The sequence below is a fragment of the Lepus europaeus genome, chromosome 16 (assembly GCF_033115175.1).
Source record: "Lepus europaeus isolate LE1 chromosome 16, mLepTim1.pri, whole genome shotgun sequence".
In the NCBI taxonomy this organism is placed as follows: Eukaryota; Metazoa; Chordata; class Mammalia; order Lagomorpha; family Leporidae; genus Lepus; species Lepus europaeus.
The window spans coordinates 83,061,168-83,349,525 of NC_084842.1; the positions used below are offsets into that span (position 1 = coordinate 83,061,168).

Genomic DNA, 288,358 nt, shown 5'->3' on the forward strand with positions numbered 1-288,358 from the left:
AGTTTGAAGGCTGAGGCTCAGCCTGATGGAGTAATGGCCTTCCTCTTTTCATTGGGCTGCTTGAAGCTTTAGCTCCCAGAAAAGCTCCTTCAAAGAAGATATGCTGTAAGTCTGGAGCAAAAGACATGTAGATGTGGTTCAAGGGCCTCTGAGCAAAGGGAGCCTATACTTTCACATCCACTGTACAATTATTTGTAGCCAGACAGCCTGGGGCATTCACCTCATCTTTTCTTTTACTGGTTGTATGATTATGGGTCTCAGTTTGCTCATCCACAAGTTGGGGGTAGCAGAAGAGCCCATCCCATAATTGCTGTGCATTCAATGAGCTAAAAGCTGTCAATGGATAACAGTAAGTATTCAGTTACTGGTGCCTGGCCTTTAGCAAGCACTCAATACATTTTGAAGACAGGTCACTGGGGAAGGAATCTCTGATCTGTTGCTTGGATTCAAACATATATGGAAGCCACAATGGTCCCATGGGGGCTGAAGGAGGCCTGCAGAGAAAGGCTACAAGTGCTGCCTAGAATGGCAAGTGGAGGGAGGCCTCTGCGGTCGGTCAGAGGTCTGGTTGCTGCTTTCAGCTCTGCCACTTAATAACAGGTAACCTGCAACTAATGGATCCGTATTTGCTTTGTGCTTCCATTTCTACCAGTTGTACAATGAGCTCAACAATACGCCAGTGTCCTGAGACTTAGGAATATTAAATAAATATATATGTAAAGCATGAAAAACAGCACCTGACACAAAGTGAGTGAAGTTTGCTTTAAAAGGAGATACATAAAGCATGTTTCTCAGTGCTGGACACTCAAAAGAGCTCACTATGGTTGGGTCTTACTCCTTTTTAGCATTATAAACTGTCTTAAAAGTCACTACCAGTACAGAGGAAGATGAGGGAATTGGTCGCTGCCCTGGCACGTGGCTGTGATTGCTGAGAGACAAAGACTTCAGCACTGATCTGAGCTCAGAGCTGACATGATAGCTCACTGCTGATGGAAGAGGGGTTGTCTTGCACCAGCCCCAGCCTCTCAACCAGCGGCTACCTGTCCAAGGAAGATAATTTCCACTCAGCAGAGGTGGTTCCTGAATTGCTCTATGGGGACAGCTGTGTTGGGCAGGGGTTCTGGCAGAGCGAGTATGCTCTTCATTAGGGTTGAACAAGTGCTTGTGATCTGCCGGGTGGAGGACTGTAGGACATGTTTCTTCCTTTGCTGCCCTTTGCTGCCCAGCCACTCATAAAGAGCAACGGCTAATTCCCTAGGTCTGGGTGCAGCAGACAGACTGGCTTCAAGTCTGAGAAACTGAGTGGGGCACCCGGTACTGCGTCCTTCATGAGATGCCCGCGGAAGGACAGAATTGACTTTGGGTTCACAAACGCTTCTGGGAAAGCATTCCTGGCTACCTACTGCCTCTTCTAAGCCAGCACCCACTGCATGCCTGCCAGGTCCGGAAGGATCCACTGGCCCGGCACCTGCTGTGTAGACGTAGCTTTTGACAATGTTCCTGCCGTGCACCATTGAAAAAGTTAAGCCTTTACTATCTCCTAACAGAGCCCAAGCAGAACCTTTTGGGACATACTCACAAGAAGGCTTGCAAAGTATTTTCAAACATTCCCCGAAAAGCCTTTGTAGCACCTGTGGAGGGCACTTTCTGTCCATTTCACAGAAGGACATTCTGAGGCTGAGAGACCCATTCTGCTGGAATTTCGATCTTTGAGGCTATCTTAGGAATTTAATTTGGAAAGCTACGTGAGCAACGGGCCTTTTCTCTCTGCGCGGGCGTTCAGGAGAGCTGGCGAGACCTTTGCGCTTGGCGGGACCTGAGGGCTCTTCTCGGTCCCTCTGCGTCCGTCCGTAGTTAATTCTGGGCAGCCGGGTGTGCGCTGCTTGCGAACTCAGTGCACAAGCGTAGCCATGACTGTGACTTCGGGGGGACCGGGGACGAGAAGGTCTCTATGCTTTCCGCTTTTCCGCTCACTCACTGGGCAGTGGGTAAGGTCAAGCATCCGCAGGAGCACCAGCCTGCTGGCTCCTCGGCTCCTCACGTCCGCATCACGTTCCTTTGATCTTAAGGAAAGGTTGTTGGCCAGACTAGGGGGACACCATGCGCGGGCTGAAGCAGAATGAGATGGCCATCGTCAAGCGTTGGGTCCCCACCAGGCACCGTGGAAAGCTAACCCAGGTCCACAAGATAACTTCTCCCATCAGTGTGACAGTAGAGAGGACCAGGCACAACACAGTGGGTTTCTCCATGGTCCTTCAGCTCATCCAGTGATGGAACCTGAGCTTGAGAGCTTGCGGCCCTAACTAGGCCTGTGCCCTGCCTCTCCTGTGTTCTGGGGTCCGGGATGCTGCCTGCTCCCTGGTAGGCGTCCTTGAGTACTTGTGGGAAGAAGAGGGTATTGCTGTTCTAGTGCCGTCGACGGGATAGCTGAGCTCACAGAAAGCACACTGCTCGCTCCAGGGCACAAAGCGCGCGGGCGGAACCACTCCCAACCCGGCGTCTCCAAAGGGCAGAGGCGGCAAAGCGGCCTGAGGCTGCGCCGGCGCGCGTCTTCCCCGCTGCGTCTCGGGTGAACGCGGCGACGCCGCTTGCGGTGGCCCAGGGCCGCCAGCCGCACGGAGCCTGCCTTCCGTCCTAGTCGGAGCCCTGGAACTGTGCGCTATCCTCTCCACTTCGCCTGCGTAGACCAAAAGTACTGGCTGCTTACGAGCCCCGGCTCCTTGACACTCCAACCCGAAGGCCACCCCATTACTCACCACTGATTCACCCTTCTCTTCCCCAGACTCTGGACTCGCCCGGGACGCAGGAGACCGAGGCGTGTAAGCGCCGGGCGGCCGCAGCGATCCCGTGGGCGCCTCCCAGCACCGCGGGCGGATAGGACTAAGTTACAGAGAACCCGCACCCCTGCCAGTGGCGGGAGCAGCCGGCGCAGGTGGAGTGGAACCCGGCGCGGGACTGAGGCGTGGCGAGGATCGAATGGAACCCGGTAGGGCTCAGAGGCGCGGCGAGGTTTGGGCGGGATGGGGTCCAAGTTGAGCCGCGAGGTCTCCTACGGAGGCCACCTAGTCTTGGCGCTCAGCAAAGACCCAGGCCATTGCCCACCTCCCACCCCTGTGTGCAAGAGCGGCCGAGGGGTGAGGGGCGCAGGCTGTCGGCGGCCTCTGCCCTCCTTTCCCACCCCGGTAACAACCGCAGCATTTCCTGGAAGCCGGCAGCCAGGAAGGGCAGGGTGGTGGGGGGCAAGGAGCCGGCTGGCAGCGTATCCCCGAACCCCCAGCCTCTCAGAGCCACTCCCCGCGTGAGGCTTTGGGTGCCTCTCCAAGCCAGAGCTGTGGTGTCTACCTCGTTGCGAAGCAAAGGAGGGACCAACGCGCTTCCAAAATGGGAAAGCTCCGGGCCGCCAGGGCCTAGCGAGCTTCAAACGTCAACTCGCATAAAGACCCAGGGGGCGTGTGCTTGGCCTCCCTGAGTGAAGGAGGGGCCCGGGGACCTGCATTTTCGCTCCTCACGTGGTCCTAGTACAGATCGTCCGTGAATCCCAAGCTGCTGAGCAAGAGGGCGGCAGTGGGAGGGAGTCTGGCCTCGGTTGGGTCAGCAAGTCCTGGGAGCCACCGGGCCAGGGGCTTTGGGAAGGCGTGGGACCAGCACTCTGCATTGAAGGCCCCCGCGCGGTCCGAGCCTCAAGGCGCCGCCTTGGGTTCCCCCACCCCGATGTCTCAGGGCCGCTGTGCGGCCAAGGCTCCTGGCGCACTCAGCGCTGGGCCCACGAAGCCCTGGCGCCCCCAGGTCGGTCACAGCGGAAGGAAGCGCCGGGCGCCGCAGCTTTGCTACCGGCTCTGAGCGCTTCGGCGAGCTTGTTGGCAGCCACCAACCCGGGTGCAGCCTTCGAGGGCGTCGAGGCCCCTGGGAGGGCCTGGTGGTGGTGGTGGTGGTGGGGGTCGAGATTTGCACCCCTGGGACCTCTCGGCGATTTGCCCGAAAGCACCGGAGCCCGGCTGCGGCGGACGCGCGCAGGCAACTCTTTCTCGCGGAGGTCCGAGGCGTCGCTTCCTGCCTGCGCGGGGGTCACGTCAGGCTTCCCAGCCCGTGGGTTTACGCCCGGCCGCGCTGCCAAGGAGAGCCACCTGCGGAGGCCTCTGGCGAGGGCCGAGCCGAGGCCACACCTGGAACGTGCCCCTCCCCAGTTCCCTCTCAAAGCCTCTCCTTGCGCTTCTGAAATGGAGCGCGAGGCTGTGCCCCTCCCCCGGGCAGAAGCTGATGAAGTTGTCAGGGACTCACAAGCAGGCAGTGTTTGCTCGCCTTTACCTATCCAGGTGAATTATTTGCGGTGACTTCTAATTTCCTTCCCCAAAGAAAACCATGTCCTTCCATGTTTTCCATCTTGCCTCCTCCACCACCACCACCCCCCTTTTAGCTTAAATGCTTATGAAAAATTGGTGGAAAAACATCTTCAGTGGCCTTTGGCTTCTCCTAGGGAAACAGCCCAAACCCACTAGTAATAGTGAAAACTTTAAAATTCGACTCTCTCTACCCGAAGCGTCCCTAGTTTTCAAACTGAAACATGTTTGGACTACCAAATGTCAATCTTGATACCTGGCTGTCTCACAGCAGGGAATGCGCTGAAGCATGACTGAAGATGTAAAATGTTAATTGCATAGAATTGGAACTCTGTCTCTCTTTTCTTTTGCTCAGCCGTCTATTGGATTGTGGAACGATCATGCCGTGATCGAAATTTTTGTGTCAGTGTATTGGCAGCTTCCAGGGAGAAAAAAAAAAAAAAAGAAAAGAAAAGAGGGGATATGGAATTTATGAAATTCTGTAAGAATACCATTAGAATTTTCCCTTATTTCTCGTTCCCCCTTGGTTTCTATTACATGAAATTCCATATAAAATATAAACTATTTATATAAAAGTTTGCAGACTGTTACATTAACCAAAAATACAGGGAATGAAACAATTAAGGAGCACATATAGACATATTAATTAGCCCACCTTGCACATGCAACTGCATGTTCTACATGGCATTTCTCATTACTACATGAGCTGTTAAATGTATAAAGTAGGTACATTTGTGGGCACATTAACACACTATGAGAACTTGAACTTGTTCATTTCCTGACTTTTATGGGCCTGGTTGAACTGTATGGGCGTGCTTTTCACAGGCTTACGTGCCCTGAACTCCCATTGACTCCTGGAGTCCCACCTCCACTGACAGAGGGAGGCAAGGAGAAAATAAAAAGCACAATGAAGGGTAAGCTGGCCAAATCTACGATGTCCATATGTGCGTCCTCTAAGTGCATCCCACTATGGCTTTTACTTGGATTTCTATGCTTCCTTAATTTCAATCACAAAAAATAATTTTAATGGGATAATTAGATCCTTAGAAATAGATTGGCTCATAAGGAACAGATAACCCGACAAAGAACTGAAACAATCATGGGTCCTGGGGGGTGTTGCAATGCAACAGAATTAGTTTATGTTGCCTGTATTGTAAAAGAAAAAAAGTACATATGCTAATTTCCATCTTTTTAGTTTTTTAAAAAATGGGAATCTTGCAAAAATGTAGCTTATTTAAATCTGAAATTAGAATAAACAGCAAGGCTTAGAATAACATTTGACAGTGAATTGTGTATGGATAAGTTGGTCTACTCAACATAAGTTGAAATAAATGTCAAATTCTACTTGGTTTACATCCAAGTGGCATAAGAATACTTATTTTTAAGATGACAAAGGAATTTGAAGAAGAATAGAAAAACACTGTCATTTTAGTGTCCTGTTTGTAGGAGCAGATAATCAGATATTTTGGAGAGAAAAATCTGTCTTGTGTGTGTGTGAAAGCCTCTCATGAGTGATTCAGGTTTCATGTTTTATCTGTTGAGTATAGGCAGATTATGGGTCAATATACATCTGAATAAAATATTGACAGTTTAAAAAGTGTCATTGGTTATTTTGATCTAAATGGTCCAATGAATACCAAAAAAGCATCAAACAGAACATAGAAGTAAAAGCCATCATTATTGAGGGCCTGTCATTTGCTAGGCATCAAACATCATTTCATGTCTTCCTTATGAAAGTGTTAGATATTATCCCCACCCACCAGAGGAAGAAACCAAGCCTCAGAGAGAGCCCAGGTGACATGCTTGCAGTCACATAGAGGGTAAATTGTAAAGCTGGGACTGATTGACTTTCAGACCCAAATTTTAGCTGCATCCTTCCATCAATATGAATAGCCCTGTTTCACGGAACAGAACCATGAATTCACATAACTTTGTATTTAAAAAAAAGCTTACTAAATTAAAGTGATTCAAGTCGAAATGGTAGAGTTGGCTATGAACCTAGTCTTTGAGAAAAATTACCTGGCTTTCAGGAAAGCGGTCTTATTTGCTAGGCCTAACATGCTTTACTTTACTGTTCTGTTTTGAAATGTTATTTTTTGGAACAAAACCAGTGGTAAGGTTAGAAATGGAAATGCCAATATAAAGGACGAAAGGCTGGAACTTTTTCAAGCTGTAAACCAGCGGGAGGTCAATTGGGGGACCTCATGTGTGTATCAGTTTCCCATCAGACAATCCATAAGTCTGATGGGTTTTGTGTGGTCTCTCTGTTTGTTGAAAATATATTTTTCAAACATTTGTTTGTTAAAAAGTGTAATTCCAAGGGCCAAATTCCCTGGCTTGTGTACTGAAGATATTCAGCGTTTTGAGTGTTAAGAAGAGTGGCGAATTAATCCCTGAGAAAAATTCCTTCCATTTCCAAGCCTGCCAATGCAGGATTTTCAGAAAGGATAGTTGACCAAGGAAATTAAACTCTCTTTTACTATGCAGATGTTTAAGAGAGAGCATGTCCTTCAAAGCAAAGCTATGAAACAGAAAGATTTTTTTCTTCACTTTGAAATATATTTTGCTCTTGGTGTTAGTATCTAAACAAAGTTTCCTAAGAAAGTTTTAGCTTCTTTATTCTTTGTTGCTGTGGGGTACTGATTATTTATAATCAAGGAACAACACTATGTAAAGGGAACTTAAAAGTTTGGCTACAATCTCCAATTCTCCACAACTGAAAAAAAAAAAAAAAAAGGTAAACTGGAATGAACATGCATGCCACTGAAGGCTGGATTTTAAATTTGGTCCAGATGATCCCAATATTAAGAAACAGCAGAATTATTTCGTGGCTAAAACTTCTTGATTTAATAGTATCTATTGAAAATTATGAATGCTGGTTGAGCAGGTTGGTATGCTGCCTTTGACTAGGGAGCTAGCTATCGCTGCTGGCTTCCTTTCCATAGGCATGCACTTGGAGTTGTTTTTCAGTGCTGAGAGAACTAATGAAGGCCAATTTAAAGCAATTTTCTTAAAGACTGCTGCTCAGCCCTGTCTGACTTGTAATTCCAACACTTACGGCAGGCAGGAGGGAGTAGCAAGATTTTAGTAAATACAATTATATTAATATCGTTGTTATTTTAGTTACTTAGAGTTTGGTTATCTTGAAGGTAACTAGTCAGATTAATAGAGAGTTGCCATGATATAGTCAATGCATACATTACACCAATAAACTGAAACAGACATTGAAACTAAGTGTTTGAGAAAGGGTGAGTGTGAAAATAGTGTTTAGCCTGAGCTGATGAAGGAGAGCAAAAGGTCCTTTTTTTTTTTTAACTCTAAACTATGTAGTAGATGAGTCATTGGCATTTATTATAGTACATGTATTACTTCTATGTTTCCCATAACACTATTATAATTTTAGCATTTTTTGAGAGGTAAAATTATTTTATTCTGTTATTGATATTATTTTCATCCATATATTCTGAGCAGTGTGTACTTTTTTGGAATGCTCTTATTAACAGGGGAATCAAGTATCTCATATCGGATACATGAATATACATTGATTTGCATAGAAGCTGGTGCAGTGAAAACTCACTGGGATCTCTCCAGCTCAGTGACCTGATTATTGAGGGGAGAAAAAAAGCAAGGTGACTTTTATACATTCTTCTGTCATTTTTTAGCCTCTCAGCCATGTTCAGGTTTTACTTTTCATTCGAAAAACAAAATTTCACAGGCATTTTTTTCTTCACATAATTTAATACTCTTTAAAAATGAGGCAAAAATTGCTTTTGAAAACTTAAAAATGGTACCTGTATGGATGAGCTTATTATTGCATGAGACTTAATTTGGGATGATATAATATTTTATACCTTCTCTTTCCTTGAGACAAAATGAGAAAAATTTAGGGCAAAAGATGACAAAATGATTTCAAAGACAATGACTGAAAGACAATCATACAAAATAGATTATTGTTGTTGTTGTTCTTTCATTTTTAATCATGTCACCTTGTTCAGGAGAGTATAAAACATTCTGTGAGGAAAATTTAAAGATATCTAATTTGCAATCAAAACTAATAGGTTGATATTTGTAAATTCTTTTCCTGCTTTTGAGCAATAAAATGGAGATTATCTAATTCATCAAAGATGTTCTATGGGAGTTAACATTGAAAAGAAAGTGGATGATGAATGATATATAAATTTGAATTTGAAGTACATTTGACTTAACCTCTTTCTTCTCAGAGTTTCAGTTCACATCAACAATTGTGATTTGCCCTTTTGTGGGAATGCTGCATTATGGAAATAATGTAAATGAATTTTTTAATGGAGCAACTTGAATACTTAAGGTTAAGTCAGTAATTTGTATGCTGTTCAAGAGTTTAACTCTTCATATTTGAATCATGGCAAGGTATATCAGGTTGAATTTTCTACTTGGGGGTCTTTATTTCCCAGTTTGTCTTTTGACAAAACAAGTGCATTCAAAAAATTAAAACCTTGAGCTTGGTATTCAAAGCTATGATTATTAAGAAAAAATTGATATTTTACAAGTATAGTTTTTTTTTTCTGATGTTCATTGGAAAGTATTGAATTAACATTGATTGCAAACAATTTTAAGAGATTTTATTAAAGGCAGCTCTGATAAATCTGTGAGCACACATCCTCTCTATTAGAGTCTCTTTTTGTCTTTCCATTTACGTGGAGAATAAGGAAGTGTGTATAATTTATTACTAGTAAGGAGCTGAACGAATGGGCTTTCTCATATTTCCCCCTTGGAAGCCATTAGATAATCTGTTTTTGTAATACTGAGTCAAACATTTAGTTTAATATTCTTTTTCAGAACAGACCACATAATCATAGGATTATTAGACATCTCATAATTTTTAGAGGTGTCTTAAACCCATGCACTTTTATTTCTGTGCTGAGAATTTCCTAAAGTTACAATCTTTAATTCTTGTACTCAAAAGCAAACAAACAAAAAAAATGTTACCCAAGATGCACATAAAACATGCATTAAAGGGGTTTCCTACTCTATGTTTTTTTATTATCCCTCTACCTTACCACCCACCAGTGTTGTGGATTTAAGAGAGTCGACATAATTGAGTAAGTAAATTACCAAAAACCTAGGCAGCTGCTACAGACACCTAGCAACAGGCTGTAGCTTGGTTCTAATGTTCTCGTATTAGCACATTAAAACAAGCAGAAAGGGGCTCTTAATTACCCCATGCTTTATGGGAGCACAATAAATTCCTTTTGTTGACCTTACTGCAAACTCAATGGTGTTTTTGTGCAGTGTTGAATTAAGAGATATCAAAAGTCATAGATTGAAGGATTATTCTGAGTATTTAAGGAACGTGTAAGTAGGTAGTAATGAACCCCCAGCACAACCGAATCTGGTCCTCTGAATGCGAAAGTACCAGTTATTCAACATTTCAAACTGACAGCTTGTAAATGTAAATTTTATTAAATGCACAGCAATAAAAATTTGTAGGTTTCTGTCACTTTGAATTTTAGTGGCTCAAAATGAGGCCTCTAGCCTTTTAAATCACAGCAGGTAAAAGCAGAGCTCTCAAGCATTCAGCATTTAAAAAAACGGGAACCTTTTCAGGTTTCACTATGTGCATTGACTCACATAATATCCTTTGCAGGATTCAAGAATGGATGTGTTATGTCACTAACAGGCCTGCATTTTCCATTGCCTTTATATCACAGTTCACAAAATGTTTCGCATACAACCCTAGGGAGGAGAAAGAGTGGGAGGGGCAGAGAGGGAGAGATTTGAAAGAAAATGAAGAGATAAAGAAATAAATTCAGAAAGCAATAAGAAATGGTATCATACACTATTTCACAACATAAATGAATTTATACATTAAAAAATTAGTCAATCCCTTTCTCATGCAGATTGAAGAAAAACATAAGGCCCATTGAAATAATATAAAATAGGCATAGAGAAAAACATTGTGAGAAACAACATCGATTAAAATTTCATAAAGATTTCTACAATATAAAAAGAAAAGTGAAAACATGCATATATCAAGGTTCAGTTTATTGGCTAAATTATAATTGAATTTTTTATTAAAGGAAAGTTCAATGCTAAACTTAAATAACAAGCATTTCCTATGTTCTAACTTGGCTTATAACAGAAGCGTTTCGTTTCTGTATTTGTCTTATAGAGACATAGTTCGATACCTGACAAATGTCACAGCTGAAACACAGCAATTGAATATGCAGTTTGTCTAGTGATATTACTTCACTTTGTTGAATATCAGTGCTATAAATGGCTTTTCTGATGAGACTTGGGAGAAAGCATTTGGCCACCTGCAGTTGTTAAATATCCCCCTGGCACTTTTTCTAAGAGGTGAAGTATTACCCCTTGTTTTGGCCACATTCCAGTTTGGGCTAATGGCATTCGTCCTCTCCAAGTTTTCCCTTACAGTTTTAATTGGATTTGACCCTTTTCTTCACTTTAAGGAGACTTCCCCCTGAAACATTCCCATTCTGGCAGAAAGAGAGAGGACAATCATCCTTTTCTTTGGCTAAATTTCTAGAGGATATTGCAATGTTCTGTGCATTGCCCCGTGAATTTCAACACTGTGCATGTGTATTACAGGGCTTCAAAATTCATAATTATAAATAGTATTTGATGTGCTGCATAGACTTTTCCTTCAAAAAAGATTTTGCTTTTAGGGTACTTTACAGGATGACTGCAAACACTTAATGGCTTATTTTTTAAATGCTGGAAATCAAAGAATACCTCACAATAATTTATACATCTCTGAGGACTGTGGCTACTAAGATGATAATCACATTTAGGGGAACAACTTACTTTCCTTATTATAAAAGTCAAAGTCCAGTCTTAAAGACCGGTGTGGGTCACCCAACATCTACATGAAGCAGTTACCAGTTTAGTGTTTTTTGCCATTGCTACATCTACTGAATTAAAATTCAAGTCTAGAAGACATACTTGTGAAATAGTTCTTAAGGTTTACTTAGGGAACATTTTTAAATTTGAGAGGCAGGCACTTTTGAGGATATTTCTATTCCTGGTTTCTTACTTGTCACTTCTGGTTGAATCTGCTCCTAGGTCAATTCCTGTCTTGTCAGAATTGTCAATACCACTTGCCCTCTGCATCCTCAGATTCAACCCAGCTTGGATCAGAAATATTTGGAGGGGGATGGCATTGTGACACAGCAGGTTAAGCTGTTACTTGTCATGCTGGGAGCCCATATCAGAGTGCCAGTTCTACTCCCAGCTACTCTGATTCTGATCCAGTTTCCTACTAATGTGCCTAGGAAGGTAGCAGTAGATGTTCCAAGTACTTGGGTTCCTGCCGCCCATGTGGGAAATCAGGAAGGAGTTCTGGCTCCTGGCTTTGGCCTGGCCCAGACTTGACTGTTGCTGGCGTTTGGGGAGGGAACCAGTGGTTGGAAGTTCTCTCTCGGTCTGTCCTTTTCTATCACTTTGCCTTCCAAATAAAGAAATAATTAAATGCTTTTTTAAAAAATTTGGAAAAAAATGGCATGTGCAGAATTTTTTTCTTGCCATTATTCCCTGAACAACTCATTAACATGGCATTTACATTGTATTAGGTATTATAAGTAACATAGAGCTGGTTTCAAATACATAGGAGGATATGCATAAGTTGTATGCAGATACTAAAATATTTTAAATAAGAAACTTGAGTATCCATGGATTGTAGTATCCTTGAGAAGGTCCTCGAGCAATCCACAGATACCGAGGGATGCAATACTTTGGTTGAGTGCTATTGGGGGACGTAGGCGGAGTCAAAACAGAAGCCCTTAAAGTCACAGAATTTCAGAGCTTCCATTTTCTCATCTTATTTTCCCTCATATTTATCCTCAGATTATACAATTAATGTGTGATTATTAAAAAATCATAAACTATTTAATATAATATAGTCCACTTTCTCCCCTTCCCTGTCCTTTTCCTCACTCTAGTCCTAGACCCTTCCCAGTGGAAAAAACTGAAGGTACTTTGGTGTTCGTCCTTTCAGATGCAAATACATTCTCATAATTTTGTTTTTTGTAATTTACTTCATACATATGTGGGATCATAACATACCTCTTATGCAACTTCCTTTTTCTGCCTTGAAATATTACTTACAATGCTTTCCATATCAGTACATGTAGACATGCTTAAGTCTTTTAAAATGGGACATGTAGTTCCAAACTATTCAGAACTACCTGCTCCATTGCTGAACGTTTCTTTATTAGAGTCATGTCCCTTGCATTATTGGGATTATTGCTCAGAACAAATACCTGCGGACTGTACTGTATGTATCTTAGTTTGTAATTGTAGCGTTTAGGGCCCATAGAGATAAAGTGATTTGACCAAGAACACACAGTATCAGCAAAACCAGGGCCAGCCAAGGATCAGGTCATCTAACTTTTAGTTTACCGACTTTTCTGTTTGATGTCATGCACAATGGCTACTTTGGTGCCCTCCCCATAATCTTTTATAAACGGATATTGTAAATGTTCTCCTCCTCAGGGACTGGGGCATTAGCTGACAACTGACAGCTGCATCCCTTACTAAGAACTGTTCTTGGCTACAGGAAACTGCTTTGGCCAAGGTATACCCCTACCAGAGGTTGTCCCATGATTAATGACTGATGCAGGAATAGACAGTTCTGGATCCATTTTTTCAACTTGGAGCAACTCCCAGGAGCCACCCCAACACCATAGCACCTTGTGGGATGGGCTGAGACCTCAGTTGCCCTTCACTCAGGGTCAGCTTGTTACTTTGTCCAAGCTGGACTTCCTTACCGGACTATCTGAGGAGCTCTCACAATAACACCTCTGCAAATAATTCTCTGTCTCCGTCTGTTTTCGGTGTAAGGTGGAATACACCTTCCCTATTTCCTTCTAGGTTCCTGGCTAAGGTCTCTATAACAAAAGACAGATTAACAAGAGAAAAACAATCAGAAGTCTATTAATATTTATACCCCATATGTATCTGGGATACACTCAGGGATGAGAGATGTCTGGAATTCAGGTTTAAATATCATCTTCTGCTAAGATAAAGGAAAAAGAATATGGAAAAGGCAAGTTATGGCAAGGTGACCAGGCAAAACAGAGTAAACAAGGTAAGGCTTGTTATATGGATTTAAATCCATGCCTTCTCTGTTGAAGAATCTCTAGAGATTTAGGGTTATCATTCTCTTCCTGGTACAGAGATGGAAACACCTGAACAACTTTGACTTCCTTTATGGGAATAAATTTTCTTCACAAAAAGATAAATCATACTGTGTTTTCAGAGCTTCTTCTGTGTATGCTCTTTCTCAAAATAATCAGCTCAAAATAACTCATAAGCCAAAGAGGCATGAGTAGGGTGGCATGTTCTGTTCTCTTACGGTAATATTTTTGGGTGGCATGTTCTGGTCTCCTATACCAGGAAACATAAGTCAAGATACCACATGGCATCCCATATACCTTTCCCAGATGTGCATTTGGAAGTTTAGAGACAGAACACGAAATGATGTTCAGAACTTGGAGTATCAATGGAATTAGTGATTCTTGCAGACTTTAAGAGTCAATATTAAGGTTAAGCGCTGACATATACAGGACTGGAAGAAAAGGTGCAGAAAGGGGAGAAGGAGTGAAAAGGGAGATATAGAGATGAAAGCAGCTGCTTCAAATCATTTTCAAGAGAAGAGAAGCATCAAGGATAAATAAGCAAATAGATACATTAGGATGGAGAAATTATTTCACCAGAGTTCTTTTTGGGTATAATAATATCTTCTATGAATAATGCAGTAAGTTATGCTTTGCCATTCTGTACCCTAGATGTACAGTCTCCACCCCACCCCATATGTAGTGTAGGCAGCTGGCACCAACAGCACAGACAGGAGATGGGGGAACTGCAGGATAGAGACAGAGGAATATAATCTAAAGAAAAGCAGGAAAAAGGAAAAAGAAGGCAGAGTAGTTGGGTGCTACAGGGAAGAACAGACAACAGGGAGAGACTCAGTTTAGAAGGGGGGCTGAAAAATAACCATTTGTTGGACATTTTAAAGAATAAGAGGAGATTTGTTAGGTTGTCTCCAATAGAGTGTGCAGTTTAAACCATTTCCCCTCCCTGTTTCTCAACGCATTGTCCTTGCTATGTAGAACCCTACCCAGTGACCCTGCTCACCAGCTGCAGTTGATTAGACCTGGAACAGACCATAAACCAAACTGAGCTGTCAGTTCTCTTAATCAGTAGTTTGGAATTGGGGTTCATCCATAAAGAGAAAGTTCATTCTGCATGCAATTGGAATTGTAGTAAGGTAAGCCTGGAAGTTGGGACATGGATGTCTTCTAGGAACAAGGAACCAAAGAGTACCAGGATAAATAGAGTAAAATAGCATACAAGTATGTAGAAAAATTAATATAAGAGATAGAGTCTCTCTAGCATCCTTATAGATATCTAGTTCCTACTTAAATTGCCTTGTGAAGCTTAGCTTCCCTCTTGCTTTTCGGTTCTGTAGGACACTCCTTAATCCTGGCAATAAATTACTAAGTCTTACTCAACTTGTGTTCTGTTGCTTTAATGAAAAGGGGTTTTAACTTAGCATATTGGTATCAGGAATTATTATGCAAATTATATCCTATAAAGAAAACAGAATTGGCACAATTGGAGAGTGTAAAATGGGAGTGAATAATGAGGATTTCTTCAGAATAGGACAGGAAGACTGATTTTGTTTCTTGGGAGTGGGAAGAAGAAAAATTCCGAGAGAAATCACTTAATAATATCCTATATAGAACAACAAAAAGAAAAGGAATATTGAAAGAAAAATTCAATGTTTATTAAGTAAAACTTATTAATAGAAGTGAGCTGACAAAAATATTAATGTCTTCAGATGAAGGAAATGTTAGGATAAAGTAAAACAAACTTTACATTTTAATATAATTAATTATGAACACATACAAATGAAAAATCAAAAGGTAAAATGGTACATATAATATTTTTTGCTTAAAAAATGAAGGTGGGAGGAGGGTGCCTGGTATAGAAGTTAAGATGCTGGTTGGGACATGTGCGACCAAATTCAGAGTGCTGGCCCCTTTGCTTCCAATCCAGCTTCCTGCCAATGCACACTCTGGGACAGCATGACGGTTCACATCCTCGGGTCTCTGCCGCCTATGTGGGAGAACCAGACTGAGAGTGTGGCTCCTGCTTTAGGCTCCAGCTGGAGCCATTGTGGGCATCTAGGGAGTGAACCAGTGGCTGCTAGTGCTCTCTCTGTGTCCGTGTCTGTGTCTGTGTCTGTCTCTGTCTCTGTCTCTGAGCCTCTTGAATATGCAACCACTAAAGAGAAGAAAAACAAAACTACTACAATTGTAGTGATGAGAACTTTGGAAGAATGTGACCTTGTCCTTTTGGAGTTTACAATTTGAAAATGATATTGGGTATGACAGGCATTCTAGATAATAGAAAAATAAATTTTAAAAAATTCAAGATAAGACATGTATAATCCTGTAAGACTAAAAGAAAACTATTTTGAGGGGTAGGAATTCATCGTGAAATTATAGAATGAAATTTTGGCACTTCAATCGTGAATAATGCTAAGGCTATGAAGGAATCCATTTTTTTTTTTTTTTGACAGGTAGAGATATAGATATTGAGAGAGAGAGAGACACAGACAAAGGTCTTCCTTCCATTGGTTCACTCACCAAATGGCTGCTACGGCCAGCGCTGCACCGATCCGAAGCCAGGAGCCAGGTGCTTCTTCCTGGTCTCCCACATGGGTGAAGGAGCCCAAGCACTTGGGCCATCCTCCACTGCCCTCCTGGGCCACAGCCGAGAGCTGGACTGGAAGAGGAGCAACCGGGACTAGAACCTGGCGCCCATATGGGATGCCTGTGCCGCAGGCAGAGGATTAACCAAGTGAGCCACAGCGTCGGCCCCCATTTTTGTTTTTTAAAAATTTTCCATCATTTCTCATGTTAATGTGATATTAATACAAAGGGAACAGATTCAGTGTAGTTCATACATTAAATTATAAGACTATAATGATACTTCCTCCCTTCTTCCCTCCCCCTTTTTTTCTTTCTTGAAAGAAACCATTTTTAAAATGAGAATTTGCACAAGGAACTTTTGGAGTGCCTCAGAGAAAAAGAACTAATGAAACAAAAGATGGAAGAGAGGACCCATAACCCAGGAGACATTGAAAATTGTAGGCACACAATCATCAGGATGTGAGAAAGGCTATAGGGTAGAAACATTTTTAACAATTTAAAATGTCTCAAACTATATACTCAATCTCTTTGGATTTGCTCAAATAAGGAGAATAATTTTCATTCAATTATTGAACCATTGGAATTTATCTCAATGTATGGGTCTCATATATATTATCTCTTTATCTTCTTTTGCTATATGGCCTAGATTTTAGCAATTCAAAAAACTACTTTTTTAAAAAAAGATTTATTTATTTATTTATTTGAAAGTCAGGGTTACAGAGAGAGAAAGAGAGACAGAGAGATCTTCCATCTGCTGGTTCACTTCTCAAATGGCTACAATGACCAGGGCTTAGCCAGGCCAAAGCCAGGAGCCGAAGAGCTTCTCCCAGGTCTCCCACATGAGCAGCAGGGGCACAGGGACCTGGGCCATCTTATACTGCTTTCCTGGCACATTAGCAGGGAACTGTGTTGGAAGTGGAACCACTGGGACTGTAACTGGTGCCAGGATGGCCTTTCACTATTATTCTTTAACTATGCATACACGTATATAGGAACTTCAAGAAGTTTCTGGAAAATGGAATTTGGATACAAAAAATATGTTGAAAGCCATGCATAGTTTTTTCATAGTGTCCATTTTCCATGAACTTTTCGAGGACCCCCACATAGATATATGTATTGATATATACCATTAGCTGTGTATGTTCCATTAAAAGTACCTCATTAAAAGTAATTTTTTAGGGGCGATGCTGCATTAGAGCATGTTAAACCACTGCCTGCAATGCCAGCATAGAACTAGGACTAGAAAGAAGACTTTTTAATGTTGCATGATGTGAGAAAAATGCCTTCTATTCACCCTATACTGCTCTAATGTATTTCTGGTCTTTGTAATCTTGAAGAGTTAAATTCTTGTATTTTCAATATCTGGTATCATTCATGCCATAATTTTAGTTCTACTTATTGCTTTGATTTTCTGATTCATCATTATTTGTATCTTGAATTCTCTTTTTTATATTTTATTTAATCTTGTATATTCTTAGTAGAGGAGTTTGCTTCAAATCCAAAGCTTTAGAGAACTATTTTAACTAGAGTGTGATTGATAAGTGTAGTATGTATTCTGAAAGATAGGCCCATGTCCTAACCTCTGGAGCTTGTAAACATGACATTATCCGAAAATTCAGCTTTGCAGATGTAAGTTAGTTAAAAATCTCAGATCATCTCGAGATGACCTGTGGGCTCTAAATCCAACGACACATCGAAGAGCAGCATTCAGGGAGAAGCAGAAAGTCGGGTGCAGATGAAGACTGAGGTTGGAATATGCAGCCCTGTGCTGAGGAGTGCCCAGGGCCCCCAGAAGCCTGAGGAGGTGAGAAGGGATTTTCCCCTTGCGCCTTCAGAGAGAGAGTGTGGCTCTATTGGTTTGAGTTTGGACTTGTCACCTCCAGAACTGCAGGAAAACACTTTTCTATTGTTCTAAGCCGCCAGGCTGATTTGCTATGGCAGCCCTGTATATTAGGCTTCTTTTTTGAGTCTGGCTACCTGTTCTTTTCCCACTTATTTGTGGCAGACCCCTTCCATGAGTCTGTTTCTTGTTTTTTAACTTGGAATAAAGATGAACATCATCTCCTCACATCCTGAGTGCCCTTGCTTCCTGAATGTCTTTTATTTTTCTTCCAGAAAGATTTGAAACTGTTTTTCTCAGATTAAAGAAAGGTGAAGGGGCTGGTACTGTGACGTAATAGGTTAAGCATCTACCTCAGTACCAGTTCAAGTCCTGACAGCTCCACTTCTGATCCAGCTCCCTGCTGATGGCCTGGGAAAGCAGTAGAAGATGGCCCAAATGCTTGGGCCCCTGCGCCATATGGGAGATCCAGAAGAAGCTCCTGTCCGCTGGCTTTAGATCAGTCCAGCTCTGGCAGCTGTTGCGGCCATTTAGGGAATCTAATGTATTTCTGGTCTTTGTAATCTTGAAGAGTTAAATTCTTGTCTCTGTCTCTTTCTCTCTGTGGCTCTGCCTTTAAGCAGATGTAAATGAATAAACAACAACAAAAACATTGTCAGCTACTCAGGAAATATGGGTTATCTTGGTCTGCACTTTGATTAAATTTTTCCATCTAGAATTTAATGTCTATTAGATGGAATAAAGCATATGTTTGCTAATTACATTCCTCCACCCCATGGCATGTTCATGAAAATTATTTGAGGAGGGCCGGCGCTGTGGCTCACTAGGTTAATTCTCCTGCGGCGTCGGCATCCCATATGGGCGCCGGGTTCTAGTCCCGGTTGCTCCTCTTACAGTCTAGCTCTCTGCTGTGGCCCGGGATAGCAGTGGAGGATGGCCCAAGTACGTGGGTCCCTGCACCCGCATGGGAGACCAGGAAGAAACTCCTGACTCCTGGCTCCTGGCTTCAGATCGGCACAGCTCTGGCCATGGTGGCCATTTGGAGAGTGAACCAATGGAAGGAAGACCTTTCTCTCTGTCTCTCTCTCTCACTGTCTGTAAACTCTACCTGTCAAAATAAAAAAAATTATTTGAGGATATATAACAGAGAAGTATGAATATAAAGACAGTCAAAAAACATGTATTTAAATTCAGCTCTATTTATACTAAAATTAGAGGCCTTCAGGTGGACATCAGAAATGTTACCCATAAAATGGAAATAAGAGTTAAATACCTCACAAGAGTACTATGAATATCAAATCAAATTTTTAAATTTATTTGAAAGGCAGAGTTACAGAGAGAAGGAGGAGGAGGAGGAAGAAGAGGAGGAGGAGAGGAAGAGATATTTTCCATCCACTGGTTCACTCCCCAAATGGCTGCAATGGCCAGGCTGAAGCCAGGAACCTGGAGCCTTCTCCAGGTATTCCACATGGGTGCAAGGGCCCAAGCACTTGGGCCATTCTCTGCTGCTGCCCCAAGGACATTAGCAGAGAGCTGGGTGGGAAGCGGAGCAGTCGGGTCTCAAACTGGTACCCATATGGGATGCCAGCACTGCACGTTAGGCCACAGCACCAGCCCTGAATAGTAATTTTGAAATAGCTCAGTGTTTAGAAGTGAAATTGCCATAATGTAAGACAAAAGTATCAAGATATTTTTTAAAAATAAAAGAGGAATTAAGAAACATGGAGTATAAGATGAGAAGGTGTAACATACAGCTAGAGGTGGCAAAAAAAGGGGGGGGGGTAAGAGGCAATATTCCAAAGAGCAATGTCCGAGGATAGGATTTTCCAGAAATAGTAAAAGAAATTATGAAGATCACACGCAGACACTATGCCAAGCAAAATAATAAAAAGAGATGTTTAGATTCATTGTAGAAGCATTTCATAACCTACCAAAGATAAAAAAACTAAAATATTTTTTCATCTTACATTTTGTGCTTGTATAAGCTAATCAGACTCAAATTAATTTTTTATCACAACCAGGAAAAGTACAAAATAATAGCTTGTGTGCTAATGATATATTTACTTGCTATTTTTATAGAATTAGTGTTTTTCTTGTGTTGTTTGTTTTTTTTTCTCTCTCCCTGTGCATCAGGCCAGTTCATTACTTGCTGGGAGTCATACCACAAAGCATTTTTGCCCACTATTTATGTTCTTTCCTTACTTAGGTAAAGTAAACCCTATACTTTCTCAGTGGGGTGAAGGTCAAGACTCTGAGGGGAGCCACTCTTTCCTAATTAGTTCCCCAGACTCCTCTTTTTCTCCCCTTTAAATGGCCACAACAGTCTAGAGAAATGTGTGGAGTCATAATCCCCTGATAAATGAATCCCTGATCAAGCAGCTGGTTTCCAGAAGGGACTCCTTGCTGTGCTGCAATTATGTTGAAACTGAACTCCAGTAGTTCAGGTCACAGCTGAAGTACTTGAGGGAAAATACCTATCTCTGAGCGCCACTGTAGGACATGCTAAGCGAAGAGACTTCTGCTTCTCCCCTCCAAAGCCATAACCCAAAAGGTCAATATTCTTGTTAGTAAGTGAGAAAAATACTTGGAGATGTTAATGCATGTGAAGATCTCCTGCTGGGGACTCAGACAGGGCAAGACCCATGCTTTCAGAGTGGTGGCAATTTAAAACCATCCTGCAAATCTTGAAAATGGTTTTCATTAGATAACGCACCTAATTTCCTTTAAAAAATCTTTTTATTTACTTGAAAGTCAGAATTAGAGAGAGAGAGAGAGAGAGAGAATTTTTCAGCCGCTGGTTCACTCACCAAATGGCTGCAATGGCTGGGGTTAGGTCAGGCCAAAGCCAGGAGCCAGGAGCTTCATCCAGGTCTCCCATATGGATGACATATTCCTATTTTATTTGAAAGGTAAAGCGAGAGAGAGAGAGAGAGAGAGAGAAAGAGAGACTGAGACAGAGACAGATATCTTCCACCCCCTTGTTCATTCCCTAAATACCCACAACAACCAGAACCGGGCCAGACTAAAGCCAGGAGCCCTGAACTCAACCCTGGTCTCCCATACAAGTGGCAGGAACCCAAGTCCTTAACTATCATCTGCTTTCTACCAAGGTGTGCACTAGTAATGTTTGGGATGTGAGAGTCTCAAGTGGTGTCTTAACTGCCCCTGTGAAATGATTTGTGAAATGCATTTCACAGTTATTTAATATCTATCCTTCTTAATTTTCTTGATTATTATGAGGATAAAATTAAATAGGTTATTATGAAGTTTCCCATGGGGTGTCAGTTTTATAATGGGCATTCAAAAAAAGAGGAATTGGGAAAATATTCTATTTGTCAAAGTAATGTGAATCTAATCAAATGAAGGCATAATTCCTCTTGTGTCCCCTACAGTGTGTAATAATCAGAATTCTTTAGAGAAATAGAACAATTGGGATGTGTATGAAGAGAGAGATGGATTTTAAAGAACAGCTTCATGTGATTATAGGTGCTGGCTGGCTCATATGATTTTAGGACTGACTGGCCAGGTGGAAACTTAGGCAGGGCTTCTAGACTCTTGAGGTCTTGAGGTAGATTTTTTCTCTTCAGGAAATCTCAATTTTTGAAAATTAACTATCACAAGGCATGTAGTATTAATCCACAGCTTGGTGTGTTCATGGCTATAATCAATGCTTTCTGAAATTTAGGCTGGCGCCATGGCTTAACAGGCTAATCCTCCGCCTTGCGGCGCTGGCACACCGGGTTCTAGTCCCGGTTGGGGCGCCGGATTCTATCCCGGTTGCCCCTCTTCCAGGCCAGCTCTCTGCTATGGCCCGGGAAGGCAGTGGAGGATGGCCCAGGTGCTTGGGCCCTGCACCCGCATGGGAGACCAGGAGGAAGCACCTGGCTCCTGGCTTTGGATCAGCACGATGCGCCGGCCGCAGCGGCCATTGAAGGGTGAACCAACGGCAAAAAGGAAGACCTTTCTCTCTCTCTCTCACTATCCACTCTGCCTGTAAAAAAAAAAAAAAAAAGAAAAAAATTCAGTTAATTTGCTTCAGGAAAAAAAATCACAACATTCACATTTATCCATGTTTTATTAGGAAGTTTACTCTTTCTCCTTTCACAAAAAGATATTTGAGAAATATTGGCATTACTGGCTTTACTGTATAGCTTGCCTATGTGGTGACTGCTTTATAGACGAAGTTCATTTAAATGTTTGTGTTTTTTCTTTCTTTTTTTTTTTTTTTTGACAGGCAGAGTTAGACAGTGAGAGAGAGAGACAGAGAGAAAGGTCTTCCTTTACCATTGGTTCACCCTCCAATGGCCGCCACGGCTGGCGTGCTGTGGCCAGCGCACCGCGCTGATCCGAAGCCAGGAGCCAGGTGCTTTTCCTGGTCTCCCATGCGGGTGCAGGGCCCAAGCACTTGGGCCATCCTCCACTGCCTTCCCGGGCCACAGCAGAGAGCTGGACTGGAAGAGGAGCAACCGGGACAGAATCCGGCGCCCCGACCGGGACTAGAACCCGCTGTGCCGGTGCCACAGGCGGAGGATTAGCCTATTGAGCTGTGGCGCTGGCATGTTTGTGTTCTAATATGCTTAATTCAAAATGAGACACTTTGGTAACAGGCTTTAACATATATTTAGTCTTATGCTCAGCACTGTAGATGTATTGTTAATAAGGTTTATAAAAGCCATATGAAGTAAACACTGCTACTACAATCTATTGTAGAGACAAAGAAATGAAACTCACAGAATTTGTTACTCTTTCAAGGTCATAAACATGTCTACAAGTGAATCAGAAATCACAGCTATTCAAACCTAGGCTTCGGCTTTAGTGACTGTGTTAGAGCAGCTCTTCTTATCATACTAGCTGATTTTAGTAATACTGATTAAGGCACAGAGCAAGCTTCACACACGTGCTTATCATAAGACTGACCTCCGCATATAGGACAGAAGAAATGGAGGCATTTTCTGCATGAGCCCTTCTGTAATGAGGATTTACATTTGGAAATCAATTTCTTAGCTACATGTAAGACTTCTTGTCTCCTGGATTTTTTTCTTTAGTTTTAAAGAAATGTTTCTGAAACCATGTTTTCTGTAGCCTTAGTTCTATAGGATATTAGTAAAAAGGGTTCTTGATCTGGAAAATCCAAAACTTACTTCACCAAAAATCTCTCTTTTCAACTGTTTTGTGAAGATTGTTTACTGAGTATTTCTCAGAGGATGTTATGCTCAAGTACACTGTCATTTTTTAGAAGTGATGTAGCTATGGCTGCTTTTATAGTTTATATGAATAACAGCTCATGGGTCCCAATGAACTCACTGTTGAGAAATGCCATGCCAAGGTTAGGATAACACCTTACAATAGCATCTTAATTGTCTGATGTCCTAAATTTAACAACATAGACAAACTGCAAACCCAGATATCACTGCTCGGGGCCATCACAGGTAAAGCAGTTGTGCAACACAGGGCAGCTGTATAAAAATGCGTTCAAAAGGGATCAGATAAAGTATATCACATCTTGATGAATACTTACAATACTGCCATCCCATGGAATCTGGAAAAGCAGAGTTTCCCTAAGATCTCTGCATCCTCTATGCTGGTTCTTGATAATTTAGGGGAATTCATGCCCTCAAAGCTCCAGCCATTAAGCGTCTAATAATATTTTGTATTTGAACCACAACTCCTATTTTTCAAACACACTTCCCTGCGTATTACCTGATTTGACCATGGCAGCCTCGCTGGTGAGTTGTGATAGGTCTGGTTTTCACAGCTGTAGAGGTGATTTGAAAACTACTGCTCTACAATTTTTGGTTTTGTCTGGAGCTATGCTTTAGGAGTCAATGAAGCACATCCCTAAGCAATGAGGCAGAACTGTGGACAGCTGGGAAATTGCAGTTCACAAACCAGTCTGGGGGTTCTGTTACAGGCAAGACTTTTTTTTTCCTTTTCAAACAAAGGCTTTCAGATGATTATAAAGCTAACAGGTTTTCTATGTGTTAACAAAATATACTAATCACCTGACACAGTTCTCATCTGCCCACTATGAAAGGGATTGTTGATAACTATTTGTCTTTTGTTATTGCTCACTTTCTATTCTTTACTTTCCAATTTCAAATCAACTTTATGTTCGCCATAAAAGAAATTATTTAACACCAAAATGCACAACATGGAAAGGGACTGTTCTTTGTAATCTCACTGCTATTAATAGCTATTCATGGGGCTGGTGCTGTGGTACAGCAGGTTAACACCCTGGCCTGAAGCATTGCCATCCCACATGGGCACCAGTTCGAGATCTGGTTGCTCCACTTCTGATCCCACTCTCTGCTATGGCCTGAGAAAGCAGTAGAAGATGGCCCAAATGATTGGGCCCCTGCACCCGGATGGGAGACCCAGAAGAAGCTCCTTGCTCCTGGCTTCGGACTGACACAGCTCTGGCTGCTGCAGCCAATTGGGGAGTGAATTATCGGATGGAAGACTTCTCTCTCTCTCTCTCTCTCTCTGCCTCTTGTCTCTCTGTGTAACTTTGACTTTCAAATAAATAAATCTTTAAAGCAAATAGCTATTCATAAATTCAGTTTATATCTTCTTCTAGATTTAATTTTACAGTGCATTTATTATCAACATATATGTATATATTTATAATTTGAATATAAGACACGGAGAAAAGTGCATAAAATTGAAGTCTATACCTTAGTGAATTTAAGAAAGTAAACACACCCATGGGAGCACCACCTAAGTCAAAAAACAGAACACTACCAGTCCTCCAAAAGCTTCTCTCCCAGAGATAACTACTCTTATGACTTCTAATACCAGTGTTGTTTTCTCAATGGTTCAATAAATGAGGCTGGTGCTGTGGCACAGTTGGTTAAACCGCTGCTTGCAATGTAGCAACCCATATGGTTGCTGGTTCGTGTCTCAGTTGCTTCACTTCTGATCCAGCTCCCTGCTATTGAGCCTGGAAAGGCAGCTGAATATAGTCCAAGTACTTAGGCCTCTGCTACACACGTTGGAACCCTGGATGCAGTTACCGGCTCTTGGCTTTGGCTTGTTCCAGGCCCAGCCATTGCAAAGAATTGGGGTGTGCTTTCACGATGAAAACTCTAAGCAAATTGGGTATAGAAGGAATATTCCTCACCACAATCAAGGCAACTTATTTTATTAAAATTTTTTTTTTTATTTGACAGATAGAGTTAGACAGTGAGACAGAGAGAAAGGTCTTCCTTCCGTTGGTTCACTCCCCAAATGGCCGCAATGGCTGGAGCTATGCCAATCTGAAGCCAGGAGCCAGGTGCTTCCTCCTGGTCTCCCATGGGGGTGCAGAGGCCTAAGCACTTGGGCCATCCTCCACTGCCTTCCCAGGCCACAGCCGAGAGCTGGACTGGAAGAGGAGCAACTGGGACTAGAACCTGGTGTCCATATAGGATGCCTGAGCCGCAGGTGGAGGATTAACCAAGTGAGCCACAACGCCGGCCCCAATCAAGGCAATTTATGACAAACCCACGGCCAGAGTCCTATTGAATGGGGAAAGGTTGGAAGCATTCCCACTGAGATCCGGAACCAGAAAAGGATGCCCACTCTTGCCATTGCTATTCAACATAGTCCTGGAAGTTTTAGCCAGAACAAAGGAAAAAAAATCAAAGGCATACAAATTGTGAAGGAGAAAGTCAAACTATCCCTATTTGTAGATGATATAGTTCTATATATAGGGGATCCAAAAGATTCCACCAAGAGACTGTTGGAACTCATAGAAGAGTTTGGTGAAGTAGCAGGATATAAACTCAATACACGAAATTCAACTGCATTTGTACACACAGACAATGCCATGGCTGAGAAAGAACTTCTTCTTCTTTTTTTTTTTTTGGCCAGGCAGAGTTAGACAGTGAAAGAGAGACACAGAAAGAGAGTTATAGACAGTGAGAGGGAAACAGAGAAAAAGATCTTCCTTCGGTTGGTTCACTCCCCAAATAGCCATTATGGCCAGTGCTGTGCCCATATGAAGCCAGGAGCCGGGTACTTCCTCCTGGTCTCCCATGCGGGTACAGGGACCCAAGTACCTGGGCCATCCTCCGCTGCCTTCCCAGGCTACAGCAGAGAGCTGGACTGGAAGAGGAGCAACCGGGACTAGTACCTGGCGCCCCAACTGGGACTAGAACCAGGGGTGCCAGCGCCGCAGGTGGAGGATTAGCCTAGTGAGCCATGGCACTGGCCTAGAAAGAACTTCTACGAGCAATCCCATTCAAAATAGCTACAAAAAAAAAAAAAATCAAATACCTCGGCATAAATTTAACCAAAGATGCCAAAGATCTCTATGATGAGAATTATGAAACATTAAAGAAAGAAATAAAAGAAGACACACACACAAAAAAATGGAAAAAACCTCCATGTTCATGGATTGGAAGAATCAGTATCATCAAAATGTCCATTCTTCCAAAAGCAATTTACAGATTCAATGTGACACCAATCAAAATACCAAAGACATTCTACTCAGATCTAGAAAAAAATGCTGAAATTCATTTGGAAACACAGGAGACCTCGAGTAGCTAAAGCAATCTTATACAACAAAAAACAAAGCCAGAGGCATCACAATACGAGATTTCAAGACATACGACAAGGCAGTTATAATCAAAATAGCCTGGTACTGGTACAAAAACAGGTGGATAGACCAATGGAACAGAATAGAAACACGAGAAATCAACCCAAGCATCTACAGCCAACTGACAAAGGAGCTAAAACCATTCCCCGGAGCAGGAACAGTCTCTTCAACAAATAGTGCTGGGAAAACTGGATTTCCACATGCAGAAGTATGAAGCAAGACCCCTACCTTACACTTACACAAAAATCCACTCAACGTGGATTAAAGGCCTAAATCTATAACCCAATACCATCAAATTACTAGAGAGGATTGAGGAAACCCTGCAAGACATTGGAACAGGCAAAGAGTTCCTGGAAAAGACCCAATCAAGAAATGGGCAAAGGACTTAAACAGACATTTCTCAAAAGAGGAAATCCAAATGGCCAACAGACACATGAAAAAAATGCTCAAGATCACAAGCTGTCAAGGAAATGCAAATCAAAACCACAATGAGGTTTCACCTTACCCCAGTTAGAATGGCTTTCCCACAGAAATCAATAAACAACAAATTCTAGCAAGGATGTGGGGAAAAAGGTACCCTAATCCACTGTTGGTGGAAGTGCAAACTGGTAAAACCACTATGGAAGACAGTTTGGAGATTCCTCATAAATCTGAATATAGTCCTACCATACTACTTGGCCATCCCACTCCTCGGAATTTACCCAACAGAAATGAAATCAGCAAAGAAAAGAGTTATCTGCACCCCCATGTTTATTCCAGCTCAATTCACAATAGCTAAGACATGGAAGCAACCTAAATATCTGTGAACAGAAGACTGGATAAAGAAATTATGGGATATGTACTCTATGGAATACTACACAGCAGTAAAAAAAAACCTGACATCCGGTCATTTGCAACAAATTGGATGAATCTGAAAAACATTATACTTAGTGAAATAAGCCAGTCCCAAAGGGACAAATATCATATGTTCTCCTTGACCTGTTATAACTAACAGAGTATCTAAAAGGAAACCTGTAGAAGTGAAATTGACACAGTGAGAAACAATGACTTGAACAGACCTTGTCTTGACTGTTGAGGAACAGTTTATTATTATTGTTTTTGTTTTTTCCACTTAATACCATTGGTTGGACACTTATAGAATTAATCATAGGTGTATAAAGTCAATTGAAAATAGATCCCAGTAAAAAATAAGAGTGGGAATAAGAGAGGGAGGAGACATACAGTTATGCACACATTCCCAGGACTTACCCCTAAGGGTAAAGCTAAAAACTTGCCATAGGACTCCAAATCCCAATAAACTGGGTGGTACTAATGCCATCTTTTTTTTTTTTTTTTTTTGACAGGCAGAGTGGACAGTGAGAAAGAGACAGAGAGAAAGGTCTTCCTTTACTGTTGGTTCATGCCCCAATGGCCACTGTGGCCAGTGCGCTGTGGCCGGTGCACCGTGCTGATCCGAAGCCAGGAGCCAGGTGCTTCTCCTGGTCTCCCATGCGGATGCAGGGCTCAAAGACTTGGGCCATCCTCCACTGCACTCCTGGGCCACAACAGAGAGCTGGCCTGGAAGAGGGGCAACTGGGACAGAATCCGGCGCCCTGAACGGGACTAGAACCCGGTGTGCTGGCGCCACAGGCAGAGGATTAGCCTATTGAGCTGCAGTGTCGGCCACTAATGCCATCTTACATGTTAAAGTGATCATATTAAGTGCTTAATTGATCATATAGATAGGATTAAGTGTTAAAGGGATCACATAAATAAGACAGTGTCTGATAATAACAATAGATGGAATTAAAAAGGAGAGAATGTTCCAACATGGGAAACAATCCACACAGCAGACTCATAGAATGACAAATGCCCTAAACAGCACTCTGACCTCAGAATCAGCCCTTAAGGCACTCTGGACTGGCTGATAAGCCCATGAGAGCATTTCAGGCATGAAAAGCCAAGACACAGTGGGCAAAAAAAAAAAAAAAGTCCTACATGAAGGATCTCTGTGAGTAAGGCCCTAGTGGAAAGAAGGGGCTGTCAAAGAAGGATGTACTTTTCTCTGAAGGGAGGAGAGAACTTCTACTTTGCTTATGCCCTTATCTAAATATTGAAGGAACTCAACAGTGCCCATGTAGGATACCAGCACTGCAGTCAGGGGCTTTAACCTGTTGTGCCACAGCACTGGCCCCTAACAAATTCTTGACATTTGGTAGCATTAGTTCTTCTACCTTATTCTGGAATACCTTGGATATTCTTGGATCTTTGCCTTCCATATGTACAATTTCAAATCCCATGATAAATCTTACTAGAATTGCATTAGTTCTGAAGATCATTTGATAGAATTGACATATTTACATCTTTTCTCTATCCAAGAAGACATCTATCCATTTATTTAGATGTCTATTTAATTTCAATAATGTTCTAATGTTTCTCCATAAATACACCTATTTGTTTTAAGTTTAATTCCTAGGTATTGCATCATATAATTGCAACTGTAAATAGTGTATTTTAAATAAATTTCAACTGATGATCCCTTTAGTGCTTGCCTCTCCCTTGCTTTTCCTTGCTATTCTTCAAGAGGATGTTGAGCATCATTTTGTCAATTAAAAAAAGCTGGGGGGGGGTTTGACTGAAATTGAGCTTAAAATATTTATTTCTGCAGAAATGCCATTTTTTGTAATGTTGAACAAAATAATATGTGAAAAATTGAAATTTCAGTAGAGACCACTAACTATAGTAGATGAGACACTCTGCAAGTAAATAACCAGATGCAGATGTTTAAAAGGTATAACCAACAACCAGTTCTGTTATTGCTGACTGCCTCACCCATTTAAGGACTATAAAATATAGATGAAATATTATTTTTTGAGAGATCATGCTATTTGTAAAGTGAAGTTTCCTTTAGAGGAGTGGTGGTGAGTGCTAAGGGGAATTGTACCTCCAACCTAGAAACAACTCATATGTCCAAAAGGAGTAGAATGGATAAATTGTGGTAGATTAATGCAATGGGATAGCATGAAATAATTGAAAACTATAAGCTAGTGCATCAGTTAACAACATGTATGATTCTCATTGACAGAATATTAAGGGAAAGAAGTCAGGCACCAAGTCCTAGGATCTGCAACTTCAAATGTATGAAATATTGCAAAGAGATGAAGGAAACTGATGGGCAGCTATTGGATTTGCTAAGGAGATAGCAAAGACTGGTAGTTTCCTGATTCACTATTATTTTCTCACATTCATTAGAGATAAATAATAATGTTCAGCTATTTCCTGTTGCTGTTGTTACAAGCTACCATAATCTTGGTAGCCTAAAACACTATTCTCTCACAGTTCAGGAGATTTCACTGGACAAAAATCAATGTGTCAGCAGCATTAGTTCTCTCTGAAAGCTCCAGGGAAGAAGTTGTTCTTTGCCTCTTCCAGCTTCTAGTGGCTGCCAGCATTCCTTGGCTGTGACTGCATCAACACAGTATCTAACTCCATGGCTTTCTTGCCTACTTCTTTTCTCTACTCTTATATAAGATGCAGGTGCGTGCCTTGAGAGTCCACCAGGTAATTCAGGATTAACTCCTCATCTCAAGATCCTTGATTTAATAACATCTGAAAATTTCCCCCCTTAAATAGGGTAAATTCATTCCCAGATTGCAAAAATTTGGATCCCATATCCTTGTGTGGCCATTATTCAGCCTACTACGCCCCTCACCAGATTGTTAAATCCATGGAAGTTGAGCCCATGTATATTTTTTTTGTCTTCGGTGCTTAGAGGAGTTGTGAACAAGAATGCACAGTACAGAGTAGACATTCACCAAATATTTGTTAAATTAATCATTAAGTATTAATGAATCAATTTGAACGTCTTCTCTTAGAATGGGGAGTTTTTGTTTTACTCTAAAAGACATGCCTATTACCCTTAGCTGGAATTTAGAGTGAGAAACTTGAGCTCTTCATCAGATTATTTTTTTTAAATACTTATTTGAAAGGTAGAGTTAGCGAGCAAGAGATATCGATCTTCCATCTGCTGGTTCACTCCTCAAATGACTGCAATAGCCAGGGCTGGGCCAGGTTGAAGCCAGCAGCTTAGAACTTCATCTGGTCCCAGGTGGGTGGAAGGGGCCCCGAGCGCCTGAGCCATCTTCTGCCGCTTTCCTGGGTGCATTAGCAGGTAGCTGGATGGGAAGTGGAGATGCCAGCCTGCAGGCAGTGGCTTAACCTACTGTGCCACAATGCCAGCCCCAGAAAATTATCCTATCAGACAGACCTATCTATCCATAGTCCACGCTGCTTCATGAAAGAATAAACTTGAATGTGAATGTATTCAAGTACAGTTAGGATTCTGGTTCTCATGAACAACTCCAGTGATGTGTAAAGACGGTGACAGTGACGATGGTGGTGGTAAAAATGAGGAACGAACTGGAAACTAATCGTAATTCAGGTCCTGAGTACAGGTGAAGAGACACTCTACGTAAGATATTGGATGGGGGCTGGCGTTTGATGGGCGCTTCTCACTGCACTGTTTTCCCACTTGAATGCCCGTAGTCTCTCTAGGCCTACAGTCTGGTGATTTGAGCTTCCTCACGTGTGAAATGCAGGACTTCTGTGAGGAGTCAAGGTGTCAATCCTGGTAAAATGATTAACAGTGAGACGCAGTGGGTTGGCATTTTTCACTGTAGCATTTATCTCACTACACTGTAATTTTCAGTCACGTGATTTACTTTCCCTCCTGGGTTGAGATCGTTCAAGGCAGCAGTTCTCAATTTTTTTTTCCTTTTTTTTGGCTTCAGGACCCCTTTATACGCTTCAAGAATAACCGTGGACTCCAAAGAGCTTCTGTTTATTTGGCTTGCACCCATCACTAATGTATAGAAATTGAGAAACGCTTCGAAACAGAGTAACAGGCACTTGCTCCCTTGGCTGTGATGACGTCAAACACATGTATCCTCCGGAAAAATGCATACTGCCGAGAAAATGGACGAGGAAAAGGCCAACGGGGCGTCTGTAGCACCATGAAGGCTTAGATTTACGCGGGACCTCCCACTTGGGGGACTGCCGCCCCGGGGTACAGCTCTCCAACCAGGAGGCGGTGCGGGCTCACACGACGGAACCTGGGATTTCAGAGGACAGAGTAAGCAGGGCCACAGTCCGCCCCGCGCGCCGCCTCGACAGCCTGTGCCAGCCCAGGGCCTTCCCCGCGCGCCGCGAGCGCCCAGAGACAGGCCCCGCCCCGCCGCCTTGCCACCAGACTCTTGGCTTCCATGGCAACCCGGGCGCACACCCTGACGTCGCCCTTTCGGACTAAACCATTAGCCTCAGGGACCTTCTCCACGCGGGGAAGTAAGGGAATGTGAGTGAACGCCTCCGAGAGCACTTTTGATCCCATCTTATCTACTTAATTTGAAGGCTACGCTCCCTTCTTTTCTTTTATCCAACTGCCCCTGCGAGGGCGGCGTAGTCTCGCAACCATCCCGCTCCAAACTCCCCCGCCTCCAGCCCCGGCCGGCTGGTGGTCCCTCCCGCCTGGGGGACTCGCGGTCGGAGCGGGTTGGCGCAGAGGCGGAGGCGCGCGCCCGGCGTGACGCGCAGGGGGCGGGGCCCCGCGTCGGGGGGCGGGGCGGCGGGTAATATGGCGCCCGGCGAGTGATTCTCCCCGAATCCCTCCGGTGGCTGCTGAGACACTGGGGCGGGGAGTTCAGCCCCCACTGCCTGCCTTCCGCCTCTTCCCCGCCCCTGGAGGCCTCCTGCTTCCCTTCCTTCTCCCACCTCGGGGGGGCAGGCCTGGTTCCTGGGACACCATGTCCGACTCTGAGGAGGAGAGCCAGGACCGGCAGCTGAAAATCGTCGTGCTGGGGGACGGCACCTCCGGGAAGGTCAGTCCTCGAGCGGGCCCGCCGAACCAGGCCTGAAGGAACCCGGCGCGGCCCCGGCGCCCCCCCAGCGTCGCCTGGTTACCCCGAGCTCCGGGGCCGGTAGGCCGGGGCCCGTGTGGTCGTGGCCTGAGGCCGGACACGAAGTGCGCGCTTGGTTAAGGCCGACGAGAGCTGTCCAGCTCCCTCCTTAAAATAAATAAATCAGTAAATAAATGAGTCCGCTTCCAACTCCCTGCCTGGACCTCGAACTCCTTCCAGGCGCGGGCCAGCATCGCCTCGCCGGGAGGCTGTCCAGCCCCTCGCCTCTCGGGCTGGCAGGCCTCCGCCCACGGCATCGTACCTCCGCCTCCGCCCAGTCGGGGTCACACCTGCTCCTCCCCGCCCTTTCCCGTTTCTGGTGCCTCCCAGTGCGCGGAGCTTGGCTCCGGAGTCAGACTCCCCGGGTGAGAACGAGGAGCTCCGGCACTTAACTGGTTGGGTCACTGGAGGGCGGCTTGCTAAGCTACTTGCGCGCCTTCTGTGAGATGGATATTGACAGGGGTCACCGCAAAGGGTGAAATGTGAAAATGCACATTCCGGGTGGAAGTACACACAGAGCTTTCAGGACACGGTGTGCACTCGGTGAAGCCGCACTTGCTGGCTTAGTGTGGTACCTGCTCAGCACAGCACCTGTCCGACGAGCACTTGTTGAGCCCTTGGTGTGGACAGGATGAGGGCAGAGCGGAGGGCGAAGCTGGAACTGTGGCGCAGAGAGCCCTTGTCTTACAGTCTCACCTCGCCTCGGTGCAGGGTGAATGAATGAGAGCGTGCGAATCTCCCGCAGTCACTCCGGCGCGGGTGCCTGGCCCGAGGTTATGGGACTCCTGCAATGGAACGACTGTTGCCCCACACCTGCCTGGGGAGGGAGGGTCTGTAGGCTCTCCAGGGAGGCTGTGCCTGGGGCGCCTGCACACCTGTCGCTTCTGTCGAAGGCGCCAGCCCTTCTTCTGGGAATGTTGCAAACGTGTGCCTCCCTTCTGCCCAACCGCCCTCAGAAACGCAAGTGCTCATTTCCGCCAGGTTCCTGTCGCCTTGGTGCTGGTGTAGTTTGCACACGGTTTCTGTGGTGACGGCTTCTGTGCATCCTCTCGAGCAGTTGGTGCTGCACAGTGGCTCCTGCCTTTGGTTCTGAAATTTGAGTTTCTGAAGCCCCGGGAAAGATGCCATGCGGTTAATTCCTGCCCTCCTGGGTAGTTTGCTATCAGTTTTGTTGCTAAGGAAAACAACTTAATATGCTGGCATTCCCTTTAAACGTGTTGGAGAAGAAAAGAACTTGGGGTCATTTTATGAATTTTTGTACACAGACTTTTTGAATGAACAAGTTGTTGCAGGTAAATCAGCACTGTCTCTAAGAACTTCAGTAAAAATGATAGTTTTTTTTTTCAACAGTTTTCTCGTTGTTTAGATTTTTCTTTTGAAAACCGCCTAAATCTTAATGCATCAATTCATAACTGAGCTCATTTCTAATTTAAAACTATGACAATCTATCTATGACACATGCATGTGTTTAAAAAACCCCAAAATTGTCCATTATCCTACATGCTTCCATATTTATTGCATATGTATTAGTTGAACTTTGTTCATAATTTTGTAACCAGGTTTTTATTTAAACTATCATGCATGTTTTCCCCTTGTTGCTAATTTAATATGAATAATCATGATTTTTTATCTCAGTTTACAATCCTGACCAACATACGAATTTTTCCAGTATTGAATTAAGACTGTCATTTTCCTTCATAGAATAATAGTTCTTTTTTAATGGTGCTTTGAGTTGATCTTCATCTTAATTAAATATTCTACTTCAAAGCTGTAACATCTTTTTCTGCTGGAAATTTCCTGACACAAGTATCTGAAACTTAACCTTTCATTATTCCTTATTTTGCATTTTTCCCCATATCCTATTCAGGTTGCAAATTATTGGCAGCCACAAACCCTCCTATTCTGTTTTCTTTGCTGTCCTGTTATGAATTCAGTCTCTTCTTCATCCCTGTTTGTATTCAAATATAACGTTTGGTCAGTTTTTTTAGCATTAGTTTTTCCTACTACCTCTAATTCTGGGCATTTTTATACACACTGACAGAAGGAATAGAATATAGCATTGAGATAACCACTAACAGTTTCTCCAAGAGAAATTTAGCCCCTCCCTCTGTTAACACATGTTTCTATTTCATCTTTACTCTGACTCAGTACAGATTTTCCTAGGGTTTTTGAGGCACAGTATTGTTTTTTGGTTGTCTTTTTAATGTAAATAAATTATGATTAAAAAGTGTTAGCACTTTTCCAAGCAAAAAACATACAATCAGATAACAATGGTTTAGATGAGGAAGCTGATTGTTCACTTCATAAAACTTTAAGAAGGTTATTTATGCAGTGACTTGTGAGAAATTAATTGCATGTGAGAGATGGCATGAAGTCTAGATATTGAAGAGGAAGTGCTTCCCATTGATTAAATTGATTCTCTGTTTAATTTTTACAGCCAGATGTCAGGAGATGATATAATAAAAACCTATTTGAATGCTTTGTGTGTTCTCAATGAGTTATACTTTTGACAGCTTTCTTGGAAGTCTTACTTCCAAGAAAGGAAATGTTCTTGGAATTTTTCCGAATATTCATTGATATGAAAGTAGTGAACTTTGATAATCTTAAATGAAAGAGAAAAAAAACCTCAAATTACATTATGCTGATTTTGCATATGCCATTTTGTCTTTGACTTAAGTATTTCAGTTATTCATAAGACTGTATTAAACATTCTGAAATACTTGTAATAGTATAAGTGATGATAGTTATTTTTGTGTAGAACTCTTAGCCTCTTCACAGATATTTTGTACTCTTAAGTTAAACAATCTCATTGGCAGAGTTAAGTCTAATGAAAACCAAAAAGCCTTTAAAAAGAATGCTTACGTTTTTCTTCTGATCTCTCAAGTTTGATATTGTTACATGCTTCAAGGATGTAACAGATGTAGCGAGTTTTTTCCTAAATGTCTAGTAGTACATCTTTTATACGTTATTGTTCAATAAATACTTCACCAAGTATCTCAGCAATTCATTGCAGACATTAAATATTTATCAAATTTGGTGTGTACACAAATTGCCATTTGTGTGAAAAGTCTAGTTCTTGAATAAAATGAATTTTATGTCATGTTGTTAAAGGGAATTGAAATTTGGCCAAGTTTTCTTTTGCACGGCTGTGCGACCATCATAATTAACTATAATAAACTACCTTGGACATTTTATCTTTGCATTATTTTGGTTTTTGACATTAATTTTAATTTTTAAAATGAAGAAGGCCTATTTTTCTCTAAATTTGGGAGTCTTTCTTGAAGGCAAAGCTTAATGAGCTGTGTTTCTCTGATCTTGGGGGATGTTTACAAATAAGAATAGTGCATTTAAAATGTTTAAGATGTCTTTGAGTTATTTGAATTTTTACCAGAATAATTTATTATTCTGTTACTTGGATAAGACATAGTACTCTAAAAGAAAGCTCCAGACTTTTTGAATAAAACTTAGTTTTTATTTTAAAAACAAGTAGATGTATATATATTCTGGTTATAATATGTTGTGACTTTTTGTGTATGGTTCTTTGATGAAAATGTTTATTTTGTCTGCTCTATATTAATTTTAAAAATACTTCTTTGCTTAAAATCTACATATTATTAGAGTCATACTATAGGATCTTTTTCATTTAACATACTTAATATAGAGAATAATTAGATACTTAAGATGCTTTTCTTGTGAGAAAAAAAAGCAGAGAAATTATATAAGCAAGTTTTTCTCTCCAATTAGTGTTGCATATTATTAGCTGAGGGCATAGCTACTTTCAGAATAATCAACCTCAAAAATGAAACTTAGGTCTCTTTTTTATTGAAATAATATATAAGATTCAGATCTTTGGCCATGCTTTAGTTTTTTTCCATTGATAGTTCTCAAATTGTATTTTCCAGCAAGAAGTAACTTCATTATCAGGGGACTTAAAAAGATCTAACTGATTAGTCTGTTGTCTCCACTAATAGCTGCTGGCAAGTGAAATTTACCTATTGGTGTTAAGTCCCACCTCCCGTGTTACCGATTTAGAACTTTAAATTGCTTGTTGGATTAACTGGGGGTATAAATGTTAAGATTATTTAGGATTTAATAGTGATCTTATGTTTGTATTTCTTAAACCAAGGGACTAATGTTAATATTCTATGTTTAATTTTTTTAGACCTCCTTAGCTACCTGTTTTGCTCAAGAAACTTTTGGGAAACAGTACAAACAAACTATAGGACTGGACTTCTTTTTGAGAAGGATAACATTGCCAGGTAAGAGACTAGAAATTCTTAATATAGAAGATTGTACAAATCTTACAATAAGAGGCATAAGGCAGAAATGTCAAATTTTGAGGCTCTTTTTTTCCTGAAAATTTATGTAATCATTAAATCTATTTTAAGGAGGTTAGTGTTCGTCAGCATCTACCATGAAGGCTTATTGTCTGTGGGTGTAAGAAAAAGTTTATGCATGTCCCCACTCCTTTCCTGTTGTTGGCCACTATACATTTTTGGAACATAAACAATAGTTGCTTATAAAATTCTAAAAAAACTTTAAAAAGATTAAACGCTGTCCATTTGCCAACATAATTGTATTAACTAAATGTGAAAAGATTGGGAAGGATTATTTTTTAAAAAGTTATTTTGATTAGCCTCCGCTTCAGTGTTTTGTTTGAATGTTGGAACAGAAGCATAATGTAGCTATGGAACTTCTGTGCTCTAATATGTGAATGCTGTTTTATGCAAGGCAGCATGAAATTGCTGGCATTTAATAGACCACTAAAATTTAGGGTCCCTAGGCACTCATAAAAATACAGTTTGAGCATTCAAGATGTTTCAGTTCACCATGCAAAGAAACTATTTAGATGCCAGTTGCAGCACATTTTGTGGGAAATACAGGGAAATAATAACAAAAAAAGAGTGGCTTATGTTTTAAGTTAGCTCTGAACAATGAGGCTTTAAAATGTTCTTTCCATTCAACTTTAGTGGTTAAAGTATATGTTTAAAGTATTTTGTTAAAAGCAGTTTTATCTTGATTGACTTTATAAACCATCCACTCCTCTTTTCTGTATGGATACACATTTGAATAGAATGGTTGCAAGTGTAATGTCAGATTCATACCCTGGAACTTGAATGATCTAGTAGAAAAGGGGTTGATAAATACAAGTACTATTGAAATGTTATTCTTTCAATCACCCTATTAGACAGCTCCTCATGAAAGTTTTTGAGCAGCTGATGTGGAAACTCTGGATTGCTGGAGTTATTCTTCATATCTCATTACCAATAAACATAGTTTGTAATGCTTTGTATTTGGCTAATGAAATGTAGATTAGAAGATAAAGCATGAGAAAAAAAGTCTGATTTTTCTGTTACCAAGTTATTGTTTAGCAAGAGGTTTAATGAGAAACATGTATTCTCTTTTATTTATATTTTCTCAATATATTCAAAACTTAAAAATCTCATTTTTATTGTTCTCTTATGGCTAGGATAATACTACATTCAGAATATTTGCAACAGTAACTAGCAGAATGCATGTATAAAGCACACAAAACACATGCTGAAAACTTAATTGGCAACAGTTTTTTCAGAGATTCACACAGAGAATCTCAGCATAGTGTTTAGTTATTATCATTTTGTTCTGATGACTAATTAGCAAAACACCAAACTTTTGTCTCATTGTTTAATTTCTCTAATTTTTTAGTTGAAAGATTTAAATAAAGGGACAAACACTTAACCAGATATTAAAAATGTAGAATGGTTTTGGTCATTCTATATATGTGATATTTGTGATGATTTCCAACCTGTTGCCCAATACCATTAATTTAAACACTTTGATAACTTTGTTAAAATATTTGTTGTTCTTGAAATACAGACTTATAGTATAATATTTTAGACTTAAAAAGTATTTAGGTTAAAAATGACATTAGGAACTGTATTTTCCTAATGAATATATAAACATATATGTAGAATATGTATTTTAATTTTCCTAATTAAGCTTTTATTTTGATGGGCAAAGTTCCAGAAAGAAAATTCTATTTTTTTTAAAAGAACTTTATGCTACTTAATGGGCTTAAAATTATGTAGAAATTTCAGTATTAAAAATTGTTTTAATGTATCTTGATTTTTATATCACTGATAAGTATACTAAGAAATGAGATTCATCCTATATCCTTTATATACTTTAACCCTAATTTAATTCATTATACATGTCAAATGTAGGATGAGTAATATTTGTGTCATTTACTAAATAAAACATCACAGGCTGGAGTATTCAAATTATAATAAAACAGCATATAGATCAATCTAATATTTGCTATTAGTCTAGTAAGTCTACTGACCATTCATATTGTTAGGGGTGTAACGTACTGTTCCTCTATTCACATTCTCTTCATGCAAGTTTTCAAGGTCATTACTTTGCAAATACTCATCCATTTTAGTATATTTCATGATCCGGTATGCTGTATAGTCTGGATGCAACCACTGTGCAGATTTTACTGCTTAAAATAGTGTATCTGTTAGTCAGAGATTCTGCTGATAGAGCTTCTTAAGAGCCTTAGTCAAAATACTTTCAGGAAGCTTGTGGGTACAGTCCAGTAAACAGCGTTCTACTGTGAAAAGGATTTCTAAGTCTTTAGTTCAAGAAGTGGGCAGACTTGTGTTTTTAGTTCCATCTTGACTATGCAGCACTTTAAGTAAGGTTAACCAAGGCACCAAGTGTACTTTTACAAGGTCACTGTTGAATCCTCCTGGTGGCTTTGATTCATACCAAAGCAACTTACCTGTATTTTGCCACCTCATTTATTTTATTTTTTCCCCTGGTTACATGTCATTTCTTAGAGAGGAACAGGAATTTAATAGCAGTTTGCATTTGGGATTAGATTGCTGACAATTTCCTTAAAGTTCTTTATTAGTAAGAAATTTATATTAGATTCTAGATTTTTAAAAAATGATAATATTGATTACTTGAATACTCTGTAGAGATTTACAGGTATGTCATTTTGGAGATAAGCGAGGATCCTTCATATGTTGACACCTATAAAAACAAAAATGAGTATTGATTTGAATCACATCTTTTCAAGTAGGGAATTACCATTTTATTTTTACCATTTTATTTTTAGTTTTATGTGTTCATAAGCCTAAACTTTAAATTTAGGAGTTAAAATATATTTCTAGGTGTATGAACTAATTATAGTTATATCATTTATTGGAGCTATAATAATTGTTTTTTTTGGCTAGCATTCTATATTAATGGATTTTCAGTAATACATAGCTTTTTATTTTTAAGTCATTAGAATCAGTGAATTTAAAAAAAACAGGCAAACAACAGCAAAAAAGTACCCTTAGTACATGAATATAAACCTTTTACATGGGAGATAACTGAGTAGATGATTTAGAATCTTGAAATTATTGTAGTCAGAATTTGCAAACATGTAATGAAGATTATGTTTTCAAAGTTATAGTGTTAACAAATATCTAATTCAGATAGGATTAGAATGTCAGAATTTAAAGAAAAAAAAGAAAAGGAAGAAAGATTTGTATCCCTTAATATGAGGTTAAGTGATAAGGGATTATTATTTAGCTTGAAAAATAGGGTTAATTATATTTTAATAATTATTAAGTAAGCATTACCTAAAATCTTAGTCTATAAAAGTTGACATTGTTAGGTACTTTCTTTTGAAATAAAAAATGACTGAGGAATTTTGCAAATAAAATGAATATCTTGGGACTTTTGAAGCTATATTTTATATATCTTGTGATGACTAGCTGTTTCTCACCTGCTTAATTTGCAATGATATTATAGGAAAATGATTTCAGCTTTGAATCTTAGGAAATAGAGGTTTTATGAAGTTGGGTTTATACAAATTGTGGGACAAATTGTAGTCTGTGACCTTTTGGTATGTGTATTCATAGGGCTTTAAGAACCTTTCAGTAATTACTGTGAGAGCGTTGAAAGTGTGCAGCTGCGGGAATGATGGCAAGTGATAAACTTCGGTAGCTCTCATTAATGCTAATGGAAGTTCTTCATGGAAATGCTGTGCCCACTGGCAGATGAAACATACATCCAAACAATGGAAAGATTGTAATACAAACCCACCCCAATTTGCTGGTTTAATCCAGTGTTGTATTTTCAGTTGCATATTTAAATAATGTGACTAACATTATCTGATTTTAGTGTTTTATGTTGGTGATAAAATTCATGTCTTTATAATACTTTGTTTTAATGAGATCATTGTTTCAGTTCTGAGTTTTTATTTTGAATTTTTCCAATTTGCTGATCATTCAAAAGGTACTAATTGATATTTTGTAGAAAACTACATAATTTTGTGATCAGAAATAGTTTGAAATATTAAACTAAAAACATCTTTGACTTTTGTACCTTAATCATTAGTTGCATTGATAAAACAATAGCTTATTTCATGAATTTTTCTGTGAAATAAATTTTGTAATATGCACAAAATAATTTTAAAGACTGCCTTTTGGTATGTTAGAATGCTTTTATAATGCTTGTCTGGGGAGGATGACTTTGAAATACTATTTTATGAAGGTTTTGAAGCATATATAATTTGTTTCATTGGAAATGACTTTGAACAGCTTTGAGTGCATCATAATATTTAGTCATTCACTGGGCATGTATTCTATATTAGTTTTGAATAGGGAAATCACATGTGTATATATTATATAGGTTAAGTTTGGAAATATTTGATTTTTGATTATATTTAACATTACATTTGATAACTGACTTTCAAACTAAAAAAGACATTTATTTGAGTTAAAATTATGGATGCATTTTTATAGTTTATTCTGTGAGCTTTAGAATCCAGAGGGTTTAGAACCCATAGCAATATTCAAATATGATTGGGTGAATTAAGTAAGGCTTCAATATTTATATTTGAAGTTTATTTGTTACTGTATACAATATGCTTTATTGTTCTGTCCTTTGAGAAAAAAATTTTAAGGCTAAAGTTTATAAATGAGAGATACTTTATTTTCTTCTGTTTTAAGGTGATTGTAAATGTAACTATGGAAATGGAGTACAATGATAAATGTGTATTTCCTACTGTAATTTCTTTTGGCAATATTATTTTCATGATTGCAAATATCAGACCATATGAACTTGCAGAATAAAAGTTAAATTGTATTCACAGTTTATCATTCTGACAGTATTCTATGAAAAAATATTCATTTATTATATTGTTCCTTAACATTTTTTTGTATTCTTATTTTATATTCTAGGAAACTTGAATGTTACTATTCAAGTTTGGGATATAGGAGGGCAGACGATAGGAGGCAAGATGTTGGATAAATATATCTATGGAGCACAGGTATGACATGAATTCTATGATTATTCCAGTATTAAAAATACTCCCTTATAAACATACATGCAGATATACACATTAACTAAATCTAACTTGATTTTTTATCTGATATCTAGAGACTCTTATTTTAGATTTGGGCTAATTTTTTTAAAAAGATTTACTTATTTTATTTGAAAGGCAGAGTTACAGAGAGGCAGAGATAGAGAAAGAGAGGTCTTCCATCCGCTGGTTCACTCCCCAAATGGCCACATTGGCCAGAGCTCAGCTGACCCGAAGCCAGGAGCTTCTTCTGGGTCTCCTACATGGGTGCAAAGGCCCAAGCACTTGGGCCATCCTCTACTGCTTTCCCAGGCCATAGTGGACAGCAGGATCGGATGTGGAGCATCCAGGACTTGAACCAGCACCCATATGGGATGCCAGCACTGCAGGCGGTGGCTTTACCTGCTACACCACGGCGCCGTCCCCTGTGTTAGTATTTTAACTTCACACTCCCTAAATTATGTTTGGTATGTTTTGGGTGACAGAACTGGTTTTGCTAACTGGTGAGAGTTGGAAAACTCTTCCCAGCTTTCATATGTGTTCATGCTACTGGTTGCATTGTCAGCAGTTGAGTAAATCCAGGGATAAATGGCATTTTGGTATTAACTGATTTGGTTGCAGTGACTGCTGTCATTTAAACCGACTGAGGGGGTGGGCTTTGAGATTCAGGGGGTTAAGCTGCTGCTTGGACACCTGTATCTCATACTGGAATGCCTGCCTCTGCTTCCTATCCAGCTTTGTGCTAATGCATCCTAAGGGGGCAGCAGATGATAGGTTAAGTATTTGGGTCCCTGTAACCCATAGGAGTTTCCTGAATGGAGTTCTGGGTTCCTGGATTCTGCTTGACCCAATGCTGGCTGTTGTAGCCATTTGGGAAAAGAACCAGCAAATGGAAGATCTCCCTCTCCTGTCCCAACTCTTTCTCTCCCTTCCAAATAAGTAAAAATATAAATAAACATTAAAAAAATACTGACTAGAAATATTAAAGGAGAAAACTTTAATTTCATTTTTGCTTACAAGAATCAAAACTAGGGCAGGTGTTGAGGCTCAGTGGATAAAGCTGCCACTGAATGGCAGTCCTGGCTGCTCCACTTCTGATCCAGCTTCCTGCTAATGTATCTGAGAAGGCCATAGAAGATGGCCCAAGTACTTGTACCTCTGCCATGCATGTGGGAGATCCAGATGGAGTTCCTGGCTCCTGGCTTTGGCTTGGCCTCCCCTAGTTCTTGCAGCCACTGGGGAGTGAACCAGTGGATGGAGAATTTCTTTTTCTCTCTCTCCCTCTCTCTCTGTTACTCTGCCTTTCAAATAAACTTTTAAAATGTTTAAAAAGCCACAAAACTATATCTGTAATATGGATGTAATATGCGTCTGTCTAAATAGTTATACTTTTTTCAGATTTAATGTCAGTATTTTATATCATAGCTTACTATATAAGATATAATATATGCAGCCAGAAATATGATAAATAAATAAAAGTCCTCTGGTAACAAGAGCTTATAAAGACATAATTTATATATTTTTAAATAAAATTATTAGAAATAGAAAAGATGCTCAGTAATAATATACTTTATACATTAATTCTCTATGAACACATTCAGTGAAGCATAATAATTTCCTTTTTCATCCTGTGGCAGATTGCTTTTGATTAACACAGACTTTAGAAATACAGCAATGCCGTAGCAGGTAAAGCTGCTCCCTGCAATGCTGGCATCCCATACAGGTGCTGGTTCAAGTCCTCTATTGATCCACTTCTAATCCAGGTCCCTGCTAATGCTCCTGGAAAGGCAGCATTAGATGGTCCAAATACTTGGGCCCCTGCTACCCACATGGGAGATCTGGAAGAAGCTGCTGGCTCCTGGCTTTGGCCTGGCCGAGCCCCAGCTGATATGGCTATCCAGGGAGTGAACCCGCAGATGGAAGATCTCTCTCTTTGTCTCTCCCTTTCTCCCTGTATCTCTTTCAGATAGTTAAATAAATCTTAAAAGAAAAAGAAATACGGTAATGCCAGTAAATGTAATCATCTATTGAAACAGAGTTTCATGTTAAGGCACATAGCCTTAACTAACGTGAAATGTTAAGCCTGAAAATGAACTTTGGACTGCTTAGTGCGCTATGTAGGTAAAGCTTAATGATATGCCATTTCTTTATATTTGATAAATTTTGTGATTAAAGTAGAAGTGTCACTTGGTTGTGGAGCTATGTTTCTCATGAAATTGAATCCATAGCACAGAGTTGAAGAATGTTAAGCATTCTACTTTACAAAGTTTGGTTCTTGACAAATACCATTGTCATTAATTTTGGAATGAAAATAGATTCTGATACACTTTGTAAAATATTAAGAGAAGGATAAACAAAGCTAATGTGGTTATGGGTCATGTGCAAAGTTTTCAGAGTTTTGTATTGCTGCATTATTCGTTGTCTTCTGTACAATATTTCTATGTTTGTCATTTTTATTTGTGATCAAGTGATATAATATTTTATGAGTTTTGTTTTTCTCTTAACAAGTAAATCTCATATTTTTGTGTATTACTTTTGTTGTTTAATTTTCACCAGTTTAAAGTGGATACTAAAAATAAAGAAAACTTGCCATGCAGAGATTTATAGGAAATTCCAGTCCTTGTTTTATTCATGTTTTGGGTAAAATCAGATTTAAAAATAACACTATCTGTATTCTTCTCATGATAAAATCTGTCTTCAAGGTCATATGTAAGAGTTTTAAAAAATTAAAATTAGGTTAACTTCTAGTGATATTTGATTCTGCATGTGGCTAATAGGTATAACAAAAGTTTGTGGAGAACAGAAGGACTTTATGCATCTCAGTGTAACAGTAATATAAAATTCAATGAATATATTTTTTCACTTAAAAGTTAGGGAAATATAATGCTCATGAATTGGATTTTGTTAATTCTACCTAACTTCATGTTATTGAAAATTATTATTTAACTTATTTAGAATTTATTACTACTAAATAAAAATTAATATTGATGTGAAAATCACATAATAAAATATTAGCTATTCCAAAGCAAATAAACAATGGCATTTAGTAGATTCAAAAATTGTTTAACCATTCCCTTAAATTAGTTTTTGACAGTTGCCTATAATCAGAAGGCATTAATTAGAAAATTTATAGTGGTTTCAAGAATTTCCATCTTTTTTGAGAGTACTTGTGTTCAGTAAAATGTTTCTATTCTTTTCTAATGTTCTTCAATCTGAGGGGGTGGATAAAGTGAATGTTACATTCCTTTTTAGAACTTGTCTTACAAGGTTTCCATTTTGAATGTTCATGTTGACTTTTTTGCTGATGTTTTATATTATTTATACCTTAATATCTGTGACTGTTATAAGAATATATGCTATTTTATTAAATAACAATGTAGTACAGCATTTCTTTTTTTCTTTTTATTGATAAGATGGTATTTTTAAGAAATTCATGAATGTTTTCATGAATTTGTCCTGAGAAACTGGAATTTTGAGATGATAAAATGACTTGTAATAAATTAATGATGACAGAATAACTTCTCTGCTTTCTAGAGATTCCAGATTAAGTGATAATGAAATGCATTTACTAGTAGTCTTTTTTGTTAAAATATATGTAAATTTGATATCCAGACCAGAGAAGCTCTGATTTATTCTTTACTACCATAAATTGGGAAAAATGTTACTTTTCAAAAAGATTCTAATAGCATTTTAATATACTTAGTAACTTTAGATTCCAAAATCAAAATTAATCCTCAAGGTTGATCCATATTGTTTCTAGAGTTGTAGATGGTTTGTATTGCTCATTTCATGAATACTTTGGATTTTGATACACATGCTTCAGTTCAGAAATCTTTTACAGGTAATGTTTTGAGGATATCGGTTTAATGTGTTAATTAGGGCTCTATTTTAGGTTCTCCAACTAATATATTTTGTGTAGAAATAATTATTTGATACATGTCTGTGCTATCAAACTTTTGAATTTGTTTATTTAAAGCATTTCTTAACATCCAGGAAGAAACTTGTTTGTAGGCTGGGCGTTAGCTTGTATCCAAATAAAAATGATTATTTTATCCTCTTCCCTCTCCTTCCCCCATCACAGTAACATTAAGCTTTAGCAATAGTCTATTGAATAATGTTTGTTGAAACCAAATTGAATTGACACCCAAAAAAGAATTAGTGAGGTATTTTAGCAAGAAGTAGTTCTAAGAATTGAAATATGTCCCAGTTAAATTCCCAGATTTTAAATTAACTTAAAAATTTCTAGGAGTCTTCAGAAAGATGTTATAGGCTATTTTTCATAGTGGTTAGAAGCAAACACACAGTACATAGTGTTTAGTGCTCTGTAACCTGTGGCTAACAGAGGCTAATAACAAACCTCAGAGAAGGACTGGATGTTTCATTTTTGTAGCTCTTTCCGTCCTGGAATCTAAGTGGTTTGCAAACACTGCCCCACTGAGCATAAACTCAATGAAATGTAGTCATTTGTGAGGTAGAACACAACTACTATTGTGGGCCAGTACCCCACACAGATGAGCCTGCCTGTTAACCACCAACTAAAGAGTTTGGTGCCTGTATGACAACTGGAGAGAGAGCTCATTTCAAAACTGGACTCCCTGACACACTTTCATATCTTTTACTATGAATATTTTAGTTGTATATTTGCAAGCTTAAAACTGATTATATTTAAGGGCCTCATTACATTAGTATCTGTTATGTTATACTTAGCAAAGCATAAGTTATAGCTATTATCTAATCTTCCTGATTTAATTAATTTCCATAAATGAAACTAAATGCTGAATTATATTATTTTACAGATCAGAGAAAAAGGAAAAAAAAAACTTGTACTTTTGAAATAGGTGAACCCTATTTTCAGGTTGAGTAATGTGTGTGTGCTGTTTAACTTAACTCTTGTTAAAATGTAGAAACAAATCTGCTCACTATATTACAAGACTGTTTCTTATTGTCTGTGATGGTTTTTTCCTTCAAAACTGCTACTAGTTATTACTTTGAAAATTGTACCATTTGATTTGCTGACAAATCCTGTGTGCTTATTCGATATGTTGGTAAGTGAAATAGGTGGAAACAAAAGTTCTGATAAAAAGTAACCTTATATAATATTAAAAGTCTTGAGGTTTACAAAGGGAAGATGTGGTAATATTTTAGAATTGGTGGTAGTACCTTCATGGAAATGTGAAGTTAAGGCATTAAAAAGTAGAAACATTTTTGATGAAGGATTTGAAGATATAGAAAGATTCATTAAATTTGAAATTCGATTTCCAAAAGTCATGTGAAAAGGTCTGGGAAGAGGAGGAAGAGTTTGAGAGCAAATTGGAAAGAGGAAGCATAGGGTGATATGGAGACATGGGGAGAGAGAAATGGCTGATAGGTAGATGTTAACAAAAGTTATCTAAGACATGAGACAGAGATGGGTTTAGATGGTCACAAGATTGCCAAAAAAATTAGAATTAGTAGTGCCCAACTAGATTTTCTGACTTAATGCTGAGGCTGAGATGTGTTATGTTTCTGATGGCATTGCAGTTTTGTGAGGCTAGGAAGGGTCATTTACTGTCCTGGAAGGAATCAGAAGAGTTCTGGATTGGGGCCTGCATCTTGGTGCAGTTGGTTAAGCTGCCGGCTGTTACACTGGCATCCTGTATGCGTGCCATTTGGAGTCCCAGCTGTTCTATCTCTGATCCAGCTCCCTGCTAATGCACCTGGGAAAGCAGCGGTAGAAGGCCCAAGTGCTTGGTCTCCTGCCATCTGTGCAGTAGACTCAGGTGGATTTCCTGGATTTGGCTTGGTTCAGCCCTGGCTGTTGTAGCTATCTGTGAAGTGAGACAGTGAATGAAAGATCTCTCTTTCTCTGTCTCTCCCTTTCTCTCTGTAACTCTGCCTTTCAAATAAATAAAATAAAATAAGTTCAAATAAATAAAACGAGTTCTGGATTGACTCTCTTGGTAAGAGAGTCAGGACTTGAAGGTGCTTGTATTATATATATGGTTCCTGTGTGTGTGTGTGTGGGTGTGTGTAGCTATAGGCCCTAGCAGTCATAGTTTTAGTAATGTGTGTCTTTCAAATAAGTGGTTCATTTCACTTATACTACCAAATTTGTGGCTATAAAGTTGTTCTTATGTTTTTAATGTTTGTGAGAGAATGATGACTCTTCATTCATTTCTGATACTGGTAAGGTTTTGTTGATTTTCTCCTTTTCAATTTCATTGATTTCTAAGTTTTGTTATTATTCTTGATGGCTTTAGGCTGAAATTGCTCTTTTTAGTTTCCTACAGTTGAGGCTTAGATTTTTGATCTTCCTTCGTTTCTAATATATATGCATTCAATGCTAAATATTTTTCTCTAAGACTGCTTTTACTGTATCCTGCAAGTTTTGATTGGTTATGTTTTTATTAGTTAATAACATTTTAGGGGCTGGTGCTGTGGTGTAGTGAGTAAAGCCACTGCCTATAGTGCTGGCATTCCATGTGGGCGCTGGTTTGAGACCCAGCTGTTCCACCTCCCATCTGGCTCTCTGCTATGGCCTGGGAAAGCAGTTGAAGGTGGGCCTGAGTGCTTGTGCCCCTGCACCCTGGTAGGAGACCTGAAAGAAGCTCCTGGCTTGTGGCTTTGGATCGATGTTCAGATAGACGCAGCTCCGGCTCTTGCGGCCATCTGGGGAGTGAACCAGTGGATGGAAGACCTCTCTCTCTCTCTTTCTCTTTGCCCCTGCCCCTGCCCCTGCCCCTGCCTCTCTATAACTCTACCTTTCAAATAAATAAATAAATCTTTAAAAAAAATGGTTTAAAATTCCTTTTGAGACTACTTCTTTAATCATCATATATTATTCAGAAGTATATTATTTAATATCAAAATGTTTGTTTTTCCAACTTTCTGTTATTGATTTCTATTTTAATTCCATTGTAGTTTAGAAAAAGTATTGTCAATACTTTCATACCCCGGAATGTTATATCTTTATGAATAAATAGTTTGAGAAGAGTATTATTCTGATGTCGAATAGAATATTCTGTAAATGTCAATTAGATGAAGTTGATTGTTATTGCTGTTCAGGTTAATCTGTTTGCTTTATGTGTCAATTAATGGGAAAAGGTTGTTAAAATCTCTAACTATAGTAGTAGATCTGAGGATTTGGAACTCACTGCATTTCTACCAGTTTTGACCTTGTATATTTTGGTGCTCTGTTGTTAGCTGCATATGCGTTGGCGATTATTATATCTTCTTGAAGAACTGATCTCATTATTTTTAGAAAGCTTTTATTTAATATAAATTTCTTAGGTACAGCTTTTGGAATATAGCGGTTCTTACCCCCATATCCACCCTCCCCCCCCCCCGACTCTTGTCCCACCTCCTACTCCCTCTCCCATCCCATTCTTCATTAAGATTCATTTTTAATTATATACAGAAGATCAACTCTATACTAAGTAAAGATTTCAACAGTTTGCACCCACACAGACACACAAAAGTATAAAGTACTGTTTGAAGACAAGTTTTACCACTAATTCTCATGGTACAACTCATTAAGGACAGAGGTCCCACATGTGGAGCAAGTGCACAGTAACTCCTGTTGTTGATTTAACAATTGGCAACCGTGATCACCCAAGGCTGATCTCTTTATTATTACATTAGTCTTTATACTTGATTTTTGTTAATTTGAAGTCTGTTTTGTTTGAAATTAAAATAACTACTCCAGCTTTTATTCATTAATGTTTTCATGGAATTTTTCTATTCCTTTACATTTACTGTTTGTGACTTTTTTAAAAAAAGATGAATCCATCTATATCTGTCTGTTTATAAGGAAGAGAAAGAGGTAGATCAATCTTCGATCTGCTGCTTCACTCCCCAAATGCCAACAATAGCCAAGTCTATGCCAGGTTGAAGCCAGAAGCCAGGAATTCCATCTTGGTCTTCCACATGAGTGGCAAGGGGCCCAAGTACTTGGGTCATCTTCTGCTGCCTTCCCAGGTACATTAGCAAGAAGCAATTGGAAGCAGAACAGCCTGGACTCAAATTGGCACCTGGTATGGAATGTCTGTTTGCAAGTGGCAGCTTAATATGTTGTGTCACAATGCCGACCTCATCTGTGTCTTGATATTTATACTAAGTTTCCTGTATGCAAGATAGAATTGAGTGTTGTTTTTTTCTTCTACTCTGACAATAACTTTTATATTTTTTTAGAACATTAACATTAAAAGTAATATTGATATAGTTGGGTTTAGTTCTCTCTCTCTCTCTTTTAAGATTTATTTATTTATTTATTTGAAAGAGTTACACAGAGAGTGAAGGAGAGACAGAGAGAGAAGAGAGGGTCTTCCATCCACTGATTCACTCTCTAATTGGCCACAACGGCCAGAGCTGCGCTGATCCGAAGCCAGGAGCCAGGCACTTCTTCCCGGTCTTCCCATGTGGGTACAGGGGCCAAAGGACTTGGGCCATCCTCTACTGCTTTCTTAGGCCAGGGCAGAGAGCTGGATGGGAAGTGAAGCAGCTAGACATGAAGTGGTGTCCATAGGGGATGCCCATATGGGATGCTTTACCTGCCACAGCACAGCATGGGCCCCAGGGTAAATTATTTTTAAATTTTTGAAAACTCTCCATATGATTTTCCACAATGGCTCTATTTTTTTTAAAAGATATTTTATTTATTTTTTTGACAGGTAGAGTTACAGACATTGAGAAGGAGAAACAGAGAAAAAGGTCTTCCATCCGCTAGTTCACTTCCCAAGTGGTTGGAGCTGATCAGTGTGCTGAAGTTCCCTTCATGTGCACACCTTTACTAATACCTGTTGTCTGTAGTCTTTTGGGTAGTATCTATCCTGAGAAGTCTGAGGTGATACTTCATTGTGGTTTGAATTTTTATTTATCTGATGATCATTGATGTTGAGTAGTTTTTCATGTAACTCTTGGCCACTTGTGTGGCTTCTTTTGAAAAATGTCTCCAAGTCTCTTGCCCATTTCTTTTTAACAGATTTATTTATTTGAAAAGTAGAGTAAGAGAAAGAGAGAGCAAGAGATACAGAGAAAGTATGTATATATGTATGGTTTACTTCCAAATTGCTGTAACATCTGTGGCTGGGCCAGGCTTGAAGCCAAGAACCAGGAACTCCTTTTGGGTCTCCACTGTGGGTAGTAGGAACGCACATACTTAAGCCATTGCCTTCTGCTTCCCAGGCACTTCAGCAGGGAGTACAATGGAACTAGAATAGCTAGGATTCAAAATCAGTGCCCTGATAAGTGATGTGGGCATCCCAGGTGGTGGATTAACTTGCTGTGCCACAATGCCCGTGTCCATTTTTAAATTTTTTTCTTTTCTAGCTAGTGAGTTGTTTTATGTTCACAAAGTCCACAAGCTTACCCAGGTTTTATTTGGGTATTTTGTTTTCAAGCTATTGGGTTGTTTGGGTTCTTTGTATATTTTGAATATTAGTCTATTATACCGTGTTTGGTTTATAGTTATATTCTCCCTGTCTATAGGTTGTCCTTTCTTATGTAAAGGTGTCTTAGTTTGTACTATTTATCTACTTTTACTTTTGGGGTCAAATCCAAAATTGTGGGGCTGGCGCTGTGGCACAGTGGGTTAAAGCCCTGGCCTGAAGTGCTGGCATCCCAAATGGGCACCAGTTCTAGTCCCAGCTGCTCCTCTTCCAATCCAGCTCTCTGCTATGGCCTGGGAAAGCAGTAGAAGATGGCTCAAGTCCTTGGGCCCCTGCACCCATGTGGGAGACCCGGAAGAAGCTCCTTGCTTCAGATTGGTGCAGCTCCAGCTGTTGCAGCCATCTGGGGAGTGAACCAGTGGATGGAAGACCTCTCTCTCTGTCTCTACCTCTCTCTGTAACTCTGTCTTTCAAATAAATAAAATAAATCTTTAGAAAAATCCAAAATTGCTCAGATCAGTGTTGAGTAGTTTTACCCCCCTCCCCCTTTTTTTTCTACTAGTTTTATAGTCTTAGGTCTTCTGTTAGAGTTTGTAGTCAATGTTGAGTTGAGTTTTAAAAGGATATGAGGTAGGGGTATCCAGTTTCATTCTTTGGCAAGCAGATATTACAATTTTCCCAATACCATTTATTGAAGAGTGCCATTTTGTATTCTTGGCACCTTTGTCAAAAATCAGTTGGACATTGGGGTGGGTGTTGTGGCATAATGGTTAAGCTGCCCCTTGTGACACTGGCATCCCATATGGGTGTGAATTCGAGTCCTAGCTGCTCCGCTTCCAATCTAGCTCTCTGCTAATGTGCCTGAGAAAGCAGCAGAAGATGTCGCAGTCCTTGGGCCCTTGCGCCCATATGAGAAAACTGGTTGAAGCTCCTGGCTCCTGGCTTTAGCAGGCCCAGTCCTAGCTGTTGGGGCTATTTGGGGAGTGAATCAGCAGATGGAAGACCTCTCTCTCTCTGTAACTCCACCTTTTAAATAAATAAATAAGTCTTAAAATCAATTGGACATCCTTGTACATGTGTGATTAGTTTGAGTTTTCTGTTGATCAATGTATCTTTTTTGTGGGGGCAGTATTATGCCGTTTCAATTATAGCTATTTAGTATGGTTTGAAATCAGGCAGTACGATGCCTCAAACTTTGTTGTTTTTGCTCACAGTAGCATTGGTTGTTTGGGATTTTTTTCTTTCATATATGTAAAAGTCAGTTTTTGGCTCATTTTATTTTACTTCTCCCTGAAGAACCTCTGTGAATATTTCTTCCAGAGTAGGTCTTCTGGCAATTAATTACCTTAGTTTCTGTTTTTCTGAGATGAATTACCTTAGTGTTTGTTTTTGTGAAAAAGTCTTTTATTTTCTCCTTCACTTTAGAAAGTAGTTTTGCTGGAAAGTCATATTCTAGGTTGATTGTTTTGTTTTGATAATACTTTAAATATTTCATTCCATTCTCTTCTTCTTTGCATGGTTTCTGTGAGTTTTTCTTTGATAGATAAGGTTCCCTCCCCTGCCCCCACGTCTTTTAAGATTTTCTCTTGTGCAGTTTGAATATATAATATGCCTAGGTATAGAGTATTCAGTATTTTTGCTAAGTGGTTTGGTGTCTGTAATGAATTTTGGCAATTTCTTGGTTGTTATTACTTCAGATATTTCTTAAGCTTTTCTGGATTCCAGTTATACATATGATGTACCACTGTTCTTTGGTGATGATCTGTTTTATTCATTATCTTTTCTTTTTGCATTTTGGACAGTAATTTCCATTGACCTGTCTTCAAGGTTATTGAGTATTTACTGTGTCCAGTCTACTAATGTTCCCAACAATGGCATTCGTCATTTCTATTACGGTGTTTTCAGGTCCATGTTTCCTTTTTATTATTTCTTAGAATTTCTATTTCTTTTGTTACATCATCTAGCCATTCTTGCGTGCTATTGATATTTTCATTAGGATCCTTGAAATATTCATAATTCTTTTAAATTCCTTATTTAGTAATTGTAAAACCTGTGTCCTATCTGAATCTCATTCTGATACTTGCTTTTTCTCTTCAAACTGTCTTTTGGAATGGTTTGTAGTTTTCTCTTGAAAGCTGGACATTTTGTATTGATTATTCATAATTCAGATAGACCTTTACTATGAGGTTTCATGTTGGTTTGACCAGGGTTATGCTGCATTTAATGTTTGCTGTAACTGTAGGTGCCAGAGGCATCAAATTTTTCTCACGTCTTTGTATTTTTTTCTTCTTATCTTTTCTGGGTATCTTAAAGAACTCTTCATTAACTCAAGTCTGTGTCTTACTGTGCTCTTACTGCTGTAATCCATGGAACCCTCTTAGCGCTGTGATAAAGTATAGAAAGGGGAAACATTCTATAATGTTATAATATAGGCTCAGTCCTTTAGTGGACCTGTGTTGGCTGTATTGTGAATTTCACAAGTGTTTCTCTTAGCTCCTCCTGTTTACATGAGAAAGAATGACTAGAAGGGGCTTGAGTTAGGAATTTTCCTTCCCCTTGTGGGATGTAAGGCTCTGATTATACTTTTTCCCCCCTGGAGGGTACACCTTTATTATGAATAAAGATCTGGGTATATTTTGCAGGACTTGCTTTCCCCCTTCCTTTGTGAGAGATGGTTTTTCTTACCTCTTTGACATGAAGATCTGGTGTTCTGGAGATAAAAATCCGCAGGTGTTACTCTAATCAAGCTTGACCACAGTGAGCCTTCATCAGTTCATCACAATTACCAATTAGGCTTTCCTGACCTTAGTAGAGGCTACTGCTTTAGGAAAGTAGGTCTTGGCTGAGACTCCGGATTTTCCTGTCTCTGTATTTCAAGGTGGTGATTTGCTCTGCAATCTGTTCTCTGATAAGTCCAAGAAAAGTCACTGATTCTCAGTTTGTTCAGCATTTTTTTAGTAAGGCAGGTGTGATGGCTTCCAAGTTCTTTACATGTTAGAGGTGAAACTGAAAAGTCCTACATAGAGTTCCTTTTGTTATTTTGATATTTTTGATTGTTTCACTTTTCCTTCACAGATTTTTACCCCAATGGTGAAAGTCAAAACTGATACTGACATTGGGAATGAACCCCTAAAATCTATATGAAAATGTGGCCCCTTAAGGTTCCCCAGAAGCACCATCTGGGGTGCCACATGTACTACTGGAACTTGGGATGCCATACGATATTACCATATGCTTATTAATAAATCCCCAATATTATTAAGTCTGAGAGGGTTTTTGCCTAATATTTAGAGAAGAATTCTAAATACTGGCACAGGTAAACAAGGCAGCATGGTACATTTTAGGCTTTTATTTAGTGGGAAAGGTGCATAAGGAAAGTGAGGGCTTTAGTTCAGTTTAAAGAGAAGGGAAAATCTGGAAACTAGGATAGCGTCCATACCAAGCAGAGAGCAGGCCAAAAGCCACGTGCAGCAAGCGCCTTGAGCTGCTATCCACCGCTTATCACCGGCAGCAAAGCAGAGGCAGAGAGCCTTTTGGGACGCTCCTTGCCTTTTATATATTTTTCACAGGGGAGTGGCTTGTGGGCAGGTGGGCGCTCAGGTATGGTCAGGTAGAGCATGATGTCACATGGGGGCATGGTGAGGGTATCAGGTAGGGTGTGCAGTCACACAGGGGCGTGGCAAAGGCGTGGTCTTCCAGCTCACAAACCTAATCGGTTTTAGCCTATCTACTTGATTCCCCCCTCAGAGACTCCAGACCTTAATCTTAAGGGGATGTTGATGGGCGTCGAGTCACCTTCTTCTGTAGCTGCTTCCTGCTTATTAGGGACAGACCATGCCTGTTTTCGGTCCGGAAGTCTCTGCCTATCTCATCTAATTAATTCGTTTCATGAGCTGGAGCTCTTTTAGTCACTGCTATCGTCTGTGTCCCCTGCATGGTCATCATTATTCTCAGAAGTTGCTGGTTTCTGAAATATATAAGTTTGTCAGTCACCATGAGCAGGATTGGAATAACCCCAGGTGCAACTGGTGTGCCCCTTAAAATGGAAAAAAACATGTCTAGTCATCTCCCAGACAGTAGATGGTGAGAGATTACCCCTATGCAAATTATAAAACCATTTAGCTTGAGCATAGAGGACTTTGATGTCCTTTTCTGGGAACATGCTATTATTTGAGTAAAGGTGGCAGATCCAGTTGAGCACTGCACACAAGCCCCCTTGTTCTATTAACATGAACTCTAGGGCCTGTCTATTGTCCATAACTACCCTGGACAGGGAGTCTACTGAAACCAGAACTTGCTGTAGAAGCTGTCGTGAAGTGTAGGCCAGATTACCCAGAGCTAAGGTCGGGTTCCTTTTTTTTTTTTTTTTTTTTTTTGGACAGGCAGAGTTAGATAGGACAGAGAGAAAGGTCTTCTTTCCGTTGCTTTACCCCCCAAATGGCCGCTACAGCCGGTGCGCTGTGCCTATCCGAAGCCAGGAGCCAGGTGCTTCCTCCTGGTCTCCCACACAGGTGCAGGGCCCAAACCTTGGGCCATCTTCCACTGCCTTCCTGGGCCGCAGCAGAGAGCTGGACTGGAAGAGGAGCAACCGGGACAGAACCGGCACTCCAACTGGGACTAGAACCCGGAGTGCCGGTGGAGGGTTAGCCTAGTGAGCCATGGCACCGGCCAAGGTCAGGTTCTTAAAGTCAGTTTCGTGAAACTCTTCTGGGCTGGCACTCTTTACTGCTGAGGAACCTACTAAGGAGTCCCGCCAATAATAGCACCCAGAAAGAATCAAAAGAGGTATGTACATCAATTGGGCACTGAATCACAGCATTTTGACATGGCTAGGACAAGAGTTCTACTTATGTTTCTGCCTTTTGAAGAGGTATTTTAGATCTTCAGTTGGCTCACAGGAATAAGCAGATGTATCTGTTGGATCCACCTGTGGAGACTCAAGAGGTAGAGGTTTAATTCTTGACAATTGTACCCAGCTTGGAATTCCCTGTAATTTTACTGAAGTAGGCGCGGTCAGCAGTACTCGGTAGGGCCCCTTCCACTGGGGCTGTAACTGGTCTGAGGGAGACCCTTCCTTCCAGGTCTTTTATAAGACCAAGTCCCCTGGGGAGATAGGCTGCTCATGGGCCTCAGGGTCTGGCGCCGGAAGGACCTTGTTGCCATACTTTACCAGAGCCTTTTGTATCTGACCTAAGTTGATAATGTACTTTATTTGAACTTGTACCTCTGAATCAAAGAGGATGTCTGAGGTGAGCAAAGGCCTTCCACAGAGCATCTCATAGGGGCTAAGCTTTACAGCAGTTTTAGGTGCTCTTTTCACCCTGAGAAGAGCAATTGGCAACGGTTTGAGCTACGTTTCTGAGGTCTCCTGGCAAAGCTTGGCCAGAATTCTTTTAAGGCTATGATTAGCCTTTTCAACTTTATCTGATGACTTCGGCCTCCAAGAAGTATGGAGGTGGTAAGAAACTACTAGAGCAGTGGCTACCTGCTGGGTTATTTTAGATATAAATGAAGGTCCATTGTTACTCTGGAGTGACCATGGGAGTCCAAAGCGTGGCACGATGTCTTTCTGCACAGGAGTCAACAGTGGAGGTGGCTTTATGTGGCCAAGGTTATTTTGTAAGCATAGTGGGCAACAGCAAGCTACTTCCTTTATGACAGTATTTAGTCCTTTTCCTCTAAAAGCTCAGGACATTAGTCGTACTAAAGCGTCTTCCCAAGTGGGTAGAGTTGTGTATCTCCTTAATAATTTTCCATTGAGTGGCCATTAGGAGCATAATTCTATGATTTAACATCCACCATCTTTACATCTTCATGATGTAAAGACAAAATAATAGTTTATATGTTACATGGAACTGAGATTTTGAACAGAGATATTTGGGTTCATGGATAGCTACAGCAGTTACTAGAAGTTTATCCTTCTGTCTTCTGTTACAGGTCCTGAAAGATTCACATCAATCACTGACTGAAACATATTGGGACAGCATTGGTATAGATCAGGGATTGGAAAGCTTTTCTTGTAAAGAACTAGATAATACATATTTTAGGCCTCATAGGCCAAACTTTCTTGTTGCAACTACTCAAGTGCAGTAGAAACGCAAAAGCCACCACTGATAATGTTTAAAACATTATTGTGACTGTTTCATTAAAAGTTTATCCACAAATACAGGTGTCAGCTAGATTTTTCTCATGGGCCATTGTTTGCCAACTTATAATCTAGAGCAGTTATTCATAGTTTTTGATCCATATCTTTGGTTTAATACTGATGTTTAATAAATGGTGGCCATGTTTTACTTGCATGTATTTTATTACATTAGATATTGTTTCATGTTGTGATAGAGATTTATATATTAAAAAGGTTTCAAAAATCTTAAGGTTTAGGCTTCAGAGGTATAACTTTTATTTATGAATGTAACACTGTCTCAAAATTACTCTGAAAATGTGATTCTTGTTCGCTCAGGATAACAACAAAATTCCCTGTAAATATAATATTTTAATTAAAATACAAACCGATTTTTATTATTTTGTTTTATCATATAGGCATGCCAGCTTTTTAAAAGTGAGATAATAGAAGTATTAACCAAGATTAAAATCAATAGATGGCAGGGCTAGCATTAGAATCCAGCAGTCACTTGATTTCTAGGGTAGAGAATATATAATATCCCCCATGGCAGCTATAGGTGGGGTTGGTAGATTGAAGATTAGTCTTCTTTAGAGGATTGGTTTTTGAGCTTTATTTTTTTTTTCCCCTCCAAATAAACCTTTTATTTAAGGAATACAGACACGAAGTTCAACTTTAGGAATATAGTGATTCTTCCCACCATACCCACCCTCCCATTTCTCCTCCTTCCTCTCCTATTCCCAATCCCATTCTCCACTAAGATCCGTTTTCAATTAACTTTATACACAGAAGACCAACTCTAATAAGTAAAGAATTCAGGCCGACGCCGTGGCTTAACAGGCTAATCCTCCACCTTGCGGCGCCGGCACACCGGGTTCTAGTCCCGGTTAGGGCACCAGATTCTATCCCGGTCTGCTATGGCCCAAGTCCTTGGGCCCTGCACCTGCATGGGAGACCAGGAGAAGCACCTGGCTCCTGGCTTCGGATCAGCGAGATGCGCTGGCCGCAGCAGCCATTGGAGGGTGAACCAACGGAAAAGGAAGACCTTTCTCTCTGTCTCTCTCTCTCTCACTATCCACTCTGCCTGTCAAAAAAAAAAACAAAAACAAAAACAAAAAAAGAATTCAACAATATGCTCGAGATAAAAAAAGTCTGTTTCTCAACAGTCAAGACAACAGCTGTTCAAAATCATTGCACCTTTTTATTTTTTTAAAAAAAATTTAGTTTATTTATTTGAAAGAGTTACACAGAGAGAGAAGGAGAGGCAGAGAGAGAGAGAGGTCTTCTGTCTGCTGGCTCACTCCCCAGATGGCTGAAACTCCCAGAGCTGCACCAATCCAAAGCCAGGAGCCAAGAACCTCTTCCGGGTCTCCCATGTGGGTACAGGGGCCCAAGTCAGGCCGCCATTTACTGCTTTTCCAGGCCATAGCAGAGAGCCGGATTGGAAGTGGAGCATCCTGGTCTCAAACGGGCACCCATAATGGATGCTGGCATTGCAGTCGGTGGCTTTAAAATCAGAGAAGACCCCCTAAAATACACACTGAAATGTGGCCCCTTAAAGTTCCCTAGAAATGCTATCTGGGGTGCCACATGTGCTACCAGAATTTGGGGTGCTATACGATTTCACCACGGGCTTATTACTAAATCCCCAATATTAATAAGCCCAAGAAGGCTCTTGCCTAATATTTAGAAAAGAATTCAAAATACCGGCATAAATAAATGAGGCAACATGGTACATTTTAAGCTTTTTTTAGTGAGAAAGATGCATAGGAGAGTGAGAGGTGAATAGGGGTTCATACCAAGCACCAGGAACCAGCCACGTGGAAGAGTATCTAGGCCTGTATCTGGGCCAGGAAGCCTAGAGCACATGGCCCAAAGGGCATGAGCCCTGGAGGCGCATGGGGCTACAGCAAGCCCCCTCCTTTTGAAGTATCCTATGGATTTCTAGGTTACTGAAATGAATCAAATGATTTTGCTTAAAAATCGTATAATATAATATTTAAATTGAAAGGGATCTTAGAGACTAACTCAAAGATCTAACTTTGCCAACAAGGAACTTGAGACCCAGAGAAGTCAAGTGACTTGGGGGCCACTATGATTTAGTAAAACACTGTAGTTCAGAAGGTCAGTTCAGTAGTATGTTAGAGCTGCTTATTCTAGCTTCAGAGGCCAGGGAAGAAGAGCAGGGGCAGGGCCATACCATGTCCCGGCTTTTAACTCACTTCTAAAGGGGAGTGGTTAATTAACCTGATTGGCTGGTGTGGCCAGGCAGGGGAATGAGGCCACACAGGGGCGTGGCAAAGGCATCAGGTAGGGGCATGAGGTGACACAGGGGCGTGGCAAAGGCGTGGTCTTTCAGTTCATAAATCTAATCAATTTTAACCTGTATGCCTGCCTACTTCAGCTTTACCTGCTATGCCATCACGTTGGCTGCAGTCATTGCATCTTGAAGTTAATTTTACTTCCTTTTTTTTTTTAAAGAAACTTCATTAACTTTATTATTTTTTGAAGATTTATTTATTTATTTGAAAGAGTTACACAGAGAGAGGAGAGGCAGAGAGAGCGCGAGGTCTTCCATCTGATGGCTCACCTCCCAATTGGCTGCAGTGGCCGGAGCTGTGCCGATCAGGAGCCAGGAGCCTCTTCCGGGTCTCCCATGCGGGTGCAGGGGCCCAAGGACTTGGGCCATCCTCTACTGCTTTCCCAGGCCACAGCAGAGAGCTGGATTGTAAGTGGAGCAGTCGGAACTAGAACCAGCTCCCATATGGGATGCCGGCACTTCAGGCCAGGGCATTAACCCGCTGCGCCACAGTGCCGGCCCCAGAAACTTAATTAACTTTAAAGAAGCACCCAAGAATGATACATCTTTTGGGAGCACTTAGACATAATTATAATACAATTGTTTGAGGACAGAGGTCCTGCATGGGAAGTTAGTGCACAGTGACTCCTGTTGTTAATTTAACAATTCACACTCTTATGTATGACATCAGTGATCACCTGAGGCTCTTGACATGAGCTGCCTAGGCTATGGAAGCCTTTTGAATCCACAGATTCTGTCAGTATTTATTTATTTATTTTTTATTTGACAGGTAGAGTTATAGATAGTGAGAGAGAGACAGAGAGAAAGGTCTTCCTTCCATTGGTTCACTCCCCAAATGGCCACCACGGCCAGCGCTGCACCCATTCGAAGCCAGGAGCCAGGTGCTTCTTCTTGGTCTCCCATGCAGGTGCAGGGGCCCAAGCACTTGGGCCATCCTCCACTGCCCTCCCGGGCCACAGCAGAGAGCTGGACTGGAGGAGGAGCAACCGGAACTAGAACCCGGCGCCCATATGGGATGCCGGTGCCACAGGCAGAGAATTAGCCAAGTGATCCACCCACTGGCCCCCTGTCAGTATTTAGACAAGGCCATAGCAAAGTGGAAATTCTCTCCTCCCTTCAAAGAAAAGTACTTCCTTCTTTGACTTCTTTCCACTGGGGTTTCACCCAACGAGGTCCTTCATGTAGGACATTTTTTGCCACAGTGTCTTGGCTTTCCATGCCTGAAATGTGGAGCTTTATTCTTAATGAGGAAAGTGAAGTTATGCTCATTATTTCAGATAATTTTGAATTGGGTATTATTTCAATTCATCTTGGGAGGCCGAAATGTGAGAGTACTTAAAATAAAAAAAAGTTCAGAGGCTGTCATTATGACATGGTGGGTTGGGCTGCCGCCTCTGACTCCATCATAACCATATAGGTGCCAGTTCAGGCCCCAGCTGTTCCACTTCCCATGCAACTTTCCACTGGTGCGCATGGTGGGGGGTGGTGGAGGGCCCTTGCACCCATGTGGGCAGCCTGGATAGGGCTTCTGGCTCCTAGCTTCAGCCTGACCCAGCCCGACAGTTGCGGCCATTAGGGGGTGAGCTGGTGGATAGAGGATCTCTCTTGCTTGCTCGCTCTCTCTCTCTCCTTCCCTCACTACCCCCTCCCTCTTTGTTTCTGTAACTCTGGCTTTAAAATAAATTAAATGCATCTTAAAAAAAAAAAAACAAAAAACAAAACAGGCCCGCGCCGCAACTCAATAGGCTAATCCTCTGCCTTGCGGCGCCAGCACACCGGGTTCTAGTCCCGGTCGGGGCACCAATCCTGTCCTGGTTGCCCCTCTTCCAGGCCAGCTCTCTGCTGTGGCCAGGGAGTACAGTGGAGGATGGCCCAAGTGCTTGGACCCTGCACCCCATGGGAGACCAGGAGAAGCACCTGGCTCCTGCCATCGGATCAGCGCGGTGTGCCAGCCGCAGCGCACTGGCCGCAGCGGCCATTGGAAGGTGAACCAACAGCAAAAGGAAGACCTTTCTCTCTGTCTCTCTCTCACTGTCCACTCTGCCTGTCAAAAAAACAAAAAACAAAAAACAAAAAAAACCAACCAAACAAAAAAAAAAAACCAGGTTCATGGAAAATTGCATTGGGTTTTATTTTTAAGATTATTTATTTATTTATTTAAAAGACAGAATTACAGGGAGAGAGAGAGAAGTTTTTTCATCCAGTGGTTCTCTCCCTAAATGGCTGCTACAGCTGGAGCTGAACCTATCTGAAGTCAGGAGCCAGGAGCTTCCTCTGGGTCTCCCAGGTGGATGCAAGGGCTCAGGTACTTGGGCCAACCTACTCTGCTCTTCCAGGCACATTATCAGGGAGCGGGAATGGAAATGGAGCAATCATAACTTGAACTGTTGCCCATATGGGATGCCAGTGCTGCAGGCCAGGGCTTCAACCCACTGCGCCACAGCACCAGCCTCTATGCATTGGCTTTAAATTCTATTTCTCATGAACTTTTTTGAAGTATCCTATAGATTTCTAAGTTACTGAAATGAATCAAATGATTTTGCTTAAAAATCGTATAATATAATATTTAAATTGAAAGGGATCTTAGAGACTAACTCAAAGATCTAACTTTGCCAACAAGGAACTTGAGACCCAGAGAAGTCAAGTGACTTGGGGGCCACTATGATTTAGTAAAACACTGTAGTTCGGAAGGTCAGTTCAGTAGTATGTTAGAGCTGCTTATTCTAGCTTCAGAGTTAACTGTTAAATTTTTAATAATTTTTTGAGTAGGTTATTGAATATATTCATGATTAAAATTTTATAGAAACTTATAAATTACTTATAAAACAAAGATATATGCTCAAAATGCATCCCTGATTATTTTACTGTATATTTCTGTTGCCTATGCTCGTGACGGCATTTGTCTTTATACCTGTGGAGGTGCTATTTAATGGCATCCTATCTAACTCCATGCTAAATGATGTTACATTGATATCTTAAAAAGTAAATGGAGGAGTATTTACACCATGGAAATTGGCAGACATTACCACTAATATTTCCAACCCTATTCCTGGAGCCCCAAGCCAATTGATTAATACTCAGCAGCATATCACTGGCTATAACTACTGTGCTGCTTACATTTCTGTTTATGTGTCTGATTTTGCTGAAAGACTGAGTTCCTTGAGGTTTGGAACTTAATATCCTTAGCACCCTGCACATGCTTGGTGTGTAGTTAACAAATATTTTTAGTTATTTAGTCTTTGATTCATATCTTGGCTCCATCACTTAAACTACCAATATTACTTTGGTTATTTTAACTTCTATTAGTAAAATGATAATAATACCAACCTTTCTTGATTATTGGGAGACTTAATGAAAAGACCTAGAAAGTGTCTGATACTCAATAGGCACAAAAAAAAGTGGTTGACTTCTATTATGCTATCCCAAGAAGTAGGCATAAATGCAATTAAGTTCCAGGCTTACTGTGTATGCAGAGCTTTGTATTAAGTGTTTAACCACAAACTGGATGAGAATCAAGAATGTGGTGCTGTTATTTTTGTGTGTGTATATACTTCTCTTCCTTCCCACACAAAATAATGGGATAAATTAAAAGAAAATGATATATAAGAGGCAGGAAGCAATCCTTCTGTTATATTTGGCTTTTCTCTCACTCTTATTACCGTATCATGTCCAGTTTTTCATTGTTCATTTTAAAGAAGATGTCAGAAAACTATATGTAGTTTGTCCTGGGAAGAAGCAGCAACTATGATTAAAGGGATAGAAAATAGGCCCTTGGAGGCAAGTTTAAGGAACTGAGTTATTTACTCTGGAAAGGAGATGGTAAATGAGTTACTTAACTATCTTCAAGTATATGAAGGGTTACTATAAGGAGGATACTCTTCAAGTTGTCTCTAAATGCACAGAGGACTAAAAGAGGAAATTGACATTTCATTTAAAGAAAATTATGTTAAACACTGAAATTGACTATCAAGGGATATCATGGAATCTTCATTTCTGAAAATATTTAAAAAGAGTAGCAGCAGATGTTTATTTATTGAAAGATTTATGAAGGTGAGAGGATTGTGGAGTTTGCAACCTTTTCTACTTCTGTGAAACAATTTTCTTATATTTACTTAATTTACTAAGCATATCCCAGATATCTTACTAGGAAACCACTTAAAATTTTGATAGAGTTAAACCTTAGCATACAATTTATCTTAATTGCTGTGTTTATCTTGGATAAAAACATTCAATATTTTTTGGCTGGTATAACTAACTTAAATTGAAGTCAGTTTATATATAAAATACTCCATATTTTTATTTTTGCCCTCGACAAGTCTGAAACATTACTCAGAGTATTAGTTACTAATTTTTTAAGTAATGTATTACAAATATTCTGTAACTCTTTTGTGACAGGGAATCCTGTTGGTATATGATATTACAAATTATCAAAGTTTTGAGAATTTAGAAGATTGGTATGCTGTGGTGAAGAAAGTGAATGAGGAGTCGGAAACTCAGCCACTGGTTGCCTTGGTAGGCAATAAAAGTAAGTTATTAAATACTTATTTACTTATTTGCTGTTGTGGGTGAATGTTTATATATACCTCTCTTCCCCCAATTCTTTGCCCCTATTCATATAGTGTAGCTCTAGTCCCTGGTGTTACAGTTTTTGGAGGTGGGGCTTTTGGGAGATAATTAGGTAATGATAGTGGAGTCTTTATGAATGCATTAATAACGACTAAGAGACATGAGAAAGCAGATCTTTCTATCCCCGTCATGTGAGGATACAACAAGAAGGTCACAATCTGCAAGTCAGGAAGAGGCTGCGCCCTAGACACTGAATGTACCAGCATCTTGATCTTGGACTTCCTTATCTTTAGAACTGTGGAAAAAAATAATGCTTGTTGTTTGGGCCTGAACTGAGAGCTTATTTTGTTATAACAGCCTGACCTGAGAACTTACTGGTATATTTGTATATCCTGTCGTTTTATTCCTGAAAAAAAAAAGAAAAAGATTTGCTAGTTAGGAGCAACTTTTCTGGGTTGAGTAAAGTGTTTGAGTAGAAAATTCCTAAGGGTGTGTCCAGTCTTTACAATAACTGTTTTGATGCGTGGTCTGTCATTAACTGCTCTGCTGCTTTGGCCTTTCCTGTGACGGTAGGTAAGATCAGTTCTGACTGTGTATTTTGGCTTCCTGTGGTCTAAGGAAACAGTGTGAACTATTAAGAACAGCAACACAGCTGCAGATTTTATGATGTTGCATTGCAGCTTCAGCTCTCTCCCAGAGGTTTTGAGAGATACATCTCATTAAAGGATCCCTTATTTTAAGGAAGGAGGCAGTGTCTGGTTGGGATTTTATATGCATTGTGTCTTGTTCCCATTACTTGTCAATTTTTTTTTCCTGCACTTTTGGGTTTGGTATGAAATATAGACACTTTCTTTGAGAAAGAATATATTATATTAGGGAGAGTAGCAGTTGTAGGATAGAAATAGATTTCTGACATGTATTTCTTGGGCTATACATATATAAAAATCATAAAACCAAATTCAGTACAGGACTATTTGGTTCACTATTATTTGCACTACAGAAACAGAAAAGGAGACATTAATAAGGTTTTTTTTTTTTAAATACATGAAATATTATGATATGACCTGAGCTGCTCTGATTTACTTGATATCAGGAAAAGAGAAAATGAATTTAAAGTATACCATGGAGGATTTAGGACAGGAACTGTTTTCTGACTGTAATCATTGTTAAATCAATACCCATGTTCATTACCAAGAGAATCATCTTCTCTAGAAGTCTTTAAAGATACAATATTTTTTTCTCTATGATTATTTAGGAAATAGTGCTTCCTAAAGGACCATACCAGGATTTCGGCATCACGTGGTTTTGTGCACTGAGATGAACATTTATGAAATCCAAGCCTTAATTTAAAACAGTTATATAACAGGTGTAATGTCATTTTTCTGAAGCATTGAAAATAAACAAACATTATATACTCTCCAGAGTACAGCATTACATATCAAAAAATGGCATGGTATGAGTAGAAATTGTAGTTTCTTTTAAAGCTTTAGTTAAATTTTACTCATCTATTATGTGTGTAATTCTTTAAAACTGAATCAAATGCTTTTAAGTTGTTTGAAATACCCTTTTCTAAATTGTAAGTTTTGATTAGCATAGATTCTATTTCAGGGTGCAGCTTTTTATTTTAAGAGATCATTTCTTAGTCTGTTTTCATGTTACCAGAACACTTATTTATATTATGGTTGAATTTGTGCTTAATTGGAGGTTTCCTACCACCTATGGAAAATTATAGAGTAGTGGAGGGAAGGGGTTGGGATTTGTTTTCATTTCTTTCTGGATATGCAACCACCATCTGAGATAATGGTGTAGGGGTGCATAATTATATACATTCTGTTACGTGTTTATCTTATCCTGTGAGGCATCCACCATTGGTCACTGTCAAAGACAGGATATCAGACTAGATGGGCTTATTGGACTGGGCTGGTGGTGCCATACCCAGATTTCAAAAACAAATATTTATATAAGTTGCTTGAATTTGTATAAAAAATTAATGCAGTGTTATGTTTGAGATTCAGTAGTGTAAAAAGAAGAGATTTTTCACATTTGGCATACCTACAACTCCTTTCTTGTATAAATTTATAATACTTTCTTTCAGAATGAGATCATATAGCCAGTATACGATCACATACAGTCTTACATATTTAGAAACAAGAGATTATAGATAAATATTTTCCTGTATATTATTTACTACATAATCTGCCACTGGCCCAATTTCCTATGGTCATGTAACGAAAGATCCTTCTGCAGTTAAGCCTATTAGGACTTTATCTCTTGAGTCTCCTGGATATTTTATGATTTGTGTTTCCAAGTTGTTGATACATTAGTAAAGTAGTATGTACTCATTTTATTTTGAGGGAATTAATTAAAGAGCAGTAAGATTTACAAAGTCTTTACACACTGGTTAAAGGCAAAGCAAACATAATAGAAAGTACATGTGAAGCTTGATCATTATTATCTAAACATACTCATCTAAACATTATACTCATTATCTAAACATTATTTAAACTTGTGCTTCAATATGCTGTTTTTACTCATCATTATATCTTATACTTGCATTTTTAACAAAGCCTATATTGAAAAGAAGTATGTATAGTCTCTGGAAACATTAGTGGCTATAGTAGTTTTTAGTCAAAATTAGTAGGAATGTGTGGATTTCATAGAGAATAAAAGATTATAATTAGGAAGTTGTATGATTGCTTATTCAACTATAGTAAACTGTCAAAAATTTGATAGTTTAATAGTATGAAAAGATGAATTATGAGTTTAGTTTTGTGAAGAATTGTTTTATTGTGTCTAAATATAGAGAACGTTAAGGAAGTAGCCAGTAAAGAATTTGCTTTAATTAGATGAATATGGTGATTGTCTTTAGTACATTAATTATTTCAATATGTGATGTTAAAAATTATATGATAATTAAAATAAGATAATTTATTTTACTGTATATTCTGTTCTGAAAGGCTACCAGACACCAGTTAGTGTTATCTCTTTGTACTATTTAAAATGTTACATGAAGTATTGAGTAATGGTTAATATCATAGGGCTTTGACATAATAAATTTTGCCTACAGGCTTGACTTTATGTAACAGCAGTATGACATCAGACATGTTAACTTGCATCTTTAAATCTCAATTTCCCTCATTGGGAAATATGATGAATAGATTTTGTCTAATGAAGTTGGTTTAAAGAGTAAGTGAGACATCGCTTGAAAAACATAGAACATGTAGTCTTTTGCATTGTGAGTGCTTAATAACTGTTAGGGTTTTTTATTTTTTTTTAAAGATTTATTTATTTGAAAGGCAGAGTTACAGAGAGGCAGAGGCAGAGAGAGAGATGTTCCATCTGCTCATTTACTCCCCAAATGGCTGCAACAACCAGGTCTGGGCCTGGCAAAAGCCAAGAGCCTGGAACTCTATCCTGGTCTCTCATGTGGGTGTAGGCTGAAAGTATTTGGGCCATCTTCTGCTGCCTTTCCAGGAGCATTAGTAAGGAACTGGATTGAAGTGGAGCAGCTGGGACTCTGATATGGGATTCAGGTGTCACAAGTAGCAGCTTAATCTGCTGCTCCAGAACACCAGCCTCTAATTTTTTTTTCTGTGCTATCTTCACGTTTTCTGAAAATTATACTGCCTTTCTTTGCTTTCTGGTTGCGGAGATTAGTAATTATAGAATGTCCAAGTCTTCATACAAGGCTATAATTTCACTTAGTGAAGTAAAAAGTAAATTTCTAGTAGGTAAACTTCTAAAAGGGAAAGAGGGTGAATTATTTACTTATTCTATGAATATCATAGAAGCCCAGCTGACATTTAGTGATTTCTGCAGCCCCCTGTGGAATTGAGATATCTGAAAGACCACTGAGCACCACATAAGCACCTGGAAACAATTATGTTGCCGTATAAGGCAACTTCTGCGAGGCAGAGAGCCAAATCCACCAGACCTAATACCTATTTTCCTGGCTGTGAAAGTCTTGCTCTTCTAGCATTAAAATCTAAGGTCCTTATGTAGGCTAGGGACCTTATCATTTAGAGTGGTGCCTGAATGAGTGAATACCAGATGAATGAATAAAAATATTTTCATGAGGACTCTGTTGAAATTAGAAGTGTTTATGGCCCATAATGTGTTATTCAGGGAAAATGGTTTTCTTAATGAGGAAAAAAGTATGTATGTAGATATAAGGACTCTGTTAGATCATCTTTGGGCCTACTGAATTCCTTTCTAGTGAATGTCAGAATGAGTTCTTAGGAAATGCATTCTTTTGTGTTATGCTGGATCATGTTGGAAATAAAATATCATAGATTTTTATGTTAAGTTAAATATTTAAGATTTAGGAGTTTGCTGATTTTTCCTAACTTGTGATTTTTATATAAAATTAGAAATATACACCTTTGACTTTTTGTTTACAATATTTTTTGTGTTCACTTAAATCATGATTGCACTGAAGTACAATTTAAGTTTTTTTCAGTGTTTCAGGCAAGGGTATAAATTTAAATGAAAATTCAGGAACATTCTTTTAATTTCCAATTCAATCTGTGTTTTATAGCCACATGGCATTTTAATTTGTCATTTTGTTATTTTTCTATCTTTAATCTGTTATGCTTTTCTACTATCTGATCCATCAGCTAGTTTCTCTCTTGACTAGCTAACATTCTCAGTTGGATAGATTGTAAACAGAATTAACAGGGGTTGCATAGGAGCTGCCCTCTTTCTGATTTATAGCTTCTTAGTTAGTGGAGGGTGGTGGTTATCAGTAACTTGTATTGGGGGTAGGAATTATCACGCTCCAGTATAGAGTGGATGGATGAATGATTTCTACTCTTAAAGATATTAACCAGATCCTTTCCCAAATAAAGACTAATAACTCAGATTTTTAAACAATCTTCATGACAGATGAGGGCATAGAGAAGAGTGCATCAACACTAATTAACAATGTTGAGTGTATATTCTTCTTAACAGTGATTGATTGTTCTTGGAGTACTATCTCTGTGCAGGAAGTGATGTTTTACATTGGGAAGTTTAAAGGTTACATTTTAATGTACCCTGTAAGTTGTGTTCCCTGAACTCAGTAGAAATGTATTAGTAAAACAAGTAAATTTTAAGTTGAAAATTTTACTGATGCTCTCAGTAAAATTATCACAAGGCTTTTAAAAGAGTACTTCCCCCACCCCCACATCCCCTCCAGTAATATTGAAGTATAAGAAATGGTAATGCGTCTAGTTTGAAAAATTACATTGGAATTTACGTGAAAGTACTTGCCTTTGTTATGGCTTGTTTGAGTCTTCAGAAATTCTAATTTTATCTAGAAATGTGAAATTATTAAATAGGTAACACTTCATTTGATTCTTATTTTGAAGAATTCTTATCAATTTGTATAACACTTATCCGCTATATTGTTACATCAAAGTGAAAAAATCATTATTACCAATTTATTTATTTAAGATTTATTTATTTATTTGACAGGTAGAGTTACAGACAGTGAGAGAGCGCGACAGACAGAAAGGTCTTCCATCTGTTGGTTCACTCCCCAATGGCCGCAATGGCCGGAGCTGCGACGATCCGAAGCCAGGAGCCAGGTGCTTTCTCCTGGTCTCCCATGCGGGTGCAGGAGCCCAAGCACTTGGGCCATCCTCCACTGCCCTCCCAGGCCACAACAGAGAGCTGGACTGGAAGAGGAGCAACCGGGACTAGAACCCGGCGCCCATATGGGATGCCAGCGCCACAGGCGGAGGATTAACCTAGTACGCCACGGCGCCGGCCCCTATTACCAATTTATTTAACAGAATTGAAGCAGGCATTTAACCTAGCTGTTAAGATACCTGCATCCCATGTTGGCATACCTCGTTTTGATTCCTGGCTCTGGGTCTTGACTCCAGCTTCCTACCAATGTAGACCCTGGGCGGCAGTGGCAATAGCTCAAGTAATTGGCTTCTGCCATTCATGTGGGTGACCTGGATTGTATTCCTGGCTCCCAGCTTCAGCCTTGACCCAGACTTAGCCATTGTGAGCATTTGGGGAGTGAAATACCTGAAGGGAGCATTTTCTTTATACATATCTCTTGCCTCTGAGCATCTAAAATTAATTTAAAAAGAGGGAGGTCTATACTTCCATTTCTCCTTATTTTTTCTTTTTCTTTTACTTTTTTATGCCTTGACATATAACATTTTCAAGTAGAGTTGTGATTATTTTCTTACTGGAAGATACTGACAAATTGCTAGATACTTATAAAATATTTATATATATATGTATATATATATATACACACACACACAGCTGTTCTTTTACATGATAGTTCCCACTCTTACTGTACTGTTAGCATATATTACAGCATTTCAGATTGGTTGAGTAGTATCTCCCAATCAAATATATAAGCTTGTCTTCAGATTGGAGTTGTGATAGACAATTATTGGAGAACAAAATGTCAGAGGCCGGCATTGTTGCAGTGGGTTAAGCTGCCCTCTGATGCCAGCATCCCGTATCACAGCACTGGTTTGAGTCCAGCTGCTCAACTTCTTCTTCTTCTTTCTTTGTAAAGATTTATTTATTGGAAAGGTGGGGTTACAGAGAGAGAGAGAGGTTGAGACAGAGAAAGTCTTATATTCATTGGTTCACTTCCCATATGGCTGCAATTGCCAGGGCTGGGCCAGGCTGAAGCTAGGAGACAAAGCTTCATCCAAGTGCTTAGACCCCTGTCACCCACATGGGAGACCTGGGTGGAGGTCTGGGCTCCTGGTTTTGGCCTGGCCCAGTTGCAGACATCTGGGGAGTGAACCAGCCAATAGAGGATCTCTCTCCCTTCTTCCCTCTCTCAACCTCTTTCTCTTTAACTATGCCTTTAAATAAACAAACTAATCTTTTTTAAAAAAGCTTTATTTATTTGAAAGGCAGAAATCAAGAAGGAGAGAGAGAAAGAGAGAGAATCTTCCATCTACTGGTTCATTCTCCAAATGGCTGCAACCGCTGGGGCCAGGCCAGGCCAAAGCCAGGAGCCAGGAGCCAGGAGCTTCTTCCAGGTCTCCCACATGGGTGCAGGGGCCCAAGGAGTTGGGCCATCTGCTACTGCTTTCCTAGGTGCATTAGCAGGGAGCTGGATCGGAAGTGGTTCAGCCAGGACTCGAACCAGTGCCCATATGGGATGCTGGCACTACAGATGCTGGCACTTAACCTTCTATACCACAGCACTGGCCCCACAAACAAACCTTAAAAAAAAGAAGAAAATATCAAGAAATATTTTTCACCTGAAAGTTGTTGCAGTGATGTTGCTTCATTATTTCAGTTACTTTTTTTTCCAGTTACTTTTTAAAATATCGTACCTGAAACACTTTTGTTGGTGCTATAATTTATATAGCTTTAAAAGTATTGTGTTTTTTGTGGCTTTGTTTTCTTGGTATTTTGGGGAAATTATATAATCTGCCTTATTTCTTTTATGATAAATATCTGATAATAAATTTTAGAAGAAATTATTAAATATTAAGCTGATATTTAATGAGAGCTGGAAACAGATTTCTTTGTTAAAAGGAGGTTTAAAATTTTCATTAATATAATATAAGCCTCTTTGAAATAATATTTTAATTCATATGAGCAGTGTTTGAGGACAAAATATAATTTATTCAAAATTTTATTTATTTTCATTTTATTAGAAAGGCAGAGAGACAGGAACAGAGATCCTGCATCTGCTGGTTCACTCCCCAGATGCCTGCAACAGCTAGTACTGGGAGGCCAGGCTGATGTCAGGAGCATCCTGTATCACAGTGTCTGAGTTTGAACTCCAGCTTTTTTTCAGTTCCAGATTCCTGTTCCTGCACACTCTGCGAGGCAGCTGGTGATGGCTCAAGTAGTTGGATTGCTGCCTCCCATGTGGGAGACCTGAATTGAGTTCTCAACTCCTGCATTTAAGGAGTGAAGCAGCTGCTAAGAGTTCTCTCTCTTTGTCTCTGTATCTTTACCTCTCAAATACACTAAAAACATAAACATTAAAAATAAAGTTCAGTTTTGAACATACTAAATTGAGGTGCTCAGGAATTTATCTGGAGATGTTTAGTTAACAGATAAATTAATGTGGAATTCAGGATCAAGATGTAGTCTTGGGGCTGGCACTGTGGCATAGTGGGTAAAGCCACCACCTGCAGTGCCGGCACCCCATATGGTCGCCAGTTTGAGTCCTGGCTGCTCCACTTCCAATCCAGCTCTCTGCTGTGGCCTGGGAAAGCAGTAGAAGATGGCCCAAGCCCTTGGGCCCCTGCACCCATGTGGGAGACCCGGAAGAAGTTCCTGGCTCCTGGCTTTGGATCAGCACGGCTCCGGCCGTTACAACCAGTTGGGGAGTGAACCAGCAGATGGAAGACTTCTCTCTCTCTGTGTAACTATGATTTTCAAATAAATAAATAAATAAAACTTAAAAAAATGATTGTAATGACAAAAAAAAAAAAAGTGGTCTTTAGAGATCAGGTTTGTGGTGTAGTGGGTTAGGCCTCCCTGTGCTGCCGGCATCCTCTGCGCACCAGTTTGAGTGCTGGCTGCTGTGCTCTGACTGGGCTGCATGCTGATGCACTCAGGAAGTAATCCTGTGTTTGCAACAAAATGGATGCAACTGGAAACTGTTATACTCAGCGAAATAAGCCAGCCCCAAGACAAATACCAAGGTTGTCCCTGATCTGATGTAACAAATAGAGTACCTAAGGGGCCAGCGCTGTGGCACAGCAGGTTAAGGCCCTGGCCTGAAGTGCCGGCATCCCATATGGGCACTGGTTCGAATCCCAGTTGCTCCGCTTCCAATCCAGCTCTCTGCTGTGGCCTGGGAAAGTAGTGGAAGATGGCCCAAGTCCTTGGGTCCCTGCACCTGTGTGGGAGACCCAGAAGAGGCTCCTGGCTCCTGGCTTCGGATGGGTGCATCTCCAGCCATTGCAGCCATCTGGGGAGTGAACCAGCGGATGGAAGACCTCTCTCTCTGTTTCTACCTCTCTCTGTAAAACTCTTCCAAATAAATAAATCTTTAAAAACAAACAAACAAACAAAACCAAATAGAGTACCTAAAATGTAATCTATTGGAGTGAAATGGACATTTTGAGATTCAGTGACAACTTATACCCCTTGTCTCTTCTGTTGAGAAACAGTGTTTTTTTTTTTTTTCTTCATACTATTTGTTGAACTCTTTTACTTAGTGTTGGTTTAACTTTATGATCATTAAGTAAACTGAAAGTAGATCTTTGTAAAAATTAAGAGTGAGAATGGAATAGGGAGGAGGAAGAGTTGGAGCATGGACAGAAGAGATGGTAGGCTGGGAAGTATCACTATATTCCTAAGGCTGTATATGAAATACATGATATTTGTATAGCTTAAACAAAATTTTTTTAAAAATTAAATTTCTAATAATTTATGTAACAAATATTTAATAAGTACATTCCATGTACCAGTGACTGATTTAGATAATAGAGCAACAGCAGTGAACAAAGCAGACAACTCCTGCTTTCGTGGTGCTTTAATTACATAATACCACTGCATAACTCCAACGGAAAAACACTTCAGTTTATAAAAGGTGACTTGTTCAGAAGAATCACAAGGTTTAAAAAGCAAGAAGCTAGTTAAGAATTATTTTATTTTATTTTATTTATTTCTTTTTTTTGACAGGCGGAGTGGATAGTGAGAGAGAGAGAGAGACAGAGAGAAAGGTGTTCCTTTTTGCCGTTGGTTCACCCTCCAATGGCCGCTGCGGCCGGCGCACTGCGCTGATCCGAAGCCAGGAGCCAGGTGCTTCTTCTGGTCTCCCATGCTGGTGCAGGGCCCAAGGACTTGGGCCATCCTCCACTGCCTTCCCGGGCCGTAGCAGAGAGCTGGCATGGAAGAGGGGCAACCGGGATAGAATCCAGCGCCCCAACCGGGACTAGAACCCAGTGTGCCGGCGCCGCAAGGCGGAGGATTAGCCTGTTAAGCCACGGTGCCGGCCAAGAATTATTTTAAATGAATAAGAAATATCTATCTAGTATTCTCTCCCAGTCTATTTTTCTAATTTACCTAAGACCAGGCTGGCATTGTTGTATAGTGGGTTAAGCTGCCATCTGTGATGCCAGAATCCCATATTGGCCCAGTTCACGTTCCACATGATCCCCTTCTGATCCAACTCCCTGCTCTTGGCCTGGGAAAGCAGTAGAAGATAGCCCAAATGCCTGGGCCCCAGGACCCACATGGGAGACCCATAAAACTCCTGGCGCCTGGCTTGAGCCTGGCCCAGCCTAGGCCATTGCAGCCATTTAGGAGTGACACAGTAGATAGAAGAGCTCACTGTCCCTCCTCCTCTCTCTGTAACTTTTTCAAATAAATAAATCTTTTTAAAAAAATTTACCTCAGACCCTCTATAAAAAATTTAGCAGGCAAGAAAGTTCTCAGAGATCCTTCATATTCTACTTTTTCACTTAATCAGAATCAATACAATAAACTACAGAGTAAGAAACAGAGATGACTTACTGAAGATATCTAAGAATAGAAGTTCAAAAGTTTTAAAAGCGTGCATTTTTATATCATGAGGTTTGGTGTTCCCCTCTCCTCATGACCCATATAATTCCCATGAACACAAAGATGCTGTATCTTCATCCTTTAAAAACAAAACCAAAAAGAGCTCAGCTGCTACCCTGTGTTATCAACTGGCTACTTTTCACAGCAGCATTGCATCTGTACTCGTAGGTTGCTTCTATTCATTGTCTGTGGTGCATTTCCTTCCCTTCTCCCTTGAACCCACTCGACCTTTCACCCCTGTCACTCCAATGAACCTGAATACCAAGGTCACTATCAATTCTCCTACAGTGCCTAACCTAGTAACTACTCTCAGAACTCATGTACTGCTCACTTCCTTCTTAAAACACTCTTACATTAGGCTTCCAGACATTTCACTCTGATGATTTTCCTTGTAAACTCTGCTGGCCATTGTTCAATTCCTTTGCTGACCTCTCTTCTTTCCTCCATAAAGCATAAGCATATTCCTAGGCTTAATCTTTGGACCCCTTGTTTTTAAATATGCACTCTTTTGATAAAATTTATTCATTCTCATAGCTTTCTCTATCAACATGCTGCTGATGTACCAACTTTTTCTGTAGACTACATCTTTGTAAAAAATTTTTGTTTTACTTATTTGAAAGGCAGAGTTACAGAGGAATGGAGAGAGGGAGAGAAGGACAGAGGGGGAGAGAGAGAGAGAACACTTCCATGCATTGGTTAACTCCCCAAAGGCTACAACAGTTAGGGATGGGCCAGGCTGAGGCCAGGAGCCAGGAACTCATCTGGGTCCTCAATGTGGGCATAGGTGCCCTAGGACTTAGGCCATCTTTCACTGCTTTCCTGGGTGCATCAGAAGTATAGCAGCTGGTACTTGAATTGTTACCCATATAGGATGCTGGCATCACAGGCAGAGGCTTAACCCACTACACTACAATGTTGGTCTTTAAAGACTACAACCTGATCCTGAATTCCACATTAATTTATTTGTTTACTAAACATCTCCAGATAAATACCTGAGCACCTCAATTTAGTATGTTCAAAACTGAACTTTATCTTTAATGTTTATGTTTTTAGTGTATTTAAGAGGTAAAGATAGAGACAAACAGAGAACTTTATACCTCAATTTTCTTATTTGTAAAGTAGAACTAATAATAGCACTACCTCATAAGGAGGTTATTGTAAAAATTAAATGTATATCCTAGAACCTTCTCTATTATATAGTACTGTTATGTGTATTGGTTGTTTTTGCATTTTGGGACACTGGATTCTGTCCTGGTTGCTCCTCTTCCAGTCCAGCTCTCTGCTGTGGCCCAGGAAGGCAGTGGAGGATGGCCCAAGTGCTTGGGCCCTGCACCTGCATGGGAGACCAGGAGGAAGTACCTGGCTCCTGGCTTCAGATCGGCGCAGCGCGCTGGCCACAGCACACTGGCCATAGCGGCCATTTTGGAGGTGAACCAACGGAAAAGGAAGACCTTTCTCTCTGTCTCTCTCTCTCTAACTCTACCTGTCAAAACAAACAAACAAATAAATAAATGTCTTCTACTTAAATTAATTAGAGGAGGTCCTGTGGTCCTGCTAAATACATTTTCAAATGTAAGTGTTTAAAAATAAAACTTAATAAATTTTGTGAAATATCTTTGAAATATGTAAATAATTATTAAAGCTTCAATTGTAATTAATATTTGGAAATCAAACCTTCTTTTAAGCTATAATTTAGGAGTATTTTTTTGAAAGATTGTTTAATTTCAGTTGTTGGAGGTGATATAATTTTGATGTTCAGTCTGAATGGTGAAAGCTGTTGTACTCTTGCCATGAATTTTTATCTCAAGTTTATTTTGCCATGTAGACATATGTCTAATGAAAAAAAAAGATGCTACATAAACCATCACTTGAGTTTGAATGTGCTTCTGTTTTTGGTTGAGGAATAAATGTTATTTCTGGCTGTGTCCTTCATCTTTAGCTCTTCTTACAACAAATGGAAAGTCCTTAATTTTACCTAAGGGAATAGTTAATCCACAGTGGACATATGGTAGACAAAAGCTGTGTCTAGTAAATGAAATAAAATTATAAATGGTAAACATGTGAATGCTTACAAAGTCTGGCAGCTATGAAAGATAGAGTATTTGAGATCTGTAAATTTTGTGTGCAGGACAATTCTTTTTTTGGCATGTTTGTATGATATATATATATTATATAAACATACTATATATACATAAATTTGATTAAAAGGTAGGTCTCAAGTAATATATTGTATTTGTCTTTTTTACTGGTCATTAAGTTTTGTGATATGACTTGATGTCAACAATAGAGGGTGATGATCTCTCATTTTTGGAAAGTTACTGCTCTTTTGATTAGGGGCAGTTAATTAGCATTAACCCAGAACACTCTTGGTCTTTATGGATTTGAGCATTATATGTGGTTCCACTGCTCCAGCAAAAGGTTAAGTATTAATGGAAAATGGTCACAGCCCTTTTACTTAAAGAAAACATGTTACTTGTAAGTTTTCGTTTGATTTTACTTTTACAGTTATATTGAATGTCTTCATTCATCTAGCCATCCATAAAGCAAATATTGTTGCACATGCAATGAATAATAAGTCTTTTTTTAGGACTACTTGTGTGGTATGTCACAGATCATTAACTGCAAGTAACCACCTGACTTGAGGGAAGGCTGGAAGCATCATTATAGTAAAATAAGCTTTTATTTAGGTATCACTGCAACATGTTGATTTATAGAAATGTCACCAATTGCTACTGTGAAAATATATTCCCATTATCATTCAAGAAATTATAGAAATTAACTACTGTAGATTATAAATATATTGCTAGCAATGGAAAAATAAGACTAAATATTGTGGTCTGTATTTTATCTGATAATTACTTTAAAATTATTAGGTGATTACACTAAATGCAGTGATTCTTTAGATTGCTTTCAACTATATCATGATTCTATATATGCTTTAAATTAGTGGCATATCCTGAATTCTCCCTAATTTGAAATACCCTTAAATTAAGTGGAATAGAAAAGTCATGGCAAACTTAGATGTAGTTATTTAACACAGTGTATAAAGCAGTAAGTTCTCCTTGTGAGTATTTGACTGCTTCCTAAGCAGACATGTCATGAATCCTGCCTTCAAAAAACTTAAGGTCTTATTGTTCATTAGATATTATGTTTATCTTGTGCAACAAATGTTAAGTCTACAAAAGAAAGACAGCACTTCATTTAGGCTATTTTGTCACAAGGAGAAAAATTATCAGGTAAACGTTAAGAGGAATGTAGAACTCAAAACATGGTCTTAGCAATATTAGTACTGAATTAGTACATAAGTGAAAGGATTGAATATTACATTTTAAAATAAGGTCTGATTAGAACTAGACAGAAGTCTTGAATTTTTCTTAGTGTTTGATCCATGCCTGATATCTTCTGTTTTTAAATAGTTTTAATATGAACTATTGTGTTAATTTTTATTTTACATTTATTATTATTATATTATACTTTATTATTTAATATTTTATTTATCCATTTATCAGATGATAGACATATGGTTCATTCTCACTTTTTGGCTATTAAGAAAAATGCTGCTTTGAACATTTGTGTATATGTGTTTGTATGGACATAGGTTTTCATTTCTCTTTTGAAGATACCTAGGAATGGAATTGCTGGGCCATGTGGCAATTCTATTTGACTTTTTGAGAAACTGCCCAACTCTAACTTCTTGAGGAATTGCAAAGCTGTTTTCCAGAGCAGCTGCATCACTTTATATTTCTACCAGCAATGTGTGAGGTTGCAGTTTTCCCACATCCTCACCAGCACTCATTATTTTTATTTTTTTATTATAGTCATCCTAGTATATGTGAAGTAGTATCTCATAGTTTTGATGTACATTTCATTACTGATTAATGATTTGACTATGTTTTATTGTACTTAATAGATAGTTTTATTTATTTTTTATCCCCCCCAAGAAACCTTTTATTTAAGGAATACAGATTTCATGCATTTCATAAGTACAACTTCAAGAATATAGTGATTCTTCCCACCATACCTGCCCTCCCACCCACTCTCCTACCCTTCCTCCTCCTCCCTCTCCCATTCCCAGTCCCATTCTCCACTGAGATTGATTTTCGATTAACTTTATACATAGAAGACCAACTCTATACTAAGTAAAGAGTTCAACAATTTGCATGGTAACCTCTCCCCCAAAAAGAAAAGCAAACACTATTCCTCAACAGTTGAGGCAACGGCTGTTCAAATCATTGCATCTTGAAGTTAATTTCATTTCTTTTTCTTTTTTAGAAGCTTAATTAACTTTAAAGAAGCACTCAAGAACGATACACCTTCTGGGAGCACTTAGACATAGTTATAATACAACTCTTTGAGGACAGAGGTCCTGCATGGGAAGTTAGTGCACAGTGACGCTTGTTGTTAATTAAACAATTAACACTCTTATGTATGATATTAGTGATCACCTGAGGCTCTTGACATGAGCTGCCTAGGCTATGGAAGCCTTTTGAATCCACAAACTCTATCAGTATTTAGACAAGGCCATAAACTAAGTGGAAATTCTCTCCTCCCTTCAGAGAAAAGTACTTCATTCTTTGATGACTACTTCTTTCCACTGGAGTCTCACCCTCCTAGATCCTTCATGTAGGACAGTTTTTGCCTCAGCGTCTTGGCTTTCCATGCCTGAAATGCTCTCATGGGCTTTTCAACCAGAATGCCTTAAGAATGGATTCTGAGGTGAGAATGCTCTTAATAGATATTTGTGTGTCTGTTTTATAGAAGCACATATTCAGATATTTTGTCCATTTTTGAATTGGATTTCTTTATTTTTATTAAGATTTATTTATTGGGGCTGGTGTTGTGGTATAGCAGGTAAAGCCTCTACTTGTGAAGCCAGCATCCCCATATGGGTGCTGGTTCATGTCCCAGCTGCTCCATTTCCAGATCCAGCTCCCTGCTAATGCATCTGGGAAAGTGGAGCAGTTGGAACTCGAACCAGTGCCCATATGGGATGCCAGTGCTTCAGGCCAGGGCATTAACCCGCTGTGCCACAGTGTTGGCCCCAACTATAGGTGTCTTTGAATTTACTTTTTCTTTTTTAAAAGATTTATTTATTTATTTGAGAGGTTGAGTTACAGAGGCAGAGAGAGAGAGAGAGAGAGAGAGAGAAAGAGAGAAAGGGGTCTTCCATTTGCTGGTTCACTCCTCAAATGGCTGCAGCGGAGCTGGGCCAATAGGAAGTCGGGAACCTGGAGTTTCTTCCTGGTCTCCCATGTGGGTGCAGGGGCCTAAGGACTTGGGCCATCCTCTATCGCCTTCCTGGGCCATAGCAGAGAGCTGGACTAGAAGTGGAGCACCTGGGATTTGAATTGATGCCCATATAGCATGCCAGCACTGCAGGGGGTGTCTTTATATGCTATGCCACCGCTCTAGCCCCTTGAGTTTATCTTATTTGGAATTCATTCAGGATTTTTCATCAAATTTGCAATGCTTTGGCCATAATTTATTCAAATTATCTTTTTCCATTTTTCTGTCCTCTTTTGAAGAGGAATAACTGGTAATATCCTGCAGTTCTCTGAGTCTTTGTTCATTTTCTGTATTATATATTTTTTTGTCCTTATAATGGATAGTCTCCATTGATCAATTGTTAAATGTGCTAATTGAACCAGATGCTGATTCCCTCTAGTGAATTTTTCATTTAAAACTCCATAATGATTAATTCCATGAATTTTGTCATTTCTGTTTGGTATGTGATTTTTAACCCTGATTATTATTCATATTTTGTTTCTTTAAATGTGTAATGCTGTTTTATTGAGTCTTGGACATTTCACATTCTTGTGTCTGGATTTTTAACATTTTTTTTTTTTTGGTACTTTGACAGGCACTTAAAATTTTTTTGTGGTTTGACAAGGCTTGTTTTTATGCTTTGTTAAAGTGGCTATCCTCTAGGGTTAGGTTAGCCCCTTTCCAAAGGTGTTAATCTTCTTTATTCTCCATTGAATGCCCTGGGCATTCAATGAGTTCCTTCTTCTCTTACAGCTGAGTTTATCCCAGGTGTTTGCATTCGGGGAGTGTTTCTGGTTGCAGCTTCTTGATTCTTTTTTGCCCAGCCTCATGGAGTTTTGTCTTGTACATGTGCAGCTTAGTAGTCAAGAAAGAATGAAAGAAACTTTTATAAAGATTTTAGGACACGGGGAAGATGTTGTGGTATAGGGCGTTAAGCTGCTGTTTGGAATACCTGCATTCCATATTAGAGTGCTGGTTTTAGTCCTGGCTCCTCAGTGCTTCTGCAAGTATCTTGGTAATGTGCTTTGGATACAGTACACAAGAGCCCAGGTATTGACAGGAGAGACCCAGATGCAGTTCCTGGCTTCTGGCTTCAGCCTGGCCTACCCTCATCTGTTGTAGGCATCAGCAGAGGGAAAATCTTTCTCTGTCTCTTCCTCTCTCACTTGCACTCTACCTTTCAAATAAACAAACCTTTAAAAAATATGTTAGGACTCTTTTCTCCTCTTAGATCTTCCAGATATTTCTGCTGATTTGAATTATTGTTTACCACTTAAGAAGTTCACTATACTCTGCTTAGGTTCTCCTTCTCTTTAGTTGGATCTAGAAAGTACCTCTGTGTAGAAAGTCAGAATGATTATAAAGCTTACCTTTTTTTTTTTTTTTTCTTTTGGTCAGGAATCATGTCCTCATCCTGCCTGGTGTTCAGGTCCTGAAAACAATTGCTTTATAATATTTTGTCTAGCTTTCTAGTTGTTTATGGCAGGAGGAAAACCTACTGTTTCTGTCTTTCTCAAATAAATAAGTAAAATTTAAATAAACTACTGAAAGCTGTGGTTTAAGCCTTTTGAAGTATTCAGATATTTTGTATCTTCAAAATGTTTTATTTCATTTAAATTTGCATAAAATGTAGATAATATTTACAATATTTTTCATTAAATGATTTTATGAAGACAATTTCCAACTTAGAAATGATTATAAAAACAGAAATAGGTCAGTTCATTTTAGAGTATCATGTCTATGGGGAATTTTGTACTTTTGGACTTTTGGATCATGAGACATTTCTTATACCATATACATCCTGATTTGATACAAAGTAAGGAGGAAAAGGAAGATTTTTTTTTGGACAGGCAGAGTGGACAGTGAGAGAGAGACAGAGAGGAAGGTCTTCCTTTTGCCGTTGGTTCACCCTCCAATGGCCGCCGCGGTAGCGCGCTGCGGCCGGCGCACCGCGCTGTTCCGATGGCAGGAGCCAGGTGCTTCTCCTGGTCTCCCATGGGGTGCAGGGCCCAAGCACTTGGGCCATCCTCCACTGCACTCCCTGGCCACAGCAGAGAGCTGGCCTGGAAGAGGGGCAACCGGGACAGGATCGGTGCCCCGACCGGGACTAGAACCCAGTGTGCCAGCGCCGCAAGGCGGAGGATTAGCCTGTTGAGCCACGGCACCGGCCGAAAAGGAAGATTTTAAAGAGAATAAAAAGCCCACATAAGGGTGGACATTTAGCCTAGGATTAAGATGTCTTTATTTATTTATTTATTTATTTTTATTTGACAGTTATAGACAGTGTGAGAGAGAGAGAGACAGAGAGAAAGGTCTTCCTTCCGTTGGTTCACTCCCCAAATGGCCACTACGGCCAGTGTTGCGCCGATCCAAAGCCAGGAGCCAGGTGCTTTCTCCTGGTCTCCCATGCGGGTCCAGGGGCCCAAACACTTGGGCCATCCTCCACTGCCCTCCCAGGCCCCAGCAGAGAGCTGGACTGGAAGAGGAGCAAACCATATGAGATGCTGGCGCTGCAGGTGGAGGATTAACCAAGTAAGCCACAGTGCTGGCACAAGATGTCTTTTTAAAATTAGGATAAACAAATTTCATATATACAGATTTACAATATTTAATATATACAGATTTAGGAACACAGTGATACTTCGCACACTACCCTCCCTCCTGCCCATGCTCCCACCCTTCCTCCTACTTCTCCTCCTGTTCCCTTTCTTAATTTTTACAATGATCTACTTTTGGTTTGCTTTATACTCATAAGATTAACCATATACTAAGTAAAGAGTAACAAATAGTAAGAAGAAAAAAAAACACTGTTACTTATCAGTAGAGACAAAGGATGTAAACAATCATAGAATCTCAAAATGTCAATTTCACTCCTATACATTACATTTTTTGGTACTTTATTAGTTATCACAGATCAAGGAAGACATGATGTTTATCTTTTTGGGACTGGCTTATTTTCCTGAGCATAATGGTTTCCAGTTGCATCCATTTTGTTGCAAAAGACAGGGTTTTGTTCTTTTTTATGGCTGAGTAGTATTCCATACTTGCTTTCTACCTACCTACCTACCTACCTACCTATCACAGTTTCTTTATACAATCATCAGTTGATGGACTTCTGGGTTATCCCATATCTTAACTGTTATGAATTGAGCTGTAATGAACATAGGGATGCACAGAAAACTTTATCATATGCTGATTTCATTTCATTGGGGGTATGGTCTCAGGAGTGGGGTAGCTGGGTCTTATGGTTTATCTATTGTTAGCTTTCTGAGGTTATCTCTATACTGTCTTTTTTTTTTGACAGGCAGAGTGAATAGTGAGAGAGAGACAGAGAGAAAGGTCTTCCTTTTTGCCGTTGGTTCACCCTCCAATGGCCGCCGCGGCCGGCGCATCTTGCTGATCTGAAGCCAGGAGCCAGCTGCTTCTCCTGGTCTCCCATGCGGGTGCAGGGCCCAAGGACTTGGGCCATCCTCCACTGCCTTCCCGGGCCATAGCAGAGAGCTGGCCTGGAAGAGGGGTAACCGGGATAGAATCTGGCGCCCCAACCGAGACTAGAACCTGGTGTGCCAGTGCCACAAGGCAGAGGATTAGCCTGTTAAGCCATGGCGCCGGCCTCTATATTGTCTTCCACAATGGCTATACTAGTTTACATTCCCACCAATGGTGGATTAGGGTACTCTTTCCCTCACATCCTCTCAAGCATTTATTGTTTGTTGATTTCTGTATGGGAACCATTTTAACTGGGGTGAGGTGAAACCTCACAGTGGTTTTTATTTGCATATCCCTGATGGCTAGTGATCCTGAACATTTTTCATGTGTCTGTTGGCCATTTGAATTTCCTCTTTTGAAAAATGCCAATTCAAGCCATTGCCCATTTCTTAACTGCATTATTTATCTTATTGTTGAATTTCTTAAGCTCTTTATACATTCTGGATATTAATCCTTTGTCAGTTTCATAGTTTGGAAATATTTTCTTCCATTCTGTCAGTTGCCTCTTCACTTTGCTGAATGTTTCTTTTGCAGTGCAGAAGCTTCTCAGCTTTATGTAATCCCATTTGTCTATTTTGGCTTTGATTGCATATGCTTTTGGGGTCTTCAAAAAGTCTTTGCCTATGTCAGTTTCTTGCAGAGTTTCCCCAATGTTCTCCTCTAGTAATTTGATGGTATCAGGTCATAGATTGAGATTATTGATCCATTTTGCATGGCTTTTTGTATAAAGTGTATGTTAGGGGTCTTGTTTTATACTTCTACATGCAGAGATCCAGTTTTACCAGCACCATTTGTTGAAGAGACTATCCTTTTTCCAGGTATTGATTTTAGCTCTTTTGTCAAAGATTAGTTGATTGTAGATGTATGGATTGGTTTCTGGAGTTTCTGTTCTGTTCCGTTGTCTATGTATCTTTTTGTGCCAGTACCAGGCTCTTTTGATTATAATTTTTCTATAGTATGTCTTGAAATCTGGTATTGTCATGAGTCTGGCTTTGTTTTTGTTGTATAAAATTGCTTTAGCTATTCATGGCTCTTGTGTTTCCATGTGAATTTTAGCATCATTTGTGGTAGATTTGTGAAGAATATCATTTGCATTTTGAATGGGATCGCGTTTAATCTCTAAATTGCTTTCAGTAGTGTGGACATTTTGATGATATTAATTCTTCCAATCCATGAATATGGAAGATTTGTCCATTTTTTTGTGTCTTCTATTTCTTTCTTTAACGTTTTGTGATTTTCATCATAGAGATCCTTCACCTCCTCCGAGGCATTTAATTTTTTTGTAGTTATTGTGAATGGGATTTGTCTTAGACGTTATTTCTCAGCTATGGCTTGTCTGTATATAAAACACTATTTTTGTGTGTTAATTTTGTATCCTGAAACTTTACAAAACTCTTTTATGAGTTTCAGTAGCTTCTTTATTGAAGTCTTTTGGTTCCCCTATAAATAAAATCATGTCATCTGCAAATAGGGATAGTTTGACTTCCTCCTTTCCAGTGTGTATCCACTTGATTTTTTTTTTTCTTGTCTAATGGCTCTAAGACTTGCAAGAATATATTGAATAGCAATTGTGGGCATCCTTGTCTGGTTCCTTATTTTAGTGGGAATGCTTCCAACTTTTCCCTATTTAATAAGATTCTGGTTGTGGGTTTGCCATGAATTGCCTTGATTTGAGTTGGGGAATGTTCCTTCTTTACCCATTTTGGTTAAGTTTTTCATCATGAAACGATGTTGTATTTTATATAATGCTTTCTGTGCATCTATTGATAATCATAGGGTTTTTGTCCTTCAGTTTGTTAGTGTGATGTTTCACCTTTGTTGATTTGCGTATATTGAGCTATCCTTCATACCAGGGATAAAACCCACTTTAGGTGAATGATCTTTCTGATGTTTTATTTGCTAGTATTTTCTTGAGGATTTTTGCATCTATGTTCATTAGAGATATTGGTCTGTACTTCTCTTTCTTTCTTGTATCATTTTCTAATTTTGGAATTATGGTGATGCTGTCCTCATAGAAGGAATTTGGGAGGACTCCCTCAGTTTTAATAGTTTTGAGTAGCTTGAGAAACATTGGAAATAATCCTTCTTTAAAAGTTTGGTATAATTCAGCAGTGAAGCCATGTGATTCAAGGCTTTTCTTTGTTGGGAAGGTCTTTATTACTGATCATTCTCCATCTTGGTTATTGGCCTATCTATGTTTTCTATGTCTTTATGACTCAGTTTTTGTAGATTGTATGTGTTCAGGAATCTGTTTCTTCTAGATTTTCCAATTTTTTGTCAAGTTCTTTTTTGTAGTAATTATTTTTTATTTTTTTTTGGTATTTGTTTCATTTCCTTTTTCATCTCTGATTTTATTAATATGGGTCTTTGCCCTCTTTTTTTGGGTTAGTTGGGCCAATGGTGTAGCAATTTTGTGTATTTTTTTCAATAAATCAGCTCTTCATGTCACTGATCTTTTGTATTTTTTTTTTTGTTCCAATTTTGTTTATTTAGTTCACTTTAGTATTCTGTATTGGCTTTTTTTCTTTTAGGACTTGAGCTATGGCTCTCCATTCTCTCCTAGCTTGTAGAGTTTCAGATGAGAAGTCATCTGTGAGACTAATTTGAGATCCTCTGAAAGTAATCTGGTGTTTCTCTTGTGCACATTTTAGAATCTTTTCTTTATCCTTTACTGTTTTTTTTTAAAAGATTTACTTATTTATCTGAAAGTCAGAGTTACACAGAGAGAGGAAAGACAGAGAGAGAGAGAGAGAGAGAGAGAGAGAGAGAGAGAGAGAGAGAGAGAGAGGTCTTCCATCCAATGGTTCACTTCCCAGTTGGCCACAGTGGCTGCAGCTGTGCCGATCTGAAGCCAGGAGCCAGGAGCTTCTTCCGGGTCTCCCACATGTGTGCAGGGATCCAAGGACTTGGGCCATCTTCTACTGCTTTCTCAGGCCATTAGCAGAGAGCTGGATTGGAAGTGGAGCAGCCAGGTCTCCAACTGGTGCTCATGCCAGCGCTTCAGACCAAGGCATTAACCCGCTGCGCCATAGCACCGGCTATCCTTTACTGTTGAAAGCTTGACTACAGAGTGCTATGGTGAAGATTTTTTCTGGTCATGTTTGTTAGGAGTTCTGTTTGGCTTGTGTACTTGGATGTCCCTTTCTTCTTCCAAATTAGGGAAGTTTTCTTTATTTACTGAACTGAATAGGCCTTCTAATCCATTCTCTCTTTCCACACTTTCAGGAACCTCTAAGATCCATATGTTGCATCATTTGATAGTATCCCATAAATCTCCAACACTGTTTTTAACTTTTCTACTTTCTTTTTTTTTTTGGTCTGTCAGGTATTTCCGAAGATTTGTCTTCTAGTTTGGATATTCTTTCTTATGCCTCACCAAGTCTGTTGTTAAGACTTTCTACTGTATTTTTCATTTTACATGTTGAATTCTTCATTTCTAGTCTTCAATTTGATTTCTTGACAGTATCTCAATCTCATTGGAAAGTTTTCCTATATGTCATGTATGGATTTCTTTGGTAAATTTACTTCTCATTGCTTCTGAGTAATTCTATGATCATTCTTTTGAATTCCTTTTCAGACATTTCTTCAATCTCTTTGCCTTCATATTCTAATATTGAAGTGTTGTTGTGTTCCTTTGGTGGGGGGTCATGTTGTCTGCCTTATTCTTGAATTTCTGTGTTTATTTTTGGGCATTTATGGAAATACCTGTTGGTATGGTATGGAAATACTTTGATGGGTTGTGACTTAGTAGAGTGTCTGCTCTTTCAGTGAATATCCAAAGTTATGCACTGGGTATGGCCAAGGAGCTCTGGTCAGTGTACCAGGGTGAGGCGGATATCCTGGGTGACAAACAAGTTGATTGTGGTAGATATCCTTTATTGTCAGCAAGGGGAGGTTATGATCACCTCTGTTGGCGTAATCACACTCTCACCTCCTCTCTTCCAAGGTGATCAATGCCCAGGGTTACCCATAGTGGGTGGACCACTCATCTGTGCTGCTGCCTGAACTGTAGAAAGGATCTGTGCAGTCCTTAGTGTGGGCACAGAGAGTGCTGTAATGACTACCCTAGGCAGTCAGGGCGCTCTGAGCCTCTGGTGCTGGACTCAGTGATTGCCCAGTGACCCAGCTACCCCTGTACCCTCTCATGCAGTCCCAGTGTTCTCATCATGCAAGGCTTCCACAGTCATGGGATGCAGAGGATCCTTTCTGCCCTGCTGGCCTGTCCCATCCACAGAGAGAGCAGAGATGTTCCCAGAGACCGCTGCCTGTGGGTGCGTTGCCTTGGCAGTTTGAGCCCCAGAGCCTGTGATATGTTGAGAAGATGGGGGCACCTCACAGACCTATGTGGGTACCCATCCCTCTTTCACTCCTCCAAGCCAGACTCCATGTTAGTGGGGAACACAGATTTCCTCTGGTAAAATCCCCTGATCACATGCACACACAAGAGTTGCTATAGCCTCTGCTGGTATCAAAATAGCACCTTCTCTTTGCCAGTTACCTGGCACCTTTGTTGGGCTGTGGGGAGAAAGAAATGTGCTTTTTCTTTGCTGGGTTAGGCTGGTACCCTGCTCCCCATTAGGGCTCCAGGCTGGACTTAAAGGCAGTGTGGTTCACAAGGCTCTCTGTCTGGCAGTATCTCCAGTGGCACGGGCTGCTGCAGTCCACTCTCACCTTGCTCTCCTCTAGCTCTCGGCTGTGGGGGTTGTATGCGGTGTCTGCACTCTTTGCTGCAAATCTGTGCTTTCCGTGCTGATCCATGGCGTCCTTCTTCCTTCTTTAGAATGTCCACTGCAAATAGCTCTCCAGCTCTCCCTTGGGAATGTACTTCCTCTGCTTTTTAATCCTGCTATTTTTCGATTCAGATGTCCACATTCCATATCAGAGCACCTGGGTTTGATGCTTGTCTCTGGCTCTTGATTACGACTCCATCTTCCTGTAGGTGCAGACACTAAGAGGCAGCAGTGATGGTTCAAGTAACTAGGCTCCTGCTGACCATATGGGAGACTTGGATTATCTTACCAGTTGTTGGCTTTGGCCTATCCAAGCCCAGCTCCTTCACTGTGGTTATTTGAGGAGTGAACTAGCGGATGGGAGCTCACTCCTTATCTTTTTCTGCTTCTCAAATAAAAACAAATAAAATTAAAAAGCAACAAAAATAATGTACCAAAACATGTCTTAAGGGACCAGCCTTGAAAATACAACTCTCTAAAGTACATATTGTGGCCTTTGAATTAAGTTAAACTATAACATAGAGTGGAATGAAAATATTAGTTATAATCTTGAGAATAGAATTACCAAGAGTAAAATTATGTTAAAATATTTGAAGGGTCAACCAAATGTTTTGTTTGATCCTGTTGAATAACATCTCATCAGTATAGTAAGATAGTACATTTACTAAACAATCATCTGTTGGGGGCCTTTTGTGTCCAGGAAACATGATAAATACTGAGAATTCAAAAAGAATAAGACATAGTCTCTACCCTTAAGGACTTGATAGTTATCATAGTAAAGCCATAACATTTTTAGGAAGGTTGGATTTACATGATTAAAAGTGGAAAATGTCCAGTTTATGGATGGACATGCAGGCAGAAGATTGGGTATTAAGTTGAAATCAGCATAAAGGAGAAGTTATATTTACATATTTAAGTATTGTCAAACAAAAGCCCAAGTCATAGACATGGCTGAAGCATCAGTTAAGGTCTTAGGAAAGCATTTCTTTTTTTCCCTCCTGGTTCTCATTGTATCGGTGTCTTCCTTCTGGGTCCTCTCAAGCGATTTCTTTTTTAAGGTGCATCCTCATTGGTGCATAACTCCTAGCAGAGTCTAGGGGGTAGGGTGAATTCTGCTGTGTACCAACTTCCCCAGTAAGGCTTTTGTATTGAATTTTTATGCAAGTCTCACAGGAATGTCAGAAAATGAAGGTTAAGTTATTAATGTGACATTTTAAATTCCATCTTGCCTTTAACTTCAGCTTTAATTTTTTCCTTTTTTATTTCATTTGCTATAATACAAGCAAGTGTTGAATGAGAATGGAAGGGAGGAAGTAGAACATCAAAATGCTAATCCTATAAAGATAATCACTTGTGTATTGATTATAATTATTGCTGATCCAAAGATGGTTACTGTCCTGTCGTATTTTTATTGCCTCAGAATTTTTATGTGTTAAATTAAAACAAAATGAAACAAAACTGCCAGGATCTATAAAAGCCAAAGATTTTGCCAGAGGTTACAAGTTTCTATTAACTCCTGTAAAGCCAAAATCATCAAGACCTTGAAAAAAAATATGGAATAAATGCGGTTTTCTCCAAGAAGTCCCTTTTCAGGACCAGCATTGTGGCATAGCAGGTCAAACCGCTGCCTACAGTGCTGGCATCCCAAAAGGTCCCAGCTGCTCTGCTTCTGTTGCAGCTCCCTGCTAATGGCCTGAGAAAGCAGCGAAAGATAGCCAAGTATTTGGGTTCCTGCCAACCCATGAGAGAGACCCAGAAGCTGCTGCTGGCTACTGGCTGTGGCCTGACTCAATCTTGGCTATTGGGACTATTTGGGGTGAAACAGCAGTGGAAGATCTCTGCCTCTCTTTCTCTGCAAATCTGCCTTTTAAAAAATTAATTTTTTTAAAAGAATTCTCCCTTCTTACTTGCGTGTGCATACATGAACGCATGCAAGTACACACACACAGCACACTGCTTTCATGCAAATCTTGAGTCATTTTCATGATTCTAGAGATTGAATTTGCTATGTTGGGATTTCACAGAAAGATATGTATTAAATTACTGTGAAGGATTTCAGGAATACCACATTTGTTGACTTAGTTTTATGCAGGATTCAGTTCTTAATTTTACAGTGATTTAAAGGGGCTTATTTAATTCCATTATCAATTGCCTGTTTGTTGATCTTTCTAATAAAATTGATATTGTAACTTAAAAAAATGCTTTAAAGTATTATATCTTGGCTTACTTGTAGAACATGTCAAAGAGTGTTTCTTGTTGGTTTGGGTACCAAGAGTATAATATTCTGAAAGCTAGGTGAAAGGAATGTTCCAAGAAGGGAGAAATCAGTTATCTTCAATGTTGCTGATGGGAAATCAAAAGAGGATCAGTAATTTACCAAGGCACTTTGCAGCAATTTGTTGTTTGTTACTATAAGAGCTATTTTGATAAAGCAGTTAAAACAAAAACCAGATTGGAAACAGTAAGCATAAATGATTATTCTGAGGATTTTGCTACAAGGAAAGAAAGGAAGGAGGAGGAGGATCAAGAGGTTGTTTTTTTTTTTTTTAAGATTTATTTTATTTATTTGAAAGAGTTACAGAGAGAGATAGAGACAGAGAGAGAGGTCTTCCATCCGCTGGTTCACTCCCCAGATGGCCACAATGGCTGGAGCTGAGCTAATTCAAAGCCAGGAGCCAGGAGCTTCTTCCAGGTCTCCCAAGGTGCAGGGGCCCAAGGACTTGGCCATCTTCTACTGCTTTCCCAGGCCATAGCGGAGAGCTGGATTGGAAGAGGAGCAGCTGGGACCAGAACCGGCGCCTATATGGGATGAGGGCATTTCTGGCCAGGGCTTTAACCCGCTGTGCCACAACACCAGCTCCTTGCTTTGTTTTTATTCAGTTGAAATTGAGAAATGTATGTGGTGAGAGAAACTTGGCTAAACTGGAAATAGATTTCCCCAAATTTCCTTCTTGGTATTGTATGAATTAACACTGATCACAGAGATATTTTTAAAAATATTTGGAAGGAGGAACTGAAGTGTTAGGCATATCTTTTGGCTCATGGTCAGTGTTATTTACTGGGCAGTATAGCAGCTCTCAGACCTTGTTGTTGATTTGATAGCTCACCTTGTAGGTGTAAGAGAGCATGTGGACAAGCGGTGCTTCCGACTCTTGCCAGATCTCCCCTTTCAGCTTCCCTGAGTACTTGTGCATGTGGAGCCCTACGATAAAGGGATAAGCTTTTTTCCTAGGTCACCCTTGGCATTAGGATTGGAGTTGGTGAGAGAGAGGTGTGAGTTTCAATTTGTCATTACTAGGGCCTGTTATCCTCACAGGTGCTAGTTTTTTTCTTGTAGACTGCAGTTGTCTTTATTGGTTCCAGCACACCCTTGCAGGTTCCAGTTTGCTCTTCTCCCTCACTCTCTTCTCCTGACTACTGCTCAGTCAGTGACAAGTGCTCGAGAAGAATAGATGCAGGGGCAACAGTTTGTACCCACTTCTCTGCTGGTTGTCATAGGTGTGGAAGGTTTGACCGCCATAATAAATCCTCCATCTTTATCTGTCGTGGTGGTTCTGCTTCTTTGATAAAATTGTAATTGATGCACTCTATTTCCAGAGTTCATACTAGAAGTCTTTTATAGTACATCACATATTAGGGACTTTCTACTGGCTCATTTAACTGCCAGAAATTTTCTTACACTCTTGGCAATTTGTCCTCTCTGCCCCTCGTTCCTGCTCCTCTCCCCTTTCCCACTTCTGTATTCTCATTTTTAATATTTCCTCTGGCTTATCAATAGTAATTTGAGCCTTAGGTAATAGTTTGGCTTAAAACATGTTACCCTGTTTGAATATTAATTTTTAAGAAATATTTATTTATTTCAAAGGCAGAGTTACAGAGAGAGGGAAAAAGACAGAGAAAGTAAGTTTCCATCCTCTGATTCACTTCCTAAGTGGCTGCAATGGCCAGACATGGGCCAGGAGCCAGGAACTTCTATCTGTATCTCTGATGTTGGTTGCAGAGGCCCAAGTACCTGGGCCATCTTTTATTGCTTTCCCAGGTACTATAAGAGGGAGCTGGATCCAAAGTAGAGCAACTGGGACTCGAACTGGTATCCATATGGGATCCCTGCATTGTAGGGATGCCTTAACCCACCCCACCATACCACAACACCAGCCCCTGAATATTAGTTTTTAGAACATCTAAATAGATGTAATTTTTTCTTTTGCAGAAAAATAGCTATTAATATTTTATTTCATCCCTCCAGCATTTTTTTTTAACTTTTATTTAACAAATACAAATTTCCAAAGTACAGCTTTTGGATTACAGTGGCTTCCCCCCCCCCCCAATAACTTTCCTCCCACCTGCAACCCTCCCATCTCCCACTCCCTCTCCCATTCCATTCACATCAAGATTCATTTTCAATTCTCTTTATATACAGAAGATCAATTTAGTATATATTAAGTAAAGATTTCAACAGTTTGTACCCACACAGAAACACAAAGTATAAAGTACTATTTGAGTACTAGTTATAGCATTAATTCATATTGTACAACACATTAAGGACAGAGATCCTACATGAGGAGTAAGTGCACAGTGACTCCTGTTGTTGACTTAACAAATTGACACTCTTGTTTATGGCATCAGTAATCACCCTAGGCTCTTGTCATGGGTTGCCAAGGCTATGGAAGCCTTTTGAGTTCGCTGACTCTGATCTTATTTAGACAAGGCCATAGTCAAAGTTGAAGTTCTCTCCTCCCTTAGGAGAAAGGTACCTCCTTCTTTGATGGCCCTGTTCTTTCCACTGGGATCTCACTCACAGAGATCTTTCATTTAGGTCTTCTTCTTTTTTTTCTTTTCCATGGTGTCTTGGCTTTCCATGCCTACAATACTCTCATGGGCTCTTCCGCCAGATCTGAATGCCTTAAGGGCTGATTCTGAGGCCAGAGTGCTGTTTAGGACATCTGCCATTCTATGAGTCTGCTGTGTATCCTGTTTCCCATGTTGGATAGTTCTCTCCTTTTTAATTCTATCAGTCAGTATTAGCAGACACTAGTCTTGTTTAATAGATGTAATTTTTTAAAGACGCTGTAAGTATTTTCACCATAAAGACTGATTTAGGAAACCAGTGAGCTAGAGATTATAAAAATAGATTTAGATTTTGCATCTAAATGGCCTATAGTGAGACAAGTCAGCACTATTGAAAGGCATTATTTTAGAGGCAGGGATGGGAGACTGGAGAGAACTCTGCTATCCACTGATTTCATTCCCCAAATGCCTCTAATGACTGGGGTTGGACCAGGCTAAAACAGTGAGCTGGGACTCAGTGTGCAGTCCTCACATGTGTGGCTGGCAGGAACCCAGTTATCTGAGCCATCACTACATTAGCGGGAAGCTGGGGTCAGCATCTAGAGCTGGGAATTGAGCCCAGGTACTCTGGCATGAGATGCGGAAGTCTTAACAGGAGGCTGAGCAGCTAGAGCAAATACTACCTCAGTGAGAGGTGTTTGACAACTGATATTTAGACATATTTTCATGTTATGTTAGAGACATACAATGTAATACGAGGTGATTAGTTATAGAGTAATGTCCAATATTTTTCTTTCTGGCAACTTTTAAGTTTGAACACCTGTTTCAGTGACATGTGATTCTTCATTGGAATTAGTTTCAGTATCTTTTGTTTTTAGCTGAATTTTTGCTTTTTGCTTTTTGGGGATGACCCCAATTTAGTGGAAATACGTAGAATTATTTGTACATAAAGAGGTCAATTAATGCAACCTTTGGGCCCAAATGGGATTTTACTATAATACTTTACTTTTTTACTGAGAAAATAGTTACATTGAACGCTAATGGACTTAACTCTCCAGTTAAAAGGCACAGACTGGCTGAATGGATTAAGGAACAAAACCCATCTATTTGCTGCCTACAAGAAACACATCTTTCCAACAAAGATGCAGGCAGACTGAAAGTGAAAGGTTGGAAAAAGATATTCCATGCCAAAATAAAGCAGGTGTAGCCATAATAATATCAGACAAAATTAACTTTAACACAAAAACTGTTAAGAGAGACAAAGAGGGACACTATATAATGATTATGGGATCAATTCAACAGGAATATGTAACTATTATAAATGTATATGCACCTAATTACAGGGCACCGGTTTATTTAAAAGGTATGTTAAGGGACTTAAAGGTACACTTAGATTCCAGTACAATAGTACTAGGGGACTTCAATACTCCACTCTCAGAAATAGATCAACCGGACAGATCAACAAGGAAACAGCAGATTTAATCGACATTATTGCCCAAATGGATCTAATAGATATCTACAGAACTTTGAATCCTACATCTAAAGATTTTACATTCTTCTCAGCAGTGCATGGAACCTTCTCTAGGATTGACCACATACTAGGCCATAAAGCAAGTCTCAGCAAATTTAAAAGAATTAGAATCATATGATGCAGCTTCTCAGACCACAGTGGAATGAAGGTGGAAATTAGCAACTCAGGAATCCCTAGAGAGTATGCAAACACATGGAGACTGAACAACATGCTTCTGAATGAACACTGGGTCATAGAAGAAATCAAAAGAGAAATCAAAAACTTTCTGGAAGTAAATGAGGATAACAGCATAACATATCAAAACTTATGGGATATGGCAAAAGCAGTGTTGAGAGGAAAGCTTATAGCAATAGGTGCCTACATCAAGAAATTGGAAAGGCACCAAATAAATGAGCTTTCAAGTCATCTCAAGAATCTAGAAAAACTGCAGCAAACCAGACCCAAATCTAGTAGGAGAAGAGAAATAATTAAAATCAGAGAAGAAATCAACAGGATTGAATCCAAAAAAAAAAAAAAACAAAACAAAACAAACAAAAAAAAACTTACAAAAAATCAGCTAAGCGAAGAGCTGGTTTTTTGAAAAAATGAATAAAATTGACACACCATTGGCTCAACTAACTAAAAAAAGAAGAGAAAAGACCCAGATCAATAAAATCATAGATGAAAAAGGAAATGTAACAACAGACACCACAGAAATAAAAAGAATCATCAGAAATTACTACAAGGACTTGTATGCCAGCAAACAGGGAAATCTATCAGAAATGGATAGATTCCTGGACACATACAACCTACCTAAATTGAGCCAGGAAGACTTAGAAAACCTAAACAGACCCATAACTGAGACAGAAATTGAAACAGTAATAAAGGCCCTCCCAACAAAGAAAAGCCCAGGACCAGATGGATTCACTGCTGAATTCTACCAGACATTTAAAGAAGAACTAACTCCATTTCTTCTCAAACTATTCAGAACAATCGAAAAAGAGGGAATCCTCCCAAATTCTTTTTATGAAGCCAGCATCACCTTAATTCCTAAGCCGGAGAAAGATGCAGCATTGAAAGAAAATTACAGACCTATATCCCTGATGAACATAGACGCAAAAATCCTCAATAAAAATCTGTCCAATAGAATACAACACCACATCAGAAAAATCATCCACCCAGAATAAGTGGGATTTATCCCTGGTATGCAGGGATGGTTCAGTATTCGCAAATCAATTAATGTGATATACCACATTAACAAACTGCAGAAGAAAAACCATATGATTATCTCAATAGAAGCAGAGAAAGCATTTGATAAAATTCAACACCCTTTCATGATGAAAACCCTAAGCAAACTGGGTATAGAAGGAACATTCCTCAATACAATCGAAGCAATTTATGAAAAACCCACGGCCAGCATCCTATTGAATGGGGAAAAGTTGGAAGCATTTCTACTGAGATCTGGTACCAGACAAGGATGCCCAATCTCACCACTGCTATTCAACATAGTTCTGGAAGTTTTAGCCAGAGCCATCAGGCAACAAAAAGAAATCAAAGGGATACAAATTGTGAAGGAAGAAGTCAAACTACCCCTCTTTGCAGACGACGTGATTCTTTATTTAGGGGATCCAAAGAACTCTACTAAGAGACTATTGGAACTCATAGAAGAGTTTGGAAAAGTAGCAGGATATAAAAATCAATGCACAAAAGTCAACACCCTTTGTATACACAGGCAATGCCACGGTTGAGAAAGAACTGCTAAGATCAATCCCATTCACAATAGCTACAAAAACAATCAAACACCTTGGAATAAACTTAACCAAGGATGTTAAAGATCTCTACAATGAGAATACAAAACATTAAAGAAAGAAATAGAAGATACCAAAAAATGGAAAAATCTTCCATGCTCATGGATTGGAAGAATCAACATCATCAAAATGTCCATTCTCCCAAAAGCAATTTATAGATTCAATGGGATACTAATCAAAATACCAAACACATTATTCTCAGATCTAGAAAAAAATGATGCTGAAATTCATATGGAGATGCAGGAGACCTCAAACAGCTAAAGCAATTTTGTACAAAAAACAAACAAACAAACAAAAAAAAAACAAAGCCGGAGGCATCACAGTACCATATTTCAGGATATACTACAGGGCAGTTGTAATCAAAACAGCATGGTACAGAAACAGATGGATATATCAAGACTTATTTATTTATTTGAAAGTCAGAATTACACAGAGAGAGGAGATGCAGAAAGAGAGAGAGAGGTCTTCCATCCAATGGTTCGCTCCCCAGATGGCCGCAGTGGCCAGAGCTGCGCTGATCCGAAGCCAGGAGCCAGGAGCTTCTTCTGGGCCCCCAATGTGGGTGCAGGTGCTCAAGGACTTTGGCCATCCTCTCACTGCTTTCCCAGGCTATAGCAGAGAGTGGAGCAGCCAGGTCTTGAACTGGTGCCCATTTGGGATGCTGGCACTTCAGGCCAGGGCGTTAACCCGCTGCGCCACAGTGCTGGCCCTGAGGCATTAACATTTAAAAGACAGTGTGGGGCCAAGCCTAGTGGAAGATACTTTGGGATGCCCTCATCCAACATCAAAGTGCCTGGGTTCAACTCTGGGCTCTGCTACTGATTCAAGCTTCTTGCTAATGCAAACCCTGTGAGGCAGCAGATGATGGCTCATATATGGTTCCCTGCTACCCATCCGGGAGACCTAGTTTGAGTTCTGGGCACTTGGCTTTTACTTGGCCCAGCCCCAGTCATTGGCATTTTGGGAGTTAACCAGCAGAGGAGAGGTCTGTCTATCTGCCTTTTAAGTAAAGACACGATATTAAAGGTGCAGGCACTGTGGTGCAGTGGGTTAAGCCATGGTCTCAGTGCTGGCATCCCATATGGGTACCAGTTCAGGTCCTGGCTGCTCCACTTCTGATCCAGCTCTCTGCTCAAGTGCCTGGGAAAGCAGTAGAGGATGGCCCAAATCTTTGGGCTTCTGTACCCATGTGGGAGACCCGAAAGAAACTCCTGGTGTCAGCCTGGCCTAGCCCTAGTTGTTGTGGCCCTTTGGGGACTGAACCAGTGGATGGAAAATCAATCTTTCTCTCTCTCTCTCTCTCTCTCTAACTCTTTCAAATAAGTAAATAAATCTTAAAAAAAAAACTTAAATACTAGGGACTGGCGCTGTAGCGTAGCAGCTAAAGCCATCCCTGCAGTGCTGGCATCCCATATGGGTGCCAGTTCAAGTCCCAGCTACTCCTCTTCTGATCCAGCTCTCTGCTATGGCCTGGGAAAGCAGTAGAAGATGGCCCAAGTGCTTGAGCTCCTGCAAGCACATGGGAGACCTGGACGAAGCTCCAGGTTCTTGGCTTTGGAACAGCCCAGCTCTGGCCGTTGTGGCCATTTGGGGGAGTGAACCAGCAGATGTAAGATCTCTCTCTGTCTCTCTCTCTGCCCTTGCTTCTGTAACTCTACCTTTCAAATAAATAAATAAATCTTTTAAAAAAATACTAAAAAGATAATGTAAATAATTACTGAAAAAATTAATTTCAAATGGGGAGGGCCAAAAATTTATTATTGGATTTTAATCAAATAAACATATAAATTATAATTATTAAAATATTAAATTTTAATTAAACCATTGAATTTTATAAAAATATTAAATATTGGTGGAAAACTATAACTTTTAAGAGTCTGTCATTAATATTTGTTTAAAATATTTTTATTTCTATGTGTATCTGATATTGAAGTATTAGCATAACAGATTACTTAAAATATATCACTTGTGTAATACATTGTAAGGCACTGATGAGTGAGAATTATTCTTGAAGTATTTTGTAATATATTTTGAGATTTAAAAGTAGAGTGGTCATTCCATATTTGGTTATAAAATCTGGAAAATGAAGAAACCAATGTATTAAAAATTTCATTCATAGTTGTATATCACAGAACTAACCATTTATTAATGCAAGAGTGAATTCTTTCCATCTTTTCCCATATATAATTTGTGTTTTCACACAAAATTTTTAGCTCATAGTTTTTCTTGGTATGTGGAATTTTTGTAAAGCTTTGCTTTAAAGAACTACCTAAAATTTCCATTGTTTGGCTTTCTCATGGTTTTCTGATTTTCTGTTTGTACAAAGGGGTTAAACAAATCAGGAATCAGTCTTCAGTGAATAATCGATGTCAGTAAATGGAGAGTGTGAGAGAATTGGGAATGAGAAATTCTTGTTAGTATTGTAACCTGAAAGTCTTTAATGCTTATTTGTTCCCCATTCTCATAGTAGTCTTCCTCGGTTCTTCAAATACTGAATATTCTGAACAATGAGAATGAGAGTATAGTTGTTCCTCCTTCATTGCTCTCCCACGAATATGGTATTCATTAACATATTCATGAATTTTGTCTATAAATACTGATCATATTTCTGACATATAATGGGAAAGGAGCTTGTCAGCTTTACTGATTTAAAGATTTTTGTCTTGCAATCATCAGTAAAAAGGATTCTAGTGTATGACAGTCTCAGGACCATTTATTAACACAGGAACAGTTACCTACCCAAAAACTATGATATTCAAGTGGATTTTCTGTAGTCTGACATGTGGTCTGATAGCTTTCATTTGCTTCTTTTAGAAGTATGTACGTTTATTGTTTTAGCTTCATAGAACATATTACACCCATGAGGTACAGTTCCGGGGCTTAATTTTAAATAAGAGGCACCATGTGCTATATTTTAATATATTTCAGAGTTTTAGTGTATCATTTAGTAATATACTAGCAAGATAAAGACTGTGAGTTACAAGTCAGATATTCGGGGACTGGTATTTGGGCTGTGTATTTGTCAGTTCCTAAGTCAGAAAGTTTTCAGTCTTCCTAGCAAAAGCCATGTACTTCTCAATAGAGATATAAATTCTCATGTGGAGCCAGAGATACATTTTTTAGAATTTGTATTTATTTTCATTTTATTTGAGAGACAGAGAGACAGATATCCCATCTACTGGGTTACTCCCCAAATGCCTGTAACAGCCAGGGGCAGGCTAGACTGAAGCCAGAAGCCAAGAGCCAGATTTGTATCTCATACATGAATTGTAGAAACCTAACTGCTTGAGCCATCATTAGCTGACTGTCAGGGTGACAAGAAGCTGGACTGGACGCAGAGCACCTGGGATTCCAACCAAGCACTCTGACATGGGATTGCTGATGTCCCAAGCAGCGGCTTAGCTGCTGCATCAAACACTCTCCCCTGAGACAGAGAATTTTGTACAAAAATGCTGAAATTTTCAGAAATGAATACCTGAAAGTGACATTTAAAATATCTTCAGGGATGATTCTTAAATTTTATTTTAGAATTTTCTGTAAGTTTAAGTTTTTAAAAATTTTTTAAATTAAAGTATCATGTATTTCATATATTCAGATTTAAGAGCATAATACTTCCCACCCTATCCTCCCTCCCACCCATGCTCCTACCCTCTCTCCTCCTTCCTTTCTTATTTTTTCTTTTAATTTTTTACATTGACATATTTGCACCTTACTTTATAATCACAAGCTTACCCTTCACCAAATAAAGATATCAACAAGTAGTAAGTAGAAAAAAACTCACTGTTCTTTAAGACTATACACAAAGGCTGTAAAAAATAATCAAATCTCAGAATGTCAGTTTCACTCATATACATTACATTACCATTTAAGTTTAACCAAAAAAATGTACAGTGGTCAGTTTGGTCTTGACAACAGCAAAATAGAATGGCAAGTATCTGAAAACAAGCAAAATAAGGTTGCTAGTATTAAAACTTATCAGCTGATTTTGTCCATTTTGGTTTCTGTGAAAATATTTTTTAGTTTAAAAATGGACACCAAAGTTGGTTGGTATAATTTTGTTTCCTTCCTCATTCCAACTTCTTCCCTACCATTGCCATTTATATCCATAAACTTATAATTTGATATGCTAATATATTGGACTACAAACTGAGTTCTTTTCAGGAGAAATGTTTTAAATTTGAGGTTCTTTTTTCTCTTTCTTTAGGCTCTCCCCCCACACACTTTTTTTTTTTTAAAGATTCATGTATTTATTTATTTTAAAAGCAGAGTTAGAGAGAGACTGAGAGAGAGAGGGAGAGAGAGAGAGGGAGAGAGATCTTCAAACTGGTGTTGCTGCAATGGCTGGGGCTAGGTGTGGCTAAAACCAGGAACCAGGAGCTAAGAGTTTCATCCAGGTCTCCACATGGGTATGGGGGCCCATGGATTTGGGCCATCTTCCAATGCTTTCCTAGGAACATTAGCAGGGAGCTGGATTGGAAGTAGAGCAGCTGGAACTTGAACCGGCACCCTTGTGGGATGCCGGCACCGCAGACAGCAGCAGGTTAAGCTGCTCCTCTCTTCTTGTTGAAACACTAAAATTTACTGATCACTATTGTATATTCTGATAAGAGTTGGGTAAAAAATAATTAAATTTTTTTTAACTTTTATTTAATGAATATAAATTTCCAGTGTACAGCTTATGGATTACAATGGCTTCCCCCTCCCCATAACTTCCCTCCCACCCGCAACCCTCCCCTCTCCCGCTCCCTCTCCCCTTCCATTTGCATCAAGATTCATTTTCAATTCTCTTTATATACAGAAGATCAATTTAGTATAAAGATTTCAACAGTTTGCACCCACATAGAAACACAAAGTGAAACATACTGTTTGAGTACTAGTTATAGCATTAAATCACAATGTACAGCACATTAAGGACAGAGATCCCACATGAGGAGCAAGTGCACAGTGGCTCCTGTTGTTGACCCAACAAATTGACACTCTAGTTTATGGCGCCAGTAACCATCCTAGGCTGTCGTCATGAGTTGCCAAGGCTATGGAAGCCTTCCAAGTTTGCCAACTCTGATCATATTTAGACAAGGTCATAAAAGACAGAGTGAGGATAGTAACCAATGATCCTAAGAGTGGCATTTACCAGGTTTGAACAATTATACAGCATTAAGTGGGGAAGAGGACCATCAGTACACACAGGTTGGGAGTAGAGCCATTGGTGGTAGAGTAGAGGTTATGATTACGAAGGAATGAGGCCCAAGTGTGCTAGACAGGGTCTAGAACAAAGGACAGAGTCATTATTAGAGGAGCTAAGAAAGGTGCTGTCTAAGCTACAATTAAGTTTTCTGATTGAGAGGCAAATAGAACCTGATAGAAGGAGCTTGATAATAATCTGGTGGGCTTTAGGCCTTGTAAATTCAGAGGCCCAGACCTATCCATCTCTTCACATGGGGTATATCCTAAGGGAGGTGTGAACCTCCTAGGGGAAGGCACTCTGTTGACTTTCATTACTTGGCTGGCCTGGGAGGAGAGCTGGCCAGGTAAAGGCAGGTGGCATCTCTAACAAGAAATTTACAGTTCTGCCTGCAATGTTGCTGACCCTTTTTGGCCGTCCCCTCAGCTGCAGTGGTCACTTTGGAAGTTGGGCTGAGTGAAGGGCTTTTCAGCTTGGAGCCAATAAGATCTGTGGCTCTGACCTGGGCATCCTTCGACTCCAGGGCAGGTCCATTTCCAGTGATCCAACTCTTGGCAGAGCTGCCAGGGCTCTTCACAAGCTGACTTCTGCTGAAGCCCAGGCTTACCATATTGAAAGCCACTGCAGTGGACTGGCCTGTTGGGTCGCCTTGAGGGCAGATCCCTGTACAGATCAGCCATTAATAGGCCTGCCACCCATTGCTTCTGATGCCGAGCTTTCTTTTCCTCCTGGTTTGTGTTAAAGCAGACCAGAGGATGCAAGTCAAGGGAGTGCCCGTTTCCCATCTCTAATCTTTGGTGGCCTGAACTACAAGTCTATAGTCACAGGCATGTTCTGTAGTAGTTTTTCTAAGGTAGACAATGCCCATGAGGAAAGTTATATTCTCACTTTAAAACTTTCTTTCCCTTTGGTCTGAAAGGGAGGTTTTTTCTACTTACTGTATACTTCGCTGATGGCGAAGTGAATCTAGCTATGTGATTATTATTTAAGTTCTTATTTTGGCTATGCTATTACAGAAAAATGTTAGCCATCTCTTTTATAAGGTCTAAAGATTAAATTGTGCGTCCTACAGATTCCTTTATAATAGAATTAGTTTCCTACCTTGAAGAGAATAGAGAAATGAAAGAACAAGTCGGGCTTAGAATAGAGAAATGAGGGAGCAAGTCCTAGATCGCTTGCTGACAATAGCAATATTACATGAATACTTAGCAAACCGTTTCAACCATTAGATAACAACTTAAGAGAACATTTACCGGAAGGTCCAATGCCTTCTAGAAATTTTAAGAATCATGTATTTGAAAACACCTCTTAAATATCTAACATGGTGTAGTTTGTTTAGCCAGTAAACTTAAGCACAACCATCTAAAATGTTTTTAGTTTCTTTCTACCAACACGTTTAAAACATATGATACACAGATTCAGGTCACACAAATTAAAATGTATCTTTGATTGATTTTAGCAGCTTAAATTTATGGACAATCTTATCTATAAGCCATTTAAAATAAAACTCTTAATAAAATTTCCCCATGTGGACATACAATATGTACACACATATAACATAGCATAATAGACCAATATAGCAATTTTAATAATAGCTTTTAAAATCTTTAACTCTTTTTGTAGATTGCCAATTGATTTGAATTGCTTTTTGTTTTTAGTAACCTCAGTTAACCATACTTTCTCTCAGTTGGTACTGTTAATACATTATTGGCTTCATCTGTTTACAGAGCCATCCCAAAGTACTGAATACAATAAAAGTGGCTGGAAAAAGTCCATAGGAAACTATAGGAGGACAGCTAAACACAGAACCAACAACGCTTTAGTTTTATGAGCAGCACATCATATATAACTATGGATGACAAAAGACTTTAAGTCGCCATGTTTAAAATTATGAACTCATCAACCAACAAGAGGCACTTGCTTACTTCACAGTATTTTTGAAAGCACCTGTAGGATTTTACAAGTATTTAACCCTTTAGGCCTCTGAGGCTTTCTCATTAAGATAACTATCATGTCTAGTAACACAAGATCATTAGACTTTTTAATTCTCAAACATTTGTATTAATAGCATTTTCCATTATAGAAACTTAAAATCTGGTACCACATTACATCTTGACAGTCCTTCTAATATACTCCAAATAGACTGATTAGTTGGTCTCTATAGGATGAGAGACATAGGTCCTTCGATTTTTTCAGTTGGGCCCAAACTGGAAAAACCAAAGTCCAGGATTTACTGGAAATTTTAGAGACCAGATTGTTTGAAACTTTGATTTTTTGAATGCCTGTCAAGAATGCCAAGAAGGCTCAAAATCCAAAATATCTGGTTGAAATAAGATTCCTTAAAATCATGACATAACATAGACCAAATTTGATCTTGTTACAAGGTGATTATTCAAATCTTTGAAAATAAGCACATATTTAAATAACCCATAACTCTTAATAAAAATTCAGCTGTTTTTGAACAATTAGAATTTAACAGACATCAAGAGAACATAATAGATTACTTTAACACATTGCTTTAACAGAGCATCAGAGTTTAATTCTATGTCAAAGAGAAATTGAGCTTCCTGTGATCTTTTGCTGTGAGGTTTCCTTCCTTTACCTTCTTTCATATTGATGACCATGTTTCTGTGTTTCTGTGTGTAAGACATCTTTAAGCATCTTTTGCAGGGCAGGATGAGTGGCAACAAATTCTTTCAGTTTCTGTTTGCTATGAAAAGTCTTAATTTCACTTTCATTCACAAATGAGAGCTTTGCAGGATATAGTATTCTGGGCTGGCAGTTTTTCTCTCTTAGTACCTGGGCTATGTCTCGCCATTCCCTTCTAGCTTGTAGGGTTTCTGATGAGAAGTCTGCTGTGAGTCTAATTGGAGATCCTCTAAGAGTGATCTGACGTTTCTCTCTTGCACATTTTAGGATCTTTTCTTTGTGTTTCACTGTGGTGAGTTTGATTACAACATGTCATGGTGAGGATCTCTTTTGGTCATGTTTATTAGGGGTTCTATAAGCTTCCTGTACTAAGATGCCTCTGTCCTTCTCCAAACCTGGGAAATTTTCTGCTAGTATCTCACTGAAAATGCCTTCTAATCCTTTCTCCCTCTCCAAGCCTTCAGGAACTCCTAGAACCCGAATGTTGGGTTTTTTAATAGTATCCTGTAGATTCCCGACAATATTTTTTAGATTTCTAATTTCTTCTTCTTTTCTTTGGTTTGCCTGTTTCCTTTCCTGTTCTCTGTCTTCTAAGTCTGATATTCTCTCTTCTGCTTCGCCCATTCTGTTTTTAAGGCTCTCTAATGTGTTTGTCATTTGATCTATTGAACTCTTCATTTCATTATGATTTCTAGTCACTATCAGAGTTTCTTGTTCCACTAGTTGTTTCATTTCATTTTGATTCCTCCTTAATATTTCATTTTCACAAGAGAGATTTTCTATCTTGTCCATTAAGGATTTCTGTAGTTCAAGAATTTGTTTTTGAGAACTTCTTAATGTTCTTATCAATTTTTTGAGATCTGCTTCTTGCATTTCTTCGATCTCATCCTCTTCATAATCTTGAATTGGGGTGTCTTTTTCATTTGGGGGCATCATAGTGTTTTCCTTATTCTTGTTAGCTTGGTTTTTGCGTTTGTTGTTTGGCATGTTGGAGATATTTGGTTTCTTCACTGTGGTGTTTTTTCTTGTTACACTATGGCTCTATGTTAAGTGGACTGTCTGCTTTCAGTGGAGTCTTAGAGGCTTGAGATGAGTGTGGCCTGAGAGCTGTGTTTGGTTCCTCAGGGTTGAGGGTGTGTCAAAGATGACACTCCCAGGTTAGGTGTGGTAAATCTCTCTTTCTTTTTTTGATTCAAAAGGGAAGTAATTCCGCACAGCTGAACGTAATTGGAGGTAGTTAGCAGGCAAATGATATACCCACAGGAGCCAGAGATCGGAAGCTGTTTCCCAAGGACCACACAGGGAATCTCTGCTGCCCTCAGTGTGGGCTCCAATTCTCCTGCAGTCTCCCACTGGGTTGCCAAGTTAGATGCTAATCTCCTGTTATTTCACCCCTCCCCCCAGAGTCAGGTGTTTCTGCTAGGCTCAGGGCTGGTGCAGACCTGAGGTCACCCTGCTTATGACGTATGTCCAAAATGGCGCCTGCTCTGTCTTGCTCGCCTTTGAGAGGTGAGCGGAGAGAGAGAAACTTGTGTCCGTATCGGTCACTTTTTTTATTTTTTTCCTCTCTCTCTTCTAGTTAGCCTGGTGAATTTTTCCCCACAGAGTTTCAAGCCTCGTTCCCTCTAGCCTCCTCTTTCCGCTTGCCTGCTGGTGTCTCGGGCTATGGAGGTTCGGCTCACCTCACGTTCCAGCGCTGGTGTGTTGAGTCTGCCGCTGGTGTCCCGAACTTGGGCTCCCACGCTCTCCACGCAGGTCCACTGTGAATCACTAGTTCCGGAAGAGTTTCCTCTGCTGTTTCATCCCCTACTCTTCCTTGACCCTGCAGTATCTCCACTTTTATTAATCTGTCTCTCGCCCGGACTAATAGTGTGCTCCCTGCCTATTCTGCCATCTTGCCGCTCTCAGCAAGCTATCTTTCATCTACTTGTTCACTCCCCAATGGCTACAACCACTTTGTTTGGGCCAGGCCACAATCATGAGCCACAACCCCATCCTGGTCTTCCACATAGGTAACAGGGGTCCAAATACTCGTGCCATTCTCTGCTGACTTCTCAAGTGCATCTGTAGGAAGCTGGATAGGAAGTGGAGCAGTGGGGCCTTGAACCATCACTCTGACATGGGATGCTGGTATCTGAAAGTTTACTTATCCTGCTGTGCCACAATGACAATCCTCAAAGCTATCATTTAAAACTATTATTTCAGGGCTGCCACTGATGCACAGCAGGTTAAAGCCCTGGCCTGAAGCGCCGGCATCCCACATGGGCTCCAGTTCTAGTCCCGGCTGCTCCTCTTCCAATCCAGCTCTCTGCTATGGCCTGGGAAAGCCGTGGAAGATGGCCCAAGTCCTTGGGCCCCTGCACCTTGGGAGACCTGGAAGAAGCTCCTGGCTCCTGGCTTCAGATCGGTTCAGCTCCAGCTATTGTTGCCATCTGGGGAGTGAAACAGCGGATGGAAGACCTCTCTCTGTCTCTACCTCTCTCTGTAACTCTGTCTTTCAAATAAATAAAATAAATCTTTAAAAAAAATTATTTCATTTTAGGCTTAACTTAGGAGAGAAATAATTATGCATTACCCAGCACCAAAAGAAATTCAGATAATCTAATTAATGATACTTTATAAGTTGAGAAAATAATAACAATTCTTATGTATTTTCCTCTCTATGTGTTTTTTCCCCAAAGAAACCTTTAATTTAATGAATACAAATGTCATAAGTACAACTTTAGGAATATAGTGATTCTTCCCACCATACCCACCCTCCTACCCCAAACCCACCCCACCCCCACCTCCCATTCCCATTCCCATTCTGAGTCTCATTTTCTATTAAGATTTGTTTTCAATTAACTTCATACACAGAAGACCAACTCTATACTAAGTAAAGATTTCAACAGTTTGCACGCGCGCGCACACACACACACAGAGTTTGAAAACAAGTTTTATGGTTAATTCTCATAATACAACTCATTGAGGACAGATGTCCTGCATGGGAAGTAAGTGCACAGTGACTCCTATTGTTAATTTAACAATTAACACTCTTATGTCTGATGTCAGTGATCACCTTGAGACTCTTGATATGAGCTGCCAAGGCTATGGAATTGCTTTAAATCCACAATATCCTTTAATATTTAGACAAGGGCATAAGCAAAGTGGAAGTTCCCTCCTCCCTTCAGAGAAAGTACATCCTTCTTTGATGGCTTCTTCTTTCCACTGGGATCTCACTCAAAGAGTTCCTTCATGTGGGACATTTTTTTTTGCCACAATGTCTTGGCTTTCCATACCTGAAATGCTCTTGGGAGCTTTTCAGCCAGACCAGAATGCTTTAGGGGCTGATTTTGAGGTCAGAGTGCTATTTACAGCAATTCTCATTCTATGAGTCTGCTGTGTGGACTGCTTCCCATGTTGGAACATTTGCTCCTTTTTAATTCTATCTACCATTATTACCAGACACTTGATCTTATTTGTATGATCCCTTTAACACTTAATCCTATCAGTATGATCACTTTAACACTTAATATGATCACTTTAACACTTAAGATGGCATTTTTACCACCCCACTTAATGGGATTTGGGGTCCAATGGCAAGGTTTTGAACTGTACCCTTTGAAGTAAGTCTGTAGGAATGTATTCAGAACTATATGGCTTTACAATAACAACATTCTTCCTCCCTTTCTTATTTCCACTCTTATTTTTGACTGGAATCTATTTTCAATTTACTTTATACACATATTTTTAACTCTATGTTAAGTAAAGACTTCAACCAATAGTATTAAAATGAAAAAAAAAAAAAGGAAACTGTACCTTAACAGTAAAGACAAGGGTGGGCTGATAAGTCACTGTTTCTCAAAGTGACAATTTCACTTATACAGATTTCCTTTTAGTTGCTCTATTAGTTATCACAGATCAGGGAGAACATATGGTATTTGTCCCTTTGGGATTGGTTTATTTCACTAAGTATGATGTTTTCCAAAATCAGGCATTTTGCTGCAAATGTCTGGTTATCATTTTTTCTTTTTTTTTTTTTTAACTGCTGTGTTGGATTCCATAAAGTGTATATCACATGATTTCTTTATCCAGTCTTCTATTGATGGGCATTTAGGATGATTCTATGTCTTAGCTATTGTGCATTGAGCTGCAATAAACATAGAGGTGCAGATAGCTCTTATTAGCTGATTTCACTTCCCTTGGGTAAATTCTGAGGAGTGGGATAGCTGGGTTGTAAGGTAGAACTACATTCAGATTTCTGAGTTATCTCCAAACTGTCTTCCATAATAATTTTATCAGTTTACTTTCCTACAAACAGTGGATTAGGGTAACTTTTTTCCCCACATCCTTGCCAGCATTTGTTGTTTGTTAATTTCTGTATGAAAGCCATTCTAACCAGGGTGAGATGAAACCTCATAGTGGTTTTGATTTGAATTTCCCTGATGGCTAGTGATCCTGGACAGTTTTCATGTGTCTGTTGGCCATTTGGATTTCTTTTTTTTGAAAAATGTCTGTTACAATGTCCTTGGCCCATTACTTACCTGGTTGTTTGTTTTGTTGTTGTGGACTTTCCTTATCTCTATATATTCTGATTATTAATCCTTTTAAAGAAAGCTTTTATTTAATAAATACAAATTTCATAGGTACAGCTTTAGGAATATAGTGGTTCATCCCCCCATACTCACCCTCTCACCCGCACTTCCATCCCACCTCCTATGCCCTCTTTCATCCCATTTTTCATTAAGATTCATTTTTATTTATATTTATATACAGAAGACCAACTCTATATTAAGTATAAAGATTTCAACAATTTATACCCACACAGACACACAAAGTATAAAGTACTGTTTGAAGATAAGTTTTACCATTAATTCTCATAGCACAGCTCATTAAAGACAGCAGTCCTACATGGGGAGTAAGTGCACAGTGACTCCTGTTGATTTAACAATTGACACCCTTATTTATGATGACAGTGATCACCTGAGGCTGTTGTCATGAGCTCCCAAGGCTGTGGAAGCCTTTTTGAGTCCACAAACCTCGTCAGTATTGAGACAGGACTGTAAGCAAAGTGGAAGTTCTCTCCTCCCTTCAGAGAAAAGTACCTCCTTCTTTGATGACCCCTTTTTTTCACTGGGATCTCACTCACAGAGATCCTTCATGTAGATTTTTTTTTTTTTTTTTTTTTTTACCACAGTTTCTAAGCTTTCCATGCCTGAAATGCTCTCATGGGCTTTTCAGCCAGACCAGAATGCCTTAAGTGCTGATTCTAAGGTCAGAGTGCTGTTTAGGGCACTTGTCATTCTATGAGTCTGCTTCCCATTTTGGATCATTCTCTCCTTTTTAATACTGTCTATTGTTATTACCAGACACTTGTTCTTATTTACGTGATTCCTTTGACACTTATTCCTATCTGTATGATCAATTCCACACTTAAAATAAAAAAAAAAATCCACACTTAATATGATCACTTTATCATGTAAGATGGGATTAGTACCACCCAGCCTAATGGGATTTGACATCCCATGGCAAGTTTTTAGCTTTGCCTTTAGGGGCAAGTCCTGGGAATGTGTGTATAGCTGTACATCTCCTCCTTCTCTTTTTCCCACTCTTATTTTTTACTGGGATCTGTTTTCAATTGGATTTAAACACTTATGAATAATTCTGTGTGAAGTAAAGAGTTCAACAAATGCTATTAAGTAGAAAAGGAAAATAGTAAACAAAACCAAAATAATAAACTGTTCTTCAACAGTCAAGATAAGGGCTGATCAAGTCATTGCTTCTCATAGTGTCAATTTCACTTCTACAGGTTTCCTTTTAGGTGCTCTATTAGTTGTCATACATCAGGGAGAACGTATAGTATTTGTCCCTTGGGACTGGCTTATTTCACTAAGTATAATTTTTTTTCCAGATTAATCATTTTGATGCAAATGACTGGATTTTTTTTTTTTTTACTGCTTTAGTATTCCATAGAGTACATATCCCATAATTTCTTTATCCAGTCTTCTATTGACGGGCATTTAGGTTGATTCTGTGCCTTAGCTATTGTGGATTGAGCTGCAATAAACATAGACATGCAGATAGCTCTTTTATTTGCTGATTTCACTTCCTTTGGGGAAATTCTGGTGAGTGGGATGGCTGGGTCGTATGGTAGGACTATATTCAGATTTATGACGAATCTCCAGACTGACTTCCATACTGGCTTTACCAGTTTGCATTCCCACCAACAGTGGATTAGGGTACCTTTTTTCCCACATCCTCGCTAGCATTTTTTGTTTGTTGATTTCTGTGTGAAAGCCATTCTAATTGGGGTGAGGTGAAATCTTATTGTGGTTGTGGTTTGCATTTGCCTGATGGTTAGAGATCCTGAACATTTTTTCATATGTCTGTTGGCCATTTGGATTTTTTTTTTTTTTTGGAAAAATGTCTGTTACAAAGTCCTTGGCCTATTTCTTAACTGGGTTGTTTGTTTTCTTGTAGTGGAGTTTCTTGCTCTCTTTGTAAATTATGGTTATTAATCCTTTACCAGCTGCATAGTTTGCAAATAATTTCCCCCATTCTGTCGGTTGTTCTTCACTTTCCTGACTGTTTCTTTTGCCATACAAAAACTTCTCAATTTATTGTAATCTCATTTGCTAATTTTAGCTTTGGCTGCCTGTGCCTCTGGGGTCATATCCAAGAAGTCTTTACTTGTGCCAGTGTCTTACAGGGTTTCTCCAGTGTTCTCTAATAATTTGATGGTGTTGGGTCATAGATTTAGATCTTTAATCCATGTTGATTGGATTTTTGTACAAGGTGTAAGGTGCTGGTCTTGCTTCATACTTCTCCATGTGGAAATCCAGTTTTCCCAGCACATTTGTTGAATAGACTGTCCTTGCTTCAGGGATTGGTTTTAGCTCCTTGATCAAATATAAGTTGGTTATAGATGTTTGTCTTCATTTCTGGTGTTTCTATTCTATTCATTGGTCTATCCACCTGTTTTTGTACCAGTATCATGCTGTTTTGATTATAACTGCCTTGTAGTATGTCCTGAAATCTGGTATTGTGATGCTTCTGGCTTTGTTTTTGTTGTACAAGATTGCTTTTAGCTATTCGAGGTCTCCTGTGCTTTCATATGAATTTCAGCATCATTTTTTCAGATCTGAGAAGAATGTCTTTGGTATTTTGATTGGTATCACATTGAATCTGTAAATTGCTTTTGGAAGAATGGACATTTTGATGATGTTGATTCTTCCAATCCATGAGCATGGAAGATTTTTCCATTTTTTGGTATCTTCTATTTCTTTCTTTAATGTTTTGTTATTCTCATTGTAGAGATCTTTAACATCCTTGGTTAAATTTATTCCGAGGTATTTTATTTTTTTGTAGCTATTGTGAATGGGACTGATCGTAGAAGTTCTTTCACAGCTGTGGTATTATCTGTGTATACAAAGGCTGTTGAATTTTGTGCATTGATTTTATATCCTGCTACTTTACCAAACTCTTCTATGAGTTCCAATAGTCTCTTAGTGGAGTCTTTTGGATCACCTATGTATAGAATCGTGTCATCTGCAAATAGGAATAGTTTGACTTTCTCCTTTCCAATTTGTATCCCTTTGATTTCTTTTTGTTGCCTAATGGCTCTGGCTAAAACTTCCAGGTCTATATTGAATAGCAATGGTGAGAGTGGGCATACTTGTCTGGTTCTAGATCTCAGTGGGTTTAAAAATTAAGTTGATGCTGGCTTCATAGAAAGAATTTGGGAAGAATACCTCCCTTTCAGTTGTTTTGAATAACTTGAGAAGAATTGGAGTTCTTTAATGTTGTTCTTTAGTTCTTTAAATGTTATAGAATTCAGAAATGAAGTCATCTGGTCCTGAGCTCTTCTTTGTTGGGAGGGTCTTTATAACTGATTCAATTTCCATCGTAGCTATTGGTCTATTTAGATATTCTCTGTCTTTCTGGTTCAGTTTTGGTAAGTTTTATGTGTCCAGGAATCTATCCATTTCTTCTAGGTTTCTCAGTTTGTTGGCATACAGCTCTATGTAGTAATTTCTAATGATTCTTTTTATTTCTGTAGTGCATTGTTACATTTCCTTTTTCATGTCTAATTTTATTTATTTGGGTCTTTTCCCGCTTTTTTGGTTAGTTGGGCCAACAGTGTGTCAATTTTGTTTATTTTTTCAAAAAAATAAAAAACAGCTTTTCATTTAGCTGATCTTTATTTAAAAATTTTTTTTGCATTCAATTTTGTTGATTTCTGCTCTACTTTTAAGTATTTTTTTCTCATAGTTTTGGGTTTGGTTTGCTGTTGTTTTTCTAGATCTTTGATATGCATTGATAGCTCTTTTATTTGGTACCTTTCCAATTTCTTGATGTAGGTGCCAATTACTATAAACTTTCCTCTTAACACCTCTTTTGCTGTATTGCTTCAGTTTTGATATGTTATGTTGTCATCTTTCATTTGTTTCCTTAAATCTTTTGATTTCTCTTTTGATTTCTTCTATGATCCATTGTGCATTCAGGAGCGTGTTGTACAGTCTGCATGTGTTTACATATGTTTTACAGATTCCTCAATTGCTGATTTCCAGCTTCATTACATTTTTGTCTGAGAAGATGCATGGTATGATTTTGATTCTATAGTGTCCTTCTTTGTCTCTTTTAATAGTTTTTATGTTAAAGTCTATTTTTTTTATATTAGGGTAGCCACATCAGTTCTTTTTTGGTTTCTATTGACATGGATTTTGTTTTTCCATCCTTTTGCTTTCAGTCTGTGTGCATCTTTGTTGGTAAGATGTGTTTCTTTTAGGCAGCAAATAGATGAGTTTTGTTTTTTAATCCATTCAGCCAGTCTGTGTCTTTTAACTAGAGTTTATGACTATTTACATTCATATTGTTAACTACCAACTCTTTGCCCTGCCATATTTCCATTAATAGTCCTGATTTTTAGCTTTGGGTTTCCTCTGTACTTTTACTGGGTCATTTCTGCATTCATCTGCTTCCATAGAGATTTTTCCAATTTCTGTGTAGCACATCCTTGAGCATCTTTTGTAGGGCTGGGCAGATTCTTTTAGTTTCTTTTTGTTGTGGAAGGTTTTTATTTCTCCTTCATTCATAAATTAGAGCTTTGTGGGTACAGTATTCTAGGTTGACATTTTTTTTTTTTTCCTCTTAGGACTTGGAATTTATCTTACCATTCTCTCCTTGCCTGTAGGGTTTCTGATGAGAAGTCCAGTGAGTCTAACTGGGGTTTCTGTGAACGTGATTTGGCATTTATCTTGAGCACATTTTAAGACCTTTCTTTATGTTTTACTTTGGAGAGTTTTACTATAATGTGTTATAGTGAAGATCTTTTCTGGTCGTGTCTATTGGGAGTTCTGTGCAGTTCCTGTACTTGGATATCTCTTTCTTTCTCCAGATTGGGGAACTTTTCTGTTACTATTTCATTAAGAAGGACTTCTAATCCTTTCTCTCTGTCTATGACTTCTGGAATTCCTAATATCTGTATGTTGGGTCATTTGATGGTATCTTGTAGATCTTCAACAGTGTTTTTTAGTTTTCTAATTTTTTTTTGTCTGACTGTAATATTTCCAGAAATTTGTCTTCTGATATTCTTTCTTCTTTCTCACCTATTCTATTGTTAAGGCTTTCCACTGCATTTTTTATTTGCTCTATTGAATTTTTCATTTCTAGTATTTCATTCTGACTTCTCTTTTATATTTCAATTTCTTGGGAGAACTTTTCATTTAGATCATGAATTTGCTTCTGAGTAATCTGATGATTAATTTTCTGAATTCCATTTCTGGCTTATCTACTATCTCTTCATCTGTATGTTTATTATTGCAGAGTTGTAGTGTTCCTTTGGGGGGCTCATAATGTCTTCCTCATTCTTATTTAGGATTTTTCCTTTGTTTTTCGGCATTTGTGTATTTTTTCTTTTTTTTTTTCTTCTGGTTTCTTATTAATTTGTTCTTTGTGATTTAGTGGGACATGTATACTTTCAGTAACTTCCATGTGGGTGTGCTGGATGTGACCTCAGTTCTCTGTTCGGTATTCCATGATGAAGGAAGTATCCAATGTAAGGCCTCAGTGGGGCTTTGCAGCTTTCCTCTGGTTTTTTGGTAAGAGGAGGATGTTCACTTCTGTTAGTGCTACCCGCCCTTTTCCTCACAGTTGCAGTATGCCCCGGTGTTAATCTCTAATGTGTTCAGGGTTATTTTACCCTGCTTAACGAACTGCACCTCTAATCTATGGAGATTTTTTTATGGTGAGGTTTCCCTCTATTATTTTGTTTATTTATTTATTTTTTGACAGGCAGAGTTAGTGAGAGAGAGAGACAGAGATAAAGGTCTTCTTTCCGTTGGTACACCCCCAAATGGCCGCTATGGCTGGCGCGCTGCACCGATCCGAAGCCAGGAGCCAGGTGCTTCCTCCTGGTCTCCCATGCGGGTGCAGGGCCCAAGCACTTGGGCCATCCTCCACTGCACTTCCGGGCTACAGCAGAGAGCTGGACTGGAAGAAGGGCAACTGGGACAGGATCCGGCGCCCCGACCGGGACTAGAACACCCGGGTGCTGGCGCCGCAAGCAGAGGATTAGCCTAGTGAGCTGCTATGTGTCTGTGCATTGCAAATGGGAGCACGGAGCCCCGCCTACTGGATCCCGGCTCATTTCTAGATGGTGGATGGAGCGGGCTTCAGGTTTCTATATTAAGGACTTCTCCTTGTTGTACAGCTTGGGTGGTAGGCAAGAAATTCTTCTGAAATGTTGTGATCCTTGTTCCTGGATTGAGGAGTATTGCGAGGTAGCCTCCACAATTGATTGGCGTGTGCACGGGTTTGGGGGCAAAGGCTGCAGTCCTCTGCTTATGTTAAAAAATGTAAACAAGCAAAATGTCTTCACCCAGCAGACCACAGGTTGGCGTGGTGGTGGGAGGGAGGTGGGCAAGGGGGTCCCCAACTTGTCTCTTTGTTCCTCTTTACCTTCTCTTTTTTCCCACGTGGAACTTCAAAAGCAGTTCACCAAGCTCTCCCTCCCACTGCTGTTTGCAGCTCTGTGGACTTGCGATTTCTCGTCTCGTCTGGTCCGCTGGGGGCAGATGCCAACTCCCCAGTCTGAGCCTCAGCCGCTTCCCTTTCTCATTTGCTCTTTCAGGAGAACCTGCCTAGTCTCTGTTGGTCTCCTGAGCTTCCCGTTGCAAATTTCCCATGGCTCTATTTCCGGCATGTATCTTCTCTCCGTTTTTACTACGTATTTTGCCCTGGGTGACTTGGATCATCCTGTGGCTATAATGCCATCTTGGGACGCCCTTCTCTATGCTCTTGATTGTGGCTACTGTTGATGTTTTGGTTACACCATAGAGTTAAGCATATTTATTCAATGTTATACTCTGAGAATCCTTATATGTCAGGTTGTAGATGTGTTTGTGATTGTTATACAAACACAGTGTAAATAGATTAGGCCAGTCTTATAACAGTATCCATAATTATAAAGTGTTAGAGAATTGCTAAAAGCAAAGAAATTAACAATTTAATACTTGACAGAGTCAGGTAATAAGTAATTGAAGAGAAAACAACAAGACTTATGATACAGATGACTTTAAAAAGTTCATGGAATGTGGAATTAGAAAATAAATTACGAAAATATAAACTGTATATTTCAACCTAGCACTATCAAATTTAAGATATTTTTGTAGACAAAGACACCAATAAGAAATGAAGGCCTTGGGATTTACTCATGCTAATGTAGTCTTTTTCTACATTGTTAACAGAAGAAAAATGAGTTTCTTTAAAGATTTGTTAAGATTGGGAAGTGAAAAGAAGTCATAAGGAATCTGTTGTATTTGAAAATTATTTGTCTCTCCATCCTATGCAGATGTTTAAATCCCAGAGTTTCATGTTACTGGTTAATGGATTAATATTAATGGCTAATGGATTAAGGGTGGAAAATGTAATGCAAGTGTGGTGCTACAGGTAGGGCCTTTGGGAAGTGATTAGATGGTTTAGGTTTCTGTGGTGGAACACCCATGGACAATCACGGTGGCTTTATAGAGACGCATAGACATTGAAGATGAGCATGCTCGCCATCTTTGTCTACCTCCTGCTGCGCCGTGTGGTCCTCCCTCTGCACCTTATTCTGCCATCCATCACTCTCATTAGACACACATCCAGTGGAGCCACCTGATCATGGACTGAGACTTTCAAAAACTGAGCAAAATAAACCTTTTCTGTTATAAATTAACAATCAGGTGTTTTAATTGTAGTAATGAAAAGCTAATAGCCAAACAGGACTGTGGTAGACGCTTAATGATTTCCTGTCAAACACTCCTCATACTGCCCTTGTTTGATAAGAAGAATGAAAAGGACTCCCTGGTGATTCTTTCCTGGGCATTTTTCTGTAAAACTTAATGCAACTTTTTCAAAACACTCTCATAATAAATATATGCTATTATTCTTTGCCCCTCCAGAAATTCAACAATCAAAATACTTTGTCCTAAAAAACTTTTCTCATGACCTATTCTCTTGACTAGTCTGCTTTTGCTCTTACTGGACCATTTCCACTTCTTGGTAGCCACTGCTTTGATTGTGCTTTGTCGCCATGTTTCATCTCTTACAGTTCTTCAAAGAAATGCTTCAGGATCTTGAACCCACTTATTAAAAACTGCCTTTGAGATCTCTGCTGTTGTCTGCAGCTAATGTGAGCACAACAGTGTTGGCACTCATTGAATAGAAAGCTTGCTCCACTTTAAATTCTGTTGGAATTGTATAAGCTGAAACATTTGAGCTGTGTGTGGTGTTGGCAATTTTTTCTGCTGTTGATGAGTTCGTCAGGGCATAAACACGATGTTTTTTCCTCAGAAATTGCTGTGAAGGGTCTGCTGCTGTGGAGTTCATCCCTTCTTAAGATGAGCTATCCATTTATAAAAGTGCGGATTGCATAGGCATCGTCTCTGTCAGCTTTTCATAAAACATTAGTGTCTTCATTATTCTATCCAAGCTTCACCATTAATTTGATATTTGTTCTTGCTTTAATGTTAGCAGAATTCATGTCACTCTAATAGTGGCTCTTTTTAAACTGATACCTTCTTAGTGTTTCTAGATCTTCTTAAGACATATTATAACAAGTGATTGTGTTTATTTTGGTTCCCCAAAATTTTTAGGGTCGGCATTGTGGCACAGTGTAAGCTACAACCTGTGACACTTGCATACCATATTAGAGTGCCAGTTTGAGACCAAGGTACCCTGCTTCTGATATGACTCCCTTTTGATGTGCCTGGGAGGGCAGTGGAGGATGGTCCAAGGCTCGAGCCCCTGCCACCCATGTGTGAGACCCAGATGGACTTTCTGGCTCCTGGCTTCAGTCTGGCCCAGTCCAGTGGCCCCTAGTTGCTGTGGCCACTTGAAAATGAACCAGCAGATAGAAGATCTCTGTCTCTCTCTCTGTGTCTCTGTATTTCTCTGTCACTTTACCTTTCAAATAAATAAATTTTAAAAAATTCTGAAATTCATGCATTTTTTTTTTCACAATACATGTTTGTTGAACTTTCTGAAGATTTTTCTGATATGTGTCTCAAAAGAATATGATGAGATGATTAAAAGATTAATTGAGGTCTTTGGGAAAATGAAAGCTACAAAACTGATCTTTCCCTATCATCATGTGAAGAATTAGATTTGAAGAAAAGAATGTCATTATTATTGTAATTTTAGTGGAAATTTTTATTATAGTGAGATACACATTTAGAAAAATTTGTAAAATACAGTTTTTGAGATAACATATTTTAAAATTGCATTACAGTATAAAGGCTTAATACTTCACCAAAAAAAAAAAAAAAAGAAAGAAAGAAAGAAAAAAATGGAGAAAGAAAGAGGAAGTGAGGGAGGGATGAAGGGAATATCATTATACTCTTAAAATTGTACCTGCAAATCACATTGAATCTGTTAAAAAGTAATTAAAAATTAAAATAAAAAATGTAGTTTAAAGAATAGCTATTTTAAGATTAGGAAATGGATCATTGCCAGCTCCAAAAAAGCCCAGTAGGTGCCTTTTTCCATTCCTTTTCTATGAAAACTAGCATACAGGAAAAATGTTAGATTTCATTGAGTTCTTTAGATTTACGCTAGAAATTAGTTTCTTTGATGACACCTTTTTCTCTATTTATGGAACCCAGTGATTTTCAGGTAGTTAAAGTTTTTAAAAAATTGGTTTAAGAATCTATAGTCAAAGTCATGTTCTGGTAATTTTTTATTTTCTTGCATTAGCCATTCTTCTAATACGGCATGATTTACTATGTCATCATAGAAAGACAACATTAGAGAGTGTACATGGCAGGGTAAAATTAAACACATGCTCACAATCAAATTAATGTATTTCATCTGTCTTCAACTAATAACAGTCTGTCATGTTATCTATCTGAGTAGGGGCATAAACAGTTTATTTTGTGTTTGGAGTAACTTCCTGGAGGTAGTTAATGTGACAAGTAGTTTGTTTGAATTGAGTATAACCAGATCAACACTCTAGATGTTTCCTTGATAACCTAAAAATTACTGTGAAAATCTGTACAAGTGCTATATTTATATTTTGCTTTTCCTTCTTTTAAGTTAGTGACTTTTTTTTTTTACAATCATTTCAGTGAGAATATTCTTTTCCTGCCGTTATATATGGACTGAACAGCAAAAATGGTTTATACTTTTAATGATATCTTTCCATTGACAGGGAGTAGATATTAATAATGTAACTAATTAGCATCATATAATACTTTCTCCTTTTAAAAAAACATGAGATAACAGTTTGAATGGAAAAATCATTCATTTTATAACATCATTGAAACATTCATATAACATTATATATTACATTTTTATAACATTATTGAAACATTCATATAACATCTTATTGAAAAATAAGTATTTGGGAAAATAGAAACATTGTAAAGTTGTCAGGCCAAGATAAAATAAAAACAGCTATTACTGTAAAGTGTTTCAGAATTTTAAAATTTCACTTAAAATTTAACATCATTTAGTCAGATCAGTAGTTCTGATTATAATACCACTTGATATTTCTTGTTTTTAAAAGCTATTGATTATGCTTAATACCATACCTTTGAAGATCATTCTGTCCACTAACAGTAATCTTATAGGCAGATGCAGTGAAAATTCTGAATGCCAGTAAATAAATAGGACTTCACATGAGAAATTGTTACATATTTGCCTTATTAGCATTAGTGTGTTTTAAAGTCAAAATATATACATAATTTCAATCCCATGTAAATAAAAATTTAATACATTATTAGGGGAATTCTATGTGTCATGTTTGGGCTAATCATGATGGATCATTTCTAAACATGTAATTTCGCAACTTGTATGTACAGCTGCAAGTACTTTGTAAAGAACTGTATATAATCAAGTGCTACGGCAAAGCATATCTTCCATTTTTCTCTAATACTTATGGCCTTTTTTTATGATTCATTATTAATTAGCACTTTTTAAATACTAACAGGTAAATAGCTAGCTATATAATAGTTCAATTTTTAAATAAAAATTGACCTATTTTTATTTTGACCATCAAAATTCTTTTATTATTCTATTTAAATTCTAAATAAAAGATTGTTAATGGTTGCCAAAACTGATGCTCTTTTTTTTTTTTTTTTTTAAACTTGAGTGGGATTTTATTCAGATAGGATGATTCTAATTCTGGTGTACCAATGAATGGCATTGGGACTTTGGTTCAGTCTCTCTGAATTTAAGTTTTATCATGTGAGGAATTAGATTGCTCACTTCTTTGACAAGGTTGTTATGAGGTCTTAAAGAATTTTGTAAATTGTTACACAGAGTTTAGATTTCAGACATATTATGATTTCTCTGTTTCTGTTTTTGGCCTCTGTTGTCCTTTCTGCATGTAGCAGCCAGTGTAATTTTGTAGAATGCAAAAATCGTGTTGGACTGTTGGCTTCCTATTGCTGTGTTTGAGTTAATATCCTCATTATACAATTCTGTCTCTGCTCTGGATCATTATGCTTTTTTGTTTTCTTCAGTTGTACTCACCTTTTTCTTCCAAATTTTTTGCCTTGTCCCAATTGCTGAAGCATTTTTTCCCCTTTTTAACTGGTTTAGCACATAATTTTTTTTTATTAAACTTTTATTTAATGAATATAAATTTCCAAAGTACAGCTTATGGGTTACAATGGCTTCCCCTCTCCCATAACTTCCCTCCCACCCATAACCCTCCCCTTTCCCACTCCCTCTCCCCTTCCAATCACATCAAGATTCATTTTCAATTCTCTTTATATACAGAAGATCAGTTTAGTATATATTAAGTAAAGATTTCAACAGTTTGCCCCCATATAGCAAGGACATGGATCATCTTCTTTTACTGCTTTCCCAGGCCCCAGCAGAGAGCTGTATCAGAATTGGAGCAGCCTGGACTCAAACTGCACCCACATGGGATGCCAGCACTGCAGACAGCGGCTTTACCTGCTAAGCCACAGCACTGGCACCTTGGCACATTCTTATACTTTAGGTCTCGGATCAAAGTCTTGCATTGGCTGGTTACTTTATATATAAAATTGTCATAATTTCTATCATGGTGTCTATCCCTCTCTTCTTGTCTGTTACTCCCTAAGTATGGTCACCTTTTTGCCTACCCATTACAGAGTACTGTAATTGAAATTACCTCATTTATTTATGAGTTTACTTGTTTATCCTTATTTCTTTATCATTAATGTGAGGGTAAAGATAATGTCTATTTTGTTCCCCAGTGCATTGCTTGTGCTTATTATAAGCACAGTATTTGACATAATTGGTACACATATATATGGAATAAATTAAAGGTATTGCTTTCCCTCTTTTAAAGAAATGCATGAACTATCATTTTCATTATTGTTACTTGTAACTTTTTTTTATAGAATACAGTTAATCTGAATCATCTTTAGGTTGATTAATGTGTAGGACTGTAGTGACTTTCAGATGGAATAAAAATTAGCCTCATGTGTATAGGACTTGGCATTTTCCTTTTTAAAGTTATGATATAGATAATGGTAATATATTTCTGTCTAAACAGAAGAAAGTCCTATTTATAAAATTTGTAGGAATGCAACATTTTTATCATTTATAATTGCTTTTGAATAGTTTTGAATTTAGAAAAATGTTGTCATTTTAGGCCAGCGCTGCGGCTCAATAGGCTAATCCTCCGCCTTGCGGCTCCGGCACACCAGGTTCTAGTCCCGGTTGGGGCACCGACTCTGTCCCAGTTGCCCCTCTTCCAGGCCAGCTCTCTGCTGTGGCCAGGGAGTGCAGTGGAGGATGGCCCAGGTGCTTGGGCCCTGCACCCCATGGGAGACCAGGAGAAGCACTTGGCTCCTGCCATCGGATCAGCGCGGTGCGCCGGCCGCAGCGCGCCAGCCGCGGCGGCCATTGGAGGGTGAACCAACGGCAAAAGGAAGATCTTTCTCTCTCTCTCTCTCTCTCTCACTGTCCACTCTGCCTGTCAAAAAATAAAAATAAAAAAAAATAAAAAAAAAAAGAAAAGAAAAAAAGTTGTGATTCTGTATAGTCAATGTAATCCAACAGGGGAAAATTAAAGTTTTTTCAACCACAGGATTTCCTTTCTGTGTCTTTATTTTTTTGCTCAGGCAGACTTGAATGATGGAGTTAAGATAGGTAAAAAATGTGGCTGCGTAGATGATTACCTGTGTGCATAAACAGTTCTTAGCATCATATACTAGATTCTCATGTCCAGGCCCTGCTGATTTAAATAGCTCTCAATATAACTCCTATTTTCTTTAAGTGTAAGTTTTTAAACTTCTCAATCTGTCTCTTGTAACTCCCACAAGCACAGTGTTGCCTTTCCTGATCTCAAAGATTTTTCTTTTACTCCTACTATGTTTCAGTTTACCATTAGGCCTGAAGGTAGACTTGGTTACCTTCTTGTATTACACTGTATTAAATTTCCAAATCAGTCTCCTTCATCTTCACCAAAAATCTTTAGATTTGAATATCAAGCCATCAGCCATAAAGAGTATTCTTTTTAAAAATAGTTAACTAATTAACTTGAAAGTTTGAAAGAAACATAGAGACAGAGATTTTCCTTCTACTTTGTTCACTCCCCAAATGCTTACAAAAGTTGGGGATGGGTCAAGCTGAAGGTAAGAGGCTGGAACTCAATCTGGGTCTCCCATGTGGGAAGCAAGGATCCAAGTATTTGAACCATCCCCTGCCACCTTCCATGGTGTGTGCGTTACCATGGGGACTAGAATCAAAAGTGGACCTGGGACTTGAACCAAGTACTCCAGTATAGGATGCAAGTATCCCAAGTGGCATCTGCTGCACCACACATCCACTCTAGATTGTTCTTCTAATATCTTGCCCTCTAAGTTCTTTGAATTCTTTACTTCCAGTCATCTTGCTTTTTCACTCCTCAGACTATCACAGTTATTTCCAAGACCTAGTTAATACTAGCTTCTCTACCCTTTCTGTAACACCAGTGTCAATTTCATGTACCTCAATCTCTGTTTATTGTGTCCTGTTTAGCTTACTTTTCTGGTATTCAAACTCCAATTTTTATACACAGACAAGACCTTAAAATTAGTTTAATCATTTTTTTCATTTCTTCAGTGTTTTCCTTACCCAATTTGTATTTTATGCTATATTATTATAATCTCCCCTTATTTTAATAGCTTCAACTTACTTGCTTATTTTATCAGTTATTGTACATGATCAGGAAAACCCTACCTCTGCTTAAATGCAAATCTTTATCTGCACAGCACCCTTACCCCATGGAGTTGAATGTGGCTAGAGAATTCCTCCAGCAAATTGCATCTCATTTTTCCCCACTGTGCAATATTTATTAACTGGTTAACAATTCAATGCTGTATGTTAGATGTCTAGAATTTACTCATAACTGAAAGTTTGTACTATTTTGACCAACATCTTCTCATTTACCTACCCTCTCCCTTCAGTACCTGACAACCACTGTTCCACTCTGTTTCGCTAAGTTCGACTTTTTTTAATGCATCTCATTTTTAAAAAAGATTTATTTATTTATTTGAAAGGTAGAGTTACAGAGATGCAGAGGCAGAGAGAGAGAGAGAGTCTTCCATCCACTGATTCACTCCCCAGATGGCCACAATGGCTGGAGCTGTGCCAACCCGAAGCCAGGAGACGGGCACTTCCTCTAGTTCTCACACATTGGTGTAGGGGCCTAAGGACTTGGGCCATCTGCTATTGCTTTCCCAGGCCACAGCAGAGAGCTGGATTGGAAGTGGAGCAGCTGGGACTTGAACTGGCACCCATATGGGATGCTGGCACTGTAGGCTGTGGCTTTACCCACTACACTACAGTGCTGGCCCCTTCTCCATAAACTTTGTGAAGATCCCTAGTGTGTGTTTGTGGTATTTTTCACTGAGAAATAGTGCAAGGAGTAACCCGTAAATAGTGCAAGGAGTATATCCCATTCGATTTTTCCTTTAAAATTTTTTTTAAAAATTTGCTTATTTGAATGGCAGAATATGTCTCTGTCTCTCTCAAACATAGAGAGAGAGAGGGAGAGGGGGAGGGGGAGGGAGAGGGAGAATATCTTTCATCCACTCCCCAAATACTTGCAAAATCTGTGCCTGGAGTTAGAAATGTGCCAGGGGATTCCAATACAATCCTATCAAGGTGGCATGTACCAATGCCATCTCACTAGTCCAAGTGATCAATTTCAGTTCACAATTGATGACTCTGATAGGTCTAAGAGTCAAAGGGAGCGCACAAACAAGACTAGTGTCTGCTAATACTGACTGATAGAATCAAAAAGGGAGAAATGATCCAACATGGGAAGTGGGATACACAGCAGACTCATAGAATGGCAGATGTCCTAAGCAACACTCTGGCCTCAGAATCAGCCCTTAAGGCATTCGGATCTGGCTGAAGAGTCCATGAGAGTATTGTAGGCATGGAAACCCAAGATACCATGGAAAAGAAAAAAAAGAAGACCTAAATGAAAGATCTCTGTGAGTGAGATCCCAGTGGAAAGAACAGGGCCATCAAAGAAGGAGGTACCTTTCTCTGAAGAGAGGAGAGAACTTCCACTTTGACTATGACCCTATCGGAATAAGATCAAAGTCGGCGAACTCTAAAGGCTTCCATAGCCTTGGCAACTCATGACTAGAGCCTAGGGAGATTACTGATGTCATGAACAGGAGTGTCAAATTGTTAAGTCAGCAACAGGAGTCACTGTGTACTTACATCCCATGTGGGATCTGTCCTTAATGTGTTGTCTAATGTGCAGTGATGCTATAACTAGTACTGAAACAGTATTTTTACACTTTGTGGTTCTGCGTGGGTACAAACTGATGAGATCTTTACTAATTATATACTGAATCGATCTTCTGTATATAAAGATAATTGGAAATGAAAAAAAAAAAAACCCTGGTGTTAAATTGGAAATGGCATAGAAAATTAATTAATTTTTTTTAAAAAAATTATGTAGGATCTCTGTCTTTAATGTGCTGTACACTGTTATTTAATGCTATAACTAGTACTCCAACAGTATTTTTTTTTTCACTTTGTGTTGCTATATGGGGGCAAACTGTTAAAATCTTTACCTAATATATACTAAACTGATCTTCTGTATATAAAGAGAATTGAAAATGAATCTTGATGTGAATGGAAGGGGAGAGGGAGCGGGAAAAGGGAGGGTTGTGGGTGGGAGGGAAGTTATGGGGGGGGGGGAAGCCATTGTAATCCATAAGCTGTACTTTGGAAATTTATATTCATTAAATAAAAGTTTTTTTAAAAAAATCTGTGCCTGGGCCACTCTGAAGCCAGGAGCCAGGAACTCCATCCTGGTCTCCCACATGTGCAACAGAGACCCTAGTAGTTGAACCATCATCTAGTGTCTTCCATGGTGCCCATTAGCTAGAACCTGGATTGGAAGCAGAGGTGGGACTTAATCCCAGGCACTCTGATATGGGATATAGGTGTCCCAAGTGGGACCTGTCCCACAAATTTTATTTTCATGTTAAAATATATTTGTGATGTGCTTGGATCAAAAGTTTAACTTCTGTGTCCACTCTTGTTTTAAAGGAAAAATTTTCACTTGTCACCTTAAATTTATTTTATTTACAATTGACACATAATAACTGTACATGTTTATGGAGTGCAGGGTACTAATTCAATACATGTATGCATTTTATGATCAAATCTGTATTCGTAGCATATTACCTCAAACACTTGTCATTCTGTTTTCATGAGAATATTAAAAGTCCTCTTTCTAGCTGTCCTGAAATATACATTATTTATTATCAGCCATCGTCATTTACTATGAAATAGAACAGTGGAACTCATTCTTCCTACCTAACGATAACTTTTTACCCTTTGACCATCTTTTCTCTTATCCCCTCTTCCTTACCTTTCCTCAACCTCTGGTAGCAACCACTGTTATGTTCTTTCCTTCCATGAGATAAACTTCTTTACATTTCACATAAATGACATCATGTAGCATTTTGTCCTGTGCCTGAGTTTTTTCACTTAATGTCTTCCAGATCCATCCATATTGCCATAAATTACAGAACCCATCCTCTTTTATAAATGAAAATATGTCATTGTTTATGTATGTCACACTTTATCCATCTATCCATCCATTGATGAATATGTAGGTTGATTCCATCGCTTGGCTATTGTGAATGTTACCACAATAAACATAGGAGTACAGGTATTTCTTTGAAAGACTGATATAATTTCCTTTGGGTTTTTAATTTTTTTTTGAGACTTCCATACTGTTTTCCACAATTTACATTCTTGCAAACATTGTATAAGAATTCTCCTTGGCCGGTGCCATGGCTTAACAGGCTAATCCTCCACCTTGCGGTGCCGGCACACCGGGTTCTTGTCCCGGTTGGGGTGCCAGATTCTATCCTGGTTGCCCCTCTTCCAGGCCAGCTCTCTGCTATGGCCCCAGAAGGCAGTGGAGGATGGCCCAAGTCCTTGGGCCCTGCATCCGCATGGGAGACCAGGAGAAGCACCTGGCTCCTGGCTTTGGATCAGTATGATGCGCTGGCCGCAGTGGCCAATTGGAGGGTGAACCAACGGCAAAAAGGAAGACCTTTTTCTCTGTCTTTCTCTCTCACTATCCACTCTGCCTATTAAAAAAAAAAAACAAAAACAAAAAACCAAAAAAAAAACCTCTCTCTGTATTATTTCTTTTTTTTTTTTTTTTTTTTTTTTTTTTTTTTTTTTTTTTTTTTTACAGGCAGAGTGGATAGTGAGAAAGAGAGACAGAGAGAAAGGTCTTCCTTTTTGCCGTTGGTTCACCCTCCAATGGCTGCTGCGGCCGGCGCATCTCGCTGATCCGAAGCCAGGAGCCAGGTACTTCTCCTGGTCTCCCATGCGGGTGCAGGGCCCAAGGACTTGGGCCATCCTCCACTGCCTTCCCGGGCCATAGCAGAGAGCTGGCCTGAAAGAGGGGCAACCAGGATAGAATCCAGCGCCCAAACTGGGACTAGAACCCAGTGTGCCGGCGCCGCAAGGCGGAGGATCAGCCTGTTAAGCCACGGCGCCGGCCCTGTATTATTTCTTACAAAAAAAAAAAAGGATTCTCCTTGAAGTACCATTATATTCTTAGCATTGTATCTTTGAAGTACATGAGATCTGTTCTATTAATAAATTACTTTTTTTTTTTATTTTTGACAGGCAGAGTGGATAGTGAGAGAGAGAGAGAGAGACAGAGAGAAAGGTCTTCCTTTTTGCCATTGGTGCACTCTCCAGTGGCTGCTGCAGCCAGCACACCGTGCTGATCCGAAGCCAGGAGCCAGGTGCTTCTCCTGGTCTCCCATGTGGGTGCAGGGCCCAAGGACTTGGGCCATCCTCCACTGCCTTCCGGGGCCATAGCAGAGAGCTGGCCTGGAAGAGGGGCAACCGGGATAGAATCCGGCACCCCAACCGGGACTAGTGCTGGCGCTGCAAGGTGGAGGATTAGCCTGTTGAGCCACGGCGCCAGCCAATAAATTACTTTTAAAAAGAATGCTCCTTTCTCCATATCCTTGCCAGCATTTGCTACTTTTTGATAGTAGCCGTTCTGTCTAGGTGAGGTATTTCCCTGGTGATTGATAGTGTTGTTATTTAAGGAATACAACTTCGTGCATTTCATAAGTACAACTTTAGGAATATAGTGTTTTTTCTCACCATACCCACCTGCCCACCCACATTCCCACCTCTCCTCCTCCTCCCTCTCCCATTCTCCACTAAGGTACATTTTCTTTGCTTTTTTTTCTAAAAGATTTATTTTATTTATTTGAAAGAGTTATACAGAGAGAGAAGGAGAGGCAGCAAGAGAAAGAGAGAGAGAAGTCTTCCATTTGTTGGTTCACTGCCCAATTGACTATAACAGCTGGAGCCACGCTGATGCTAAGCCAGGAGCCAGGAGCCAGAAGCTTCTCCCGGGTCTCCCACATGGGTGCAGGGGCCCAAGCACTTGGGCCATCTTCTGTTGCTTTCCCAGGCCTTAGCAGAGAGCTGGATTGGAAGTGGAGCAGCTGGGACTTGAACCAATACCCATATGCAGGCGGCAGCTTTATCTGCTACACCACAGTGTTGGCCTCTAAGATCCATTTTAAATTAACTTTATACACAAAAGACTAACTCTATATAAAGTAAATAATTCAATAATTTGCATGAAAAACAAAAACAAAACTGTTTCCCAACAGTGGAGACAAGGGCTGTTCAAAGTCGTTGCATCTTGTAAACTATTCTTTTTTTAAAGAATTTATCCCACTTTGCAGCATCTCCCATGCTACCAGTTTGTTTCAGAGTACCATCAAGTTTTTCCTCGATCTTTATAGTAGCCTCCTCACTGGAATCTGCTTTATATTTGGTCCTGTGTAGTTTATTTTCAATAAAGTAGCCAAAATGAATCTTAAAGGGAAATTGATTTGAATTTTCTGTCTTTTTTTTTCCTCTTTGCTGAACATCCTCCAGTGACGTCCCATCTCTCTTGCAGTGGCTTATGTATGCTATGTCTTCTAGTTTTATTCCTGTGACTTCATTTTATACTGTTTGCCTTCTCTTGCAGATTCTTTCCAGTCTTTCTGGTCTCTTGATTTTTCTTTGAATCTGTTAGGTACAGTTTGCTTTTGGGTCTTTGTTCTTGCAGTTCCCTCATCTTAAAAGGCATTTCTCGGCTGGCGCCATGGCTTAACAGGCTAATCCTCCGCCTTGCAGCGCCGGCACACCGGGTTCTAGTCCCGGTCGGGACACTGATCCTGTCCCGGTTGCCCCTCTTCCAGGCCAGCTCTCTGCTGTGGCCAGGGAGTGCAGTGGAGGATGGCCCAAGTCCTTGGGCCCTGCACCCCATGGGAGACCAGGAGAAGTACCTGGCTCCTGGCTTCGGATCAGCAAGATGCGCTGGCCGCAGCGGCCATTGGAGGGTGAACCAACGGCAAAAAGGAAGACCTTTCTCTCTGTCTCTCTCTCTCACTGTCTACTCTGCCTGTAAAAAAAAAAAAAAAAAAGGCATTTCTCCCTGATTTCCTTCCTCACTACACTTCGTAAGGTTTCTGACCTGTCTGTTTAAAATAGTACTTCCGTTCACATATCCTTTATTTTTCTCTATAAGATCAATAGGAATTTACCATACTCTGTATTTTACTTGTTTTTTTCTCTTTATTAAAATAGAAGTTTAAGGTGAGTATTTTGCTTGCATCCCATATTGGAGTGCCTGAGTCTAACACCCACCTCTGCCTCCTTATTCTGGCTTGCTGCTAATGCAGAACATCGCTGCAGTGGCGATGGCTCCAGTCCTTGGATTCCTGCCACTCTTGTGTGAGATGTGGATTATGATCAACTTCCTGCTTTGGCCTCAGTCAAGCCTGGCTTTTGCATTCAGGGAGTTAACTAGAAAATTAGTGTTCCCCCTGTCTGTCTGTCTCTCTCCCTCTTTCTCCTTTCTGTTTCTTTCTCTCAAATAAATTATTTCTTTTACAAATGTAAGCTCAATTGTTAAATCTTCAACACCATGGACAGTACCTGGCCATAATAGACACTCAAATATTTGTTGAATGAATGGTCAATAAAGCAATTATGTATTAAAGTTATTAAGCACATGTTTAAGCGTGGTGTAGTATTGTGAAGTAAAAGAAATTATGTGTATACAATATTAATTCCTTATCTTTCATGTGCATAGATATTAGGATGTACAGAAAAATAGTCTTCAATGTTTTGCTTTTTAAATTTCATTTTTGGGATTGTTTTTCTTATTTTCTGAGAAATGAGTACATACTACTGTTACCAAATTCTAATTCCACTTTGAAAAAGAAAGTGCAATTGCCGGCGCTGTGGCTCAACAGGCTAATCCTCCGCCTTGCAGTGCCGGCACACCGGGTTCTAGTCCCAGTTGGGGTGCCGGATTCTATCCCGGTTGCCCCTCTTCCACGCCAGCTCTCTGCTATGGCCCGGGAAGGCAGTGGAGGATGGCCCAAGTTCTTGGACCCTGCACCCGCATGGGAGACCAGGAGAAGCACCTGGCTCCTGGCTTCGGATCAGCACGATTGGCTGGCAAGTGGCCATTGGAGGGTGAACCAACGGCAAAAAGGAAGACCCTTCTTTCTCTCTCTCTCTCTCTCACTATCCACTCTGCCTGTCAAAAAGAAAAAGAAAAAGAAAGTGCAAGACTAGGAAAAGTATGTGGTTAACTCAGAAACCTAAGGAAATTAAAATTTGCTGCATAGAACCTTCTGAGTTTGATATCTCTTTTGTCTGCTTTTACTTCTGTTGCCTATGCTTTTGGGGTTATATCCACCAAATCATTGCCTACACCAATGTCTTGAAGTTTTCCCCTGTTTTCTTCTGTTCTTCTGGCAATTTCATGGTTTCAGATCTTATTTAGGTCTTGAGTTGATTTTTGTATATCGTGAAAGTTAGGGATACAATTTCTTTTTTTTTTTTTTTTTTTGCACGTGAGTTCCAGTTTTGCCAGCACCATTTATTGAAAAGACTGTTCTTCCTCCAATGTATATTCCTGTCACCATTGTCAAAAAGCAGTTGGCTTTATGTGTGTGGAATAATTTCTGGGCTCTATTCTGTTCCATTGATCTAGACATCAGTTTTTAAGCCAATGTCATGCTGTTTTAATTACTATGGTTTTTTTTTTAAAGATTTATTTATTTATTGAGAGGTAGAGTTATAGAGACTAGGAGAGAGAGAGGTCTTTCATCTAATGGCTCACTCTCCAAATGTCCACAACAGCCATAACTGAGCTGATCTGAAGCCAGGAGCCAGGAGCTTCTTCTGGGTCTCCCACGTGGGTGCAGGGACCCAAGCACTTGGACAATCTTATACTGCTCTCCCAGGCCATAGTAGAGAGCTGGATTGGAAGTGGAACAGCAGGACATGAACCAGCACCCATATGGAACGCCAGCACCGCAAGTGGAAGCTTAGCCCACTACACCACAGCACCAGCCCTACCATAGTTTTTCAGTATGCTTTGAAGTCAGATGTTGTGATACCTCCAGCTAGATTTCTTCTCTTATTGCTCAGGATCACTTTGGCTGTTTTTGTTCTTTTGTGGTTCTATAGGAATTTGAGGATTTTTAAGTATCCTCAATATTTTGATGGTGATTGCATGGAATCTGTAGGATCCTTTAGGTAATATGGACATTTTAGTGATACTAATTCTTCTAATCCATGAACAAGGAATATCTTTCCAGTTTGTTTTTTCCTTGATTCTTCCATCATTGTCTTTTAAATTTCATTGTAGAGAATTTTCTCTTCCTTGATTAAATTTATTCTGTGGTTATGTGAGTGGCATTTTTTTCTTGATTCTCTTTCAGCAAGATAATTTTTCAGGTATAAAAATGCTGCCTTTTTGTATGTTGATTTTATATCCTGTGACGTTACTGAGTTGGTTTATCGTCTCTAACAGCTTGTTGGTGGAATAAAATCATGTCAACTGACAACATGAATACTTTGACTTATCTTTTCGAAAAAATTCTGATGTTTATTTATTTCTTTTCTTCCCTAATTGCTCTTGCTAATAATTCCAATACTGTATTGAATAAGAGTGGTAAAAGTGGACACCTTGTTTTCTAGATCTGAGAGAAAATGCTTTCAGCTTTTCCCTGTTCAGTATATTGGTTATAGTTTTATAGCTAGCCTTTATAATTTTGAAGTATATTCCTTCTATACCTAATTTTTGAGAGTTTTTATTGTGAAAGAATGTTGAATCTTACCAAATGCTGTCTGTGCATCTACTGAAGTGATCATATTTTTTTCTTCATTCTGTTAATGTGACATGACGTTTATTGATTTGCAAATGTTGAGCCACTCTTGCATCCCTGGGATAAATCCCATTTGATCATGATGTATGATCTTTTTAATGTAGTTTTCTATTTGTTTTATTAATAATTTTTGAGAATTTTTTGCATTTGTGATCATCAAGGATATCAGTCTGTAGTTTTTGACTTGTGTCTATATTTGGTTTTGGGCCTCATAAAAAAAGTTTGGCAGGGTTCCAGTCTTTTCAGTATTTTAGCACAGGTTGAAAAGCATTGGAGTTCATTAATCTAAATGTTTTGTAGAATTCAGTTATAAAGCCATCAGATCCTGGACTTTCTTTGATGGGAGACTTCTAATTACTGCTTTGAAGTCAGGTATTGTGATGCCTCCAGCTTTTCTTTTTTCTTTTTTGCTCAGATCACTTTGGCTATTTGGATTCCATGTTAATTTTAGGATTTTTTTTCTATTTCGATAAAGAAAATCATTGGCATTTTGATGAGGACTGCATGGAATCTATGGGTTGCTTGGAATATTATGAATATTTTAACAGTATCAGCGCTTCCAATCCATGAATGCAGTAGGTCTTTCCATTTTTTGTGGATGAACCTCAGTGGTTCATCAGTGTTTTAGAGATTTCATTTAGAAATATTTCACTTTGGGGCTGGCACTGTGGCACAGCAGGTTAATGCCCTGGCCTGAAGTGCCAGCATCCCATATGGGCGCCGATTCTAGTCCTGGCTGCTCCTCTTCCAATCCAGCTCTCTGCTATGGCCTGGGAAAGCAGTAGAAGATGGCCAAAGTCTTTGGGCTCCTACATCCACATGGTAGACCTGGGAGAAGCTCCTGGCTCCTGGCTTCGGATTGGCCTAGCTCTGGCCGTTGCAGCCATCTGGGGAGTGAACCATCGGATGGAAGACCTCTGTCTCTCTCTGCCTCTCTTCTCTCTGTGTAACTCTCTGACTTTCGAATAAATAAGTAAATAAAAATATTAAAAAAGAAATATTTCACTTCTTATGGTTAAATTCATTCCTAAATATTTTATTTTAGTTTATTCTATTTGGTGCTATTGTGAATAAAATTGTTTTGTTGATTTTCCTTTCAACAAGATTGCCACTGATAAGTAAAAATGTTGCTCTTTTTTTGTTTGTTGATTTTATATCCTACTGATTTACTGAGTTGATTGGTAAGTTCTAACAATTTGTTGGAGTGTCTAGATTTTTTCATGTATAAAATCATATCACATAAAAACATGTATATTTTGTCTTCCTCCTTTCCAGTTTGGATGCTGTTTATTTTTCTCCTTTCTAATTGTTCTTGCTAATCCTTCTTGTACTGTATAGAAAAAGAGTAGTGAAACTGGACATCCTTGTCTTATTCCAGATTTTTCTGCTTTTCCCCACTCAGTATAATATTAGCTATAGATTTGTTATATATAGGCTTTATAATTTTGAGGTTTTTTTTTAACATTTATTTATTTATTTATTTGAAAGAGTTACACACACGGAGAGAGAGAGAGAGAGAGAGAAAGAGAGAGAAAAAGAGAGAGGTCTTCCATATGCTGGTTCACTCCCCAATTGGTGGCAACGGCCAAAGCCATGATGATCCTAAGCCAGGAGCCAGGAGCTTCTTCCGGGTATCCCATGCAAGTGAAGGGACCCAAGGAATTGGGCCATCTTCTACTGCTTTCCCAGGCCTTAGCAGAGAGCTGAATTGGAAGTGGAGCAGCCAGGACTTGAACCAGTGCCCATATGGGATGTCAGCACTGCAGGCGGCAGCTTTACCTGCTATGCCCCCTATGTTTCTTCTATACCTAATTTTTTGAGAGTTTTATCATGAAAATATATTGAATCTTATCAAATGCTTTTTCTGCATCTATTGAGATGATCGTATGGTTTAGTTCTTCATATTGTTGATGTGATATGTTTATTGATTTATGAATAGTGAACCACTCTTATATCCCTGAGAAAAATCCCACTTGATCATCATGTGTGATTTTTGTTTTGCTGTTGAATTAAGTTTGCTAATTTTTTTGAGAATTTTATATCTGTATTTATCAAGGTTATGGGTCTATAGTTGTCTATCTTTTTTTTAGTCTAATGAATTTTCCTTTATTTTTAACTTAACATATATTTATCTTCCAACTTTTGACATTTTGACTGTAATAGGCCTTCAAATAGGTCTTTTTGGTTGAGAATCTTTGGGATTCTTTGAGTGTCCAGTATCTACATTTCATTATCACTTGGTAGAGATAGAAAGTTTTCAGCTATTAATTCATTAAATGTGTTGACAATGCCTTTTTCCTTCTCCTCTCCTTCAGGTATTCCCCATAATATGAATGTTTTTTCACTTAATGGTGTCTCATGTCTCATTGGCTTTCTTCATTCTTTTAAATTCTTTCTAATATTTTTGTCTGACTGGGTTATTTCAAAAGACTTGTCCTCAAGATCAGAAATCCTTTCTTCTTCCTGTTCTGTTCTTTTGTAGAAGCTATTTTTTTTTTTTATTTCGTTGATTAAAATTTTCACTTTCAGGGCTGGTGCTGTGGCTCATTTGGTTAATCCTCCGCCTGTGGTGCCAGCATCCCATATGGGCACCAGGTTTTAGTCCTGGCTGCTCCTCTTCCAGTCTAGCTTTCTGCATGGCCCGGGAGGGCAGTGGAGGATGGCCCAAGTGCTTGGGCCCTGCACCCGCATGGGAGACCAGGAGGAAGCACCTGGCTCCTGGCTTTGGATTGGCACAGCGCTGGCCGTGGCGGCCGTTTGGGGAGTGAACCAATGAAAGGAAGACCTTTCTCTCTGTCTCTCTCTCTCACTGTCTAACTCTACCTGTCAAATAAATAAATAGAAAAAAAATTTTCAGTTTCAAGATTTCTTAATTCTTTTTAATGATTTTATATCTTGAATTTTTCATTAATATTGTGAATTGTTTTCTTCTTTTTTTTCAGTTGTCTATCTGTAGTCATTTGCATTAGTTGAGTTTCTTTATAATCAATATTTTGAATTCTTTTCCAGGCATTTTATAGATTTCTTCCAAATCAGTATCTATTTCTGGAAGACTGTGGTTTCCCCTTAAATGTGTCATTTCCTTTCTTTGTTTTCTGTGTCACTTTATTGATGTCTTTACATCTGATTGAAAAGTTTCTTCTTCTTTATGAAGTAGTTTTCACTGGAAAAACTTTTTCATTTAGATGGGATGTGCAGTATCAGTTGGGTAGTTGGTTTGGCTTTGGTTCTGGGTGAACCTAAAAGTGTAACTGCCATGTGATTTTTTTTCAGCTGCAATAAATGTCAGCAATGTGTATTAGTGTCACATGTGTCTGCAGGTCAGTTCATTTAGGTAGTGGTTTGATTTTGTAGTGGATAAAGCTTCCAGATATGTTACGTGAGGGCTCAGAGTTGAGTGTCAATCAGAATGGGGATTGTGATGACAGTAGCTTTGTTCTTGATGCTGTGGGACACAATGGGGAGTATCCTCAGATCCTGCTGAGTGATCATGAGTGATGCTGGTGCTTGCGGCATTGAGAGTTGTAGCCTTAAAACTGTGGGATATAGCTGGACTCTTCCCCAGTTCCTCTTGGGTGGGCAGGGGTGTTGTCATTGAACATGTTTTGAATGATTCTAATATATAACTTTCTCCCTTTTTTAACACCTTTTAGTTGACTTGGAGCATATACGAACAGTGAAATCTGAAAAACACTTACGGTTTTGCCAGGAAAATGGTTTTAGTAGCCACTTTGTCTCAGCTAAGACAGGAGACTCTGTAAGTAAAATAATGATTACTGCATATTATAAGTTCATATTAAGATATTTATGTACATTCATAGGAAGTATACTTCTATTACTTTTGAAGCAAATTTATTCCTAGTGAAGATATAAGATATAAGATAAGGTATAATGGGTTAATTCTGCTTATATTACTTTTCTAAGTCATTTAGTATAATTTTATGACTGTTTTAAGGAATTTAAAAGAGCATAGAATTAAAAAGAATAAAAATTACCCATAACTTTAGTATCCCAAGATGACAATTCATGGCATGATTCCTTTTAATTATATATATATATATATATATATATATATATATATATATTTCTTTTTTTTTTTTTTTTTTTTTTTTTGACAGGCAGAGTGGATAGTGAGAGAGAGAGACAGAGAGGAAGGTCTTCCTTTTTGCCGTTGGTTCACCCTCCAATGGCCGCTGCGGCCGGCGCATCTCGTTGATCCGAAGCCAGGAGCCAGGTGCTTCTCCTGGTCTCCCATGCGGGTGCAGGGCCCAAGCACTTGGGCCATCCTCCACTGCCTTCCCGGGCCACAGCAGAGAGCTGGCCTGGAAGAGGGGCAACCGGGACAGAATCCGGCGCCCCGACTAGGACTGGAACCCGGTGTGCCGGCGCCGCAAGGTGGAGGATTAGCCTGTTAAGCCACGGCGCCGGCCTTAATTATATTTTTAAGACTTTATTTATTTGTTTATTTGAAAGGCAAAGTTACAAAGAGACAGAGGAACACACACACACACATACACACATACAGAGAGAGAGAGAGATAGGTCTCATATCCACTGTTTCACTCCTTAAGTGACCACAATGGCCAGAGCTGGACCAATCCAAAGCCAGGAGCCTGGAGCTTCTTCTGGGTCTCCCATGTAGGTTCAGGGACCCAAGGACTAGAGCCATCTTCTGCTGCTTTGCCAGGCCATAGCAGAGAGCTGGATTGGAAGGGGAGCAACCAGGACTTGAACTGGTGCCCAGATGGGATGCCAGCACCGCAGATGGCAGCTTTACCTGCTCTGCCACATTGCCGGCCCCCAATTATCTTTTTCTGATGTTCACAACCTCCTAACAAATTATATTTATTATTGTGACAGGTATCATACTGCTCTGACTGTTTCTATTTTATAGGTGAGTGTTATGGAGGTCATGTAGCAGAGTCCATGTTGCAAAGGTAGTTAGTGGTAGAAATAGAATTTGTGAACCAACTAGTGGACTTCCTGGGGTTACCATCTTAACTACAGTAAATATTTACTTAAAACAATTAATATAATAATATATTTTTCATTTTTTAAAATATTTTATTTATTTGAAAGACAAAGTGACAGGGTAGTAGGGGCTGAGAGAGAGAGAGAGAGAGAGAGAGAGAGAGAGAGATTCTCTATCTGCTGATTCATTCTCTGGCACAACCACTGAGACTGGGCCAGGTCAAAGTAAGGAGCCAGGAACTTCATCCAGGTATCCCATGTTGGTGACAGGAGCCCAAGCACTTGGGCCATCATCTGCTGCCTTCCCAGGTGCATTAGTAGGGAGCTGGATCAGAAGTGGAGCAGCTGGAACTCAAACCAGCACTCTAGTATGGGATACTAGAGTCACAGGCAGCAGCTTAACCTGCTGCACCATAGTGCCATCTCCAAGATCATAATATTTAAGTAATTTTGTGTTTTATTTTGGTATTTTTATCTGTAGAAAAATATAAAAAATCCCATGTCACTTATTATTAAATAGGTTCAATAATCTATTAATAAATATTCAAAAATTATATTTAACCATGTTCCTATTGTTGAACACATAAGTTGTTTCTAACTTTTGAACATAACTTTCTAATATAAAAGTTTCTCCATAAACTTTTAAGGTTTTTATTATTTCCTTTAGGTAGATTTCTTGGGAGAGGACTGAAACATACTTTCAAATTACCACATGAGAGGCTAAACCAATTTAAATTTTTACTAGTACTGTATGATTGCCATGTCACTATAACCTTTTAAATATTTAGTATTATTTTTAAATCTTTTTCATGTTGATAGGCAAAAAAGGGTAATTCACTATTTTCATTTATAATATTTTTAGTTGTAATTGTGGCTGACATTAGAAAACTTTCATTAGCTGTTCATTTTCTGCTTATGACCAGTTTATAATTTTTCATTGCTATTTCAAAAATTCTATGAACATTTTTATATTAGGGATAACAGCCGTATGTCAGAGTTTTTGCAGATATTCTCTCCTGCCCAGTTTTTTGTTGACAGTTAATTTTCTTGTCATTTTTTTCAACCAAAGAAGTTTGAAATCTTTCTGTGATTTCATCTTTTTTTATGTTTTTCTTTCAATATAGCCTTCATAGCTTTGATACCTTTGATAAACATTAAGTAATAAAAACAGTGCTAAATCTTTTTTGGTGATCAGACCCATTTAAAAATTTGGCCTTCTTGAATCCTTTCACCCATGATACTGTGAATATGAGCACATAACCACATAGCATTTTAATGAATACCATACCAGTGTCTCTTGATAAACTCCTCTATGAATTGATTTGGCATCTTCCCTCACTCTTACTCTTACCTACCTTACTCTTCCTAAGGTCTTTTAACATTTTAGAATTGTTCTGACTTCCAATATTTGTGTTTAGCTTAGTATTTTTGCTTGTGTACTGATGTTGAACCACTATTAAAAAGCCTATTTTTTTCCTTTGAAATACTACTTTCAAATGGTTGTTCTTTGAAATGAAATTATTTTAATACTTGTAGTCACCTCCAACTTCAAGTTACTTCCCTCTTTACTTGAGGAGTTGAGCTCCTGTGTTACTATCCTATCTCCAATACTACTGTCACATTCTCAGTTATTTTCGTGTCTTTTTCCTCAATTATACCTCATTGATTCACTCCCATGCATACCACAGATCTTATTACAAATCACTGTAACCCTTTTCTTATCTCAGCATCAGATATCTTAATCACTGACAATCAACTGTCCTCCTTTTTTTCTAGCTCACAGCATGAATGTTCTAGCCCAATCATTCTTCAACCCTACAAGTCTTTGATGCTAACACCTTTTCAAAATCCCTACCCTCCTTTCAGTTTTTATTTCCCCTCTCCCCATGACCAGACAAAATTATTGCCATGTACTCCCAATACCCTTTCTCCTTTTTGCTTATCAAACTCACTTGGCTAAACCTTAATTCTGCTTTAAACCAAGCCTTGACTTTTCTTGGGCTGCACCCATAAACATGACTAGAGGCATGCTAGAACTTTGAATTCACAATACTAACCTCAAAGGGACTCCTAATGTTGTTCAGTAATTACTCCATGTATCCCTAGTCCTTTTATGTCTTCCCCTTATCTGAATTTCATAGCTACTCTTGTCTCTTCAAATGTTCAAAATGTTCTTCTCCATTCCCTCTACTGATGACTATGCTTGCTATTTTATAAGAAATTTGAAACAAAATAAGATCTTATAAATAGGATTAAGTGTCTGGTAATAATAATAGAAGTAAAAAGGTGTGAATGCTCCAACATGGGAATCAGTCCATTCAGCAGACTTATAGAAAGACAGTTTGTTAAAGTAGCACCCTGACCTCAGAATCAGCCCTTAAGGCATTCTTGTCTGGCTTAAAAGCCCTTGAGAGCATTTCAGGCATGGAAAGCCAAGGCACTGTGGCAAAAAATGTCCTACATGAAGGACCTCTGTGGGTGAGACCCCAGTGGAAAGAAGTGGTCATCAAAGAAGGAGGTCTTTTTCTCTGAAGGAAGGACAGAACTTCCACTTTGCTTATGGCCTTGTCTAAGTATTGAAGGAGTTTGTGGGTTCAAAAGCCTTCCATAGCCTAGGCAGCTCATGTTAAGAGCCTTGTGTGATCACTGACGTCATGTTAATTGTTACATTAACAATAGGAGTCACTGTGCACTTACTTCCCATGCAGGACTTTTTTACTCAAAGAGTAATGAGAATTCACAGTAAAACATGCTCTCAAAGATTTATTTCATTTTAGTGTATAAGATGGAGGATATTCTTAGGTCTCAAAAGTTTTAGATAAGTCTAAGTGCCCAGCTCCATTGCTTGTTTCCTTAGTGCTTCTTCAATTAATGATAAAACTTGTTCTCAAAGGAAAAAAGGGTATATTATCACAAAAATTATAAAGAAAAAAAAATAAGTCGGAGAAAGGGTGGAAGTTGGGAGGGAGGAAGGGAGGGAAGGAGGATGGGGTAAGAACTGTCATTATGTTCTTAAAACTGTATGTGGGGAAGATGGCGGAATAGTGAGGGCGCGCACTGATAGTCCAGGAAAAGATAGTTTAATAAAAGTGGAGTTACTGTAGTCTCAGGAAAAGGCTCAGGAAAAAATTGCAGAGGAGACTCTTCCGGATCTAATGGATGTGACACGGAGGACCTACGGGGAGAGCAAGGTCACCCACCTCGCGGAAGCCGAGGTGCGGAAGCTGAGCCGCAGAGTCTGTGCGCCAGCGCTGGAAGGGGAGGTGAGACAAAAACCTCGGTAACCCGAGACATTGGCGGGGATAGGCAGAAAGAGCTTAGAGGGAATGAGGCTTGAAGCCCTGCTGGGGAAAGTTCACCAGGCTGACTGGAGGAGAGAAAAAAACGAATAAATAAGGGGAACCGGCACGGACACTAGCCTCTCTCTCCACTCATCTTACAAGGCCGAGTAAGACAAAGAGCAGGTGCCATTTTGGACATACATAAAGCAGCACCTGCCATCAGCCAAGCAGAAAAACCTGACCCTGGTGGGGAGAAATAACAGGAGGTTAGGACCTAGTGAAAGTGTGGAGCTAATGAACTGAGACTGTGAAAATCTGAGGGTGGGCGAGAGAATTAACTGAGTACACAAACTTGGTAACCTTGGCAACCCGGTGAGAGACTGTGGAGAAATTTGAGACCACACTGAGGGCTGCATAAACTCTTTGTGTGGTCCCAGGGGTAGAGCAGACAAATATCCACAGGGGCCAGATTTCATACATCAACTACCCTCAATTCCATTCAGCTGTGTGGAATTACTTCCCTTCTGAGTCACCAAAAAAAAAAAAAAAAAAAAGAGAGAGAGAGAGCGTGAGTGAGAGAACAATCTGGGTGAGTCACCTTTGGCACACCCTTAATCCTGAAGAACCAAACAGAGCTCTCTGGCCACACCCATTACAGCCTCTAAGGATCCATCAAAAGCAGACAGTCTAGATTAAGTTCTAGAGTCATAGTATAAAAAGAAAAAGCACCGCAGCGAAGAAACAAAAGAATATCTCCAATATGCCAAACAACAAATGCAAAAACCGAGGTAACAAAGAACAAGGAAGACACTATGATGCCCCCAAATGAAAAAGACACCCCAATTCAAGATTATGAAGATGAGGAGATAGAAGAAATGCAAGAAGCGGATCTCAAGCAATTGATAAGAACATTAAGAAGTTCTCAAAAACAAATTCTTGAACTACAGAAATCCTTTATGGGCAGGATAGAAAATCTCTCTTGTGAAAATGAAATATTAAGGAGGAATCAAAATGAAATGAAGCAACTAGTAGAACATGAAACTGTGATAGTGATGAGAAATCATAATGAAATGAGGAATTCAATAGATCAAATGACAAACACATTAGAGAGCCTTAAAAACAGAATGGGTGAAGCAGAAGAGAGAATATCGGACTTAGAAGACAGAGAACAGGAAAGGAAACAGGCAAACCAAAGAAAAGAAGAGAAAATGAGAAATCTAAAAAATATTGTCGGGAATCTACAGGATACTATTAAAAAACCCAACATTCGGGTTCTCGGAGTTCCTGAAGGCATGGAGAGGGAGAAACGATTAGAAGGCCTTTCAGTGAGATACTAGCAGAAAATTTCCCAGGTTTGGAGAAGGACAGAGGTATCTTAGTACAGGAAGCTCATGGAACCCCTAATAAACATGACCAAAAGAGATCCTCACCACGTCACGTTCCTAGTCCTCATCTGACTTGACATAGAAGCAGCATAAAAAATAGCTGGTCATTCTCTCCTCTTTGAAATACTTCTTTCACCTAGCCTCTAGAATCCTGTGTTTCCTGGCTTTTCTCTTAACTAACTGCTCTTGCAATCCATTGTGCTGATTCTTTCGAATCTCCAACCTCTAAGTATTGGAGGGCTCTAGTGCTCAGTCCTTGGATATTTCTTTTTCTAAACTTAACTCTGTTAATGACTCATTTTAGTTCCATTGTTTTGCCCACACCTCTTCCTGGAATTGCAGGTTCAAATATCCAACTCCTTGCTCAGCATCTCCACTGAGATATCAGATAGGCTGCACAGTTTAACATTTCTAGAGTTGAGCTCTTAATATTCCCTCCCAAATTTCTTCCAGAATTCTGCACTCCAATTAATGGCAGATCTAGTGTAGTAGCTGTTCAGCAGGAAAATTTTGTAGTCAATCTTGTTTCCTCTCTTTTTCTTCCACCTCACATCTATCACCAATTTCTTTTGGATCTACTTTCAAAATATATCCAGTATTTGTTGACTATTTCTTAGCATTTCCACTGCCACCACTATGATTTCAGCTTCCATAATTTTCTTATGCTAGTCTCCTTGCTTATTTTTCTTTTTGTGCACATGATCTTCAATAGTGAAAGCACAGTGCAAGAACCAGATGGGCCCTGTTAAAATAAAAGTCACTTCAGACCACCTTCCCATGGCTTCCGTTTTATTCAGAATAAATGCAAAAGTCCTTAGAATAGCCCACCAGATCCTACTTATTTGTACCCTCTTCTCTGTGCTTATCTTCTTTTTTAATTCTTTCCAGTTCTCTGCAAACATTGCCTATTAGTGAACTAAATATATACTCATGCTTTTTGAGACAAGAATATACATTCAGGGATTTCTTAATTAGAAATAAAAAGTAAAATTGTGATATATATTCAGTGACTAATTATGAGATGACAAGTGACAGGAATATGGTAGGACTTTTAAAAGGAAAATATAATTTATACTATAGTAAATGCCAGGTTTGGAGCTCTGAGAGCGATAGTGGTCAGGGCATGAGCTAACTATTCTCATATGTGAAATGCTATTTATAGAAAAGTATTTGTAGATTTTTGTTTAACTATGATGAAATGTATTGCTCCTTAACTCTGAACTGATAAAATATAGTTAAGGGTATCAAATTGTTTTACTCAAGATATGAAGAACTTATTGAAATTGATGAGCGCCACAAAAATTATTAAGTGGTTAGAAAAATAAGACCTCTTAAAGATAGACTAAAGCTAGATCAAAAGGTCAATGTAGAACTGTCAGTGAAAAATCAGAGTAGTATAGATTAATTTGTTTTCATTTTCTTCAAGAATTATAAGAACTTGTTATGCTAGTAGATGTGTTTGTTATTGTTCTTGTTTTGGTTACAGTGGCAGCTCTAATTTTCATATTGAATCTTTTAAAAATATATGTTTTTAGGGACAAATATAAGTTTAGACCAATTCAATGAATTATATGGATTTTCAAATTATGGTTTAATCATTAAAACATTTTTATTACATTTAGAATGTTGCTATATTTGACAAATAAAACTATTTTTTGAATCATCTGCTGAATCATACTTTTGTAATTTTTGCTGTTTATCATTTTTTAAAAAGTTCAATTTAGTTAAAGCTTACTTAAGCATGCCTGTTTTAAATCATTTAAACCTGTTTTTGTTATGTAGGTCTTCCTGTGTTTTCAGAAAGTTGCTGCTGAAATCCTTGGAATCAAATTAAACAAAGCAGAAATAGAACAGTCACAGGTGATCATCTTGAACTTTATATTTTAAAAATTAATGGATTTCTTATAAGGCATTAATTTTTACCCATTATCCTTATCTATTTATGCTATCTATATCTAAATGTAGATATAGATACCCCTAAAAGCCTTTGAAATAGATTATATGAATCACTGTTCATTGCAGAATATGGAGACTATTACCTTTCTGCCAAATTATGGTACCCTTAAAACTTCATTTTGTCCTTCTGTTGGGAAAAAGAGAAGATTAATATAATAAGTGTCATCAGTTGTTAGTTACTGGGTCAGATTGTTGACCATACTGTTTTGTCTGGTACTTCTTTATTTAAGTTCTTTCAGGCCTGTCTGTTCATCTTTAAAATATCCTCCACTGTAATGATACAAGTTCTTGATAATATTTTGTAAATGTAGTAGTACTAATTATTGAGCATTTCTGTATTTTTTCACTATTCCTAAAAAGATCTCTGAGACCAAGAAATAAACATGAACACCAGCAGTCAAGAACTTAAAAATATTGTTATAATTGCTCTCTTATTATATTTGATGGAATGAGAGGTCAGATTAAGAGGTGATATAGTTTAAAAATAAACTTCAGAAGTTGTGTGGTTAGTAGCAAAAGCTTCCAAAAGGCTTCCATAGCCTAGGCAGCTCTGGTCACGATCATCGGGTGATCACTGACATGTTCAGAGTCACTGTGTGCTAACTTCCCATGCAGGACCTCTGTCCTCAAAGAGCCGTATTATGAGACTGAATAGTAAGACTTAGTCTCAATTACTTCGTTTTAGTGTATTAAGTGGAGGATATTCTTATTTCACACAAATTATAGTTATGTCTAAATGTTTGCAAAAGATGTATCATTCCTGGGTTCCTCTTTAAAGATAATTTCAGAAAAAAAAAGTGAAATTACCATCGAAATGCAATGACTTTGAGCAGCAGTTGTCTGGACTTCTGAGAAACAGTTTTATTCTTGTGCTTTTTTATGTTTTTTGTTTGTTTTGATTTGGTTTTCTTTCTTTTTTTCCTTTTCTTTTTCTCTTTCTCTTTCTTTTTCTCTTTCTCTTTCTTTTTCTTTTTCTCTCTCATACAAAATGCTGAACTCTTTACCTAGAATAGAGTTAATCTGAAACAGTATTTTTACACCTTGTGTTTCTGTGTGGGTGCAAACTGAGGAAATCTTTACTTAGTATATACTGAATCGATCTTCTGTATATAAAGATAATTGAAAATGAAAAAAACTTGGTGTTAAATTGGAAATTGCATAGAAAATCAATCAATTCTTTAAAAAATATCATGTGGGATCTCTGTCCTTAATGTGCTGTACATTGTGATTTAACGCTATAACTAGTATTCCAACAGTATTTTTCACTTGGTGTTGCTATGTGAGGGCAAACTGTTGAAATCTTTACTTAATATATACTAAACTGATCTTCTGTATATAAAGAGAATTGAAAATGAATCTTGATGTGAATGGAAGGGGAGAGGGAGTGGGAAAGGGGAGGGTTGCGGGTGGGAGGGAAGTTATCGGGGGAGGGAAGCCATTGTAATCCATAAGCTGTACTATGGAAATTTATATTCATTAAATAAAAGTTAAAAAAAAAAGGTAAATGAAAATAGATCTTAGTAAAAAACAAGACTGGGAAAAGGAGGGGGAAGAGTAAGGGGGGTAGGAGTATTGTGAGAGGGCGGATATGGTGGGAAGAATTACTGTTTTCCTAATGTTGTACTTATGAAATGCATACAAATAAAAAAAAAGAAAGAAAAAGAAGCAGAAACTAATTACATTTTCTTTGTATTTTCTCCATTCACCCTATGTAACTGAATATGTAATTATCTTTTCCAATTCCTGAATTTTTCTTAAATTCTTTCAGAGTTAATTCAGTGTCTTTGTGTATATATGTGTGTGTAATTAGATTCAATACCAATTGAAAATTGTTATATGATGGGGATGTTTCTAGATCATGATTAAAATATTTGGAACTCCCATCCAAGTACTAACCAGGCCCGACCCTGCTTAGCTTCCAAGATCAGACGAGATCGGGCGCGTTCAGGGTGGTATGGCCGTAGACTTAAGTTTTTTTTTTTTTTTGACAGGCAGAGTGGACAGTGAGAGAGACAGAGAGAAAGGTCTTCCTTTGCCGTTGGTTCACCCTCCAATGGCCGCCGCAGCTGGTGTGCTGCGGCCAGCGCACCGCGCTGATCTGATGGCAGGAGCCAGGTGCTTCTCCTGGTCTCCCATGGGGTGCAGGGCCCAAGTACTTGGGCCATCCTCCACTGCACTCCCTGGCCACAGCAGAGAGCTGGCCTGGAAGGGGGGCAACCAGGACAGAATCTGGTGCCCCGACCGGGACTAGAACCCGGTGTGCCGGTGCTGCAAGGCGGAGGATTAGCCTATTGAGCCGCAGAATCAGCCCTTAAGGCATTCGGATCTGGCTGAAGAGCCCATGAGAGTATTGTAGGCATGGATAGCCAAGATACCATGAAAAAGAAAAAAAAGAAGAAGACCTAAATGAAAGATCTCTGTGAGTGAGATCCCAGTAGAAAGAACGGGCCATCAAAGAAGGAGGTACCTTTCTCTGAAGAGAGGAGAGAACTTCCACTTTGACTATGACCCTATCAGAATAAGATCAAAGTCAGCGAACCCTAAAGGCTTCCATAGCCTTGGCAACTCATGACTAGAGCCTAGGGAGATTACTGATGCCATGAACAGGAGTGTCAAATTGTTAAGTCAGCAACAGGAGTCACTGTGTACTTACATCCCATGTGGGATCTGTCCTTAATGTGTTGTCTAATGTGCAGTGATGCTATAACTAGTACTGAAACAGTATTTTTACACTTTGTGGTTCTGCGTGGGTACAAACTGATGAAATCTTTACTAATTATACACTGAATCGATCTTCTGTATATAAAGATAATTGGAAATGAAAAAAAAAAAACACCTGGTGTTAAATTGGAAATGGCATAGAAAATTAATTAATTTTTTTTTAAAAAAATTATGTAGGATCTCTGTCTTTAATGTGCTGTACACTGTTATTTAATGCTATAACTAGTACTCCAACAGTATTTTTTTTCCACTTTGTGTTGCTATATGGGGGCAAACTGTTGAAATGTTTACTTAATATATACTAAACTGATCTTCTGTATATAAAGAGAACTGAAAATGAATCATGATGTGAATGGAAGGGGAGAGGCAGCGGGAAAGGGGAGGGTTGTGGGTGGGAGGGAAGTTATGGGAGGGGGGAAGCCATTGTAACCCATAAGCTGTACTTTGGAAATTTATATTCATTAAATAAAAGTTTAATAAATGAAAAAAAATATTTGGAACTCTAGAAATTTGTTACTAATTCTCATCCCTGAAGGACACTTATTTCAGCAATTTCTATGGCTAGGTATAATGATAAGATATTTTGTACTCTCTTAGATACATCAAAAAATAATTACTTGATTTGGCTTTGGGGATTATACAAGAAAGAGGAATTACCCTGATTTGCTTGCTCCTAGGTCAAGTATTCCTCTGCTTTGTAGCTTCTCTTTCTAAATGACATTTGTTTCTGGTTAACTGGAGAATGCATGAGTGATTATCAAGCAATCATACATGATTTTTTTTATCATATTTTATATATTCAATATAGTAGTGGGTTTTAAAAACACCTAAAAGAGTTTAAAATGTAGCCCTGCCTTCAGTGAAGAAAATTAATCTGCTGTCGGCTAGCACTTTGTTGTAATTTTTTGTTTTAGCTTTTTTAATCCTCATAATAACTTTGTGGGACAGGTGGCATGACATTTCATCATTTTGCTGTCAAAAATATACTGTGGAGAGGCTAACTCATTTGATCTTTTTTTAAACTTTTATTTAATATAAATTTCCAAAGTACAACTTTTGGATTATAGCGGCTTTTTACCCCCATAACCACCGTCCCACCCACAACCATCCCATCTCCCACTCTCTCTCTCATCCCATTCTTCATCAAGATTCATTTTCAATTATCTTTATATACAGAAGATCAATTTAGAATATACTAAGTAAAGATTTCAACAGTTTGCAACCACACAAAAACACAAAGTGTAAAGTACTGTTGAAGTACTAGTTATACCATTAATTCACATAGTAAAACACATTAAGGACAGAGATCCTACATGAGGAGTAAGTGCACAGTGACTCCTGTTGTTGATTTAACAATTGACACTTATTTATGATGTCAGTAATCACCTGAGTCTCTTGTCATGAGCTGTTAAGGCTATAGAAGCATTTTGAGTTTGCTGACACCGATCTTATTTAAACAAGGCCATAGTCAAAGCGGAAGTTCTCTCCTCCCTTCAGAGAAAGATAACTCCTTTTTTGATGGCCTGTTCTTTCCCCTGGGATCTCACTCACAGAGATCTTTCATTTAAGTTTTTTGTTTGTTTGTTTGTTTTTGCCAGAGTGTCTTGGCTTTCCATGCCTAAAATACTCTCATGGGCTTTTTAGCCAGTTCCAAATGCCTTATGGGCTGATTCTGAGGCCAGAGTGCAAATCATTTGATCATTAACCCATGGTTAGGCAATGGTAAAGCCAGGATTTGACCCCAGATCTGGCTGTCATTTGTGTTTCTGTTGTTGCCACTCTACTGTGTTGGGGGAAAGTGTACTGGGAAGTTTGGAATGGGACGGAAGACAATCCCTGAAAAGTTAACCTGAGTAAAAAAACTTGGGTTGTAGGATGGCCCAAGTACTTGGGCCCTGCACCCCATGGGAGACCAGGGTAAGCACCTGGCTCCTGCCATCGGATCAGCGCGGTGCGCTGGCCGCAGTGTGCCAGCCGCGGCGGCCATTGGAGGTTGAACCAATGGCAAAGGAAGACCTTTCTGTCTCTCTCTCTCACTGTCCACTCTGCCTGTCTAAAAAAAAAAAAATTAAAAAAAAAAAAACTTGGGTTGTATTTGGAAACAGAAGAACAATTTAGTTATAGTAATACCTGTGTGTGTCAGAGAATAAAGGGATTTATGAAGGCCAAGTTGATGAATTTTGTCTAGACACTGGGAGCTCATTTTTAGGCAGAGAAATAAATGAAAGTAGTCTTTTGACAGCATTAATCTAATGGGATATTTTTGTGTGTGGTTGAATGGGAAAAATATTGAGGCAAGCATTTTATTATTGTGTGATAAGGACCAGTGTGAAGGTGGAAGGGAAACGATGGATGGATATAGGAGATGTTTCAAGGAAGAATCAGTAGGGCTTGTGGGGTGGTTGTATAAGGAAGAGAAGAAGTCCAAAATAACAAACGTATCTTGTCTGGAGGAATGGAGAAAGGTGCAGCCCCATGACTGATAGCTCTTCATGAAGGGGAAGGCTTTCCAATGCTTTACTAGCCACATGGTACACTGAGAAGAACTCCACCCTGCCTAAGCTGTAAGGTGCTCATGTGCAGGAAGACTTTGGGAGAGAAGGAGGAATTGGGATACTTATGAAAGGCAAAAATTGGGAGAAGTTTTCTTACTCCCTTTTGTTGCAACACCAACAAAGTGACTATCTTGACTTCAGAGATAGGCTTAACATACAGTCATATTTTAACTAAAGAGATGTTTGGTGTATTCACTACAAAGATCTTTACTCTACTTGCATCCCCTACCTTGCTTAATATGCTTTGAGGTTTAATTCTATCTTTAGTTTGTTGGTGGAGCTTACTTCCTTCATTTAAGGTGAATTCAAACAGTTGGAGCCCTTTGTCATGCTTGTCAGAATTCTTTGTGTATATCAGGAAGGCTCATTAGCCTTGTTTGAACTTGATGAATTTGGTACTTTTGCCAACTAAATTATTGATTTCATAGTTGACACCTCTCAGTGGAAACATTTTTGAAAGTTCATTTAAAAGACTAGGAAGTTCAGATTATATATTTTAACAATGCTATTAATATATGTAACATGTTTTTTTGTGTTTTTTATGACATTTGAAAGATTACGGAGGGAATTCAAGATTATGCTTAGAAGTACTTGTACTGCATTATAGAGAAAAAGTTATATCAGACTCACCAGTCATATAGCAATGGACACTGAAGTGATTAGTTTGTAACATAAATATGTGTATTGAGGTTTTAGTTTTAGTTCCATTCACAGATTGTTTAAAGATATTCTCTGTTTTAGTTCTAACCTGGATTGTATCTGTTTGGGAGTCTTATAAAATGAGTTATCAGAACATTTGCAAGCTTTGCAAGGAAGAGAAACAAAAGTGAACACAGTTTATTAATACAGCAAATGTATTTTGAGTGTCCTACTGTATGCCAGTGGTCAAACTAGGATCTTGGGATACAGAGATGAATATTGTAAAATCCCTATCATCAAGGAGCTCTCAGAAAAAATGGAACAGGCTCACTTTTAAACAGGTTTAATGAAATGCCGTTTTTATAAGTCCCAGTTTAGTTAATAGTTGTATTTGCGTTATTTTTCTAACTTTAGGAAAAAAATAAATTCACAACTACTGTTCTCCATGATATTCAGCATTCAGCTGTTTAATAACACATTAGATAATCTGTAAAGAAAATGAATAGTCTTGGGGCCAACACTGGCATAGGGAGTAAAGCTGCCACCTGCGGTGCCAGCATCCTATAAGGGCACCAGTCTTGGCTGTTCACTTCCAGCTTAGCTCCCTGCTGATGTGCCTAGGAAAGCAGCAGAGGATGGCCCAAGTCTTTGGGCCCCCTGCACCCATGTGGGAGACCCAGAGGAAGCTCCTGGGTTTGAGTTGACCCAGCCCAGGCCATTGTGGCCCTTGGGATGTGAACCAGCGGGTGTAAGATTCTGTCTGTGGCTCTGTGTCTCAAACAAATAAATAAATCTTTTTTTAAATGTATAATCTTTTTTTTTTTGACAGGCAGAGTGGACAGTGAGAGAGACAGAGAGAAAGGTCTTCCTCTGCCGTTGGTTCACCCTCCAATGGCCGCCGCGGCCGGTGCGCTGCGGCCAGCGCACCGCGCTGATCCGATGGCAGGAGCCAGGTGCTTCTCCTGGTCTCCCATGGGATGCAGGGCCCAAGCACTTGGGCCATCCTCCACTGCACTCCCGGGCCATAGCAGAGAGCTGGCAACCAGGACAGAATCCAGCGCCCCGACCGGGACTAGAACCCAGTGTGCCAGCACCGCAAGGCAGAGGATTAGCCGGTTGAGTCACGGCGCCGGCCTAAATGTATAATCTTATATCTTGTCTCTTTCAGACTTAATGACAAGAACATTTTACTATATATGTTTGGTATTAAGAGTTCTTAATACATTTTTTAACTTTTTATTTAATTAATATGTTTCATGAGTACATCTTTAGAATATAGTGATTCTTCCTACCATACCTGTCCCCCCACTTCCTTCCCACCCCTTCCTCCTTCTCCCATTCCCAGTCCCATTCTCCATTAAGATTCATTTTCAATTAACTTTATACACAGAAGACCAACTCTATACTAAGTATAGATTACAACTATTTGCACACCCGTACACACAAAGTTCTTAATACATTTTAAACCTAGACATTTTTACATTGGTTTATGAATTTCTATTTGATTTGAACAAGATATGCGTTGTTTCTGTTTTATTTATTATTTATTACTTATTTGAGAGAGAGACAGAGAGGAAAGCTTCCATTTGCTGATTTGTTGCACAAATGCCTGCAATGGCTAAGATGGACCATGGTTAAAGCCAGGAGCCAGGATTGCCATCCAGGTGTCGTACGTGGGTGATGGGAATCCAATTGCTTGAGTCATCACTCCTGCCTCTCCTCGTCTACATTTGTAGAAGCTGGAATCAGGAGCTGGAGCCAAGAATTGAATCTAGGTACTCTGGTAAGGGATTTGAGTGTCTTAATTGGCATCTTTTTTTTTTAAACTTTTATTTAGTAAATATAAATTTCCAAAGTACAGTTTATGGATTACAATGACTTCCCCACCCATAACTTCCCTCCCACCCACACCCCTCCATCTCCCACTCCTCTCCCATTTCATTCACATCAAGATTCATTTTCCATTATCTTTATATACAGAAGATCGATTTAGTATATATTAAGTAAAGATTTCGTCAGTTTGCACCCACACAGAAACACAAAGTGTAAAATACTGTTTCAGTACTAGTTATAGCATTACTTCACATTGGACAACACATTAAGGACAGATCCCACATGAGATGTAAGTACCCAGTGACTCCTGTTGTTGACTTAACAATTTGACACTCTTGTTTATGGCGTCAGTAATCTCCCTAGGCTCTAGTCATGAGTTGCCAAGGCTATGGAAGCCTTTTGAGTTCAGTGACTTCGATCTTATTTAGACAAGGTCATAGTCAAAGTTGAAGTTCTCTCCTCCCTTAGGAGAAAGGTACCTCCTTCTTTGATGGCCCGTTCTTTCTACTGGGATCTTACTCACAGAGATCTTTCATTTAGGTCATCTTCTTTTTTTTTTCCAGAGTGTCTTGACTTTCCATGCCTAAAATACTCTCATGGACTCTTCAGCCAGATCTGAATGCCTTAAGGGCTGATTCTGAGGCCAGAGTGCTGTTTAGGACATGTGCCATTCTATGAGTCTGCTGTGTATCCCACTTCCCATGTTGGATCGTTCTCTCCCTTTTTTATTCTATCAGTTAGTATTAGCAGACACTAGTTTTGTTTGTGTGATCCCTTTGACTCTTAGACCTATCAGAGCCATCAATTGTGAACTGAAATTGATCACTTGGACTAGTGAGATGGCATTGGTACATGCCACCTTGATGGGATTGTATTGAAATCCCCTGGCACATTTCTAACTCCACCATTTGGGGCAAGTCCGATTGAGCATGTCCCAAAGTATACCTCTCCCCCCTCTCTTATTCCCACTCTCATATATAACAGGGATCACTTTTCAGTTAAATTTAAACAACTAAGAATAATTGTGTGTTAATTATAGAGTTGTCTTAATTGGCATCTTAACTACTAGGCTAAATGCATGGCCCTGTATTAGTTCCTCCCCTCTCTCCCCCCCGCCTCCCCTCCTCCTCTCCTTCCCTTCCTCCCTCTCTCACTGTCAAATAAAAAATAAAAAAAGAAGAGAGCATGAAGACTGAAATAACTTGTCTGATGTTTTGAATGTTCCTGGCAACATATTTAATGGCCCAATACACAGAAGAAAAGTGGTGCTTTTTTTTTAGTTATTCCTGTGTGTACAGTACTGTGATTATTTTAAAACATTTATTTATTTGAAGGGCAGAGTTAACAGAGAGGCAGAGGCAGAGAGAGAGAGAGAGAGAGAGAGTGACAGAGACATAGAGGTCTTTCATCTGCTGGTTCACTCCCCAGAAAGGCTGCAGTGGCTGGAGATGCACCGATCCAAAGCCAGGACCCAGGAGCTTCTTCTGGGTCTCCCACACAGTGGGCAGGGACCCAAGGACTTGGGCCATCTTCTACTGCTTCCCCATTTCATAGCAGAGAGCCAGATTGGAAGTGGAGAATCAGGGATTCAAACTGGCATCCATATGGGATGCCAGCACTGTGGGCGGCAGCTTTATCCATTCTGCCACATGCCAGCCCTAGTACTGTGCTTTTAACATACTATATTCAAACTTTAAATCATAAACCTTTTTGCACTTTGGATGTATACCAACCAGAAATTCTTTAATGATTTTTATGCTAGACTCTTAGGCATGGAAAATATCAAACATCATTTTTTTAATTTGTATGTATCATAAATGATATCAAACATTATCTAAATGTTTACAATACCTAGAATACTAATTGACTTTGAATGAATGATAATGACAAATGTTTAAGCTTCAAGATGTGTTTACTCCATTTCCTGGACATGACAAAATGTGACTTTTGCAATGATAAATATGGCACTACCATGTGGATTAAGATGCAGTTGCACAATTGACCAAATTTTATCTTCAGCATTTTCCCATGAGTGCGTCAATGTTCCTTATAGCTTTTACCCAATCCTTTTGTGCTTTTCTGTTACTTTTGTGCTTCTGTTCTACCTGGCTACCACTTCCATTTCTAGGTAGCTTACCAATACTCTCTGATAGAATAGGAGTTAAACTAGTGTTTACCCAAAGGGATCCTTTCCGTTAAGACCACTTCATCACTTTCACTGCATTTGTCTATTAGAGGAAAACTATTGAGTCTCAATTCTGCGTTGAAGAATAAAGGTTGCTGTTTTGTAAGTAATGTTTTCTTTGAAAACATCAATAAATAGCTCATAAGCAAGCTGACTATTGTGAAGCTACCCTCCATGAAATTTATGACATGGAGATTATGTCTTTCTACTTGTAGAAAGCAGTTTTGAATCTTCAGAGGCCTTGGTCATATCTTCCAGTTTAGAAACACTGTGCGAAACTTTATGTTAAATAGTCCAGCCCTCCAAGAAAGATGCTGCCTTGTTAATTAAACTCAAGTCATTTGTGTTAGTTGATACTTTGGTCAGAATGTCTTGAGCACAGGTCAGTAACCTGGTTGTGTTTAAGTAATAGGGTTTAAACCAATGTTGTGTTGGATTAATGAGCTGCTTTACTGATTATGAAAATCCTTTCTCTTCATTGTAACCCAATAGTTTGGCATGAAACAATTAAGTTCGTGGAAGTCAAATAATGATGTGCAGTGTTTCACTGACATAACCCCTCATACCTCATTTGGCAGGTGGTAATGCTTCTGTTGATAGCATCAGGCTGAGTGCCTAGTAAATCATGAGTCTTGTACTAAAAGTTAATACTGCTTGATAGAGAACTAATATATCTCTGTACCTTAGCATCCTATTCATTTACTCTCATTTGTCTACTGAATATTTATTTATGAATGCCATCACAAATAATAGCCCATATTCAGATATTTTCTGCTTTTAAGTTAATAGGTGCTATTATGAAAGAAGATTTTTCTGAAATAAGATATTTATGTTCATATGGAAAAGCAAGGATAGTTTCCAATTTAAAAAAAAAACAAAGGGAATATGTTATCTCTATCATGCCTTTTCATTCTAAGAAAAATTATAGCAATTAAAATCTAACAGTATATTTTTGATTATTTAGCAGAACTCTTTAGATATGAAAACAACAGCTGTTTTGCTTAAATATTATATTTCATGAATTTTTGTACATGAATTTTGGCCCACAACTATGTTTTGAACTTATTCACTTTATATGGAATATGGAAGTTAGGTTGGGAAGAATGAGGGAGTGAACATCAAAAAGAAGTCTTTGAACCAGTAATAAACATTATTAAATATAAAAATTATAAATGGCACATGGCTTCCTCTGATTTCTTCCTTCTCTGCACCTTTAAAGATAATTAATTACTTGTCTCCCTGTGTTCCCACACATCTGTTCTACCAGTAGAGCCGCTAACTTATATATGTGTTTTGTTGTATGTCTGTGTTTCTTTTCCCATTAGGTCTGCAGCAGTTTGTGAGAGGTCCTGTGTAATTCACTGGTGCATTCCTGATTTAGAGTGCCTGGCACACTTTTGGTCATCAGTATTATTTGTCAAAGGAATTGGAATGAATGCTTTTCCTGTATTTAGCATAAAAAAGCCTCATAATTCTTCACAGTCCTCTGAAATGTTGTGCATTAATGTTATGTATAATTGTGATGTTGAAAATAGATCTCAGGTTGTGTAGAAAATTTAGTGGACATTTATATTTTAATAATAGAATCATAAAGAATAATGTTTCTCGAGTCTGTTCCTTTTCTTCCCTTTTGTATGCATACATTCTGCTGTTTCTTTTGTGATATGCTTAAATTTGTATATTAATTTTCTTTTTCTATTTTGGTTTTCCTTTCTGTTTTCAGTCGCTGAACAAACTTTCCATTTATTCTTTTTTTTTATTCTTTCTTCTTCATCTTGTTTATGTTGTACGGAATTGACAGCATATTGTCAGGGCAGAAATAGTGAAGTACCCGGAAGAAGATAATCAACATACCACCTCTGCTCAGAGTAGAATCTGTTCAGTACAGTAGCGCAGGTATTAATGGATAAATTACTGTCATTTTTGGGAAGGGGAGGGGAGAACTAGTGAATACTATCTTGTTCTTTAATCCTTATGAATAGGGAAATTCAGATGATTGTACATTATTGGAAATTAATATTACATAATTCCTGTTTTACAACTTTGAAAATTGGTCCTTTGCCAGGAAACTTATGGATTAAACAAGAAATTGAGAACAAATTAAAATAACTTTTCAGTTACTTTTAAACATATTTGTCTTCATGGTTGTATTTATTATATATACAGTGAAGTAGAAAATTAAGGTAGTTATTTTATTTTTCATTCCCTTCCATTTTTTATAAAATATCCAGGTAATTGGGAGAATATATTTAAAATTGTCCTTGACATACCCTTCTTTGGCTGCTTATACATACAGATTTAGGAAAAAGAGTTGAAAAAGTAAAAAATTTGTTTTAATTTAAATTGTTACTTAGTGGTGAATATTATGGTATGTTGCTAAATTAATTGTGTCAGATACTCCCTTAACTGTGGGTTAGAGGGAAAGAAAAGAGTTAAAGGTGTCTTTTGGCTTAAATTATTTTAGAAATATGAAATATTTCTAAATTTCTTGCTATTTTATTGGAGTTGTTATTTATAACACAATAGTGAGCTATTTGGAAGAAAGAGATTTGGGAGGAAAGTTTTAAAAACTGGAAAAGTTTTTAAAATGGAGTTGCCTTCAAAATTTCTGCTTTATATGTGAGTCCTCCTAAAAATATGTCTTTTACTAACTCATACTCTGCTGTAGACATACTAATTAAAGCTATGACTGAGTATAATGGCTTATGGGAATACTAATATGTAATGACAGTTTTACTTTAAAATACTGAGTTAAATGTGTATGAATAATTTAATTCTTTTGCTTTAAATTACAATGAATTTAATTTTTCATACTTGTTCATCTTTTTTTAATAAAACTTGTAATAACCTCAAGTCAGTGTCATAAAAGTAGAAAAAATCTCAATGACTGAGTTGCCATTGTGTCTTTAAAGCAAACAAACAAACAAAACTAAACAAAAAGAAACAAAAAAAAAAACAACTTCCCATTAGTTTGTTTTGGTTGATTCTTTTAGTATCAACTCCTGCTTCATTTATGATGTCTGTCATCAGGAGTTCACCAAAGTTCAGACAATAAAAATATACTTGAAGGAGCTCTTTCTAAATGTTCAGATGTCCTGATAATAACTGTGTTTTCTTTTATGACAGAGGGTGGTGAAGGCAGATATTGTAAACTACAACCAGGAACCCATGTCAAGGACTATTCACCCGCCTAGAAGCTCTATGTGTGCAGTTCAATGAGCACATTTTTCTTTTGTATTGATGGTTTTGGCTGCCCTTCACCTCTGAGGGGGCCCAAGACTTCAAGGAACTTGCTTTTATCAGTGACCATCTCTGTAGTTCAGTTCACACTTTCCTCCCAACTTGCTTCATCAGTAAGTGTTGCCTCAGAGCCACAGGCAGCTCTTTGGACTGGAAAGAATTCAACTTCAGGACCACACACTTTGAATTCAAAATGGAAAGCCCATTCTCTGGAATTTAGACTGCTTCATTGAAAAAGAATGGTATTGGTTCTTGTTATATCTCTAGTTTTATTCCTCCGGTATAAAACAGTTTTTTAACCAAATATGAAAGCTGTCCAAGTCTTGATCATCAGCCTGGATTTTGCCGCAATATAGATACATTCTCTTATTGGGACTTAAATATCTCAAAGTGTATGTTAAAGTGCAAACATTGAAACAAGTAATATATTTTATCTACAGATAATTAAGAAGGCATTCTTTTGCTGTCAGTTGTGAGTAAAAATATATAAAGCTGTATCTAACAGAAAATGCTTAAAAAGAGGCTGTAATAGAAATATTTTTTCATTAAAAAAAAGAGCCTAAATGGTTTATATTGTAGTTTGTAACTCACAAAGTACTGAGTGTTTGATATTGTATTTTATTACTGTATCATGGTCATTGTGTATTGTAGAATACTCGGGTTAGATGGCTTTATGAATTTTGGTCAATGTTCAGGTGATGTACCACATGGATTTTTTCTCCTACAAACCACAGAAGAGCACTCCCAGAGTGAGTTACAACGTACTGTTGGATCATTGTGGATCAGACTGTACCTGATGTTCAGATGTTTTTCTGTTGCAAATAAATCTATTTAAATTAATTTTGGGATGGATTTTCTTTAAGCCAACTTCCTTTTTGGTACAGAAAAACAAAGTGGATTCAGTTGCACAATCAGTGATCCTCTAAAGTGAGCATATAGTCAGTCGCTTGCAGTTGTTATTTTATTGGGACAGTTAAAGTCCAGACTCCATAGCCTGCCATTCCAGAGTCTGCATAGCAGCTTTAACCTTTCTTTCTACCTTTTTGCTTGCCACTCTTACCTGGTACAAATTGAGCTGGGGACACATCCTGTCTGCTTTTCTTTATACACAAGTGCCTGTACTGGGGATCCTCCCATCCCCAAAATGTCCATCTCCTGTTGCCAGCCCTTAGGCACCATGAGGGCAGGATTCTGTTTGTCTCGGTCATTGCTGTGTTTTTATCCTAAGGCACAGTGACTGGCCTGATGGATGCTCTGTCTTTGCTATCTTGAAGCAGGAAGAAGTGCTACCCCTCCACAGAGCCTGTCCTTGTCTCCACAGCTGACAGTTCCACATCAGTACCTCTTGGATGGTTACACCCCTACGTGCTGTGAATCAGCTTTTTATGTCCCTGCCTCTTAACGGTTAACAAGCCATGAACTCAGTGAAGGGCAGCTGTGAGTCTCCTCTCATGTCTTCTAGAGTGCCCAACAGGGTGCCTGTGGAGATTTTGCCACAAGTGCTTGCAGGAATTCTGGACACAGAATTTTACAGCTGTGGGAGATTTTTAGAATGCTTGTTATTTCCCATCCTTTATGTGCCTAAGTAAACTTAAGTGTGGAGAGATTAACTTGCTAGAGGTTCTGGAATCTGAGTTAAGATCTGATAGACCCCATCTCTAGACCAAGAAATTGATTTTTTTTTTTTTTTTTTTTTTTTTTTTTTTTTTTTTACTTAAAAAGGATTTAAGAGATTGTGACTGTTCTCATTAGGTAGCTGGCCCAACCTCTTTCTAGTTTGATTTCCATACTTTTCATTTTATAACAATCTAATAACAATCTAATCTTTTATCACCTCAAGGTATAAGTCCTTCCCTTCAACATCTTCCTGAAGTATGCAGGTCAGTTGGCTAGAGCCTTGGGATAGTGTGAAGTGAGTACATTAAATCTCAACCCTCAAGGATGCTGTAGTCAAGTAGGAGAAATATTTGTTGTTTCTGCTGTTATTTTAAAAGCTGTGATTGATTGAAGCCTACTGTTAAACTTCCCTGAAGGTACACATTCAGTAAGGGACAACTATGCTCTTTTGATCATTTTTGTGTTGTATTTTGCTCTTTATTTAAGATTCTTATTTATTTATTTGAGAGGCAGAGTTACAGATAGAGACAGAGAGGTCTTCCATCTGCTCTCTGGTTCACTCCCCAGCTAGCCACAATGGCCAGAGCTGAGCCAATCCAAAGCCAGGAGCCAGGAGCTTCTTCTGGGTTGCCCACAGGGGTGCAGGGGCCATCTTCTGCTTTCCCAGGCCACAGCAGAGAGATGGATCAGAAGAGGAGCAGCTGGGACTCAAACTGGTACCCATATGGGATTCTGGCACCACAGGCAGAGGCTTAGCCCACTACACCACACTGCCAGCCATTGTATTGTTATTACATCTGTGAAAATTTGAGGATTTTCAAATGTTGTTTTGTTTCCAGTACAATTTCTGTAGTACTGTAAAATATGGTTTAGATACAAGTGACTGTACAAGCTAAGTGTCACTGGCAATCAGAGGAGGCAGAGAGAAACTGAAAAAGATCCATGATGAGATGGAGATTTTTGCTAAGGACTGAATGGGACTGAGCAGGGGACAGAGGGAGAGAAAGGCTGCTGTACATATGCACAGTTCTTGACATTTGTGACATGAACTGTTGAATTCCACACCCGTCTCTGAGAGATGAATAACGCATTGTCCACTCTCATAGAGGAAATCAGAGCTCAGAGGAAGTGATTATAGGGTCCCTCCTTCAAGGTGACAAGCTACTGAAATGGTAGAGCCAGGAGTCACACAAAATGCTTCTGAATTAGAGTAGTTGAGGCTGGTGGTGGGTTTAAGCTGCTTTCCATTGTGAAGATCACACAATTGACATCCTACCTGGGAATTGAAAGTGTGTTTAAGTTTTTTTTTTTTGAGATTTATTTATTTATTTGAAAGAGAGAGAAGGAGAAGCAGAAAGAGAGGTCTTCCATCTGCTGGTTCACACCCCAGATGGCTGCAATGGCTGGAGCTGCACCGATCTGAAGCCTTGAGCCAGGAGCCAGGAGCCTCCTCCAGGTCTCCTACATGGGTGCAAGGGCCCAAGGTCTTGGGCCATCTTCTGCTGCTTTCCCAGACCATAGCAGAGAGCTGAATCGGAAGTGGAGCAGCCAGATCTCCAACCGGCACCCCTATGGGATGCCACCACAATGTCAGCCCCTGTGTTTAAGTTATTTTGAGAAGTGGCAATACACCTGTGCTGGTCCATCCACCCTCACACTAAGAACCTTGACTGGCAGAATGTGCACAAAACAGCTGTTGTAGCTTGTGAGTAAGTTTGTGCTGTGGTCACCAGGGTAAAAGCAGGGCTCATTTGCCACCCTTCCCCTGCCTCTGCCTTCAGTATCATTGGTTTTATGTGTGTCCCAGCTAGAAGTGACCTTTTGACTTGATGGAAACAGGCATAATGAACATGCAGTCCAGCATATGGCCAAAGATTTCTGAATTCCATATGACAGTTTTCCCCATACCTTTGGTTTTATTTTTGAAACAGAAATGTAGGATTCATGCTTATTTTACTTTGACTGTTACCTCTCCTATCTACAGTTTTTAATTTAAAAAATTACAAGTCTTTCCATCTAGTTTTAGGCACTTTTGTCTCCTGAAGACACATGCTATAAAGTTTCAAACACATTGTGGTCACTTCTGCTTATTGAGCTTTCGAAAAACACAAAAGTCTTCCACCAGAACTGTCATTGGATGCCGCCTTTCAAGTGCACCCTCTATTATGTGTGGCAAACCGCTCTGGAGTGGTTTTTGGAGTGGTCCAAGTAACTCCTGTGACTGCTTTATTATTCCAAGAGGAGGTAAGCCAGGGCTCTTTAAAGTTGATCACTGAAACAATGTGATGGATCATAGTAATTGGTGTGGTGTTTAAAAATAGAAGGTCTTCTGGCTTTAACCCCTGCTAGTGATTGCTGTAAATTTTAGCTGGAGGTCCTGAGCAACAGTTGCAACATTGAAAGGACACTGGAATGCAGACCTGTTAGGCATTGTGGTACACAGCTATGTCGCCACTCCTCCCAGGGTCAGTTTCCTTTCTTCTTGACGGAACACTCCTCTGTTTTTAGCCACTCGTCACTCTAGAAGTGGATCCTAACTGGTTTAAACTCATTAGGATATTAATCCCCCTTTGCCTCAGTAGTTGCTCAGAAATTGGCTGACAACTTCATCAGAGCTAATGGAACTAGAGGGGACATTTACTGAAATGTTCTGAAAAACAAAAGCTATTCCCAGAAAACTCTTTGTCCACTGGATTGGAATGAGAAAGGATAGAGCTGTGAGTGACATTGACAGTCATCTTGAGGCTGCAGTGGGGGAGCCCAAGGGTTGGCTGATGCCATAGGAGCAGGAGAGGAAAGTCAAGAAAGTCTGAGTCGCTGTCATTGTGTGAGTTCCAGGTCAGGCCTTGCCCCGTGTTGTTCAGCATCATGATGTCAAAATCCCTTCATCATTTAGGCTAATGTCATTTTTAAAAATTATTTCTTGTGTAAGTAACTGTTATGTACCAGGACCTTTGCTTGCCACAGAAGATGAAGATGATCTGAGTTTTACCCTTAGTCTAGGCATGCACATAACTAAGAATGTTAAATGCTTCACATTGTTAAATGCTTCAGTAGGCCTATAACATATTATAAAAAGATGTGGCTTAGCCTCAAGTCTGTGGGGGGATGGATTTTAGATAACAGGAAATAGGGTCAACGGTGTAAGGTAATTACCCTCAAAAGTAAAGAAAAATTAGCCTACATAAACACACACACACACAACTGTTTCCTTCTGAGGAGGTGTGCACATGAATTACCTGGCAAATAGTCAGTATGTTTGGGGTGGATTTTAAGTTCTGTTTTTATATCAGCTCCCAAGTGTTGCTAATGCTGTTGGGTTTTGGATTACACTTAGAATTACAGTGGATTAGGCCATGCCTGCAGTATTTACCCCCTATGGATACCTGCAATTAAGAGATAACAGGTCACAGTCATCATGATGATGATGATGAAGATGAGGGGATTCAAGTTCCCTGAAACCACTGATGTAGATTATGCCTACCATGGAAAAGCGAAGGCATCAGAGAGACTCTAATGGTAGTCTTCAAATAGATGCCAAAACCTACTCTAGAAAAAGATGATGTTTGTACAATAGACCCCATAGCACTCCAGAAGTAAGATGCATAGATAGAAGCTATGGGAAGGAGGCTTTGATTCAGCCTAACAACGAGCCAGGAAAGGTAGATGTTCTGAAAAGGAGATTTCTATCCAGCCTAAGAAAATCTTGCAAACATTTGCTTCCCAAAGATTGGGAAGCAATCCCAAAGAAATTGCTATTATAAGATGTTGTATCATGGTGGAGAGTAGCAAACCCACATGTCTCCTGGACTATGGAGGTGAAGAAATGATCAGCAGTTCAGAATGTAAGACAGTAGGGAGTAGTGGTGACTGATGACTTGGGAAGCAGTTGTCCTGTTGAAAGACATTCTAATCCGATGTTTAAAGTTACATTGGGAAACTAAAATCTGTTAAGGTTAGGGCCACTCCTACACTTGATCTTACCCAAAAGGCCAAGAAGTGATTAGGGCCACTCCTAACCCGTGCAGAAAAACTTTTTGCCAGTTAGAAAAAAATGTGGTCCCTTTCTTCAGTCATCTTACTTACCTCTTTTAGAAAATTGCTTTTGCGGGAGGAGGGTTAGTAGTATTTGGCACAGTGACTAAGGTGCTGCTTGGGCTCCTGCATCCTGTATTGGGGTGCCTGGATTGGTGTTTTGGCTTTACTCCTATTCCAGCTTCCTACTAATGGACACACTGGAAGGCAGAAGGTGATGACTCAAGTAGTAGGGTCCCTGCCTACTCACACTGGGGGAGACCTAGATTGAGATCCTGGTTTTGGTCTGATGTGGGCATTAGGGCAGTGAACCAGCAGATGGAGAATCTCTCTCTGACTGTGTCTCTGTCTCTCTGTCTTGCAAATAAATTTAAAACAAATTGTTTAAAAATGAAAAAAAAAAAAGACTTGCCATTTTATTAGAATAAGACATTTCCCTGTCCTGGAAAATATATGATAAATCTTTAACATTAGTGGTATCAATGGGAGCCCTATGGATATGCTGAATTTGGCCCCCTGGGGACCAGATTAAAACCCTAAACCTTAATCTCTGCATGTAAAGCTGATGAAATTAGGAGAGAAAATTATTTGGCAAACTCTTTTTTTTTTTTTGAGTGTAAGATCATAGTGTTCAGAGTAGGCCCTAGGGAAGCAGATCACTTGGCAGGGTACCATGGAGTTCTAGGCATCAGAGAGAATCCACCTGTGGCAAATCTGGTGTGCAGGGTTCTGAGAGCTGGTCAGTTCTACCTGAACAGGTTGAGGAGGTGGTCAGAACAGATTTGATGGGTGAAGGTCCTGGACCTAATAGCCTTGAATGAGACCCCTCTCCCCCACATAACATCTTCACCCCTGGGAAGTGATCCTTTTAATAGAGCAGGGCCGTTGGGCTGAGCACAGAATGGTATCCACTCAATTTTGTTTAGCCCTTTCCACACTGGAGAATTAGGGCAAGAGGAAGGGCAGACTATTTGTTTTTAAGTTTGGCTTCCAGTGATACTGAGTGTTCAAGTCTCCCACACTGTACATTGATGCAGTCAGGGCTGTAGGCTGACCTGAGGGAGGCTGATGTCCTTGGCACCAGCTCAATTATGAGCTTCCCTCATCTCCACTTTTCCACTCGACCCACTAATCCTTAATTAACCTGGAACCCCAGGTTGCACGTGGATGGGATTCCTAGATGCCATGTCTCTACAACCCCTTCTCCTTTTTTGCAACACTGCTGCCTGCATCTCTATGCCTGGATTGCTCCAATAGCTGCTTCCTTCAGAGACCTTCAGTCTGCTGTGCACACAGATGTGAGAATGAACTTGACCCGTGGATTTCAAGTAAGTTACCCATTCAGAACCCCTCAGTGGCTGTGGCCTTTTCCATCAAAGTAAAATGAATTCCCAGCTTGACTTTTTTTTCTTAAAGATTTATTTATTTATTTAAAAGAGTTTTACTGGGAGGGGGTGGTTTCCATCCGCTGGTTCACTCCAATTGGCTGCAACAACTGGAGCTGTGCCAATCCAAAGCCAGGAGCCAGGAGCTTTTTCCAGATCTCCCATGTGGGTGCAGGGTTCCAAGGACTTGGGCCATCTTCTGCTGCTTTCCCAGGCCATAAGCAGAGAGCTGGATCAGAAGTGGAACAGCCAGGACTCAAACCCATGCCCATATGGGATGCCAGCACTGCAGGTGGCGGCTTTACCCATTACACCACAGCGCCAGCCCCCAGCTTGACGTTTTATTCTCGTTTAACAGCTTCCTTGCCCTTCCTTCTAAAACATCTGTTCTTCAGTTCTGGTGAGCGCTTTGTTTTACTCATTGGTTCATCACTTCTGTATTTTTACTGGGATTTATGCTAGGGAAAGAGGGACCCTGAAGAGGCCAGGTGGCCTCTTAGATTTTTTGGCTCAGAAACCGATTGCATGGCTAGTCAACCCATTTAACCTCTCTGGGCTGCTTGCTCACCTGAAAGACCACAGGATATTACAGTGCAGGGATCTGGAGCCCATTTGTTGAGTGTGGTCATACGTGCACTTGATCATCCCTGTGACTTATACAGGAATAGTGCACCTGTGCTGCAGTCTTGGTAAGCAGGCTCTCATCTGGTGTATGTGGCTGTCATTCTTCCAGGTGGCCCCTGCCTTTCACACCCTTGTATTATTCTCTCTCATGTGAAACCAGAGTTGTGACCCATAGAAAACTGCAGACATGATGTGTGATTTCCAGGGTGAGCCTATAAGAAGCATTGCAGCTTGTACCTTCATCTGTTCATTCGTTCCCTCTGGGAGAAGCCAGGCACCATCCCATGAGGACACTCCAGTAGCAGTGTGGACGGGGCCTTGTAGAGAAGACATCCCACCGATGGGCAGCACCAACTTGCCAGTTCTTTGTGACAGCCAGCTTGGAAGCACGTCCTCTAGCTCCAGTCCGGTCTTCAGTTGACTACAGCCCTGCCTCTGACTGCACCTTCATGGAAGATGTCACACCGGACACACCCAGCTGAGCTGCCCCCAAGTTCCCCAGAAACTGTGAAAGATAGTAAATGATGGTTATTGTTTTAAGCCCCTAAGTCTTGGGGCAATTTGCTTCAAAGTAACAGGTAAGTAATACACTGGGTGAATGTATTACCTCTGATGGATGAGGAAACTGAGGCACTCACGTGGTTTAATAACTCATCCAAGCTTATACTGCTAGTGAGTGATGGGGCAGGGCTGAAAGTCCAGGCCACCTGGCCCAGAAACATGACTTCTTGCCCATCATGCCAACCTTCATGCCCTCTTCACTCGGTATCTCTGTGTCTGATCCAGAGGAGCTACTTATAAACAGTTTCAAATGAATGAGCTAAAACTCTTTTTTGATTAAATGTAGAAATCAATTATAGAAGGGCATATTTATGAGGGAACACATAAAATAAAGAATGAATGTTTGCAATCTCTTTTAATAATAACCAGGTTGGAATTCCTTATTGCCTAGGACTAATTTCTCCGAATTTTTTAATCCCCAAATGAAACCCTATAATTTTTTTCATTTATATGAGAGTACTTCAATAAGTTAATGGAAAAATGGGATTAAAACTTATTTATTTTGGGGCAAAATGTTTGAAATCTATAGTTTTTTCATAATATGCATTCTCATGAACTTTTTGAAGAACCTTTATATAGATATTGTAAAATAATGCAGAGAAAAATAAACCAAAATCACATTTTGGTGAGAAATCGTCTTCCAGGTGTCTCTCAATGCACAATATGCATATTCAGAAGCTATACATACATACAAGTTGCATTCCATCAAGGGACTAATTCTAAACTTTACTTTCTTGCTCAGTGATATAGAAGACATTTTCCTATAACCATAAGCATAAGTACACATCATTGCTTTTGACTTCATAGTTTCAAATGTACGGTTGCATGGTGGTTTATGTCATCATGCCTCCTCTGTGTACATTTATTCCCCCTAAGTCTTCACTATTATTGTTAACTATGCTATTTTGAACATTGAACATCCTATGTATATCTTTCTATATTTGTTTGCCTTTATATATTTACCCTAGGATAAATTCCTAGAAGGAGAATGGCTAGTTCCAAAGATTATTTTGAAGTTATTTTGTGTTTTCATAAATTTTGCCAAACTATGCTTCAGAAATATGGTCCTAATTTATCTTGCTAATCACAAATGAATGTGTCTACTTGCCCATGACCTCACCAACACCAGAAACAGTAAATTTCTTCTGTAAATTTAGTGGGTGTGCTGACTGCCTAATCTACACAGCATGATGAGGGCCGATTTCCATCAACAATCATGAACAAAGGCAGATGGAACCTCTGCACATTGTGAAGATCTGTGCCCACGGGGAGTTTTCCTGGTGCCTCTGTTTTGGTCCTCGGATATTTTAGTAATGTCAGGTTGTTTCTCAGATATCCGGTAAATATCCTTAGAAACCTTTCGTATGACCTTGAGTTGTGTAAAGTCACATCACACAAGTGGCACATTAAAACAAAAGTGAGCTAACTGCCGTGGAGGGAGGCTTTGTTTTCCTGATTCTTCTCTCCTTCCCTCTGCAGCCTGCTGGATGACAGTTACCCCACCTGCACTCCTTGCTTGCACAGCATATCTCCTGCTCTCACAGCCACACCAGTGCCATTGCGCAGCCCCTGGAGGTTACTTCTTCCATTACCCTTCAGACCATGAACTCTCTAAGGCCTAGAATCTGGTGCAGATTGAATGAATGGAAACTATATGGGAGGGTGTCACGAGTAACTAGTGAGCCACAGTGAGCCGGGCAGAGTTCTGCCTTGGTGACTATAGGCTGAAGGACTAAGTAACATTGCCTTAGCCACTAACCAGCTGTGTGACCCTGGGCAAATTCCTCCACCTGTGAGACTCTTTACTTGCATTGAGTCTGTTGGGTTGAGCAGCAGAATCATCTGGGTATCTTGAAACTTAGCAATACTGGGGCCCAGCCCAGATGCAGGGCCCTGGATTCTGTTTGGAAACCACAGCCTCTGTGTCACTACCTCTGCTTTATTTGACCTATGGACACCTGTGAGCCTCAGTTGGCTAATCTGTAAGGTGGGGATGATAACCAGGGTGACTGCCCTGAGGACGTCATGGGCTGAGATGCGACTGTAAATCTGGAGAAGGCCCTCAAAAACGTAATTCCAAAAATGGGTAGGAGCCATTGGTCTTCTGTGTCCGCCTTTCTCAGTGTCACTAGCAGTGCCATTTTGCTTAACCAACCCTTAAAGGACGAATGGGTGTCCCTTTGATTATGAATAGGAAGTTCCCTCCAGAGGCCCTATCTTTTGCTTCTTCCACAAATAGCAGTCAAGATTCCCTTGAAATCCCCTCATTTGTCCCAATCCACTGTAACCCTCGCATGGAAGATTCTTTCTTTCCAGCTTCCCAAGACCCTTGGCTTTTGAGCCAACTTAACCCTTTCCTCTCACTCCACCACACCCGATTCTGTCCCTTACTCCAATCCTCTGGCTTTTTCTCAAACTTGTTTTCCGATCTGGCCAGGGGCCCACTAACAGATTGGCTGGCTGCCTTGGGTTGGGTCAGGGGGTGAAAATGATGTTGTGAAAAGCTGCCAGAAAGCTGAGCAAACCAAGATGTGGGTGCTGTCTCATTACTCCTTCCACACTCAGAGATGCAGGGAGGACCGTGTCCAGTTTGACTGTGGAGCTGTCTCTGCAGGCCCACCCCTGAAGGCAGTTGAGGACGATGAACAAATGAGGGAAGATAGAGGGAAGGAACCAAAGGTTTATCGAGTAGGTACTGTGCACCAGGTACCATGGTACACATTTTTAATATTTTTTCAAAACAGCCAACCTTCTAGAGCACTAACTCTAGCATGGCATTTACATAGGCTGTCTGATTTAATCCACATCCCAGGCCTGCAGGAGAATTGTCATTCTCATCTTACTGATCATGCACTTGGAGGAATGAAATGTCTGTTCCAAGGTCGCAGGGTCAGCAAAAGGCAGAACCGTGATTTGAACCCTACCCTTACCAACTTGAGTCTGTCCGTCCTGACAGGAGTGGTGCTTATTCAGGCTCCATATTTAGCACTTACATTTCCAGGGAAATACTTGAACCTAGAATGGGACTTCTTTTAAGGCTTTGGAGCCAAAATTATTTTTAATTTTATGGCTAGGAAAAATGTAAACTTACATTTTCAGCAGACCAGAGATGATAAAGTATGCATTTGTCAAATAAAATTCTCTGCTATGATAAAGTAAATCATTCTTTGGCCTTGTAAAAAATTAGGCCTCACTTGAACTGTTTTCACTTCAGCCTCTGCTAATATTTCTGTTATCTCCATTAGGGATTATAATGATGAATGCCTTTTATTCGCATCGTTAAGCACTTCAGTGAATGTGTGAACACACAGAGCTGTGTAAGTCACTGAGAAATGAAACAACATGGTCTCCTGAAAAGAAGAACTGTATTTGAGAGCCTGACAGATTGAGCTTAGCATCCTGGCTCTGCCACTCACAAGCTATGCAACCCTGGTCAAATTCCTTGGCTTCTCTGGGTCTCAATTTCTTAATGTGCAAAACATGGATACCAATACTTTTCTCACTGAGTAATTTTGAGGATGGAATGAGATGGCACACTTGTAGCACTTTGCCCAGCCTCTAGTACTAAGTGGTAAGTTCCACAGTTGTTACTGGAATAGCTCTCAATGTTACTAGCTATTTAATGGCAATACCCAGGGCTCACTGCACTTAAAGGCCTTTGGGTGGCAGGATTAAGTCCAGGCCTTCTGGTGGGCCTTAGCAGCTGATCTGTGTGGTTAGAAATAACTCAGGCAGTAGGTGGCAGAAACTCATTAGTGGAAATACATGGGTACTTTACAAAGTTTGTGAGAAAATGAAATTTAAAAAGATAAGTTCATTTTGGTGCAAAAGGAGTTCACAAAACTTTTTCAAATTTATTTTTTATCATTTATTTTAGGCTTACAAAAAATTGTGATGAGTTACCATATACCCATCACCCCATTTTTCCTATTAACATATTAGTGTCTTTGTCACAATTAATGCACCACAGCCAACCTTCCCAGTTTTTTAATCCAAATTCCTTTTATCCCTGCCACCCCTCCCAGCTTCTAATAATCAACATCCTGTGCTCAGATTGAGGTTTAAAAAAATTTTTAACTCCCACATATAAGGGAGAACATGTGGTATTTGTCTTCCTGTGTTTGACTTACTTTGCTCAATATGTTGTCATCCAGTTCCATCCATTTTGGTTCAAATGACAGGATTTCTTTTTTTATGCATGAATAGTATTCCACTGTGTATACACATGCCACATTTTCTTTATCCGTTGATCTGATGATGGACACCTGGGTTGATTCCAAATTTTGGCCACTGTGAACACATGGTGGTGCAGGTATCTTTTGATACAATGTGTTTATGTCTTTTGGGTACCCAGAAGTGGGATTGCTGGATCATATGGCAGGTTTATTTCTAGTTTTCTAAGAAATCTTCAGCCTGTTTTCCACCGTGGTTGTACTAATTTACATTCCCACCAGCAGTGTGTGAGAGTTCCCCCTTTTTCACATCCTCACCAGCATTTGTCACGCTTTGACTTTTGGATTTTTAGCAATTGTGACAGGAATGAGGTGATATCTCATTGCACTTTTGATTTGCATTTCCTGGATAGCTAGTGATGTGAAACATTTTTTCAGATATTTGTTGGCCATTTGTAGCTCTCTTGAGAACTATTCAGATCCTTTCCCTATTTCTGAACTGGATTGGGTTTTGTTGTTGTTACTGAGGTTTTTTGAATTGATGTAGTCTGGATATTAATCCTTTGTAGGATAAGTAACCTGAAAACATTTTCTTCCATCTGTCAGATGTCTTTTCACGGGGCTGGGGTTGTGGCGTAGCAGGTTAAACCACCGCCTGCAACGTGGGCATCCCATTTGGGTAAGGGTTCAAGTCTTGGCTGCTCCATTTCTGATCCAACTCCCTGCTAATGTGCCTGGGAAAGCAGTGGACTGCCACCCACATGGGAGACCTAGAAGAAGCTCTTGGCTCCTTGCTTCGGATCTGCCCAGCTCTAGGTGTTGTGGCCATCTGGGGAATGAACCAGCAAATGGAAGATCACTCCTTCTCTCTCTCTGTAACTCTACCTTTAAAATAAATAAATAGATCTTCAGGAAAAGATGTCTCTTCACTCTGTTGATTATTTCCTTTGCTGTTCAGAATCTTCTGAGTTTGATATAATCCCATTTATCTATTTTTGCTTTTATTGCTGGTACTTTTAGGGTTGTATCCAAGAAGTTATCACCTACACCAATGTCTTGAATTGTTTCCTCTATGTTTTCTTCTAGCAGTTTTATAGTTTCAGGTCTCACATTTGGGACTTTGATCTATCTTGAGTTGATTTTTGTATATGGTGACAGGTAGGAATCTAATTTAATTTTTCTGCATATGCGCATCCAGTTTTTTCCAGCACCATTTACTGAAAAGACTATCCCTTCTTCAATGTATGTTATCACTTTTGTCAAAAGTCACTTAGCTTTATGTATGTGGATTTCTGGGCTCTGTTCTGAGATTAGTTTCTATTCTCCATTCACATTGATCTATGTGCCAGTTTTTATGCCAGTACATGCTGTTTTAGCCACTACAGCTTTGAAGTATGCTTTGAAATCAAGTATTGTGATGCCTTCACCATAATTTTTTTTTTCCTTCAGGATTACTTTGGCTGTTCTGGGTCTTTTGTGGTTCCATATGAATTTTAGGGTTTGTTCTCTAATTCCGTAAAGAATATCACTGGTATTTTGATAGTAATTTCATTGAATTTGTAGATTGATTTAAGTAATATAGACTTTCAAATGATATTAATTTTTCCAATACATGAACAAGGAATATCTTTCTACTTTTTGTGTACTTGATGAATTCTTTCAGTAGCGTTTTGTAATTTTCATTGTAGAGATATTTCACTTCTTTGATTAAATTTATTCTTAAAGATTTGATTTTTGTAGCTATTGTGGAAAACTTACCTTTTAATTCCATTTTCTCATACTTTTTGAAGTATCTTTTTTTTTTTAATCTACTGAGATCCTTTTGGTTGCAGGTAACAAAATATCCAACTTAACATGCCTTGAACAATTTAAGAATATTAATCACATCTGACCAGATTCTTGGGGCGAGGTGAATTCAGTTGTTTAATTAAGTTGCTCCAAGATGCCGCAAAGTTCCCAGATTGTTTCCTTTCTCCCCTGCCTATTACTGTAAGTTACATTGGCTCTGTCTGGGTCCCACAATGGCTCAATAACTCCAGGCATCACATCTTTACATAATAATAGCCAAAGGTCACGAAGAGTAAAGAGGGCTGATTGTGTTCTCCTGTCTCTTTTAAAGAAAGAGGAAAGGTCCTCCCATTTGTAAGCATCACCTTGATAAGCTCTTTATGTTGTATACAACCTAGGAAGATGAATGGTGGTCCACCAGCTGCCCTGGAATCAATGTCCCCACCCATGCTTGTCCACATAAACTCCCATTCCAGCTCAGCTCAGCCCAACCCAACCCCATTCAGGTGGACCCAGGCAGGCTGAGCTCTCTGCTGCTTTGCATGTGGAGGTCAGGGAGTCTCATCGAGGAGCAGGAGGGGACCTCTGGCTTAGAGTGGGGGCTGACGTAGTCCCAGTTACTGCCTGCATGAACACTGTGACATGAACTGCAAAGTCAAGCAACTGTGGACGTGGATCTTGGTTCTCAAGCTCAGTGCTCCATGGTTGGCAAGTTACTGAGTCACATCTCATATGCATGTAAGCCCTGTAATTTAGCTCCAAGCACTTGGTAAAACCGAGTCAAAGGGAGTGAGATTGCTATAAATAAGGTGGGTGATTTTGCCTGCCAGTCTCTTTAGTGAACACAAACCCTGGAGTGAGAGATGGGAGATGCTTTTTGTTCTGCCCGTCTCTTGTTCCTTGAGCATCTTGTGTGTGAGGTGTGATTTGGGTATTTATACATTTTTGACTATAGGCCCCTTTTGACCTTGTTTGCTAACTTCACTATCCAAACTTGGTGTAAGAGGAGATTTCATTCTTTCTGGCAATTTGTAGGTGATATTATGCCATTCTCCCACTGCCTCCACCCTCCCACCCCTACCCCACCCCCACCCCTACCCTGCCTCAGTGTTAGAGTTTGTAAAGGAAGATCTTGTTCTTCAATCTTCCAGTTCCCTTGCTAACTTCTCTCCCAAAACCTAGCCCACAGCCCTACACTTAATAAACATTGTAATTAACACTTGGTGCCAATAGTGTATCTGTGCTTCCACCTCATCCTTAAATGGAAGCAGAGACAGGAACAGTTACTTAGCTCAGGGTGAATCCTGAATTTAAGTAATTTTGGATTACTGAATTTAAGAATGGAATAGAAAAGACAGAAGGAGACAGAGTTTTGGTGATATTCAAATCCCTGGGTTCCTACGGGTCCTGGAGTCCAAATACATATCTATCCTTGAGTTCTGTGAGTCCTAGCAGCTCTCTGAGAAACTCATGGGCTTGCCTAAGCTAGATCAAGGTAGGTTTCAGTCCCTGTAATTCAATTAGTCCTGAACCACACAATAATTTGGATTAGAAAGTGGCCCCACGTCTCTTGGATCAAGGGTTCAAGATAGGCAGAGAGTCTCACAAAATGAATCCTGTTGAGTGGTACCATGGTGGCTGCAAAGCTACAGCAGTTAAGTTGGTTGCCATAATGCTGGGCCACCAGTGCTTGGGCCGCACCTGAAAGATGCATGTGCATACACTATTGTACATCCCTCAGACCTAGCAGTTAGGATGCACCCGTTATATGTGCACAGACAGAACCACAGAATCAGATGGAATGTAAACTATTAGTGTTGCTTTACTGAGGAGACTTGTATGTCAAGGCTGAAACACCAAACAAGCGTGCTTTTGGGAAATGCCTCAACTTCAATGCTTTGTTTCATTACAACAACTTGGGGCACAGTGTTCACATTCCACTGCTTTTGGAAAATCCACACAAATATTTTGGGAGTCCTTGTGGGTCTCAGTGTTAGAAGGACTATATTCTTGATTGCTTTGTGATTATGGACAATTGGCTGCGTCTTTCCAGGGCCCCACTGCCTGGTTAGTAAAATGAAGACCTACAGTCAGGAAAAGAACATATTTTGTCTTACCATCTGCTCCTACTCTGACCCACTAGCTCCGCTTCTACCTTCCCGGCCAAATCACCATATAATGTTCAGCACATAAACTCAGGAGTAAAAGAAATAGACCTTTATTTTTCTACAGTGAACTTAAACTTTGCCTCAAGCTCCTCTTACTCCTGAGTGGTCTGTCTCCTCCTTCTCCAAGGCCATGAACACATTCTGGAAGCTTTGTAAGGAGCTTGATACATCTGATCTTTACTGTCCTACATCCTCACCAGCATCCACAGGGATAGCCCATAATATCCTGTCTTGGCTTCAGTCACTGGTCTCACTGGGTTGCCATGGAGACGTCTCATTGTCATGTGCAGTTCTGCCTTCTACACCTGGGCCACTTTTGTGTGCATGAGTGTCATTATGATGCTAACAAGGCAGAGTATGACACAAGGAAATCGATGGGTTGTCTCAGCTCTGATTTCTGAAGCATCCCCACAACACCTTATCTATTTTGGAACTTGCTGCCAATCTGGGAGTGATTCAGGCAAAGAAGGATAGATTTCCCCTTCTTTCAGATCCAACAAGGTGACCCTAGCATTATTTGTCTACTTGGGACCCATCCCAGAGAAAAAAATCAAAGTTCGTACTTTAGAGACATCCCAGATCTGTGCACTCCTCACTTTCCTCCTAATCCACCATAATTCCCTGAGTTGGAGAACTTTTATCATGCATGCATGCATGAGTGTATGATTTTTCTCGGTCCTTTTTACTTTCCCCTGAATCTGGTCTCTGAATCCTATTGCTTCCTCTCAATCCTATTGCTGCCTTTAAGATCCAGGATCTTAAAACTGAAAGCCTAAAAAGATACTTTCTTTTTCTTTGTCATTTGTTTCAAATAACTCTGAAGTAATGAGCACAGGCTGGTGTTACAGTTGGTGGAATGTAAAGAAGGAAGACAAATGTGTGAAAAGGAATACCAGACCAAAGACCTAGTTAATATTTCAAAACATTATTCCATAACACAACAGAATGATATGTGATCTGCCTCTGATGGAAGTATTAGTCACCTTTCTCAACTGCAAACAACGGAATTCACTCTAAGTGGTTTAAACAGAAAAGGCATTAATTAGCGCCTTGGAAGAGCCAGACAACCATGCTCAGGGATGATGCAAGTCACGCTCTTAGAGGTTTGCAGATGCAGTCTCATTGTATCCTGGCCCAGATTCCACTGCTGCCACCAATCATGATGACTGTGGGCAGTATTGCTAAGATTTTTACCATGCTGCTGGAACTATCTCTGCCAGATGCTGCTGTTCTCCCCATGAAATTCACTCTGCTTGGCACCCCCTTCCTTACATTGTGCCCTTCTCTGGAGAGAAGGGACATTTTTGACCAACAGAACTGAGGTTACATGCTCACCTCCTACTGCAAGTAAGCCTGGGAAGGTAGGCTCTCTGTCTTTGAGCTCATAATGTAGGAGATTTCCAAAAAGTAGCAAGAGTGCTCAAAGATGATGAGCAACCTTCATAACAGATGTCACCATGCTCTTTGCATCCAGACTCAAGTATTTGATCCACTCTGGGAATGTTCCTCTACATTTCCTGCTTTTCCTCTCCAGTGTATCAGTTTTGGTCTTACACCACAGGATCCACTCTCCTCCTCCCCATCCTCCTTCTCTTACTTGTTTTTCTACTTCTTTTTTTTTTTTTAAGATTTATTCATTTATTTATTTGAGAAGCAGAGTTACAGACAGAGAGAGGGAGAGACAGAGAGGTCTTCCATCCACTGGTTCACTCTCTAAATAGCTGCAACAGTCAAAGCTGGGACGATCGAAGCCAGGAGTTTCTTCCAAGTCTCCCACCTGGGTGCAGGAGCCCAAGCATTTGGGCCATCTTCTGCTGCTTTCCCAGGAGCATTAGCAAAGAGCTGGGTTGGAAGAGGAGCAGTCAGGACATGATCCAGTGCCCATGTGGGATGCCAGCACTGCAGGCGGAGGCTTAGCCGCCTACGCCACAGCACTGGCTCCTCTATTCTTAAAGGCATAGAGAGAAGGAGACAAAAACAGCCACAGAGATATCTTCCTTCCAGTGGTTCACTCCCTAAATGCCCGCAGCAGCCAGGGCTGGGCTATACCAAAGTCAAGAGCCTGGAACTCAATCCAGGTTTCCAAAGTGGGTGGCAAGGACCTAGCTAGTTGAGCCATTGCCTACTACCTTCCAGGGTATTGCATTAGTGGGAGGCTGGGTTGGAAGTGGAGCTGGAACTTTAACCCATGCACTCTGACATGGGATGTGGACACACTAACAGCATCTTAACCTCAGCACTAAATGGCCACCCAAGTCCACCTCTCACTGCTCTCTGATTAGATCTGTAGCCCTTTGACAAGTTAGTATAGTCAGTGAATTGACTCTAAAGCAAAAGATAACTTGTGAAAAGCTTGGAACACCTGATAACTCTGCAGGCAAAATGTGCCCAAGCCTGAATCGCTTCTGTAAAGAGACACAGAATTATCTGTTGATTGTTCCTTCCCTGTGCTGGTATAGTAACTACTGATTAAACATGGCTTACTTCTTGTTTTAGGCACTTAGAATAATTACAAAGGTAGTAAGTAATATTATACCAATTTTGCACGTGACAGAATTCAGAAAAAACATTTGTAAATGACTATATCCAAATGCAAACCCAAGGCTGCTAAGTTCTAAAGCCAAGATTGATACAGATATATGTATGTAATAAAATAGGCGCATACACATGTGATCCTTTTATGTAATTCTCACAAGTCAATGAAGTAGCTTCATTACCCCCATTTTACAGATGTAGCGACTGAAGCTTCACTTTTATTACGACCCTTCCCTACCCAGAAGAAGGGCTTGATATTCACATACAGCTCTGCCTCATCCTCAGCCCTGGGTCCTCCTCCCTGGAATCTCCATCTTGATTATTTTCAGGATTAGGCAAGACTTCAGGCGAAATGTCAAATGGAACATGTGCTGACCTCAGGGCTGGCTGGCACCTCGTCACCTGCCCTGTGGTGACAGAGACTTTGCTGTGAGTTGGCCACAGCTCTCTGGACGCTGGCCGAGAGCTTGCACTCACTCCAGGTGTAGCCTTCACAAAGTCCAGAGGAAGGGCTATGAAGAGAAAGGTGAAGAGGAAGTGAGGGCAGGAAACAAAGGCACCATCTGTGTCACTGGAAGGTGGGAAACAGATTTCTAGCAGAGCACGATTCCTGAATAATTTTTATTTTATTTTTTTATTTTTGACAGGCAGAGTGGACAGTGAGAGAGAGAGAGAGAGACAGAGAGAAAGGTCTTCCTTTTGCCGTTGGTTCACCCTCCAATGGCCGCCGCGGCCGGCACACTGCGGGCGGTGCACAGCGCTGATCTGAAGCCAGGAGCCAGGTGCTTCTCCTGGTCTCCCATGGGGTGCAGGGCCCAAGCACCTGGGCCATCCTCCACTGCCTTCCTGGGCCACAGCAGAGAGCTGGCCTGGAAGGGAGGCAACCGGGACAGAATCTGGTGCCCCGACCGGGACTAGAACCTGGTGTGCTGGTGCCGCAAGGTGGAGGATTAGCCTGTTGAGCCACAGCGCTGGCCTGATTCCTGAATAAATTAACAGCAAAATGAGAATTATTGCCACTGGAAAAAGTTATCATTAATTCAGTACAATTTTAGCACACATTTAAAATTAACTAATTTTTAAAGATTTATTTATTTATTTTAAAGATTTATTTATTTATTTGAAAGTCAGAGTTACACAGAGAGAGGAGAGGCAGAGAGAGAGAGAGGTCTTCCATCCGCTAGTTCACTCTCCAATTGGCCACAACAGCTGGAGCTGTGCCTATCCGAAGCCAGGAGCCAGGAGCCTCTTCTGGGTCTCCCATCCGGGTGCAGGGGCCCAAGGAGTTGGGCCATCTTCTACTGCTTTCCCAGGCCACAGGAGAGAGCTGGATTGGAAGTGGAGCAGCTGGGACTCAACCAGCTCCCATATGGGATGCCGGTGCTGCAGGCCAGGGCGTTAACCTGCTGCGCCACAGCACCGGCCCCTATTTATTTATTTGTAAGGCAGAGTTTGAGAGAGAAAGAGAGAGAGATATCTTCCATGCACGGTTTATTCACCAAATGGATACAACATCCAGGGCTGGCCAGGCTGAAGCCAGGAGGCAAGGACTCCATCAGGGTCTCCCACGTGGGTGGCAGGAACCCAAGTACTTGGGACATCTTTTGCTGCTTCCCCAGTCTCATTAGCAGGAGTTGAATCAGAAACAGAGTAGCTGAAACAAGCACCCATTTGGGACTCCAGCATAATCCTCTGTGCCACAATGCTGGACTCCTAACACAATTTTTTTTAAAAAAAGACTAATTTTTTATTTTTTTGAAAGAGTTAACAGAAAGAGATCTTCCATCCACTGGTTCACTCCTCAAATGGCCACAATAGCTGGAGCTGAGCCAATATGAAGCCAGGAGCCAGGAGCTTCTTCCAGATCTCCCATGTGGGTGCAGGGTCTCAAGGACTTCAGCCATCCTCAGCTGCTTTCCTAGATGCATTATCAGGGAGCTGGATGGGAATTGGAGCATCCGGGAATCGAACCGGCACTATAGGCAGGGGCCTTAAGCCACTGTGCCACAGTGCCAGCCCCCTAACATACATTTTTTAAAAATTAAAACTAAATTTAATAAAATTGTTGAAAATAAAGAATCAAGTACTAGAAGAACTCACAAAAATTTCTATACCTTAACATGATCTTGGTTGGTATTAATATTTTATTCTAGAACTTTTTTTTTAACTTTTATTTAATGAATATAAATTTCCAAAGTACAGTTTATGGATTACAATGGCTCCCCCCCCATAACTTCCCTCCCACCCACAACCCTCCCCTCTCCCACTCCCTCTCCTCTTCCATTCACATCAAGGTTCATTTTCAATTCTCTTTATATACATAAGATCAATTTAGTATATATTAAGTAAAGATTTCAACAGTTTGCACCCACACAGAAACACAAAGTGAAACATACTGTTTGAGTACTAGTTATAGCATTAAATCACAATGTATAGCACATTAAGGACAGAGATCCCACATGAGGAGCAAGTGCACAGTGACTCCTGTTGTTGACCCAACAAATTGACACTCTAGTTTATGGCGCCAGTAACCACCCTAGGCTCCTGTCATGAGTTGCCAAGGCTATGGAAGCCTTCCGAGTTCGCCGACTCTGATCATATTTAGACAAGGTCATAGTCAAAGTGGAAGTTCTCTCCTCCCTTCAGAGAAAGGCACCTCCCTCTTTTTTTTTTTTTTTTAAGGGAAAGGGTTTATTGGGGAACACTCAACAGACCTGAGTGAAGGGGCGGCAAAGGGAAAGAGAGAGAAACAGAGAGGAGAGGAGCTAAGAGAGAGGAGAGAGCAGAGAGGAGATAGAAGAGAGACAAGAGGAGCCAAGAGAGGCCAAGAGAGCACAGGGGAGAAGGGCCAAGAGAGCAGGAGGGAAGGGCTGAGAGAGCACGTGTAAAAGACAGGGTGAGAATAGTAACCAATGATCCTAAGAGTGGCATTTACCAGGTAATGAGAGGATTTCATAGAGGAGAGGAAATGGGGGGGGGGGCGCCTTTGGACCCTTGTGGGGACAGTTTGATGGATGTGGCTTAAAGCTGATTTCAGCCAAGACTGGGAGAAAAGTCACTCATCTTTTGTAGGTAGAGGGGTTTGTAGAGAAATTTTGAACAATTATACAGCATTAAGTGGGGAAGAGGACCATCAGTACACACAGGTTGGGAGTAGAGCCATTGGTGGTAGAGTAGAGGTTATGATTACAAAGGAATGAGGCCCAAGTGTGCTAGACAGGGTCTAGAACAAAGGACAGAGTCATTATTAGAGGAGCTAAGAAAGGTGCTGTCTAAGCTACAATTAAGTTTTCTGATTGAGAGGCAAATAGAACCTGATAGAAGGGGCTTGATAATAATCTGGTGGGCTTTAGGCCTTGTAAATTCAGAGGCCCAGACCTATCTATCTCTTCACATGGGGTACATCCTAAGGGAGGTGTGAACCTCCTGGGGGAAGGCACTCTGTTAACTTTCATTACTTGGCTGGCCTGGGAGGAGAGCTGGCCAGGTAAAGGCAGGGGGCATCTCTAACAAGAAATTTACAGTTCTGCCTGCAATGTTGCCGACCCTACCTGGCTGTCCCCTCAGCTGTGGTGGTCACTTTGGAAGCTGGGCTGAGTGAAGGGCTTTTCAGCTTAGAGCCAATAAGATCTGTGGCTCTGACCTGGGATATTCTAGAACATGAAAACAAAGTTTCTTTAACAAATAACAAACTCAGGCCGGCTCCGTGGCTCACTAGGCTAATCCTCCGCCTGCAGCTCCAGCACCCCGGGTTCTAGTTCCGGTTGGGGCGCCAGTTCTGTCCTGGTTGCTCCTCTTCCAGTCCAGCTCTCTGCTGTGGCCCGGGAGTGCAGTGGAGGATGGCCCAGGTCCTTGGGTCCTACACCCGATGGGAGACCAGGAGGAAGCACCTGGCTTCGGATCGGCACAGCGCGTTTGCGCAACTCGCAGGCCTAGCGGCCACTTGGGGAATAAACCAATAGAAAAAAGGAAGACCTTTTTCTCTGACTCTGTCTCTCTCTCACTAACTCTGCCTGTCAAAAAATTAAAAAAAAAAAAATAACTCATGTTTTTGTAGTCTTTCATACTTTTTCATCTAGCATCCTTTTTAATACCTTTTCTCATATGGTCACAGAATTTCCTGTAATATTTTATGATTAAAAAACATTTCCTTGGGTTGATAAGCCATAATTATACAATCATTCCCTACTCTAGGACCTAGAGAACTGCCCCATGCTCTGTACTTACCTGCTCTGTATTTTCTCACACTCTGAACGGAGGCTGCATCGTTCATCCTGTCTCCTGCCATGCTCTCCACTTGTGTTGGCCTCCTGTGCGTGACAATCCTATGGAGTCTTAATAGAATGGCAGACGTCCTAAACAACACTCTGGCCTCAGAATCAGCCCTTAAGGCATTCGGATCTGGCTGAAGAGCCCATGAGAGTATTGTAGGCATGGAAACCCAAGATACCATGGAAAAGAAAAAAAAAAAAAAAAAGAAGACCTAAATGAAAGATCTCTGTGAGTGAGATCCCAGTGGAAAGAACGGGGCCATCAAAGAAGGAGGTACCTTTCTCTGAAGAGAGGAGAGAACTTCCACTTTGACTATGACCCTATCGGAATAAGATCAAAGTCAGCGAACTCTAAAGGCTTCCATAGCCTTGGCAACTCATGACTAGAGCCTAGGGAGATTACTGACACCATGAACAGGAGTGTCAAATTGTTAAGTCAGCAACAGGAGTCACTGTGTACTTATATCCCATGTGGGATCTGTCCTTAATGTGTTGTCTAATGTGCAGTGATGCTATAACTAGTACTGAAACAGTATTTTTACACTTTGTGTTTCTGTGTGGGTACAAACTGATGTGATCTTTACTAATTATATACTGAAGTGATCTTCTGTATATAAAGATAATTGGAAATGAAAAAAAAACCCTGGTGTTAAATTGGAAATGGCATAGAAAATTAATTAATTTTTTTAAAAAAAATTATGTAGGATCTCTGTCTTTAATGTGCTGTACACTCTTATTTAATGCTATAACTAGTACTCCAACAGTATTTTTTTTTCACTTTGTGTTGCTATATGGGGGCAAACTGTTGAAATCGTTACCTAATATATACTAAACTGATCTTTTGTATATAAAGAGAGTTGAAAATGAATCATGATGTGATTGGAAGGGGAGAGGGAGCGGGAAAGGGGAGGGTTGTGGGTGGGAGGGAAGTTTTGGGAGGGGGAAGCCATTGTAATCCATAAGCTGTACTTTGGAAATTTATATTCATTAAATAAAAGTTTAATTAAAAAAAAAAGAAAAAAAAAAAGAAAATCCTATGGAGTTTTATAGAGCAGCTAATCCCGTCTCTATAGGATATTTAACCTCTGACATTTCTGACTATGTGTAAGTATGTCCTGTCCTAAAACATTACTCCTTTGACCTACTAGCCCCTGGACCCCTGTACTTACCCCTGTTAAACCTCAGGGTATTCTGCCCCCCCCCCCCCATCCTGGCAGAATTGCTCTTGCAAAGGCAGAGGGCTCCCATAGGCCTTTCTCAGGGTGTATCTCAGGACTCGGCTTCTCCATCTGATAATATTACTCTTCCCTTGCTCGTCCCGCCCCGGCTCCTGCTGCCCCTTCAAGCTCTTGATGTCTTCAGTCTCCATCTCCGCACTTCTCTGTCTTGTCAATCCCTTACACGTGTGTCCTCCCACGTATACCATTCTTGACCCCCTCCTGGCCCCTTCCCTTCTCTCTCCACAGACTCTCTGGAGTTTTATTCATCCTCTGTTTTAACCACTCTCAGTCCACCAGTCAGGGTTCTCCAAGAAACAGAACAGTAGGATAACAGATACGTAAGAGGGAACTCACTATGGGAATTGGCTCATCCAGCTATGGAGACCAAGAAGTTCCAAAATGTTTTATTTTCAAGATGGTAAACCAGGGAAGTCAACAGCATGATTCAGTCTGAGACCGAAGGAACTAGGCCATTCAACTCCTGGTGTCCACAGGCCCAAGAACCAGGAGCTCTGGTATCTGAGGGCAGGAGAAGATGAATGTCTCAGCTTAAGATAGAGCAAATTCACTCTTCCTCCACCTTTTTGATCTATTAGATCATTGACAACCTGGATGGTGCCCACCCACAGTGGTGAGGGTGGGTATTCTTTACTCAGTCTGCTGACTCAAATGCTAATCTCTTACCATGTCTTACCAGCCATGGGGGTATCCATGAACACAAATTGGCACGTAAAATTTACCATCACGCTAAGTTGCTAACTGCGCTATTTCTGCCTCTACCCCTCTCCTAAGACTTATCCTCTCGTTGTAAAAGCTTCTCACGAGCCATTTGTGCTCCAGTATTTTCTCTAGATTGGATTAAAATATGAATCAAGTGTGGTTCTCCATGAAGACCCATTCTTCCCTTTGCTATTGGGATCTCCACTTGGGTGACAGACATGACTTACGATGAATTCACTCTGTAACTCCTCTCCCAGACCTGCTCTTCCACCTGTGGTTCATTAGTGGTGCCACCTGCCAGCGAGCTGTGCAATCCAGAAACTCAGAGGCTGACCTAGCTTAGCCCCTAAACTAGCTTCTGTGATTCTATTAATGAGTGTTTCTGAGCCTGTGTAATAACCCTCACCCCCTCCTCTTACCACAGCTCTCTCCTTGGCCCTTGTCTCCTATCTATTCTTTTGCAATAACTTTTTAGTGGATCTCAGAGCCTCCCAGGTAGTTCTTAAACACAAACAAGCTATGGAACCGCTGACTTTCTTATTGCAGATGGGATAAATGCTGGGTACCTTCACATGATTTTCAGGTCCCTTTCTGGTCCTGGTCTTTGCTTACCCCATTAGCTGTTTTTCTGCCATCCTGTGTCTTTTACCCTTAATTCTTTCTAACACTGACCTGCTTATAGTTTGACTGCCATATTGCTTAGTGATCCCCTACGCTGCTTTCTAACTTATCCAGTTCCAGTTTTTCTTTATGCCTAACCTCAGGCAAAACTTTCTGCCTGATCTCTCCCTCCCCACCTCTCTGCACTTAGTGGCTCCCAGGTTCTGTATGATCCCAGCAGCCTGTACATGTCTTTTTCACTACATGTATCACATTGTTTATCTATTCACATGTCTGTCTTCCTTAGGAATTCAAATAAATGTTGAATAAATTAAAAATTCCATATCTGTGCCTAGCAGTTCTATGTGAGTTGCTGATCACTCCAGTTTTGAATAATTTATGGGGGTTTCTCATTGTAAAACTGGTGGGGAAACGTGTCTCCAGGGTTGTTCAAGGTTCCCTAAATGAACAAAGACTTGGGATTTCACCTTTGACCTGCTGACCTCCCCTCCTAAGCACTGACTTTGAGACCACAGCAAAGCTCCCAGAATTTCAAGGCACTGGACTCTCTGATCCACAGATTAATTTTAGAGTCATTGAAATTCTGCCAGCTCTGGAGGGAATGATTGGGAGCCAGGCTGACAACCAGTAAGGGAGGAAATTACTCTCTGTCTATTTCAAGATGAGAGAGTTGTAACCACGGTGCCTCCCCCAGTGATGCTGTTCGAAAACACATAAATTTAATACTTTTTTGAAACTCAATCTTCTAACCATAAGTGTTTCAGGGCTTGCTTTGATGTTCAGGAAAATAGCCTGTGCCAATGTCATTTGCACATATGGCGAAGACGCTGCCTTGCACATGAGCTGGGCAGTTGGGCCCAATTTGCTGGAAGAGCCACCTTTTGCTTAAGTGACTGGACAGATATGAACTCTATGCTTGCCTTGTTCAAAACACATTGTATGGCTGCAGAACAAGCAGAGATTTTGGATTCGGATAAAAGTGTGTTCAAATCCTTTCTTGGGCCCTCACTGGACACAAGTCACTGAGTGTTGGTTTCCTTACCTGTGAAATGGGTTATAATACCTAACTTTAATACCATAGAAAGGTTATAATACCTAAACATATAATTTGAGTTGTCAAGAAGTTGTGACTTATCTTGACAAATGGAGTGCTCAGTAAGAAGAGTCTAAAAATCCTTATAGATGCATCAATTAGGGATGTTTTTGGTTGCAGAAACACCAAACCAGTGGCAGGCCAGTTGATGTTTAAAAAAGAACTATCTAGGGTCTGGAGGAAAATAAAGTCCTGATTTGTAGTGTTTGTGGACTCCCATGCTGTAAATGCTTATATCATGGCTGGTTTCAAGCTACTAGTGCAATATCACTGCGTATGGAGTTGGGAAGTCCCATAGTACCTAGAGTAATATACACCTCAGTGTAGAGTAATGGAGTTGAGAGATGCATTTTTTCCTTTGTATTCTCAGATTTAACCAACTGTGAACTGAAAATATTTGAAAAAAATGGGGTATGTACTGAACCTTACAGATTTTTTTCTAGCCATTCTTCAGCAAATGATACAACAACCGTTTACACAGCATGGACCTTGTATTGGTTTTTAAAACTGATCTACATATAATTTAGAATACACAGGAAGACGTGGATAGGTTGTTTGCAAATATGAGGCCATTTTATATGAGAGAATCTAGCATCCTGGGATTTCAGTATCCTCAGGGGTCCTGAAAGTAATCCTTGGTGATACTCATGGATGACTGTGTGTGGTATCTCTGCCCACTCAGACAACATAGATGCAGAGACAATAGTGCATTTTGTGAAATATCCAGCAATAAAGACTTCTGAGTATGATTACCTTTATTTTAGACCTACTTTATTTAATCACAAGGTTCTACACATATCACTTTGCTTTTTTATTTTTTATTTCATAAATGTGAATTTACAAAGTGCAACTTTTATATTGTTGTGGCTTCCCCCCCCCCAACCTCCCTCCCTCCCGTGGCCCTCCCCTCTCCCATCCCACCCTTTATCGAGTTTCATTTTCAATTACCTTCATATACTGAAGATCAACTTAGTATATACTAAGCAAGGATTTCAACAGGCTGCATTCACACAACCGCACAAGGTATAGGGTATTGTTCGACTAGTAGTGTTTTTAAGTTTCATAGTAAAACACATTAAGGACAGAGATCCTACGTGGGGAGCATGTACCCAGTGACTCCCATTGTTGATTTAACAATTGGCACTCTTATTTATGACATCAGCAATCACCCGAGACTCTTGCTATGAGCTGTCTAGGCTATGGAAGTCCCTTGAGTTCACCGACTCTGAACTTGTTTAGTCAAGGTCGTGTCACAGTGGAGGTTCCTTCCTCCCTTCAGAGAAAGCCGCCTCTCTCCTTGATGGCCTGTTCCTTCTGCTGGGGTCTTGTTCACCAGAGTCTTTCATTTAGATTGTTTTTTTGCCATCGTGTCATGGCTTTCCATGCCTGTGAGACTCTCATGGACCTTCTAGCCAGATCTGAATGTCCCAAGGGTTGATTCTGAGGCAGGAGTGCTGTTTTGGGCATTTGCCATTCTATGAATCTGCTGTGTGTCCTGCTTCCCCCGCAGGATCATTCTCTCCCTTTTAATTCTATCCTTCGTTATTTGCTTACACTGGTCTTATTTGTGAAATCTCTTCGACACATACCCTATCTTTTTGATCGGTTGTGTATTTATACTTATCACTTTACCAAGTGCGCTGGCATTGGTACCTGCCTCCTTGGTAAGATTGATTTGAAATCCCCTGGCACATTTCTAGTTCCACCATTGGAGGTAAGTCCGAGTGAGCATGTGCCAACCTATATATATTTGCTTTTAATAATCGCTGGGTTTAACAAATGACTCACAGAATTTCTTGAAAAGTCGAGCACTTCCTCTTACAAGGTGGTATGAATCAGTTCCAACACACCACTGCACAAACCCTTGCTGTAGTGACTCAATAATAGCTTGCTTTATTTGTTTCCTGCAACAAGAAGTTCAGGGGTGGGTAGCGTAGGCATGACATTCAGTTAAGCCAGCCTCCTTCTGCTCGGACATCCTGACCATCAGGGCTTCCCCCTCATAGCCACTGCTGCTGCTATCCTTCTAGACTCCATGGGCACACCCCATGCAGCAAGAGGAGACGAGAGGAAGGATGTCCTGTGTTTATTTGGAAAGAGACAGTGTGTTGGTTTTCAGTTGTTGCTGTAACAAATTGCTGCAAAACTTAATAGTGGCTAAAAGCACAAAATTTGTTAACTGACCGTGCTGGAGGGCAGAAGTCCAGAGGTGCTGCCTCTGGACCGAAGTCCAGGTCAGCCCATCGGTGCTCCTTTGGGGAGGCTGTAAGGCAGAATATGTTGCTTTCTGGTTTTTACCGCTTTCTAGAGGCTTCCCACACTGCTTTGCCTAGGGACTTCTTGTTTCTTCAAAGCCCCAATAACTGACTGAGTCTTTGTCACATCAAACACTTTGACTCTGCTCTTCTCTGATTTTCCTGACTCTTTCACTCAGAAGGACCCTTGTGATGGCACTGGGCCCTCAGGGATGATGACTCGGGACAATGCCCCACCTCAGAATCCTTACTTTAATACCATTTGCAAAGTCCTTTGTGCCAAGGAAGGTGACATTCACAGGTCCTGGGATTAGGATGTGAACAACATTGGGAGTTATTCTGCCTACTGAAGACACCCTCCCCAGTGACTTGTTTCCTCAATCTCTCCTGCTGGAGCTGAACTGTCACAAGGAGTTGCATAGGAGTCTGAGAGATCAAGTTGTTTTTTTCCTAAAGATTTATTTATTTTATTAATTTGAAAGGTAGAGTTATAGAGAGGCAGAGGCAGAGACAGAGAGAGATCTTCCATCCTCTGGTTCACTCCCAAATGGCTGCAACAGTCGGAGTTGGGCTGATTTGAAGCCAGGAGCCTGAAGCTTCTTCTGGGTCTCCCACAAGGGTGTAGGAGCCCAAGCACTTGGGCCATCTTGCATTGCTTTCCCAGGTCATAGCAGAGAGCTGGATCGGAAGTGGAGGAGCCAGGACTTGAACCAGTACCCATATGTGTTGCCGGCGATGCAGGAGGCAGCTTTACCCACTATGAGACCGCGCCGGACCTGAGGTCAAATTTTAACCTTTAGAGCAATTCAGAAAGTATAGATGGGAGAGTAGGGGCTGAAAGTGACAGTTGGGCCAACCACCCAATAGTGTCTGCCACATTGGGAAAAAATAAATACCCAACTAGGTCTGTACCTCACCATCTGGTGGCACCATACTTAATGGAGTTATTTTTAGAAAACAGACTGTTACCTAAGTTAACTATTGATGGGCTTGCTAAATAAAAGGTGTGCACTCACACGTTTCCTTCCTAGTTTCCTCTCCTGTCCCACTGTGGGCTTACCTCAAGTTCCAGCCTTCCTTCCGTTGCACAGTAGACCAAAGAAATGAGTTTCTATGCTTACTTCTGTGTCTGTCACAGGGTGGGTGAGAGGCTGCCCACCATTGCTTTCAAACTGTGGAGGAAGGAAGAAGACACAGCATTTTGGTCAGTTGTCCTCATTGATTCACAATTAATAATATTAGAACATGTGTTCCCCGTGACTTTTCAGTCCATTTTTCACTCAGTTAGACACTGTGAAGTGGGTTAAGTGTTTAGGCAATCAAAGGCCTAAATCTGATAGCCAGTACCTTGCCTTAAGGAGTAGAGTTACATATGTGGGAAGAAGCACTTCAGCGGCAGGTTGACTTTGCCATGGTACCCGACTTTGCCATGGTACCTGAATTTTCTCACATGACAGGAACTATGACATAGAAGAGTTTATAGCTGGAAGACCACTTGATTCCCAAGTTGGCCACTCTGAGGAGAACAGAAGCCCAGAGGTGGTGCCACTTATGTAAGTATCCAACAGGTAAGAGATGGAACTTGGAACAAGACAAAGCCTCATGAAATTTCACATTCCAGAAAGCATTGAAGATATCTACTCTACCACTCAAAGTCCTTTTCATAAGGTCAGATATTTCAGAATTTACTACCCGCAGAAGTTTTCTTCCCTTAGAAACTCACAGGCTGCTTCCTTTTGACAAGGAATGCTGGGGCTGCACATTGCTCTCCTGAAAGCTTCACTCTCCCAGTGAGGTCAGCATTCACGGTTTGTATATTTTTGTCCTTTCTTCTTCCATCTGGAAATTTTCTTTTTTTTACTAATCTTTACATATATGAGTATATGTACTCTATTGAATCTTATGTGCTCATAGTTGACAAGATAATAAACTTGAAGACTAAAAAAATGGGTAAACCAGAGAAAAGTGAAATTTTTAGCAGTGTGAGTGTAAGGTAAGCGAGGCTGTTCAAAGGATCAGGAAACTGGGAATCCACACGCAACAAGAGGATGAGCCGCCGAATGCAGGAGGTGATTCCTGACGTCTCTTTATCATCCCAAGGTTAGAGGCCATCTGGAAAGGATTTTCGGGGAAGAGAGATTATAGACCAAGAGTGTCCCCTGTGACACTGTGAGCCTCTGTGAACAGGGCTTCACAGGTGTATGGAGTAAAGCACATGTGCTGCGTATATGGATTCAGTGTCTGAGATGGAACTGAATGAGGGCTGAGAAGTCGGTGGATGTGACACCTGCCCCCTGACGTAGGCTCTGAGTTACTCGAGACAACAGGGGCTTAAAGTCTTGACACTGACGTCCAATTTTTCTTTGTCCCTTCCTGTTCTCTGCCACATGGTAGTAGCTTGAGTTGCCAGAACCATGTGCATCCACTTAGTCACATCTGCAAATGAGAGCCTTCGAAGTGTAAACTTGATCCATCATGCGATTTAAGTCCTGTCTTGGTGACAGGGCATTCATCTTAGTGAGTGTAGAGTTTGGAAGCACTAAAGATTCTCAACCCATATATATATGATATATATATATATGTAAACATATGATATATATATATTAGCATATGATCATTATTCAAAGATAGTTGGAAGCATGAAAGAGGCAGATATTTATAAAAATTGTGGTCAAATATACATACAGTGCACAACTATAACCATTTGTAAAGCTTAGAGGTCAGTGGCACTAAGTATGTTCAAATTGCTGTCAGCGATCACCACCATCCATCAGCAGAATGCTTTCAGCTTCCCAAGTGGCAACTCTGTGCCCATTAAAAAATATTCTCCATTTTTCTCCCCTTGGCCCTGGCAAGCACCATTCTATGCCTTTACTCTGTGAATTGAATGACTCTGGATACTTTATGTAAGTGAAATCACACAATGTTTGCCCCTTTGTGTCTGGTTTGTTTCACTCAGCACAACCTCTTCCAGGTTCACCTGTGTTGTTATTGTGTCAGACTTCCATTCCTCTTTATGGCTGAATGATACTCCATAGTATTTATTTATATATCATATGTTTAACCAATCATTTGCTATAAGGTAATATCTCTTTCTGTTTTTTTTCTTTGCTTTTAAATCAACACATAAAGTTGTATGTACTTAACATATACAATGTGATGTTTTGAAGTATACACATTGTAGAGTGATTAAATCCAACTACTTAACAAATGTAGTACCTCACATAATTACTGTCACTTTTTTGATGAGAACACTTAACATTCACTCTCTCTGAATTTTTCAATAGTGCAACACACTGTCATTGACTATAGTCATATTGTGCAATAGGTCTCTTAAACTTATTATTCCTATCTAGCTGTAATTATATATATATATATATTTAATCACCACACCTTCCTTCTCTCCCCAGTCTCTTGTAACCACCATTCTGTTCTCTATTTCTGTGAGATCAACTTGCTTAGATTCCACATGTGAGTGAGATCATGTGGTATTTGTCTTTGATGCCTGGCTAATTTAGTGTAGTATCTTCCAGGTTCATTTACGTTATTGTAAGTGACAGGATTCTTTTTTATCGGTTGAATAGTTTTCCATTGTGTTTTCTTTATCCACACCTCTGTTGATGGACATTTAGGCTGTTTCCATGTCTTGGACATTGTAAATAGTGCTGCAAGGAACATGGGAGTACACATACTCCTTGAAATACTGATTTCATTTCCTTTGGATATGTACCAAGTAGTGGGAATGCTGGATTATCTCATTGTTGTTTTGACTTGTGTTTTCCTAATGCTTGGTGATGTCATGCATCTTTTTTTGTATTTACTGGCCATTTGTATGATTTCTTTGGAGAAATATCTATTCATGTCCTTTGCTCATACTTAATTGGGTTGTTTGTCTTTTATTGTTGTGTTATATAAAGTCAGATTCTTGCAGTACAGATCAGGTAACAGTGATAATCATGACCTTCAGGGTATTTAATCACCAGCAAATAGGCTTGCTCACCCTTGCCTCATTTCAAGCCCAAGGTTTTAAGGTATCATTTACATCAATTTGGGCCTGGAATATTCCAACCTCATTTCGTCACCTTGACAGTCACTGGGTGTTTTAGTACAAAGGCATTTATGCACACAGAGTAGCATCTGTTGGGAAATAGGGAATCCAGAGAGAGGAGGCTTGGAAATCTGGCAGCTGGTCTCAGTTTGAGTCTCTAATGTCGATTTGGGCAGAGGGCCTGAAATGCTAGAACCCAACCCAAGATTTCCATGTTCTCATTATCTTCCAACCACTGTTGGGCAAAGCTCCACTTGGCCCACCTTGTTGGCACTTCTGCTCCCCAAGCTGTACCCTGGTGAGGGAAAACAGAGAGGCTCTCTGTATGCCGTGGAATATGGAAAGTAAAGCAGCTTTGCCTGACCGGGGGAAACTCTCCACTTCCTCAAGTACCACTCAAAGGCTTCCAAATGGTTCTGAGAATCTCAAGGAGCAGCTACATCTGTGTGCTCTAGGATCTCCTCCCCTTAGAGCTGTACAGCCTCAGCTCTGTTCCTTTGTCACTCCTGATTTCTGAAACTGCGGGCCTCAGGCAGCAGCTGCTAAGTATTCATGACAGCTGCTGAGCCCCACCAGTGCCCGCATCAAGGCTCTTGGCTTTAAGGCTGTGGACAACCAGCACTTAACCTGTCTCATCCTTCTAACTTGTATTTGCTCCTTTATGGCAGTTTCCTTACGGCAGATCAGGCCAGACACTTATGTATAGGACCTAGGCACTGCCTGACTGACAGTGTGAGATGTTCCCTAGACCTGTCCTACTGGTGTGAACTTGTTGTTCTCTGGTCAAACTGTTACAGAACAGAACATTTTCTTTAAGCTTTTTACTACCAGGACACTCTTATTTTCCTCCTTTTTTAGAGAAATTTCCTTTTGGGAGCCCAGTGCTTCTCTATCATTGCCAGCTGTGAGTCCATCTCAGGGTGGGCACCGATGAGACTCACACAGAGAATAACACAGTTTTTAGCTTCAGATATTCATCCACTCATTTTCCTCTTGAGATAACTCCAGCACAAATGCATTTCCATGTTTCAAAGGGCAAGATGTAGTTTGGCATTTTATCTGAAGACATTTTGCTCTTTTTCTTTGTTTTAAAAGAGATTGTGTGTGTGTGTGTGTGTGTCTGTAGGTAGATGATACACAGACAGATAGATGGATACACTCTTTTCCCAACCGTCCTAGGGAGATACTAAGCCCAAAGAAGTTGATTCTTGCTGGAATAACTAAAAGAACATTCACAGAAGGGTAATGTGATACATTTATTATTCTGCTAGACTTCTCTTCTTACTATTTTAGCAAACTCCTTGCATGGAAAAGAAACCAAAGTTAGTCTGTGTAACAACTGGGACTTACAAAAAAAGGGGTGATAAAAATGCTTTGCTCGTAGAAGAAGTGATTCTTTTTTTTACTTGCCTTTAATTGTGTTATCAAAAACAGGAGAAGCCCTTGTGGTTAACTGAACAAATCTACTAAGGAAAGGACCCTTAGCAATCTGTTCAAACTTTTCATTATACAAATAGGGAAATTTTTCAAATGGGGAAAACAACAGACTCCAATTCGAATCATAAGAACCATGCATCATTTGTTCATCATCTTGGCCAAATACCTGGACAGGTGGTTCTGAATCACAGTCATCATCCTCACACGGCTAAAGGCTGCTCCTGAGTAGCCGTGGATCATGGTATTTACCTTCCCAAGAGCTGACCCTTTACCACACAACAAAACCTCCATGGAGAGGAAAAATATGTTTTTTGATGGTAAAATCATCTTGACTGTAACATCATCTAAGAAACTTGATGGACAAGAGCTCTTAATTGAAGGGCCTAAGAAGGACTTCAGCTTCTGATATTACATGCAACAACCTCTTGAAGTTGTAGGAGTTATTTTATGATGGGTAGGTATGTTCACTTCCTTTAGGGAGAAGGTCTGTTTGGTGGTGACCTTCCTTGCTTGGGTAAGAAAACTCTGAACTTGCGTGAGATCTATTGGTTTATTTTCTAGCAGCTCATACATAGGGCCCTAACAAGATCCAGAGGGGCTGACGTGGTTCTCTCTTTCTCTCTCTCTCTCTCTCTCTCTCTCTCTCTCAACTCTGCCTGTCTTTGACTTCATTTTGATTTGGTATTCTTTTTACTTTGTGGAAAAAAAGGTCACCCCAGATGAGTTCATCCTCACACCTCCCAGTGATAAGAAAATGACTCTCCAACCTCTGCAAAGGCAGACAGAGACAATCCTCGAATTAACCAGGTCCAGGACATTGGGCCATTCTGGTCCATGGACCTGTGTCACCTTTGCATCTCATCCCCAAACACTAATATTGGCCATCGTGTACAAGCATGTAGAGTCAGGGAGGTGTTTCCTAAAGGCCCCAGGAGAAGGAGACTGACAGAGCGCGTGGAGCAGATGAAGCTGTAGCAAACAGGTTGCAGTATAGTCCACAGTTCTCAGTATCTAGGATCAGAAAGGTTAAGAAAATTGCTCTTGGGAGCAAGGACTGTAGCTACTCTCCCACTAGATCACACTAAACATTTTCTATCCAAACTCAGAAAGGTAGACTGCTTGGTTTTTACACAAGAACACATTTTTGCTTCATTAATACAAGTGTGTGTGTGTGTGTGTGTGTTTTGACAGGCAGAATTAGACAGTGAGAGAGAGAGAGACAGAGAGAAAGGTTTTCCTTCTGTTGGTTCACCCCCCAAATGGCTGCTAAGGCCAGCATGGTGCGGCCAGCACGCTGCACAGATCTGAAGCCAGGAGCCAGGTGCTTCCTCCTGGTCTCCCATGCGGGTTCAGGGCCCAAGCACTTGGGCCATCCTCCACTGCCTTCCTGGGCCACAGCAGAGAGCTGGACTGGAAGAGGAGCAACCAGGACAGAATCTGGCGCCCCAATTGGGACTAGAACCTGGGGTTCCGGTGCCGCAGGCGGAGGATTAGCCTAATGAGCTGCGGTGCCAGCCAACGCAAGTGTATTTTGAATACTCTATAATACATTATATATTATATTATGTTTGTGGATTCAGTTTTCAATGAGGAGGACACTGTGTTAGTTTAGTTTGCGTAGTCCACTGATGGAGATGTTGTTAATTTATTTGGAATAAATGAAAACAATTCTTTGTGGAGGATGTTTTACATGCAATACAATTTTATTATGGCTCCCTTTCTGTGATTTGGCTTCTCTGGATGATTGCCACAATTTCCGTCATCAGAACTCAGGAGAGTCCTAATCCAGGAAGATCTCAAGTTTACAGTTGATGGTTCTCTGCCTCAATCTCAGCGTCAAGGTATTCGACTCTAGCAGTGCAGGCACCATGGGCTTAAAACCTGTAGAGTTACATGGACCCTCAGTTTGTTTTGTTTTCCTCCTTTTGGAATTAAAGGAAGTTTTGGGCCATTTTAAAGGGGGGAGTAATCTTTGCCAAGACTGATAGAAAAAGTCACCACATGGGAATAGACAGTGGATAATGTTCTGTGCCCCCAGCTTTCATTGCTATCAGTAAGAGAATCTGTTCTAATGCTTCATTGAGGCTCTTCCTATTGAGAAGGGCTTCGACCCCCAGGGCAATCTGTGTGTGAAGTTAAATGGGATAGGGAGGTAATGGAGCTGTAAGAAGGAGAAGAAAAGCAGGAAAAAACCACGAGTGTCAGGTGTGCTGGTTCCAGTATTCCTCAAGACAGGCAGGATGAATTTTTGAGCCTTTGCAGGAGGCAAAGGAATCACTCGAATCCACAGTGAATGTGTGTGTGTGTGAGAGAGAGAGGGAGGGAGAGGGGAGAGGGGAGAGGGAGAGGGGAGTGGGAGAGGGGAGAGGGGAGAGGGGAGAGGGGAGAGGGAGAGGGGAGAGGGAGAAAGGGAGAGGGAGAGAGAGGGAGGGAGAGGGAGAGAGAGAGGGAGAGGGAGAGAGAGAGGGAGAGGGGGAAGGGGGAGGGGGAGGGGGAGGGGGAGGGGGAGGGGAGGGGGAGGGGGAGAATTGCAACCAGTTTTTTTTTCTTTTGTGGGCAACAAGGGAAGACCAGGTGTCCTGTATTCTTTCACACCAGCGGAGCCCTTGATGTATGTGACCTCTTTCAGCCCGAGCACCACTCCCAAACAGCAGGTGTTTTTACTTAGAGGCACTATTTTGAATATAAAATTAAGCAAGGGTGTGAGTATGTTAAAGTTTCTACCTGGCATGTCCAATGTCCCAGCCTCAAGCGGAGGGAGTAGTTGCATTAAATTCCTGGGGTAGGCTTTAGCAGTAGGAAAAAAAAAATCAGTGTAACAATTTTATTTTTGGACAATGAGAATGAACTACTTTTGTATAATATATACCATGGGGGAGAAAGTTAGGTAACATCTCTTTGGCTGATGGAAGTATAATTTGTATAACAAGAGCTAAGAGGTCTTGGGGGTTTGCTGTGAACCAGGCACTGCCATGATCATCTGATAAGCTCTTCTAGCATAGGGGCTCTTATTGCCATTTATCAGGTGAGGAAGCAGCACCTCTGAGAAGTCAAAGAACTTGTTTAAGTCTTAGGCACTTACTGTTCCCTCTTTCAGAGCACCCTTCACTCATGTGTTCACAATCACAGCTGATGTCAATGTAGCTTGCTGTCTTTGCTCATGTATCACCTGGTAAGAGAGATCTTCTCTGGTGACCTTATTTAACATAACATCTTTGACTGAAAATCCTCTGCAGTTCATCACCCGCTGAAAATTTATACATCTATATCTGTTCACTACCTGTCTTCCTCAACTGAATCACTGGCCAGTGCGTCCGCAGCTTGCCACATCATTCCAAGAGCCTTCCTGGGGCCTTCCAACTAGAATACCTGCCAGGATCCTTCGATTCCTCCACCTTCCAGTTAACTCTCAACATTGGAGTCAGAGAGTTACTTCCAAATGTAAGTTTTCCTTTTTCTTTTTTTTTAAAAAAAGGAAAGGAGGGAGGGAAGGAGGAAGGAAGGAAGGATGGAAGGAAAGAAGGGAGGGAGGGAGGAAGGAAGGAAGGAAGGAAGAAAGAAAATTTCATGACAACAGAAGTTTAAAGGCATTTTATTTTTAATTGACAAGTGACTATTTTACATATTTTGGGGATAGAATGTGTTGTTTCAATGTATGTATACATTGTGGGATAATTAAATCAAGCTAACATGTCCATCATCTGACCTACATTTCATTTTTTGTTATAAGAACATTTAAAAATTTAGTCTTTTAGCAACTTTAAGCATGTAATACCTCGTTGTTGACTATAATCACCACACTGTGCCATACATTGTTAAAATGTATTCCTCTGAGCACTTTGTTTCTTGCTCTAATCTTCAGTGTCTAGAACAACTCTGTGAACATATTGGTGAATGAAGTGCACTCCAGACTTAATGTTGTCAGATCCCACTCTTACAACACTAGGTGATTTCAAGAGTCCTTCCTGGGCTGTGCCTCACTAGTGGCAGGATGAAGAATGAGGGTTCCCGTGTGCTTTTGAGCCTTATTTTAATCTACTAACTTATTTCTTATCTAAGGGAGCAGAGATTGAAAGGGGATGAAAACGCTCACAGATGCAGCCCACTGGCATTAGTTCCCTTTCTTCTGCTTCCCCTCTCTGTCTTCCTTTCTCAATGATCTTGGAGCTAGGAGGGCCAGCAATTCTAGGTGTTCTGGCCCCTTTCAAAGTGAATGCTATCAGTTGAGTCTTGCATATGAAAGTCTTGCATATTGCTAAGTGGCAGCCAGAGTTGACCTGACAACAGCAGTGTGAAGTAGTCAGTGCTGGTCTTCTCCTGACTTCTCTTAAGGTTCATCTTCCTCCACTTCCCATTACCTGCCAAGGGTATTTGTGCCAGACGTTGTCAGGTGTACGGGCCAAGCTGTGAACTGTACAGAGTTGTCTGGGCCATGTCCACATACTTTAGGTGCTGGGGACAAGGACCCTTTGAAACAAAGTTTCTTAAAATGCCAGCCTCAAAGTTAAATCTCGATTTTGATGAACCTCAGGGTTTTGATAGAAAGTGGGTACAAACAAGTTCAGTGAATCGTTGAAGGTCACACAACCAGCGAGCAGTACAGAGACTTCCAGCCAGGATTCAGAGCCTGCATGCTAACTACCAAAAGAAGAAGAAATGAAATTCTCCAGAATTCCACTGAGAGGCTGCATGGGTGCTTCTCAGGTGGAGAGAATGTGGCAGTGAAGGTTGTGACCAGAAAAGATGACTAGTGCTGGACAAGTAGAGAGGACAGAAGGAAGGGCACTTCAGAGATGTGTCCAGCAAAACTTCCGCAGTGCTGGAAATGTTCAACATCTGTGCCATCCCCTAGGAGAGCAAACACCTGTGCCTACTGAACTCTTGAGATGAGGCTCCCACTACGGAGGGAATCAGCTTCTGATTTTGTCTAGCTTTAATTAATTTAATTGTCAGTAGCCCCCTGTGACTAGTGGTAACCTTACCAGCCACTGTAGCCCCAGGGAGTTCCAGTGTTGTGATCACTGAACCCTGGGGCGCTGTAAGCCCTTTAGGAGCAGGTGCCAATGGGCTGACAGAAAGACAGGAAGAGACCTCAAGGAGGAGGCCTGATGGTAAGCCCTTTAGGAGCAGGTGCCAATGGGCTAACAGAAAGACAGGAAGAGACCTCAAGGAGGAGGCCTGATGGTTGTCAGTGATGACTGTCCCAAGAGGAATCTGAGCTCTATTTCGAAGGCAGCAAATGGTTAGAATTCTGGATCTGGAAAATATCCTGATAAGCCACATGCTTCATGAAGGAACGGAGTAGGATGATAGATGGATAGGTTGGTACCCAGAAGGCCACTCTTAAAACCATTTATTTGGAATTCTTTATGAAGGATTTTAGGATTCTTTTTAAAAAACTATTATATGAACCATTAGTCATTAGTATGTCATTAGTAAATAGATTAATTAAATAGATTAATTAAAGTTCTGTTTTAAATTCTTTTTGGCTTTATAACCGCATTTGCTTGGCTGTAATTACAACTTTTAATTCTTAAAGTCTGCTTGTCAAAAGTAACCAGCTGCCGGCGCTGCGGCTCACTAGGCTAATCCTCTGCCTGTGGCGCCGGCACCCTGGGTTCTAGTCCCGCTCGGGGCACCGGATTCTGTCCCAGTTGCTCCTCTTCCAGCCAGCTCTCTGCTGTGGCCTGGGAGTGCAGTGGAAGATGGCCCAGGTCCTTGGGCCCTGCACCCACATGAGAGACCAGGAGGAAGCACCTGGCTCCTGGCTTTGGATTGGCACAATGCGCCAAGTGGCCACTTGGGGGGTGAACCAACGGAAAAAGGAAGACCTTTTTCTCTCTCTCCTCTCTCTCTCTCTCACTGTCTAACTCTGCCTGTCAAAAAAAAAGAATAAAAAAAAAAGTAACCAGCTTGAGCAGGCTTACTCAAAGATGAGTCATTATGAGAAAGACACCAAGGGAACTCCTGGGATCCAAAAGTACTGGGCTTCTGGAGGGACTGGAACCAAGGCCTGAAAATGAGCAGCAACCCTACAAGAACCCCCTCTCCCCCCCAACCTGCTTCTCCATACATTGGCTTGTTCTACGTGTACTGCTTGCTCAGATCCTTTTGACCACACTGGGAAAATTCTGGCCATTTCAAAGTAGGTCCTGGGTTTACAGCATGCAAATACAAATAGCCTATTTCAGAACCCTCATTCGAAAGCAAGGTGCTTAGATCGGGTGTCTGCTTTTTTTCCAGAAACCACAGCCAGAGAGTAAAATCAGACAGCATGTGTCGTGGAAGGAACAGCCAGGTAGAAATAGAAGTCTCAGAGACAGAGGTGTGGGAAGAATAATAAAGAGTGGCCATCACCATTCATTTTTACTGTTCTTATGTGAAAATGTTGACTGAGCTTGGGTCCTAGTTGAGAAATGCAGAACTGACAGGCATTAATGCCGACCATAAACACAGACCAGAGTTCAGACATTAGAGTTGGCAGTCAGAATGTAAACAGAGCCCTGCCTGGTCAGCATAGCTAATTGTTCTTTCCTGCTGAACTCATTAGCTTCTTCTAGGCCCACCTTTTGTAGCATGTGCTCCAGTCTTAGAAACAGCGATCTCCCCTGGTTGGGATAAAGACTGCTCCTTCAATTCTGTAAGTTACACGGAAGGGATCAGGGTCTTCAACGGTGCAGTGTAGTAAGACCTGAGAAGATATATTCTTTGAAACATAATGGAAGACATGTAGAAATTCATTCCATATGTTGATACTTTATGATTATATTATTGACTAGGGTTTTTTTTTTTAAATGTGTAGTAATTAATTATATAGTAATTAATGCTAGTGAATGCAAAAAGCTATTCAAAGCAAAGTTTGGAGAGTGTCATGACCACTCTGGAGTCAAAATATATTAAAATCTCAAGTTATTGTGGGATGCACAATCATCTATCTTGGACATGTCCTAATCCTTTAGGGTAGTGAGTGATGAAAGTGCCGCATTTCCCACTTGTAGAGTTAATGATGCATCTTTTTTTGGGTTTCTATCAAAATGTAGATTTTGCAGGATGTGGGCTTAAAAGTACAATGTCAAGGTGGTGAGGAGCAGGGACAAGGAACAAACCTCAAGGGTAAAGAGCCAGCACTTTATACTCCACCATATTCACATCAAGGTTGCATATACTTGGCTTTAGAATAATTCTCATCGCGGCCTGTATCGGGGGTTCATTTACTCATTCAGCAGATGTTTCTTCAGCATCTACTTTGTGGCAATCTGAGCAGTTGGAAAATGTCAGTGAGGAAAACAAAAAGATTCTCACTGACTTTGTGCTTTCATTTCAGTGTGTTGGCACATGAGAGAAGCCAAGACAATAAACTATGAGTAGAAAGAATAGGCAGATGATATAGAAGGTTAAACAAGATGTGGGAGAAAAAGTAGGGCAAGATTAGGGCATCAGGCATTCCCCTGGTGGAGGAGTGAGGGGGTTGCATTTTAAATATAGTCATCAGGGTAGGCTTACTAAGATGACATTTGACCAAATATTTAAAGGAGTTGAAGGAGGGATGACTTGGGCATCTGTATAAGAACATTGCAGGCAGCAGGAATAGCTGAGCAATGGACCCGATGGGGGGGAGTGAATCCTCAAGCAACATCCAGGAGGCAGCTGGAGTCACAGAAGCCACAGAAGTCATACGATGGGTGGGAACTGCAGGAGAGAGGCAAATGGTACAGTGATTGCTGAGTGGTCTTTGACTTTTTACTCTGAGTGAAATGGAAAGCCAGGGAAAGGCTGTGGGCATGAGTGCCGTGATCTAACCTCTCAGATTGTTGGAGGTGTGTTTTATACAGTCTACAGACATCTTTGATATCATGAGAGTGTAGATGTTATTTAATCTTCTGTTATAGTCAGCCTCTTCTGACATCACCGTGGTGGGAGGGGAAGGGCACCACCTTGTTACTCCCATATGGGGGTGAAAGTCTAGGTCCCCCATGAGGCCTCTGCTGACACTACCCTGGCTGAGAGATGCAGAAGGGCTTCACGTTTACTGCTGATCAGATGGCTTCTATTGATACTGCAGGAAGTGGCATTATCACCAGTGGGCAGTGATGGAAGAAGTCCTGGTCTCCTTACCACCAGGTAGGGGGCAAAAGTTGTGGCTCCTAGAGCTCATAACTGCCTGCAAGGGATGAACATCTCCATTTCCACCTGCTGGAGATGCCTTTTAACTGGTGAGGTGGGAATCTGGGCTCTTTATTCTGCCTCTGCTGGTGGTGCTAGAAGTGGGGCCACATTTTATTTGTTCTCTGTTTGGCTGAATTAGAGAAGTTACTGCTTAAAATTTCCTGTCATCTTAGCTTTCTCTGACTTGATCCTTGGCTGGATTTTTGCCTGTACCTTTCTCGTTGAGTTATTGACTTTTCCATTACCAAGTGTAGGAAATATGAGACAGGAGAGAAAACCTAGGGAACTCACTGATGCATCATTCTCGGGGTCTGCCTTCTTTTCCCCACCTTTCAGAGTGCTCTTATATTTTTATAGATATAATATTCAGAGCTTTCATCTGTATTTAGGGGGAAGAATAGGGAAAATTATATCTACTGATTTTTTAAAAATATTTTATTTGAAAGGCAGAGTTAGACAGAGACAGAAGTAGATGCAGAGAGAGAGAGAGAGAGAGATGTCTTCCATCTGCTGGTTCACATCAGATGTCCACAATGGCCTGAGCTGTGCCGATCCAAAGCCAGGAGCCAGGAGGTTCTTCTGGGTTTCCCACATGGGCAAAGGGGCCCAAACACCTGGGCCATCTTCCACTGCTTTCCCAGGCCATAACAGAGAGCTGGATTGGAAGTGGAGCAGCCGGGACTTGAACTGGTGCCCATATGGGATGCCGGCACTGTGGGCAGCAGCTTTACCTGCTACACCACAGCACCAGCCCCAACATCTACTGATTTTAAGGGAATCACTTAACATATTCATTTAGTGCCACAAATTTTTCTGTAAGGTCTGTTTGGTTGAGACTTTGATTTTTCTATCTTTCTTTAAATTATCATTAAATCTGCGGATTATCTAGAGATAATTTAAAGAGTTGAGTATTTTGTTATTTACTTCTAAAGTAATTGCTCTGGCTGGCGCCATGCTCAATAGGCTAATGCTCTGCCTGCAGTGCCGGCACACCGGGTTCTAGTCCTGGTCGAAGCGCCGGACTCTGTCCCGGTCACTCCTCTTCCTGTCCAGCTCTCTGCTGTGGCCCAGGTGCTTGGGCCCTGTACCCAAATGGGAGACCAGGAGAAGCAGCTGGCTCCTGGCTTTGGATTAGCGCAGTGCACCGGCCGCAGCGCACTGGCCGCAGCGGCCACTGGGGGGTGAACCAACGGAAAAAAGGAAGATTTTTCTCTGTCTCTCTCTCTCTCACTGTCCACTCTGCCTGTCAAAAAAATAAAATAAAATAAAGTAATCGCTCTGATTTCATGACCTTATTTCTTCTGAATATTGAGCCTTGTTCTATGCCCAGCATATGATCTGTTGTAGTCAATGTTCCGTGTGTAGTTGAAAAGTATGCAAATTCTGATGCCACTGAAATGTCAAGGTGAACAGTGAGTGTTATCTAACAAATTTAACTTTCAAATTGAATTTCAAGGCACTTGTATGAGGAAGGGCTGGCTGTTACACAAGAATTATTGGAGGCAGTTTGCAAAGCAATTGAGGGGGTTTCATACCTCTTAAATGCATCACTCCTTAGTTGCAGGAAGCTCTCTCTACAAGTGCCCCATTGGTTAACACTCCCACTGCCTGGTCAATAGGAGTTGAAGAAGTTAGCTCACTGCCATGGTTCCCATGTGACCACTCACCTGGATACCTTCCATCCTTGTCACCTACCCTGCTCAGAGACCACTGTTCTTCCTTTGTAAAAGCTCACAGATCTCTAGGCCTTTTTCTCTGTCCTCTGGGTCATTGCCTAAGGCTCTTTTTTCTACCTGAAGGGGCTTCCTCACCAGAAAACACTTCATTTTTAAAAAGCCTGCTTGTGAGAGCCTTCTGTGATGTTCCCTATGTAGCATGAATCTTTTACTATTCCCGTGAAGTACTTTATAAATATCCCACTACAGAACTTCAGTAGATCAGCCAGTAACATCTCCACCATGTGCTGGGTACCAGGCCAGAAGCAATGACTCACAGGTGAGTGATGCTTCATCTCCACTCTCAAGAAGTGTGTAGCCTGGTCCTCTTTACTGTACTATAATTGAAGTCGTTGGACACATAGCTGTCTCTTGCTAGACTGTTTTCTGCTATGCCTTAAGTGAACACGAGTACGCCTTCTAATGTTTCTGTTCTGAGCATCCAGCATCAGACATGACTCATACAAGGGGTTTTGCTTGATAAATGAAGCAATGCTAAAAGTAGTGCCTTTTAAAAAAATATGTATTTACTTACTTGAAAGGCAGAATCACAGAGAGGAAGAGGCAGAAGGAGAGAGAGAGAGAAAGAGAGAGAGAGAGAGAGAGAGAGAGAGAGAAATCTTCCATCTGATGGTCCACTCCCCATATGGCTGCGATGGCTGCAGCTGGGCCAGTTCAAAGCTGGGAGCCAGGAGCCAGGAGCCAGGAGCTTCTTCCACGTCTTCCATGTGGGTGCAGGGGCCCAAGCACTAGAGCCACCTTCCACTGCTTTCCCAGGCACATTAGCAGGGAGCTGGATCAGAAGTGGAGCAGTTGGAAATTGAACCAGCACCCATATGGGATACTGGCACTGCAGGCTGTGGCTTGACCTGCTATGCCACAGCACTGGCCCCAGAGTAGTGCTTTCACCCTAGGAGTTTGTGACTAGCAACACAGGATTTGGGGTCCTTGGATGTGATGAAACTCAAGCCTCACTGCTTAACCTCAGGAATTAGAAATACTGCCTTCATGTTCTGGAATTATACCTGGAATTATGCATTACAGGAACTTATCTCAGAGATCACTTAGTTAATCCAATATTTCCAAAAATGTGCATATGTTGGGATAATGGAATACTAGGTGATTTTTGGTAGTATATGGATACTTTTTAATAGCTATATATTTTGAATTCACATTGGAAAAATATAGAGAGCATACCCATGGATGTTATTGTTTAACAAGAATTTACATATGTTACATTGTTACCTTGGATGTTATTGTTTAAAAAGAATTTACATATGAAAGCAAACATAATAATTTTTTTAAAGAATTAGTAATATAAAGTAATGGTAAAAATCAAGAAGGTGCACCATGAATGAGAAAAGCTTACTTGTTTTACAGACCAAGACAAGTAACAGCTCTGCTCAAGGTCCCACAGCTTGGAATTCAGTCTCTGACCACAGCGCCCTGGTCTCCAGTTAGAGAACTTTCTGGGTTGTGTTCCTAGTTCCAGGTGGCTATAGAGAACGACAGAATGGAGAGGAGGAATTTGGGTTTGGGCACCAGGTGGCCCATTTGGAGCTGCGGATGAGTGTGGGAAAGAGAGGAAACCAAAGGGAACAGAGAGGTCTGGGTGTGATAATGAGCCTTCAGTTCAGTCTGGGCTGCTGACGGCGGTGGGTGGCCTCGGCCCTGGTTAAAGCTCCTCTCTGCCGGGGCAGCGTGGATGCTTTGCTTGACGAGAGACTGCTGGCCTTAGCTGCGTGTTGATGCCAGTGGACCCTGGTACCCGAGAAGGACCAAGTAAGGGAATTTTTTTCCATTCATGTCCAGACAGTGTCTCTTTTTAATGTTGTTACACCATGTAATACTCTTTGGTGCCTTTGGATTGGAGGCATGTTTTCATCCTGCTGGGGAAATTTTTCTTTGAGGGTTGGATTGGAAGGGGTAGAAGAAAAGAATCCCTCTTTCCCTCTATGTGCTGTACCCCACTTCACCCCTGCCAAAACCTGCCATGAGGAACCACCTTGGCTCTACCCAGACTGATTTCTTAAGAGAAGTGTGACTTCATCTGTAGAAGCGTGTGTGAGCCATCTTTGTGCTGAAGTCGGCTGACTTTCCTTGGGGTGAGTGTTGTCTTGGGTTCCTTGATTTCCTTGGAAGGATATTTTCTTGAGTGGTTACATCGCTCCAGCTGGATTCAATGTAGAAAAACCTGCCCTCCAGGTTCTCAGCAGGGAGGACTTGTTTTTCATTTGTTCAACAAATACGTAGTGAACACCTGTGTGTCAGGTGCAATCATGGATCCTGGAGATATGATGGAGAAGAAGTAAGTCAGGCCCCTGCCCCCTTAGAGTCTAAAGGGGAGACGCCAATAGAAGAGTGAACATGTGAATAAAGCAGATGCAGACTGTAGTTGGCACCATGAGGGTGAGCTGCTGGAGATGAGCTAGGGAAAGTCAGAGAGGTACCCTAGGGTGGGGCAGACCCAGAGAAGTGACTCGGCTGTGCCCTGCAGAATACGAAGATGGCAGACTCAAGAAAGGCATGAGCAAGTGGAAAGGTTTGGGGCCAGAGAGCAACAGGCATCTTTGCTGAAGGCTGGTGTGAGTGCAGTAGTGGGAAGGGAAGCTTGGGGAGGTGGGCGGGAGCCACATGTTGCTGGTATAAATAGCAATGGGAAGAGGGTTGGGCTTCTTGGAAGAGCAATGAGAAGCTACTGAAAAAGCTCAGCACCAGTGGCCAAGGTCAGTGCTCCTGAAGGAAGAGGTGAGCTTCGTAGTCCCACCAGGGCTGAGTCAACCCAAGACATCAGAAAGATGGAGTTGAGGCCATGTCTTCCCACCCTATCTTACTGGTTTTGTGTTATCCTTCCATCTTTTATAGTCTTGTGGACTTCATTGTAGATAATGAGTCTGGTTGAAGCTACAAAATTTTATTTGAAATAACTCCAGGGAGAGGTTTCCTATACAACCCAACTCTAAGAAAACTGTTTCATTTTCTGTGGAATAAGGTGTGCTCTTTCTGACAGAAGGGATGGCAGAACTGCTTCTGCTTTCCCTTGCTCTTTGGTTGCCAGGATGCTCAGGGTAGAATATCCACCCTCTCCTCCCAAATACTGATGATGTCGTGTTAATGACTCAGATGTTCTATTTATCATTCTCGATGTTGATTGCCATTTGAAAAAAATATAGCCTTTCTGGTTTTGATTTTTTTCAAATACTCCTGATATTGAAACAAGTGTAGATTTAAAAACTGCCTGCTTCCCCAGGTGGTCCCCTTAATCAATATGCTCTCCTGCTGTGGCCCAGACTAGAATTCTTCCACTCTCTGGCTTGCCAAACTCCCATCTGTTGAGTCCTAGGGAGGTTTTGCATCCTCCATGAGCTCCTTCAGATTGTGTTCCCTTCACAGCCCGGCTGCTCTTCAGTTGAGCACCATGCTGCTCAGACCTAGAGAATACCCTGGCTTGCATGGTTCTCAAATCATTTCTTGTAGGTCAATCTTCTCTAGCTAATTATATTTTTAGAGTCAGGGACCGAATTTAATAAAACCACCAACAACTGATTGCCTAGTTAGTGCCCGGTATTTATGTTGCTTCCTTACAACTCATCTACAAAGAAGAGTTAATTTCTACTTTTTAGATGAGAAAACTGAGGCTTACACTTTGACTGTAAATATGGCCATAGTTCATGTGGGAAGAGCCGGGATTCACACACTGGCTGACTCCAAACCTCATTTCTTTGGGTCACACTAATCCTTACTTTTCTGAGCTCATGGTGGGCTGCCAAATGGAGCTGCCTCTCAGGTCAGCACGGGACTAACTTACTCTCTGCAGTTTGAAATTCTCCCATCAGAGAGTAGATTTTCATGTAGGTCATGAAACTGGATTTTAATGCACATAGTTCTCTATAAATCAAATTCAATACTTTAACATAGAGTTATCAGTCATGTTTGGTGTCTGCTTTAGGGGAAGTGGAGAACATACTGCCCTTGCTGAAGTGGCAGAGAGACAGGAAGGGATAGAAGATGCTGTTCAAGACACAAGTGATTTTTTTTAAAAAAATTTATTTATTTGAGAGGCAAGCTACAAACAGAAACAGAGAGAGAGGTCTTCCATCTGCTGGTTCACTCCCCAAATGGCTGCAACAACTGGAGCTGGGCTGATCCAAAGCCAGGAGCCAAGAGCTTCTTCTAGGTCTCCCACGTGGGTGTAGGGGCCCAAAGACTTGGGTCATCCTCTACTGCTTTCCCAGGTGCATTAGCAGGGAGGTGGATTAGAAGAAGAGCAGCTGGGGCATGAACCAGTGCCCATATGGGATGCTGGCGCCAAAGGCAGAGGCTTAGCTTACTATACCACAGCGCTGGCCCCACAAGTGATTCTTTATTCATCAAGAACTGTTTATTGAGCACCTGCTGCTTGCCCAGTGTTCCTGGTACAGAGAAAATGGTGCAGATAGAGCATACTTGTACCTCATTACCTTCATGTCTAGAGTGGACAGCAAAATAACGAACAAAACACTCGAGGAAACTGTACAGTGTGTTAGGAGGTGGTATGGAGTAGAGGAAAAGAAAGCAGGGAGAGTCATGGATAGTGTGTATGTGAGAGTGTATATTCATCGTGAGTGTGTAGAATGTGGGAAGGCAGCAATTTTAAGTCTAGGAAGGCCTCGGGAAGATAGGGCTTGAGCAAACAGCTGAGGGAGGTGGGAGTGAGCCATGGGGATCTCTGGAGAAAGAGTATTCCAGGCAAAGGGAAGAGAGTACTTAAGTCCTGAGGCAACTGTGTGCCTGGCATGTTGGAACAGGTAAGTATGTGCCTTGGGCGTTGGATGAAGAGCTAGGCCACTATACCCAGACAGAGATGAGTGAGAAAGAGTAGTGGAGGGGCTGGCACTGTGGTGTAGCAGGTAAAGCCGCCGCCTGCAGCTTTACCCGCTGCTCCACTTCTGATCCAGCTCTCTGCTGTGGGCTGGGAAAGCAGTAGAAGATGGCCCAGGCGCTTGGGGCCCTGTACCCATGTGGGAGACCTGGAGGAGGCTCCTGACTCCTGGCTTTGGATCGGCACAGCTCCAGCCATTGCGGCTATCTGGGGAGTGAACCAGTGGATGGAAGACTCTCTCTCACTCTCTCTCTCTCTGTCTGTGTGTGTGTGTGTGGTGCACGTCTCTGTAACTCTGCCTTTCAAATAAATAAATAAATAAATAAATAAATCTTTAAAAAAAAAAGAGAAAGAGTAGTGGGTAGCGAAGTTGGAAATGAGGGGCAGAGGGCACGGTGCCTGATAGGCTCTTGTAAGAAACTTGGTTTTTACAGTGGCTAAAGGCTTGGATGGAGCAGAAACATGATGGAGCTTTGCCTTCCCAGATGCTCTGTGGCTGCCCAGTTGAGAATGGACATGTTGGGGGCAGGGTGCTGTGAACTCAATTGTATCCCTACACAAATTCATAGGTTGAAGCCCTGACCCTGGGTATGATGGTATTTGGAGATGGGCCTTTGAGAGGTAATTAGGATTAGATGAGAACAGGAGAGTGGAGCTCCCCTGGTGGGATTACTGCCCGTATAAGGAAAGGAAAAGACAACACAGCTGTGATGGCACAGGAAGAAGGTGGCTGTCTTCAAGCCAGGATGCAAATCCTCACCAGGAACCCAATCTGTTGGTGTCTTGATCTTCAGCTTCCCAGCCTCCAGAGCTGTTAGAAACGAAATGCTTGTTGTTTGGACCTCCCAGACTGTTGAAGACAATACAAGAAAGGAAACTGTGGACAGAAAAAGGATGGAGAAACAGGGTGTAGCAGGAGAGATGGCAAGAGGTTGGTTTCTAGGTATATTGGTGGAAATGTTGTGGCTATAACAGAGCAAATTAAGGATGATTTAGAGGGTTTGGGCTGATAATGCAGAAGAATAATGCAGACATCAGGGTGGGTGTTTTGGGGAAACAATAGTATCTCTTTTATGGGTGTCAGTTTCTGTATCTCTCAGCCATTTTAAGCAGAACTCTCCAGTAGGCTAGAGCTGTCTTAGTTCAGGGTTTAGGGAAGATGCTCTGGACTGCAGATTCCAGCAACAGCATTTGAGGGATTTGTACCCTCTGAGCCTGTAGAATGGGCATAAGGGGACCCTTACTCATACAGACAGAAGATAGGAAGACAGATGGATGTTACAGCGCTTGAGAGGGTTGTGCACTGTGCAGACAGGGAAGGTTGTTACTTCTCCACCTGACCACTTCCCAGCTCAGGCTGGGGGAGAAGTTTCAGGCTGGGCTTTGCAAAGTGCATCCCATGTTCTCCCTACATTAGAATCATTCACCACAAGAAATGAAGATTCTTGGCCCATTTAGACCTACAGAGCCATAGTTGCTGAACCTGGTGCTCGGTATTCATTTTTCCACCTTTCCCCTGCTAATTTTCATGTATCTAAGAGCCTGAGAATTACAGGATTAGGGAAAACATCCTAATCAAGATGGGGACATCTTAGGTTATCAAAAGTTTTATTTCAGAGTCTGAAAGAGAATTTCATTAAGGAATGAACATACTTTGAGAATGACTGGTGTTCTCTACTGTGTAGAGGGTGAAGATTAAGGCAGAAATGGCTGGGGACATTGGTGGAGATAACTTCTGTGTGGGGGCACTGAAGTGGATATTGTTCAGGCAGGGGTCAAGCTGAGGCGCCCAGGTGTGGGTAAATCAGTGCAGACCAGTTCCTTGGTCAAGTCTACAAATACAAATCCAACTGAAGAAGTCAGCACGAGGCTGAACACTGGGTGGCCAGTGTTGAGGTGGAGCAAGAAAGGGAAATCAGGAACAAAGTGAAAGAGTCCCCAAGAGGAGTCTCACTCAGGGAGTGGCTTGGAGGGAGGGCAGCTGGTGGCACTTGCACTGGCCTCCATTGACAAGGTGTGTGTGGTGGGTTGGGCTGGTTTAATGAGAGACATGGAAGGTCTCAGAGGCCAAGTTCCATGTGTAGATCAGCCCAGCATGATTGAACTGAGATACAACTTTGCTTCCAATCATTCCTGTCCAGCCCCCGTCCTGGGAAGGAGGCCCAGGGGCTGCGATCTCCTGCAAGATCAGCCTCTCTTTGTTCTCACCAGTCCTTGCCCTCTCCCTACTGAGTCCTCACCCACCACGTAGGTGGCAATTGGTCCATAATGGACATGTTTTTATTATAGTAATGGTACCACTTTCTGCAGAAAAGAGCAATGCAATTTTCTTAATGAAAGTCATGTGTCGAGACAGGGTTGGATGGGAACTTCTGGGTCTGGTTTGGCCCAGGCTCAAAACCTTCCGGGAAAACACAAACTTTCAGGGCCACACCCAGAAAGTCCCATTTACCTCTGTCAGGCCCAGCTGCTTTGCATTAGAGAAATAATAATAGTCTTCTCTGAGTGCCCTGTCATAAATATAAAATGTACAATAAAATGGTTATTAGAAAGTAATCAATGGTACTTATGTTTTCTTTTGTGAGACACGGGTGGTGAATTCGCACATAATCCCATCAGCAGCTGTATCTGCAGGGAATCTTTTCTGTGTGACCTCCCTAACCAGGCCACTTTGCCCCCTGGCCTGTGGGAGGTCAGAAAACAGGACACGTGAGTGTTCCTCTTATGCCAGGAAAACATCTCTGAGGATCTTCGCACTTGAGAGGAATCACACGATGACTCCAGTGTTCACTTAGGGGAAAAAGCCACACAGATTTAATGGCTTCAAGACTGGGATTAAAAGAAGTCATGTTGATAAAGGACTTAAGTCCAATGTGTTTCACACTGATGGGGTTTATTTCCCCTTTCCTCACTTTCCTGTCTAGTGTTGTTTGAATATTTCAGGGCCACTTGGAGAATGTTGGGAAAAGTAAGGGCAGTTTGCAAGGAAGTTAGGACCTTCTGCAGCCAGGAAGCCCATGTGGTTTTTCTTTTTCCTTTCAAAGCATCAGTTGTAGATCTCACAGGATTGAAAACTCTATCAAACAAGACAGTCTGTGGAAGCCAACAGGGCCTGACTTGGTATATGCTTGGTATTGTTACTTCATAAAACTGTGTTAGACTTTCAATTTTTTATTTAAAAAATGGTATTTGTCTTATTATCAAGTTGCAAAATTCTTAGAAATTAGAACCATGTATTTTTTCCCACTTCTGTCATTTTTAGTACCCAATACAGTATGGGGTGCATAATAGAGATTAATAAATATTTATTGTGACTGGTTGATAATGACAATATCCATTTGCATTGTTCATATACTTTTATTTAGTTCAGCAAACCTTTATTGATATGCACTGGGCTGGATTCAAGAGAAACTCTTTTAATGAGAGGAGTTAGTTTCTTTTAAGAACTTATTTCAGGCTTGGACAATAAGAATGAACTCTGTAATCTTCATAACAGTCCTACAGCTGCCTCTGATTCCTAGACTAAGGAATGAAGGTGGTGTGACCCTGGCACTAAGCTTGTAATCCAATGTCTGATGAGCAGCTGGGACCTAGTTCTTCCTCTCATCCATGGGAGCTGGGAGTGGGATGGATGCATAAGTACAAGTGTCTGCAGGATGAGACTCAGTGGGGTGCGATGCCGGAGAGGTGGCCAGGGCCAGATTCTGAGGGCCAAAGTGCTGAGGGACTCAAAACATTGAGTCACTGGCCTCTGGGAATTCTATAGAGTGAGACTGGCAGCCTTTGCAGATCCCTTCTTTCTCTGCTAACCATGGGTTCTGTTCCTCCCTCTGAAGTCAAGGCAAGCTGCCGGGGCATCCTTGTGGAGTCAGGGACTGTCAGAGCTGCCTGCCTTGGAAGAATGGCCAGACTTCCACCCAGTGCTCTAGTCCCTGGAGAAAGCCATCCGCCCCTGCTTACATGCTCTCAGTGTTGCAGACCTCACCGCTTCACCGAATGGCCCATTCCATTGTTGGCAGCTGCAGTATTGGACTGAATCATTCTCTCTCAGCACTGATGTGATGGTGTCCTGCGTTTTCCCTATGTCAGTTCTTCCTGTGTTCCTTGGAGAATCTTTTCTCCAAGACAACATTTACAGATCCATTTCTCACAGACGTGGTTTCTAGACTCCAATTGTTCATTCATTCATTCAACAATCAAACCCTGGGCTCATGCTGGGAAGGTAGAGATGTCTTAAACCATGGTCCTGCCCTCAAAGCGTTTGCAATATTGAGGTGAGAGAGAGAGAGAGAGACATAAAGGAAAGAAGCTATGGGCAGTGTGATGGGAACTAGGATGGCTGTCCGAGCCAGTTCCTCCAGGGCCGCAGGTGAGATGACTCATCCCCTAGGGGTGTCTGTGCTTCCCTCCTGACTCTGTCCCCACTCTTCCCTCTAAAAAGCTCTCCATGGATGTTGTGAAAGTTATTCAGAATGAAAATGGAGCTCAACGGGTGGGCTTTGGCTGAGTGGTTAAGATACCACTTGAGATTCTCACATCTCATATTGAAGTATCTGGGTTCACATGCCAGCTCCATTCATGATTTTGGCTTCCAGCCAAGGACACACAGTGATGACAACTCAAGTAGTTGGCTCTCTGCCACTTGAATTGAGATTCCAGCTCCTGGCATTTGGAGAGTGAACCAGCAGATGGGAGCGGGCTCTCTCTCTCTTTCTCAGAAAGAAAGTTGGAAGGAAGGAAGGAAGGGAGGAAGGAAGGAAGGAAGCAAGGAAGGAAGGAAATGAAGTTGCTTATGTCAAATCCTAATGAAAAGACAGAAAGAAAGAATGAAAGCTAAGTTATGAAGGAGGGGGCTTTATGATCATGTGCTCAATAACAACAACTGTCACAAAAGAATCTGCCAGAAACTTACACAGAAAAGCTGCTGCTTCTTCTTCTTTTTCTTCTTCAGGTTTTTTTAAATGTGTTTGAAAAGCAGAGTTACAGAGGCAGAGGCAGAAACAGAGAGAGAGAGATGTCTTTCCTCTGTTGGTTTACTCCCCAAATGGCTGCAATGGCCAGAGCTGGGCCAATCTAAAGCCAAAAGACTGGAGCTTCTTCCAGGTCTCCCATGTGGGTTCAGGGACCCAAGTACTTGGGCCATCTGCTGCTGCTTTCCAAGGCTATAGAAGAGAGCTTGATTGGAAGTGGAGCAGCCAAGACTGAAACTGGTTTCCATATGGGATGGATGCCTGCACTACAGGCGGCAGTGTTACCTGAAATGCCACAGTGCCAGCCCCACTTTATCTTTTTTTAAAAAAAATATTTATTTTAGTTATTTGAAAGGCAGAGTGCTATATATATAGAGAGAGAGATGGAGAAAGATATCTTTCATCTGCTCATTCACTGCTCAAATGGCTGAGACAACCAGGGCTGGGCGGGGCAGAAGACAGGAGCCTGGGACTCCATCAAGATCTCTCACACAGGTAGCCAGGGCCCAAGGACCTGGGCCATTCTCTGCTGCTTTCCCAGGTGCATTAGCAGGGAGCTGAATTGGAAATGGAGCAGCCAGGACTTGAACCAGCACTCACATAGGATGCCAGCATTGCAGGCAGCTTAACCTGCTGTCACGATGCCAGCACTAGAAAAATCTTCTGTGAAGTCATCTGTTCAGTAACTGCCTGTACAACCTTCACATGATACCACCTTTGCCACTGGTCCTTATAGATGAAGAAAACTGTTTCACAATAACTTACATACATTTCCTCATTTTGCCTTTAAAAACTTAGCTTATCATGGTATGTCTATTCCCATTGCAATGTCCATTCTTGAGTCAACTCATTACCCTTGGAGATTTTCCCCTCATTTGTTATTAAGGTTGACAATGTCATTACAAAAGCCAGTGGCTTCAATAAACACAAAGGTACAAATTAGCTCCAAAATCTCTCTTCCAGGGCAGGCATTGTGTGCAGGCAGCTCAGCCACTACCTGGGACACCTGCATCCCATATCAGAGTGCCTGGGGAAGAGACCCAGATGAACTTATGGATCCTGGCTTTCCCCTGGCCCAGCCATGGCTGTTGTGATCATTTGGGGGAGTGAGCCAGAGGAAGGAAGATCTCTCTTCCTCCTTTTCTCCCCCTTTGACTTTCAAATAAGCTAATATGTCTTCAAGAAAACATTAAAAGGAGGTATCTCTGGGAACAGAGAGCCTCTCCACCCTCACTAGACAGTCAGTTATGCCATCATAGTCTAGTAGTTTTCCACCGAGATGGAATCAGGTTATCCTCCATTGTATCTCCAGGCTCTGAAGGAGCACTTGACTTAGAGTTCATGTTCAGTATCTGCTTAGTGATTAGACAAATACTCTCTATTTCAGGCCAGAATATTCTTCCTCAAACTGCATCCATGTAAAGGTTTGCTTTAGAATGTTTACTTTGAGGAGATGGCATTATGGCAAAGCAAGTAAAGCTGCCACCTGCAATGCTGGCATCTCCATATGGGCACCGGTTCATAGGCAGGCTGCTCCACTTCTGATCTTGCTCCCTGCTAATGGCTTATGTAAAGCACTGGAAGATGACCAAAGCATTTGGGCCCCTGTCACTCATGGAGGAGACCTGGATGAAGTTCCTGGCTCCTCACTCCAGCCTGGCCCAGCCCTATCTATTGTGGCCATCTGGGGAGTGAACCAGTGGAGAGAAGATCTCTCTGTCCCTGTCTCTCCCTCTCTCCATGTAACTCTGACTTTCAAAATAGATAAATAAATCTGAAAACATAAAAAGAATGCTAACTTTGAAATCCAGGTCAGTTATTCAGAATCCAACTCAATTGAGTATCCATTTATTGAGAACCACATTGTCCCAGGCACTGTGGTGGGTCTTGGGATTTCAGCCAAGGACACACAGACTTAGGCAGCTTATAGGGATGAAGGTAGGAGGAAGAAGTGGGGAGGAGGAATGGGATAGAAGCAATATAACAATTGTATAGCACTGTTATTGTACAATGCACACAATGCTGACCCAGGACCAGAAGAGAGCAACTAACCCTCTGGTAGGAGGGAATGGATCGGGTAATGAGATGCATCTTAGGCCCCAGCTCTCTTGGATGGAGGTGAGACTTCTTTTAGCACTTTGAAGAAAAGTAAAACCTTGAATTAGACCATTTCAGAGCAAAAGAATTGATTCTAGGGCCCCAACAGATGATGAATTCTGTAAGGCTCGATTTGCACATACAAGATAGCGTAGTGCTTGTACATATCCTGTACATCATCATCCCGTGTACTGTGATTCATCTCTAGATTAGTTATAACACCTGATAGCATGTAAATGCTTTGTCAGTCATTACTGCACTTCATTGTTTAGGGACCTGCATAAAAGATATCTTCTGGGCCTGCATTTTGGTATAGTGGGTTAAGTTGTGTTTGGAATATAGCGTCCCATGTAAGTGCATGTTCATGTCCCAGTTGCTCCACTTCCTATCCAGCTCCATACTAATGTGCCTGGGAAAGCAGTTGAGGATGGCCCAAGTGCCTGGGCCCCTGCACCTGCATGGGAGACACAGAGGAAGCTCCTGGCTCCTAGAATCCCTTGAGGTCATTGAGGAATGAACCAGAGGATGGAAGATCTCTCTTTGTATTCCCCCTCCCCTATAACTCTGCCTTTCAAATGAATAAATACATCTTTTTAAAAAAGAAGAAAGAAGTCTTCATATTCAATATGTAGTTTTGAGGGGAGTATTTTTGATCTGTGGTTAGTTGAATCCACGGATGTGGAAGGCATGGATAAGAAAGTTCGACTGTGTAAGAAACATGGAGCACAGTGAATTGCCAACTTTCTTTTAGTAGTAGAAACTTCTACTTAATTTTTTTAAAGATTTATTTGTTTATCTGAAACTCAGAGTTACAGAGAGAGAGAGAGAGAGAGAGAGGGAGAGATCTTCCATCCACTGGTCCACTCCCCAATTGGCTGCAACAGCCAGAGCTGCACCAATCTGAAGGCAGGAGCCAGGAGCTTCTTCTGGGTCTCCCATGCGGGTGCAGGGGCCCAAGGACTTGGGCAATCCTCCACTGCTTTCCCAGGCCACAGCAGGGAGCGCCCACATGGGATGCTGGCAATGGAGGCAATGGCCTTACCCACTATGCCACAACGTCGGCCCCATTCTACTTAAATCTCACCACGGCACCTTGTAAAATGGATCCAACCAGAGTTTCTTCTAGCGCTGGAAACCCAACACCTAGGACTAGCCTCCCATTTTCCATGTGCAGAAAACCAGAGGCACAGCTCCCGGTTGCAAGTGGCAAAGTTGCAATGGCCTTGGGGTCTGGTCCCAGGCCTGGCTGTGCACTGAGCACTGGCTGTTTGGGTTCAGAGACTGTCCCAGCCCCACTGAGATTAACCATCAGGTGGGGGAAGCAATTACATTTTGCACAGGCGAGATCTGCTCGTCCCATTCTCCCTCCCTGCAGGCTATGTCAAAACACGAGGGCAGGATCCTGCTTCTTCTCAGATTTTAAAAACATACAGCGGACTTGTGTTTACAATAGTGAGGGGGAGAATGACGCGGAGCCGCTGAGCACACCACCCCTGCAAAGAGGCACCCGGTCTCACCGGGACTCTCTCCTTCCGAGGCCATGGGGCTCTCTGGGGCGCCAATTCAGAGAGCCAGCCTTGCCAGGGGATGTCTCGGAGCTTCGGGGCTTAAACAACGTCACACATTGTGCAAACAAACAGCACCAACAATGATCTGCCCCTTGGACCAGATCCCCTTCTGTCTGGATCTCTTAGCCTGGGATTTCTGCAGCTGGGAAAACAGACTAGGCATCCAGACTCCAGGTCCCGGCCTCTTTTTCTGCTTCTGTGGGGCGTTTAGGTGGGCTTCTGAGCTTTCTTGGCCTCAGCTTCCTTATCTGAAAAATGACAAGGTAGCATTGAGCTCAACCCCCACTTCCGTGGTGTATGTGTGTGTGTGTGTTGCAGTGAAATTTCTTTTTGAAATAGAATCTCCCAGGCAAATCCAATATATAAAACCAAGGAGAGCCAAGACATTCTGATGAGGGTGGGAGCAGAGAACCTATTGACCAGAGCAGATCTCTTGTTCTGGGGTCTCTCAGAGATCTCTGTGTATCCATATGGTCCTGAGAGTGTGGGCTAGATACCACTTGACCTTTCAGGTCTTTTTTGATGACCTATGACCCCATAAATATACTTAAAATGCCAAGTCACAATTGTGACTGGAGAGAGAGAGAGAGAGAGAGAGATTACAAATCACAACAGAGCATGTTCTTTTGCATTGACCGAGATGTATTTTTAATATATTTTTAATTGATCATAAAGATCAAGTAAATATTTTTTACTTGATCATCTAAGATCATATTCATGTCTTAGATATGAGATCACTAAAAAGTTAAAAATCATCTCAAATTTTGTTCCTATGAATTGAACATCTGTTGAAAAATGACTCTGCTACCCACAAAACATTCCAGGTTGAAAGAGTACAGCTCAGAGGGGCCAGCAGTGTGGTACAGTAGGTTAAGCCACCGCCTAGGATATCAACATTCATTCTGGAGCACCAATTCCAGTTCTGGCTATTCTGCTGCCTAGGGAAACAGCAGGAGATGCCCCAAGTACGTGGGGCCATGTGGGAGACCCAGATAGAGTTCCAGTCTCCTGGCTTTGGCCTGGCTCAGCCCCAAGCATTCCTGTCATTTGAGAGAGTGATCAGTGGATAGATGATCTCCTTCTCTTCCTCTCTCTGTCACTCTGTCTTTCTAATAATAAAGTAAATCTGAGGGGCTGGGATTGTGGCCTAGCAACTAAAGCCACGGCCTCTGGTGGTGGCATCCCTTATGGGTGCTGGTTTGAACCCCAGTTACTCCATTTCTGACACGACTCCCTTTTGGAAAAAGCAGCAGAAGGTGGTCTAAGTGCTTGGTCCTCTGCCACCCACAGAGGAGCCCTGGAAGAAGCTCCTGGCTCCTGTCTTCAAGCTGACCCAGCCCCAGCCATTGTGGCCATCTTCAGATTAAACCAGTGAATGGAAGATATCTCTTTGTGTTTCTCCCTCTCTCTGTGTAACTCTAAGTTTCATTTAAATAAATACAGCTCTAAAGACATCTTATAAAAAACAGCACAGCTCCAAGGACAAATGAGTGGGTGCAGGTGGCTTTGCTAGTTGAGAAATGATCTTAGTAACTCTCATCTTTGTATCCTGTAGTGGTGAATAAGTCATGTCTGTACCGTGAGCCACGTGATCCTCAAACCAGAGGGGAAAGGAAATGAGATGAGAAGTGTGTCTCAGAGAGGTAGAGAAGATGCCCAAGGTCGCAGAGCAAAGAGGGGGAGGATCTGAGGAGCCAGGAGTGGAACCCTCCTCTGGCTTCCACCCGAGAAAACCTGAGCTTGGATCACTACCACTTCAGTTCCTTTTCTCTTCATTTCTTGTTTGCCTTTGCTTCAATGCTGTGCAGGAGCTTTGAGTCTGCACCCTGGCCTCTGGTGGCCATTCCCACCCCGGATTCACTCCTGTGCTAATTCCTTCTCCCCTTCCCAGTTCCCATCTCAGAGAGCAAGAGTCCAGGAGGCAGTGACTTGGGTAGTCACATTTACCACAGGGAGGTTGATGAATGTGGTCCCCAGCAGCAGCAAGGGGGCCTCATTTGTTGTGGCATCCTGTATGGCAGAGCATATAAATCCAAGAACTACACTTCCCAGACTCCTTTACAGCTAGAGGTCTGGGTATGATGTAGGTTCCCATAATAGAGGCACTTGCTTGAGGGTTAGAAGGTGATAGTGAAGCAGAAGCTCCCTGTAGTTGATAGCAGATCAAATGCACAACAATCAGGCTTTCTGTGGCTGTTTGAAGTTTACAAATAGGGCCTTCAAGCCATCCTCCCCGACGCCCAGGGGCTCATTGTTTCCTCATTGTCTGTGCTGTAAAATGTAAGAAGCAGCCCTACTTCCTAGGTTTTGTAAGAAAAGATTTGTAAAATTTTATTTAAATCATACAAGTTTCATGTATATGGATTTAGGAACATAGTGATAGTGAACATAGTGAACCCTACCCTCTCTTCCACCCATGCTCCAACCCTTCTTCCTTCTCCCTCTCCCATTCTCACTTAGCTTTTACAAATATCTACTTTCAGTTTACTGAAAAACTAATAGAGTACCTAAAATGTAATGTATTGGAGTCAAATGGACATTTTGAGATTTGATGATTGTTTATAGCCCTCGTCTCTTCCATTGAGGAACAGTTTTTTTTCTTCATACTAATTGTTGAACTCTTTTACTTAGTGTAGGATTAACTTTATGATCATTATGTAAGCTGAAAAGAAGATTTTTAAAAAATTTATCTGAAAGGTAAAATTACACAGGGAGAGGGAGAGCGGAAGAGAGACAGAGATCTTCCATTTGCTGGTTCACTCCCCAAATGGCCATAACAGGTGAGACTAGACTAGGCTAAAGCCAGGAGCCTGGAACTCCATCTGAGGCTCCCATTACATGTCAGGGGCCCAAGTACTTGGGCCGTTTTTTGCTGCCTTCCCAGGAACACTAGCAGGGATCTGGATGGGCAATGCAGAGGCAGATAGATCTCCATTTTCGTTTTTTCCTCTGTTCCAGGCCTTGACACATTACCTGGAGAGAGATACGTTTCCTGCCTTGAAGGAATCTTTTTTTAAATAAAGATTTATATATTTATTTGAAAAGCAGAGAGAGAGAGAGAGAGAGAGAGAGAGAATCTTCCATCCTCTGGTTCACTACCCAAATGGCCTCAACACCCGGAGCTAAGGCGATTAGAAGCCAGGAGCCAGTAGCTTCTTCCAGGTCTGCCATGTGGATGCAGGAGCCCAAGCACTTGGGCCATCTTCTGCTGCTTTCCCAGGCCATCAGCAGGGAGCTGAATTGAAAGTGGAGCAGCCAGGACTTGAACCAGCACCCATAGGGGATGCTGGAGTCACAGGCATTGGCTTTACTCACTGTGCTACAGTGCTGGCCCCTGAAGGAATGTTAATACCAGGACTAGAACAGTAGTACCACAGAACACCTGTTACAGTTTCCTCAGATTCTGTGGTTCCAAGTGTACCATTTGGGAAGACTACCCAACAATATTATTACCGGAGAGAATCTTGAAAATCTTTGAGTTCACATTCCCCCTTGTTTGGGCCAAAGGAGGAAAAATGGCCCTCCTAAAATTATCTAGCAAGTGACTTCCTGAAGAATCTTGCTCTCCTATTAGGGTCAGGAAACAAAGTTGCTATATCTCTCTGAGCTTCAACTTCTCTGTCTATAAATTGGCTATAGTAATGCTTGTCCTTTCTATTGCATGTGAGGTAAGTAGCAATAAAATATTAGTTGTGAAAGTGGTTTGGAATTATATATGTATATATATTAAATAATACAAAATAATATATGTATATACATATATATGTACATATCCATAGGGGGAGAGAAAGCAAGGGAGAGAGAGAGATCCATATACATGTTTGTAAAGGTTTTACATGAAGGTAACACATTAATGATCAGTATTTGTTAGTGAGTTGGTTACCTCAGTGTTTATTGAGCATGAGCTATATGCCAGCCACCCTGCTCACTGCTGGGCATGCCATGGGGATCCACACAGACACAGGGCTGCTTGTGGAGCTGACAATCTGAATGAGTTGGAGCTGGGTGGCAGCAGGGAGATGCACAGAGAACAGACGATGAACAGGAGAGTGCCAAGTACTCTGAGGTAAAGCAGGGTATGGCAGCCAAGGGTGATGGGTCTGTTTTAGACTCAGTGGTCATGGTAGCCTTTCTGAGAAGCAGACCCTACCTTGACCTTGGATGACCAGAGGAAGTAGGTGGAGCGTTTGGGAGAAAGCAGTGCAGGCAGGTGGAGCAGAGGGCTTAGGTGAGGCAGGGGCAGTAGAGCTGAGGTCCCACAAGGAGGGAGGCCTGCATCCCTGGAGGCCATAGAGCCCAGGGCAAGCAGCATGGAGGTGGGCAAATGAGCTGCCGTTTGGAGATTTGAGTCTTAACCTTGGCTCTGTCACAAGTAGCTGGGTCACTGTGGATACACAGTATCATAGTCATGGCCTCAATGTCCCTGTCCATCAAATGGGAACATAAATCCTGCCCTTACCCAGAGGTACATTGAACAGGTGACCTACCCTCAAAGAGCTCTGCTCCTAAGCACAGTGATAAAACCCAACCTGTCTCCGGCCTCGTCTGCATGGATGAGGGACTCCCAGACCATCCAACCGCACACACAATGCAAGTGCTGTACTGGCCCCATGGACAGCAGGCGCGGGAAAGAGGGTCTGCTTTTTCTTCTCGTGGACCCGAGCCTTCAAGCCTTTGGACTGAGTGCCAACAATAATTCATCAGGAACGCTTTACAACTCAGCATCACAGAACCTGTTAGGAGACAGATCACCCACAGACGGCCTTTGGGAAGGAAACACGCTCGGGGCTGGTGACCTCCAGATGATTAATGATTTTTAACAGGGTGAACTCTGTCCTCTGCCTCCCGTGTGTTGCCTGTGCACACCCCCCCACTCAGCTTGTTTAACGGGGGAGTACTGAGGGCGAGGGACGCTTGAAGGCAAAGTCCACCAATCAGAAGAAAAATGCAAGAATAGGAGCCCTGTGTCTGAAAAGCAGAAATGTCTTATTATTTTACATTTATGATTTGCAAACACAGCAATGAAAGTTTTCTACTGAAACATGTGCAATGTGCTTCTTAACTCTCAATGAACTCATTCCAGTTACTCATTTTACACAGTGCCCTGCACGGTCAGCTCTTGTTCTTACTATCACCTTTCCATCTTCATGGACCCAAACTCTGACAGTTTGAAATACAGAATAGATCCAAAAAGGAAATAATGATTCTGTTTTTTGATTTCCAAAGTCTTAGTAACTTAATTTTTATATTGTCAGAACAAAAAGGACAACATGACATATGCTGTTTTAACAAACCAGTTATTGAAAGAGAAATTTCTTTTTTAAAAAGATTTTTAAAAATTTTATTTGAAAATCAGAATGATGGAATTAGAAAGAGACAAAGAGAGAGGAAGAGAGAGGGAGAGATCTTCATCTGCTGGTTTACTCCCCAAATGGCACAATGGCTCTGACTGGGCCAGGTCAAAGCCAGGAGGGCAGAGCTCCATCTGGGTCTTCCACATGAGTGACAGGGGCCCAGGTACTTAGGCCATTCTCGTTGCCTCCCCAGGCCCATTAGCAAGGAACTGGATCAAAAGTGGAGAAGCTGCAACTGGAACCCACACTCCATATGGGATACTGGTATTACAGGTGGCAGCTTAGCTCACTGTGTCACAATGTTGGCTCTGAAAGAGAAATTTCTTATCTTTCCCTATCCCTTCCTTTAGTCTCACGCCCTGAAATCAGTGCACCCGAGCAGCACTGTCTTCGCCTTGTACTAGGGGGCTATGCCTGCAAATAGGAGCCTGCAGAACACAGTGGCTCAGTTGCAAGTTGAGAGCAAAGACAGCCTTTCCAATTTTGTGGGACAAGTAAACTTACCATGATGGAGATGATAGCTAGTCCTTACTGACTGCAGTCATGTGTTGCTTAATAACATGGATCCATCTTGAGAAAGGCATTGTTAGGCAATTTCCTTGTCATGGGAACATAATGGAGTGATTCACACAACCTGGAGTGTGCAGTTCAGACATTCCAAGTGGCTTCTTGATGAAGTCAAGAGATGTGGTAACAGAAGATGCGTGAGGCTGCTGTTGTCTCACTTGGTGTTCTGTCTTACAGCAATTTTTAGAAAGATTTATTTATTTGAGGGGCCAGCACTGTGGTGCAGTGGGTTAAGCTGCTGTCCACTGTGCCTGCGTCCCATAAGGGTGCCAGTTTGATTCTGGCTGCTCCATTTCCAATCTAGCTCCTTGCTAAATGTACCTGGGAAAGCAGTGGAAGATGGCCCAAGTGCTTGGGCCCCTGCATCCATGTGGAAGACATGGAGGAAGTTCCTGGCTCCTGGCTTCAGTCTGGCCCAACCCTGGTCAAATGGCCATTTGGGTAGTGAACCAGTGGATAGAAGATCTTTCTCCCCCCGTCCCCCTCTCTCTCCCTGTTGCTCCCTCCCTCTCCAACTCAGAATTTCAAATGAATAAATAAATCTTTTTAAAAAAGGAAGAAGAGGGCAGAGTGACAGAAATAAAGAGATGAACACAGAGAGATTGTCCACCTTCTGGTTCACTTGCCGAATGGCTGCAACAGCCAAGGCTGGGCAAGCTGAAGCCAAAAGACAGGAATTTCACCTGAGTCTCCCTTGTGGGTGCAGGGGTCCAAGTACTTGGGCCATCTTCTGTTGCCTTCTCAGGCACCTTAGCAGGGAGCTGTATCAGAAGCAGAGTAGCCAGAACTCAAAACGACACTTGGATATGGGATGCTGGTGTCAAATGTGGCAGTTTAATTCACTGTGCCACAATCCCAGCCCCATAAGCTTTCTTAAAATAAGTGGATATATACTCTAAGATAGTGATAAAAAGAATAGCATAATAAATACATAAACTAGTATATAGTTGTTTATCATCATGATCAAGTATTATATACCATTCATAGTTGTGCTGTACTTTTATGATTGGCAATATTGTGTTTATACCAGTGTCACCATAAACATGTGAGTAACGCATTGAGCTATGACATTAAGATGACTGAAAAGTCAGTAGGTGATAAGAATATTTAAGCTTCGTTATAACCTTATGGGATTACTGTGATATATACATTTTGTTATTGATCATATGACTGGATTTATGTTTTCTGTTCTAGTCCATTAGCAGTGTTATTTAATCCTCATGACAACCTCTGGTGGTGCTTACACATATCACCCCCGCTTTACAGATAAGGGAAGAGACCTAAAGGGCAGCTTGGAAGGGCTAGAACCAAACTTGGAATCTGGCAAGTCTCAGTCCTTGCCCCTGAGCTCTATTGGATGAACGTTTAGAATTTTAAGCCTTTCTCTTATAATCTTTCCAAAAACTTTGTTGTTCTCTCTCAATGTCTGTTTGCAAGTCCTTACAGACAGTAAAATAAATGAGAAAATAGCAACTGACAAATTAAGGCTGCAGGTCCTATTCCCCATGCTCCTGTGACAGCTACTTCCTCTATGGTGGCCTTGTTCTGGCTGAGACTTAACGTCAAGAGCACGTATATTTTTCTGCTCCCAAACACTTCCAAAATTTCATTAATTGCATAATTACTTCTTGGTATCTCGCCTGACTTTCAGCTGCTTTAGTAATAAGTTTGAGAGCCATTCAACTTGGTCCTGAGGCCTTATATGATGTGTGTAAAACTCACTCATCAAAATGTATCTTGTCATTGTTTTATAAAAGCAGCCAAGATACTAATGTACAGCTAAACATTTGTCAGCACTCTGGAATTAGGGCTTGTTATAATTATGCCTCTTCTGCATAGCAATCGTGGGATTCTGGGCCTCAGTTTCCTCCTTCATAAACTTGGAATAATAGCACCACCTACTTTACAGAGTTGGAATCAGGATTGCTTGAGATAATATCTGTATATAAAAATGTTACCATAATCCCTGGTATGCACTAAGGATTTAAATCATAATAGCTGCTGCTAATAAAACCAATAATTAACTCTCTTCCACATATTCATTTGGAAATATCATCATCAGAAGTTTTAAAACATTATCTCTTTAAATTGTGGATCAACAGGCAACATTCTGAGCATTTTTACAGAGTACAGTGCAGCGTTTCCACCCATACACTGCTGTGAACTAGATAATTAGCCTTTCCATTTCATTATCTTTTCTGTGCGCTTGGTGCCTACCAGCTTTCTCTTCCAGTTCTTTATTCCGCACAGACTATATTAAAGTCGACTATTGTCACCCCAGTGTGCTGCGAACATCAGAACCTGCTCCTTCACCTGGCAGCATTTAGGTACTCGTTAGCCAACTTTTCTCCAGGCTCCCCCTAGCACTTTCTTGCCTATACTGTCATTATTTAAACTATATTTCCTTTTTAAACTTCCACATATGAGAGAAAACGTGGCATTTGTCTATTTGTGTCTGGACTATTTTACTTAATATCATGATCTCCAATTCCTTCAATTTTGTGACAAATGTCAGGAATTCATTTTTTAGGTGGCTAAATACTATTCCATTGTGCATATCATTCTTCATTCATTCATTTGTTGATGGACGCAAAGGCAGATTCCCTGTCTTGGCTATTGTGGGTAGCTCTGCATTATCGAAACTTTATTAATCATTTCCCATTAGCCTTGGTTAATATAACACAGCCTTTTAAAGATTTTACAGGTTGGGCCGGCGCTGTGGCTCCCTTGGTTAATCCCCTGCCTGAGGTGCTGGCATCCCAAATGGGCGCCGGGTTCTAGTCCAGGTTGTTCCTCTTCCAATCCAGCTCTCTGCTGTGGCCTGGGAAGGCAGTGGAGGATGGCTCAAGTTCTTGGGCCCCTGCACCTGCATGGAAGACCAGGAGGAAGCACCTGGCTCCTGGCTTCGGATCGGTGCAGCGCTGGCTGTAGCGGCCATTTGGGGAGTGAACCAGTGGATGGAAGACCTTTCTCTCTGTCTCTCTCTCTCACTGTCTATAACTCTACCTGTAAAAAAAAAAAATTCACAGGTCATGCTGTGAGTTGACACATATTAGAAGATAAAGATAGAAAGAAGATAAAGAAAAACACGAGTGGACAACATGAGAGAAGGATTATCTATACAGTTTTTAGGAGGAGTCAGAAGCAAAGACAGAGAATGGCACAGATTGTCCCTTCTAGCCTCAGAAGGAATCCATCCTGCTGACTTCTGATGGTTCTCTCCAGACACTGACCAGATTCTGTCCAATAAGTCATGTGAGGTGGGAACCTTAGCTTTTTGGTGAGTTGTGTTTGTTCTAAACTTATCTTTTATTTTAAATACTTATTTATTTGAAAGGAAGAGAGGAGAGAGAGTGAGAGAAGAGATGAGATGGGTAGATGATAGATATATCCTTTATCTGCTGGTTCATGTCCCAAATGCCCACAGCAGCCAGGGCTGAACCAAACCAAAGCCAGAAGCCTAGAACTCAATCTGGGTCTCTCATGTGGGTAGCAGGGACTCTAGTAGGTGGACTATCACTGTTAACTCTCAGGATCTGAATTAGTAGGACGCTGGAATGGAGAATTGAGCTGGGACTTGAACCTAGGTACTCCAATATGGGATGCAGGCATCCCAAGCTGTGGCTTAATCATTGTGCCAAATGCTTGCCTTTACATTTCTTTGTTCCATGAAAACTTTGCTAGACTAAACCATTCTTTGGAGGATGCTGAAGCTGAACTTAAGTGTTAGGCATGCCCACCGTGTCTTACTGGAGTAAGGGCCTGGGACACATGACAGTTTTGTTTTAGATTTTATTGGTTTTAGAGAACAGAAACCCATCTGGACTACTCTCTTAATGTGAGATTTATTTTAAGGAATTCATGAAGGACAGAATTTCAGGAGATTTCAAGTTTAGCCAAGCAAGTGAGATGTTCTGATTGCACAGTCTTGTCAGTAAAGACATTTGAGCCTGCACTATAATACATATGTATACACTTAGTTATAAATTATATACGCATAGCTAGTTATCATAATGTACAAATAAAGCTGTATCAGTAACTAATATCTCAAGGCACAATATCCTTGAGTGAGGGTCATCACTGGTGACAGAGGACCTAACTATGTTTCAAATAATCCTTGCAGTAATTTTTGGAGGCTGTTAATAGCAAAGTACTGTATGGTGGGTGGCTTACACAACAAAAAATTTATTCTTTCACAATTCTGGAGACCAGAACTCTGAAGTCAAGATGTGAATGGACAGGGTTGGTTCCTTCTGAATGCTGTGAGGGAGGATCTGTTCCGTGTCTTCATCGTAGCTTCTCCCATCATTGGTTGGTTTGCAGATGGCCCTTTTGTCTCTGTGTCCTCATATCATTGTCTCTCCATGCATGACCAGCCCTGGGTCCAAATTTCCCTTTTTGTAATGATTCCAGCCATATTGGATGAGGACCCACTCAAATGATCTTATTTGAACTTTACTTTCGTAAAAACCCTTTTTTCAAATATGGTCATATTATGTGGGTTTGTGAATTAGGACTTCAACATGGTGGGGGACACAATTCAACATGTCGCAGTCATCTTGGTATTTTCAAATGTTTGGCCAACTAACTCTGTTATCTCCTTGTGTTGTGGATGCTTTTCCCTGTGTAAGGTGGCTCATGAAGAGTCTGTGCTAGGAGTAAGAAGTGCAGTGCTTCTCTTGTTTCCTATTGCTTGCTTGTGCTTGTAGTAGTATTGGTGTGCAATTTCTTTGCAGGAGGCATAGAAATGTTCAAGAACAGGTTGTGAGGGGTTGTTAAGCTATCACTAGACAATATAATCTGCACACCAGTTAGCTGTGCACTTCAAGATTACAATCCTGCAAGAAGATGTATGAGTGAAGGTGAGGTGCTGGGAAACACCACTCTGCCTCTTAGATTCATCTCATTCCTGCATTCTAGATTCAACAGCTTTACATGCTGTGGCCAACAGGAACAATCAAACAGAGCTAAAGTGTAATTTTTCTTTTACTTTGAGGTAAAATGGAAAAGAAATAGAAATTCACTGGATGCATTCCTCACAGGCAGGAATGAGGAGTTTTAGGAATAGCAAAAGAGAAGTTGATGGTCCTACTAGAGCTTAGATAGTTCCCTGAACCACAAATGCAGGAGTTGTGGTTGCAGAAGTCCAGGTTTGAGAGAATTTCCTCCTCCCTATCATTTGTTCTTCTCTTTGTGCTTACAATTGGCCTCCCTCTCTCCTCTCTATCAACCCTTTCCTTAGCTTCTCCATAGTTAATTTGGCTCACATGTAGCTCCTTTTGCTTCTCCAAGGCTAGAAGTGCAGAGCTGTGACCCTGGGTAATGACGTGGCCCGTTGGAGCCTCACTTTCCACCTGTGTGGAAAAGGGAGATTAACTCCATGGGACCCTGGGTGCTTCCCAGGAGCAGCATTCTCTGCTATCTTTGTTGTATTTATTCCCTCACAGAAGTATTACTGCCTAGGAGAGGTCAATGGTTTGAAGCTTTGTCTTGAGTTGGAATCAAATCCAATTGGAAACAAGCAGAACCTGGGAAGAGCAGATGTCTTTTTTTAACTTTTATTTAGCAAATATAAATTTCCAAAGTACAGTTTATGGATTACAATGGCTTCCCCACCCATAACTTCCCTCCCGCCCACAACCCTCCCAACTCCCGCTCCCTCTCTTATTCCATTCACGTCAAGATTAATTTTCAATTCTCTTTATATACAGAAGATCAATTTAGTATTTATTAAGTAAAGATTTCAACAGTTTGCACCCACACAGAACATAAAGTGTAAAATACTGTTTAAGTACAAGTTATAGCATTAATTCACATTGGACAACATATTAAGGACAGAGATCCTACATGAGGACTAAGTGCACAGTGACTCCTGTTGTTGACTTAACAAATTGACACTCTTGTTTATGGCGTCAGTAATCTCCCTAGGCTCTTGTCATGAGTGAGCAGATGTCCTTTGAGGCTTAGTTTATGTCAGACCGAAAAGGCCACTGAAAATCCAAAGATAGATTCATTGCTCAGCTATCCATTATGCTAGATGTCCACACAGCCCCTAAATTCTATTGCATCTGTCGTAAGGCATTTCTTCAATTCTAGAGTAGAACCTGAGATAAGATGCTGGGGATAGAATGTTGATTTTGGAGGTGATCTCAGAAAGTAAGAGAGAGAGGGGACAGGGAAGGAAGAAAGCCAGCATAAAGATCCATGCTCAGAGTCACCACTGTAGGGCATGGGGATTGGATTCCAGCAGCACCTCTGGGAAGTACGCAGAATGACTCCCAGCTCTGCTCACCTGAGAGATAGGGCTGGGACCTATTTCCTGGGGTGAGCATTGCCCATGGAGTGGGTCTTCAATCTCTAAGCACCTCCATTGAGCTCCCTAACAAAGGAAAAGGCTGTGAGGGTAAAATGCAGACAGACAGGCCCTGCTGGTGGGGTAGGGAATGAGCTGGAGTTGTCCACCACAGGCGCAGCTGTTATCAAGGTAAGGGGACTGAACGCAGGCACCAGAGGCTCTGTCAGAGAAGTCTCCCCAGTTCATCTCTTTTTGTCACTCCGCTGCTTTGGTTTGGTTTTCATCTTATACCCCTATGGCTCTGCAAGACTTAGTGTGTTCTGTTGGCCTCTGTCCTTACCAAACTCACCAGGTGTGTTGAATTGAGGGCATGGACGATGGTTACCTGGGGGATTTCGAGGAATACAACAGAAGAGCTGTGTGACGGTAAGCCCCGTAACTCAGGGCTTTGTTTTTCTCATATTGAGGCACACAACCTGCTAAATTCTCTCTCAGCTCCCGTGTTCTGATTTACAACTGTTTTGGATTTCATAAAACCTCTCTAATCTTACATCCCACTGATTTATTTTCCTTGTCTCTTTTCAATCCATCAGGAGCTTTTAAGAAAAAACGGCTATAGCAGGGACCCTAAGCTGTCAGAGAATGTTCCATGACATTAAACAACAATGATATGTAAACTCCTTGGTATTTTATAGGCGGTGAATATTCAGCCTATGCAAATGGAAACACTGAGGGGAAAATGGTGGGTAAGCTCCTTGATGGTATTGTTTACCACTTGGAAACACTGAAAGTCACCTAAAAGCCCAACACGCAGGGAACGGGTTGGTAAATTTCTGAGTATGAATTAATTAAAACAGATATTCCTCACCTAGTGCCAGTGTGTATCTTAGTTGTGATTCAGAATATCTTTCAGCACTGCTACACTCACTATGTATACCTATCCTCCTCTCTGAACCAACTCTGCTATCTCACCCATTCCCTTGTTAATGAGCTAAGTAAACCTTTGAGGCCTGCTCACTGTAAAATAAATAAATAAAATGAACATTCCTGACAGTGCTGGGCATGTCCTAGGAGTCACCTCGCACAGCTCCCCTTTCAGGCCTCGTGGTTTAGTGAGGGTAGCATCAAGTGAACAGGCACAAATGTAGCAAGAGGGAAGGTATGGGAGGTTGAGGGACACATTAAGACATCAGGGCAGGGGAGGCAAGGCTTGTGAGGCCAGGGAAGATCTCCAGGTTAAAGCTAGCACGAGTGTTATTTAGAGTAGGAGGCTAAGGTGAACTCACGCCAGAGGCAGAGCTTATGCTTTTGGGAAACAGAAAGAGCCCGGATGGGCTGTTGTTTCGGAATGGGAAGTGAGGGTGCTAAGCCACGTCAGGGCACCGGGAGTCCCCCTGTGAGAAATGGGGAACCACTGAAGATCTCCTGTGCTTTTTCCTTTCCCATGAGGAGTGAGAATCACGTTAGTGAAAAAACAGCAAACACAAAGGAAAATAAATATGACAGAACATTGCATCAACAAGAGGTGGTGCAATTTTGCATCTAGTGTGATTTTATCTGTCCGAAGACAAAAAAACCAACCAACCAAAGAAAAACACGTGGGAAACAGACTGGAAGAAACTGGTAAATGGCAGTGTAGTAGCCACTTCTGGTGCTGTGGCAATGAGTGTCTTTCCTTCCTGTGTCTTTACCCCTTCTCATACCATCTACCTTTTCTACTGTGAGCACATATGATTTTGGCCATCAGAAAGATGAAAAGATAAACGTTGTCCATGTGTTTTGTGGGGCTTCGGGGTGCCTTGTTTTGAAAGGACACTGAGCTGATCTCTGTAGGGGAAGGCTAGCGTGTGCCTTCCCTCTTTCATGTCCTCCTGGGGCGTGCCCAGTCCCTGACTAAGGACAATGGATATTTCTTTTTTTTTTCTTTAATTTTATTAATTAAACTTTTATTTAATGAATATAAATTTCCAAAGTACAGCTTATGGGTTACAATGGCTTCCCCCCTCCCATAACTTCCCTCCCACCCACAACCCTCCCCTTTCCCGCTCCCTCTCCCCTTCCAATCACATCAAGATTCATTTTCAATTCTCTTTATATACAGAAGATCAGTTTAGTATATATTAGGTAAAGATTTCAACAGTTTGCCCCCATATAGCAACACAAAGTGAAAAAAAAATACTGTTGGAGTACTAGTTATAGCATTAAATAAGAGTGTACAGCACATTAAAGACAGAGATCCTACATAATATTTTTTTAAAAATTAATTAATTTTCTATGAAATTTCCAATTTAACACCAGGGTTTTTTTTTCATTTCCAATTATCTTTATATACAGAAGATCGATTCAGTATATAATTAGCAAAGATTTCATCAGTTTGCACCCACACAGAAACACAAAGTGTAAAAATACTGTTTCAGTACTAGTTATAGCATCACTGCACATTAGACAACACATTAAGGACAGATCCCACATGGGATGTAAGTACACAGTGACTCCTGTTGCTGACTTAACAATTTGACACTCCTGTTCACGGATATTTCGAATGACTGGTGAGATGAGGTCGCCGTGCCAGTGAATGCCGCTGTGGAGAGGATGGAAGAGGGAGGGAAGAGCTGATAGAATCAGGGGCAGGCAGAGACGTGACAGGACACAGGTGAAGGAGAGGGACCAAGAGAGAAAGGCACAAAAACAGCCGAGAGGCAGAGCATCAAGATGTGTATGTCGCATGTGTACATTTCTATGTATTAATTATATCTCAATAAAGCCAAAAAGGGATCAGAGACCAACATGTAACATGTAAAAATATAAAACTGTGGAAAGATGTGAGAAAGCCTGTATAATCTTGGATTTTTTATTTGTTTTAAAAATACAACACCAAAAGTGCAGTCCATGGGAGGAAGAAATTGGTAGGTTGAACTGTATTAAAAAGAAAAACTGCTTGGGGGTGGGGGGAGAGAGAGAGAGACAGAGAGAGAGAGAGAGAGAGAGTAGCAGGAGAGAAGGACAGTGAAAGAAAAAGAGATGGGTTCTCTGAGGGAGGAGGCAAGACCATGGAGAAAGAGACAAAGGCAGAAGGACTGAAGGAGGCATCAGCAGGATTGGAGCTGAGAGACACACTGAGGCTAGGAAGGAGAGCCACAGATACAGAGACAGGGCAACCCAGTACCAACAAGCCAGAGAGAAAGAGAAAAGGATGCCCAGACACAGAGGGGATACAGAGACCCAGACAGAGGTGACGGCCTGCAAAAGGGGCAGGGGCTGCATGACAGTGAGAGGCCCTGGGCGAGACCTATTTGTGCTCACTGTGTCCGAAGGGAGATCTGAGACACAATATTGCAGCCATGCAAGTGTGCGACAGGCTTGAAAAGGCTTGTTGTTTTCCTAATTACATTCCAAGAAGTTCCTATTAGAAAAAGAAGAAAAATAATTTCTTGTTTTAACTTTTATTTAATAAATATAAATTTCCAAGGTACAGTAGCTTTTTCCCCTATAACTTCCCTCCCACCTGTAACCCTCCCATCTCCCCATTCCTCTCCCATTCCATTCACATCAAGATTCATTTTCAATTATCTTTATATACAGAAGATCAATTTAGTATATATTAAGTAAAGATTTCAACAGTTTGCACCCACACAGAAACACAAAGTGTAATGTACTGTTTGAGTACTAGTTATAGCATCAATTCACATTGGACAACACATTAAGGACAGAGATCCTGCATGGGAAATAAGTGCACAGTGACTCCTGTTGTTGATTTAACAATTGACACTCTTGTTTATGGTGTCAGTAATCTCCCTAGGCTCCCGTCATGAGCTGCCAAGGCTATGGAAGCCTTTTGAGTTTGCCATCTCCGATCTTATTTAGACAAGGTCATAGTCAAAGTGGAAGTTCTCTCCTCCCTTCAGAGAAAGGTACCTCCTTCTTTGATGTCCTGTTCTTTCCACTGGGATCTCACTTGCAGAGATCTTTCATTTAGGTTTTTTTTTTTTTTAAATAATTTCTTTTTTTTTCTTTTTTTTTTTGACAGGCGGAGTGGATAGTGAGAGAGAGAGAGAGACAGAGAGAAAGGTCTTCCTTTGCCATTGGTTCACCCTCCAATGGCCACTGCGGCTGGCGCATCGCGCTGATCCGAAGCCAGGAGCCAGGTGCTTCTCCTGGTCTCCCATGCGGGAGCAGGGCCCAAGCACTTGGGCCATCCTCCACTGCCTTCCTGGGCCATAGCAGAGAGCTGGCCTGGAAGAGGGGCAACCGGGATAGAATCTGGCGCCTTGACCGGGACTAGAACCCGGTGTGCTGGCACCGCAAGGCGGAGGATTAGCCTGTTAAGCCACGGCGCCGGCCTTTTTAAAATAATTTCTATAGCAATTTATTATTTGTGATAAATTCATGAGTTCCTCCTGTAGCTAATATTTTTCACCATTGCTTCACTCAATGAACTAGCTATTGTTACAGCTAGTGCCCATTTTACTTATGAGGAAACTGAGGTGCAGTGAGGCTAAGCACCTTGTCCAGGTGGGATAACTGGCTAGCAGCTGAGCAGTGTGAAAATTCAAGCCATCTGTTTTCCTCATTGAGGGCACAGTTGGCCATTCCATGGTCCCTCAGTCCCTGATCAAGCCTTTAAGGAGCTGAGTATTTAGGGAAATATAAAAAGTTTACTGCATCAGCAGGCATTAGGAGCCGTGTGTGTGCAAAGGTATTGGGATGGGGGTGATTCAGTGATTACCAGGACTTGATTTCTACCTTCAGAAAGCTTGCATTTTATTTGGAAATACTAAACAGAAACACAGACACTGACCCAGCTGTCCCCTGGGACTGAAGGTAGCCATAGTTCCAAACCCGAATTCTTGGTGTGGGGAACAAACGAAGTCATTTTTTTCATGATACCCTGTTTCTGCTACTGCAATTCCATCTTGGATTGGTGCTGGGCAAGTTGGAAAATGGACTTTGGTCCCCTTTCCATTTTATTTATCCAAATTACACATAATGGTAGATGTTACCAGTTTTACCATTAGAGTTTAGGAACTATGATGAAGACTGGAGAGTAAGGAACAAGAATCTCATCTCCCAGAGCTTAGCTTTCCCCACCTTACAGCCTTCCACCTTAGGCTTGATGTTTTCCAAATCCCCCCAGCAGACATGTCTGCACCCTGCTGTGTGTCCTGTGAAGCTTGACCTCACTTGGCTGCCTGGCCTTTCCCAGCTTTCCTAATATTGGGCAGGCACATTTCCTCATATTCCATGACTCCTTGAACCAACCAGACTTCCAAAGCACCACTTTTGAGTTCTCTGTTATGCAAAAGCCAAAGAGGAGGTGGATGGGAGCTATCAGGTGGGAAGACTGGAGGAGGTGGCCCTGGAGAGACCCACAGGTCTCAGAAGGGAGATGGGATGAGTTCCTTAGGATGTGTAGGTTGCTGGGAAATCCCCAACCCAGCCCCTTCTCTCTGCATCTGTTAGACTCTGACAGCAGGCTAAGAGCTGCGGCTTTTACTGAGCCTCGGCTAGAGACCCCTCTCTCCTTGAGCGTTTGGCTAGGAATGGCGTGAGGTGGCAACAAAGCTGGCACGGGTCCATTTGGGGAGTCTGGGTTTTCTCCTCAAGTGTTTACTTTCACTTTCAGGACTAAGAAATTAGCCTCTTCCCAGACAAGACACAAAGGCAAAGGTGCTTGTTGTACATCTGTTTCCTGCTCGCTCTCAGTGTAGCTCCTCCTTGTACACAGCCGGCGGTGTAATGTTTACCAAGTGCAACAATGCGTGCAGCCTCTAAGGAAAAACAGCGGCGTGGCCCCCCAGCTCCGGGGCCTCCCGGGGGGACCCTGGAAGTCTGTGTGCAGCGCGGGTGAACTTTTCATTACCATGTGTGGAAAATGTCCCAGAAATGTGTTCGGAGGCTTTCCAGGGACTTCTGCTAACACAGGTGTTACATCTTCTGGCTTGGGCCAAATCCACAAGTTTACATTCTTATTTTTCAGTCATTCACTTTGATATATGGTGAAATATTCACCAGTCATAAGTGAATTTTTAAAATAAGACGCGAGAAAAGAGGGGGAGGAGAAGCACATATAGGCAAGCACGCCGGGGCAGAGGCCCAACACCTGGCCCCAGGGTCTTCCCTAGTCTCCATCTACGTAAACAACTCAGGCAGCTCCAGCCACTGAACCTCCATCTCCACTTCTGGAAAACGGGGTCTTCCAGTCCTCTCTCATGCACTTTCCAGCGTGACCGCACACTGATAAGACTTGACAGAGGATGGCCCAAGTGCTTGGGCCCTGCACCCCATGGGAGACCAGGAGAAGCACCTGGCTCCTGCCATCGGAACAGTGCGGTGCACCGGCCGCAGCGCGCTACCGCGGTGGCCATTGGAGGGTGAACCAACGGCAAAGGAAGACCTTTCTCTCTGTCTCTCTCTCACTGTCCACTCTGCCTGTCAAAAAATAAAAAAAAAATAAATTAAAAAAAAAAAAAAAGACTTGACAGTGCTCTCCATATGGTGTACCTAGGCACTCCCTGTGTAGGGTAGCTGGAAACTCTAGCACCCCTGCAATGGAACCCTATCTCTTTAAGGCTGGTTGGGTACAACCCACCTTTCCAGGGTGCGCCTGTAGTTTTGGGAGCCAGGGCGCATGCCCAGGCCCCCACCTGGGTTGTGCAGCCAATCGAGTCACCACGCGATTCCTTATAAAAAGTGCTGGAAGGAAGTAGGTGGCGCGCTTTCTGGCGTTCTGGTTTTTGCTGTTTCCGCCTCAGGCCGGTTTCGGACAGACCTCTCCTGCTCTCTCTCGCAGGTACTGTTTTTAGTCTTTCTTTTTCTCTTAGGCCCACTCATGTTAGGTATTCCTCTTTGTAGGGCAGCTCGCGTTTGTGCGTGAACGTATGGTTAGTTCCTCGCTGCTGTGGGAATCCTGTTCCTATTTGCTCGGGATACTAATCCCTACTTAGTGTTTTTATCACAGCAGAGACAAGACCCTGGATGGGAAATTAATCGAGTGCTTGCCCGTGTCTCCTTGAAACCTGTCACACACGAGACAGGTAGAGCTGTTTGCCTAGGCAGTATGCGGCGCGTTTCGTGGGTAACTGAGGTTGGCCCTCCCAACAGCCCTGCCAGGTTGGCTCTGTTAGTCCCATTTACAGGTGAGGAAGCTGAAACTTAATGAGGTTAAATAAATGACCTAAGATCGCAGATCACGCGAAGAGAACCCGAGCTTTCTAACCCTTAGCGGTTTTTTCCTCCTTTCTCTTCGTCTTGTTCTTGCTCTTCCTTCTCCCCCTCCCTCCCTTTCTTCTTTTCCTCCCCCACCATCTCCTTTTCCTGCCTCAGTTTTTCTCTTTCCTCCTGCCTTTCTTTTTTCCCTTAGTACGTGCATAAAGACCTGTCAAAGACAGTTGGTACTTCCCTGCCCTTTCTGAGATCATCATAGGCATGAGACCTGCTTTGGGCAACGGAATATGAACAGGAGTGGCATGTGTCCCCTCTGGGTAGAAACCAAAAACAAAGAATAAACCTAATGCACGATCTTTCGCATTCCCTTTCCACATTTGTGAGCTTGCAACTGATAGTAATATTCATCAGCTCAGACGGGTCAGGTGGTAAGTATTAGAGCCTGCCCCTCCCCCCTCCTCATCTACCAACACTGGAGGTATGCACAAGGGTCACGCGTGTGTCAGTGTGTGCATGTTTAAATGAGAATTTTGAGCTGTGTTACTGCGGCGTAACTGAGGCTGTTCTGACTGATACTAGAAGCAAATTGGGCAAGCAGTAACAGAAAAAGATTATAACAACTGTGTGGGTCCCCAAATTTCAGATTTATCAATTTATGTGATGACCCTGGGCATCTCAGTTAAATTGGAAAACAAGGTGGGAGGGTGGGGTAACTTTTTTTTAAAATAATTATATTGTTTATTAGGAAGGCCGAGTTAGGGAGAGCCAGCTCTTCCATCTTCTGGTTCACTCCCCAGATGGCCATTGCTGGGCCAGATCAAAGCCAGGAGCTTGTTTTGGGTCTCCCTCGTGGATGCAGGGGATCAGGCACTTGGACCATCTTCCACTGCCTTCCCAGACCATTAGTAGAGCTGGATCAGAAGTGGAGCAGCCATGCCTCGAATGGTGCTCATATGGGATGCCGGCGTCACAGGCAATGATTTTACCCCCTATGTCAAGCGTGGGCCCCTAGTTAATACTTCTTAATATTCAAGAGACAGAGTTCTTGGAAATCATGTTCTTCCAGCAGGACTCGGGAAATACGTTATGTTCTGTTAAGTGTCATACGATGAAGTCACAGGAGGCAATATTTAAGAACAAATTTTTAGAGAAACATGTTTCATGATTTTTTTGTATATTTGATTTCCCCTTGCCTAACCACACTACCTACAAAAATAGTAAGATTTTTATGCTTTTAAAATAGTTTTTTCACTGGACTATCCGTCCAACTCTGAGAAATAGTTTTCTGTGAATGTATGGCTCAGGAATTCCTGGACTACTTATTGACTTCCCATTTCTCTATTGCTATAAAGCCCTGGAATTCTATACCTATGAACCTTGCTCATTTCCTAACATCCTTATGGAGCTCCTTTTTGACCAAAGAGTGCCACTTCGGTAACAAGGTGGTAGGTAGCAAAGATAATGGAATCTGGAGGCTTCAAAATAACGATAAAGATTCAGAAACTGGGAGGAAAGCCATAGTGCATTTAGGCAGATTAGATGAGACAGATGTAATGTCAGCTGGGCTGGACATTGCTGGTTCTAGGTCTTCTGCAAGTCTCTTAGGTTGGCCCATTTCTGTTACAATGACCATTGTCAACTCTTTCCTTAACCTCCCAAATAGTGTCTCTGTTGCACAGGGCTAGGACTGAGATGAGTCAAGGTAGACACCCAGGATAAAACATTTAAGGAAGCACTCAGTGTCAGGTGTTGATTCCATAATGCGATTCCTGTAACAGAGGTGCCTCCTTAAATGTTTCACACTGGGTGCCTCCCTTGCCTCGCATTAGTTCTGGCTCAGCTGTTGCCAGGCCCAATCTTCTCCACACCTGAGCCACACTGATGATTAAGGAGTGTGAGCTGATTATGTTGCTTCAAAATCCTTAAATGCTCACTACCTTCAGGATGAAGTTTCACTGCCTTGTTCATCAAGTCATTGAGACTTTGATAGAATCCTTCATTTACTCAACACATCCAGAGCCAGGCACTGGGTGCAGGGGATAGAATAATGATCCACACCAGAAATGTTTCCTGTCTTCTGGCTGCTGGAATTTGAATAGAGAAGGTAGACACAAAAATTGTGAACAATCAGGAAAACAAAGAGATCATAAATTCTGATAAAACTTAGAAAAGAAACAAAGGCTGGGTATAGAGAGGGAGAGAGCAGGGTGCTTTGGTTGGAATGTTGGTCCCCTCCAAAATTCACATGGAAATTTAATTGCCACTGTGACAGTATCAGGAGGTGAGTCTTTTAAGAGGTGTTTAGGCATGGGTCTCCACCTTCATGAATGGACTAATGCCCTACTGCAGGAGCGGTTCTGTTCTTACTGTGCTGGGCTCACATCCTCTTCCATCCTCTTGCTTGCTCTCTTTTCCTTTCTGACATGCTATGACACAGCAAGGTGGGCCTTGCCAGGTGCTGTCAATTTTGATATTGGACTTAACTAGCTTTTAGAATTGTGAACCAATACATATCTGTTCCTTGTAGGTTAACTTAGTTTAGGGCATTCTGTTACAGAAACATCAAATGGATTAAGACACAGGGCATACATCAGATGGAGTAAAAATGGCCTCCTTGTGGAGGTGACAGTTAAAACAGAGAAGCCAGCTCTTGAAGTACCGGTGAGAATGCATTCCAGGCAGAGGGAACAGTATGTGGGAAGACTATGAGGCAGGAGGACACTTTGCATACTCAAGAGGATATCAGTGCATTTGCTGTGTAGTAAGAAGGAGGAAGTGGTAGTAAAGGCCATACCACCATGTAATACCTTGGTGATCACAGAAAGAGCTTCAGATTTTACACAAAGCTTAGTGACAAGATGTTGAAGAACCTTATGCAGAGGGGTAGCATGATGAGATTAATATTTTAAAAATACTATTTCATCTGCTGTGTAGAGCCTAGTGTGAAAGAGGCATTGGATTGAACGGGGAAGACCAGTGAGAGGTCATAGTGATGTTCAAGGTCAGAGATGCTGATGATGTGGGCTGGGCAAAGGCAGTGAGAACAGATGACAAGTGATATACATTATGGTGAAACAATGGGCAGATGTTGATTATTTGGATGGGGAGGGATTGGTGAAGGAATGAGAAGGATCACGGGTCCCTTGTAATAGAAGATGTGGGAGCTCCAGACTGAGAAAAAGAGAACCGGGGAGTGAGAGGGAGGGACAGGGTCCATGGTTAGGCAATAAGTCAACAAGACTCTTCCAGACATTCTGTTTGAGGTGATGATTAGACAACCGAGTGAAATTGTCAGACAACTCAAGCCTAGGGAATAAAAAGGCTGGGAGTATGAACGTGGGCATCAGCAGCTTACTGACAGATGACATTTAAGGTCTTATACTGGTTTCTGCTTCCCACTAAGATGGAGTTACAGGAACTAGATTTATCCTTCTTTATCCTATACATGAGACAATGATAACTGGCAGAATATAAGAAAACAGTTCTCATACATGAAACGTTAGACAGTGCAAGGCAGTGCTCCCTAAGGGTGGGAAACGAGGAGTTGGGCTTTAGCTATCCTCTCTTCCCATCTAGAGAGAGTTTCTAGGATGGGGTACAGGGATGGGGCAGCCGGGCAGGGTCTGGTGATCTCCCTCTTTGAGGTGAAAGAGCTGGGAGTCCTGGAATGCCGAGATGAATAGAACTTGTGCTGAAGGGAAGAGGGCTGCACGGGGGAAGAGTTGAAGATCTGCCCTTGAGCCAGTTGGCCTCTTGGCTGCCTCTACATCCAGCTGACCCAGGCAGTAGTTTGAGATCTGCTTCAGCTCTGGGCAGCAGTCAGATTTCTCAGCATCTCATGGGTGGGAGATTCCTGCTCAGCTCTAAGTTTTGGGCCTTGAGCCTGGTGCCAGTCCCCAGCATGCTCCCCAGGCCTCTTTCCATCTCAGCTGTGAACTCCTGACCACCCTGCCGGTTTCTGGCCAGGGTCCTGCAGGCTTCCCTTCCTTCCCACTTCTTTCTGGGAGTTTCTCATCTACCTGTGACCTTAGTAGACTCCTTTTGATATATGAATATGGTTTTCTGTGTCTCTCATCTTGTATCTCGTATTGCTGTTTTTATGTTTAGAGAAGGGCGACTGCTTAAATATTGTCATCTTGACCGGAAAGTAATAGAACAACCTCAGTTTTTGTCTTCCTGGACCATATAGCAGTTCCAATCCTTTCTTGACACAGTCTTCCTTTGGCTTTTATGATACCATTTCTCTCCTGCCTCTGGCCCTCTCAGTCCCGAAGTGAAATGTTCCAATGATCCACCCTTGACAATAGTGTCTCATTGAATTCCATGGCCACAGGTACTGTGTCATTGCTGCTGACTCCAGCCGAGGCTACTCCACTTTCTTGCCTGCTAGGCAGTCTCGGCTAGACATGTCTAAGATCATACTCTATAGAACCTTCTCTCCAAAACTTTTTCTATTAGTGAGGTAAATGGTTCCCTATAAAGGCATATATTTAATCCAGAAACCCAATTTCTATCATAGATTCCTTCTTTGTGAAAATAAATCTGGCATTTCTCCATTTCATCAGTGTGGCACCTATAACTCACATAGATTTTGACCTTTCGGGTTTTTGTCTTGATGTGAGCCTTGGATTGTAGTCATAGAAAAAGAAATGGCAGTCTGGAAACCAACAGTAAAAACAAAATAAAAATTGAAATAATCAAACATTTATGGTGTCTTCTGAGGAACCAGAAAGATCTTATTCATGTTGCAGGGTAAACCTTGAAATGTGCTTTTCTCATCTCCGCCTGCTGCTACCTCATTCTCCTTTGTCTCTCTCCCTGCCCCACCTATTTTATACCTTCTTTCTTCTTTTTCCCTGAAAAGCTCCAAAACTCTCCAAACCCAGCATGCTACTGTCTTTAAACCCAAAGATTATTATTTCCCTTTTTTTGTTGTTGTTTTATGACTTGTTCTGGAATCTTTATGGTATAGATCAATTCCATAACCTGCACCTACCAGATTTTCCCCTAATTCCTGCATCTTGTAGCACCATAAGAGACTGAGGATAGAGTAGATTCACAGGCATGTCCTTGGAAAGGAGGAAAGGTATTGAAGAGGAAGAATGCATGCATTTCAAACTTAATGTTTTTCTTCATTTACTGCCAAAACTCAAATTTCTTTCACATACACTCTCTTCTTTCCTCTCCTGATGTAACAATCATACCCCAGTATCGTCAACTGAAGGGACTGAGAGTCTCCCCAAACTGTAAGCAAACAAGCAAGATGCCAATTTTATGGCTGCTGGTAAAAGACATGTGACCCGCGAGTGAAAGGCAAAGGACAACTTACCGCCCACAGCAGTGGCAGTCCCCAGAGTATCAGCATTATTGTGCCATTTTCCTGAGACACCTGTCCCATGGGTTAATGCAAAGAGAGCCAGGACACACTGCACACAGTGAATTGCATTACAGGAGAAGCATCTGGAGCTTGGGGAACCACAGCCTTTTATGATGAACAGTAAGTGTGGCTCTTTGACACTATATCCTCCACAGCTAAGCAAACTGCCCGTTTGTTTTGAAGGGACTGTGTCTTCTCTTCTAGTACTCTTTGATATACAGTGATTTTTGAAAAGAGATCCTGGGAGAGAGGGAAGACAGTGCCTCATTCACAAGACATGTAGAAACATGAGACCCACGGAGAGTTTTTCTCCCACAGCTCTTCTAATAATCAATATTTATTGTTGGAATATTACAAAATAAGCTCAACTATCCAACTTGTTACTGGTCTTACTCTCTTCCAACTAATGTTCCGTGTGCTTTGAGGATAATCTTTCATAATGCAAATAGGCTCATGCAGCTACCATTGCTTACAATTATTCAATGACTGCTTATTTTCCAGATAATTTTCTTAGTGTGCCACATGAAACTTTTTTTCTTGATTTGGCTTTCTTCTGTGCTTTTTGGCCTTTCTTCCAGCCTATGCTGAAAAGGTTTTGTACTTTAAAAATGATTATAATGTTGTATTTGAAATTATAATAACTCTGGAGCACCTCTACATAGAAAGCAGTTTACAAGTACCGGACCTGAAATGACCTACTTTAATGAAGATTCAAATTCTATTTGTACTGTGTGAGAATTTGAGTGTTTGAGTGTGTGTGTTACTGGCAGACAAAGGGAATTTAAAAAGAATTCTTCTGTAAGCTCAACAAATAGAAGTAAACGCTCTATTTCTTCACATTTTTTTCTACAAGTATCTAGGCCTTGCATAGATCAACTGTAGCTGAACTTGTTTCCTGTCTAACAATGACCTCTTGCTCTGATTTGCATCTAGGGTTTGAAACCCCCTCTCTCAGGTTCACACAACTGTCCCTTCAGGGGCTTTGCATTTTCTCCTAGTCTGAGCTCTTTTAGACAAATGTCAGTTTTTTTTGTCATTAGCCTTGTGAGAATTCCTGGAAATAAATAAACAAGTTGGAGAAGGAAACCCACTCTGGGAGTAGAGAATATGAGTCAGTGCCATTGTTGGGGGTTGGGGAGACAATGAACTTTTGGCTTATACCTTGAGTAGCTTGAGACTTGAAGCTGGGAGGGTCTGGGAGCACCGCTTTCTGGCATCTACCCTAGCACAGAAGTCTATGCCAGGAATGGGCTCATGAAGCAAAGTTTATGATAATTGAAATATATAGGCAATTATTTTATATTACTTGAAACTTATCAAATTGATAGCGAATTGCAATCTTTTTTATAAATGCCTCAGAAGAAACTGAGGCCTTCGCCAAACTGGGACTGACTATGCTGCCTCCTCATTTCCAACTATAACCCATCAAGGACTCACCGTTGGATGAGTCACTTTCTGAGCCTCAGCTTCTTCATAAGATGGGAGTAATAATGCACTGGAATTGTTGTGAAGATTGAAATAAACAGTGTTGTATGGGAGAGCATTTTAGGCTTAAAATGCTATAAAAACCAAGAATTTGTATTCTTTGGCTTCTGAAGTCCGAACATTCTATCCCATGCTACTCTTACTCTACCATACTTATATGCACAAAGCTAAATTCTTGAGCATTTCATGAAAATTTTTTTCATCAAATATGGGGAGATGATCAAAGGGGACAAATTTTCACTTGGTGGATCTGGAGACCTATTGTACAACATAGTAACTCTAATTGAAAATAATGCCTCATACACTTCAAAACGGCCAAGAGTAGATTTTAAATGTTCTCATTAAAAAATGAGTATGTGAGGCAATAGATATCTTAATCAAATTGATTAATCATTCTGCACTGAATACTTGCATGAGCACTTCAAAAACATTGTGGAAAATTGGAATCAGAAGACAAGTTTATCTGTGGTATAACAGTTTTTGAAATTCATGTGTGATTTCTCATAGTATGCATTTTCATGATCAGGTGGAAAATCCCCTGTATATCGAAACCTCAAGTTGTATACCAGTTTTTCATTTGTTAATCAAAACAATAAAATTTTTAAAAACAATAAAAATAAAATTTTTATTATTTTTGAAAGCTAAAGTGAAGGTGGTATTAATTTTAGTTCTTACTCTGCAGTTGTGTGAACTTTAGTAAATGACTTTCTAGGCTATGATATCCTTGAGGGCATCACCCACTTTTATTCCCAAATTTCTGACAGTGTGTGGCTGTGTATGTTGTCAGCAAATGTTTAGAAAAAAAAGAATGGACTTCAGCTTCTTCATCTTTAAGGAATGAGAGTGGGGCTAAATTAGAGTTCTACTGAGCAAGGCTGGTGACTCACTTGGTAGATTGTGAAATGGATTTTGTGGGCTGTAACTAGCATTTGGAAATGTAGCAGAGAACAGAATAAAAAAGTCAACTACAAATAATAAGGTAGATATCCCTTTGTGAAATCTGTTTCTTGTGTGTGTAGTAAATACAGAAGTTAAAATATATTTTTCTTTCTATTCATCATGGCCAAAAATAAAAAATAATAGACTAGTCCTCCCATCTCTAATGTCACATTGTGACGCCTATTATCATTACATAGTCCTTTATGTTTGGCTCATACTTCACATTTTCCGAAGACTGTTGACACCATTCTTTCATATGCTCCTCATTAGAACCCAGCATGGGAAGGGGTGTGTGATCATTGTTCCTATTCTTGTACTATCCACTCTTTCTTTTATAGAATGGGCTGTTTTTATTTGGAGGAACTTTAAAATATGGCCTGGGGAGGGTGGGGTGGTTGGACCAGAGATATTCTTAGGAGAGATGAAGCAGGTCACTTTAAGATTTATTTATTTGAAAGGCAGATTTACAGAGAGGCAGAGAGAGGTCTTCCATCTGCTGGTTCACTCCCCAGATGGCCACAACGGCTGGAGCTGGGCTGATCTGAAGCCAGGAGCTTCCTCCAGGTCTCCCACATGAGTGTAGGGCCCAAACACTTGGACCATCTTCTGCTTTCCCAGGCCATAGCAGAGAACTGGATCGAAAGTGGAGCAGCTGGGAAAATTGAACTGGTGCCCGTTTGGGATGCTGGCACTACAGGTGGCAGCTTTACCTGCTAAGCTGCAGAACACGCTCCAGCCACTGTCTTTGGGTGGGAGGTGTTGCAGGAGGAAGTTTTGTGTATGGAAAGAGGTCTGTGAGGTTGCCTCGAGGAGGAGGGAATCGGTGAGTGAGAACACAGGCTCTTCAATGGGACGCTGCTGTGCACTGTGAACCCTGACATGTTTCTGGAGACTTTCCTAAAGTCATGAACTTCTGGCTATACCTGGATTTCTTGTTGAGGCTGGCACAGAAGCCGACTGCTGCATCACGTGGTAGGCAAAGTCAAAGCAGAAGTAGCTCACCTGGATGAAGCAGCAGCAAGGGTTTGGCTTTATGCACAGATGCAGAGACTGAAGGTCAGGGAGGCTTTATGATAGCCTATCAGTAAGAAGCCAAGTAATTGACAGACCAGATGGAAGTACGAGGTCACTCAAGTCCATTCCTGTTTTGTTTTTTAAGGATATGTCTCTGTCTTCCTGCCACGGCACTATTCTGTGGAGGCTCAGATGTGGTATTGGCTATGCTGGGCCACATGAGTGGGCTGAAAATGGTCCACACACGAGTGGGCAGAGGATAGTCAACAAGAAAGCCACAGGCTGCCTCAAACAGGGAACAAACATCTCTCTCTCGCGCTCTTTTTTACAGTACAGGAAGTATCACAGAGTTGTTGATGTGTGCACACTGGGGTGGAATTTTCTGCTAGTGCCGAGAACAGGACATCCGTATTCCTCTCACTGCTACACCACAGGGATAAGAAGTCAGGTTACAGGTAAGCACGGCTTTTGAAGGGCGTCTACTGAACGATAACGTGTGTCCTTGAAATTTGTTTTTACAAGGAGCAGTGCTTAAAATATTAGGAAAGCACTGGTACGAACCATAAAATACAGTAAGAAAAAAAGACCAAAAGGAAAAAAAATCCTAAATGCAGACAGAGAAACAGAATTCTCATCAATGAGGCATGTTAATCCCAGAGTAAAGAAATATGTGTTCTTGTGTAGACTGTTAAACACAGACTGTGGTGGGACAATGAGAAGACTGGAGACTAACACAGTAACTGGGTGGCAAAAAAGATCCATGGTCAGAACAGGACCCTGTCAGAGACAGGGCTCGTGCCAGCCTCCCCTGTTCTATGTTGACTTTTCAATCTGGGGTTTGGGGAAATCGGTGTCAGAACTTCTAATGTGACATTAAGTGATTTCTGCCTCTCTGCCTCTGGTAGACTTCAATCAGTTTCCCCTAAGACACTCCCTCTTCTGTTCCTCCTGTCATATCTCATTGAACTGAAAATTACTACCTGTAAAAGAGTTATTGCTAATGGGATGGTGGCACGAAAGTCCATGTACTTCTGTGGTGTAGGTTTCATTTTATATCTCATGTGGAGAAATCTATGTAGAGTTCTTTCTTGTGGGTCCAGTTATTCTCAGTGGCTCTGATCAGGTATACAGATGTTGGCTGACTACTGGAATTGTCTTGTCTCCAGCATGGGCAAACCAGGTAAGCACTTCTTTTCCTGGTAGAATCACACCTGAGCAAGGACAACTCTCATGGCTGTGCTCTACATATTACAAAAACACCTTTGTAAACCCACCACATGCTATTCAGATGTAATTGGAAATGGTTTCTTTCCAGCCCCAACAGGCTTCTACACGCAATAAGTCACTGTATTCACAGTGGTCTCTTTATGGAATTCTCCATACCCCATTTATGAGTATGTAACTTGGTACAGCTTTGGTGCCTTTGTCTATGTGTGAAAAGCTCAACGGGAATATACAAGCCTTTCCTCCATCCCCAGAATAATCCTCACCAACCCTTGAGGCTTGGGTTGGAACTCTGTCTAGACTACAGCCTACCTGTTTCTGAACTTCACAATACCCATGCAGGAGAGGTAGGGTCATGCTCACTTAACAGGTCAGGAAACTGAGGCTTGTCACCTGTCCAAAGGCTTTTACCTGAGGCCCAGTGGCCCCTGGAATGCCCTGTTCCATTTAGACTGTCAGCCTCATGAAGTCACAGGTGAGATCTATCTGGGGCACTGCTGCGACTTCAGAACATAGTACATGAAGCCATGTGGACTGAAGGAATGCCAGAACAAATGAATGATTTAGTGGGGATCAGCTGCTGTGTTCAAATTCCCTAGCATCTGGCCCAGTGGCTCGCATGGGGTAATGCTTGGTGGGTACTTTCTGTAAGGATGGGGTGAGTGGATGGATGGATGGGTGAGTGGGGGACTTCGTGAACATCTGACATGGGGCCCAGAGGTCCTGTGCTCATTTATTTGGGCTCACCTTGGGTTCTGGGGACAAGGACACATCTTCGGTCCTTCGTTGACTCTTCCGGATGTGCTAGCAGAAGCCTGGTCATGGTGCTCATACTTGGGGCAGCAGGAACACTCACCTGTCAGAAACACCCTTCCTCTACAGAAAGCAGGCCTGGAATGTCACTGAGCCTCACAGGAGCACACCCCCCATCTCTTTGGGGCCATATATGGGAATCTCCTACCCGACAGGCCAGCAATAAAATGTCCGCTCACCCCGCCCCCTGAGATGCCGCGTCTCAGGGCCCTGGTCTCTGAGGCCTGGCTCTTATTTATTGCCAGGCTGCTTCAGAACTTCCCCGAGCCCAGGGAGGCCTCGCTGCTCCACTCTGGGTCTTCAGAGGACTGTTGATACTTGATCTCCTGTCCCAATTAATCAGCTGCTCTGTGCACAGAGCTGTTTGCCTCTGCGTGGTGGGAATGCTCTCCTTGCTAGGACTCTGCCACTTCCACGCCAGGGGATAAGCAAAGATCCACTCTGCTTTTGTCCTGTCTGTTCTTCCCGTCTGGAACAAGTTCATTTTCTTCAAAAAAGAACAGCCGCTGAGTTTGGATCCCCTCCCACTGCCTAGGGTTTGGCCTGGACTCTTCCACTTTCTGGCCAGTTGATGACTCAGTTTCTTTGACTGTAAAACGAGGACCCCCAAGACCTGTCCTGCCTGCCAGGCTAGATGTCGGTTTTGGCTTGAATTATTCCTGCTTCCAGAACACAGTCTAAAAGTGTCTTGTTTATTTAAATAAGCTTTTTTTTTTTTTTTGGTGGTCATTTCCCATTTTCTACTTAAAGCATACTCCAGGTTAATTAAAAGGAAGCCAATAAAAAACAAAGCAAAACAAATAATTGATGCTAACAACAGATTGATGTTTACAATAGTTGCCCACTGCCAAAACATTTTCAGAAAGCATTCCCCAAGGTCCTTTGCTCAGTCTTAGTGTTTTCATGAGGGAGGGGTGAGAGGCAATTCACATCACTTATACCTACTATGTGCTAACCAAACGAGTGCACAAGCTTGCTCTTAGCCCTCAGAGGAATGTCTTTGGTAGCACAAGGGTCTTGTAATGTAGTAAAAGAAACTAATGCTTGGGGAACCAAATAAGTTACTGGATTTCATGCTTTTAATGCATGTCAGTGTGGGGTGCACTCACACCCTCCTAGCTTTTATCTCTGCCTCATCCATCTCCCCAGAAAGAAGTGGTCTAGGAACACATTTATGGCCCCATGTGGCAAATGCCCTACACCTGTGCCTCAGGGAATCTTGGATACAAAAGTATGAAGTTTTGAAATATGTGAGGCTATGAGTTACCATGTTACCCAAAAAGAGGAAATTCTACATGTTTTCAAAGAAGGTGATAAGAATGTACACACATGTGTAAGCTCTGTTAATAGAATTAATATAAATCAATGTTAAAGGATATTAAACTAGTACCATAATATATCATTCAATCCTCTCAATAGTTTCCCCAGTTGGAAATTCCTTTTTATGATTTTCACTTTTATCATAATTTTCAAGCACATATAAAAGTAGAAACAATATAGGAAGCTGCTGTGCTTTGCTCATTTTGGTTAGCTGTAATGATCAATTTTCCACTTTCATCTTTTCTGCTTACTTTATAGTATAGTTGACATGAAATTTTTTTACCTGTAAGTATTCTACATGCATCTCTAAGAAGTAAGGGATTCTCCAGTACAACTAAAGCACCATTAGGACATATCAGAAAACTCCTCATATTAGGATGAGGAAACATGTTTATGGATGCATGGAGTAGATGCCCGAGACAAGTAGGAGACACTCGGAGCCCTGGAGCACGGCCTCTGGTATTTTCCCTTATCCTGCTGTGTTGTGAGCTGAGGGATTCCAGTTTTGGAGGATGGATTCTCTTAACACCTAATCAGTAGGAGCTGGAGCTAGTGTAGCGAGAATGTGAGCTGACTGCCACTCCAGGTCACCTGTCTTTGGAGCCTTGCACTTTTCATCCCCTTCACACACATGGCACTGTGCAAAGTGTAGACAATTTTAGATTCCTGGACCCACGAGGAGATAGGGAACCTCCATGGAGTCTACTTCAAACTTGAAAGTTGTTTTTTTTTTTTTTTAATTTTTTGACAGGCAGAGTTAGAGACAGAGTGAAAGGTTTTCCTTTTTCCATTGGTCCACCCCCCCTCCCCCCAAGTGGCTGCTACAGCCGGTGCGCTGCGCTGATCTGAAGCCAGGAGCCAGGTGCTTCTCCTGGTCTCCCATGCGAGTGCAGGGCCCAAGGACCTGGGCCATCCTCCACTACACTCCGGGCCACAACAGAGAGCTGGACTGGAAGAGGAGCAACCGGAACTAGAGCCCAGGGTGCCAGCACCGCAGGTGGAGGATTAGCCTATTGAGCTGTGGCACCCGCCAAACTTGAAAGTTTTAAAGACTCCTGTTAAAAAAAATTCTACTTCATAACTTCTGTATATTAATATGTATTAATACATTCATCTAAGCAATACCTGTTGAAAAGAAACTGTGCTCAGGCATCCATATATGTTAGTGAAAAAGTAGGCCTAAGAGGTAGAATGATCTTACCATGAGGCTGTAGTTACCAAGAAGCAGGTGGTGTTCAAGGACCTTACGTGGTGATGCACAGAATTTGTATGTTAGCTGCTAGTGACTCTCAGTCTAGTTTGCAAAGAATCGCTGTGTGCTGGATATTAGCAGGACTTCCAAGATGGATAAGGTAGGCTCCTGTGCTCTGGAGAAAGCAGATGTATAGCAAACTATGATGCCATGTTGTGTCTTCCATGTTCATGACCTTTATTCTGTACTCCAGAGGATCTAATGTCATTCATTTATTCATTCGACATGTATCTTAGTGCTGCGAATGATGAACGGATAGACTGAGCCCCTGTTCTTGGGAAGCCTACCTACCACCATGGAATCATAATGGTCCCTTTTATGGAATGTATGTTTGCCCAGTGGCAAATAGTTTCAACATGCATTTTCCTACACATCTAATTTTTATACAACATTCCATGAGCTAGGCAAAGCAAGTCTTTTTATAAGAGGCAAGTTGAAATGTTGTGAAATTAAAAGGCATACAGATAAAGCAGCAGACCTAGAATTTCTTTTTAAAATTCTTTTAAAAAGTTAGACATTTCATGTATTTCATATATATACAGGAACATAGTGATACTTTCCTTCTTACGGTCCCTCGCACCCATGCTCCACCCTTCTTCCTCCCCCTCTCCTATTCCTATTTTTTATAAAGGTCTATTTTCAGTTAACTTTATAGTCATGATTAACCTTATGCTAAATAAAGAGTTCAACAAATAGTATGAAGAAGAAAAATCCACCACGGTTCAAGAGTCAAGACAAAGGCTGTTAAAGAGCATCACATCTGAAAGTGTCAGACCTAGAATTTTAAGCAAGGCCTTGGCCTTCTCCAGTACACGAACACACGTTACTGAAGTACTGGACTGTGTGCGGCATTAGGATCTGCTCTGGGAGAATGAACACCCAGAGTCCTGACTCCTTCCCTGAGCGGAATTCTCTTAATAAAGCCGAGAGAGGGCATCTCAAACTCTTCCTCTTCAGTTCCCTCCATCTCTTCCTTCCCTACTTCCCCCTTCTCATTGAACAGTACTACAGTACCCACCATTCCCCAACCAAATCAACACTGCAGGATTACTCTTGGTTTCTCTTTATCACACACATCTCTGCTCGTGTTTTCTGAGTGTTTCCAGTTTTATCCATCTCCATCATGACCTTTGTGGTCAGATCACCCCTTTCTTGCACCTGTACCACTGCATTTCTTTCAAAAAGATGTCTTGTTCCATCCTTGCCATTCAAAAAGCAGACTGAAGAAACTTTGAAACAACTTAAATCAAGAAGCTGCTTTGGTTAATATCCTCTAAAACATTGCCATTTGAACAAAATTCTACTTCTTCCTTTGGCCTACCAGACACTTCATAGTCTGGCTTTTTTTTGTTTCCCTTCATCTCTTATTGCCTCTTCTTATCCTGAGAAACCAACAGCACTCTTATCTAGCCATGGTGCTGATCTTTCCATTCCATGAGTATTCCAAACTAATTTACTTTTTAGTGCCTCAGCACCAGCTGTTCCCCTTGCCTGAAGTGTTCTTTCTCTCGATTTTCATATTGGGTATGACTTTCTAATCAGTTGATTCTCGGATTAAACATCAGTTTCCCCAGGATAGCCTTTGACTACCATACTTAAGTGACTCAAGATGCTTTGTCAAACCACTGGTTTTGCAGTGAACCCATCACTACCTGATAGTCCTTCATGTGTATTGCTTACCTACTGTTGCATGTCTTGCCCATTAGAAAGTATGCTCCAGTGGAACAAGAATACTGTCCATGTTCTCTATTTTTGTGCCCTCAATGTTCAACACTAGTAAGTGCCCAATATTTCTTCTTTGAAGGAATTGAAGTCAGGACTGTTGCTGTCTAACTTTGAATAAACTTTACCAGCTTACTGCTCGAAGCAGTTGGCTGTAGAATGTGACCAAGTGAGAGACCGTGGTGATAAATCTATGGGCCTGGCAAAGGGGTATGGCTGCAAGGTCTAAGTGCTAATCTTTCAAGTAAGGGAAGCTGTGAACCCTGTGATTACTCTCTGGGCAAGCCTTGTCTCTCAGAGGCTCTTAGGTAATAAATATTCTGCAAGGACCCATTTCAGTCCCAGTGGCTTAATGTTTTGCTACCTCACATCCATGTAGTAGCCCTGTTCCAGGGAACAAGACCACTTTATGGTAGAGATAAGAAAATGATACTGGGAAAAGTGAGTTAACTTGTGTCTGAGGAAAGCCAGAGCTGGGTCTCAAAGCCAGGGGCATTTAACTTCGGAGTCATCTTCCTGCTCTACCACCAAAGCCAAAAGACTCACTTGAGAGTATGGCATCCTCAAGATTAAAGAGATAAATCTTGCAGGTAACCAGGAAAGGCGCAGCAAATCTGAGTGACCCTTGGTGTGAGTGGAGGAATGATCGGAGACAGCCCTCTGAGTGTTTTCATTAAAAAAGAGCAATTTCACTACAGGATTTGGAAGGACCTTCCTCAGAGAGAGCCCAATTACAGGGGCGCCACATTCAAAATGCAAGAATGCCTGATTTGTGCCTTTTTAAACAGTAAAAGGAGCTCTGAAGCATATTAAATTTTTATGAGGTGTGTTGCTGACTAAAAATTTTTTTGAGCAAATAATCATACAAAAAGAGTAGACCACATACTTAAAATTAAAACCTCCAAATAAGAAAAATATTTATTAAATAAACTTACACCAAGCCACAGTGACCTTTCGAATGGGCTTTCTCCCTGAAATACTGAGCCAGTCCTGCTCTTGGAATAATTTTAATCAAGGATCTGATGGGTCATTATTAGGGAACACAACATGGGATGTGTGGCCTATCGTGTAGTGAAAGAATCCTAAGCTAAGAGCCAGAAAGTCTGATGTATGTAATCCTATCATGTACTGTATGGCCTTGGGAAGTCAGGAAACTTCTCTGGGCTATGGTTTCCCCTTCTTAAAATGAGACACTGGAATATCCTTCTGTTGCTTCTTAAGGTGATCGTGAAAAGATAATGATCATCTAAGGTGGTCATGAAAATCAATGACTAATGGATGTGAAGACACTTTGAGAAGTGTGAAATATATAGTTATGTTAACAGAGCTAATTTTTCCAGCAGCACTAATACAATTTATTGGCAATGCCCAAGAGACAAAAGATTTTTATTCTTAGAAACCTTTTCTTTTGTCCTTTCCATGTAACCTGTTTCTAAGAACTTATAAGAGTTCACTTTAAAATATAGCACATTTGTTTTTATGGCCTGTGCCATGATTCTTGTCCATTCCTGGGGCCTAGCTATTTATCAGATTTCTAACTTTTTTTTTTAAGATTTATTTTCAAGAGTCTGAATTAGAGGGAGAGATGGAGAGAGTGATCCTTCATCTGATGTTTCTCTCACCAAGATGGCTGCAATGACCTGTGCTGGGCCAAGCTGAAGCCAAGAGCTTCTTCTGGATCTCCCATGTGGGTGGCAAGGGCCCAAACACTTGCACCATCTGCTGCTTTTCCCAGGCCATTAGCAGGGAGCTGGAATGGAAGTGGAGCATGACCAGTGCTCATATGGGATGTTGGCATTGCAACTGGTAGCTTTACCCAATCTGCCGCAACACTGGCCCCTTCATTGCATTTCTAAAAATTTGCCTTGCCTGCAGTTCCGCCCCCCCCCCCCCCCCCAGGGAATCCTGCTACCTTTATGTCATTGTTTGGTTCAACAGTATTCCATGACTCTCCACTAACCATTAAAACAACCCAATTACCATGTGAACTTCCTATTTGATCTCCTTTGTTTTCCATCATTTGGTCTAACTCCACTCCAGCAGCATGGGCCTGGTATTTAACTTCTGTATACCCATTGTATTTTTCTACTGCTATAGTATGAATGCATCTTGTCACCCCCCCAAAATATGTGTTGAATGCTAAGAACTAAGATGATGGTATTAGGAGATGGGGTCTTGGGTGGTGGAGGGGGGTAGTATCTAACTGGGTCACAGTAGTCTAGGAGCTGTTATGAATAGTATCAGTGCCCTATATAAAGGACCCTAGAGAACTGCCTTCAACTGCTTGAGGACACAGTAAGAAGGAACCATCTATGAAAAGAAAGTAGGACTTCATCAGAAACATTATCTTGGTGTTTTGATTTTGGACTTTCCAGCCTCCAGAATGGTGAGCAATAAGTTTGTTGTTCAGTCTATGACATTTTTTTATAGTAACCTGAATGGACTGGCACCCACCTACTCATCTTTGCTTCTTGGGAATGCTCTTTCATTTCAAGTTTCTAACTCGGGCTATATGGCAAAACCTAAGGCTGGAGCTCTTCTTTAGGTTACTTTGTGAGTCTGATGACTTATGGTTTGACATTTTCTAAATTGGGCCTCATTTATCTAATCCATTGAGAAGTTGGGCAATCAGAATGTTCCCGTTTCCCCCAATTTTTATGATATCTTTTAAGTCTCTGACACGGTGTTCATTAATAAATGTGTTTTACACTGACACTCAAAACACAAACACAAAATATGAAATACAGGAAACAAAAATTATCCTTATTAAGTGTAATATACTCTGGTTTTTATTCTATTCTAGTCCTACAATATACTATGTTGATTTCACAATCTCCCAATGGGTTGTAACCTGTAGTTTGAAAGCCACTGATTGGTAGTCTTAATTTTGACATTCAAAGCTCTTGACATTCAAAGCTCGGCTTTTGGAACTGAAAATTTCTCAGTCAAGTGTTCGTATTGCAATTGCAAGCCTTGGCTTTCAAGACCATATTTTATGCTATGAGTTGGTAAAATTTAATTTAGAAGTTCCACTACTTTGATCACCTCTTGCAGCAGTGGATGCTACTGATTCAGGAAAGCAAAGCTTCCATTGTTTTTATCAGAATTTCTATTTGTCACATACTCATTAATATTGGGATTTGTGAAGGTCCCATGAAGAGCATCTCTCTTCTTTGACTAGATTATAAACTAATCAAGAAGTAGGAAGGGGGTAGAACAAAGTCCAAATATCACCTACATTCTTGGCCACATGGCTTAGGTGTGAGAGCCCAGTGGGCTTGCTGAAGTGTCCATTGTGAATGAGGTTTATAACACAAGGCATGGGTGTTGCAGGAGAATCCAGCCTCATCTCCCTCTAACCCCTGCCTCAACCAGATTTCTTATTCCAGTGGGACTTTCTAATTGGACTTTCAATTTCTAATTGTATGAAATAACCACCCCTAGAGTTCTCCCACCTTTGGCATTTCTTTATATGTGATATCATGAAAATATTTATTTCAGCAGAATAGGACATTTCCGTTACTTCTGGCCCAAAGTCTCAAAAACTTGGGCTGAGAAATCAATTGTCAACTTTTGAATATTGCCTACTGCTATCTTGAATGGAAAATCAAACTTTTTCTTGATTAACCCAGTATGATTATTCTGTCTTTATGAATTCTGAATCATTTACTTGGTATCTTATTTAGGAAATATTTATTTATTTTTTAAAAGATTTTTATCTATTTGAGAGGTAGAGTTACAGACAGTGAGAAGGAGAGACAGAGAAAGGTCTTCTATCTGTTGGCTCACTCCCCAAATGGCTGCAACGGCCGGAGCTCTGCAGATCCGAAGCCAGGAGCTTCTTCCCTGTCTCCCACATGGGTGCAGGGGATCAAGGACTTGGTCTATCTACTACTGCTTTCCCAGGCCATAGCAGAGAGCTGGATCAAAAGTGGAGCAGCCGGGTCTCGAATCAGTGCCCATATGGCATGCCAGTTCTTCGGGCCAGGGTATTAACCCGCTGTGCCACAGTGCCGGCCCTGGGAAATATTTATTAATTAATTAGAGATATGTTAAACAGAAGGGTAATTTCCCTAAAACCACCCTAAGAAGCTGATTCTCAAACCCTTATCTTGACTACCTATGGTTGGAGACTTTTAATTAAAGTCCTTTCCTTCTCATGGAAAAATCTCAATTTTTTCTTCTTTTGCTTTATCTCTTTAGTTTTTTTTTTTTTTTTAAATCTTTCTCACTTATCCTTGATTCTGATTTTGAAATCCAACAGCATCTTTTAAAATCTCATTATTTAGCGACTCCCTACCATTAAGTACAAATAACCACTCCTTATCTCTAATTTCAGTGACACCATGCCAGCCTGGCTTTCCATTTTATGTCATGAGCCATTCTTCATATTCAGTTGCCTGTTATTAAATGTTGGTAAACCTTAGAGGTTTGTCCTTTGCATGATTTTCCATTTTACTCATTCTTCTGAAACTGTAAGCTGATGACTAGTAAGTTTACATCTCTGTCCATTATCTCAATAAAGTTTAGAATCAAACACCAAAGCACCCGGATTTTCACTTTGGTGCCTCACAGCCTCTCAGATCTACCACATCTTTTTTTTTTTTTTTTTAAAGATTTATTTATTTGAAAGTCAGGGTTACACAGAGAGAGGTCTTCCACCTGAAGGTTCACTTCCCAATTGGCCGCAATGGCTGGAGCTGTGCTGACCCAAAGCCAGGAACCAGGGGTTTCTTCCCGGTCTCCTACTTGGGTGCTGGGGACCAAGGAACCTGGGCCATCTTCTACTGCTTTCCCAGGCAATAGCAGAGAGCTGGATCAGAAGTGGAGCAGCCAGGACTTGAACTGGCGCCCATATGGGATGCCAGCACTGCAGGCAGTGGCTTTTACCCGCTATTCCACAGCGCCGGCCCCAAACTACCACATCTTAGTAGAGTCACCTTTGTTTCTTTTTAGCATTTGCTGTTCTATGTACCCTGTCTCAGTGAAATGTATGTGGAAGGCAAGGACTTATTCTGCATTATTTCCCTCTCCTCTCATTTCTTTCTTTCTTTTTTTCTTTTTTTTTTTTTTTTGACAGAGTGGACAGTGAGAAAGAGACAGAGAAAGGTCTTCCTTTTTCGTTGGTTCACCCCCCAATGGCTGCTGCGGCGGGTGCACCGCGCTGATCCGAAGCCAGGAGCCAGGTGCTTCTCCTGGTCTCCCATGCGGGTGCAGGGCCCAAGCACCTGGGCCATCCTCCACTGCACTCCTGGGCCACAGCAGAGAGCAGGACTGGAAGAGGAGCAACTAGGACAGAATCCGGCGCCCCGACTGGGACTAGAACCTGCAGTGCCGGCCCCTTCTCCTCTCATTTTATCACTTAGCATTTTCAGTCAAAATCTATCTCTTAAAGATCAAATTATCTACTTTCTAGCAAACCTATTGCCATCATCCCAATTCAGAGTCTCATCTCTTGCTTAGAATATACCAATGGCCTTTCTGTTGTTTTTAAGCCACCAGTCTACGGCATTTTCTTACAGTAGCCTGAATAGACCAAAACCTCCCTAGTAATCCTTTTGTTTGCCACTGCTTTTCCTGAGGATGCTCTCTTTTCTCCCAAATGTACCCTCACCTAGAGAGAAGGTAACTCTTGGGAGTCCTCTTCTTAAAGGGCATTAATGTTATTCATGACAATTCCACCACTATGACCTAATTGTTCTTTGTGTCATGTTAACCATAGGCTAAGTTCTATAAACAGCATGTTAGTGCTCCTAATAGAAACCCAGCACATTTCTTTTTAGTCCATTCACAGGATTTTAAAAAGTTATTGCTATTGTAAAAGGGATATTTTTATATAAATCTTATAATTTAGTACTTAGATATACAGAAAATTATTTTAAAATACAAATGTGTATACTTCAAAGTATTAATAGAAAAGGGGATTAAAATATATTTTCAAAAACACCTTGAAATTCATAGTTTTTAAAAATATATTTATTTGTTTGAAAGTCAGAGTTAAACAGAGAGGAGAGGCAGAGAGAGAGGTCTTCCATCCGATGGTTCACTCCCCAATTGGCTGCAACGGCTGGAGCTGCGCTGATCCAAAGCCAGAAGCCAGAGCTTCTTCTGGGTCTCCCACATGAGTACAGGGGCCCAAGGACTTGAGCCGTTTTCCACTGCTTTTCCCAGGCCACAGCAGAGAACTGGATTGGAAGTGGAGCAGCCAGGCCTCAAACCAGTGCCCATATGGGATGCTGGCGCTTCAGGCCAGGGCATTAACCTGCTGCGCCACAGCGCCGACCCCTCATAGTTTAACATGCATTTTTCATGAACTTTTTGAATACCCTTTATATTTTCAAATGAGTTATGTTATTGAATTTTTTTTTCATTATGGGGTGGGCATTTTGCATGGTGGTGAGGACGCCATTAGGATACTCATGTCCCACAATGAAGTACCTGGATTTGAGGCCTGCTTAGGCTGCAAATTCCCATTTCCTGCTAACATGAACCTTGGAAAGCAGGAGTGATGGCTCAAGTAGTTGGGTCCCTGCCATCTATTTGGAAAACGTAGGTTGAGTTCTTGGTTCCTGGCTTTGGCCTCCAGGCCATTGAGGACACTTGGGAAATGAATCAGTGGCTAGGAGCTTTGTCTCTGCTTCTCAAATAAAAATTAAAGGAAGATTTTCATCCAATTTTTTGGCTTGTTTTCAATTATATACTACCCAGATATGATTTTTTCCTGTTTTTAACATTCATATGTCTTACTTTCTTACTTCTTTATCTTACTGCATTGTCTGAAAGTTCCACAAACCTGGTAAATAAAAATAGGGGTCCCTATTGTTCTTGTCTTACAGATTTTAATACACATTCATCTGGTGTCTCACATTTAGAGATCATTCTGCTAATCGATTTTAAGGTCAATAACCCTCGGTTTGTTTTAGAAGCATTCATTTTTACTAAGTCTTAAAACAATTTTAATTTATTGTATATTGTTTAAGAATTTATTAAAATGTGTGGTTTTATTCTGTTGGTTCATTGGTGTGATGAATTACATATTAACAGCATGCTGTTGGAAGTAGTATGTGGACTTACAGTAATACTAGGTAACAATTAGTCTGAGAAGCGAGAAGTATCTGAATCCTATCTCAATGTTGTTGCCATCCTCCTAATGATGTTTTTTAAGGGAAAACAGGCACAAGGGGTTATGATGAGGAAGATCATATTCCAATCTAAAGAGTTCTGGAAGGTAGGGATGTGTTACAAAGAACAACAGTTTTTCCTAATTTGTCTTCATGTTAAAGTAGACACTGGTAGCTGTTCTTTTAATTTCATTGTACCTAGCACCAACCTACGTCTCAGATCTTCACATTCCAACTCCATGAGAAGAAAATATAGAAGAGAGAGGATGGATTGTGTTACTTGAAGAAAGACTTAATTTAGCTTGTGACTTCATTGTGTACATAGAAAGGAATAAAATAGGAATCATATCTATTTGAAAGGTTTCCCAACATTGACAGTGTTACTATATAAAATAAATCCATGAACAAGTCCTGTTGGTTTGTTAAATATATCTCCAGAATCTAATGTTGTTTCAGTACCCCCACTGCTCCATGATGATCCTGGCTACCACACACTCCTGTCTGGATGAGAACAGAAGCTTCCAAAGTGCTCTAATGCTTTTGTCTTCACTAGTACATTTCTACTCGGTATCCATAGCACTTCTTTTAAATGAAAAAAGTCATATTGTGCCATTAATTTGCTCAAAAATCCTCCAGTGTCTGCCATCTCACTTCTAGTAACAGCCGAAGTCCGTCCAGCGATCCACTTCCCATTATTTCCACATAACCTGCACCCTCATTACCTTTCTACTTTCATCTCCTCTTGCTTTTTCCTGGACCACTACAGCTGCATGAAGTGGTTTGAGCATGCTAGGTATATTTTCTTTTTTTTAAAAAAAATTTATTTATTTAAAAAAGAGAGTTGCAGGGAGACAGAGAGGTCTTCCCTCTGCTGTTTTACTCCCTATATGGCTGCAACAGCCAGAGCTGAGCTGATCCAAAGCCAAGAGTTTCTTCTGGGTCTCCCACATGGGTGCAGAGACCCAACGACCTGGGCCTTTTTCTACTGCTTTCCCAGGCCATAGCAGAGAGCTGGATCGGAAGTGGAGCAGCCAGGACTTGAACCAGCTCCCATATGGGATGCTGGTGTTGCAGGTCAGGGCTTTAACCCACTGTGCCACAGTGCCAGCCCTGCTAGGTACACTTTCACCTCAACATCTTTTCCCCAGCCCTGGGTAGTTTTCTCACATGCGTGTGGTGATCAGTACTGTGTTCAGTAGTCAAGGTAGAACCTGTGAAGAGCTCCAGTTTACTTTGCCCTCCTTGGTACTTTCAAATCAAAACTTTAGGTGACTTGGTCTCTACAGACTCTGAACATCACCTTCTTAAATCCGAGTACGCGGGTTCTGCCTGTGTTCCTTCTTCCTGCACCCCAGTCTGGAAACTCTTTCTAAACAGTAAGCTGACTCAGCGTTTTCTCTCTCTCAGGGATCACTGTCATTCATCACCAGTGACTTGAAAACCATTGTTTTATATACCGTGTCCAAATTCTTAGTTGTTTTAAGTGGAAGGGTAAATCTGGTTCCTGTTACTCCATCTTGGCTGGAAGCAGAACCTCTCAGCACTTCTAATTCCCTTTCCGACTTTAGTTTTTCTCTATAGCACTTATCAACATCTGACATATTCTCCATGTTTCCTATTTATTTACTTATTATCTGTCTTCACTCCCACTAGAATTTGATTCTACAAGGGATCTGTGTCTGTTCGTGGATATATTTTTGGACCCAGATGAGGAACTGGCACATTATACGTACTCAATGGTCATTTGTTAATTGAAGGAATGCAGTATCAGGAAGAATTTCCCCAGGATCATCAGACTGTTGCTCTACTTCTACAAGAAATCCCCAGGGTCTGTGTCTGTGGGCTGGATACTCAGTGGCAAGAGTCTATCACCTCAGTCAACACTCCTCTTTGCGGAATACTTTCTCGTTCCTCTTGCCATCTCCCATAAAGGACTTTGCTTACCCAACACTCTTGAGCTGGATCACATCTCTGAGAAGCATGGGTGGAAGGTTTAATGTTTCTTTTCAAAATATAATCATTTTACAACCAAGCATGTATGTGTATGCATTTCTTCTCTGCACCCATCCCTAAGCAGCTGCTGCTTAATCCCCATCTTTTTCTTTGTATAAAGCATGAATGTAGAAGGCCTTCTTAGCTCATAAGGGTGGAAGTTCAGGTGGGAATGAATCCAAGGGAAACTTTGGACTCACTCAGCAGGGGTGGGCCAGCTAAATAACAGCACCTTCTCCCACAGACTTCCCCTTGTCATAGTTCTGTGCAAGGGTTTCCCTTCTGTCAACTGGTCCACCCAGCAGTTACTCACTTTGAGGAACCCAAGTTAAGTATATAACTCTGTGTGTGTGTGTGTGCACATGTTCATTGGAATGCAGGGAGATTTCTGTGACAATTTTTGTCTTTTACTTTCTATCTGGGTTTTATTTTTGTTTCTATCTTCATTTAATTTTTTCATTTTGGTCCCAGGACTTTGTATGGGATCTTTCCTCTCATGCTTTATTGGCTTATTGCCATACTTTAGGTCTCAGCTCAAATTTTTTATTAAAACTTTTCTTTCCAAAAGGAATAATGAAGGTTTCTCCTGTTTCCAACATTCCATTTACTCCCCACGTTGCAATTACAGCATCCTATCTTTTCTAGTGTGTTTACTTGATTGCTATTGCTTTTCTCTGTGGGGTACACAGGGAGAGGGTTTTTGCCAGCCTTGTTCACATTTTCTCCTGTGCCTTGCACAGGGCTTGATGCATAGTAGGTGCTTAGAAAATATGTAATACATTTGTTAATTGATTCACTAGGTGAACAAGGGGCAAGAATACTAATCAGAGAGTGAAGAATTTTTTTTTTTTTTGAAAGATTTTATTTCTTTGAGAGAGAGAGTTACAGACAGAGGGAGAGACAGAAAGGTCTTCCATCCACTGGTTCACTCCCCAAATGGCTGTAATGGCTGGAGCTGAGCCCATCTGAAGCCAGGAGCCAGTTGCTTCTTCTGGGTCTCCCATGCTGGTGCAGGGGCCCAATCACTTGGACCATTTTCCACTGCTTTCCCTGGCCTTAACCAGAGAGCTGGATCAGAAAGAGGAGCAGCCGGGACATGAACTCGTGCCCATTTGGGATGCCAGCCCCAAGGTGAATTTACATAGAATTGGCTATTTATTTATTGTGACTGGGTTAAGAGTTACGGGGGCAGTAGGATTTGTCCCCTAAAACTTATGCACAAGTTTAAACTCTGAACTCTTAATGCTAATAACTTATGAATTAAGGATGTAGACTTGATCCAACTACACCGTCTAAGATGAGTCTGGTGGGAGGACTTTGGGTCACTGAAGGCATATCTTCAGAGGTTGGTTCTTATGAGAGAGTTGATTATTTGAGTCCCACTTCTGTTTAGCTGCTATCTATACTTCCTTTTTAAAAAAGGTGAACAGTAGCTTTTTTTTTTTTGAGATTTATTTATTTTAGAGGCAGAATTACAGGGGAGAGTCTTGCATCTGCTGACTCATTTCCCAAATGGCTGCAAAGGCCAGAGCTGGACTGATCCAGAGCCAGGATCCTCCTTAGAATCTCCCACGTGAGTGCAGAGGCCCAAGCACTTGGGCTGTATTTCACTGCTTTCTCTGGCCACCAGCTGAAAGCTGGATCAGAAGTGGAGCAGCTGAGACTTGAACTGGCACCCAAATGGGATGCCAGCGCCACAGATGGAGGCTTAACTCACTATGCCACAGCACTGGTCCCTATACTTTCTTACTCACCACGTCATCCTTCCTCCACATCCACCATGACCAGCTTCTATTTAAATGCTGCCCAACCCTAAACCTGTAACATCCAAACTGTAAGCTGAGATAAACCTTTTCCTTCCCAAGACTTCCTTTCAAGAACTTAAGTTGAACTATGAAAAATAGACCAATAAATGTTCAATCAGGGCCGAATCAGTAGGGCCTCATATGCCCTGCCATAGTACTGACCAGAACTTGTCCTGAAAGTGGTATGGATCATAGGGAAGACACAGTAGAATTTATGTTTAAAATTGAGCAATTTGTCTGTGGGGTGATGAATGGATTAGAATAGAGTAAGACATACTGCACTGGAACTGGATTGGACACTATTGAAATAATCAGGGTAACAGATCATAAAAACCCGAGTACAGCCAATGACAGTATGCTGTTTGAAAGACCTGATATAGGAAAAAAAAGTTACCATTGAAGGTGAGTAATAAGGGAACTGGAATGGGAAGGAGTAGGATGAGCATCCAGAATCCTAAATCGGTCAAGAAGAGGGAAGAAACATGAAATGAGTGTTCTGGGCCTCAGAGAACAAGGTGGAGTAAGGATCTCTGAAGAGCCTCTCCTCCATAAAGCAAGGAGAACATTGTCAGAACCTCTCAGAATCAATTCTGTCAAAACAAAGCAAATGCTTGTAGAAATTCAATGCATATTTTTCCAAGAAAAATAGCTGAATCTTGATATGAAAAATTAGTATGAATAGTGATTTTAATTTTCCCTGTTCTTATCATTTCTAGCTCCATGATAACTTTGAAAATCAGTAACTTTATTTAACATAGTTACAACATAAAATTGCACATATGCATGGGGTACTCTGTGATGTTTTTTTACATGTACATATTGTATATGTCCTAACAGGGTAAATATGTTTATTGTTTCAGGCATTCAGTGTTTCTTTATAGTAAAGTAATTCAAAATCCTGTCTTCTAGATTTTAAATTAGAGAAATGTACGATACATTAACATGTAGAGTCACTTTTAGGACCTCAGAACTCCATACATACACCTATCTGTTGTCTAGTACCCTTGTTTAAACTTTCCTCATTCTTCCTCCATATATACCTCCCCTGCCTCTGGTAACCACCATTATATTTTTAACTTCTATGACATCACCTATTTTGTAGAGTTCACGTATGAGTGAGATCATGGGATATTTGTCTACTTGGCTTATTGCACTTAACATAATGATTTCCAGTTTGATCCATGTTGTTGTAAATGACAAAATTGTATCCGTTTTTTATGGCTGAGTAATATCTTATGCACTTCATTTTCTTTATTCATTCATGGGTGAATGGCCACTTAGATTCTTTCCATTTCTTGGCTTTTGTGAATGCTACTGTAAACGTGGAGGTTCAGACGTCTTTTGACAGATGGATTTTGTTTCCATGACCCAGTGGTGGGATTGTTGGATCATGCAGTAGTTGTACTTTTAGTTTCTTTTTTATTTTTATTTTTTATTTATTTGAAAGACAGAGTTACAGAGAGGTAGAGACAGAGAGGTCTTCCATCTGCTGGTTCACTCCCCAGATGCTGCAACGGCCGGAACTGTGCCGATCTGAAGCCAGGAGCCAGGAGCTTCTTCTGGGTCTCCCATGTGGGTGTAGGGGCCCAAGGACTTGGGCCATCTTCTACTATTCCAGGCCATAGCAGAGAGCTGGATTGGAAGATGAGTAACTGGGACAGAATCCAGCACCCCAACGGAGACTAGAACCCGGGGTGCCAGTGCCGCAGGCGGAGGATTAGCCAAATGAGCAGTGGCGCTGGCCACTTAACACTCTTATGTATGATATTGGTGATGCTGAGGCTCTTGACATGAGCTGTCTAGGCTGTGGAAGCCTTTTGAATCCACAGACTCCATCAGTATTTAGACAAGGCCATAAGCTAAGTGGAAATTCTCTCCTCCCTTCAGCGCAAAGTACATCCTTCTTTGACCACTTCTTTCTCTTGGGGTCATAACAGAAATACTTCATTTGGGACACTTTTTGCCACAGTGTTTTGGCTTTCCATGCCTGACACATTCTCATGGGTTTTTCAGTCAGACCAGAATATCTTAAGGGCCGATTCTGAGGTCAAAATGTTATTTGAAGTGATTGTCATTCTATGAGTCTGATGTATAAACTGCTTCCCATGTTGTATATTGCTCATTTTAAAATTAGATTGTATTGCTAGTGAATTGAATTTCAAAAAATATTTTCTGGATACTAACCCCTTACCAGATACAGAGCTCGCATATATTCTTTTTGCAATCTGTAGGTTTCTTTCATCCTATTTCCTTTTGCTGTGCAGAAGCTATTTAGCTTGATTAAATTCCATTTGTCTATTTTTCTTTTTTTTTTTTTTTCCAATGCCATTGGGGTCTGATCCAGAAAATCCTGCCATTCAAGAATCCTAAAGTATTTCCCCTATGTTTTATTCTAGTAGTTTAGTAGTTTTAATGTTTCAGGTTTCACTTTTAGATCTTTAGTCAATTTTGGATTGTTTTTGGACCTAGTGCAAGATAGGGGTCTCGTTTTATTCTTCTGTACCATTAATTTAATAGGCTACCCTTTTTCCAGTGCATGTTCTTAGCAGTTTGGTTGAAGATCAGTTTACTGTACATATATAGGTTTACTTCTATTAGTCTCTATTCTGTTCCACCAATCTATGTGTTTGTCTTTATACAATATCAGTTTGTTTTAATTACTATAATTTTTTAAAATTTTTTGACAGGCAGAGTGGACAGTGAGAGAGACAGAGAGAAAGGTCTTCCTTTGCCATTGGTTCACCCTCTGATGTCTGCTGTGGCCGGCGCGCTGTGGCAGGCACACTGCGCTGATCCAAAGCCAGGAGCCAGGTGCTTCTCCTGGTCTCCCATGTGGGTGCAGGGCCCAAGGACTTGGGCCATCCTCCACTGCCTTCCCGGGCCATAGCAGGGAGCTGGCCTGGAAGAGGGGCAACCGGGATAGAATCCGGTGCCCCAACTGGGACTAGAACCCGGTGTGCCGGCACCGCAGGCAGAGGATTAGCCTATTGAGCTGCGGCGCCGGCCTTAATTACTATAATTTTTTTTTTTTTTTGGACAGGCAGAGTGGATAGTGAGAGAGAGAGAGAGACAGAGAGAAAGGTCTTCCTTTTTGCTGTTGGTTCACCCTCCAATGGCTGCTGCGGCCGGCACATCGCGCTGATCCGAAGCCAGGAGCCAGGTGCTTCTCCTGTGTCTCCCATGTGGATGCAGGGCCCAAGGACTTGGGCCATCCTCCACTGCCTTCCCGGGCCATAGCAGAGAGCTGGCCTGGAAGAGGGGCAACTGGGATAGAATCCGGCGCCCCAACCGGGACTAGAACCCGGTGTGCCAGCACCGCAGGCGGAGTATTAGCCTGTTAAGCCACGGCGCCGGCCAAGTTCCACAATTTCTAGTAGTAATTTTTTCTTGTTCTGTGAAGAATGTCATTGGATTTTGGTAGGTATTGGATTGAATATATAACTAACTTAGGTAGTATGTGCATTTCAATGATATTGAACCTTCCAACCCATGAACATGGGATATATTCCAATTTGTGTCCTTTTCCATGTCTTTTATTAATGATTTACAGTTTTCATTGTAGAGATTTTTCACCTCTTTAGTTAAATTTATTTCTAGGTAGCTTATTCTTTTGTAACTGTTGGAAATAGGATTGCTTTCTTGAAATTTTTCTTATTTTTTTAACTTTTAATAAATATAAATTTTGAAAGTACAACTTTGGATTATAGCTGCTTTTCCCCCCATAACCACCCTCCCACCTGCAACCATCTCATCTCCCACTCCCTCTCCCATCCCATTCACATCAAGATTCATTTTCAATTATCTTTATATACAGACGATCAATTTAGTATATACTAAGTAAAAATTTCAACAGTTTGCACCTCCACAGAAACACAAAGTATAGAGTACTGTTTGAGTACTAGTTATATTCACATAGTACAACACATTAAGGACAGAGATCCTACATGGGGAGTAAATGCACAGTGACTCCTGTTGTTGATTAACAATTGGCACTCTTGTTTATGGTGTCAGTAATCACCCGAGGCTATTGTCATGAGTTTCCAAGGCTATGGAAGCCTCTTGAGTTCACTAACTCTGATCTTATTTAGACAGGGCCATAGTCAAAGTGGAAATTCTCTCCTCCCTTCAGAGAAAGGTACCTCCTCCTTTGATGGCCTGTTCTTTCCACTGGGATCTCACTCACAAAGATCTTTCATTTAGGGCACTTTTTAAATTTTTTTCCAGAGTGTCTTGGCTTACCATGCCTGAAATACTCTCATGGGCTTTTTAGCCAGATCTGAATGCCTTAAGGGCTGATTCTGAGGCCAGAGTGCTGTTTAGGATATCTGCCATTCTATGAGTCTGCTGTGTATCCTGCTTCCATGTTGGATCATTTTTCTCCTTTTTAATTCTATCAGTTAGTATTAGCAGAGACTAGTCTTGTTTATGTGATCCCTTTGACTCTTAATCCTATCATTATGATCAATTATGAACTGAAATTGATCACTTGGACTAGTGAGATGGCATTGGTACATGCTACCTTGATGGGATTGAATTGGAATCCCCTGGCACGTTTCTAACTCTACCATTAGGGGTAAGTCTGAGTGAGCATGTGCCGAACTGTACATCTCCTCCCTCTCTTATTCCCACTCCTATATTTAACAGGGATCACTTTTCAGTTAAATTTAAACACCTAAGATTAATTCTTAATTAAAGAGTTCAACCAATGGTATTAAGTAGAACAAAAAAATACTAAAAGGAATGAAGTATTGTACATCAACAGTCAGGACAAGGGCTGATCAAGTCACTGTTTCTCATAGTGTCCATTTCATTCAGCAGGTTTCCTTTTAGGTGCTCGGTTAGTTGTCACCCATCAGGGAGAACATATGATATTTGTCCCTTAGGGACTGGCTTATTTCACTCAGCATGATGTTTTCCAAATCCTCCATTTTGTTGCAAATGACCAGATTTCAAAAGATGGAGTTAGAGATTTTCCATCTGCTCATTCACTCCCCAAATGGCCGCAAAAGCTGGAGCTGAGCCAGGCAGAAGCCAGAAGCTTCATCCCGGTCTCCCACATGGGTGCAGGGCCCACGGACTGGGCCATTTTCCACTGCTTTCCCAGGTGCATTAACAGGGAGCTGGATTGGAAGTGGAGCAGCCAGGACTTGAACTGGTGCCTATATGGGATAATGGCACTATAGGTAGTGGCTTTACCTGCAGCACCACAGCACTGGCCCTGACCCCCATTTTGTTTTTCAGCTAATTCACTATTGGGGTATAAGCATGCTACTGATTTGTACATTGACTTTGTACCCTGCAATTTTGCTGCATTTGTTTATTCTAATAGATTTTCAGTGAGGTCTTTGAGATTTTCTGTATATGAGATCCTATGCCGTCTGTAGTAACAAATTTGACTTCTTTTCAACTGGGCTATCTTTTCTTTCTTTCTCTTGTGTAATTGTTCTAGATAGGACTTCCAGGATTTTATTGAATAAAAGTGGTGAAAGTGAGCATCTTAGAAAACCTTCATCTTTTCCCAATTTAATTTGATGTTAGCTGTTGGCTTTTTTATGTTGAGATATGTTCTTCCTATATCCAGTTTTTTGTCATGAAGGGATGTTGAATTTTATAAATGCCTTTTCTGCATCTACTGAGATGATTGAATGACTTTTGTCTTTCATTCTACTTAAGTGCTGTATCACATTTGTTTATTTGAAAAGTTTAATAATTCTTGCATCTCTGGGATGAACATCACCTGATTCATGGTGGATGATCCTTTTCATGTGGTGGTAGATTTGTTTTGCTAATATTTTATTGCGGATTTTTGCATCTATACTTATCAATGATATTGAATGTAACTTTTTTTTGTCCTTGCTTGGTTTTGGTATCAAGGTAATTTTGGCCTCTGAATTTGGAAAAATTCCCTTCTCTTGTACTTTTAGAAATACTGTAAGTTGGGTTGCTCTAAATTCTGTAAGTATTTGGTAGGATTCAGCAGTGCAGTCATATGTTCCTGGGATTTTCTTTGATGATATATTTTTTAAATTACTGATTAAATCTTGCTACTCATGATTGGCGTCTTTCCTCTTGATTCAATCTTGGTATGGTATCTATGTGTTACTCAGCCACCATGTTTGTTTCTTACTCAAAATAATTTTAATCACAATTAAAAACTGGAAGCCAGGGAAAATCAAGTTGGAAAACTTTTAAAGTCATAGACTCAGAGGATTATCATTATTTGACCTATATTGTGGGCCCTTGAAGTACCCCATTCTCAAGGCTTCCTAATGTAATTGAGTCAGAATTCACATAGTGTGCCCTTAAGGGCATTTACTGAAAACAATCAAGTTCCATTGGTGCTCGAGGTAGTGGAGAAGAGTTGGGAAAAATAATAGCCTAAAAGGAAAAGCTGGAGAATGACATGTATGTATGGGGCTCTGAAGAGCTTTGACATATTCCTGAGAACCTAGAAGGCCATGTACATGCTTTGGGAAGTATGGATTTTCAGAAAAAAACTGAGAGAACTCTAAGCTAGCACTGAAGCTTGACATTGAGATTGTTTTTAGAGGGGAACTAAAGGCTAAGGTAGAGTTTTTATCTAGCTAGGTGTTGAATGCAAGCTCAGCTTGCACATAAAACCCCTTGTCAAAGCAAGATATATAATGAAATTTATGTCCAATTTTTAGTTAATCACTAAGTTAATAAACCATAGACTCTCATGTTGACACTTAACCAAGAATACAGATATATATAACCAGTTAGGAAAGTCACTAAGAAAACAACAACAACAACAATCATAATAATAACAATTTCTAATCTTGTGGGGGAAACTATAGGATTACCATGTTATTTAAAATGTTCAATTTTTAAGAAAATTGTTTATTTATTTGAAAGGCTAAATTAGAGGGAGAGACAGATACTGAGATCTTCCATCTGCTGGTTCACACCCCGACAGCTACAACAGCCAGAAAGCCAGGATCTTCATTTGGGTCTCCTACGAGGGTGGCAGGGGTCCAAGTGCTTGTGTCATCTTCAGCTGCTTTCTCATGCACATTAACAGGGAGCTGAATTGTTGGGACTCAAACTGGTGCAAATATGTGATGCCGACAGTTGTTGACATAATCTGCTGTGCCATAGTGATCCCCCCAAAGTGTTAATTTTTTAAAATAAATTTATTTATTTGAAAGGCAGAATTACAGAGACTGGGAGGATAGGGTGGGAGATCAATCTTCCATCTACTGGTTCACTCCCCAAATGCCCCAATGGCTGGGGCTGTACCATGCTCGAAGCTGGATCCTGGAACTCCAGATGGGTCTCCCAAATGGGTGACAGGGGCCCAAGCACTTGGGCCTTCTGCTGCTGCTTTTCCAGGTGCATTAGCAGGGAGCTGGATTGGAAGTGGAGCAGCTGAATCTCGAACCAGTGCCCATATTGGCATTGCAGGTGGCAGCTTAACCCATTGTACCACAAACTGGCCCCTAAATGTTCAGTTTTTATACAAAATTATGAGATACACGATGAAACATAAGAATTTGATTCTTCCATGGGAAGAGAGGAGTCCTTGTAAGTGGGTAGGAGTTTGGTCTATTGGTTAAGATGCCCACAGCCCATATCGGGGTATTTGGGTTTGATACCTGACTCTGGCACTTGGTTCCAGATTCCTGCTAATGCAGAACCTAGGAGGTAATGGTTATGTATTTCTGCCACCTATATGGGAGACCTGCATTCACTTCTCAATTTCTGGCTTTGACTTGGTCCAGCTCCAACCAATGCAGGCATTTGAGGAGTGAACCAGTGGATAGGAACTATTACTGCCTCAAAGTATCTGAGAGAGCTTAGATATTGAGCTTACTAGATAAGTATTATAGTCACTTATTTGAAAAGTAGATTGACTGAGAGGGACACACACACACACACACACATCCCTACTTTTAACTTGCTGATTTACTTCCCAGATACCTGCAGTTTTCCAGGCTGTGCCAGGTCAAAGCCAGGAACTCTTTTGAGTCTCTCATATCCATTTTAGGAGCCCAAGTATTTGGGCCATCATTGCTACCTCACATGTGCATTATCAGGATGTTGGATAGGAAGTGGAGGTGGGACTTGATTCCAGATACCCCAATATGCGATATGGGGTTCCAAGTGGTGGCTTAACTGTGTCTTCATAATGCCTGCCTCTACATACTTTAAATCAGCTATTTTAACCATATTCAAAGAGCAAAGGAAAGGCATGTATAAAGAACTAAAGGAAAGCATGAGGATGATGGCTCAGTAAGCTGAGAGTATCAGTAATGGGTAAAAATAATAAAATGTAGTAGAAATCCAGCAGATGAAAAGTACAATAACTGAAACAAAGTCTACCCTAAGGAGCTCTTGAACAAGGAGCAGGAATATGCAAATTTGGTGTGTAATTAAAATTATCTGGTCTGAGAAACAGAAAAAAATGAAGAAAAATAAACAGAGCCTGAGAAACCTGTGGAACATCATCAAAAATGCTGAAATACATGTAACAGGAGTCTCCAGTGAGGTGATGGTAGTGGGGGGAAGAGGAAAGACACTATCAGAGAAGAAAGGGAGAGGCAGAAGGAATATTTGGAGACACAGTGATTGAAAACTCCCTTGACTTGCATCCTCTGGTCTGCTTTAACAAAAACCAGGAGGAAAAGAAAGCTCAGCATCAGAAGCAATGGGTGGCAGGCCTATTAATGGCTGATCTGTACAGGGATCTGCCCTCAAGGAGACCCAACAGGCCAGTCCACTTCAGTGGCTTTCAATGTGGTAAGCCTGGGCTTCAGCAGAAGTCAGCTTGTGAAGAGCCCTGGCAGCTCTGCCAAGAGTTGGATCACTGGAAATGGACCTGCCCTGGAGTCGAAGGATGCCCAGGTCAGAGCCACAGATCTTATTGGCTCTAAGCTGAAAAGCCCTTCACTCAGCCCAACTTCCAAAGAGACCACTGCAGCTGAGGGGATGGTCAAGTAGGGTCAGCAACATTGCAGGCAGAACTGTAAATTTCTTGTTAGAGATGCCACCTACCTTTACCTGGCCAGCTCTCCTCCCAGGCCAGCCAAGTAATGAAAGTCAACAGGGTGCCTTCCCCCAGGTGGTTCACACCTCCCTTAGGATGTACCCCATGTGAAGAGATAGATAGGTCTGGGCCTCTGAACTTACAAGGCCTAAAGCCCACCAGATTATTATCAAGCCCCTTCTATCAGGTTCTATTTGCCTCTCAGTCAGAAAACTTAATTGTAGCTTAGACAGCACCTTTCTTAGTTCCTCTAATAATGACTCTGTCCTTTGTTCTAGACCCTGTCTAGTGCACTTGGGCCTCATTCCTTTGTAATCATAACCTCTACTCTACCACCAATGGCTCTACTCCCAACCTGTGTGTACAGATGGTCCTCTTCCCCACTTAATGCTGTATAATTGTTCAAACCTGGTAAATGCCACTCTTAGGATCATTGGTTACTATCCTCACTCTGTCTTTTATGACCTTGTCTAAATATGATCAGAGTTGGTGAACTTGGAAGGCTTCCATAGCCTTGGCAACTCATGACGGGAGCCTAGGGTGGTTACTGGCGCCATAAACTAGAGTGTCAGTTTGTTGGGTCATCAACAGGAGTCACTGTGCACTTGCTCCTCATGTGGGATCTCTGTCCATAATGTGTTGTACATTTTGATTTAATGCTATAACTAGTACTCAAACAGTATGTTTCACTTTGTGTTTCCATGTGGGTGCAAACTGTTGAAATCTTTATACTAAATTGATCTTCTGTATATAAAGAGAATTGAAAATGAATCTTGATGTGAATGGAAGGCGAGAGGGAGTGGGAGAGGGGAGGGCTGCGGGTGGGAGGGAAGTTATGGGAGGGGGAAGCCATTGTAATCCATAAGCTGTACTTTGGAAATTTATATTCATTAAATAAAAGTTAAAAAAAAAGAATAAGAATTCTGAATAGGAGTAGCACAGAGGTTCACACTTAGACAAATTACAATCGAAGACAAAGAATCTTGAAAGCAGCAAGAAAAAAATGAACGTACCAAGAACCCTCACTGAGATTAACAGCTGATTTCTCCCCAAAAATCCTGGAATCCAGAAGGGAGCTGGATGACTTTCAAGGTGCTGAAATAAAATGCTATAAACCAAGAACTCTCTATCCGACACCAACCTCCTTCAAAAACAAGAGTGAAATTAAGACATTATAAGCTAAACAAAAACAGGAAATTTGTCATTGACAGACCTGTTGTCCAACAAATATGAAGCAAGCCTGTTCGTCTAAAATAGAAGACAGCAGGAAGGGTGTCTGCATGAGGAAATAACGAACATGAATACAAGTAGCTAAATAAGTGGATATAGGAGGCAAATATAAATGTAGTTTTGGATTATACCTATGTTCACCTATTTGATTTAAAAGACAGTTGCATAAAATGTATTTGTAAATATGTGTTGATGGTCATACAAAATGTGAAGACTGCTTGTGTGACAATAACAGCAGAAAGGAGGCGTTAGATAGTGAAGTTTTACATATTAGTGAAATTAATCTTATTTAGATTATTATAAATTAAAATGTATATTGTAATACAGAACACCCCTTAATATGACTGAAAAAATAGTAGAAGAACCAAAGAGATTAAAATAGAAGACTAAAAAGTACCTATTTAACACAAAGGATTCAAAGAAACTGACAGAGAAACCAGCATACATGGAAAACAAGGAGCAGTATGGCAGACATGAATCCCACCTTATCAGTAATTACATTAAATGTTAATGTAATAACTGATCCAATAAAAAGGCAGAGATCGGAGGGATGACACCATATATTTGGATGAATTTTTCTAAAATAGACAAATTTAAAGATACACACAAATTGATGGTAAAGACTAAAAGTTATGCCATGCAAATTGCAACCAAAAGAGAGCTGAGTAGCCATATTGATATTAGACAAAATAGGCTGTAAATATCAATGTTACAAAGGACAAACAAGGGCATTATATATGTTAAGAATCAATTTACCAAGTAGCTACACCAATTATAAACATAGAATTAAAGCAAATTTAACAAGAGTGTTTCTAAAATGCATGGAGCAAAAACTGATAGAATTGAAGGAAGAAACAGGCAATTCAATAATAATAGTTGGAGACTTCCTTACCTCAGTGTGGATAATAAATAGAACAACTGGGAATAAGGTCAACAAGGAAAGAGAATACTGGCTTAACATTATAAACTGGCTAGTTCTAGGAGACATCTACAGAACACCTCACTCAAAAGTAGAATAAAATGTGTGATGTTGTAGATGCAGGTAGGAAAGTTTTTAGGAACTGGGTTTGGGAATAATCAGTGAGAACAAAGAAGTCAGATTTAAACTGAAGGTCCTGTGACAAGGAAAGTGAGGTCACATTTTTGTGCCCTTTAAACCTCACAAACACTCAGCCAAGTTTTGTGACATTTGATCTTTCTTACCAGAATATAAGTGCCACTTGGTCACATGAGTGGTAGTCTTTTCTTTCTTACAGATAAACTCTGATGTTTGTTTATTTTTAAGTATTTATTTATTTATTTATTTGAAAGGCAAAGTTACAGAGAGGCTGAAGGAGGGAGGGATGGAGCGGGGAACATCTTCCATCTGCTGGTTCACTCCCCAGATAGCTGCAACAGCTGGAGCTGGGCTGATCCGAAGCCAGGAGCTTCTTCCACGTCTCCCATGTAGGTGTAGGGACCCCAGGACTTGGGACGTCTTCTACTGCTTTCCGGCCGTAGCAGAAAGCTGGATTGGAAGTGGAGCAGCCGGGACTCAAACTGGCACCCATATGGGATGCTGGCACTGCAGGCAGCAGCATTACCTGCTATGTTACAGCACCAGTCTCACCTCTGATGTTTAACACATTCTGTACTCATCTTCAGTCTCACCAAGCAGTAAGCTTGCTAAAGTGTTGAGACTTTGGGAGACTGACATAGTAGAGATAGGAGCATGGCAGAAATTAGGGGCCAACTCTGAAGAGAATGACCCTTGAATGAGCTGTCAGAATGGTGCATTCTAAATAACTTGGCTTGGAGCTAAAGCACGGGTACTCTGTCATTTCAACATAGAGGTCTTCTATAGCAATATCCTTTCTGGAGAGTCCTGTTACAATGGCAAAGTGTTCTTTGGCTTAGAGAACACAGTATATATGCATCTGATTCTTCCATGTGTCCATATCGCATAGCCTCTTTAAGACTTTACATCTTTAATAATCATGTTAATATTGTAGGGTTGCTGTCAGAATTAAATAAAAATGACACCTCTTTCACCCAATACGTTGTGGGTAAGGAGTTACTATCCAGCACTGGCTAGATTAAATATTCTTCACAGGAACTGGACCTCATTAGCCTGGGATATATAGCTCAGTCCAGGGGAAATCATTCTTTTAATTTAGGTAGATTATTTTTTGGAGAGTTATTGCACCGGATCAAACTGTATTAAAAAAGAAATCCCATTGTCCCAATGGCTCCCTGAAGACTCATTCCTACTTGCGAAGGCAGTCTCTGGATCAGAGGCATGAAATGGTTAAACAGGAAAAACTCTGACCTGCTCCACAGAGGGTGAATGTTTATTAATATTACACAGGAAATATCAAGTCACCCTGCTTCCAGCAAATCCATTTGTGTGTGGGACCCCTCACTCTACTGTTTTACAAAGAGTTGTCAGATGTGAAACTGGCCTTTTATTGCGGTCACGAAGAATCTTGGGGAAGAGCACAAGCAGAAACAGAAAACACGACCTTGACTCAGGAAAGGGAGCGACAGATCTTGAGGGAGAAGACTTGTGTGGGGCCCAAGGGGGTTAACCTAGTGCAGACGAGGAAGTATCCAGAGTGGACCAGAGCAGCGAGTTGTTCGTTGTTATGTCCAGCTCGGGACTTACACTGCTTAGCAAGGGAAAATTACCAACTGCTTGTGTCCTGTGAAAGCAAACTTAGGTCGTCTCTTGAGACAACTTCAGCTAGTTTTCATTTTAATGCACCAAGTTCAGTCCTTTTCACTGAACGTGGTTGTTACAGGGTTGTGAGTTAAAGACTGGCAGGTATTGTTCTGCAGAGGTATGAGAGCTGCTTGGGCAAAGCCTTCTATTTCGGCAGAGTGCCCCAAGTGAGCAAAACCAGGTGGGTAGCAGCTTTCTGAATGCTCGTGTAGCTGTTTTATTTCTGCTTAGTGACAGCAGAGGGCTCATGCTCCTGCACAACTCCTGGCTCCTCCATTGTGAAATGAGAAACCTGGGCAGAAGATCTTTTAAGGTAGCCCTGGTTTCAGGAGGCTCTGATTCTTTTTTTTTTTTTTTTTTTAAGATATTTGTTTATAGCATGACTCAGAATAGCCAAAAATCATCTCAATTTTTGACAATAACACATTAGTAATCAATATGGTACAACTATAGGATGAAATATTACATAACTATTAGATACCATGGTTTCAAAAGACATGAGAATATGCTCACAGTACAGTGTTAGGTTATAAAAAAAAGAATAAAAAGCTATATTTACAGTATTAATTGAAATTTATTGGCTAAAATAACTATATATATCCGAAAGAAAATACATCAGTAATTTAACAGTGATCATCTAAGAGTTTCATACTCAGGCTTATTTTTAATTCAAATATTCTGTTTCATAAACTTTCTACAATGAACATTATTACTTTTACATTCAGGAAAATAGATAAAGTTCTCTTTGTAACCATCCATTAAGAATCATCTCAAATGTCATTTCATTCTGAAGCCTTTTCCTGAAACCCTCCAACGAGATATGACCACCCCTTGGTCTATCTGCACAACACACTATCTCTGTGGCACTTAACAGTCTTGTCTTTTTTTCTTTTTTGGATGATTATTTGGGTATCAAACTCATTTAAATGCTCTGTTAAATGTCAATGGGCTGCACTCAGCTTCTAACAAAGGACAGTTTTTGTAAGTCTATCCTACATCCTCAAAAAAGCAGTTGTTGTGACTCACTCTCCCCTAACCACACTCCTCGATTCTTCACAGCCCTTACCTCCTGAATTTCCGTGATTATTATCGTGCAGGAGGCTCTGATTCTATCACAATCCTGACATAGACTCCTAATCCCTGCCCAGTAGTGCATCTGGGTATTGAGAAACGCTGTGTGAAGTGTGTTCTTCCATCCTGGGGGAAGGGACCTTGAACAGCTTCCTGGTGACCTCATACAGCCTGGCCTCAGAGACGAGTAAGGCATGAAAGATGATAGGAGTAAGGTTTACATTAATATATTAGGTGAGGGTTACTGGCCACAGCCCTCTCTTTCAGAGGGGTTAGATGCTGCTAGAAGGTATTTTACCAGTTGCAATGTACGTATGTGAGAAGGAGCCTCCCATTGGGAACTTTTCCAAAGTCTAATAAAGCTGTGCTTTGCTTCCTCTGACCTTGGCCCAGCGACAGGTAAGTCCCACAACTTCTACCACCTTATAAACACTGAGATGGGCTATGAGAAAGGACTATAGAGGCTCTATTTAGAGGCTTAGGTCAGCAAGTAGGCAGAAAAATGTCAAAACCACTAATCTAATTTATTGATGGCCTTAATGGGAGTGTATAGGAAAAAATTCTGCCTTGCACTGCATGTATTGCTCCAGCACCTTCGTTTTGAGTGCCCTGAAGTTACGGAATTGCAGTGAACACGCAGTTACTGCCAGATGTGGGCAAGGGGCAGGAAAGGGAAGAAAGCATAGGTGAGCTCTGGTGAGGGGCAACTCTCTGTTCCTTTGCTTTTTCTTTTCCTGCCTTCATCCCTCTCTTCCTCCTTTTTACCCTCCTCCCTTCAGCTTTCCTTTCTTCCTGTGCTTGTGTACCACATGCCTCAGTTTCCCCATGGATATAAATGGTCAGCCACCACCAGGATCTAGTCCTGGCAGTGGTACTCAAGTAGTTGTGTGGCCAAGGGTGTGTTCCCTTCTCTCCCAGGACTATTAATAAGAGTGGGTGGTAATAAAAGATCTTCTACATTTTCTCTGAAATTCCTATTTTTTTTCACACTGAGCCTAGCCTGGCATGCTTGGGAACTGCAATAAAGGTTTGTTGAATAAACAAATAGAGTATGGTGCCCTGGTGGATCACAGGAAAGGTGTGAAGTGCTCATATCGCAGAGCTGTGGGGCAGCCTCCCTCGTGGTGTTTCCTTAAGGTTTTCGGTCTGTTTTCAGGGACATTCTTCCCTCAGGGTGATGACGAAGAAGGAGTGGGAGGGGAGCTAGTTCTGAATCATGGAAATGAACAACCTGAAATCAGATCTCTGCCAGGTGTGGAGTTGCTCCTGGGTGTCAGGCTGTAGAGCTGGGTCACCTACCAGCTGCAATGCTGCACAGGTTGTATTTTTTTTCCTTGTAACATTTGGTAGAACATTTCAGGCTGGGCTAGGGGGAGGGGGGAAGATTATCTGAACCAGATGTTTGGGGGCCATCTCTGACACAAGTGAGGAATTAGTTTTAAGTGATGATCCATGTGACCAATCTGGGAGGACTCACCTCTCTGGGGTGGGGAAGTAGTGCTTGGCTATCCGCACCCTAACTGGAGAAGAAGCAAGAGATGTTGAGGGCTACGTGCGTGGATGTTCCTGTGCTGGGAGATCAATTGCAGCACAGAGTTCATGAGAAAAGTAAGAATGGCTGCTTGAGGTGCCTGGGCAGTTGGGTTTGAGCAGAATCTGGAGAGCCCTAGAGGCCCCATGATCGAGGAATTACAAACTATTCCTGTGTGTTCTGATAGCACAGATTTAGAGGAAAGTCACTCTCGGGAAGAAGGGTTGGATTTGAGTGTCTTGCAGTAACAAACCATTGTGGGTCATACTAGACAATGAACATACTAGCCTTGGCATGCACTAGGTGGTAGTTGAAGGGCAGCTGCCCTGCCATGCTTCGGCCTGTACATATCCCCATTATCCTTGGTTCTGTGTCACCTTCAATTTGTGCATAGGCTCCCGGCAGAGAGGGATGAGAGTACTCTATTGACTGATAGGAGCCTCATCATATAAACGGGGGCTCTGAATGGAAATTACATTGAATTCGAAGAAAGAAATGCACATTTCTTGCCTCTATGAATTCATGTCCTATGGTTTGCATCTGCCACCGAAATTAGAAACAATGAAGTGACAGATTTGCAGGGGATGAAGAGTTCCAGTGGGCGTGCCTCAGGGACACCAAAGGTGAGGATTCTCTGGGGAGGGAAGACTTCCTAGACTAATCAAAGATAAAGGTGGGATTGTAAATTGGTACGGCATTATGGAAAAGGGTGGAGTTTCCTCAAGAAACTAAAAATAGAGCTACTTTATTATCTAGCACTCCAATATTGAATATATACCTAAAGGAAATGAAGTAAGTATGCCTAGGAGATACCTGCACTGCTGTATTTATTGTAGCACTATTGATAATAGCCAAGATAGGGAATCACTGAAGTGTCCATCAACAGATGAATGGAGAAGGAAAATGTGATATGTACAAAGTTACTTCAAAAAGTTAATGGAAATTTAGAAGTTAAATGTATTTTGTGCTGATGAGAATGTGGGAGAAAAATTAGTACAACCATTGAAGAAGACAGTATAGAGGTTCTTCAAAAATCTGAAAATTGATCTAAATTATCCAGCGCTCCTACTCCTGGGAATTTACCCAAAATGAAATCATATGAAAGAGTTATCTGTACCTTCGTGTTTCGAGCAGTTCAACTCACAGTAGCTAAGATATGGAATCAACCCTGATGTCTATCAATTGATGACCAGATAAAGAAATTGTGGTATATATACATGATGGAATACTACGCAGCCATAAAAAAGAATGAAATCCTGTCTTTCACAACAAAATGGATGCAGTGAAGACCATTTTGCTTAGTGAAATAAGCCAGACCCCAAAAGACGAATCACATGTTTTCTCTGATTTGTAGTGGCTAATATATAGAGTACAAAAAGTGTAATTTGTAATAGTGAAATTGACACTTAGAGATTTGACCCTTGTTTGTAGACCTTGTTTCTACGCCTCTGGAACACTGGTCTTTCTACTTTCTCCTTACTGAATTCTTTAGAGGAGACTTGAGCCTGTGACTATAAAGTAAATTGGAAGTATGTTATTACAAAAATGTAAACCGCAAAGAGGGAGGAAGGTGGGAAGTGTCATTATGGGCTTAAGATTGTATGTAACTGTATATATGATATATAGGGAATCTCCTTTAAAGAAATGAAAATAAGCTTATCTTGGTGCAAAGACTTGAAATCCAAAAATTCAAAAAATTCATGGAAAATGAGTATTGTGAAAAACCTATGTATGATTTAAATGTAGTTACTACTACATTTAAGCTCTTATCTGGTGTCTTCATTTTACTTACTCTTTACTATTGAATGTGGTCTGTAGTTCTATATTGCTCATCAATGTGTGGGTTTTTGTCTGGAAGATATGCAAGTGCTTCTGTCTGTTGGAAAGTATAAATCCAAAGGATGTGGATTTATTTTATTTATTTATTTTTTTTATATACAGAAGATCAGTTTAGTATATATTAGGTAAATATTTCAACAGTTTGCCCCATATAGCAACACAAAGTGAAAAAACTACCGTTGGAGTACTAGTTATAGCATTAAATAACAGTGTACAGCACATTAAAGACAGAGATCCTACATAATATTTTTTTAAATTAATTTTCTGTGCCATTTCCAATTTAACACCAGGTTGTTTTTTTCATTTCCAATTATCTTTATATACAGAAGATCAATTCAGTATATAATTAGTAAAGATCTCATCAGTTTGTACCCACACAGAAACACAAAGTATAAAAATACTGTTTCAGTAAGATGGAGTTACAGAGAGAAGTAGAGCCAGAGAGAGAGAGAAAGGTCTTCCTTCTGCTTTTTCACTCTCCAAATGACTGCAACGGCTGGAGCTGATCTGATATGAAGCTAGGAGACAGGAATTTTTCTTTCTCTCTCTCTCTCTCTCTCTCTCTCTTTCTTTCTCTCTCTTTCTTTTTTCTTCCTTTCTTTCTCCTTTTCTCTTTTCTCCTTTTCTTTTTTTTCTTTTCACAGATAGACAGTGAGAGAGACAGACTGAGAGAAAGGTCTTCCTTCTGTTGGTTCACTCCCCAAATGGCTGCCACGGCTGGAGCTACGCTGATCTGAAGCCAGGAGCCAGGTGCTTCTTCTGGGTCTCTGATGCAGGTGCAGGTGCCCAAGCAGTTGAGCCATCCTTCAATGCCTTCCTGGGCCACAGCAGAGAGCTGGACTGGAAGAGGAGCAACCGGGACTAGAACCTGGTGCCCATATGGGATGCTGGTGCTGCAGGTGGAGGATTAACCAAGTGAGCCATGGTGCTGGCCCCTGCAGACAGGAATTTCTTCTGGGCCTCCCATGCAGATGCAGGGGCCCAAGGACTTGGGCCACCTTCTGCTTTCCCAGGCCATGGCAGAGAGCTGGATTGGAAGTGGAGCAGCCGGGACTCAAACTGGTGCCCATTTGGGATGTTGATTTTGCAGACCAGGGCTTTCACCTGCTTCTCCACAGTGCCAGCCCCCAGGATACAGATTTATTGTCTATAGGACCTTAGCCACTTTTGAATGGAATCTAGAAATCTGGATTTGATATTTTCATGCCTATAAAATCTCAGTCCCTCAAATGCTCTTTGAACTCTTTTTACCAGCTGTTTATTCCCTATTTAATAAGCTAAATAAAGCTTTGACAGCTTTGCACTCTATTTACGTGTGCCTTTTATTTCAGTTTTTGAAAATTATGCCATTACTAGATAGTGTTAATTGCCCCTACTTTACAAATAGTGACATTTAGGCATAGAAATATAGTTTGTCCAAGGTCAAACAGCTGATAAGAGATATCAGTCTGACTCTGGAGGGCACACTTATAATGAGGGCATGGATGTATCTCGGTTTTGAACCTTGATTAAACAACGCACTGTCAGTCACTGAGAGGATATACTCTCTGGAGCCTGCTGCTGGGAGCCCTGAAAACAATGTTGTAAGTAGAGAGATGCCCGGCTTTGTGGGTTGGCAAGCGCACAGGGTCTAGGGCATGCGTCTGAAGGCTGTGCCAAGCACAAACTGAGGCTAGTTCCAGTGGCTTGGTCTAGAGTTTAGCTATCTTGGCTTGGTTTCTGTTGAAGAAGATGCCCAAACTCATGACAAGAGCCTAGGGTGATTACTGATGCCATAAACAAGAGTATCAATTTGTTAAGTCAACAACAGGAGTCACTGTGCACTTACTCCTCATGTAGGATCTCTTTAATGTGGTGTACATCGTGATTTAATGCTATAACTAGTACTCAAACAGTATGTTTCACTTTGTGTTTCTGTGTGGGTGCAAACTGTTGAAAGCTTTACTTAATATATGCTAAATTGATCTTATGTATATAAAGATAATTGAAAATGAATCGATGTGAATGGAATGGGAGAGGGAGCGGGAGATGGGAGGGGTGCGAGTGGGAGGGAAGTTATGAAGGGGAAAAGCCATTGTAATCCATAAGCTGTACTTTGGAAATTTATATTCATTAAATAAAAGTTAAAAAAAGATGCCCAGAGAAGGCACCACAGCTGTCCCTGAGTGATGTAGCCAGTTTTGCACCTCAGAAGTATCTGGAACTTGTCTTTTGTAGAGTTACACCCAATAACTGTTGGAGAAAGGACTTCCCGCCTCCCAGAGTGATATTGTAAAGTGAGAGAGGTCTTGTTGCTCTGGGAGGCGGCAGACATATGCAAGGGCAACTCGATCTGGCGCTGCAGCCATGCATCCGGAGATGCCAACACCAGTGAGGAGAGGTGCTCTGCCCCCTGCGCGCTGCCTGCCTTCGGGCTTCCTCAGGTTTCCATGCTGCTTTAAGCCAGAATCACTGGGTGATACATGAGAACTCTGTCCTTTCTCCTTGGGGTTTCTAATCCTCGAGTCTGAGCGCTGTCACTTACCTGACCTTAAAAAGAAAAGTGATTTGTTAAGATAATGGACTTATATCACTCACTCCTCACTCACTCATTTCTTTTTCTTTTCTAAGATTTTATTTACTTATTTGAGAGGTAGGTAGAGTTACAGACAGAGGGAGAGACAGAGAGAAAGGTCCTCCGTCCGCTGGTTCACTCTCCAGATGGCCTCAACAGCCGGAGCTGTGCCGATCCAAAGCCAGGAGCCAGGAGTTTTCTCCCAGTCTCCCATGTGGGTGCAGGCATCTTTTACTTCTCTCCCAGACCATAGCAGAGAGCTGGATTGCAAGAGAAGCAGCCAGGACTAGAACCAGCGCCCATATGGCAGCGCCCATATGGATGCTGTGCCACAGCATCAGCCCTGTGATGTTTTGATATGTGTATACATTGTATAATGATTAAACCAAGTTAGTTAACATATCTCCTTACATACCTATTATTTTGTGATGAGACTATTTAAAATCTTTTATTTGCAGTTTCCAAGAACATGACACATTATTATTAATTATAGACACCATACTGTCCAACAGCTCTCCGGAACCTTTTTATCTTTCTAACTAAAACTTCATACTCTTAGACTAACATCTCTCTATTTCTTTTTCCATGGCTCCCTGGCAACCACCATTCTGCTCTCTCCTTCTCTGAGTTCAATTGGTTTAGATTCCGCATGTGAGATCATGCAATATTTGTCTCTTTTTACTTGGCATAATGTCCTGGGTGACAGCATTTTCTTCTTTCGTAAGGTTGTGTAGTATCCATTTGTGTATCTGTATCCCATTTTCTTTGTCTATTCATCTGGTGATAGACACTTAGGCTATTGTACCTAATACTGCAATGAGTATGGGAGTGCATATGTCTCTTAGATATACTGAATTCAGTTTCTTTAATATACAACAATGAAGGGCATTGATGGATTACATAATAACTCTAGCTTAATTTTTTGAGAAATATCCAGAGTTTTCCATAATGGATATTTTAATTTACCTTCTCCAAAAGTACACAGAGGTTCCTCTTTCTCTTGCAAACACTGGCCATCTTGAGACTGTTTGGTGAAAGTCCTAGCAGATGTGAAGTGATATCTCTTAATTTCTATTTGTGTTTCCCTGAACATTTTTGTATTGAATCCAAAACAATTTCAACATTTTTGTCCACATGCCTGTTGGCCATTTTTTATATGGGTTTCCTTTGAGAAATGTGTATTTAGGTCTGTTGCCCACTTTTCAATTGAGTTATTTCTTATTATTGAGTTAGTTTGAGTTCCTAATATATTCTGGGTATCAATTCCTGGTCATATGCGTAGATTGCAAAGATTTTCTTCTACTCTATGTGTTGTGTGTTCATTCTGTTGATTGTTTCTTTCACTGTGTGGGAGGTTTTTAGTTTGATGGAATCTAATTGGTCTATTTTTGTTTCTGTTGCCTGTTAATTGGATTATATCCAAAAATCTTTCCCCAGACCAATATCAGAAGGATTTCTGTGTTTTTTCTAGTACTTTTACAATTTCACAACTTATATGAAATTCTTTAATCCATTTTGTGTTTTTGTATGTAGTGTGAGATAAGGTCCAGTTTCCCAATACCATTTATTGAAGGCACTGTCCTTTCCACAGTGTGTGTTCTTGGCACACAAGAAGAAGTGTTGAACATCAGTTGACCATAAATGTGTGAATTTACGTTGGAGGTCTCTGTTCTGTTCCCTTGGTCTATGTATCTGCTTTTATGCCACTGCTGTGCTGTTTGGATTACAGTAGCTTTGAGATCACATAGTTGGATTATTCCATATTTGTTCCTTTTGTTCAAGGTTACTTTGACATGCAGCATTTTTTTTGGTTCCATACAAATTTTAGGATTGTTTATGTGAAAAATTTCATTGGGATTTTGATAGGAATTGCATTGAATTTGTAGGTCACATTGACTTATATCCATTTTGCAAAGATAAAAAATATTTTATGATTAAGACATGTCAGTGAGAATAGCTGCCGTTTATTTAGCTTATATCAGACGATAAGCATGTGACGGACATTTTGTATACACTGTTTTACTTCTCAGAATGACCCTAAAATATGTTCCCCATTTTATAGATATTGAAATAGCCCTACAGAACTTGATACAGTAATGGGTACAGAATGAATTCTTTGCTGTGTGATCAAAATCTGTTTATTCTATGCATTTAAAAATTATAAAATTAAACTTAGGAATGGTGTCTTTTTTTTAAGAAAAAAGTTTTTTTTTTTTTTTTTTTTTTTTTTTTTGGAAAGCAGAGTTACATATCGGGGAATGGGAGGAAGAGCAAGAGAGATTGATCTTCCTTCCATTTGGTTCCCCAAATGACTGTAACTGCTGGGGTTGATCCAGACCTGAGCCAAGAGCCTAGAACTCTGTGTCCCATGTGGGTGACAGGGGCCCAAACACTTGGCCCATTTTCTGCTGCTTTCCCAGGTGTACTATTAGGGGGCTGTATTGGAAGTGGAACAGCTGGGACTTGAACCAGTAAACATACATGATGCTGATATCTCAGGCAGTGGCTTAACCCTCTCTGGCACAATGCTGGCCTCAGGGATAGTGCCTTTCAACTTTATATCCTTAACACCTAATGTAATGTCTCAGTTTGTTGGTGTTTCTTAGTGTTTGTTAAATAAATGCTTAGTGACTAAAAAGGTATGTGACTCATCCATTCTTCCATTATTCAGTAAGTATTTATTAGGCCCTGAATGTGTGCTGGATGTCATGTGTTATTGTTAGAAACCATGGGGTGATGATTGGTGGTACAGTGGGTTACACTGCCATGTGGGACGCCCATATCCCGTATTGGAATGTTGACTCTAGTCCCAGCTGCTTGATTTCTGATCCGATCTCCTGCTAACGGGTGACAACAGGTACCAGAAGTGCTTGGGCTCCAGTCGTCCACATGGGCGACTCAGAGTTCCGGGCTCTTGTCTTCGGCCTAGCCTTGCTCTGACCGTTGTGGGCATTTGGGGGGTGAACCAAAGGATGGAATCTATGTATCTATGTCTCTCTCTTTCTTTTATTCTGCTTCCAAGTGGATGAAAAATAAATTAAAATTAAACAAAAACTATGCATACAAAATGAAGATGTGACAGCTGCCTCTGAGGAACTCACGGCCTGGGAGTGAGAGTGAGAGATTTTGTTTTTGAGAGCCTATCGGTTTACTAATTCTGATTAGCTAATTTATGTGAATGGCAATTGTCAGTGCACAGGTAATTCAGTCATTTTTCTTTGCTCACATATCTACCATTAGTATGACATCTTGATTACATTTATGACCTGTGCTTTTCAATTTATTATTTAGTGACATTTGATAAGTTTTTTATGCTTCCTGGATGCCAAATTTCTTATCTGTAAAATGGGGCTAATACATCCCTTTCAGGATCATCTTAAAGATTAAATTACAATATGTAGAAAGAGCATTGCACCATGTTTAGCATGTTGTAAGTTCTTCATTAGTGGCAATGATAATTTTTTAAAAAACATTTATTAAAAGAGTTATTTGGGGCTGGTGCTCTGGCATAGCGGGTAAAGGCACCGCCTGCAATGCCAGCATCCCATATGGGCACTGGTTCATGTCCCGGCTGCTGTACTTCCAATTCAGTTCCCTTGCTATAGCCTGGGAAAGCAGTACAAGATGGCTCAAGTCCTTGGGCCCCTGCACCCACGTGGGAGACCCGGAGAAAGCTTCTGGCTTCAGATCGGCGCAGGTCTTGCCATCACAGCCAACTGGGGAGTGAACCAGTTGATGGAAGACCTATCTCTCGCTCCTCTGTCTCTCCTTCTCTCTCTGTGTAACTGTGACTTTCAAATAATATAAATTTTTTAAAAAAAGATTTATTTATTTGGAAAACAGAGAGGTTGTCCATCCTTTGGTTCACTCCCTACATGGCTGCAATGGCCAGGGCTGGGTCAGGCTTAAATCAGAAGCCAAGAGTTTCATCTGGGGCTCCCATGTGGGTGCAGGGACCCAAGTACTTGTACCATCTTCTGCTGCTTTCCCAGGCACATTAGCAGGGAGCTGGATGGGAAGTGGAGCATCCAGGGCTCAAACCAGCATCCATATGGGATGCTGGCATTGCAGGTGGGACTTTACCTGCTCCATAACAGTGCTTGGCACTATCATGATGATTTAAAAATAAATCTTCACTTTTCATCACTGTGTTGAAGCTAACACTTGTCAGAGTTCATCCCATGGGGATCTTTTTTTTTTTTTAATTTGAGAGGTAGAGTTACAGACAGTGAGAGGGAGAGACAGAATGCTCTTCCTTCTGGTTCACTCCTCAAATGGCTGCAGCGGCCGGAGCTACACTGATCTGAAGCCAGGAGCCAGGCGCTTCTTTCTGGTCTTCCATGTGGGTGCAGTGGCCCAAGCACTTGGGCCATCCTGCACTGCCTTCCCAGGCCACAGCAGAGAGCTGGATAGGAAGAGGAACAGCTGGGATTAGAACCGGCACCCGTATGGGATGCTGGCACCGCAGGTGGAGGATTAACCTACTTCTCCACAGCGCTGGCCCAGGGATCTTGTTTAAATGTACTGTCTGGTCTAGTTGCTGGGAGGAGGAATCAAGTCTGTTTTTTTTTTTTTTAATTATTATTTTCATTTTTCTTGACTGGGAGGCAGAGGAAGGGAGAGGAAGAGAGACATCAAGTTTGATGGCTAGCTACTCAAATGTAGTGCCTGTGACAGCCAGGGCTGGACCAAGACAAAATCAGAAGCCAGAACTCTAATTCTGATTTGTCAGATGGGTGGTAGGGCCCAAGTACTTGAACCATCATCTTTTATCTTCCCAGGGTATACATTAGCAGGAAGCTGGATCAAAAGTATAGCTGGAATACTAACCAGGAACTCCAAAATGGGGTGTGAGCCTCCCAAAGTGTATCTTAATCTCTGTGCCAAATGCCCACCAAAAGAGGCTGCCTTTCTAGCCTTCTGAGTGATGTCCAGATGCTCTGTGGCTCAAAAGCTGTAGGAATTAAAGTGATACAATTTCAGCTTATATACTGTGCAAATTGCAATGTTCCCTGCTCCTTTGTTGAAAAAGATAAAAATGTGAGACTCGGGTTGGAAGCCCTAATTGAAACACCATGATATCACTTTTTAGATTGAGCTAAAAGTAGCATTAGACAGTTAAGGGTCATGGGAAAAGCAGCAGAGGATGGCCAAAATATTAGGGTCCCTGCCACCCATGTGGGAGACCCTGATGAAGCTCCTGGCTTCAGCCTGTCTTAGCCCTGGCCATCTGGGGAGTGAACCAGCTGATGGAAGATCTGGCTCTCTCTCTACTTTGCTGCTCCTAGTGTAACTTTGACTTTCAAAATAAATAAATCTTTTTAAAGAAAGGGATCTAAGGGCCAAGTTTTTGTCAGTTTTGCTAAGCTAAATTTTTGGTACTGTGCTGTTAGAAACCTTTCTCTGTTGTGTGTGTCATCAGCTATGCTTCTCATATCCCCTGTTTTCCCTCTTCCTACCACCCTTCTCCATCACCAGAGGAGCCCAGTGGCTTCTGACAGACACCTATTAGTCTAACAATGTTAGGACCCTTGTGGCTTGGTTTCATGCTCAACATCTGGCTGGTACCCATTTTCAGAGTAAATATACCATTTAATTTTTGCTAAATTTTTTTCAGATGAAAATGAAAATTACAATGGGAAATTGTGGCTGGCAAGGGAAAAGAGCCATTTTGGGTAATATCTTTCATAATTGGAGTAATTTTGACAAACTCAGACATTGTAGAATTCCCACATGTCCCATCCAAACAGGTCAGGGAAGAGAGGGCTTGACAATGCTGAAGCCCAACCAATCTCTCCTCTCTGGATGACAGAAAAGAAGTTGACTCTCATGACAGTCCAGCTTACTGCTCTCAAAAAACATGTTTAATTCTACTCCTGGTGAGCAGTTAGAAGTTTAATGGGTTACACCAGGAACTGGCATAGTGCAGGGGTTGGGAGTTGGGCATGATTTTCACTCATAGCTTTGGCTTCATTTCTATGCTGTTGTGAAATATGTACTCTATTCTCTGTCCAGGACAAATTGATCAATAATTTAAAGTGAAAGAATAGATATATATATTTTTTTCTTGTTGGGTTTTTTCCCTTTAGGATATTGGGTTACACTGTGTTTTGTGACATGGATGATTGTTGGTTCTCTTCTGATATCAGAGACCTTTTGTGTTGTTGGGTGCATGTGTGACCGTGTAGACATGCCCCCCTTACCAGGTACTGTTCTGCTGGGACCGTGTGGCCTTTCAGTGAACTTAGGTTTTAAATATGTTGTGTGGACACTTGTCTTAGAGTGCAAAGTATTGTTGATAGAGTTGCTTGACCCCCAAAGAGGGTGGTTTATGTGAGCAAAGGCATTGGAGTTAGGTAGAACTGCATTTGGAGGCCAGCTTTCTTGCTGCAAGGCTATTGTGAGGCAATGGAGATGTGGGCTGTAAATTTTAAGGTTACCCACACTCAGGTGATGACCCTGAACTTGGGCAACCCTGAGAGTGAGTACCTCCTTAAATTTTGCATTCAGGTGCCTTGCTTTCCATAGTCTAGTCTGGCTCCAGACTGTGACCTTGGACAAGTCAATTGCTTTTGAGTTTGTATTCTCGTCTGTAAGATAGGGCTATTATGAACCATCTCATGGGATTACCATAATCTTAAATGAAGGTGAGTTTTTAAATTTCTTGATACAATGGCTGGGACTGCAGCCAATAAATGGTAGCTGTGATAATTTTAATTAATCCATTGTTGGGCATCTTGTCTAACCCTCCTTAAGGATAGCTAGAGTTAATCTCTTTTGCTCTTAGCAGATGAAAATGAAGGGATATTTAGAATGCTTGCATTTAGAGAATTTCTTCTATTGAGTTATTTCTTCTCTAGGAAATAATTTATGTTAAATCTAGTTTCATAAATTTCAGTTTCTTACAGTTAAAGTATAAAGTGTTGCACCAGCAAACCCAGGAATGGAGTCTGTATGTATATGGTTACAGGCAGGGCAGAGCCAGAGGCTCTCCTGAGAGCAAGCACTTCATTTTCAGGAGATCAGGAGACCGAATGTCTCACCCAGAGAGTGAAGCACCCCTCAGTTGGGGCTGGATATGCAAAGTGCCTGCTCACCCCATGGTTCAGAGTGGAGCCAGGGGGGCATCATCACCAGCTCCCATCCATCCTGCCCTGTCACTGTGATCGCTCACTTACACACACTCACAACAGCTTAAATTTCTATTTGAGCAGCCATGTACTTTTTTCTACTTCTTGTTCCCTTCTGCTTTTTTCTTTTCTTCTATTCTTTTTTTTCCCTGTTGGTGGGAAGCTGACCAAGGCATTCATGGTGGGGATGAGGAGCGAAATCTATTTGAATCTTGGTGTGGTAAGATGAGAAGCTCCAAGGGACTCGATTCTCCTAATGGATATTCTTGCCATATTGACCTGAAGTGAAAAAAAAAAAAGCTTCAAGGTTTTTTTAAACTCCCACTTTTTTACATCATTAACTAGATAAAAACCAGATAGTGTGGAGTCCACTAGAAAGCCTCTGACTTCTTTTGCATAGTTTCAGACTTTTTTGCTAAGAGACAATAACAAAGATTGCATTATATTTTTTGACCTTTATTTCTACCTGAATGTTTCTACCATCAATGTAGGGGTTCTTGATCTCAGTTGCTTTATCTGTAAAATAGGGGATTTAATTTCTGGACCAGATTTTTATAGAGTGAACCAATTCTGAGGCCGTTGTATATATGTGTGTATGTGATTATGTGTACATGCATGTGTAAAAACAGTCTCCTAAACCTGGAGGCTACAGTAAGTCTACGTTTATGCTTGATTCACAAGCTATATAGTTAATTTTAGGCTAGTAATTTTTTACTGACAATTTTACCCCTCTCATTCTTTTTATTTTTTTGACAGGCAGAGTGGACAGTGAGAGAGAGAGACAGAGAGAAAGGTCTTCCTTGTGCTCTTGGTTCACCCTCCAATGGCCGCTGTGGCCGGCACTGCGCTGATCCGAAGCCAGGAGCCAGGTGCTTCTCCTGGTCTCCCATGGGGTGCAGGGCCCAAGCACTTGGGCCATCCTCCACTGCCTTCCCGGGCCCCAGCAGAGAGCTGGCCTGGAAGAGGGGCAACCGGGACAGAATCCGGCGCCCCAACTGGGACTAGAACCCGGTGTGCTGGCGCTGCAGGCGGAGGATTAGCTGTTGAGCCGCGGCGCCGGCCTACGTCTCTCTAATTCTGTTTGTATGACATACTTTACTAATCAATTCATATGTTTTTTCTAAGCCCGAATTCTTGCTTTCTGGAGCCATAGTTAACCTTTAAAAATTGATCAGAGTTGCCGTATAATGGGACGGACCCTCTTGGCTATTCTGAACCCAGTGGAGGGGAAAAAGGAAAGGAGGAGACTTCTTGACATGGAGAAATTTAGAAGCTAGTTTGATAGGCAAGACCTACATGAGGTGGTGACTTGAACAGGAGCCAAAGAAATGTATAACAAATGTGTAAGGACTTGGGAGACTGTGATGGCGTATGGCCTTGTCTAAATACTGACAGAGATTATGGATTCAGAAGACTTCCGTAGCATTGACAGCTCATGTCAAGAGCCTTGGGTGATCATTGATGTCATACATAAGAATGTTGATTGTTAAATTGACTTCACTGTGCACTTACTTCCCATGCAGGACTTCTGTCCTCAAAGAGTTGTATTATGAGAATTAACTGTAAAACTTGTTCTCAAACAGGTTTTTTTTTTTATGTGTGTGCAAATTGTTGAAATCTTTACTTAGTATACAGTTGGTCTTCTTTGTATAAAGTTAATTGAAAATGAATCTTAATGGAGAATGGGACTGGGAATAGGAGAGGGAGGAGGAGATGGGGTGGGAGGGTGGGTATGGTGGGAAGAATCACTATATTCTTAAAGTTGTACTTATGAAATTTGTACTCATTAAATAAAAGGTTTCTTTGGGGGAGGGAGGAAGAAATCTACAGAAATTCAAAGAACAGAGCCAATGCTGTGGTAATAATAGGTTAAGCCTCAGCCTGTGGTGCCGGCATCCCATATGGGCACCAGTTTGAGTTGCAGCTG

The 288,358-nt window shown here is 40.9% G+C and overlaps 1 protein-coding gene across 4 annotated transcripts; it reads left to right on the top strand.

Annotated features, from left to right (window-relative positions):
• The first annotated feature begins 32,050 nt into the window (after nt 1-32,050).
• RAB28 (RAB28, member RAS oncogene family) lies at nt 32,051-156,813 on the top strand. Of its 4 annotated transcripts, none has more exons than XM_062213092.1 (8): nt 32,051-32,321; nt 36,562-36,658; nt 41,618-41,706; nt 63,941-64,070; nt 134,886-134,989; nt 142,651-142,728; nt 154,559-154,653; nt 155,884-155,970. In XM_062213092.1, exons 1-7 carry the CDS (start codon nt 32,247-32,249, stop codon nt 154,646-154,648), a joined length of 663 nt encoding a protein of 220 aa, XP_062069076.1. In that variant the 5' UTR covers nt 32,051-32,246; the 3' UTR covers nt 154,649-154,653; nt 155,884-155,970. The 4 variants fall into 4 exon arrangements, with proteins under 4 accessions (XP_062069076.1, XP_062069073.1, XP_062069074.1 ...); XM_062213089.1 differs by lacking the exon at nt 154,559-154,653 and adding an exon at nt 149,569-149,879 and having other exon boundaries at nt 155,884-155,967; XM_062213090.1 differs by lacking the exon at nt 155,884-155,970 and adding an exon at nt 149,569-149,879 and having other exon boundaries at nt 154,559-154,573.
• The last annotated feature ends 131,545 nt before the right edge of the window (nt 156,814-288,358 follow it).

What these genes read in the sequence shown, in the direction of transcription:
- RAB28 (XM_062213089.1), top strand. Translation starts at nt 32,247, where the DNA reads ATGTCCGACTCTGAGGAGGAGAGCCAGGACCGGCAGCTGAAAATCGTC. An exon ending in GGGACGGCACCTCCGGGAAG is followed by an intron (nt 32,322 to 36,561) that starts GTCAGTCCTCGA and finishes TAATTTTTTTAG; the next exon opens with ACCTCCTTAGCTACCTGTTT. An exon ending in GAGAAGGATAACATTGCCAG is followed by an intron (nt 36,659 to 41,617) that starts GTAAGAGACTAG and finishes TTTATATTCTAG; the next exon opens with GAAACTTGAATGTTACTATT.